This window comes from Aythya ferina, assembly GCF_964211825.1.
Source record: "Aythya ferina genome assembly, chromosome: 8".
Taxonomy (NCBI): Eukaryota; Metazoa; Chordata; class Aves; order Anseriformes; family Anatidae; genus Aythya; species Aythya ferina.
Window position 1 is genome coordinate 28,303,802 of NC_140304.1, and position 246,154 is coordinate 28,549,955.

General features: G+C 49.5%; 13 protein-coding genes and 2 long non-coding RNA genes across 36 annotated transcripts; 8 read left to right on the forward strand and 7 right to left on the reverse strand.

The window, feature by feature from the left end:
• Positions 1-252: 252 nt before the first annotated feature.
• Positions 253-12,219, reverse strand: CYB5RL (cytochrome b5 reductase like). Of its 5 annotated transcripts, none has more exons than XM_084528467.1 (7): positions 12,091-12,219; positions 10,718-10,897; positions 9,635-9,783; positions 8,336-8,423; positions 5,102-5,206; positions 2,943-3,146; positions 253-1,304 (listed from the first exon to the last, which is right to left on the reverse strand). In XM_084528467.1, exons 2-7 carry the CDS (start codon positions 10,892-10,894, stop codon positions 1,101-1,103), a joined length of 927 nt encoding a protein of 308 aa, XP_084384593.1. In that variant the 5' UTR covers positions 10,895-10,897; positions 12,091-12,219; the 3' UTR covers positions 253-1,100. The 5 variants fall into 5 exon arrangements, with proteins under 5 accessions (XP_084384593.1, XP_084384595.1, XP_084384592.1 ...); XM_084528469.1 differs by having other exon boundaries at positions 12,061-12,100; XM_084528466.1 differs by lacking the exon at positions 12,091-12,219 and adding an exon at positions 11,996-12,009.
• On the forward strand, positions 12,129-16,118 carry MRPL37 (mitochondrial ribosomal protein L37). The gene is made up of 7 exons (XM_084528465.1): positions 12,129-12,540; positions 12,924-13,107; positions 13,635-13,750; positions 14,262-14,447; positions 14,691-14,848; positions 15,365-15,568; positions 15,904-16,118. The coding sequence occupies exons 1-7, from the start codon at positions 12,144-12,146 to the stop codon at positions 15,979-15,981; spliced, it is 1,323 nt and encodes a 440-aa protein (XP_084384591.1). The 5' UTR covers positions 12,129-12,143; the 3' UTR covers positions 15,982-16,118.
• A 4,249-nt stretch (positions 16,119-20,367) lies between these two features.
• SSBP3 (single stranded DNA binding protein 3) lies at positions 20,368-66,383 on the reverse strand. 9 transcript variants are annotated; one of them, XM_084528483.1, is made up of 18 exons: positions 65,913-66,382; positions 65,629-65,701; positions 65,357-65,418; positions 64,939-65,023; positions 37,487-37,576; positions 29,819-29,899; positions 29,052-29,111; positions 27,713-27,779; positions 27,529-27,605; positions 23,996-24,060; positions 23,808-23,856; positions 23,565-23,600; positions 23,254-23,308; positions 22,570-22,640; positions 22,002-22,080; positions 21,830-21,858; positions 21,576-21,677; positions 20,368-20,786 (listed from the first exon to the last, which is right to left on the reverse strand). In XM_084528483.1, the coding sequence occupies exons 1-18, from the start codon at positions 65,966-65,968 to the stop codon at positions 20,667-20,669; spliced, it is 1,257 nt and encodes a 418-aa protein (XP_084384609.1). In that variant the 5' UTR covers positions 65,969-66,382; the 3' UTR covers positions 20,368-20,666. The 9 variants fall into 9 exon arrangements, with proteins under 9 accessions (XP_084384609.1, XP_084384601.1, XP_084384602.1 ...); XM_084528475.1 differs by having other exon boundaries at positions 20,368-20,841; positions 23,996-24,084; XM_084528476.1 differs by having other exon boundaries at positions 20,368-20,841; positions 65,913-66,380.
• An 8,412-nt stretch (positions 66,384-74,795) lies between these two features.
• On the forward strand, positions 74,796-85,202 carry ACOT11 (acyl-CoA thioesterase 11). Of its 8 annotated transcripts, none has more exons than XM_084528490.1 (18): positions 74,950-74,970; positions 78,144-78,216; positions 79,595-79,775; positions 80,541-80,610; positions 81,105-81,155; positions 81,838-81,898; positions 82,111-82,212; positions 82,325-82,460; positions 82,563-82,719; positions 82,889-83,008; positions 83,110-83,254; positions 83,618-83,673; positions 83,802-83,868; positions 83,941-84,024; positions 84,113-84,246; positions 84,331-84,462; positions 84,536-84,662; positions 84,737-85,202. In XM_084528490.1, the coding sequence occupies exons 2-18, from the start codon at positions 78,157-78,159 to the stop codon at positions 84,890-84,892; spliced, it is 1,839 nt and encodes a 612-aa protein (XP_084384616.1). In that variant the 5' UTR covers positions 74,950-74,970; positions 78,144-78,156; the 3' UTR covers positions 84,893-85,202. The 8 variants fall into 8 exon arrangements, with proteins under 8 accessions (XP_084384613.1, XP_084384614.1, XP_084384616.1 ...); XM_084528494.1 differs by lacking the exon at positions 74,950-74,970 and adding an exon at positions 75,076-75,272; XM_084528489.1 differs by lacking the exon at positions 74,950-74,970 and adding an exon at positions 76,406-77,575.
• Positions 85,203-85,774: 572 nt separating this feature from the next.
• TMEM205 (transmembrane protein 205) lies at positions 85,775-88,141 on the forward strand. Its single transcript, XM_084528497.1, has 3 exons — positions 85,775-86,459; positions 86,535-86,698; positions 86,886-88,141. Exons 1-3 carry the CDS (start codon positions 86,330-86,332, stop codon positions 87,183-87,185), a joined length of 594 nt encoding a protein of 197 aa, XP_084384623.1. The 5' UTR covers positions 85,775-86,329; the 3' UTR covers positions 87,186-88,141.
• TTC4 (tetratricopeptide repeat domain 4) lies at positions 87,621-94,336 on the reverse strand. The gene is made up of 10 exons (XM_084528496.1): positions 94,145-94,336; positions 93,950-94,067; positions 93,674-93,835; positions 93,084-93,161; positions 92,153-92,277; positions 91,772-91,858; positions 91,144-91,358; positions 89,890-89,971; positions 88,950-89,032; positions 87,621-88,299 (listed from the first exon to the last, which is right to left on the reverse strand). Exons 1-10 carry the CDS (start codon positions 94,319-94,321, stop codon positions 88,194-88,196), a joined length of 1,233 nt encoding a protein of 410 aa, XP_084384622.1. The 5' UTR covers positions 94,322-94,336; the 3' UTR covers positions 87,621-88,193.
• A 2,072-nt stretch (positions 94,337-96,408) lies between these two features.
• Positions 96,409-97,858, reverse strand: PARS2 (prolyl-tRNA synthetase 2, mitochondrial). The gene has a single exon (XM_084528495.1). It carries the CDS (start codon positions 97,793-97,795, stop codon positions 96,410-96,412), a length of 1,386 nt encoding a protein of 461 aa, XP_084384621.1. The 5' UTR covers positions 97,796-97,858; the 3' UTR covers position 96,409.
• Positions 97,859-100,180: 2,322 nt separating this feature from the next.
• Positions 100,181-104,034, forward strand: CIMAP2 (ciliary microtubule associated protein 2). The gene is made up of 8 exons (XM_084528555.1): positions 100,181-100,262; positions 100,374-100,490; positions 100,594-100,731; positions 100,826-100,963; positions 101,230-101,394; positions 101,546-101,694; positions 102,558-102,710; positions 103,793-104,034. Exons 1-8 carry the CDS (start codon positions 100,239-100,241, stop codon positions 103,863-103,865), a joined length of 957 nt encoding a protein of 318 aa, XP_084384681.1. The 5' UTR covers positions 100,181-100,238; the 3' UTR covers positions 103,866-104,034.
• Positions 104,035-105,435: 1,401 nt separating this feature from the next.
• On the reverse strand, positions 105,436-115,155 carry DHCR24 (24-dehydrocholesterol reductase). The gene is made up of 9 exons (XM_084528554.1): positions 114,854-115,155; positions 114,335-114,490; positions 113,794-113,899; positions 113,411-113,529; positions 113,057-113,320; positions 112,113-112,256; positions 110,945-111,142; positions 110,010-110,188; positions 105,436-107,730 (listed from the first exon to the last, which is right to left on the reverse strand). The coding sequence occupies exons 1-9, from the start codon at positions 115,082-115,084 to the stop codon at positions 107,577-107,579; spliced, it is 1,551 nt and encodes a 516-aa protein (XP_084384680.1). The 5' UTR covers positions 115,085-115,155; the 3' UTR covers positions 105,436-107,576.
• Positions 115,156-126,322: 11,167 nt separating this feature from the next.
• On the forward strand, positions 126,323-130,706 carry TMEM61 (transmembrane protein 61). Of its 2 annotated transcripts, none has more exons than XM_084528099.1 (3): positions 126,323-126,342; positions 128,908-129,316; positions 130,288-130,706. In XM_084528099.1, exons 2-3 carry the CDS (start codon positions 128,970-128,972, stop codon positions 130,574-130,576), a joined length of 636 nt encoding a protein of 211 aa, XP_084384225.1. In that variant the 5' UTR covers positions 126,323-126,342; positions 128,908-128,969; the 3' UTR covers positions 130,577-130,706. The 2 variants fall into 2 exon arrangements, with proteins under 2 accessions (XP_084384225.1, XP_084384226.1); XM_084528100.1 differs by lacking the exon at positions 126,323-126,342 and adding an exon at positions 127,222-127,259.
• Positions 130,707-131,824: 1,118 nt separating this feature from the next.
• Positions 131,825-133,542, forward strand: BSND (barttin CLCNK type accessory subunit beta; the record flags this gene model as incomplete). Its single annotated transcript, XM_084528293.1, has 4 exons — positions 131,825-132,001; positions 132,436-132,527; positions 132,874-133,071; positions 133,317-133,542. 4 exons carry the CDS (start codon positions 131,825-131,827, stop codon positions 133,540-133,542), a joined length of 693 nt encoding a protein of 230 aa, XP_084384419.1.
• A 1,819-nt stretch (positions 133,543-135,361) lies between these two features.
• Positions 135,362-139,593, forward strand: PCSK9 (proprotein convertase subtilisin/kexin type 9). Its single transcript, XM_084528486.1, has 12 exons — positions 135,362-135,640; positions 135,731-135,919; positions 136,087-136,210; positions 136,357-136,490; positions 136,609-136,750; positions 136,831-137,027; positions 137,117-137,300; positions 137,576-137,746; positions 137,829-137,977; positions 138,059-138,224; positions 138,320-138,501; positions 138,598-139,593. Exons 1-12 carry the CDS (start codon positions 135,473-135,475, stop codon positions 138,763-138,765), a joined length of 1,974 nt encoding a protein of 657 aa, XP_084384612.1. The 5' UTR covers positions 135,362-135,472; the 3' UTR covers positions 138,766-139,593.
• A 2,051-nt stretch (positions 139,594-141,644) lies between these two features.
• USP24 (ubiquitin specific peptidase 24) lies at positions 141,645-201,982 on the reverse strand. 2 transcript variants are annotated; one of them, XM_084528484.1, is made up of 68 exons: positions 201,494-201,982; positions 190,011-190,176; positions 188,968-189,035; positions 187,836-187,979; positions 187,172-187,294; positions 186,278-186,313; positions 185,635-185,700; positions 184,223-184,288; positions 183,200-183,274; positions 182,207-182,365; positions 180,890-181,004; positions 180,258-180,361; positions 179,619-179,726; positions 179,030-179,125; positions 178,769-178,930; positions 177,502-177,546; positions 176,847-176,954; positions 176,074-176,223; positions 175,377-175,508; positions 174,722-174,833; positions 174,412-174,488; positions 173,291-173,431; positions 173,085-173,138; positions 172,780-172,895; positions 172,101-172,167; positions 171,828-171,938; positions 171,360-171,458; positions 171,106-171,276; positions 170,462-170,547; positions 170,220-170,313; positions 169,796-169,951; positions 167,382-167,479; positions 166,540-166,635; positions 166,158-166,386; positions 165,660-165,819; positions 165,247-165,402; positions 164,605-164,675; positions 163,680-163,840; positions 162,937-162,998; positions 162,021-162,212; positions 161,704-161,821; positions 160,704-160,848; positions 160,146-160,265; positions 159,733-159,858; positions 159,438-159,536; positions 159,133-159,215; positions 158,758-158,899; positions 158,235-158,354; positions 157,625-157,845; positions 157,096-157,220; positions 156,331-156,472; positions 155,833-155,983; positions 154,418-154,513; positions 153,722-153,825; positions 153,481-153,594; positions 152,634-152,730; positions 151,097-151,213; positions 150,409-150,501; positions 149,966-150,068; positions 148,967-149,088; positions 148,335-148,448; positions 148,042-148,107; positions 147,688-147,754; positions 145,991-146,069; positions 145,304-145,379; positions 144,708-144,794; positions 144,270-144,380; positions 141,645-144,107 (listed from the first exon to the last, which is right to left on the reverse strand). In XM_084528484.1, the coding sequence occupies exons 1-68, from the start codon at positions 201,839-201,841 to the stop codon at positions 144,045-144,047; spliced, it is 7,881 nt and encodes a 2,626-aa protein (XP_084384610.1). In that variant the 5' UTR covers positions 201,842-201,982; the 3' UTR covers positions 141,645-144,044. The 2 variants fall into 2 exon arrangements, with proteins under 2 accessions (XP_084384610.1, XP_084384611.1); XM_084528485.1 differs by lacking the exon at positions 177,502-177,546.
• Positions 201,983-202,397: 415 nt separating this feature from the next.
• On the forward strand, positions 202,398-237,612 carry LOC311440942. Its single transcript, XR_014695656.1, has 3 exons — positions 202,398-202,678; positions 202,808-203,902; positions 236,194-237,612. It is a non-coding gene; the product is annotated as an uncharacterized lncRNA (long non-coding RNA).
• LOC311440940 lies at positions 236,149-239,575 on the reverse strand. Its single transcript, XR_014695654.1, has 2 exons — positions 239,292-239,575; positions 236,149-237,903 (listed from the first exon to the last, which is right to left on the reverse strand). It is a non-coding gene; the product is annotated as an uncharacterized lncRNA (long non-coding RNA).
• Between the last annotated feature and the right edge of the window lie 6,579 nt (positions 239,576-246,154).

Below are 246,154 nucleotides of genomic sequence, written 5' to 3' on the forward strand. Positions count from 1 at the left end.
GAAGGAGTAGAGAGAGGATATCTCAAAGCAAGGGCAACAGCATCTTGGACAGAAAATGAAGGGGCTGGAGCGCACGGACTGCAATTTCATGGCAGCCCCAGGGCTGCACAGAGCATGGCTCTGCTGTGCCCCACAGGGGAGCATCCCCGCAAAGCTGGGTTCCTGTGAAGCTTTTGTTCCTTGGGTGTTGCTCTCATATGCTTAGAGCACTTCCACTCTGCTAAAGTCCTGTGACAAAAAGAAACAGCTATGAACTTGGAAAAAAACTTTGATTTAATGAACCAGGGCTGTTACACAACACTTAGGGGTCATGAAAAGCACAGAGCCATCTTCCCTGACAGACAGCAGCTACAGCCCCGATGGTTTCTCACAATGACATTTAGGACACTCCCTTTCTCCCCCCAGGTAGCACTGCAAGGGTTAAGGTTCAGAGCAGGCAGTGCAAGTCCTCACTGGGCAGCACATGTAATTCCATCCTCATATATAGATTTTTCTTTAAAAAAAAGTCGCTTTACAGAAAGCAGGATTTTCATCCCATATTAGTGTTCTACAAGGCAACTGAGGCACACAGAGGCTGAAGTGGCTTGCCTGGTATCACCCAGCAAGATAACAACACAACTCTGTGAACCCCACAGACTGCAGAGTGCTGTGCCAGTGCTCTGCTGTTCCTTTGGCCACGCAATCTTCTCCCCGAGGATTAAATCTCCCCAGGGTACATTTAACAGGGCACAATGCCACTGCAGACTAACATGGATTTCAAAGCACATCATTAGTCTTCATATTACAGCAGAGCTCTATACTTGGATGTTTCTTAGTACCCTTAAGAGATCTCTCTCAAAATTGCATGTGAAGACTTCTATTGAAATTAGTATGCTGTTCCCTGACATCTGGGTGGTTGCAGCAGTCATTCTGGAAGGCCACCCGATCCTTAAAACACTCTCAAGATTGAGAATCATAATGGAGGCAAATATTTGAGCCAAAGGCCTATGAAAGTATATGCACAAGGATCTCTGCTCAAAATCAGTCATCTAGATAATCTACGTCTTGAAACAAGGATGTCCAAGGCTTGGCCTGAGGTTTCTTAAGTCAGGAATATCCTGTTAAAAGACAAAACAGGAATTTTCTTCAATCCCTGCAGCTTTCAGATATCTCTTCATATCCTCACTGAACGCAGGAGAGCCACAAATTAATACGAATGGCTTTCTTCGACAGGAATTTATTATCGTCTTCATCAAGTCTTCATTTAGGCGACCAGTGTACGTGTTTTCCTGATAGCTCCAAGGAAGTTTTTCCAGTGACGTTTCCTGAAAAGGCAAAAAGCTTTGCAGTGTGCCACAGTGAAAAGGACAGTCAATTGCTTACAGCCAAGTCTCCCTCTTCCCCACAGGATATTTTTCACCCTTGTGACTCCATTTGGGTAGAAATGACCCATTCCAAGAGCTGTTTTACTCTTGCAAAGCCCAGATTAAATCCTTCCCTGCCACTGGATCTGGCCACCAATTCAGAGGGGACTGAACAAAACCAGAGTGTAACTACTGCCAAGAAGCACTGCGGAACCTTCTCCTTTGGGAACCACTTCCCACCATGCCTTCTCTATTCCCCAGTCCTAAGTCCCAAGACTACTCCTCCCCATTGCCTCTTCCATTCCCAAGCCTCTTTCAGTCCCATCTCCCTTGACCAAAGCAACTGAAAGGAAGCCAGCCCTGCTGCAGACACGGCGCTGATCCCGTGAGAAATGTCAGATCCAGCAGGACCCCCCCTGCTATTAATTAGATATGGAAGTGTTGAGATGTGATGGGAGCAGTACTCACTCTGGCAGCAGAGTGAAACACTGGGACAGGCACATATAATCCTAAAAAGGAAGATGCACCACTCAGAGCTTTCTCTTAACAAACCCGTTAAGAGAAGAGACAAAAGGGAGAGATGTACATGTGCAGGCTGTGTTGACAGGGGTCAGAAGGGTTTCTTGCCCTTCCCTGGGTTGAATTTCAAGACCTCCTCAGGCTCTTGAGAAAGCACCGTCCTGAAAAGGGTACCTAACCTGTGTCACCAGAGACAATTGCTGATTACACTCCTACAGAACGGCTGAGGGGATGCCTAAGTCACAAGTACTTTTCTCTATACCTAATTTCAACTTGCCAAGGCCATATGTGGAACATAATGTATGAGGCAGATCCACCATGAGATACAAAAAATGATTCATCTGAGGAGCTAAAAATGCAATGGGATTCATTCCCTTAGCATAAATAATTCTTTCTATATCCTCCCTGCAATGAATCCTCATTTCTGAGGGAAATAATTTTCAACTACCAAATCTGTGCAGAACACAGGCAACTTTGGGACCAAATGAAAATGAAAACGACTGCTCAAATCATAAGACCACTGAGAGAGGTATGCCCTCATCCCATGGATTTGGAGTAGAAAATAATTTTAGAGAGTGGGACGCAACTTTAAAAAGTTTGAAAATGGGTCAGCTGGGAAAAATAATTGCTGGGAAGTTGGTGCTAACATCCTAGAAGAAGAGAGATGTAGCCATGAGCAATGAATGGAAGATAAGGACAGACTAAGGCACTGGTATTAGGAAAAAAGAAATAGTTTATTTGCTGCGAGTCTCCCAGAGTCAAGTTTTCTTTGCATAAATGCTTAGGTGCAGCAACAACTGTCTGAAGTGGGGGGAAATGGTCAATGGTGACTATGAATCAGTGGGTCCTTGCCAACAGAAGGGCTACTGAGGGGGTCAAAGAGGGACAAGCAGCAATGGTTGCTTCCCTGAAATTCTTCAGACTGCTAGCAGCATGAGAATATTTAGTACATTTAAGAACAGCAGCTGCTAGATCACAAAGTAGCCTTGATGACTGGGAAAGAATTAAGATCACTGACAGAAAAGGTTTGTCCAGCTGACAGAACCCTCACATAAATCCACTTCATATCCATTTACTTACCTGGCTTAGGACATAAAATATTCTGATGTTCCAGTACCGAGCCAGATCCTGGAGAAGAGGTTTCAAATAAATTGTTTCAAATGTACGGAAGCAGCCAACAAGAGTCACAAAAGTTTCATCCTCTTCATCATCTGTTATGGACTGGAGAATGGGAAGCATTGGTGCGAGGCCAGTGCCAGAAGCCAGCATGAGGAGTTCTCCGTGCTAACAACAAAACAGAATTTTGAGTTAACCATTGTGGCTGGAAACAAACGTGCTCGTTGCCAGTTCCTCCTTCTGCCACACTGGTAAAGGGTCCCAACAGAGAGACCACATCAGGTACCAGGGCATGAACTGGTAAATGCAAATCTCAGAATGCATTTTTCTACAAAATCCATCAAGTATTACAGACAGCATTTGCATGATTTTTATATACCAAACTTAATGAAACTGGATTATATCCAAATATAAACATTTATAACTTTAGCCTTCATTCCAGGTCATTTATATTTCAGTTTCAGTTCAGCTGTACACTGTGCTGACCCACTGTGGGTTGACATGCAGGCAGTAGGGTGCTGGTTCCCAGCACTTCACCTACCAGTGCACCAATCCCAGAAGTGGGTCTTAACCCTGTGTTTTGGGGTCCTCCCTCCTAAACCATCTTACGCCTGCCCTGTTCATCACAGCCAGGGATTTGGTAACCCCAACCCTCTACAGCCAAAGTCTGACGGGGTGCTGGAAGCCAGAGGGCTTCAAGATGTGGAGTGCGACTACATATAGCAGAGAAGCTATCAGCACGAACAGCGTCCAGATGGATTTGCTACAGACAGGAACTGGTCCAACTCCTACCAACTTCACTGAGAGCTTGAACACATCTCTCATGCACACATCCATCTGAATTTGAAATGACTTCCTTTGTGCTATACAAACCATTAATTAGTCAGAGCCAGTGGGAACGCACGGTCTGTAAGATCTCGGAAGGTCAGGCCTGAAGTTTGACCACCTTGCCATGAAACAGGCTCTGCAGTTTGGACGCTCACCTATCCTGACAGTCAGCAGCCTCTTGGAGGAGGCTGCTGGTGGGAAGGGGCTGCTGCTCAGGGGCTGCTTTGGGGGCAGTTTATTTCGAATGGCTTTGATCTGCCTGAATCTAAATCCTATGCTATGGGCAGCAAATAGAGGGAAGGGAAAAAAAAAAAAAAGGAATTTTACTCAGAAATTTATATTCAGGACCTTTGTTATAATTCATAAATATTAACAGTTCTTCCACAGCAAGCTGTTTCAAGGATTGCTCAGGTGCTTTGTACACTGCACATACAAGGATCACCCAGCCAGCCCCTGAATGCACCCACTTCTAGGCATGGCTGCTGTGCTCTGTCCCAGATGATCTGGAAGCTTTTAGGAACAGAAGTGAACAGTAGCCTAACACAGCAGGGACACTATTTCAGGAAGCAGAACACAATTGCTCGGCATGGAGTTTGGCCACTGGGATTTTACAGCCCTATTTCTGCTGGTTAAAAAAAAAAAGAAATAGAAGAAGAAGAAAAGAAAGAACAAGAAGAAATGGGGCTTTGGGATCCTAATGACCAATGTTTCGATTCTGCTTCTCATTTGAAAGGTCAGAATTTAGTAACGAAATTAGTCTGTGTGAGAAGCCTTCCCCTGAAACTGGATCTGCCCTTCTTTGCAGAGAGCCTAGTATCAGTAGATAGGATCAGCATTTGCAGAGTGGTTGGATGATGTGACACCTCACTGGAGCTGCTGTAGTTCAGGGAACACCCAGGAGAGAAGAAGATCAACATCTCTTCTTCACTCGTGCTCAGTCACAAAACAGCAACGTGGTTCAAACACGGCAAAACCAATCTGCACTCATCGCTGGTGCAGAATAAGTTCCCTTTCTTAAACAAATCCAGAACGTTTAATGCAAGTGATGAACAGACAGCCTTGCTAATTTTCCAGTCTCCCACCCACCTCCCTCTCCTCTTCCTCCTTAAATATGCTGCAGTTCAATAAGGTCTGCTTTCTCCAGCTGACTGCTAATGCTGTAGCACCGTACAATAACCCAGGAAGTCCCTAAAATAATCATGAAAACAGTAATCAAATTGATGTCTTCCCTTTGGAGTATTAAACAAAGCGAGCTGCCACAAGCTGAAACATCCAATGCCTCTTAGGAAACTAACCTTATTAGGTCGATATGGGAACCCTCCGAACGGCCCACGCCAAAAGACCGTGTCTCCTTTTTTCCAAGTTTTTATGTATTGTGACATTAGCCCAGCTTCATAGCACTAATAAAAAACATTGCACAAAAGAAAAGAATAATTATACTCTGCTGGAAAGTTTCCCAGCTTAAAGTCAATTATAAAGTTATCTACATTTAAACGAGAAGGGGGCAAAAAACATTTCTTGCATTTAAAAAGAAAGAAAGATCGCTCTATTTGAAAAAATAATTCAAAGTTATACCCCAAACAAAGACATTTAAATTAAATCATATTGGATCCATTCCAGCTTGACTATAATGTAAACACAACCCACTCTCATGCAGTCTGAATTTCCAAAACTGGAAAAAGCTTATCAGAGTTCTTGCTTACAAAGCACACAGAGAAGAGTGTCTTGAATGCAAAGCACAGTCCAAGTCTTCAAGTGTTCTCCAGATCTCAGGGTATGGGATCTGGAAATGCCCTCTGGGTACTGATAGTTATATAAACACTGCATAGCTCTTCCTTTATTTCGGTCTCCCGAATGCTGTGTTGATACAATTAGTGACCCAAAGTCAGGTTTCTCATTTGTAAAGCTCTGTTTTCAGAACAGATCATCTGGATGCTAAGGGATGCCTCCACATGTCAAAAAAAAATGTAAATGTGGGCCTTGCAGAAGAAAAACATTGGTGAAAAAAAGCTTCACTTTCTACCAAGCACAAAAAAAAAAAAAAAAAAAAAAAAAAAAAAAACACATTATCGAGGCTTTTTCCCCACAGGAATGCGAGCTTCACTTGTGACTGATGAGAAAGGGTCAGTGCCTGCAAGAAAAAGAGAAGCAAGGAGATGCTGAAAAATGAAGGGCTTATCCAAGCAGCCTTGTTGCTGGATGTAATGTGCTCTCTTGCTCGCTCTCTGTGTGTGTCCTATTTGTACAATGACTTTATGGTTGATGAGAATGAATATGCACAAAGGAATGGCCACACTTTATGTGGTCTGGCCGGAGAACAACGTCTGGCCCACCCCACAAGAGCAGATAAGGCTAACAGTGGTGGCAGACAACTGGTCTCGCATAGAGGTGATGCCACTGATAAGCCTGAGGAAGAGCCGCACAACCGGAGGGCAGAAGATGGGATTTGATACAAGCCTTCGAAGTCCCCAGCCCACATCACCTGATGTAAAGGTACTTTGGGGTGTTTTCTGCATGCACGATGGACAGAAGCCCAGCTCCACACCTCAGTGCCTTGGCTGGCCACCAAGCAGCACTGCAGGCAAACAAAACTGGTGAACCACAAAGCAGCTAAGAAAAAGTGAGACAGCAAGCGTGTGTCTGTGCTTGCAAGCAATGCTGGCTAATAAAGAGCACGGATACTCTTCCCCTTGTAACAACCTCAAATAAGATACTTTAGCCATTAAGATCTATTTGCACTGGTTGTTAGATTCAAAATGTAAATGCATCATATACATACATCCAGAATCTGAGTTACTGTCAGAAATGTTTTATGTTCAGAGGGCCCTGGGCTGGCACTTAGTCTCGTGCAAAGAGTGTGCAGTGGCATCAAAGGAATGGTGTTTGATGCTCGCCTTCTTCAACCATACACGGAAACCCAAGGCAAGTGGAGAAAAGTCAGCCCCACCTTATGGCCCGTTCCCAACAGACCATGGCAATGGCACCTAAAACAACCCTTCTTTCACCAAAATTATTTCCAAAAATTGAAGTGAGAAGTGATTGAGTGGGTTTAAAATGAATTTTTCTAAACAAAGAGAAAAAAAAAATAATTATCTCCTGGGGGAAAACTTCTACACCCAGTTTTACATGGAGAGAAACCCTAGCATTATAAAATCACTCAAAAAGAGGGTTATGCTCTGTAAATGGCAACTCCCTCACACTTAACTGTAGTATCACAAATGCAATGCTATAATAACAGGAGACAGAGGGTTTGAACAGTGCTTGGATTGCATAGTAATAATAATAATATAGTACTTTCCAAAATTGCCTGAATAGTGTGAAATACACCACAACCTACAGAGAGAGTTATAAAAATGGCTGCTTTACACTGGGTGTTACCAACCTCTTTTGTCACTGCCAGAGAGTAACTATAGCTCCCTTTGGGATGAAAGGTTCTATATAAAGGAAAGGTATCATTACAATCATTACTATTATTATTGAAATGCAAAACCTGTGAGTAATAAGCAAGTATACATGAAATTTCACAGTCATCTTGTGAATGTATCCTATTAATACAACTCAAATGCAACGTTTCTCTCCCCTACCACACACCAATTGCCACAAGAATGGTGAAAGGACCCTCCCACAGGTGTCTTATACAAGCTGTACACATTTCTAAAGAACAGGGCTTGCGCTTGAACATACAATGCATAATAGACCTCCAAAATGTGAAATCCTGGAGGACAGGCAGAGGACAAATGGTCATTTTGTGCAAGCCACCCGGGACGCTCAGCTCTCAGACTTTCACACCTATACTAAAGTCTGCGTCTGCCCTGAGGAATCACTAGTGACATACAAATACAATATCAGAAAAATCCTCTTCACTTCGATATTCGCCACACAAAATGACTATTTATAAGGGCCCTGCAGACTTTATTCAGACAATTTTCCAGCTAAGTTCTCCTATAAAATCCTTTCGAACTCAAGGGGACACTTCTCAGACTGTAGGCAGCTCCAGAGCCTGCACACCAGGCACAGCTGCCCGTTTTCTTCCCATATTTTTCACCAAAATGAAAGCTTTTTATGAGGAGTGTCCTTAATGCAAAATAAAGCAGGGAGAGACAGGGCTGGGCAAAGACTCTCCAAAATCAGTGGCTCAACTGGGCGGACTACTGGGTGTGATTTCAAAGACAGATTGAAAAGGCAGAATGAAGTCATGGAGGTGGAATGGGCACCTCTTTCCTCTTTCCACACTGGCAACCGCAAGGCTCCCGAGAGGCTCTCTCAAATGCTTTGCAGGGCTTATGCTGCAAAGCAGTTGTTTGTGTGTCACCTTCTTCTGCTTTCAGTTTTGTGGGAGAAAAAGAAAAAAAAAAAAAAAGAAAAAGCAATTTTTATCAGCAAAGCACAACTGCTTCAAAACAACACAGAAGCAGCCCATGAGGGATTTGACAGTCTCACTTGAAGTACTGACAGTGTGCTTGGTTCCTAAAAGAAAACACCATCCCTGGCACCTTCCACTCTAATCTATATTGTATAGACTTACTTACTTTCACTAAAACTTCAAAGTAACCTTCTGCATTCCTTGGGCTAATCGGGGTGTAGGCTCGCTGGACCTCCAAACCGTTCACCTCTCCTCTGAGAAGAGAAATATAGGAAGCCACTGTAACTCGTGTCACTGACAGGTATTACCAACACTTGTGCTTTTCCCTGGGGAGATGAGGCAAGGCTGAGGGAGGCAGCAGATCCTCTTCCCAATGGCCCAGCCTGTGCACAGATGCGAAACATTTCCCTGTGAGAGGTACAAATCGATGGGGGACATAACTTCTAAATGCATCTATTGTTTTCCTGGTGCTGGCCCCATCTGTACCCCACGCTCAGCTCTCGGACACATCCGTGGAAGGAGGCTTGAGATGTTTTATGAGAAACAGTTCAGTGAGCAAGAGCGGGAAAGGGGAGAGAAAATGCTTTCTTGGTAAGTGTGCTATCCCTTTTGGGCTGGGGTGTATCTTTCTTTCTGTGTTTGGACAGCATCTGGCAATTAACTAATGAAATTTAGGGCACAGTCTTAAACTGAGCTCCTGTCAATATAGACTGTATTACCATGTAAGTCTTCCCTTTCCACAGAATGTATCCACATTGCTCTTCACTACCGACTGTGTTAATTGACTGACGTGAGCAAACCCTTTCCCCGGCTGCATTAGGAGAGAGGGCGGAATGGGAAGCATGTACTTTCAGCAGCCAGCCAGCTGTATACATCAGCTGTTAACGTACAAATAACGTCAACAGATACAGATCAATGGCATCATAACACGACTTTTTCTAACTGGCAATGATCACCACAGATGGCTGAGAGAGACATAAACTTTTCCCAAGTGACCCCTTTCTGGCAAGCAGTAAGCTACACAGGAGGGTTGTTTTTCCAGAAATCGGGAGATGCCTGGACATCAGAAATAACACCGTGGGTGCTGAGTTACCCCAAGATACAGACCCTAAAATACTGAGCCCTGGGGTTAGAGCAGCTCATTGTCTGCTTTCCAACACGCTGGAGTAAATCATCTGTTGTAACATCTATTCTTTGACTCTTTTTTTCTGCAAATGGATTTTCTTAATCATACCTAGTTCTTTCTGACCCACCGATGCAAGGATAATGCTGAAGAAAAATACAGCTTTGGAATGGCTTTTACCATAAAATTAGTAGAACTAATGAGCTCACGAGGCCTTTCATCTGTATCATCATGGAGCTATAGAAATTATGATTTGCCTGGTATGCAGGCTTTGTCTATTGACAAAACCCTATATATTAGGTTACATAATGCAGACTGTTTAACTAGCACAGAGAACAATACCTTAACACGATATGTTGTCCTAAACTCAATCGCAGACTGCTATTTCCCGGTAATTCAAATTTGTACTGGTAGGTGTCCTCTGTTAGCTGCTCCACTGAGCTTATGTTGAATGCAGTAAATGTATCTGGATTTAGTTCTGAATTATTGCTCTGCAAGAACAACAATAAATAATTACTTGGTTAGATGGTGTCTTTTATTATTTCATTTTTCTTTGGAAGCAAACGTGTATGCTAATTTAGTGCCTGAGATACTCAGGACTCCAGAAGAGCTCATATTAAATGCTAGGGCCCAGTGCAAATTTCAGCTCTCTGCTGATTCATTACGGTGTTCTGCAGTATGCACTTTGGGATCTTGGATCCCCCCCCTTTAAAATTACATTTTTACACCTTACAGCAAGGTCATCTTATTATGACTCACTGCACTCATTTTCTCCTGTCTGGAAACAAATAGAAATAATACTGCTAAAAGAGCTGAGCACTGCTTTGGGGGCAACTTGGAAACCTACTGATGACCATTCGGAATAGGAAATACCGTTAGCTGTTTCAACACTGAACATTTTTGCTTGACCCAGCACAGTAAATCTTACGTAACAGGGCTCTGACAAGCTTGAAATTACACTCTGAAGACAACTATTTGAATACCAGGCCACGCACAATGCAAGCTTTTTCATTCTCAAATAAGGGATAATAACAGGAAAAGACAAAAAAAAGGTCAGGAAAGTGGAACTTCTGCGAGGAAACCATCAGCAGTGAAAATGGTGATTCTTTGCATCTTCCCCCCGTTTCCCACTTTTCACAGAGGTTTGCTCCGGCTGCCTGGGGGCAGCACATGGCCTGGCAGAAGCTGCAGACCCAGGGCTGTAACGAGACACCAGGGCGAACCCGACACTGGGAAAATCACATTACAGGAGGGAGAGCAGGCAGGGGGAGCGGGTCTGGAAAGGCTGATTTGGGGAATTTCATTTTCAGTCTTAAGACACCGCTTTAATCTGTCGCTGCGTCCCTCACCCACCACCACAGCCTCACTCGCTAGCAAGTGTATGATCAAAGCGCTGGCCCCAGGACACGACGAAGACAAATTGACCTGCTCCTTCTCTTCCGTGAGGAGGCTTTTGTCTTGCTTTTCTTTGGCCCTATCCCATCGTGCAAGCTCCTTCTCATATACATCGTAAATGCAGGGTTTGCAGCCGCTGCCACAGCACTGGGATGGAGAAGGTTCTTGGGGCTTGAGAGCCAGCCACTCATCCTCATTTCCACTCATTGTCTGCAAAACACAAGCCTTGCATCACAAACAGCGGGATGAAGAGAAGCACGTGCCCATCAGCTGAGTGTTACTTGGAGAAGGACAGCGAAATCTCTCTCGAGCATCTTGCGTGCGTGTCTCAGGGGAAGCAGAAAACTGAAAACCCGTGAGCTGAACTGCTGCCTGCAATGCTCCGTTTCTGCTCACGCGCCCGCTGCCTCTGCTGTCCTGCCACCAAGGTGGTGATTTCTAGAAAAAAAGTGGCCCAAAAATCTGCAGCTCAGTCCACCACAAGGGCTGGCCAACCCCAAGCACTGCCAGAGCACGGCTTTAAAATGGAGCGGGGGGGGGCCATGGAGCTGAAGGTGGGTCGTAGAGCCAAGCAGCTACAAGAAAACAGTAAATTCACAGGCAAATGAACAAACAATTTGGTTATAAGCAGATTTGGCTTTAAATGTAGACACGTAGGAAAAGGCAAGGAGCACGCACAGCGTGATTTTCATCTCCTACCCCTGGCCCACACAGAGCTACACCCGGCAAGCGCTCCTCCAACAACAATCGGGATGCCGACCTCTCAGGGACTCTGTTATTTTTATACAACGGCTTCACAGCATCCCCAGCACGTTTACACCGGTACCACTTAAACAAAAGGTCTGGAGGAAATTATAAAGCCGCGGGTGACGAGGCTGGAGAAAAGCGCGCTTATAGCGCTCGGAGCAGCTTCATTTGCAAGCTCCTGTGCAAGCATCAATTAATCCTCACCCCTGCGCGAGAAGGACGATAATTTGGATTTTTTGGGGGGGAGAAGAGGAAGGCAGGGGATCGCCGGCCGTGCGCCCAGCTTTGTGTACCCGGGCTTGGTGCGAGCGGCCATTGCTCAGGCTGGGGACGCGGCGGGGGCGTTTTGCTCAGACAAACTGCCCGAGGGGCCTTTTTGAGGGGAAATTCGGGCAGAAACAAAGATGGAAGGCGCTGTTAGTCAGGGGCTCGGCTTGTTTGTTGTGCTTTGTGCGTTCTCTGGGGCTTTACAGGCGCCCGGGGGCTCGGGCCGCCCTGAGGGGCCGCAACTCCCCCCGCCCCGAGCCCCTCTCCCCCCTCCCTCCCCCTCCCCTCACTTACCCCCGCACCTGCCCTTCCTCCCGCCCCCTCCGCCGCGCCATTGGCTGACCTCCCGCAGGGCTCACCTCCCATTGGCTCCCTCCCCCGTCACTCACCACGGGCAGCAGGCACCGCCCCGCCTCCCTCCCGCCCTCCTGAGGGCGACAAGATGGCGGCGGCGGCGACCCTTGAGGCGATGGCGGCGGCGGCGGCGCTGAGGCGGGCGGCGGGGGCCGGGCCGCGGCCCCGCGGCATCGTCACCCACACGGGGCCGCCCCGACCCCGCGGGCCGCTGCCCCGCACCCCCTGGACCACCCGCGGGCCGCCCCCGGAGGTGCTGTCCCGCAGGGCGGAGCGGCGGCCGGTCCGCGAGCAGGTGGAGCTGGACACGGTCACCTACGAGGCCCGGCAGCACCGGGTGCCCGGCCTGGCCCGGCCCCGCTTCCCGGCCTGGCAGCGGGGCTGGCACGATCCCTGGCACTCGCCCGGGCCGCGTTATGAGGACATGGCGCTGCGCAAGGAGCGCGGCTGCTTCGTGTGCCACCAGCGGGTCCGCATGCTGGAAGGTACCCGCAGGGCCTGGCAGCCCCCCTCGGTGCAAAAATCAAAGAAATATGTTGTGTTTATCGCTTAAAAATCAATGCTGAGAACCCCTGCCAAGCCATCGAGTGGTCTCGGTAACAGGCCCGTGTTTCTAATGGGGATGGCATCAAGTTGCGCCAGGGGAGGCTCAAGGTGGAAATTCAGAGATGTTTCTCCTCATAAAATGCAGTCAGGCACTGGGATGGGTTGCCCAGGGAGGTGGTGGTGCCACCGTCCCTGTGGGTGTTCAAGGAGAGTTGGACGTGGTGCTTGGGGACGTGGCTTGGTGGTGACATTGGTGGCAGGGGGTGGTTGGACCAGCTGCTCTTGGAATTCCCTTCCAACCTTAACAGTTCTCTGATTCCAGGGGTTCGGCAAGCGCAGTGGCTCACCAAGACAAAGCTGGTGCAAGGTTTGCCTCCGTCGGTGCTCAGCATCGTCAATGACCCCGCTCACCAGCTCCAGGACCAGGATGAGGCGGTGCACCGTGCGATCGCGCACGCGCGGCTCTGGGAGACGACAGAAGTTGCTCCCAGGAGAGAAAAGTATTGGTAAGTTCTCAGTCCTGCGCATGGCTTTAGTGTAAACCACCAAGAAGATGGTTTAAGAACCAGAGTTTTTAACACTACAAAGAAAGCTCATGCATGGATCTGCTGCTGAGAGATTCACTTACCATGCAAAACTGTCAGAGCCTTTGTATAAGGCTGTCACCTTATAAAAAAAAAACAAAACAACACAGTTCTGAATGTCAACGGTAGTACCAATGTAAACACATACACTCTATTAAAGCTCCTTTTAGGCCAAGGTCTCTGTTTCTGCTTGAGATACAGTTCTAGCTGATTGAGAATGTCATTTTTAAAAATAACTAATGGTAAGCATTACCTCTGCCAACTTGGAACCAGGCTGGTTTGTTGGGTATTAGTCTGAAATCTGTGTTAACCATTTGGAAATGTTATGCTATTATATATTTTACAGACAGTAATGTTCTATAGCATTCGTGTCCCAGCAGCATCTGCCTGCCATGATAATATTTTTACTTTATGTAACTGTTTTTTTTTTTTCTCTCCTTATTCTAAAGCCCTGTGCTGTTCGAAGACTTGATACATTTGTGCCGGTTAATGACAATGAAGTATCCTTCCCTGGCTAAAAGAATGTTGGCTAGAAACTACAGGATTGCAGCTGTGTGGGAAAGAGGTTGGTTGCTGCTGGGGTGGAAGCCTTTGTCTCTTTTGGTTAAGGTGAGAGGGGTAACAAAGCCACTAGCTTGAAAGCTGAAGACCTGGAAAAAAATGAAACAAGTTCTGGAACTGAGCAATTCTTCCAGGTTTAAATAGTGCTGTAAGGATAGGCATGGTGACAGGATACGTGCCCCAAGGAGGTTATTAAGGTGTTAGACAACATCAACATGACAGTGGGAGAAAAGAAGCAGTGTCTTAGAACTGGTTATTTATTTTTGGCATCCAAATCTGTTCTGTTGTCTTCGTAAATATGCTTAGTTAAGAAACTAACGCTAGTAATTAACGCTGCTATTTTGGAAAAAGAGCCTGCAGCAGAGCTACTATGTAAGATTAGTCTGGAGGTGACGGGGAGAGAGTGGGCCTTGCAGAACAAAGACTTACTGGGATGCTGTTACCAAAAGGAAACGTACGCCTTGCCCTGATGTTGTTTTAGTGACGTTTGAATGCAGCCTAATTTCCCTCCCCAGAATCCTTTCTCCTTCAGGTCCGTGGCCTGAATGGAATACTCATGAACTCCGTGGCCCCGATACCACCAGTAGCCTCCAAGGAGGAGATACTGGCCACTGAAGAGCACGTGCTGGAGACCTTCTATCCCATCTCGCCTACAATTGATCTTCAGGAAGTGAACGTGTACAGAGAGCTCAACGACACAGGTACGTCTGGCAGTTGAAAACAATTTTCTGTCTGCCCTTGCCTTTGTGCCAGACGTCTGTGGGAGTGGATGGGAAAGGGAGCAGTGGAGCTGGGTGCAGGGTGTGCAAGTTTACCCTGGCCTAGGCAGTTCTGTGGAAAAAAACCCAGGCAGATTACTCAAACGGTTCCTGAAGATATGGGAGAAAACGTTGGCTGTGGTGTCTCGTACCGAGGGATTTCTGACGTGCTTATCTGCCGTTCAGGTTTCAAAGATGGTTATCCGTACCCTCATCCTCACACTCTGTATTTCCTGGAATCGGCCAACGTTCACCCTGACAGGTTCAGACCAGAACAGCTCCGTGCTAAAATGCTGATGTTTGCTTTCGGCAACGCGCTGGCGAAGGCAAGGGTGCTCTACGGGGTACGTACCGGAGACGGCCGCTCTCCTGCTTTCTTCTTTCTCTAGCACTGCAGCCAGGGGAAGGAGCTGTGAAATTCCCTTGCCGTGGCTCGTACAGGAGTTGTCAGATCTGCTCTGATGACACTGTAGCGTAGCTTCCCACGCCGGGGGTCAAACCAACCTTCAGGTATGGTTACTGCTGATCCAAAAATCCACCTCGGCAAGGAGCGTGTTCATGATGTAACATGCACCGGAGCGGTAATAGGTAGGCAGCAGGGTGTAGGTTTAACTGTAGAACTCGAACCCACCCCACAGCTCGGTATGCAAATTGATGCTTCATTGCAGGCTGAAGGAAGAATTTTAATTAAAATCCAAAATCTACATTCAAAACTTGTTTGACTAGAGTAATTTTCTGGGCAAGGTAACAATACATTTATTAAAAACTTGGCTTTAAACCAAGCCGAAGATGCAGAATCAGCAACTAGTCATACAGTTTTTGTGGCAACTGGCTTTTTAAACGTTTTCCCTCTTTCCTAGAACGATCCCAAGGTTTTGGAGCAGCCGATAGTGGTGCAGAGCGTTGGCACGGATGGCCAGCTCTTCCAGTTCATGGTGTTCCAGTTAAATACAACAGACCTGGTGTCTAGTGATGGCGTAAAGAACCTCGTCTGGATTGACTCTGATCAGAACCTGTATGAGAAAGCCCAGTGTGTTCCAGAAGTCAAGAAGAGAGTTGTTACGGTAAGCAAATGGGGGCGAAACAGCCCTGAGGTGGGAAGCAGCCCTGGAATTACAGCCCTCTCACCTCTGCCAGAGGTTTGGGAGCTGGCAGGAGGCCGTGGCCCGGGTTTTAAACCAGCTGAAGGGAGCTGACACGGGCACTGGCCCCGTTCTGACTGGAGAGCCTTAAGCAGGTGTTACGCCAGTGGAAGTACCCGCACACAAACCGTCTGGGGAGGGAGAGCACGATTCGGAAGCTACCCCCTTTGAAGTCTTATTTGAGTGCGTTTAAAGCCATTGTTTGTCTCCATTAATTACTTCGCTGCAAACTGAGCATCCGTGTCTTCCCTCTGCAGAAGCCCGCTGGAATCTATGGCGTTCAGCCAGAAACATTCAAGAAGTTTCTGGCACTGTATCTGCACGGCGCTGTGTGAAATTCAGCTCAAAAGAAGACTCTTCACCAACTGTACCTGCTGCTTCTCTTTGCCAGAGCCATCACTTATTTAAGGAAAGGTGGACTGGTTCAAAAATAAATTATATTGCTACTGAAATAAATTTTTTTTTAAACAAAGTTGTGCATGAAGAGGTTTTCATTTGAGGGGCTTACCTCTGGTGTCTGGTTAGAGTCACCCAGTGCGTCCTCCTGCTGCCTACAACCTGTCTGCGTCCTTTGCACAGCTTCTGCTTCCGTGTGCTTGCACGGACCGCCCCATGCTTAGTTCCCAAATTATTTAATCATCAAGCTTGTTTTGTCAAATTTAGAACCACAATTCTTTTACCTCTTCCCGGTACTGATGAAGAAACATCCATTTTGGGAAAGCGATGTAGAACGTAGCATGAAACTTTGGTGCCTGGTAACGGGTATTTGCTGCTAAAAACAGGAATTTCTCCCTGCCACCCAGAGTGAAGTGAGCAGGAAGCACGTTCTTTTTAAGATGGGAGGATTAAGTGTGTTTTTTCTTTTTTTTTTTTTGTAAAATGAAGGCTAAATTAGCTCCAACCAAATGTAAAATGTTTTGCAGCTCTGCACCTTCAGCACATGGGAAGGCACAGGACAGCCTGCGCTATTTTAAGGCGGGGAAGAGCACATTTCCAAGAAATTCATAGTCGCTGCAGAATCCTGTGTCAGAGACTGGTCTGTGCTTTGTGATCCTGCCTGCCCATCTGGATCAACATCCCAGTTGTGGGTTCCCGTCTCAGGCTATCAAACAGCCCCACGCTGCAGGTTTCAGAAAACAGATTTTCACTAGTCACACTCGAGATCAACAGTTGCACGCAATGACTTGGGATACATCCCTTAAGTTAAATTAAAAAAATCCCTCAGTCGTTGGGGGCAAAATGCTTCAAAGAGAAACAATTCTGCCTTTGCGAGGGCTGCCCGTTTCAGCTCATCTGCCTAAATCTGTAATTTCTGCCCGGTTATTTAGGAGCGCGTTTTAATAGTTGTGCTGTGTGGGGATGGTGGTTTCTGAAGGCGTTTCCCTTCAGTTTCACGTAGGTTGGCTCTGCTGTGTGGCAGGGACCCTGCTGCACAGTTCCAGGGAGCAGCCCGTGGGCTGGAGCCCTCCCCTCACCTTCCTTCCGTGGGTCAGGGCCCGTCTGAGGGCGGCGACCCCGCTGCGCAGCCGGCGGTGCGGTCACAGCCACGTCAGGATTCCCGAGCAGCCCCCGGTCACCGACAAAACACGCTGAGAGACCGGTGGTGATACAGGGGCTGAAGAAACCGAGCACCTTGCGTGCCTGTAGATGTGGGAGTCTGGAGATGAACTTCATGGGACAGAGCCAAAGCCCCTTTAGATGCTTTTACCGCTCCACAAAGCAAGGGTGGCAGAAGGGGAGCTAAAGCTGGAATCCTGCCTTCTCCAGGACTCCGCAGAGGCAAAGCCAGAGCACAGCGAGGGATGGATGAGGGCAGAGTGCGGCCGGCTTGAAAAATGGCAGAGGCCATGAGATATTGGGCAGTCAGAAGGGGAATGAGCTCACTTCAGGTGCTGGCTTTGGTCACAAGAGGCCTCAGAAATCCACCTGAGATGACTTGAGGCGGACTCAAGGTGGGCAGCGCAGGGCTCCCGGCACGGGTACGAGGGAGGTGGGAGCAGGAGGAAGACGACGGACGGGTCAGGGAGGCACATCTGGGTGGGCATCAATAAGTTATAAGGCTCGTCAGCAGCTGAGCGGCATTCCCTCAGCGAGAAGCGGCCATTAACGTTTAATGAGCGGCAGGCGGGGAGCAGAGCGTGCGGGGAGGGGGCGGCTCGCGCCTGCTGGGGGGACCCGGAGGTGCCCGGAGGGGCACAGGGATGTGCACAACCACACGGCCGTTCCCCACCACAGCCCCCGGTAGCCATGTTTGTGGCCTGTGCCACCTCCGTGAGTGCTTTTGGACACGCTGATGGAGCCAGCCAAGGGATAAAGTGGTGACAGCACCGGTGGCCGAGCGGCTGATGGCACAGCCCTCCTGCTAACGCCTGCTGTGACACTGCCCAGGCTGTCCCCAGGGACCCTTTTCGGGCTGCTCCCACTCGCCCAGCTCTTGTGCCAGCAGTCCAACAGGTATCCAGCACGCAGAGCAAGTATTTTGTGGGCTGAATCCCTCGTGCCGTGCGAGGCGAGCATTTCTGCCCCACCACCTTCCCCTGGCTCTCGCCTGGTACAAACCCAGGCTCACCTGGACCCGACCTGCAGCCCTGCTTGCTCACAGCCTCCTCCTGCTTTTAATTTAGTGAAAACCGAGGTGGGAGGCAATTATCCCTCAGCTCGGGCTCAGGAGGCCTGTCAAGGAGGGTACGTGGCGAGTTCTCCGTGTGGTGTTTACCAAAATGAGCCTGAAACCCGGCAGGAGGGGCCCTGCCGCTGGCACCACGGTCCCCGGTGACAGTCCCCGGTCCCTGCGTGCACCAGCCCTAAACACCCACGGGGCCACGTTGCCAAACTTTGCTTCCTCCAAGAGGGACAGGAACGCACGGCCCCAGCCCTGACACCTCCAGGTATGAACCCGACACGGGCGGCTGAGCTTCTCCGGGCTGTCTCCAGTCTAAATCCAGGGGCTGTGCTGCCAGCGCAGCACCTACACAGCACGATCCTGCCCCAAAATCTCACCCTGGATCGCCCCCACCCCAAAACGTGCCCCCAGCACCCCGCTGGGCTCCGAGCCTCGCGCGGCGCCTGCTCCTCGAGGAGCCGCCAGCACCAGGAACAAACTGCAGCGCACCGGGGTCAAATGTTTATGTCGATATTTATTACAGCATGGGGGGGGGAAGGGGGAGAACCGTTTCATTCAAAAAAAAAAACCAAAAAAAAAAACCATCCCATACCAATGAAGACAATAATTTAGCTATTCATTTTAAAATACATTAAAACCGGTCCTTTCATTTCCTCGCGTCAGAACAAAAAAAAAAAAAAAAGGAAAAACAAAACAAAACAAAACCTGAACAAGATGGAAAGTGTAAAAAGAAAAAAAATTGACCCCTTCTGGAGCCCACGGGCGCATTTTGCGATGCAACAAATCTTCATTCGGTCATTTCTTAGCATTACTTTTAAAATATTAACCTGACTGTAACTATGAGACTGACACCCTCAGCCCCCCCCCGTCCCACCCGCCCTCCCTACCCAGCGACTTTCTACAGGTAAAGCACAATTAAAATGCCTAGGAAAAAGAAGGCAAACATTTAAAAAAATTCGTATTACACACTAAAAAAAGTTTTGTCATCTCATGTCTTGCAGTCAGAATAATAAAAACAAGCCAAATGTTCCCAAAAACATTTCAATGAAGGGGTGCGGAAAAAAGACATCCCTTTAATAAAACATTATCAACAAATATCGTACACAAACTACAATGTATAATAATTACTTTTTTTTTTTTTTCTTTTTTTTTTTTTCCCCTCTCGGTATTTCAGAACCAGACTACAAGGTAAGAAAAAACACTGAAACAAGATACAATGCTTTCAATAATCCGCACAAGGGTCAATCCAGGGAGATAATATTTTACATAATATGATATACATGGAGCAGAAATGGAGCTTGAGAAAAAACAAAGAGCAACTACAGGGGTAGTGTAATGTACAGAGAGCCCAGACCTCCGCCAGCCTCCCTCCACACGGCTCGGCAGCCGCCTCCCCCGGAGCAGGGAGGGCTTTTCTGAGCTTCCCGTTAAGTTTTTTTTTTTTATTTTCTTATGACAGAGCGAGCCTACAGAATAGCAAGGATACATTTTTTTTTTCTTTTTTTTTTTAACAACAATAATTCCTTAAAAAATATCTCCATCCAGTTCCAAATCATAAGAGAAGTGAAACCCTGACAAAAGCACGTCTTCAAGAGGAAAGAAACCAAAACGGAACAAAAAGACGAAAGCAAACAAAGCCCCCAAAAGAACCAAAGTTAGCTGGAGATCACAGTTTCAAAGTCCCAGGTCAGATTAACCCTTTCTTTCTCCTTTCTTTCGGTGGATTCAAAAAAAAAAAAAAAAAAAAAGTCAAATTTGATTTTGCAGTGAACCAGCTCAAGGACTCTCGGGAAGGGAGGGGCAGAGATTTCTTCTTGTACTCTGAGAGGGGGGGAAAGACTAACACAGTGCATGCCACAGTCACAGAGAGTAAGATCACAATTAATTCGAGGATGTGATCCTGTAAGGGGTCACCTGCATTAACAAGTTTATAATGAGGTGGTGGAGTCTCTTCCACAAGCAGATCTTGTTACTGGAGGAGGAAGCGTTGTGATGCAAACGAACAACCAAAAAAAAAAAAAAAACAACCAAAAACCAAAAAATAAAAAAAGGAAAAAACCAAAATCCAAAAAAAACAGGCCTTCTGAACGAAAACCACCATTGTAAACTGTCCAGTTTATTTAAAAAATGACTACAACAGAGACAACATGAGATTTCATATCTAGACTAGCTTCCTGGTGTCGCACGGCACAAACATACAACAGGGTTCTGTTTCTGTCTTTATTTAAAAGAACAAAGCAAAGAGATCGGAGTTGGGTGCTAGAGGCTTCCATTTGTTTCCAAAAAGAAGTGTCATGTACATATATAAACCCTTCTGCACAAAGAAGGATCTTGTCATGTCTTGAAATATTTTAAGTTTTGTCCTTCATGTTTTATGGAATAAAAAGTTCAGCCTTTTTATTGCATGAAACTAAACCTGGGGTTCTGGCCCCCGCCACGCGTCTCCCTGCCAATACACCTAGCTTCTTCTTGCATAATTCTTTGAGATCCTCCGAACGGCAGCTGACTCTCTTTATCCTGGAGAGGAGGAGGGGGAGGGAAATCACACACTCATCGTCATGCTGGGGGAATACTGCAAGAGAGACAAAGCCAGGGTGAGACGCCAGGCGGGCCGGACCCGAGCACCGCGCTGCTCCGGCTGGGGACGGGGACGCGGCAGCAGGACTCGGGCTTGTGAGCACCACAAAGCCAGGTAATTGGAGCTAATAAATCACACGGAGAGTGTGCTCGAGACTCTCATTTTTCAGGACGTAATGTGCTCTGTAACTTGCCTTTCCAGGGAGAAAATAACCAAAGCAGTATGGCGTAAGAAGCAATTAAAAAAAATAATTAAAATGCACGCATGTACACGATGCTAATACGGTGGAAGCAGGAGAGAGGCCCGGGCACAGCGCCTGAGCCAGCGCCACGACCGGGCTGCCCGCCATGAGGTGCTCGGGGTGAGCCTGGTGCCCTCACCTGCGCTGGTAAAGAGGGAATTGGTTTGGAGGAACCCAAGCAGCTCCAGGGAGGAGGCAGGGAGCTGAGCTGCTTTTCCCAGCTGGCCTCCATCCCATGGGAGCCTCTTGGTGTCCTCCTCACCTCCGTTCCCCCTGCGTCTCGCCACCCTGGGCGCACCCAAGCCTGCACCCACCCACACCCACCCAATGTCTCCCTTCCTCCCCTGCCTTTCGTCCCGGAGCAGCTTGCAAAGAGCAAAGCCTGGGTGAGAAAGGGAGAAAGGAGGAGGGAGGGATTCGGCCTCCCCGGCGCACAGCCTGCGGCCGGGCACCCAGCGGCAGTCGCGCCCATCCCCGGGGGACTCACATTGTCGTTTTGGAAGGAATGGAGAAAGTTGCCTCCCAGCTCCCCGTCGTCTCTTGGAGTGCCCGGGGGATTGCTAATGCCACTTATGTTGTTTGGAGAATTCTGCAGAAGACGAAGCGGGGAGGCGGTGAGCAGGTCCCCGCGCCCCCAGAGCACCACGGGGCAGGGACACGGCCCCACCAGCCCCGCTCCCGTCCCCACCCGAGGCCCGGTGAGAGAAGAGGGCTCACGCAGCCGCCCAGCAGCTCACTTACTTTTGGAAGTCCATCTATGTCTCCTGACCCTGTGGCGTGGGGACAAAAGGAGAAAAGCCTTGTTGAAGGTGCACCCGCAGCCCTGGCTCCCTCCTGCCCCGCTCCTCCCTTCCACTTTTCCCCTGGGGTCTGGAAGCTGTGGGGGCTCGCGGGGCGCGGAGGCGGCGCTCACCTAAGGATCCGTTCATGTGATGGGGCTCCATGCCGCCCATGCCGCCCATGGGGCCGTCAGAGCCGGGGCCCATCGGGAACTGCGGATGAGAAAACAACACCCACGTCAGCCCAAAAGCAACATTGGGGTGGCCACGGTGGCTCTGGGTGACCCGTCCCCGCAGCACAGTCCAATTTGGGCTTGGAGGAGGGATGTGGCCACCTCCCAGGGCTGCGGGACACCTCTCGGGGCTCGGGACCATAATATTTGGCCAAATCATGGTGTGCAAACCCAAACACCGTGCCAGCACTGAGGGCTGTCTCCAAATGCCCAAAGAACAAGGCCTGCAGTCACCCACATGCCCTAAAACCCGCAGGCTCGTGGGGTGTGCAGCTGCCACGGCCGCCCTCGCGGTAAGCACAAAAACCGAACAAAGTCGCCAAAGAGTTAATCGCTTTTTGATGGTTTGTTTTATTTCTGTTTTGTAACAAATGGCTGAAATCAATTAAACTGCTTTGCTCTCAACTGATGAAGTTAATTATGATTTGTTATGGTATCTGATATGTAAATTATTAGAAAGCAGACTTACATTCGATCGGCTGCCTGCGGGCGGTACTGGATTAATCATTGTGTAGATGTTGTCACTTGAATTTGTTGAATCTGTGGAACAGTGAAGCCCAGTAAGTCGGGTGATTAATTCATTTCTTAATTAAAACAAACTCATGCCACTTGAACTCATTCTTTTGTATTTTATCACCTAAAATTCCCTCTAAGTACCACCATTTTCTGGCTAATTTGTATTTAATGAAGATCCACAAAGTTTTTAATCACGGAAATTCAACTGTGAAAAATAATTCAACTTCTAACCGGGAACCGTGGGGCTGGCTTGTCAGGGGGTGCGCGGGGCAGAAATTCGTGGCCGTGTGTCGCTCCACACCCCGAAACCTCCCCGAGCCCCAGTCCCACTGAACCTGTGTAAGCAGAGAGGAATATCCCGAAATATCGGGCGGGTGGGGTGGGAGGGAGCCTGGTGGCAGCGAGGTGCCCCGGCTGCGAGGGGACAGGGCACAGCGGGGCAGGGAAGCGCCGGGGGTGTTTTGTTAGGACCCAGCCTGAAATGTAGGTCAGGGCTTCTCATCAAAATGCAGAAGGAGAAGGAGCAGCCGCAGCCTGCGCCGCAGCTCCTCCCCTGCAGCTGTGGCACCGAGCCCCCCCCCAAAAACCCGGCCGGGGGAGGCAGGGCTGGCTTTGGGGATGGGGTTTGGGCTCCTACCTGCGGGGCTGGGCATGATGGGTGTCCCCGGAGGACCGCCGCCGCCGGGAGGACCCTGAGGAGAGATGGAGCTGGGGTGAGCTGTGCCGGCACCGCTCCGCAGCCCTGTCCCACCCGCGCCCCCGACACGGCACCCCCAGAGCTGAGCACGGCTCTGAAGCCTTCTGGTTTCCCCCCAGCACCAACAACGGGGGGATCTGAGCAAGCAGAGGGAATATCCCCCGCTGCCCCCTGCTTCCTAAAGCCCTCCCGGCCCCAAATCCGCCCGCTGCCCCACGTGCACCACCTCCACCCAGCGGCGGCGGACTCACCACGTATGTACCAGGCGATGAAGAAGAGTATGGGATCTACACGGAGAGAAGAGCGGGGTTTAGGCACCGGGAAACCAGCCGTGGAGCAACACAGCTGCAGGCTCCGGGACACCCGAGCCCCGCCAGGGCCAGGAGGAGGCTCCTCCAAGCACCCAGCGAGCCCTAGGCTGGACGCCCCGTTTTTTTGGGGCGCTTCCCGAGCAGCCCCGCTGTTGTTTAGGTAGGAGGACGGGGCATACTCACTGAGTTAGCACTGCTGGGGTTGGGCCATGGTCTGCCAGCTCCCGGCCCCCTGCAGACAAAAGGAAACAGAAAAAAACAAAAGTTCTGCTTTCATCCATCGCCCTGCGTGCCACGGGGGGGGGCCGGGTAGAGCCCCGGGTACCAAAAGGGCACGGCCACGTGTGCCCAGCGTGGGGCCGGGGGCTTACATGTTAATTCCGGGCATGCCAGGGCCTAACGAGTTGGGCGGAGGTCTCATGCCGCTGCCATAGTTCTGCAACGATAACCAAGGATCAGTCTACCATAACGAGAAGGGAAAGCGGAGAGGAAAAGAGAAGGGAAAGAAAAAAAAAAAAAGAAGACACAAACAAACAACAGAACGAGAGGGTTAGTTCGCGGAAACGAGCACCGAGGAAAATTACGGGCTGAGAAATGTGGACGCAGGGGCGACTAGCCAAAACGTGAAAATAAAAGAAATTTAAAAATAAACCCGAAGCGAGGCAAGGCTCCTCTGCTCCCAGGCAGTGCACGCAGCAGGGTTTGTTTTCCCCCGGCTGCACGGCTCTGCTGAAACCCCCCGCAGCCAGTCTGCAGCCACGGGGAGCCCCCCGAGCCCCCAGCCCCTCGGGGCTCCCCTCCCGGCTTATCTCTCGCCCCGCTCGGCCTCCAGCGGGGCCGGGGAGCCTCAGATCAGCGCCCTTAATCTGGTAAGCACAGATCCAGCACAAAGCCCAGCCCAAGGCACTGGAGGAACAGGAATCCCCCAATGCCGCGCTCCATTTGGTTCGCGCTCTGCTCCCTGCCCTCTGGGCGCCGCGCTGCTGCCTGATTTAGGTCGTGGTGCTGCTGCTGGGAGAGCTGCGCCGCCGCCTTCCCCCACTAAGCAAGCCTGTTCCCAAACGTAGTTTTTCATTTTCTGTAACTCTTTTTTTTTTTTTTTTTAAAGCAGGATCAGCCTGGACACGGGCTGGGGAGAAAAGCTGAGTGCTGCAGTCCCCGTGCCCTGCAGCGCCGGGAGGCTGCAGGAGGAGGAGGAGGAGGAGGAGGAAGATGAGGAAGGTGTCGGGGTGGGAAGAAGCTGCGGTGCTCGCTGGCTGCCTGGGCTGAGGTTTCCCCCAGGAGCAGGGTGCCCCCAACACCCCAAAGCTCCGCTCACATCCATCGACCTCAACGCACCTCCGTCGGGGTCAATCACCCCGCGACACATCGTTTTTGGCAGCATTTCTGCCCTTCAGAGAACAAAAACACCCAGGTAGCAGAGGGGGACTGCTGGATGCTCCTTAGTCCGCAGCCCCCCAAGCCCTCCAAGCCAAATTTCAAGCTCCTGCTTCAGCACCGTTGACTTTTCCCCGGATTTACGCGCTGCTCTGCTGCGGGCATCTACAAAGTTTGTTTTGAGGAGGCAGGCAAGGGTTTCCCCAAACAAATTACCAGCAAGGCCTTAATTGATCAAAATTCCAGCCATTTACGCTGAATAGCAGCATCAAACCCCTTGTTAAAAAAAAAAAGCTCAGCATGTTTAATTGGAGCTGAAAGGGAGGCAAACGAAGCCATCTGAAAGATGCTCAAGGAGGGTGGGGAGGGAGCGCAGCTGCGCCGAGCGACCTGGATGCCGGGCCAGCCAGAGAGCTACAAAACCTTTTAATAGAGGCTCTGGCAAATCTGATCCTGGCATCAACGAGCGGGGCCTCGCAGAGCTCAAAGTGTGGCTGTTAAAGGGGAAAAGCAGCGGAGATGGGTTGTAAGAGGCGATTCACGGATGGTTCGTAAGTTGGCAGGACCCCGGCACGGCCTGGCTGGGTGCTGGATGCGCAGTAACTTGTAGCTGAGGTTGGGGAAGGTCCCGCTGCAACACTTCACAAAAATAAAAAGGGCAAGGAGCTGCGGGCTGCTGGTTTGGGTTCAATGTTTTCCAGCAGCCCTCGCACGAGCGCGCCGTTTCGGGAAGGCAGCGCCAGATTGGGGAGGCAGGCAGCCGGCGCCGCAGTCGCGCTTCTCGGAGGGAAGGGCACGCTTCTAAAAAGCTCCCTGTAATGTACGTACACAGGGAGCGGCGGAGTCAAAAATAAAGCTCCGAGGATTTCACAGCTCCTCCCGGCTCCCAGCCCTGCCGCCATCCCACGCAGCGCTCAGCCGCGGCTTCCAAGCTTCGCAGCAAGCTCTGCGAGTGGGAAGCCAGCAGCCTCCCGGCCGCACGCTGCCAGCGCCTGCAGCTCTCCCGGCACGCTCCCCTTGGCGCCGGCCGCGCTACCAAATGCCATTTTTTTGTGTGTTTTTTTTTTTTTTTTCTTTTTGCCATCTTCCACACAGGGAGCGTTGCGAGGGAGCGGCAGGTCCCGCATGGCTGGCACCGCGGTGCTGTCAGGGCACGGGTTTGTCCGGGAGGTGATGTGTGAGGGGTTTTATCGCTGTCCTAGGCTGGGTGGACGTGAAGCTGGGCTCTCCTCCCTTCCCAGGCTTGTGTTAGGGAACCACACGACTCTCTTTACGACTCTCTTTACGCTACGCTCGCTTTCTCTCAACAGTCTCGAGGGGAAAAACAAAACAAAACCCGAGCACACGCGCCCGTCTCCTGACAGACTCTGATCCTCGCGCTAAAAACTCGACGTAGGCGACAATGCAGAGAGGATAAACCTACAACCGAAATGTGGTAATCTGTTTTTGAAGGCTCTCCGAAGGAACAAACAGAAGTGAGTCAACAGAGCAGCATGCAAATCCACTTCGGAAAATGAATCAACAGAAAGGCAGAATATATTAACCCAGATCTGCTTAATTTGAGAGTTCGCTCCTCCTTGGGCTGGTTCTCCCCACCCTGCCTCCCCTTCCTCGAGCAGCTGAGCAGGATTTGGGATTATTGCAGTGTAAGAGGAAACTCTGATTTTGTCTGAGCAGCTCTTTGAGCCGGGGCTGGGTGCAGTGAGAGCGCAGGGAGCTGTAAGATTTGTGGAATCCACAGAAAACCACCCGGGTAGCTACCACCAGTGCAGGCACCCTGACCCCCACGGCACACGAGTGTTAGAGTTTGAGTGAGCTTAAGTGCCTGGGACAGGAGCAGAGCTTCTGAAACATCTCTGGAAAGGCCAGAAGGTGACCCAACTTCTCTGAAGTGCAGGGAAAGAGAAGAGGCACTGCTGGGGTGCGAGTGCCAAGGGGCTGCCCAAGTCGCAGGTGAAATCTGCCCCCCTTAACCCACCTTTCCTCCTAGGCTGAGGAGTTCCTCTGCACCAACCTCTCCCCCCTTTTGCCCCTCCAAAAAAAACTTCTGAATAAGAAATGACTGGAAAAGAGGAGAGCTCAAGCAGTCTGCAGATCAGGGCAGGAGGAGGAGAAGCCAGCAAAGGGAAGGGCTATTTCCTTGCTGAAGGTACCTTTCCATTTGTGTTTATTTATTTATTTTTAATGTAAGCATCCTTCCCCTTTCCTGCTGTTAGGGTCAGAACTATTTCCCAGGCACGCTGCATAATGCACTCAGAGGCTGCTGGGGCTCGGTGCTAAGTGGCATCCCCTTCGGCTGAAGGGCAAGAGGGGGGCTGCAATCCCCTTAATGAGGACGTGCAGCCCTGAAGACCTCGCTAACGTTAAAAGGAGGGATTTCCAGCTGCAGGACTAATGTAAAATGCATTAACACTAATGGGGGGATGGAAGGGGGAAATCTCCCAGCCCTCCCAGCCCCCGGGGGCCGTGGAGATGGTGGTTGGTGTTGGCAGAGCTGCGCGAGGCTCTTTGGTGCTGCCGAGGTTACCTGCGGACCGGGACCCATGGGGCCCATCCCTCGCGGAGGATTCATCCTTTGCATGGGGCCGCCCATGTTCGGGTGCCCTGCGGGAGGAAAGAAAACACGTTAGGGGGGAGAAGGGCGACTCCGGGCCCCGAATGAACAGGTAACAAAACGGGGGAGACGCTCAAATCCCCCTCTGAGGGTTTACCTTGCTGTCGCGTGGGATCCATCGAATTGGGCAGCAACGGCTGTGTACCAGGAACGGCCCCCGGAGGCTGGGAAAACAAGGTGGGGACGGATGAAACAACAAATAAACTGCGAAAACACTGCCCAGGCAGAGATTTGGGTCAAGGTTCTCCAGTTCCCGAGGCCACAGGGGGTTATTTGGGGCCCATCACCCCTCCCGTCCCAAAGAGCCGCAACCCGCTGCATCCCCCCAGCTCCTGGCACCGCTCCCGGTTCCCTTTGCAAACACCTCCTAAAAACCTGAACCAGATGCCAGAATTTCCTCCTCTCCCCCCTGCCTGCCCGCAGCCCCCTCTGTGATTTAGGAGGGGGCTGTGCAGGGCAGGGGCTGGCACCACGGCCAAATCCCACCAGGAGCAGGGATGGATTTGCCAGCGATGTGCCAACGCCACATCTGCAAGAGGGTGACGGTTCAGGTTTGTCCCCAAACGCTCAGGGGACATCTGCTCCTGTGTTTTCGGCCCTGGCTGTCCCCCCTCCCCAAAGCCACACACTTTTTAAAGTCCAAAGGCTGCCTTCCACGTGCTGCTCCGAGCAGATAAAGGGGAGAAAGATAACCCAGGGCTGTTGCAGTGGCGGGTATTGAGATGTCTGCTCCCTGACTTTTCTGCTTTCCTCTTTATTCCCGTTTATTTATTGCCCCTCTGGCTGTGACCGTAACCTCACCGAGCTCTGGCTATGCGCAAACCTGGGTTTTATATGTGGTGTTTGGGGAAAAAACGGGATCTTTGTAATTAACTTTACAGGGAAAAGCAAAGGCTGGGAGCCCTGGAGCCCCTGCACCACGCTGCTACACGAACCGTGCCCGGTCCCTGCTTGCAAGCACGCTGGATGTGTCCGTGCAGTGCGAGGTGGGATGAAGACACAACTTTAGGGAGAAGTTTGGGTAGGACCTAAGAAAACAAGCACTGGGAACAGCAGCAGCTCTGCCTCCACCAGCAGAGCTGGGGGGGCCGGGAGGCAGCGCCTGTCCCTGTCCAGGTCCGTGACTTCTCCTTGTGCCTGGGAGAAGTGTTAGCACAAAACAAGCTCCCGAGACAGTTTTTCCTAAATTACCTCTGCTACCCAAAGGATCTGCGTGTTTCCTTTAATTTCACTGTAATGCCAAGTGCCCCGTGGTTGGGTTACTGCCGCCTCGATGGGATAAGAGGATAAACCCAGCCCCAAAATCCAGGAGCGACCTGCCCCGCTTGACCCCGCAGCCGAGGCGGTGAGCCCGGCAGCAGGATTATCTCCACGGCTTCGATTTGCTGGGATGGCAGGGAAAATCCAGCCGGGGAGCGGGGTCGGGAGCACAGTACCTGGTTTCCCATCCTGATGGGGGGCCGGGGACCTCCTGCGTAGCGCGGTGACATGAAAGGCTGCAATGACACAAAACCCAGGTCAGCGACACACCGCCGGGGGACAGCACGTGCCCCACACACGCCGGTTAGACTTCACACGCTTTATTTTTTTTTTTTATTATTATTATTATTCTGGAGAAATCCTTCTTTAAAAAAGTTGAGTTGAAAAAGGAAAAAAAAAAAAAAAAAAAGTGTTCGGAGTCCGTTTATTTAAGGTTTTCTGTCGGTTTATTGTTCGAGAGCATTTGACATACTTCGGCAATACTCTGTGAGGCTGTTATAATTAGTGCACGGGAAACCCTGAGTGTTAGATACCGTGTTTAAATACATATATAAAAATATTAAATAAAAAAAAAAAAAGGTGGGAAATAAGCACATACAGACACGCACACACACACAAAAAAAAAAAAATCCCCAATGCTACTCATCGAAAAAAAGAAGACTTAAGCTACTGTTTTACAACTGCTGCTACCAACAGAAGCTTAAAATCCCACATCCAGCTACATTTCTCAGGCTACCTGGGGAAGGCAAAACAATCTGATACCCACGAGTGACTTCTCAGTCCACTGTCACCTGCACACCCAGCAAAAACAATCAGAAACTGGGAGGAAAGCAACATCCCACGGCGGAGCTGGGGGCAGCGGGTGCCCGCTCCCAGCGCCCTTGCAGAGCAAAATGGAGAGCGCGTCCCGATTCACAGCCCTACCCATCGCTAGTGTCGTTACCTGACTGTGGGGTCCCATCATGCTGTTAGGGTTGTGGGGTGGAGGCTGTGCGTGTGGCGAGGGCTGTGAACCAGGCGGTCCCTGTGAGGTCAGACAGTAGAAGGAGGTTATAGATTAGCACATGAAAGCGCAGAAAGAGCTAAAAAGGATTCACGGGTGGAGCTGTTTTGTCGGGAAGGCAGTTTGCCAATTTTTTTAATGTTTTTTTTTTTTTTTTCTCTCCTTTTAGTTGAGTTTCTACTCATTTGTAACTGAACAATGAATAATGATATATGCAAAAAAAAAAAATTCAGAACATCTGTCAAAGCACAGCAGCCACGTTACAGTCAACGGTCCAGTAGTTCAACCAGGTCTGCAATGATAAACACACAGGGAAACACTTCGCAAGGGCGTGCAACGAGCAAGAAAAATACGCAGGAGAGGGTCAGAGAGGCTGGGGGGAAATCCAAAAACAAAAACCAAAACCAAAAAAACACCCCCAAACCAAAAAGAAAAAAACAGTTTCTCCTCTCTCCTCCCACATCCTGACAGCTGGAAGCACCTCCCAGGGTTTGCCACCCGAGGGTCCGCGGCGTGCTGGAGGGCCCTTTACGTTCCCCTTTGCGGATGCACCATCCCTCCTCGAGGTGGGTTGCCTAATGGTGCAAGGAAAATGTCTTTCGGGTAAAACGCTACTAAGGCCGTCTAGGGGAAAAAAAGGAAAGATTAGTTGGTGTAGGTTTCGAGCACTGCAATGCAGCAGTTGCTGACATTTTGGGGTTGAACGCCCACTTTTTTTTTTTTTTTTTTTTTTAATTTCTCTTGAAAGCACAAAATGAAAAGTTTGCTCGGAGGAACTGCGAGCTCGGTGCGAGGACATACCAGTGCATGTTAACGTAAGGAAAAAAATAATTAAAAAAAAAAGTATTTTTGAGTCAAAGAACGTGTAATTGGTACAGAAAGCAAATAAGCTCGGTAAGTACGTTATGCGAAGCGACTACACACTCCAGGAAAGGCGCAGGAGCAGATGTTCTCTACCTGCCTCGTTACTAATTTCAACAAGTGTTCGCCTTCTAGCTGCTGCCAGCAATGGCATGGTTTGTTACCATGAGCAATTTTCTTAATTAACAGACATTAATTAGCCATTTAGCAATTTTGCAAGCATTTGTTTAGCAGCTTTCCTAAACATGAATACCACTGTGATAATGGTACTGATTAGAGGGTCCCCTAATTAACAGTACAGGGAAGGAAAATTGAAATCACATAAATTAAAAAGGGAGGGGAAGTTAATGAAGGCAGGACATATTTGCACCTGCAAATCTTTTGTACCGCGGAAACTTGAGTGCAATGTAAATAAAGTAAGAGGGTTGTATGTGTGTGTGTGTGTGTGTGTGTGTGTGTGGTGGGTTTTTCTTTTTTTTTTTTTGCAAACTGTGAACGCGGGGAGATGGAGCCAAACAGACTCCAACCAGCCACCCGGCTCTGGCGGCCGTGGAAATGGAGCCGTGCTGCTCACAAGACTTTCTCTGCCGCTTGCTTTCCCTGCTCCCAGCCCCGGTATTTGGAGCTGGAGAGGGTCCGATGTTGTTGGGGCTGCTGTGAGGCGATGTCGGGGCTGCTGTGAGGCGTTACACCCAGGGCACCATCCTGCCCCGTGCATGGGGCCTGTGCCCTGAGGCAGGAGGCCCGCGGCCATTTTAGGCCTACCAGGCTGGGCCTGGGGCTGCCCTGCTTTCAGAAATTTAGGGCAATTTGGAAGGAATTCCTCTGAGGCAATGAGGAGGAGGAGGTGTGCTTTCATCCTCCCAGGGGCACAGAGCAGCACACCCAAAATGCCGCCTCCTTCCTGTCGCGGGGCCGGGCCCCCTGTTCATGGCAGGGCTGCCCAGCGCCGTGTGCTCCTGGTGAGGAACGCCGAGCCTCTGGAGGCGGCCATCGGCGGTTCTCTATCGCCGAAACCATGTGCAGATGGCGTTTCGGCCGGGAACGCCTGCTTGCTTTTCCTCCAGCGGGCTCCCCTCATTACAAGCAGGAGACGATCTTGACGGACCGCAGCGCTGGAGACAAATGTTTTGCAGAGACGACATGTGGGCTCCAACCAACGGGACGACTCTTTTTTTTTTTTTTTTTTTTGGTTAAAAATGTGTGTTTAGCAGTCATTAAGCGGCGCTGCCGCAGGAGGAGGCCGGGCCCACGCACCCTCCTCCTCCTCCACGCCTCTCCCAGGCCCCAAGGAGGAGGCCCTGGACGTGGCTCCTCACCTCCAAAAATCCCCACAACCAACCGACCACTTAAACCAGCATTAGAAGAACCCCAGCCTTCCTGTCTACCTCCTCTCTGCTTCATTTTTTTTTTTTTTGCCCTCTTTACTACAGAGGCTTTAAAAGACAAATCTGGCCGCCCGGCTGGCAGAGGTTTGCTGCCGCCGCTGCCTTGCAGCAGGAGTTTCCATGCGATCACGTTATTTCCACTCCGTCTTTCATGAGCTCAACTCCTCAAACTTCTTGTAAAATATTAAACATGGAAAATTGCACCAGCGATCGGAGTTCTGTATGTGTCAATTTATGTTCCGAGAGTAATTCACCACAAATGGATCATGTTTTACGGGCTACATACTTTCAGCTAATGGGGGAGTTTTTATATTTAAAAACATTCTCAAGTACCTCTGGGGGTGGCAGAACAATGAAGAATGGTAGAAGAAGGCAAAGCAGCAACGCAACGAGATGCCAACAGTTTAGAGGCAGCAACAGGAAGGCGTCTTGCATTTTAGCATACCTGCCTCTGCCCTACCGGTTTCACCATTAGAAACTACCAAACTAAACGAAACGGGCATTAATTAGAGAAGTGCCTGAGTTTACGGGGGAAGAAGCTGGAGCTTTGTTCTCGTGAAGGGAGAGGGAGGTGTTGTGACATGTAAACAAGCGAATCTCCCTAAGCAATAGTGCAGGGGAGATGCTCTGGGCTCCCTGTGCACGGGAGCTGCAGCCCTTGGAGGACCACGGCCACCGTGCAGTGCCCTGGGGCTCCTGCTGGCTCCTCCAGCTCCACAGGCTCCTCCGGTGCTTTCAGCCACGCCAGCCCAGCCTTCGGGGAAGGTTTCAGAGCCCTAGCGTGCACCTCCAGGAGCCTGAAGAGAAATAACCAGCTAGCCAGTGTCCTCCTGCCCTGCCAGCCCCGTAACACCTCCTCACACCGCAGCCCGAGGGTGCAGAAGGACTCAGCAGGCACCGGGTGCTGGAGGAGCTCGCCAACCCTCTGACAACGGGCCAAACCCAGGCAGCTGCGAGCTCGCAGGAGGACACAGCTCACAGCCGAATAAGTTTCCCGTTCCTGGAAGTTCTGTGCCCCACAGAGCTCTCCTCCCCGTCTTTCCTGACATCTGAATTTCAGAGCCTCTCTGAGCCTGCTGCAACACCCCCGAGCCCAGCACAAAGCCAAAACGCTCCGCTACGCCAGATGTCTTTTACTGTGCAGCAAGGCAGTGCCTGGAGCCCACCAGGACGGGGCTGGACAACACCAGGTCACCTCCAGGTTATAAAGGAGAGGGCAGCAACGCCAGGAAGGCAGGAGGTGCTGCCTGAAGACCCAATTGCACCTTCCTGTGAGCACTGAGACCGCGGCACGGCCAAGCTCGCCAGCAGCCGGGAACGGAGCCGTGGGCAGGAGATCTGCCTCGCCTGCAGCTGGGGCTCCCGAGTGCAGAGCTCTGGTTTGAAGGAATATGTTAAACACAAGCTCTTCAGGAAACAAACCCGTGTCAGCCGAAGCCAAGAACAGTCACCTCCATCTGGATGGAGCACCCGAGAGAAAGTTGACTGCAAATCCCACCATATGCTCCAGACATTCGGTACAAAAGCCTCGGGCATCCTGCTAAACTTCCAGAAAAAAAGCAAAAAAAAAACTTTCTCCGACACTTGCTTTTTCTTCCCTCCAGCCCTGCTCTCTCTCGTAAGCCATGTTCCTTCCAATCTTGCCTAGGAGAAACCTTCCCCTACAAAAGAAGCCCTGGCGGGACCAGGAAAGCCGACGGTGTGGGGTTCCTGGCTGCTTGTGGGGTTACGCAGCGCGGGCAGTGGGATGCTCAGAGACTGGTCCCATCCCGTGGGGAGCTCATGAAGCCAGCCGAAGGAAGGGATCGTGGAGAGGGCTGCAAATTGAGGCATGCCCAGGAGGAGCCACTTGAGCCGCACACCCCAATCCTGCGGCCACGCGGGTCCCTGCTCCGGGCTGTGATTGTGAGCGGGGTGCCCTTGGTTCTGCTCCTTTGCCTCCCGTCTCCCAAAATCAGGCAGGGGCAGGGCTCCCAGGAGGCTCACCCCCCCAGCAATGCCCCCCTGGCTGGGAGAGGGGCTGCCCCCGGGCTGGAAGCCCCTGTCCTCCCCGGCTCCGGAGGCTTTCTCTGCATTAGGGGGCAGTGTAGGAACAGCGAGCGGCCGGCGCTTTGTTTTGGTGCATCTCGCAGGCTAGCTGCTGATGCATAGCTAACACGGCCACAGACATTGATTTATGTGCAACTTTCCATTTCATCAGAGCCAGCGGTACAGAGCCAGGCGGGGAGCGTGCGTTTGGGAGAGGAGGCGCAGCAGCCACGGGGGGGGGGCTGGGACAAGCAGCCCCCAACCTCCCACACCCCCGTTATTTACTACGGGGGAAGGATTTTGTACCACCAGCCTCTAATTTGTAATTTTCCCTTCCGCCTCTCCCTGGCACTCCCCTTCCCCAGTGCTGGAGCAGAGGAGGCAAACACCAGGGCTCTGCGAGCGGGCATCAATTCAGCTTTCAAAACAAAAGCAGAAATGACTTCGATGACCTTTAGGAGGATGAGAGAAGGGTTTGTTTGCTCGTCTTAAAGGGACAAAGAGACGGATTTAAATACAAGCACCTACCCACGCTAGCCGTGAACCGGGCCACCGCTTGTGGGGAGCGCAGCCCGACGCCGGGCGCTGCAGCCTGCTGGCACCACGCAAAGCCCAGGCAGCCAAAAGGTGCCCAGGGCCTCTCCTTTCCTGTTGGGCACGGGGTTTGGGGAGACGCCGAGGGCTGCATTTCCCTTGGCCCCCAGCCTAAAGGTCGCTGCTGAGCTCCAGCACGGGGAAGGCTCTCTGCCTGCAAGCCAGCAGCTGCAGGCGGGTGCTGCAGCCCGGCCTCCTCCTCTCGCCTCGCCAGCGCGTCCCTGCTCCTCCAAGCTCGTGCTCGAGCTCCTCCTCGCTCCTTCCCTTTGCCATCTGAGCCCACGGGGCTGCTCCCCGTGCCCCCCAGGGAGGCAGCGCAGGGTTTCCGCAGCCAGCGCCGAACAACCTTGGTTTGCTGCCGCTGCCACCCCAGCTCCTGGCCTGGTGCCACCGCGGTGCCAGGCCAGGAGCTGTCCCCGTCCCAGGACGCCCACGCCTGCTGTCCTCAGGCAACCTGAGCCCTCCGGGTGGCTGCGGCACGGAGCAGAAGGGTGCAGGCAGCTCTGCGCAGCCAGCCCGGTGCTGCTGGAGAGGAGCTGGTGTCCCCCGATGCTCCCTCCGTCCTCCAGTCCCCCCAGTATGGAGGTGGGCTCACGGGGTGGTCCTGCTGGAAACCTCGCCCACCCCCGGGGCTGGCACATAAAGGGTCGGGGAAAAAAACCCCAACTGCCTCAGTCCTCTGCACCTCCTGTGACCTTTTTGGTTTTGCCCTCTGAAGTTCAGCACTTTTTTTATTTCCTTCAGAGATAAGAAATTAACCCTGAGCTGCAGGCAGCTCGATGCAGAGGCTCCAGCACACCTCTGCAAGAGCTGGGCTCCAGCACGTCCTGACGCTGGAAGGAGCTGAAGGCTCGCAATAAATCAGCCGGGCTTTCGGGGGGGTGATGTTCTGACTGTGTTAAAAGGTGGGATTTTTCTTCTCCCCTCCTCCCCTCTTTCCCCGGGGCTGGGAGGAGAAACCAGATGTTGGAGGGCTTTCAGGAAAGGCAGTCTCTCGAGACGTCACATGCGATCCATATGCATCGGCGCCCGGCCCTCCTCCTCCTCCTCCTCCTCACCTAAGCCAAGAGCAGCGACCACACTCCCTCCCTCCCTCCCTCCCTCTCCTCCTGCAGCTCCAGGGGTGGGCGGCAGCTCCGCACATGGCCCCTTATTTCTGCTGTTTTTTAGGGAAGCTCCCCAGCAAAGATCCTGAGAGAGAGGGGCTGCGTCGGGGCACCCCGGCCCCAAAGGGGCAGGGCAGCTCCTGGTCCGGCTGCAGCCGGAGATCTGGGATGGGTTCTCTGCTCCTGAATCAGACCCCTCAGTGCCAAAAAGCTACAAAAAGCCAAAAAGGAAAGCGGGGGGAGGGAGAAGAGGCCTTGGAGGGTGTCAAGGAGAAGTGTCAAGACCCGAGCATGAGCAGCGTGTCTGGGGCATCGCAGCTTCTCTCCCTCACCTTCCCCTCTCGGCGAAATCCAAGCCCGGCTTTTGAAGCCGTGCCCTAACTCCTTGCCAATTTTGCAACCCTCGCAGAGCTGTGCGAAGTGGGAGCCTGAGAGGACAGTCATCTTTGCAACGGGATGAGATCAGGACTTTTGGAAACACATTTGTTGGAAGTAGCAACTTGGCACTGGAATTGCTGGCAGCAGCTATGACCTGCGAGATAGCATCTCTTCTGCTGGCTTCACCCCGCGTCGCAGGGCGCTGCTCCAAGATCGGGCTGGGGTTTTAGGGTTACCCACCACCATCGGCTACCCGCGTTCTGTCACACGCCTGTTCAGGAAACGGGCTCTCTCTAAAACCAGAAGCAATCCCCTTCTCCTTCCCTGGCCCCGCGCACGCAGCGGGTGCGATACCGCGCTCCGGTACCGCCACCAGAAATCACGAGCCCGCTGCCCAAGAGTTTCTCCCATACACAAATCGCAAACCCAGATAAAAAAAAAAACAAAAAGCAGCTTGCCAAAACAAATATCCCTTCCAACCGCTATCCCATTTGTTACACGAACAAGTGCTTCTTCCTCAAGAAGGAAGACTTGAACGCACTGCCAGCCTGCGTCGCTACGACCCAGTGCGCATCAGCCATGAAGAGAGATCCCAAAGAAATTAAAATAAAAAGGATTAAGGCTTTGAAAACTTCTTTTCCAAGCGCTTGCTGAAGCCCTCTCCGCTAGCAGCACTCAGTCATACGTCCCCCTGTCTTCACTCAGAGCTCAGCGTGGGAGAGGGAACGCGCAAGGCAACTTTGGGGACTCGGCTAGGGATTGTCTTACAAGGTGCCTCCATGGCATTCGGGGCCGTGCGCTTGGATCGAATCCGCTTCTGCCTGCAGCCACAGCCCACGCCAGCATTTGTTAATGCTTTCAGTGATTGCATTTGGAAAAAATCAAGTGGTTAACCAGAGGGGGAAAAAGTTTCAGGAATCAAAATCCAGAATGTTTTCAATTACGCGCGTCTGTTAGGACCAAAGAACAAATACAATCTCAACCCAAACACAAAACAAGCAGCTTTGGAAAAACATCGATTGCAAATACACAGAAACCTCTGCAAGCGAGAAACAAAACCGCTTTGGGGCCACGGAAACCAGAAAGCGAAGGTGGGAGGAGGGCAGACCACGGGTTATTCCCCAACGGGTCAGCTGGGTGGGCATGCTGCTTGGCCGGGGTCCCCTCGGGGACAAAACCCGAGCGCTGGCAGCGAGGCGCGAGCAGACCCGAGCGCCCCGTCGACGCGGGCGCCGGGAGGAGCGGCAGCCTACCTGGAAGAAACCTGGCGGGATGGGGCCCCCGGGCATCCCGTCGTTCGGGGGAATGTTTCCAAGCACGGGACTCGGGGCGGCAGCTGCGCTCTGCGGGGAACAAAACCAGGACAGACACGTTGGTTTCGAGTCGGAGTTCAGGAGGAGATGATAATACAAAAAGCCGTCCCCCCTCCCCGGCCGCGCCGCGCTGGGTCGATCGGCACGGTCCCCGCAGCATCGCTCGAGGCCGGAGCCAGGAGCAGAGGATGCTCGGGGCCGTTTTGGTGGCCGGGTTTGGGAGCGGAGCTCACCCACTCTCGCCACGCTCACCCGATCCTACACCAGCTCAGCCCCGGAGAAGATGGCCGTGCGAAAAGCAGGGATGGCCCCGGGGCTCATTTGTTTGTCTGAGCAGCCACCCAGGAGCCTCACCTAGCGCGTCACGCCAGCCAGGAGCTATTTTAAGGCTTTTTAAACGCTTCTCGGAGCCCACCTCCCCCCACGCACCCTTCTCGCTTCGCTTCTGGCCTCCAAAGACGCTTCCCCTGCTTCCCCACCACCGCCGCCAGGGGTTTTTGTCACAGAAATCCCACCAAACCCTGGCTCACGCCTCCCTGCCACCAGCCCCGGCGCGGGCACGAGCGGCTTCGCCACGAGAAGGGGAAGGGGACGGCGTTGGGTTGCCCAGCCAGCCCTGCTTAGCGACTGGATTGATATTTACTGCCTCTCCGCCACGAACAGCGATGCACAAAGGAGGATTTCTGGCCGGGGGACCAGCCCCGGAACAAAGGGCACCCTCCCGGCCCCGCGGGCACGGCGCTGAGGAAGCGCCCAGGAGGATGGGGGTAAAAAACATCACCCCGAGGAAATCCCGAGCTCGGTTTGAACCCAAACTCAGCCACCATGGCCGTGCCAAACCCCGAGTCCCACCGGCAGCGGGGCCAGCTCCAGGCACACACCATGACCAAGGTGGGATGGAGATGACTGCGCTGTGCCAGCTGCTGCTGTGCCCACCCCTGGAAGCGTCCTAGAGGACAGCAGGGGCCGAATCTCCCCCAAAAAAAGCCTTCTGTGAAACAACCACCCCACAAGGGGCTGGGAGAGCGGGGCATCCCGAGCAGCCTTCCCCGCAAAAGCAGCGGAGAGGGCCAGATCTGAGCGCTTCTGCAGTTAATAAAAAAAAGGCCTGGCAGGGAAAATCAGCCTACCCATTCCAGGCTCTTTTTATACTTCAGACGGCAGCAAAAATAGAAAGGAGAGGGAGTGAACCCAGTTCTCCCCCCCCTCCCGTCCCCCCCAAGTGGGTCAGCTATAAAAGTAAAACCCAATCTTAATCCGAGGCCATGAGCATATTGCAGTTTCTCTGCAAAGCAGATGAATGCTCTTAGCGCAGAAATAGAGGAGAGCGAGCCCCCGACTGCAGCGAGCCCATTTGGAATTTCCTTTATTAAACCCTCGATCACGCAAAACGCCGCTCTCCAAAGGCGGCGCGCGGCGCCGTAAAGCTGCCAAGGTGATATTTTATGGTTTCACGAGATTTCCAGCACACCATAATCCCTTGCCGGGGAATCTCCCGCGGCAAGACGGGTCCCCCCTGCGCCGCGAGCCCACCCGGGGGCTGCCGCCGGCACGGTGCGGGGCCCGGCTTTGGGATCGCAGCCACGGGAGCGGGGCGACAGCGGGGTCAGGGTTGGCACGCGGAGGGAGCAGAGCGGCCAGAAAGCCCCTTTCTGGTGCTTTTTTGCACCCTTTTTGGTGCAAAAAAGCGCCTCGGTCCGCTAAACCACCAAATCTGAGCTTTTTTTTCTGCCTTTGTGTTGAACCAAAGTCTGCTGCGCTCCTCCTCCCTCTGCAACAGGGAGTAGGGGGAGGAGGGCGCCGCAGCCAAAGAAAATCTTTAAGCAAATGCACATTTTTCCACAAAACCACAGAACCTTTTTTTTTTTTTTTTTTTCCGCCATCAACACCCCCAAACCTCACCTCCGCGCCCGCCGCCTCAACGCGGGCTGAGCGCGCCGCGCACATGTGGCGCTTGGCAGGGCTCAATAATTAAAAACCCGCAAGTGCCCTGAGCATATTGTAGGATGGGAGCCAAATTGGTCAGCCCTTGATGAATGATTTACAAGGCTGCGAAGTGACGTTTTTTACTTCTTTTTTTTTTTTTTCTTTTCTTTTTCCCCTCCCCATCGCCGCCGCCAAGGTGAGCGCCGAGGCACCTTTCGGAGCCCTGCGCAGCGCGGGATGCGCCGGGGCAGTGCGAGCACCAGGAACAAACCCTCTTAACCCCAAAAACGCGTGCCCCAAACCCGAGGGCGCACACCCCAGCCCAGGTTCTTCTCCCCCTTGAGGTTCTTCTCCCTGTTTTTTGGAGGTGAGCAGCACGCTGGCGCTGTGGATCGCGGCGCTGCGCCTCCGAAGCCAGGCGCTCGGTTAACACAGCGCCTCGGTGCGCCGGCAGATGCCGTCTAAGCCCTTAAATCGCGCACTAATTGCACTAATTGAGCTAACAGTCTCTGTTTCGTCTCCCTACCCTGAGTCAACCAGCGTCTTCTGGTACTGCCGGAGAGATCCAAGCTGTTGACTGCAGTGTTATTTTGTCAGCCATTAAGCGATTCATCAGAGTCATTAATTGATTTATTACTGCTGCCTGCGAGTATAGCTCTGCAAATAAAGAATGATGTAGGTCAGGAGGCGATCGGAATTGGACAAAACAACACAGCCAGGAGCTGGAGGCTTAAATTATCCGGAGGAGGCCGCTCACGCAGGCCCACCGACACGGGGTTACGGGGGAAAAAAAGATGGAAAAAAAGGACGAGACGCGTGGCTTGGCCCCGCTGCCAGGAACCCCGCTGGCCGGGGCACTCAGCACCACCTTGCAGGATGTGCTGCCAAGAGGCAGCGATGCCCCGCGCCGCAGCGGGGCCGTGCCAGCCCCGACGGGGATGTGGTGGTGGCAGGGAGGTGACGGTCACCACGCCGGGAGCCTTTCTGTGGGGTTTGCCACCTGCGGGAGGTTTAGGGGAGGCCAGAAGGACGTGCTGTGGCCGGGGAGTGTGAGCACATCTTGTCTGGAGAGGCAGGGAGCGGAGGCAGGACATGGCTCTCCCAAAATTAGGGTGCCATCGGAGGCGCCGGGTGAGATCGGTGCGCGCTTAGCGCCAGAGCGCGGAGCCTGGGGGCAGAAAGCTTTAAATCTCGGTGAGTTTTTCCAGCTCCAATCTATCCGGGACGTAAAAGGGCTATTAAAACAGCCTTATTTTCTTAACCTAATCCGTCAGAAGAAGCCGGGTTATTCAACCCTACTAATTGCCTGTAGGGGCGGAAGGGCAGAGGCCGGCGCGGCCGCGCCGCGTGCCCTGGCTCCCCTGCCCCGGGCTGCCCCGCGGCACCTCGGTGTCACCGGGCTGATGGCAACTCGCCTCCGCTCCTCCGTGCCACGGCAGGGACGGAAGGGACATGTCCCAGCGGGACGAGGATCGAGGCTTTGTGCATTTTCTCCAGCTGAGAGCTGAGCTCTTTGCTGGGCCCCGGGGCTGGGCAGCAGCGGGCGTTGCGCGAGCCCCTCCCGGCGCCGGCAGCGGTGGTTTCCTGCCCCCCCCCCGGGCTGATTCAACCTGCGATCAGCATCTTCCCATGCGTCACCACCGCGGCTGGAGGGGTTCAGGGCCGCTCTCCGAGACCTGACGCAGGTTGGCTCCGCTCTGCTCCGTGCCTCAGCTCGCCACAAGCCCGTGTCCTCTCTGTCCCTGCAGCCGGGCTCCCTGCTCCCCGCGGTGCCGAGGTCCCAGCTCTGCCCGGCAGCACTCGCCCTGCTGCTCAGCGGGAGCTGGTTCCTCCCGTGCACGCTTGGGGTGGTGCCGTGCATGCAGCTTTCAGGGGCTGGCTCTCACCAACCCCTCTTTGTTGTGTTTTTTTTTTGCAAACAACCTCAAAACCCCGGTGCAAGACGCCAAGAGGCTTCAGAGAGGACATTTCCTTCCTGGGAAGCGCCGCGAGCACCGGCTGCTCTGCAGCAAGCCAGCAGAGGGGCTGAGGCACGAGGTGGGCAGTGCAGGGAGCTGACAGCACGGAGCTGGAGAGGTGCTGCGGCCAGCTGAGAGCTCACACTGCTGGCACGGGAGCTTTCTGCCCCCCTTTTCCTCTCCACGAGGGCTGGAAGAGCAGCACGGAGGTCTCCAGCTGCACCTTGCACCTTGCAGAGGGAGCAGCACAAGCTCCAGGACGGGCCCTGCAGCAGGATTGGCACCCTCAAGGTGTGCGGCATGCGAGAAGTTGCACGAGAAGCCCAAGTTTGGAGCAGCTTTGCTCCGTGTGTCCTTTATCAGCCCTGGCAGGAGCCCACCTCTCTGCCACGAGCTCGCAGAGATGGTGAGGACGGAGCTGGTCCCTACCTGTCCGCTGTTATTTGTTGTTTGCCAGCAGCACGGGCACTGCAGCCTGAGAAAGAACCGGGCGTGCAGGCCAGGACTTAAGCAGGCTGCATAAACAGGTACTACCGAATTAAATCGGACTCCGGTTAAGCCTTTTCATCTCATTAAAGCTGCCTTCATCTTCTGCGGTGAGGCTTTAAATTTAATAACAGGGCACTCCCACACCTCCCCGTAACCTGATTAGCGCTGGGGGGCGGCCGCACGCCGAGCGTGGCACGGGGCTGGCGCCCGGCACGTCCCCACCTCGCCTCGCTGCCTCAAGGCCAAGCTCAAAGCTGGAGGTGGGCATCCTCCCGTGCCCCCAGAGCTGCTTTCAAAGCTCCTGAAAGCTCCCTGCATCACCCCAGCACATCCCCAGGGGAAAAGAAAAAGAGAGAAAAGGAAAGGAAGAGCTCCGGGAGCGAGGTGCCAGCCTCCCCGTGCGCAGGCTCTCTGGATGAAGGGGTTTTCTTGGTCCTGCCTTTACCCAGAGCTCCACAACAGGTTGCTGCCTCCTCGGAGGAACGCCTAAAAACCCCTAAAAGCAAAACCAGGAGCTGCACGATTTACTCTTGGCTTTCCCTTCCCGCATCGCTCAAACCCTCGGCTGCGCAGGGGCCGGGCTGTGGCGCTCCCCCGGCACGTGCTGCCCTGGCGAGGGCAGGTTGGGCTGAATTACGCCTCGGGACCTTCCTGCACGACTTTAAAAGCATCACCTGAGAGCAGGGGAAGAGCTGGAGAGGGAGCACAGAAGGAAAGTGGCAGCCTGCACCTTCACATCTGAAGGCTGAGCTTTAGAAAGGAGGGGAAAAAAACAAAAAAAAGGCAAAACATTCAACGGTGTTTCAAGCAAATACGGAGCTTTTTTCTTTTATTTTTTTCCCCCTTGTAAAGGATAATCTGAGACAGCAGCTCCACCAGAGCGGCTTCAGCCACAAAACAATAGGATTTTAATCTCTTAAGTAGGCGGCCCCCTTATCCCCGGGAAGGAAACCCCCTTCAGTCATTTACAAGTTTGTAAATAAGGCTCCTGGTAGCATCGCGCGGACATCTGCTCCGCGATCCTGACAGTGTTGCTGCTAACATTTACAAACATCCTTACGCAAACACACATCGCTCTCTGCTGATCTGGCTTTAGCTAAATATATCCCGAGGAAAGAACTTGGCAGGGCCGCAGAATTTCGCGGCAGCCGAATTAAAGGGGAGAAGAAGGGGAAAAAAAAAAAAAAAATTAAAAAAATAAATAAAGGAGGGGAGGGGATGATGAAAGCAGGAGGGGTAAGGCGGGATGAACGCAGCCGGGCTCGGTGCAGAGGGAAACTTTGGGGAAGTTCAGTGCGGGTCCCTAAGTCCTGGCAAAGCTTTGCTGCCCCCAAATCTCTCGGGTTGAAGCTGCTCCAGCCCCAGCACCGTCCCCAGCACCCCATCTCCACGCGGAGAGGTTTGGGGAGCCTCCCCGCTGCCCCGCAAGGAGCCTGGAAGGCGCTCTCACTACGCAGGTATTAATTAGGGTGAGTTCCCCTCCAATCATTCCAGCGGCAGGCACGCCAGGCGCTTTTCCAGCGATCGATACGACCCATCTCAGGGCCCACCTGCCAAAAAAGTTAGAGCAAAGAATTCTCTCTCCAATTTTCATTAGATAACGCAATCGCTCCGGACTATTCATCTGCCGCCCGTCCAGGGTGCCGCCCGTGCCGGGGGTGCTCAGCTCCGCGTCTCCTCCTGCTTCCCCGTGGATTTGGGCCCGAGGCACCTCCGCAAGCTTTGCCCAAAGCTCACGGATCCATTTTTTTATTTGGTTTCCCCCCCCAGCTTCTTATTTTTTACAATGAAAGGGGAGCAGCGCTGCTGGCAGCGACTCGACGGAGTTTGGGGCCGCAGCCACATGCTCACCCGTGCCCCAAAAACCGGCCTCCACGCTCCCCAGAGCGACTTCTCCCACCTCTGCCAAGCACAAATCAAGGATAAATTTTAAGGAAAGCCCCCCCAGCTGCTCCCAGCCTGGGCACGAGCCACGCCAGCATTTGGGGAGAAAGAGCGAAGCTTTGGGGCCGGCTGCTTTGAGGACAGGCTACGGCTCTGAGCCCATCAAGACGTGGAGCAGACCTTGTTTGGGAAGCGCCACGCAGCTCTGATGCTATGTAAACATTAATAAACTGAAAGCACGCGATGCAGCTTTAATTTTTGTTGTTTTTTTCTTTTTTCTTTTTTTTTTTTTTCCCCAATCAGGAGCCTGCTGGCTTCGGCAGCCGGGCTTCTGTTTGACAGCGCCTGTCTCCGTCGCCGCTTCTGGTTTTCCTGCCTTGCTGGAGTTCGAAATTGCCAAGTGAATTCTGGAAGGGGTTTCGAGGCGAGCTAGATTTACATTGGTAATCTGATTTAAAAAGACAAAATAATAAAAAAAAAAAAAAAAGGATCCACGGCGTTAGGAGAAGGCCGCCCCACTGCTCTGGGGTTTAATGGGGCTCACCGATGGCTAAGGGGGATGTCGCCGGGCATGTAGGGCAGGCAGTGCACTGTAACGTGCCTCGAGGGTGCATTTGGGAAATAAATAAATATATATATATATTTTTTGCTGCTTTCCATTCCAACTAGTGGGTTTTATCCCGTAATCCCAGCTGCTGCTTGCGGTGCTCTTAGCCAGGCACCAAGCGATGCGCGGGGCCGGCCCCGTGTTTGGGGCAGGAAGGGCACCCAACCCTCACCCAAAACTCTCTGCCCTCCTCACCAGACCCCATTTTTGGTGTGGTTTAGCTGAAAACTGCCCCACCTCGGCCCGGCCCAGCCCCTGCCACAGCCGGGAGCTTCGGTGCCCTGGGTCAGCCCCGTCTCGAACCAGGACGGCCCCACAAAACACCCCTAAAGACTTGGTGCTTTATCTCCCGCCACGGGGAAAGGGGCGAAATGAATGCAAATACTCCGGCCGTCCTCCCGTTCTTGTCAGGCGCTTTGAATGCCCAAATATCCCATTTGCTTAAGCCTATTTTCCTGCCGGCAGCTGTCTGTTATTATTCCCCGACACCAAAGGCGAGGGGGAGAGGGCCGGTCCCGAGCAGGTGAACGCCATCTGCCCGGCCCCCGCAAGATGCCCGAGACAAAAAGCCGGCGGCTCGGCGGCCGCCACCTCGGCACGGGGCCGTGGGGACCCTTCCAGGGGCTGCCCTACCCCATAGGGGCCGCTCGGGGGGTTTTGGGGACCTGTAGGGGGAGGCACGCTCCGCTCGGCCCCAAAAGGATGCTCCCGGTGATGCCGGGGAAGCATCGCGCAAAGGGGGGCTCAAAGGGATGAAATGGGATCCCTGGTGGTCTTACAACACCTCCAACCCCAAGATGCTGCCCTACAACAGGCTGCCCGTGTGCGTTTCCCCGTGGAAAGTCACACAACAACTCTCCCAACCAAGGCGAGCGTGGCTGCCCCTTTCTGGTTTTTTACCAGCAGGGTTTGTTTATGGCCGTTCTTTGCGGGTGCTGCCCCGAAAAATACAGTTTCCCGGCTCCGGTAATTGCTGGAGGCATTTGAAAATTAATAGGGCAGCCAGAGCAGGGGACAGGAGGAGTAAATCCGACGTAACCGCCGCGTAACTCAGCCGCCAGCGCCAGCGGGTGGCTTCCTTCGCGCCCAGCAGAGCCAGGGGCTAAGCGGGTTTGGGGCTGGTCGGGCTCCCAGCCCTGCCCCAAAGGGATTTGGCAGGAGGAGGAGGAACCCAAAGGAAACCCCATCTCCTGGGCTGCAGGGCTTCACCCGCGCCAGCCGAGCTCCCGACCGCGCACGGAGCCCCGTCCCAGGGAGCCATCCCCTTGCCAGGCCAGGACTCGGATCCCAGTGCCGTTTCCAAGCCCTCCCTTCATCCCTGCGTGCTCCCGGGGCGCTTTGGGGAGCTGAAACTCCCAGCTCTGGTTTCCTCCCAGCTCACAAAATGAAATTATTTCACATCTACGAGAAGCTCTCCCCGTCCAAGGGCGGCGGTGAAGGCAACCCCCGCATCGATGCGCTGGGAGCTCTCTGAAGCAGGCTCTGGGGTACCCCATAACACCAGCGAGCAGCCCCCTGCCCCCAATAAACCACAAAGACTCAAAGCTTTGGGATCACAGGAGGAAAATTCGCTGCGGGTGAGCCCGGCCAGGCAGAGATTCGAGCAGGACAAGGCTCTGGTGGCCAGGAGCTGCTGGAGGAGGCTTTGGGTTTCCCCTCTTGCCCTCACCCCCTGCCTGACAGCCCTAAAGGAGAGCAGCTCCAGGGATGGGGACGCGTGGGCAGCACGGCCCCAGCGGTGCCGGATCCCCTCGGGTTTGGGGCTGCCCCCAGCGCCCCGCGGCGCCGTCCTGGGAAAACTTGGGCCGGCCGCGGCGAGGAAATGACATCAGGGAGCGGGGGCTTTTGTGCCAGCAGCCCCCCGCCACGCCGCACAAAGCAGGAGGAGGTTTCTAAAGGCTCCCGTGGCAGGGAAGGGCCTCTCCATCTTCCCCCAGGCTCTGGCTTTTGTATCGCCCTCGCCACCGCCGCCGCCGCCGTGGCCGGATTCAGCGGCTCTGCTGTCTCCTTCGCCTGCCATTGCTGCAGATTTCACCTCCGGGCGAAAGCAGAGAGAGAAAAAAAATAAAAAGAGGAGGAGGGGGAGGGATGTAAGAGGGAAGGAGGGAGGGCTGGGGGGCGCAGCCCGCCTCGCGTGGTCGGGAAAAACAACAGAATGTGGTTGGGGGAGAGAATCGCATCGCCGAGGAGCTTTGGATGGCTCTGGCGGAGAGGGGAAAAAAAAAAAAAAAAAAAAAAAAAAAGTGTCTTCCCACTTGCAAACAAGAGTTAATTATAGACAGAAAGAAAAAAGGAGGAAGAGGAAAGCGTTAAAACCATCTGTGCCACAAGGAAGAGGCCGAGGCCGCGTGGCGCAGGCGGCAGCAGCGCCGACAGCTGTGCCGGCGCCGCCGGGAGCGCCTCGGGTCCCTTCCCCGGGCCACGTCCCCGTTTCTGGGGGTGTCCCGGCACGGCGTGGGGTGGCACGGGTCCCCAGGGGTGCCCCCCGGCGTAGCTGCTTCCCAAATATTTACCTAGCTGGTTTTGAAACAGAGCCGAAAAGCCGCAGGGTTTAAAGTCCGCGTCCCGAAGCGCTCCGGCCTCGCTCTCGCCTGGCGGCCCCGGCTCGTAGAGAAATTCCTAGCAACTGGCTGAGATGCTGCTCGTGGTCTCCAAAGAAACGGGACGAGCAGTCGAGACCCTGTACAATGCCCGGGGTCCTGCTGGCCCTACTGGGGAGCAGTCCCTGAGCTGCCGGGGCCGGGTGAGGGCTGGGCACGCGAGCGGCTCATGGCAGAGGAGCCCCGGTGCTGCCCAGCCCCTGCACGGATCCACCGCAGAAAATAATTAGCCATAATTAAGGGCTTCTGGTTTATGGCTCAAATGATTGTTTAACCAGCAGAGCCCTGTTGAAATGAAGTTCAGGGCTATGCCAATAAATGTCGCTTTGCTGGGATTTGGTTCGGCTGCAGCCTGCCAGGGCACACGAGCTGGGCCACCCCATAACTTTTGGGGTTTGGCCAGAGGGAGGAGAGGAGGAAAACGGGTGGGGAAAACCCGCCGGGGGCTGGAGAAGGCGGCAGGTGAAGCACCACAGAGCACGAAGCCGCTGCGGGAAGGTCTGGAGCGAGGTGGGGATGATGGAGCCACGCTCAGCGTCCTTTAATTAGCCAGGTGAGGTGGGTGGCGGCACCAAAACCCACAGCACGCTCAGACCGAGCGGAGTTTTGGCTCAGGAAGAGGAGGGAGAGGTTTCAGGAGCACCCAGCCCCACCTGCGGCGCTCTCCCCGCGGAGAACATATGGCCCGTCGCACGCAATTAGGGACATAACGAGCGGAGATAATCAGCGAGTTCGGGTGCTCCCCCGCCACGTGCCGCTCCTCAAAGGTGAGCCTCGATCGGCAGCGCCAGGTCCGGATCGCTGCATTGGGACGAGCTCTTTGGCCCTAATCTATGGGACCCCAAAGTGCCAAATGTTCACCCATCCTCCCCCAAAATTCATCCCCAAATCCGCATTTTTCCCATCATCAGGCCAGGGAGGTGAAACCTGGCTTCCCCCAAAGCCCATCCCGAGCTGGTTTGTAGGTTCGGCAGCTCGGGAAGGGCGGGTAGAGCAGGGTTAAACCCCGGGATCAATATTCACGCCGAGACAGCTCCTCAGAGGCTGCAGCTGGTTAAGCAGCCCCGAGATTTTCGCCTTGAAGCGCCCCGCTGCAGCCACGGCCCTACACTGCCCGGATGCACTCAGAGGGTAATTTACAGAACCGCGCTCTCCGGAGTAAAGAGCCATCGAGGGGAACAGCAGGTTAGTAGGGTAGCACGGAGAAACGCGGCTTGGGTGAAAACCTGGCAGCAGCTCCACACCAACCACAAGTTTTTTATTTTTTTTCCCTTTTTTCATTCCAAGCAGCCCTCCGTTAACCCGCAGCCCCGCAGGAGATGGTTTCGGTGCTGCCTCTCCTTTGGGAGAAACCCTAAAGTTTTTAGGGATGGATGGGCCACGAGAAGCAACTCCGGGGCTGGAGATGCCCGCAGGAGGAGAAGCCCCGGTGGCTGGGGCTTGCTCTGAGCGTGACCCAGGAGCACCGTGGGGAGCACCCACGGCACACGGGCGCACCATGAAGCAGCTCCACTTTACGACCCCGGCGTTTTAGGACGTCGCAGGAGCCTTCGTGCCGCGGCCACAGCCGCCCGGGATCAGTCAGCGATCCCTTACGCCCAGATCTAGCGCTCGAGACGGCGCAGCAAGCGCTGACTTAAAGCCCCATATCCAATACATGCTGATACCGCCGCTTCCCGTTACCCACGCTGATGATTCAATTAATTGAAAACCAGCAGTGAAATTTAATTTCCCCGTTAACCCTGCCATGCCACGGCGAGCGGCGAAGACGGCAGCAGCCTGCCCGGCTTTCGGCTGGACCCCAGGGCTGGCGGGGAGAAGAGCAAGAGGGGAGGGGAGGGAAAGGGGAGCACGGGGGCTCTCCAAACCCTTTGTAGGAGCAGGAGGTGGAAATACGGGATGGAAACCAGCTCGGCGCTCGGCTCACCCGCGGTTTGCCGGGTCCGAGAGCGATGTGAGCCCTCCTCGCCGCCAGGCAGCCGGAGGAGAGGAGTCAGCCCGTGCAGAGCCCTCCCATCTGCTTTTGTTTTCCAGCGTGCGCCTCGGTCCCGGGCTCCGCTAAGCCCCTGAAGTCAGCGGGCATCTGTTCTCCTCCACCCATCGCAATCTGCCAGCGCCCGCCGCTCTGACAGCCATCAATCACGCCGTAATGTGCTGACCACAAGACCCAGTGGGACGTCATTTTCAAGTCAAATGCAGCAGTTAGCATAAAATAAAGCGTCGCCCTGTTTTTATGATGCTGCAGCTGCAGCTAGGGGACTCAGCGCGCAACAAAAGTGAGGGGGGAAAAAAAAAAAAAAAAAAAAAAAGGCACAGGAAAATGGCAATTCTACTCTTCTGAGTCATAACAATTATGACGTTGTGATAAGAAACGTTTTCTATGAATTTTTAAGTACCAGTAATCCTGTTTTGCAATTGTCCCCCGGGAACGAGGCGACAGATTGAATGGGGCTGACAGTTATTTCCATCCTGACACACACGGCTCCGACTCGCCGTCTCCTCCCTCGCCCTCCTCCCCGCCAACTTCCCGGCCCCGCCGCGCGCTCCCAGCCCCTTCCCAGCACGCAGGGCCCTGCTCCTGCTCCTGCTCCTCCCAAAACCTCCTCCGTGTGCTGCTCTCACACCCCTTGGGGCGGCCCCAAAAGGGCAGAGCCACCAAGCCGCAGGATCCAGCCCCCTGTGGCTCAGAAAAACGCCCGCAGCCCTTCCCGGGCTGTTTTTTTTTTGAGTATTTTGGGTCGGGCACGAACCCAGCACCTCGTTGTAACGCTGCGATCAGTGCCCGCCAATGAGTTTGTTTTGCAGAGAAGGGAATAAATAATGGATGGGGAAGGAGAGCTGCCACGGAGAGGCTGCTGGGGCACCGGGCGGCCTTCCCCACGCGTTTGGTTTGCGGCCCCTGGAGCAGGCACCCAAGGACCCTGCTCAACGCCGAGCTGCACGAGGCCATGAGAGCATCCTGGGGGCTACAGGAGTGCCCTCTACCAGGAGCTGTGCCGGGTATCCCAAATTAATCCAACATAAAGGGAAGTTCTCCCTGGTGAAGCACCTTTTGAGACCCATGTGGTGCTCCCCACCTTCGTCCCTGCACAGGTCGGGGGCTGAGGGGCCGGGCAGGGAGCGATCTGGCACCGAGTGTCCCCAACACCTTAAAATAAAAAAAGGGAAGGCCAAGTTTCTGCTCAGACCCACGGCACCCTCAGCCCCTGCTCCAAAGGGACCCGGGCAGGGCCCGTGCTCCCCGCTCACCTCGCCGGGAAGCTGGGCCTTTAAGCGCCATACAGGCATTAAAAGCAGCCTGTCAATTTAGATGCAAATTTATTTGAGATGCGACAGAGGGCTTACAAAAGAAGGTGCACTAGATGCTGTTTTCTTCGGCTTGCGCCATTGTGAGGTGGCTCCCAAGTGTATTAGAGCGTATTAGGATGGGTGACTGGGTAGCTGGCGGGATTGGTAATGGGATCCCGAGACTTTCACCTCCAGGTCAGCCTCTGGGGCAAATCCAGCCCGGCTCAGCAGCTCCGGGAAGCCCTCACAGCCTCGAGGCTGCTCAAGTGGGTCAGTCAGAGCAGGGCAGGTACAGAAGTGTGTCCAAAACCACCGCCACCACCACCAAATTCTGCTTTTCCTCCGAGCAGCCCCGCGCCCATCTCCCCACCACCTTTTGCCGAGCTCTTCCAGGGCGGTCATCCCCATCTCAGCATCCTTTGTTTGCTGCTTCGCTCCCCGACGATGAGGAGGCAACGAAGAGGGGCGCAGAAACTGCCTGACAAGAGTTTGCCTCAGACCCTATGAATCTCACCGAAATATTCGGCGTGCTCTCCGCCTCGGCTGGTTTTCGGGGGGGGGGGCCTGAGCCACGCGTGCCCGCTCCCAGGGCAGCTTCTGAGAAAACGTAACCGTTTCTGCAGAAAGTTTGGCTCCGGCTGCTCCGGCCAATGGCAGGCACTGCTTTAATCAATTCAAATTGCATTTTCTGGAGATAAAGTGTCGCACTCCCGGCTGCCAATAAAAAGCGAGCTGGACGGCAGCAAGAAAAAAAAAAAAAAAAAGAAAAAAGAAAAAAAAAAAAAAAAAAGAAACCAACCCCGTGCGCGCTGCAAAGTCACCGTGCGAGCTTGCAGGGTGATTATTTATAGCGTTTCCCTCTGCAAAAGCCAAAAATAATTGTTCCAGCCCAATTACCGAATTTCTGAGCGCCCCGCTCAGGGGTCGCCGCCGCGCCACGGGCTGCCCCCCCCCCCATGGGGGTGCCCTTTGGGATGGTGCCCCCCATTGGGACGGTGCCCAAAGGTGTAGGGCAGGGTGCTGAGCCAGCACCAGCATGGGAGTGGGGGCTCAGCGAGGGGGATTCATGGACCTGGACGGGTCCACGGGGTTGAGCAGGGGCTCGGAGCCTTCTCCAGCCCAGGGCACCACCAAATCCTGTGTCAGAGGCGCCGAGAGCTCGCCTTCGGCTCGCAGCACGTGTTCCCCGGCGGCTTCAGGCGTCCTCAGGTTTCCCAGCTCTCCTCAAGGGCCCTCTGGTTGTGTTTGGAAGGCGCCTCCTTCTCCCCACGCTCAACCCACCCACTCCTCTGCTGCCTTTTATATCGCCGGCGCAGGGAAGCGCCGGGGCTGTGCTGCAGCCAGCTCAGGCAGCCGGCGCAGAGGGGAGGCTGAAGCACCTGGAGAGGCTGCGAGTGCCTGCTCCGAGCACCTTCCCCAGCAGAAAACGAAATAAATTGAGCTTCAGGGCCAGCAGGTTCACAGGGGAGCCCAGACTGAGGACTGTGTGCTGCAAAACCGCCGCGCGCGCAGCCAGAAGCGACCTCCCAGCTTCTGGAGCTGGGAGCACACACATTTTGGGGATGTTTGCAGCCTTTTTGGCCAAACTGATGGCAAATCAGCCAGAAGCCAGCCCCAGGAGGCTCCTCCCCAGGAGGCTGCAGCCCCCCAGCAGCCGAGGACACCGCCAGCCCCGCTGTGCCCGGAGGGTGAGGGGGAACCCAGCCACAACCCCAACCACGCTCCCCTTTGGAGACCGCCCCACGTCTCCCCTTGCTGGGGAAGGCATTTCCCCACGGGGTGCAGAGGCTGCGCCCCAAACGGGTGCACCCCAGGGCCGGGGAGCCTCGGGGGCTGCAGGAGCGGGTGCTGGGGGCAGCGCTGAGCCCCCCGGCGAGGCGGCTGCCGGCTCCCAGCGCAGCAGATGGCACGCACAGCACTCGCCGCTTCGCTTCCCAGCCGCCATCACGGAGCCGCTCCTCGCAAGGGCGGAGGCGGGGGGGAGACGGCGGGGTGGTTTTTTTTCCCTTTCCCTGGGAATTTGGAGGTTTTTTCCCTTTCAAACCAGGCATGAGCCCGTGGTTGGGGTGCTCTCAGCACCCAGGGCGCAGCGCTCCGCGCGGCCCCCGGTTGCCACCCGCGAGCGCCAGGCTGACCACTGGAAACCCCCCCGTCGGGAGGGACAAATCCCAGCAAGCCTCAGGAAGCGGGGAGAGAGGGAAAAAAAAAGGGATGAAGCGATCAAAACGAGGGCTTTCGAGGGATTCTGCTCGCTCGCCTGGATTTTCTCCTGTTTGATCGCTCATCCCCGGCTCGCCGAGGGGCACCCTCTGCCTCCGCCACCCTCGAAGGAGGGCAGGGGGTTGGGAGAGGCGCGCCCCAAGGGGAAGGGACGTGGGGATGAGATGAAAGCAGGGGGCGAGACGGGGACCAGAGCTTTGTGGGTGCCACTCTGCCTGCCGTGGTGGCCTCGGCACGGCCCCGTCCTGCTGGAGGCAGCGGGGCCCCGCTGAGCCGCGCGATAGCGCCGGCAGGAAGCGCCTGGCCGGGTCAGCGCGACGAGCTTTTGCTTTCTGCTCTGGAGGTGGAGCCGCGGGGCCTCTCCGAGCTGCAGGAGCTGGGCCTGAGCACACAGCACCCTACAGGGGTGCCGCTTCCCGGCACGGTGGCTGCAGCCAGGTTCCTGCCTCCCCGTGGAAGCCGCCACCCCGAGCCGCGCTGCGAAGCCCTAAATCTGGGCATCGCAGCCTGCTTCCAGCAGAGCTCGGTTGTAAGGGACAAAAAGCCTCGTCTGGGGGTGAAGCAAAGCCCCGAGCTGATGGATCAGCACCTCCAGCCCAGCCCAGCCTCGCTGTGCTGTGGCTGCAGACGCACAAAGGCTGCTCCCCCCCCCTCCCCGTGTCCGCACGCAGCTGCCGGGGCACAAAAGGGGTCGGGGGGAGCCAGGCGCCTGCTCCACGCACGGCCAGGAGGAGCTGGCGGGGCTCAAACTGCCCTGGGGTGCACGCACACAGCTCCACGTGCCCGGCCTCGAGGGCTTGGCGAGGCCAAAAATCGGTGAGGGAGTTTGCTGGCGTCCCTTCTTCAGCTGCAGCCTCGCACGGGTGCTCGCGATGGCGAGGGAAACGGCACGGGGAGAAGCCAACTTTGGGGAGGTTGCCATCAGAAAAAATCCAGAAGCCTGCAGTGGCCATAGAAACACTGCCCTGCTCTGTGCTGCCCCAAAACCAGCTCTTCTTCCCCAAAATGCTTCCAAAACGCTGCTGGATGGGGACATCTCACTGCATCACTTCTCCTACTGCCTCCTCCTGCCCGCTCCTTGCGCCCCACTGTGTTGTTTTTTTTGCTCCAGCCCCAGCTCCGGGTGGATAAGGAGGGATGGATTGGGGCAGGACGAGGGAATTGGGGTTTCTGGGGTTTCAGCAGGGGCTGTGGGCACATTTACAGCTGCAGACAGGGGGCCACGCATCACACACCCCGCTGAGCGCGGCAGGAAGCCCGAATCACCACCCCAAAACATCACAGCCACCACCTGGGCTATCGGGCCCCGCTCCAACCCAGGGGAAAACCTTCCCCAAAAAAAACAAACCAGAGCCCGAAGAGGAGCAACGGGGGCAGCCCGGGCCTGGGGGGGGCCGTGCCGAGGAATGCCCGCGGCGCCGGGCGCCGGGAGCCAAGCAGCTGGAGAGCCGCAGCCTCATGAAATAATGAAATGCCAAAGCGAGCCCTGCATCTTCCACAGTCTCTCAGGTCACCTACCAGATTAGGAGGCCTGTTGCTAAGGCAACCATATCTTGCAAGTGCGAGCTGAACTTCCCCATAATTTTTAACCCTTTCAGGAGCCAAAGGGAAAAAAAATAAATAAATAAAAAAGGTGGTGGTGGTGATGGGGGGAAAAATGAAAGGAAAATATAATGGGGTAACGGCGATGGCACGACCCGGTGGGGCCCGAGGGGGGCGGCTGAGGAAAATGAAGGGAAAGGAGAGGCGGCCGGGAAGGCTCCCCGCTCGCTGCACGCCGCCCTGGCTCCCTTCCAGGCGGCTCAGAAAATTATTCAGCGTATGCACGCGCAGGCGAAACCCGGCAAACTTTCTATGTGCCTGGCAAGGCAATGCAAAAAAAAAAAAAAAAAAAAAAAAAGAGAAAAAAAAGAAAAAAAAAAGGGTTGCGCATATGAAATGGGGACAAACAAAGCAAAAAAATAAAAATAAAAGGGAAAAAAATAAAAGAAGTTTTTACTACCCCCGGCGGCCCCGCGGGGACAGATGGCCGGCGCTGCGCCCCGGCTCCCCGTCCCCTCCCCGGTGAGGTTTGGAGCTCCACGGTGTGGCCCCATAAAAAGTGGCCCCCTCGTTGCCACTGCCCTGAACGAGGGTAAAACCCGGTGGTTTTGTCATCTGGGGGGTTTAGGGGGTTTTGTCATCTGGGGGAGGTTTTCCAGGAATTCATCCTGCCGCGGGGAAAGCGAGCTGGGGTGCATGAGGGGTGCGAGGGGAGGGGGAAGCGATGAGCTGTGCTCCACCCCGGGGGTTTCTTGCTCGGGGAAAGGAGCAAAGTTGAAGCATCCCAGAGAATTTTGGGGGTTTCCAGCTTGCCTCCATCCCAGGAGGGTGGATAAAAACCCCACGGTGAATGCACAAAAGCAGGGAGCCCCGAACGCTGCACCCATCTGGGAAAACGGGGACTGGGAACAACGAAAAAAAGGAGCCAGGCAATGCCCAGGCAGCACGAGGAGGGGGGAAACAACACCAGGGAGGGGAGAAAAAGGCACGGAGACGAGGAGAAAATGTGGAGCAGCATAAATCAGGAGCGCAGGGGGGGAGAAATGCCTGGAGGAGAGGAGGGAAGCGGGGCTGGGGAGGCAGAGGAGCACGTGCTGCTGGGGGGGCTCGGGATAAGGAGGGGAGCGGTGCCGGGGGCTTATCAGAAGGCTGCACGCCCGGCCTGACGTGGAGGCTCCCCCAGCATCTGCTCCATGCCCCTGTTCCTGCAGCCGGGGTCTCGTTTGGGAAGGCGAAGCCTCCGCTGGCAGCGGGAGCAGGAGATGCTCGAGGGAAGGGATTCGCCGAGGAGCGCCGGGAGCTGCTTGGCTGCTGGTGTCGAGGCTTGGACGCTCAGCAGGCTTCGTGCTGAGCGCCTCAGCCACGTGCTGCAGCTGCACGGGGCCCTCGTTTCCTTGTCCCCCTTCCCAGCCTCGGGGTGGGCGCAGGGATCCCCGCAGAACCCCTCAAATCCCCGCGGCACGAGGTCGGCGTTGGGAAGCCGGGACCCCGTGCTCACAGCTCGAGGACAACGCAAACTTCCAGTAAAAAAATAAAATAAAAATATAATCATCATCATAATAATAGGAGCTGCAAGGGGCCATGCAAACCTGCTTGCCTGGTGGCCAGGCAAGCCTTGCAAAGGGCTCCCACGCACCGGGGGTGCTCTCCTCCTGCCCTGCACCTCGCGGGGGAACTTGATTAGCTCCGCATATCAACGCCAAACATCTGTAACCGACCAAATTTACAACCCGAAATAAAGAGGAGTGACCTTCCCCGCGTTGAAAGACATCTAGGTTCTTGTATTACAACGACGGGGACAGGCAAAATTCATTATCTCTAATAGCTGTCCTTATAACCAGATTAAACACAAAGGCATCAATTTCATATTCCTTGACCCGCCGCCGTTCCCACCCGGAGCCGAGGGGAGCTCCCCTCCGCCGCCGTGCAGACAAAACCCATCCGCTCAAATTAAGCTCCTGGCTCTGCACGCACAGCCCCCGGCCCTCCTCCTGCTGGCACGAGGTTCTCCCATCGGCCAGGATGTGGACGCCGCGGCCATCAGCTCGGTGTCAGCACGTGGGGAGCAGAGGTCGGCACACGGATCCCGGGGGAAAACTCCTGATTTTCACACAAAAACATCCCAACCCTCCAGAAATACTGGTTAAATCTGACTGCGCCCACGTTGCCCGGAGCGAGCTCCCTGGTGGGGTGATGCACCCGGGGCTTTTGTCCCGAGGATGCCCGCGGTGCGCTCACCTCCCCGGGTCCTCGCGCTGGCAGCCAGCAGGCGGGGAGCAAAAACCCTGTAATTTCCATCAGAGGATGCTCTCCGTGGGGACCTCCAGCTGCCAGCCAGGAGAAATAAGCCACCGGAGACAACTTTCCTGCAGCACGGCCTCCTAATGGCTTTCCTCAGCCCTCCCCACGGCCCCCAGTGGATGCAGGCGCGAGGGCAGCTCCTGCTGGAGGAGGGCACCAGTGGGGCCGGCCGGCCTCGCTCCTTCCCAGCAACAAGTCCGAGGGGTAGGAGAACCCTGCACATGATGGGGAAGCTTCAAATGGAGCGGGCGGGCAGCCTACCCTGCTGAAGCACCAGTGAAAGTTAAAATTAATTAGCTGGCGTGATGACAAAGAAGCCATTGTGCGGCACGGCGGAGCAATCCAAGTACAAAGGCCGCGTGGAAGTCGCGTTGAAAACTCCTCGATGGCTGCAGGTGAGGACGGACGAGCTGTCAGGACACGCCGTGACACCCAGAAGGGCTCCGGGACAAGCAAGCAAATGGGTTTTTAATGAGGCAAAGAGCCCCAGCTCGCATCTCCTCTCCGAGAGGAGAACAGCGAAGGCCTGAAGCACCTGGGCATCGTCAGCACAGGACAAAACTGCAATTGTTTGGTTTTTTTTTTTAAATGGAGAATTGTCCTCAAGCCTGCTGTGCACAGAGGTGGAAGAAGTCCCTGCTGCCAGAGCCCTAGGCTGCTCCTTTGGGAAGGAGCTCACACCCCCAGAGCTGCTGCTCTGCTCCCCCGGGGAACGCAGGAGCCGCCAGCAACACAGGCAAAACACCAGGGAGATACAAAACCAGAGCAACGCCGGTGCTGAGCAGCTCAGCAGCACCTTGAGGACTTGCCTCCATCCTCCAGGGCAGGGCTGAGACATCCACAGACACCACTGGGCAAAAGGAAAGCTTGGTGGAGAAGGATTGGAGTCATTCACACCCTGCCAGGGAGCCAGGAGCCTACAAGGAAGCGCCCTGCCCCTTCCCTCCTGCACACAGCAGCATTTTATAGGCTAAAAACCACCCAAAAAATCACCACCACCAGCAGCAGCAGCCTCCTGATTCTCCCCTAGCTCTTCTGGGGAGCAAACGTCAGCACCGCGCCGCGGCCGGAGGGCTCGAGGCTCTCCGCGGGGCCGGTCTCCTGCGCAGGGGCTGCCGCAGAGCATCCTTCATCCTTGGCTTTGGAAGCTCTCTCTGAATCCACAACAAACAGCAATGAGGCGCGAGCCCAGCCCGGAGAGGTTGGTTGAAAACCGGGGAAGAAACAGACAAGGGAAAAAAAATAAAAATAAAAATCCTACTAATAAACCAAACCACCCAGCAGCTGCGAGAGGCGGCCGGGCCGGGCAGCAAGAGCTCATTTTCACTACAGAAAGCTGCTGCACCCTGGGAGGAGAGACGCTCGAGATCAAATGTTTAAGGGTTTATGCAGAAACATTAAAAAAAAAAAAAATTAGAAAGAAAATGTTAGCTTAAGACACAGCCAGAGGTCTTCCTTTGGACTTTATCTTGACACCGCAGGCTGTGGTGACAGGGCCTCACGCAGCGCCGGGGGGCTCCGGGAAGCCCCCCAGCCCCAAAAAATGGGGTGGATGTGGGGAAAATGTGCACCCGCTGTGCCTGGGGGGCTCCTGCCCCTTCCTCCCCCTGTCCCGAGGAGGCTGCGGGTCGCTCCCACAGCCTGGGGACAGGGACATTGCCTGAGCCGGGGTCCCATAGGGGCCGGGCGCCCACCCCGAGATTTGGAAACCCCCCCCAAAAAGCCACCCATCTGTAAGCTTTTAACTCAGCTCCTGGCACCAGCCCCTCCAGCAAACAGCCCCGGCACCGCCGCTTGCGGCCACGAGCAGGGGTTTCGAAAGGGAAAATAAAAAAAGCAAAAAAAAAAAAAAAAAAAAAAAAACACCAAAAAAAAAAAAAAGCCCCAACCGAGCCCGCGGGGAGGTATTTGTTTACTCGCACAGGAGCCGTTTTCTCTCTCCCCCCAGCAGCCCGGGGCTGCTCTGCAGAGGAAGGAGCCGTTTCCTCCTGGCACAGCCCCCCAGCGCCCTTTTGGGGCCCCCACAAACCCCAAAAGGGGGCGAGGGAGCTGCCTGTGCCCCCGAGGTGGTGCCTGCAGCACCCAGCAGCCCCGTCCCACGAGGGGAAGCCGCCAGCACCACCCCAGGAGATGCTCCGGGTGGCCGTGCCAGCCCTTCCCATGGCCTGGAAACACGAAACCCAATTAGCAACGTCTCCTCGGGGCGTGCAGGACGGGCTATTTGGGTATATTTTATTTTTTTTCCAGCAGCCAGACTCCCCACGGGCACCCCCCGTCTCCTGCCGCTGCACTGCCTCCTCCCTGACAGGGCTGCACCACGTGCATCAGCCCAGCCTCGGGCACGGCTTTCGCCATCCTGATGGCACGAGGAGGGCTCACGGCACCCCAAAAACACCCCAAAAACGCCCCCATCCCAGGGGTTTGGCCCCACGGAGGTGCCCACGCGATGCTCGGCAGCAGCGGAGCAGGGAGAAGGCTGGGCTGGAGCAGGGTGGGATGTGCTGAGGGTTGCAGCTCCTGTTCCTGCACAAAAAAAAAGGGTTTGTGCAGCCGGTTGCAGTTTAATTCGTGAGGGCAGAGAGCAGGGAGCAGGATTGAAGGAGCAGAAAGAGCCCAAGCCCGGGCCCCAGCTCCCAGGAGCGGCGCGGCAGCTGTTTCCAATAGAGCCAGGGGCTGCTTTAAAAGAGAAAAAAAAAAAATAAAAAAATATATATATATGGAACAAAAGGTAGGAGAAAATCCAAGTTTCCAAGGTGAGGAAGGAAATGATCAGGGGAACAGGAAAGCCTCACTCGTACCCAACGCCACCTCCCCGAGGCAGCCCTGGGGGGCTCGGCCCCCTCCCCGGGCACCACGAGGAGCCCCCGCCGCCTTTGTTCCTGCGCGAGGACCCCCGGCAGGAAGCCAGGGGCAGGTTTACGAGCCCAGAGCCACAAATCTGCCGGGGGCTGAGCCCCCCCCTGCCGCGGGGAGGGCGGCGAGGAGCCGGGGGCCGCGGCACGCGGGTCCCCTCGCACGTGGCTGCGGCTGCGGGGCAGACAATGGGAGCGCGCGCGGCCTTCCTCCTCCTCCTCCTCCTCCTCCTCACCATGCTGGGCTTCGTTTCCAGCAGAGCCGGCCCCTCTCGCGGTGCCGGGTGGGTTGAAAACAAAACAAAAAGAAAGCAGAGGCACAAAAAAAGGCTCCGGTGCGTCCCCTCGCTAGCCAGCCGCTTGCTGGTGCCAACCGAGCGCCGCTGCCCAGCCCCGGGGGCACCCACGCCCCTGCCACCCCAAAACGCACCCCCAGCATCTCCAAACCCAGCCGGCCTCCCCCTTGCCAAGCAGAACCCAAAACCCTGCGCCATCTCGGGCAGCTTCCTCTCTCCCCCATCCCGCCCCCACTTTTCGGTGGAAATCCCTGGTGGGTTCGAGCCGGAGAAAACTTTGCATCTTCACACCATTTGTTGACACAAAACGCATTCCAGCGCCTTACTTTTACAGAGGCACTCCGAGTGGAGGGGGGGAAAAACGTCTGTTTCCATTTGAAACTGTCAAAATTAGCATTCAGTAATTAAAAATCACACCCTTTCTCTTAATAACCTAACCAGCATGATACAATCAGGTTGTGCCAACTCTTTAATCTAATTGACTAATTACAGATTTTAATTTAGTCAGTTACTGAACAACTGTTGACAATTTGTTTTCATTAGGGACAGAACAGGATAAATATTTAGGCTCCCCAGTCAAAGACTAAGACATAAGCTCTCTGCTCTGACCTCAAGTTGAGCACACTTGGCTTTTCCAGCGATAGCAGCTCCGGGAAGGCGGCGCTCTGAAACCGCGTGTTCCTGGCGCCCCGCGCCACGCAAAGTGCAAAAAGTGGAGGTTGCCCCGCACCGACTGCTGAGATGGGTCGAAAGAATGAAAATAAAATAAAAATAAAGAAGAATCCAGAGCTCCGGGAGAGGCAGGGCGGGCAGGGGTGCTCGCACGCAGCGGGGCAAAGCCGTACCTGTCCCCGGAGAAGGAGGGGAGGCTGAACCCAGCCCGCTGCTGGGAGAGGGAATTTCTCTCTTTTTCCCCTTTTTTTTTTTTTTTTTTTTTTTATTTAAAGAAGCGATTTGGAGTTTTGCAGCTGCTCCTGGCAGCCTGCCACTCCGGGAGGAAACTCCTCTCTCCGGTTACCTGTGGGGATCCCTGTCCCTGCAGAGCGGGGCTGGAGAGGGCCCAGCTGTGCCAAGAGGGGCCGGAGCATCGCTGGAGCCCCGTGGGGGCAGGCAGGACCCCAAAAAGAGCCATGCCCACCCCACAGCCCTGCACCGCGCCAGGTCTGGCCCCAAAGCACCAGCTCTCCCCTGAAATACCTTTAAAATCAGCCTCCACTGCACTGCTCCTGCACGTAAAAAGCCTCAGGTGCTCGGGGCACCAGTTTGGTGCTCCTGGAGCAGGCGGACTCGGGGAGGGGACCCCACACCAACCCCCCTACCTGGATATAGGGCAAAATATGCTGTGACTAAAGGAGGAAGCTTCCCCACAGCCTGGGGACAGCGCCAGAGGCAGAGAGGAGCTGGCAAACAGCTCCAACGGGACCAGCCTTTTGTGTGCATCGCCTCCCGAGCGCAGCTGGAAGGCCCCTCCAGCCCCACGAGGCTGGGTTCGGAGCCCTGTCCCCAGAGGACACCCCCAGCAGCATCCTCCCTGGTGGCCATCCCGGCCCTGGGAGGTTTCCCGACTTGGGAAACCTGCTCGCCGAGATCCGAATCCTACAGGAAAAGTTCCAGATGTTGGGGAAAAAAATAAAAAAAAATAATAAAAAAAGAGGAGGAGGAGCCCTGGCTGTCCCCCAGCCAGGCGCTGCCACCGAGCTCCCCATCACTTCGGGGCCTCCTCACGGCCACCCTGCTGCCGTGCCAGAGCATCCTTCCAGACAGGAAAAGTTCTATAGGAAGAGCTGCATCGCTTTCCTGAGGTTAAAAAAGAAAATAAATCAATGCCCTGCTCTAACAAGCACACGGCGTGCCCGAAAGCAACCCGAAGCCGCCGCTGCGTAAATCTTTCGGGTGCGGGTTCTCCTGGGGGGAGCACGGGGGGAGCAGAAGGCCCTGGCACCACTCTGCTCCTCCTCTCCCCCTCCCAGCCCCGCTCCGAGCTAGCCGCGCCGGCAGAGCAATCCCACAAAAAGTATGTAGCAACAGTCAACTAGATTTAAGTTCATTTTCTGTAGCCGGAGGCCAAAATCGACTGAAGTGGTTCTGGTGATCAAGTTTGCTGCAATTCCCCCTTTCTGCGTATTAGCTCTTTGACAGAAATTCACTGCGGTATTTAAACTGGCAGTCATCACCGCTAACTCAAATTGTATTGGCTTTCCCCGTGTTGAAAGGCTGAGCTGCAACCAGCCAGCGGCCAATTCCCCGAGAACACGGGGGCTGAAATCCCCTATAAGGTTGGCACCGCGCTGCCGGAGGGTGGGGAGGCAGAGCCGGGCTGGGCGCCCCCCGAACACCTCCCAGGGCTTGAGGATGGGAGCAGAAAGCTGCCCACTTGGGGAAGGATGTGATAAATGTGATAAAGGTAACCCTAAATCAAACTGCTGTGGGTCAAGGACAGCCCGTAAAGCCCTTAAAGTTGGGTGGGGAGCAGTAGGGACCTGGAGCGTTTTAATTTCTCTGGTACAAGTGGAAGATGCTGACTGGTGGGACCCTACCAACGCACCTCAATAACTGGGGACAAAACCACGGTGTCCCTTCTGCCTGCACAGACCCAATCCCAACACAACTCTCCCAGTGGCCACCGTCCCTACGCAGCGTCCCAGCAGCCTGACAGCCCGCCTGGGGAGGAAAAAGGGAAAGGGAAACTCCTCGGCCACAGCAAGAGCCCGCGGCAGCCAACGAGCGGCCCCAAAGGAGAGGGTGAGCCTTGGTTTGCCTGTTGGGTTTTCTCCCCAAAAGAATTAAATATTAAAAACCGGAGGGGGAGATTGGAAATCTGTCCTGCTGCTCCCAACAGTTCTCCTACAGCGAGGCTGGGAAACAAACTGGGAATTACACAGCGGGCAGATCCCACGGTTACACTCCGCTAACGAAGCGCCGCTCCCACAGCCCGTAGCTCTCCAAACCGGGGCTCCCCGTGCCCCCCGGCTCCCCCAAGGCTCTTTTTTTGGGGAGCCGGAGCCTCGGGGCACCCCCTCTGCCTCATGCCCACGGGGACAGAGCCACCCCATCGCCTTTTGGGAAGCGAAAGCCACGCTCCAGGCGCGCAGGGGCGACCGCGGCGCAGCCAGCGCTGGGCTTGGCCACGTTTCAACAGCACCTCCTCCGAATCTGGGGCAAGGCCTAGATCGGGATATTTTTAAACCGCAACCAAGAGATGAAATTACTCACCGGTCCACCCAGCCCGGGGCTCGCAGCAGGCGTGGTGAGGCTGCTGGGGCGCTCCCCGACCCCGCACGGGATGCGCCCGGGTGCGGGGCTCGGCGCCGCGGTCCCAGGAGCCGGCACCCAAAAAACAAGGAGCTATTCACCCGCCACGTTTATCAGCTGGTTCCTCTCCTCGGTCAATATTTAAGTTTTAGCCCGGCAGGTCCCTGCCCTGCAAAGTACACTCGGAAAGCGCCGCGAGCATCCCCAGCCAAACGCAAGCACCCGTTTTGGGGCCAAAACGGGCCCACCAGGACAAAAACCGGTGCAGGGAAGCCAAGGGAGGGCTGAAAATCTCCCTCCCAGTCTTCGCAGCGAAACCCAAGAGGTAGAGCACTTGGGGCTGCTGCAAACCTGCCTTACAGCGAGAATTAAAACCAACCAGGATTGTGTCCCTGCCCTGTAAGCTCACAGCACCGTGTATTAAGGAAGTTTACGTGCATCACCTAATGCGCTCGTGCCCATTGTTGGGATTATTACCAAGCTGAAAAAGATTAATTTCTCTAAACACACTAAATCCTCAGATATTATTAGAAGGCGGCTGCAAACGTAGCATTACGGTGCCTTAGCTGCTGATGGCATCTTCACCTGGGGATCTCCTTACCTGAAGGTCTGTGTTTGCCTCCCCGCCCAACCAGGCCCCAAAGCAGCAGGATTTGGCCCCAAAAACGCGAGGGGCAAGCGGCAGGCAGCGCTCAGCAGAGGACTGAGCAGCCCTGATGGATTTGCTGACAAACCCCGGGCTGTCAGCTCGCTCTCACCCTCGGTTCAGGAGTTCAGAGCTTTAACCTGACCCAGTAAATACAAACCAGCTACGCAGGAAGCGGCGCGGCGCAGCCAGGGGCTGGGAGGTGGGGGATGGCCATGGGACGGACAGACGGACGGACGGACGGACGCCCAGCACAGACCAGGAGCAGCTCCCCCAGGGGACAACCAAGCCACCACATCCTGGGCACCTCGAGGGGAAGGGCCAGGCTGCAGGGCTCAGCTCCCAGCCAACCTCGCGCATCTCCCAGCAGCTCAACCCAGGCATGTCGAGGCAACGAGAGAGCGGGGAAGGGAGGAAAAATGGTTTCCATACTGTAGGCTCCCAGGAGCAGACAAAAACAGCTCCTGCTACACCATTTCAACTCGCTTGACTCCAGTCCAAGCCCACAGCCAGGTGACTAATCCTTTGATTCAAATTCCTCCCCGCTGCAGATCGGCGCTGCAGATCTGGGTGACTTCAGCAGGAGGGGAGCGGGCAGCCCACCCCGCTCCCACCGCAGCTGGCGCCAACAAGCTCCATGCCCACGGGACGAGGACGCTTTTTGGGAGCACAACACCTTGGCCCCGAGCATCCCAAGCGAGGAGGAGCATCTGCTGGCTTCCAGCAAGCCCTCCGCAGAGGGCAAGCCACATCTGCTGCCACCAGGCACCCGAGGAGCTGCACACCTATGGCAGTGGTGGAACAGGGGCTCCAGAGCCACCAGGCTGGAGAGCAGCGAGCTGGGGGCACCTCTAGGTTTGCTCCACCAAGCGGACTCGTGGCAAAGCGGGTCCAGCAGCAGCAGCACAGCTGGGGCTCCTCCAAGCATCCTGCTCCACGTTTTGCACAAGGACCAGAAGCCCGCAGCACCAACAGGCAAAAAAACCCAAAACAACAACCCAGCACCGACCGCAGAGGGAAGAGGGCAGGTCTGCACCACCGCCAGCAGCTCGCGCCTACGTCCACGCTGCCTCCTCCCGAGGGAGGATCCCCAGCCAACCAAGGCAGCCCCGAGCCTTGCCAAAGCCAAAGCGAGGTTTTGGGAGGCTGAAAACAGGGGGGGGATGGCATTTGGGGGAATCCCCCCCCCTCCCTCCCCGCCTCCCAGCTGCGACCCGGCGCCTGCCCACACGCCACGACACCCATCGCCACCGATCCGCCACGGCCAACGCTTTGTTGTCCACTGCCGTGCAAAAAAAAAAAAAAACCTGCTCCCTTCTGCCAGGAGCCCGAATGCCTCTAAGTGCTTAAGATAAGTATCGGGGCTCATTTACATAATTGCAACATTATGAAATACTGCTCAGTCAAACCAGGAGGCTGTTGGTTAAAAACACGCTTTTGCCAGTTGGTTACGTTCGCTCGCGGCGCGCCGAAAGGAGCCCGAGCTCCCCAACTCTGTAATTACCGCGAGGATTAGAAACTTGTTACTCACATAGTCATGAAAGGCTTTGGCTTCACTTGAATGTTCGCAAGTGTCTCGCCTTTCGGGAGCTGCACAGTAAAGGTCCCAAAACACGCTGCACGGCACAAAAAGCTCCGGTTACCACCGATGCCGACGCCAAGTGCCCGGCGCGCTCGCTGAGCATCCCCCAGCCCGGTGGGGGGACCCAGCACCCCGAAAACAACCCCTGGTGGTTTTGGGGGGGCACCAAACCTTGTGGGACCCCGCGTGGGTAACGCAGCGGGTGGGAACCAGCCATATGGGCGCTCCCCCAGCCCCACCACCCACCCCCAGCCCCCTTAACCATGCTCCCCACCCCCCAGGGGCTGCCACCCCCTTGCTCCCCAGGAGCCAACCCCTCCCCTATAAACCACAGGGACCCCATGGGGGCCGGGGGGGGCTCACTTACCACCACCAGGAGTGCAGGAAGCCGGGGGGCTCGCCCAGCGTGATGTTCTTCTCCCACCGGATCTGCAGGAGGAAGGGGGGGGGGGGGGGAGCGAGAGGCCGAGGGTTGAGAAAAGGGGAGAAAAAAGGGACCCGGGGGGAGGGGGTCGTAGCGAGGGATACCCACACAGGAATCCCCCCACACACACCCCCCCGGGGCCGCCGCCCGCACAAGATGGAGGCCGGGCGGCGGAGCACAAAGGGCGGCGGGGAGGGGAGGGGGGGGGGGCTCACCTCGGACAGGAAGGTCTGCGCCGACTTCTGGGCGCCGACGTGCAGCAGGTACTCGTAGACGTACAGGGCCAGCCTGCAAGAGCCCAGCAGCGGCGGCGTGGGCAGGGGGCGGGCAGCACCGGCACCACCTCCAGCACCTCCAGCACCGCCGCCACCTCCAGCAGCAGCAGCAGCAGCCGCCGCCCCGCACAAAGCCGCGGCCGGAGCCGGGCAGCGCCCCCTGCACCCCCCCCACCCCTTAATTCCTCCCCATCTTTCCCATCCTCCTCCCGCACCCCGCTTACTTCTCCCGCGCCTGCCCGTCCGAGGGCACGGCCGAGCCCTTCCCCTTGGCGAACATGTTGGGCGCGGAGCTGCGGGGGCCGCCGCCGCCCTCCTCGCCTTCCTCCTCCTCCTCCTCCTCCTTCTCTCCTCCTGCTGCCGGTCTCCTCGCTGTGCCCGCTGCCCAGCTCCTCCGCTGGCCGCCCCCGGGGCTGTCAGAGCGCCGGCCCCCGCCGCGCCCCCATGGCCCCGCCGCTGCCTCCCCGCTCCGCTCCGCTCCGCCGCCGCGCAGCCGAACGTGGCCGCACCGTGCGCCGCCCACCCGCCGACTGACAGGCGGCGCGGCCAATCGCCGGGAGGAAGGGGCGGGGAGAGCGGTGGACACGCCCCCTCGGATAGTGGCCACGCCCCCAAGCTCGCGCCCACCCACCCCCCCTCCCCGCCCGCGCGCGGCCTCCCGCGGAGGGAGGGGGGGGGAGCGCGGCGCCGCGCGGGTCCTAGCGCCGCCCCGCTGCCCCCTTCGCCGCGGCCGGCTGGGCTCGGCGGGGAGCTGGCCCTTTAAGGCGCGGCACCGCCGCGCATCGCGCGCGCTGATTGGTCGGCGCCGAGGGGGGGGGGGGACAGAGGGAGGGGGGCCTTGAAACCGCCCGCCGGGCGCTGAGGGGAGGGAGAAGGAGGAGGGGGGGAGGCGGGCGCTGCCTCAGGGCCGCGGCGCTCGGCTGGGAGCCCCCCGGGGGTGGGGGGGAGGCTGCGGGGGGAGCCCCGGTGCCGGTAACGGCGCCGCCCGCCCGCTGGGGCCGGCCCGCGGCTGAGGGAGAGCCGTGTGGGGAGCCGCGAGGGGCGGCGAGGGGCCGGGCGGGCCGTCGCCCCGCTGCGAAACTTTGCCGGGTTTCGGCCGTTTGGTGACGGGGCGAGGCTGGCGCGGGCGGGCCCCGCCGCTTGTGTGTGGTTAAAAATAGAAAAAAAAACACAATAAAGATGGAGTGAAAATGGAGTAAAATGGAATAAAACGGAATAAAATTGAATAAAATGGAGTAAAATGGAGTGTGTGTGGTGTTGTGGGGGTGTTAAATGCCGCCTGAGGGGCTGTGGGGGGGGGTCTGGGCGCTGTGGGGCTGCGACCCCATAACCACGGCTCCTGTCACAGCCGTGTCCCCGTCACAATTGTTAAAACCGAGTTTAACAAACACCAGTTATTCAAACCGAATTTAACAAACGCCGGTTGTGCAAATCCAGCCTGGTCCTGCGAGGGCTGAGGCGCTGGGGTGGCGCGAGCAGGGCTCAGGGCAGCCCCGGGAGCCTCCTGTGGGGCTGGCCGGGTTTTGGGATCGGGGAGCCGCCGGGCGTAGGAGGAACTCCTCCAGCGCCACGGCGCCCGTGGGAATCCCCACGGCCATGGGGACCTGCCCGAGCAGGGCCCAACTCGCTCGGATGCCGAGAGAAAAAGCTCGGTGTGCGCTGCGGTAGGTCCCCAGCTATCGGGGTTTGGGGTTGTCTGAGAGCCGGGCTGCAAGGAGCGAGCACAACCTGGCTGGGAGCACGCGGTGTGCTCTGTGGAGAGGCTTGGCTGGGTGGCAGCGGGGTCCAGAAGGTGTCAGGGGCTGCAGGGCACAGACATGAGGGCTGGGATACAAAACCCACGGGTTTTGTGTCCTCCCGCTGCTCCTGTGGCGTTCTGGCAGGGTTGGAAATAACGAGGGGCCTCCTGAGGGGCTGTGAGCCAAGTGTGACCCCCCAGGGTAATGATGGTAAACAGGAGATGTTTACTGAATATCCCCGTTAAATGCAACGCCCTCCGTCAGCCGTGGCTGCTCGTGTTTGAGGCGCATCGAGCTCCACATCCAGTCCCGTTCACCCGGATTTATTCCCCTTGAACCCATCTCGGCTGTTGCTAGGGGAGATGGAGAAGCGCGGCCGGTCGGAAGCCTCCCCACGAGTGGTACCAAGAGAAAATCCTAAATATCGCCTCCCCGGCACGGGGAAACGCAGAGCACGATGCCAGGACGAGGGTGGGGACCCCGGTCCTGTGTGAATTCGGCCTCGCCCCACATCTGCCATGACCCCGTGGTGAGGGGATCGGGGCAAATGACAAGCCGGCGCTTTGGACCGGCCTCGCCGAGGATCAGAAGGGAGACTAATTTCATATCTTCGCCACCGCAGAGCACAATTAAGCGGCTCTGCGAAGTTTTAACGCAAGTTATGACAGGAAAATTCAAAAATAAAGAAATCCCAACACCCGCAGCCGGCTGCTCTGTCTAGCCGGGTCACGGGAGGTGGCACCGAGCACTCCCAAGGCTTTGAGGGCAGCCTGTGGACCGAATCCCTCACCCCGTGCCTCTCTCCGTTGGGATTTTTCCTTGGATGGCTGTCATGAAGGCATCAGAAATGGCTAAAACCCCAAACCAAGAGCCCGACGATGCCTTTAACCACCCGTCTGCCGGCTCACAGCCCGGGGTGCCTCCCTCCCCACATCACCCAGCGAAACGGCCCCGAAGGCAGGAGAAAACGCTGCCGGCTCCCCCGGGGGGGACAAAGGCACCCCAAGGGGAAGGCAGCGACCATGCCGGGAGCTGATGGAGGCCAGGCCAGGGCTGCTGTGGGATCCCCGTGGGCAGGGATGAGCAGCAGGAAGGGCAGGTTCGGGAGGGAGCCGCTGTGGGAAGCGCGGCCTCGCCGCCGCCGTGCAATTTAATCGTCTTTTGGGGATCCCTGCCCGCCTGGCGGCCGTGCAGTCGTGGCCGGGAGCGGGGTGTGGAGGCCGGGGGATGCAGGGAGAGGTGTCTCGTCCTCCTCGTCCCCTCCCCAGGGACGCCGCTGGAGTCGCAGCTCCTTCCTCGAGGCCCTGAATCATCCCCGCTGCCATCTGCTGCGCCCTCGCTCTTCCCCGCAGATGTCCTTCTTCCTTCCCCAGAAGATGAGAAGCGGGGACGAGGTGCCAAAACGCGACTCCGAGCAGCATCTTAATACAACGCGGGATTAATTTCTTCTGACTGCTGTTCGATGGCTCTGATTAAGCCGAGCAGCATTTAATTAGCTTGTTTGGACTGCCTCGAAACCCATGCCAAAGGTGGGGGAGCATCAGCGTGCAGGTCCCCTGGTGTCCATGATCTGCTGGGGCTGCCTTCACCTTCACGTTCACCTTCCCCTGGTGCAGACCCCACTGCCTGGGGGCTCTTTTGGGGGCTCTTTTGGGGTCCCCCTGCCACCCACTTCGCCTCTGTGAGCCCCGCAGGTGAGCCAGGTGCCTTTTGCTGGTCTTAGTGCTGGTGGCACGCGTGGAGCAGGCACTTGGGGAAGGAGATTAGCAGGATGGGTGCGATGGACACGCAGCCAGGTCGGCAGCCCTGCCGTAGGGACGCTTCTGGCTGCCAGGGCTGCTCCTCGTCCTGGCAACCCGGAGCCTCTCGGCATAAACCAAACTCGTCCTGCCACTGAGTCCTTGAATGTAAAGCAACCCTGCTCTCTCCCTGATTTACTACGAGCTGCTGGCTCTTCTCCTCTCCCTCCTCCCGTCTCCTTTAACCCATTTCATTATCTATGCTAGCTTAGGCTTGTCTACGTGGGAACGTCACGGTGAAGTTATTGCAAAATAGATGGGCTGTGAATGGAAAGCGCAGCAGCGCTCCCCCAGCAGCTCCTGCCCGGCGCCTTTGGTCCTGGACCCGCGATACCTGTGCTCTGCTCACCCCACACAGCGGCCCTACAGAGGGCAGAGCAGTGGGGTGGGACACGGCACACGGGAGCCACTGTCCCCGGGGCCGTGCTGGGCTTCCCCTGGTGCTCCTGGAGCTGGCACTGCTGGGGCTTAGCAGACGAGACGAACACACGTGGAAGGCCTGCATCTCCCCCCGAGGGACGTTTTGCAATTAAACATCCCCTCCCTGCTCAAACCAGCGCTCGGGCGAGTAACTCCAGCCCAGAGCCGGAGCCCCAGAAGTGTGGATTTTTAGCTATTCCTGGCACCTTTCATTTCCCCAGCCCTGCTCCTCGCTCCCCGCGGCCGCCGCTCTGGGCTGTATCGCTCCCACCTCTCCCACCAGCTGAGTCCCTTATCGGCCGCCCCTTCCATGTGTCCCCGCCTGATAGGAGCTGCCCGCGGCGCTCATTTTGGGGCCAGGAGCGTCCCTTCAGCGTTGCTGGGTGTATTTTTATGTCAGCACCTTTGTTTTTCGGCAAACAGCCGCTGGTTTTTGGGTGCAGCGAGCCAGGGGCTGTGTCCCGAGGTGACAACTCCGCCGCGTAGGGAGCGGGGTTTTTGGCACCGAAACTCGCCCCTGCAGCTCCTCAGAGGGCTGTTGGGGTTGTGAGCGGGGTGCTGCGTGTGTCGGGCACCTCTCCCGCCTCCTGCTGCTTCCTCCCACTCGTTTTTGGCTGCGCCGTGGTGCTCGCAGCCTCTGCCTTCGCCGAAACGAGGAGCCGTGGCACGGGAGCTGCTCGGAGCACCTCAACCCTCCAGCAGCATCGGCACGGCCAAACCTCAAAGCTGGGCTCCTGGAGGGGCTTTGAGCACTCATTAAACTCCTTGAGAGCGCAAAGGGTGCCCCCAAGAAGCCCAACCCTCTGGTTTCTGAGCGAAATAATAGCCGAAACAGGAGAGTCCGTAAAGGAAATCAGAAAAGACAACTACTTTTATATGTGCGCTTAAGTATTTAGGTCAGTATTTTTAGAATAAATAGCCGTGGGTTGGTTCCTATCTTTTCACTTTCATTTTTCACACTTCAGCTTCATTCTCCCCAAGCTGGTTAACTGAAGAAGCAATTGGGTTTCTGCAAGCCCTCCTTGCACCTACTAGCACGCCGACCTCGCCTGGTTTCTCCACCGGCCCCTTCTCCCCTTCTCATGGGCTCGGCTCAGCCCCATTTGCACCATTTGGGGTTGTGCCATCCCAAAACCAGGGGCACGGGGAGCACAGCCCCCCGGGGCTGGCGCTGGGCTCCCCGTGCGCGTTATCCTCTCTCCTCCCCGGCTCAACGGCCGCTTCACCTCCCGGGGTTATTCCCCGATAAACCCCATCCATTTGGGGGGCAGCCATTTTATCACTCCTGGCAGCTCCGCGCCGTGCCGCGCGCCAAGGGGACAGCGAGGGGGACGGCAGGAGATGGGGAACGAGCTCCTGCCTTGGCCAGGGCCTCGGAGCCCCCCGGCACAGCACCGGTGCAGAAATCCTCCTCCTCCTCCTCCTCCGCGGTGCCTCCATGGATGATTTATCTCGCCACGCGGCCCCGGCCTGTTTTGCTGCATCATTCCCAGCGTTTTATTGCCTCCGGCCCCGCCGGGGCCCAGCCCTCTGTCCCCGTTGTTTGTGGGGTCGCCGAGCTGCTCGGGGCACCGGCGAGGCCTCCCGGGACAGGAGGGCACCCGCGTCCTACAACACCTCCTCACCACATGGGTGACGGTCACACGAGCGCCAGCACCCAAAAATTGGGGCGCCAGCACCCACCTCCCCTCCCAACCGGCCCCTCGATGGCCGGCATTCACCTCTGATTCTGGGGGGTTTGGGGTTTTGGGGGGATTCATGGGTTATTTTGGGGGGCTCATGGGTCATTTTCTTCATTCCATGGGGTATTTTAGGAGTCCATGGGTTATTTTTATAGGGTTCATGGGTTATTTTGAGGGGGTTCATTGTTTTTTGGGGGGCTCATGGGTCATTTTTTTTCATTCCATGGGGTATTTTGGGGGTCCCTGGATTATTTTTCGGGGGTTCATTGTTTTTTGCGGGCTTCATGGGTTATTTTTTTCATTCCATTGGTTATTTTTTGGGGGGTTCATTGTTTTTGGGGGGCTTCATGGGTTATTTTTTTCATTCCATGGGGTATTTTTGGGGAGTCCATGGGTTATTCTGAAGGGGGTCATGTTTCTTGGAGGGGGTTCATGGGTTATTTTTTTAGGGTCATTTCTTGGGAGAGGGTTATGGGTTATTTTTTGGGGTTCAGATGTTATTTTTTTGAATTAATGGGTTATTTTTTGGGGTCCACGGGTTCTTTTTTGGGACCAGAGGTTATTTTTTAGGATTCGTGGGTTATTTTTTGGGGTCCATGGGTTCTTTTTTGGGTTCAGAGGTTATTTTTTTTTGATTCAAGGGTTATTTTGTGAGGTCCATGTGTTGTTTTTTTGGGTTCACATTTTTTTTCTGGATGGGGTCATGTTATATTTTTTTGGGGTAGGTTCAGGGGTTATTTTGGGGGTGGGGGTTCAGGGTTTGTTTTTTGTGCTCAGGGGTTACATTTTGGGGCTCATGGGTTATTTTTTTGGTGCTCAGGGGTTATTTTTTGGGTTCAGAGGTTATTTTTGTGGGGGTTCAGGGATTATTTTTGAGGTTCAAAGGTTATTTTTTTGGGCTCAGGGCTTATTTTTTTCGCCTCACGGGCTCTTATTTTCCGTTCCCAAGGGAGCCGCGGTGCAGCCTTTGCGGTGCGGGCTTCCTGTTTACCCCAGCGGCCGCACGGTTGGGGCCGTTGGCGGGGAAACATCCCTGCTACGGGTAGCCGGGCCGTGCCGAGCCGTGCCAAGCCGGTTTTGAGCCGAATCGGGCCGGTTTGGGGCCAAATCGGGCCGGTTTGGGGCCGGGCCGGGCCCATTCCAGGCCTGTCCATTCCATTCCAGGCTAGTCCGTTCCGTGCTAATCCGTTCCGGGCTTTCCCATCCCGCCCCATCCCGTCCCGTCCCGTCCCGATCCGTTCCGTGCCACCCTCGCTCCCCCGGGGGCGGATCGTGACGGGGAGGGGGGCGGAGGGGGCGTGGCTAAGCACAGAGGGGGCGTGGCCTACCGGGACGCGGAAGGGGCCTCTTGAAACCGCCGCGCGCTGATTGGCCGCGCGCCCGCCCCGCCCCGCCCCCGCCGGGGCCCGCGGGTGCCTCACAACCCCCCCCCCCCCCGGAACAAGATGGCGGGGGGGGGGGGGAGCGGGAGCTCGGGGCAATGGCGGCCCCTGGCGGCCCCGGGCGGGGCGGGCGCTGCGTGAGGGAGCCCTGAGGGCCCCGTGAGGGCTGTGAGGGCTGTGAGGGCTCTGTCAGTGTGTCCACACCACAACACATCACGTCACTGTATCCCACAGCACGTCCCATCCCCACATCAACCATCTCCACAACCATCCCCACATCCCACCACCACATCCCACCGCCACCACAACCCGTCCCCACGCCCCATCCTGCAGGCAACGGCCTCACGTTGCGCCAGGGGAGGCTCAGGGTGGAAATTCGGAGACGTTTCTCCTCACAAAGACATCAGGACGGGTTGCCCAGGGAGGTGGTGGTGCCACCGTCCCCGGGGGTGTTTGAGGAGAGTTGGACGTGGTGCTTGGGGACGTGGCTTGGTGGTGACATTGGTGGTAGGGGATGATTGGACCAGGTGATCTAGGATTTCCAACCCTAATGGTTCTGGGATTCTAGGGTTCCATCCCACCACCCCACCCGTCCCACCCCAGCCCTGCTGCAGCCACCATATCCCACCAGACCATCACCCCCACCACAGCGGGGTGACCCGGGGCTCAGACCCCTTCACACACTGCCCTATCCCCCCTTCCTATAACGAGACCGTTCCACGGGGGCACCCCTCATGCCACCCTCCCTCCTCCCCACTGGCACCCAGGAGCCCCGGGGCTGGGGGCAGAGCAAACGGAGCCTCCCCCCGCTGCCCCCCGGGGCCGTGCGAGGCGTGGGAACAGCCCCACCGCCTTAATTAACCATTAAGGCAAAGCCACTGCGTTAATTAACCATTAAGGCAAAGCGCGCCACGAGGCGCCGGGCTGCCCAAGATCTCGCCGCTGATAGCGTGGGTGCATGCCGCAGCCTGTCGGTGTGCCCAGCCGTGCTCCCCCTGGCCCCAAAATTGCTCTGGGAGCCCCAAAATTGCTCCGGGGGCCCCAAAATTGCTCCAGGGGCAGGGTTGGTCCCAATGGGCCCAAATAGGACTGTACCGGCCTCCCTCAGGGCAGGCCTCGTGGCCGGCCTCGTGGGGAGGACGTGAGCGGCCGCAGCCCTCGCTCAAAGTGCTCCGAGCAGCACCGAAGCGAATAGGTCAGCTTTTTTTTTATTGCTCTGGAGTAATTAAGGGTGTAATTAATAATCGCTGCCCAACACGGGGCTGGGCTGAGGATCCCTGGTTTCATCCACAGCCTCCCCAGCCCCTCCTGCCCCTCTGCTGGCTTCATGGGGACTGTCCCTCGTTGCTCTGCAGGGCTGCACAGTCTTTTAACCCTAGTCCCTGAGAAATTTCAGCCGTCCCAAGGAGAATAGCTCCTCGCAACCGTGTGCTAATTACACGTATGGATGTCAATTAATTCATTTAGCTAATTACCCGCTCCGTGAGCTGTGGCAGACGGGCAGGGGGTGGTGGACAGGGAGCGAGAAGCTCGTACCCGTGCGGGCTCCGAGGTGGGAGCCACGGCGAGGACGCACCCGGTCGGTGCGACGGCCACAGGCCCTAATTATGGCACTGCTCTAATTGCACTGGAAAAACCCCAAGCCTGGCCTCGAAACTTTTGTCAGGAGCACAGGTCGAGCACCTGAAGTGTCTGCAGCACCCTCCAGCATTTCCCACCTCCAGCCTCAATTTGGCCCCACCGCATCCCGCAGCATCAGGTCCGGATGCTCGGTACCCGCTGGGCCCACCCGTGCTGTCCCCGGGGCGGCCCCTCCAAAACCTGATGATTTTATTGACCAAACAAAGCGAGGCCTTGCTTCCCGTTGAGTTTGTTTAATTATTTCACCGCTGGCTTTCCAGTGCTGGGTGTGCCCGTGAGGGGCTTTGATTGCACCCTTGTGCGCTGATGGCCAAAGGTTCGCTTATCGAGGCATGTAAATAAAATGCAAACACAACAACACCTCCCGAAAAGCTAACAGGCTGCGCAGCTCCCGCAGCGACACGGCAATTTGCATTTTCTTTCCTTCTTTCTGGAAACTTTTTTTTTTTTTTTTTTATGATCCCGGCCAGATCTGCCTCAAATGCAGTGGGGCCAGGGAGCGGCTGAGGAAATCGGAGAAGCTCCGGGGGAAAGGCAGCTGGCAGGAGCCCGTCCAGGTGCTGCCGGGACGGAGGGCACGGGGAGACGGGTGCCACGGCAATCCCTGAGACCTCCCCGGGTAGGGAATCTTTGCAAAGCGCTACCTTAAGAAAAGTTGAGCCCTTATTTAAAAGGAAGCAGGGGGTGTGCGCTGGCTGCGTCCCAAGGGCAGCAGAGAATTGGCCTCGACACCCGCGCCCCGGGTGCTGGCCGAGCCCGGCACCGCACGCAGGTGTCCGGACGCCTCTCCTCCATCTCCTCCTCCTCCTCCTCCTCCTCCTCCTCGCTCTCCTCCTCCTCTTCTTTCTCCTCCTCCTCGTCTTCCTCTTCCTCCTTGTGCTGCTCCACCGCGCTGCAAATGCTCAGCTTCTTCTGGCTGAGGTGAGGGCAGAGGGGACCCGCGGGGGGTGACAGGGACACGAGGGACGGTGGCACACGAGTGGGACGAGGCGCCCTGTGCCGCCCCAAGGAGTTTCCACGGCGGGTGTTGGAGCAGTGCCTGCGGTGCCAGCGCTGCGGGGAGAGGGCCTGGGGGGGAAATCCCTCCTTGCCCTGCTTGCCCAGGGGATGCACGGGGCTTGGGGCTGCTATGGGGATGGTTTGGGTAGCGTGGGGGGACGGATGGGGTGGCTGCATGACACTGTGGGCTCTTGAGCGTGGTGGTCCCAACCGTGGTGGTCCCAAAACCATGGTGGTCCCAAAACCATGGTGGTCCTGGCCGTGGGGAGCAGGGAGCCCCGTGCCGGGTGGTGCTGTCGGGTGTCCCCACACCCGTGCCGTTTGTCCCCAGCCGTGTTGGCGGCACCCACAAGGGTTCAGGTGCAGCTCTGCTCCCTCCTGGGGCTGGCGGCAGTGGCGCTGGGGAACCTTTGTCCCCCCGCAAAGCACCCGGGGGACTTTGGCTCCCTGCCGGGGCAGCTGCGGCCCCATTGCCCCCACGGCTGGGGACGGGCAGGGACGGGGCTGGGGGCTGCGGACACCACCAGGAGCGGAGCAGAAGGAGGAGGAGGAGGAGGATGGAGGGGCCCCAGCTGCTCTGGCAGCAGCGAAGGCTTCCCACGGGCTGCTGATGTACAACCCGCAGCAAACAGACCCGTCCTCGCGGCCCCCACCACGCGTGGCCCTCAGGTTGCATTTTCCTGGCCCGCCGCCTCGCTTTGCTCCACGAAACCCCTGGGGAAGGCGTGACGTGAGGTCCCAAAAAAGCTCCCGCAGGGTGCTGGGATCTCACCTCTCCGGCACGGGGCCCTCGCTGCCCGGTCGAGGCGGCAGGATTTCCCTAAGTAGGTCAGGTTAATATTTTTTTTTACTGCGTGCAGATTTGCTCGTTACCATGGATATTGTTCAATTACACACCGATAATCCACCCCCTGCCCCGAGAACTCGTGTCGCCACCTTCCTTCCCCAATCTTTTTTCTCTAAGCATTCCCAAAAAGGGGTAAGGGGGCACCGCGGGGATGGAGGGTAGGTGGGAGAGCAAAGGTGGATAAGGAACATCTTGGCCAGGAGCTGGGGGAGATGTTTCTGAGCCAGGTGGAGGACAGACGGGTCCGTCGTGTGCACCCTGCCCTGCCCAGACCCCAAAGGGCCAGCACCGGGGACCCCACAACTGTTTGGGGGTGGCTCACCCGTGCTGCTGGGGGCTCAGGGACTTGGGGACCTCTGTGCAAAGGGAAAATGACCAAACATCCCCATTTTCCCTACTATCGAATGCTCTCTGCTATTTTTTCCTGCTATTCAAGTCCAACTGGCTTCGCGGACACACAGCGCTTGGCACCCCCCTCTCCCCAGCCCCAAACCCCAAATTAGTGGGGCCGTTCGCATCTCTCTGTGCCTCTCCCCCCTCTTCGGCGACGCAGGAATTGAGCGTGGCAGGGGGCAGGGGAAATGTTTTGCTCGGAGGCTTTTTCTTTCCAAGGCAAACTTTATTTTGGGGTAGAAGCGGGTCGCTCGAGGGGTGACAGAGGCCAGGGCGATGCCGTGGTGAGCTCCACATCACCCCACAGCCTTCCCCATCCGAGGACAGCCGGGGGATGCAAAGCAGGCGGCTCTTTTATTTTTCTCTCCCCTTCCTGCTAACGCTGGAGCGAGCAAGGTGACACGAAGGGTGCCACCAGGGCCAGGAGCAGCTTTGGGTTTCCAAGGCACGGCGAGCCGCGTGTTCCTGGCGTTGGCCACCGTGGCTGTGGGGTGGCTCGGGGCCACCCCCGGAGCCCTCGGCGGGCAGCAGGGCTCGGCGTGGCCCCGGGCTCTGTGCCGGGAGCAGCGGTGTGGCCGGGGACGGGAGGATCCCATTTGCTGCCCTGCTGTCAGCGTGAGCCCGTCCCGCTGCCAAGGACACCTCGGCCGTCTTGTGACCACGGCAGCGAGATGCGGAAAGTATTAGCGGGGTGTCACCAGCTGTGGGATCGGCCCGGCACCACCCCTGGGCTCTGTCCAGTGCCCCAAAAATAGCCGGGAGTCTTTCCAGCAATGCTGCGAGCGCCGGGCCTGACCCTTGGGGAATGGCAGGTGCGAGCCCAGGCTCTGCCCTTGTGGGATTTAAGTCTGGCGGCCTGGGGAAAGAGGGACGTCAGTGTGGGGTGCAGGGGACACAGGGGACACCCCGCTGTGAGCACCCAACACGCACCCGGGTCTTGTTGCTGCGGTGCTGGCCGGGGACGGACCCTACACGGCTGAACCAGGTGGGTGAGGGTGGCCGAGCCCTCTCTGCTCCTGCTGGATTTCGTATTTTGTGCTCGGGGCTGGGCTCCGGCTTCCCACATCCTGCCTGGGTGGCCGTGGGTTCGGCCAGGACCACCCTGAGAGCATCCCTGGTGCCTGGGCGAGCCGGTGTGGCCAAACCCCGTGCCGAGCCCTGTGCCGAGCCTCTCTGTCACCTTTTGTCTGTTTACCAGCTGCTGGCAGCAGCCTCTGTCCTGCCCACGCCGCTCTGCTCCTCTGCTCGCACTCGTGGATTTAGCCAGCTCCTTCCAAACCAAGCGCCCAGCCCCGAGACCAAACGGCCCCGCAGCCGGCCGGGCCCTGCTGCATCCCCACGGGGAGCCACCAGCAGGGCTGAGCCCCCGTGCGTGGGCTAAAAGGGAATTTAGGCGATGTGAAGAGGCTGAGCCGTGCCTAGGGTGCCGTGTGTGTCCCATATCCCCACCGCTGGTGGTGCCGGGGGTGCCCCCGGGGCCCCTTTATGGCAGCGCCCCCAGCCCCCGTCTCGCCGATCCTCTCTTAACCCGAGCCCGCTCTTCTCCTTTCCAGGTGTCTTTTAAAAATGGTCAAGGGGAGCATAGTCCCTGAAGACATCCTGAGCTTCTGTTGCGATGGCCTCCAGGTACCCCGCGTGCCGTGCCTGTCACCCCGAGCACCCCGCACGCTCCCCGTGCCCCGTGGCCACCGCTCCCCACCCCATAACACCCGACCCCGTGAGCATCAGTGCGGGGCCGGGGGGGATAACACGGCGTGCTGGCTTCTGCCTAAAACTCTGGCCAGGCTTGCTGCTAACTCCGCTGCAGAAATCTTTGGAGCTCTTTGCTGGCTGGCGCCCCAGCGCCTGCCGGCTCCAGAAATAGCCCTGTCCTTGCGTGCTGCCCGGGTGGGCGCCCCGGCACGCCGCAAACCAGCCCCGGGGGGGCTCGTTTTTGGGGAGTTTTGGGGCTGCCGACGTCCCCGTGGGACGGGGCGCCCTTCCCCGTAGGGTTCAGCTCGCCGCCTTCGCTGCCGTCCCCGCCGAGCCGAGGTTTTTTGTGCCGTTCCTGGGATGTCTTGGAGCAGTAGCTATGGAAACAGAGGGCTCCTGCTAGAGCGGCTGCGGAAAAAAAAAAAAAATAAAAAAAAAAATGCTATTCTGAGAGACGGGATGGGAGGGAAGGCTTCGCTCCGAGCCGCTTGCAAAGGCGGCGGGGGAGAGCCGAGGGGAGAAAAGGAGCCGCCGCCGCTGGGATCTGGCAGCGGGGGCTGTAAATGGGGCACGCGGCTGGAGCATGAGGAGGAAGGAAGCGCTGTGATGACGCCCAGACGGCCCTCTCGTGTCTCCTCGGTTGCTCACGGGGCTAACTGAGTTCATCCCTTGTGTAACGCAGCCCACTCGGTGTAATGCAACCCCCCCGACGGCCCCGCGGCCACCCCAGGCTCTCCAAAACCGCCCTGCGCCGAGCCCTGTGTGGGGCCAGCCCAGGGAGCAGACGTGGCCCTACAGCACCCCGAACAAAGGCGCCTTCCCCCGATAACCCAGCTCCGGCACGGGGCTGATCCGGGGGGTGAGATCCCAGCCGGTGGGCTTGGGGGGGGGATTTTTTGGGGGAGGGGAAGCGACCGGGTCAGCTCCTGCGCTGCACCAGTGCTGATGGATGGCCTGGAGCAGCCAAAGAGCTCTTTTATTTTTTTTCCTTTTTGCTGAGGTCTGTAAAATTCCTCCTGGTTGCCCTGCTCCCTGTTGCATTCAGAACATTTTTATCCATTTCTCCCTGGCGATCAGCAGCTGGGTGCCCCGGTGCCCGAAGCATCCCACTCCTCTGCACAGGGGGGTCCCGGGGAGGGGGGGGGGGGTTTATTGCAGCAGATTTTGCAGCCAAAATTTGGGACGTGAAAAGCAAACAGCAGGGTTTGAGGGCCGCACTCCCAGCGTTCATCACCCACCCCATAACGCCCGGATCCTAACGAGGCCGGGCTAACGCCCCACAGCCCCGTACCAGCATCTCGCCCCTCCGCAGGGCTCCACCTCGTGCAGCCGGGAGCCGGGGGAGCGCGAGGAGGCGCCAGGGGCCATGGGGGGCCGCAGCCCCACGGAGGTGCAGATGAGCCAGCTGGTGCTGCCCTGCCACACCAACCACCGCGGCGAGCTCAGCGCCGGGCAGCTGCTCAAATGGATCGACACGGCCGCCTGCCTCTCGGGTAAGGCACCCTGGGCACCTTAAAACCCACGGGTGGGGGTTTGGAGAGCTCAGTTTGAGCTTGGGACCCCAAGTGGGGAGGCAAACGGGCTGCTGCGGGGTGCTTGGGGCGGCACGGGGTGATGGGGAGCAGAAGGGACGAGAGGCTGCGTCCTCCTGCGGGGTGAGCGGGGTTGGAGGGCAGGGTCCTGGTGCTGGGTGTTGTGGGGCTGCGTGCGGGCGGCAGCGTGCCCGTCCCTGCCCCGCTGCCCACGGCGGTGCTGACGCCAGCCGGGCCGGGCTCGGTGCCAGCAAGCTGAGTAATGAGAGCGGCCGGGAGCAGGACGCAGGGGGAGGAGGCTCAGCTCTGCAGCGCACGCGGCTCGGTGGGGACACATCAAATGCAGCGGCTGCTTCCCCCCCAAAACACTTCCCTCTCTGTATACGGGGTGCAGCCAGAGCCAGGGCAGCAGGAAAACGGGGCAGCTCTGCAGTTTGGGGGTGGTTCTGTGGTCCTGAGGGCAAGCTGAGCCGCCAGGGTGGCTTTAAAATATTTGTGCTGCTGCCATCGGCTGCTGCGCATCCCCGCTGCCAAACCACCAGCCAGGCAGAGCGACCTGGCTGGGAGCTGCAGCGCGCCCACCCCGCGGGGCAAACCTGGGGCAAAACGTTCAGAAAACGTTCACAAATCCCCAAAAGCTGCCCTCAGCTGGGTTCTCCCCCCCCCCCCCCCCCACCCCAGGCGCGCCGCTGCGGGCTGCTGACGCCGTTTGTTTTTCCTTTCCAGCCGAGAGGCACGCCGGCTGCCCGTGCGTCACCGCCTCGATGGACGATATCTATTTTGAGCACACGATTAGGTAAATGCGCTGCTTTCTGCCCGCTCCCGTGGCCGGGGCGTGCTCCTGAAGCCGGGCTGGGCAGGGCAGAGCCTGGCCGTGCCCAGAGCTTCCCACCCGGCTGTGCTCAGCCCCCCGCGGCCGCGCTGAGACGCACGGTGCCGGGTTCTTGGCACCTCTGGACGCGAGCAAGCGGTGTGGCGGAGCATCCACGAACCCGGCCAAACCTGGAAAACTCGCCCCGGGTTTCGCCATCACCCCCAGGAAGCTCTAACCCCCCGTTTTTGTCACCTCACGGGTGAGGACGAGCCGCCCCGTGCCGTGTGGGGCTCCGTGAAGCCCGAGGGTGCTCTGGGCAGCTGCAGGTCGCCTCTGTTTTTTCTCCTCCTCCGCTCCTGGGCCTGTTGCTCAAACACTAACCAGCCGCACGCCGGGTGCTGCGCACCCCCAGCCCTGCCCCGTGTCCCTGCCCCGTCCCTAACCGCCCCGTATCTCGCTCTTTCTCTCCGCACCAGCCAGAGGTACACAAACCCCCCCGGGCAGCAGCGCGCGAGGAGCGGTGTCGGGTACGGACATTCGCAGCCCTAGAGCGGCCGGCGTAACGCGGCGCTGCCGTGAGTTGGGAGCATTAACCCCACTGACACGGCCCCGCGGCTGCTGGCATAACCCCGCTAACGCCCGGGCACGCGGCCCTTGGTGGTGCAGACCCCTGGAGGCAGTAAGGGCTCATTTTTCCTCTTCGCTTCCCAGCGCCGCTCTCTTTCAGAGGACGAGGAGCACTCCCCATCTGGCCACACACTAACCAAAGGCTTTTTCCTCTCGCTGTTGCCAGCGAGCCACGTTTGCCCTTTGCTTGGTCCCAACCTGGCGTGCATGAGGCTGCAGCTGCTTCTGTGTTTACCCTGAAGCCTACCGAGGGCCGGGAGGGCTCCAGCAGCTTGCTGCCAGCAGGCGTGACCCCAAAATTGTGGACACCAGGGGCAGGAGGAGGACAGAGGAGCCGTTTGCTCTGGCAGGAGCGTGCGTGCCCGCGAGGCAGGGGGTGCACGGTCCCCCCGGGCACCTCTGCAGCCCCTCGGGACCCGTTTGCACGGGGCTGTTTGGGGGTGAGGTCCCTGGGCTCAGCGGGGTGTCCCCGTGCCCGCGGGCACTCACACACCTCGGCGGGGAGACGCTCGGCGCTGTGCAGCCGTGGGCTGTGAGCCTCCACTCACCTCCTGTTCCTTCCCTTCTCTCTGTGTTTTCCAGCGTGGGGCAGGTCGTTAACATCAAGGCCAAAGTGAACCGAGCCTTCAACTCCAGCATGGAGGTTCGTATGGCACAAACCCCTCTACTCCCCCCGTGCCTGCCCTGCGCACCCTCGCACGTGCACCTTCCATGGGGGGATATTTGGGGTCAGGAACCCCCCGTGGGTGCTTTTGCAACCCCCCTGCCCCGTGTCGGCGGTGCCGTGTCCGTGTGCTCGCCCCCTGGGTGCTCACCCCACGGCTCAGGGCCCCTTGTGCCGTGCCCCCCTGCCAGGTGGGCATCCAGGTGAGCTACGAGGACCTGTGCAGCGGGAAGCACTGCAGCATCTGCAAGGCTTACGCCACCTTCGTGGCCCAGGGGCCCCCCGGCACCAAGGTAAGCGCTGCTCAGCGAGCCCCCGCGCCCGGCCAGCGGGGAACCCACCCCTGCAGCAGGGGCGCTGCCCCGCACAGGGCACCCACCCACCCCATCCAATACCCGTGCCCAGGTGAAGCTGAAGCCGCTGGCCCCGCAGACGGAGGAGGAGAAGATCGAGCACAGCATCGCCGCCGAGCGCCGCCGCATGCGGCTGGTCCACAAGGACACCCTCAAGGACCTCCTCACCCGCAGCCCCCGCGACACCGGTACCGTGCGTCCCCCCCCCTGTGGCGGAGCAGAGGGAATTGGGGCGCCGGGAGCGGGGGCAGAAGTGGCGCTGAGCCCCCCCCGGTGTCCCCCATGAGCAGAGCTGGAGACGCGGGACGGCAGCGTGGTGGTGCCGGCCGAGAAGACGCGGGTGGAGAGCGTGGAGCTGGTGCTGCCCCCGCACGCCAACCACCAGGGCAACACCTTCGGCGGGCAGATCATGGCCTGGATGGAGAACGTGGCCACCATCGCCGCCAGGTGCCTTGGGGGGGGGGCTGCAGATGGGTGCTGGGGACCCGGGTGGGCACACGGGGTGTGGGGAAGGGCAAGCTCACGGCACGCACGGGTCCCCTGGCTCTGGCCGTGCTGGGAAGGGGCGTATGGGGTCTGGGGGTGTGGGTCCCATGGGATAACCCCCACCCCGCAGCCGGCTGTGCCATGCCCACCCCACGCTGCGTGCCATCGAGATGTTCCACTTCCGCGGGCCGTCGCAGGTCGGGGACCGCCTGGTGCTCAAAGCCATCGTCAACAACGCCTTCAAAAACAGGTGGGTGCCCTCAAAAACAGCGGGGTGCCCTCAAAAGGACCCCCCCAGACCCCCTCTCCCACGGCCCCCTGTGCCTCACCCCTTCTCTGCCCCCTGCCCAGCATGGAGGTGGGGGTCTGCGCCGAGGCGTACGACCAGGAGATGTCCGTCAGCAGGAGGCACATCAACAGCGCCTTCATGACCTTCGTGGTGCTGGACGAGGAGGGCCGGCCCCGCACCCTGCCCATGGTCGTGCCCCAGCCGGGGGTAAGGAGCAAAACCCATATTTTGTCCCCAAATTTGTCCCCACCGCAGCGTGTGAGGGAGTGACGCGGCTGCAGCCTCCTGCGTGGTTCTGCACCTGGGTTCGGGGCCCTAAAGCCAGGATTTCTCGCTGCCCTGCTTCCACCGACCCAGCACATCCCAGCTCGGGGTAGGGAGTGCCGGGATTTCCCAAATTCCTGCTGCTGGTGGGCTCCGTGTCCATCTCCGACACCCCAAAATGGTTCTCGGTTAGCCTCCAGCAGGATGGGGCTTCAACATTCACCCCCTTGCTGCTGAACGTTTTCCCCCAAAGCTGTTTTTCCGCCCCCTTTCCTCTTACCCCGCTGTGCTTTTCCCGTGGGTCAGGACGGAGAGAGGAGGTACAGAGAAGCCAGCGCCAGGAAAAAGATTCGGCTGGACCGGTGAGTGGAAAAAACACCTGGGGACGGAGGGAGGAGAGCGGGGAGCCGGGAGCTGCCACCCCCAGCGCTGGGGAGCAGGGGCATGGTTTGTGCCCTGCCGTAAGGGGACCGGTTCCCCCCTCCTGCAGGAAATACGTCGTGTCCTGCAAGCAGAACGAGGTGCCTCTCTCCGTGCCCTGGGACCAAAGCAACAAGGTAGGGAGCCCGCGGGCAGCGCCGCCTCCTGCCTGCGGCACCTCCAGCCCCTGACTCGCTGCCCTGCCGCAGGTTTACCTGAGCTACAACAACGTCTCCGCGCTGAAGACGCTGGTAGCCAAAGCAAACTGGGCGCTTGCCAGGGAAAAGGAGAAGGTAGCGGCCCCCGTCCCGGCTCCCCGAGCCGCCCCCCAAAACGGGGACGTGCCGTGGGTGCGCCCCAGCCCTGCCCTGCGCCCCCCAGGTGCGGATATACACGCTGGAGGAGGACAAGTTCCTGTCCTTCCGCATCGAGATGTCCGTCCGCATCGCCGCCGGCCAGGCCTTCTCCCTGCTCTCCGACCTGCGGCGCCGCCACGAGTGGGACCGGCACTACGCGTGAGTGCTGCGAGGGGACCCCCTTCCCAAAAAACACGTCCTTGAGGCTGAACGTCCTGTGACCAGTGCTCTCCCACCCCGCAGGAGCGCCGAGCTGGTGCAGCAGGTGGACGAGGACGACGCCATCTACCACGTGCTGAGCCAGACGCTCAGCCACGAGAACAAGCCCCAGGACTTCGTCATCCTGGCGTCCCGGCGGAAACCCTGCGACAAAGGGTGAGTGGCAGCATTGCCGTGTCCCCGTGTCCCCATCCCCGTGGCCTTTCTCACCTCCTGCCCTCCTCCCCAGGGACCCCTACGTGGTGGCGTTTCGCTCGGTGACGCTGCCCACCCACCCGGCCTGCCCCAGCTTCACGCGGGGCGAGACGCTCTGCTCTGGCTTCTGCGTGTGGCCCGAGGGGGAGGAGACGAGCAAGGTGAGCTGCCGCAGCCCTGCCCCGTTCACACACCGCGTGCCCGGCCCTAAATCCCCGTCTCCCGCACCCTGCAGGTGGCCTACTACAACCAGGCGACGCCGGGGTACCTGGCCTACGTCACCACCAACGTGGCCGGGCTCTCCTCCGGCTTCTGCGCCACCTTCGAGGCCTGCGAGAGGTTCCTGCTGAAGAACAAGGACGACCTGATCGCGCGCCTCAGGGACCTCTAGGCCGCCCGAGGGGCTTGGCGGATGGACGGACGGACGGACAGATGGATGGACAAGGGGTTGGCAAGGAGGAAGGGGCACCTGGGTGGTGGGACGGGGCGCTCGGGCCCTGCCTCCCCCTGGAATTTGGCCCAAGAGAGGTCGGAGGGACGAGGACGGACACGGGAACGCGTCGCCCTCGCGCCGACACGTCACACACCTGGCCTTTTATTTTCTTTATTTTTCTTTCTAATTTTGTAAGCTGCTGTACAGGACTTGATTTTCTAGTTCGATTAATGCTACTTGAATCTTTGTAGGATACGAACTCTTCCCCAAACTGATTTGTTATTATTATTATTTTTTAATTCTTTCTTTATGGGGAAATGTTCTCATGGCAGCGGGGCGGGCACAGACACGGAGGTGCCGCTGCCCCCCTGCACATGCCGGGCTGGGACACGGCTCTGGGGCCCTGCTGCCCTCTCAGATCAGAAGGCAATGGACACATTGGGCAGAAAATGGGATGTTCTTGCAGGGTTTGGGGTTTTTCTCAGCTCTGGGCAAGCTGGAAGCAGAGGCTGGGCTGCCACCGCGCCTCCATGCTGGAGCTGTGCCTCTCCCACACCCAAAAACTTGGGTTTTCCACCCAAGATGCTGACGGGACGCCTGCGCTGAGCTGAAATCCCGATCCCATCAGGCTGCCCTGCTGTTCTGCTGCCAACTGGGGCCGCAGGGGCACGTGGAAGGGCAGCAATAAAAGTGCATTAAAAGGGAAAAAAATATATAATGACCTGTGCGTCTGCTTGGGGGTGGTGGGGCCACGGACACGGGGCTGCTCCAGGCTGCTGCTCACAGGGGATGGGGCTGGGGGGGCTCCTGCCTGGTTTTTTCCCCCTGTCACCTTCGTACCCGGTCCCCAGGAGGGTGCTTTGCCCCCAGATAAACCCAGGGGCTCCGGCCAGGTGCTCGCAGCCCCATCACTGCCGTATCTCAGCCCACGGCCATCCCCTGCGGGGCCCCCACCGGGCTGCCACCTCCCCGGCCCTGTTATCACAGGAGATAGAGGTGTTATCACGGGAGATAAAGGCGTTCCCAGCTCGTCCCCAAATGCTCCCCTTCACTGCCACCTTCCCCGCCTGGTGCCAGCGTGGGGATTCAGGGTGCCTGAGCAGGATTCCCCCAGCAGGGCACCACAGACTTCTCCCCAAAAAAGGTGTCTCTTCAATACCCGCAGCGTGGGCAGGTATTTGGTATCTTCCCAGATATTTGATACCTGCCCAGGCTTTTTCTTTTCCCCCTCCTGTTGACCCTGCGTGCTGCCAGGGGTCAGAGTGGGCTTTGGCCGGACTTTGCTGTAAGTCCACCCAAAGCAGGCAGCGCCCGGGTGCTGACGCAGCGCCCGCACCGGGGATATAAGGGGCTCAGAAACCCGGTCCGCAGCCCCAGCGGGGTGACCCGGCTGACATGGAGACACCCGGCCCCAAGCAGGGCCCGACGCTGACCACGACGGAGCCCTCCAACGCGGTGAAACTGCTGCACCTGCTCCTGCTCTCCGCCTCCTGGGGGATGCAGATCTGGGTGACGCTGGTGGCAGGTAGGCTGCGGTCCCCGCACGCCCCTGGCCGTGGCTGCGTGCCCGGGACCCATTTGCTGTCCCCCCCCTCGGCAGGGCTGGTGCTGCGCAGCCGCCTCCCCCGCCACACCTCCGGCTTGGTGCAGAGAGAGCTCAGCCCTTACTACTTCCACATCGGCTCCACCTGCGCCTTCCTCAACCTGACCCTGTTTGCCATGCACCACCCCAGCGAGCTGCTCAGCGAGGAGGAAACCACGCAGGTAGCAGCCCCCTGCTCTAACAGGCCAGCTGGCTGCAGCCCGCGGCCCTAACCCCAGCTTCATTCCGCTCTGCAAACAGCAACGAGCTCCACACGTGGCTTATTAAAAAAAAAAAAATTAGCATCCAGCTTTCAGCGAGCCTCCAGGGTGGGTTTAATTCACCGCGGGCCTTGCTCCCCTCTTGCAGATCATCATCTTCTTCGTCTGCGTGGCCGTCTCCGCGCTGAACACGCAGTGGTTGGGGCAGGCCAGCTGCGACATCGCGGCGGAGATGCACCGCATCGAGCGCGCCCGCGGGCTGGGGCAGGAGGTGGGGCTGCTCGGCGGCGAGGCCCGCAGGGAGCTGCGCGCCTCCAACCCCGACTACGGGCAGCTGGCCCGGCAGCTCGGCCTCTACCGCGCCGCCTCCGCCCTCTGCGACCTCTGCTGCATCGCCTGCAACGGCGCCAGCCTCTACCGCCTGGCCAGCCACCTCTCCACCCTGTGAGCACCGCTGCAAAGTGACCCTGGGGTTCGGGGTTTCACCATCCCCAGAGGTGCTGGAGCTCTGTTTGCGCACAGCGCAGCGATTTGGAAATAACCAAACAGAACGCCCACCTGCTTGATTGATTTCCAGCTGTCCGAAGGCAGAACTGGAAAGGGAAACGTCCTCCATGATCGAAGCAGAAGCTGCTATGGCTGGAGAGCTTGTTGGTGCCCTCTGAACGTGATAATTCCAAACCTGCGGCTTTGGGACAATTTGGGATTCAGAATTAATTTTGATTAAAGTGGAAGCTCCTACAGCAGCACAGAGGGCTACGTTGCCACTACCAGTGATGGATAAGGCTGTTGGGTTTGGGTCTAGAATGACCGTTTGTCGTTCACTTTTAGTATTTCACCTGGGTAGGAAAAAACGATCACATTGATTAGGCAGGAGTCAGGCTGCTTAAAATAGACACCTTTATTTCCCTTTCATATAGGTAGCAAAAGTCAGTACGAGGCACCACTGCAGACAAAGAGCTCTGATTTCCTGGGGCTGGCAGCAGGGCTGAGCAGCTGCTGCTGAATCCTCAGAGAGGCCCGTGCAGGAGCCTGCCCGCGCTCGGCTCGTGGCAGCAGGCAGGTTCTCGCCCCAGACCACTGCTGTAAAACCCTGGCACCTGCAGCCCGCCTCGCCAGGCAATCCGTGATTTTTCACAGGTAAGTTCGTTCCCAGCTGCTGTGGCTTCAGCTGCAGCCAACGTCTGGCAGCGCTTCAGGTTTGTTTCAGAACCCCACACAGCCTGTCAGAGAGGAGACCTTCTGCAAGCCAGCTGGATTTCTATTTCAACAAATAATCCCCTCTTGTAAGCCCTTCGTTCTCCTCCTATGCTTCTTTGCTGGAAGTTTCCCCACGTGCCAAGATTATTTCTCCCCTGAAGCGTGCGAGGTGTTTGTGTGCAAGCAGAAGTTTGCGTTCTGTGGCTGAGACAGAACGGAACCAACTGTTTCTTGCACCAGGTTCCTTGTTTCCCTCTCAGCGCCGCAGCCGATGCACCTTCTTGCCAGTGAAGTACTTCTTGGAGAAAGGAGAACGCTTCACAAACGCCAGAACTGTCGGCGTCCCGGCCTTCACAAAATACCTGCAAAGATTAAAAGGAGTGCTTGCGTTTCCCTGCATCTGGCAAAGGGTCCTGCAAAGCAAAGCAGGCGACTGCTGCCCAGCTCAGTAAAGGCTGATGAGCTTTTTGGCTGGTTGGCAGAGCCAACCACACATCCGAGGAGTGTTTGATAACACAACGCTCCTCCCAGCAACCACTGCCGTGCTGCGGGCCTTCCCCAGCTAGCTACAAGACGGTGCAAGCTAACAGCACAAGCTTTACAGCATTTTTTTTTTCCACAAACAGCCAATTCTTTTCTCTGAACACCACTTGAAAGGCAATTCCAGGGAGTGAAACTGTGCTGCATGCTGGGTGGGGACCTGCCCGCACAGCGTTACGAACAGTGAGAGCATTGTTCACCGTCACCACGCTCTCTTTACACGCTGCTGCTGTGTGTAGCCCAACTCCCCCTTCCCATCTCTATCCAGCCCTGGAGAGAGCTGTGCATTTTTTGGGGGAGGGGGAAGAAAACAAAAAACAAGTCACTGAAACCAGCCACAAAGCCACGTGGTCCTGGTGCCTTACATCTTCCCCGCTTTGAGATGAGTTAGGGCTGTTAAACCAGAGGAAAAAACTGCCCTTCAAGCTGAAAGCTGGTACTCGGTGCCTTTGTGCTCCAGGCACAGCCTCACCTTTGGTGCTGCAGCGCTTGTAGCAACGTCTGGTCTGGGTTCAGCTCGTACATTTCTGCTCTTTCTTCATCTTCAAAGTAGAGCTGAAGAAATTTGGGAGGGTTATTGCAGGCTTCGGATACAAGAAGGCAAACTACTACGCTGCTGCAAGCCCAGTAGCAGCACAGCAGAAACCTACGAGAGGTTTATCAAACCTCTGCACCTTGACCTGACCGTGTCACACGCTGTTTTCAGCCATGCACAACACTTTGTGTCAATTCAAAGTCTTCCAGGTACCAACCAGCTTAGCCTCTCGTGGCAGAGGGAACACAAAACACAGGGGCTGCTCCTGTGCCTTACAGCACAGCAACCCCAATCTCCTGGGATTTCACCTTTTAACAGGTGCAACGTAGCAACGGCATGAATTAAACGGAGTGGGTTTTAAAGAAATCCATTCTGTTTGTTTAAATAGAAGAGATTCAGATCTGGCTGTGCCTTATGTTGTCCGTACACGCATGCAGCCACAATCCCAGTTTCTGATCTGGCAAAGTACACAGACGTTGGCCTTTTGGACCTGCCTGCCCACCACACTACCCGCTGCCCTGCCGCCTGGCACGTGTCAAGGGGAAAATGAGACAAAGAGCAACAGCTCTCTAGGTACAGCTCCTGAAAAGCGCTCCAAACCTGCTGTAGCCACAACAAAACCACACTGACTTGATGGGTTTAACTGGGTGGGTGTTTAACTGCCATCAATTAGATCTGAAATTATTATTATTATAATTATTTTATTATTTGTATTGAACAATTTCACCACAACGAAGTTAAAAACAAACAAACAAACAAACAAGTAGCCTAACAGCCCGATGGTAAACAGATAATGGTGCCATTGCCTTCATACATACAGAGATGCTCAACCTCCCAAAGAAACAAACTCAAATAGAAGGAAAGTCAAGTTTCTTACCTCAAGATTGCCGGGAAGGTATTTTCTTTCTACATCCCAAGGAGGCAACTCAGCAAACATCACTGTTAAATGATCAATAAATCTAAAAAAAAACAAATCGTACTTGTTAGCTTAGTGTTCAGTTTAATTTGTACAGTTGGCATGTGAATAATGGGAAAAATATGTTAACAAATCAGTCTATGGACCGAAAATAAGTTTAGATGTCTGTAAGTTTAATAGCTTCTTCCTTTGAAGCTCATTGCTTTTGCCATGAGACCAAGGCCCTGGTTTAACTCATACTACTGGTTACAAACTTGAGCAGTGCAGGAGCAAGTTATTTTTAGTTTTTCTTTTCACACTGAAAAAAGGTGTGAAAATAAACTCTGTGATTTTTTAATCTACAACTCATTTCCCTTGGTCCCATCAGCACCGTGCTCCACCAGATCAGCGCTCAGAATATGCTCATGTGTCAGTCACTTGTTTATTTTGGCACGTCGGGAGAACTGGAAGCACCAGCTCCTGGAACTTGTTCCAAGAACCCATTTTCACTGTTTTTGGTCATGAAAAGAATACTGTGTAAGAACTACAGCTTTACTAATCTGTTTGCACTGTATTTTTAAGTTGTAATGCTGTTAGTGGATCTGAAGAATGCATATGTCCCTACAACAAAATGTTACAAATTTCGAGTTTGTTTAAATTTGCCAGACCAGAAACTGAAGTTTATGTCAGGAAAGTGGAGGTCCCAGCCAGTCACTCGCTTATAGTCTGTAAGGTTTACAGCACTTCAGAAAAGCTTAATGGCTCATTAGTGATCCCAAGAAGCTCCTTTATGGAAGCATTTTACATTTTTTTTTTAGTTTAATCCTCTTGTCAAGACCCATGCATTTGGAGGGCTTCAAAGCAGTGCCTTGGTGAACCTCTGAAATCCGTGCATGCAGATGGGTCACAAATATCGCTGCCCACTGGCCTAGGCTTGCAGGGTAGGCCCCTTTAATCATACCGGCTAGACACGTATGATGTGTTTCTCTGAACTATAAACATAAGCAATACCTAGATTTTGGCCCTCAAATACTTTAAAGCAGCATCTGTAAGTCACAGATCCCTTCCAACCTGAATTGGAGGTCATCCAGTGCAACCTCCTGCTCAAAAGCAGGGTCAGCTACAAGATCCAAGCTCTGGAGCTACTTCACTGGCATGACACCGTTTCACTTACTGGCTGTAGACATTCACTCAAGCTTCTCCTTCATGCCAGAACGCTGCTGACAGTGCGTTTACCTGGAGTTCTCGTGGAAAGCCTCGATGAAGTCTGTCTGCTCGTGCTCGGGGTACAGAAAGAGGACAGGCCAGTTCAGGTTGCCATCAGCATCCAAGTGCACCTTGGCCCCCGTGGCATTGTCGGAGTGGAACCCATCTAAAGATATCTCAGCCAGACCATCAGATATTTCCTCTTCTTCATTTGAGGGTTCAAAAACCAGCTTGATATTTCTTTCCTAGCAGGGAGGAAGGACTTTTTTTTTTTTTTTAAATGTGTGTGTGGAGTTAAGATCATAAAAATTAGCAGTAAGTAAAAGGACAAACTGTGTCACTCTTGTTAATGAATCTGCTCTTAAATGTACCACCAAAAACCTTCCTACAGTATCAGACTTGGGCTCCTGAGTGCTCCTCTTGGATGCTTGGTCCATCTCCTAACACTAGGTTTGTATTGTGCATTAGTTGTTACCTAAAATAGGGAAACAGCCCTGGGAGCTGGGGCTAGAACCAAGCACATAAGGAGAATCAGGGCTGTCTCTCAGTATTTTTGGTGCTAGCCCTCAAATCTGCACAGGAAAACAATTCCTTAGAGACAAACAAGAGGAAAAAAAAAAAAAGAAAAAACAATACACAAATCCCCTCACTGACCCACCTTTATTGCTGCGAGCAAAGTTTCCTTTTGACCTTGTTCTTTCTTCTCTATCACCTTTGCTTTCCTCGCGTCCCGCTCCGCAGCTCGCTGCGTGTAAGAGAAGATTGCACCACGTTCAAACACAGCAAGCCACTGCCCATCATCACTCTGCTGCTGAGCAGAGAAATCAGCCTGGATCTCCAGAAGGGCTCCAGCTCTTTTCCCTCCACATCTCAACAACACATGCTGTGCAGAACCACCTCTCAGTTCTGCTTTGGGGAGAAATTACACTGCAGAGACACTTGCACAGAGTACTCTCTAGCCAAAGAGCTTCTAGATGCAAAGCAGGCAGAACCAATCCTGAAATAAGCACAGTAGATGCTAGACTCCCGTAATACGTACCTTTAATTTGTCAGCTTTAGCTCTCATTTCCACAAGCTTTTTCTCTTTTGAGTCTATTCGCAAGCCCTCCTCACACCATGCTATTGCTTCAGAGAAATTCTTTAGCTCCATGTGACAGAGCGCTCCTGGAAGGATTAAGACTTTAAGTGTCTGGCATTGGAGTCGGTATATGACTAGTATACAACATGGTGGTTATAAACACAGCTTTAGGCCTAGCGCCTTCCAAAGGCATGTACGGCAACACATGCTATTGTTTTGCGGGGTCATGTTCAATCACAGACTTCCAGCAGGTGTGGTAAGCCGAGAAGAAAATCTAAAACATTTTAGCAGCTCTAGCACCACTCGCTAGTCTAGTCACAAGTCTGTGAAGGATGCGAGTAGTGTCTGTTACCAGCAAAATTTCGTCATTACAATTAACATTTCAGTATGTTTCAAAAGGAAAAATAAAGCAGTAATTTATACAGAATGAGAAATAATGAAAAAAAAACCAACCCTGCACTAAAAGCAAGTATTGTGGAAAGCAGCAAAAGTTATGCTATCTTCTACGCAAAAAGGTTCAGTGAATGCCTCTTTTACAAATAGGGAAACTGAAGAGCAAAAAGATAGCACTTTGATTGAAAAGCCAATACAAAACACAAAGCTATGTACTGGAGAGAAACAGCAACAGCAGAACAAGAGAAGAGATCTAGTACTGTAACTGCTTCACTGTTCTGAAATGAATGCAGTCCTGAAGGAAAGATGCACACTCGCAGCAATTTAAGGTTTATAAACAGTTACTTAAACCACAGAAACATGCCGTGAAAAAAGGCAACAAAATTCCACTCTGAGGTTTGTAACTACAAGAGGGTAACAAGTAAACACAACCTACTCAAAGCTGTTTTGAGGGGATGTTCCTTGTACTCCGTGCAGTAACACAGGCTTTAACACTTACCTCTTACGATTGCTTTGAGGTGGGTGGGCTTCAGCTTTTTTGCTTGGATCGCATCATTGAGAGCAGAACGGTAGTTACCTATAAACGAAGCAAAACTGCTTAGAAACTTTGATTTACACTTCAAATCCAAGCAGCAAAATCCCTAAGCAACAAAATAGCTTGTGTGGGGACTGTAGTTCACCATTTCTACGTTCACCAGGAGACAAGAGGGGGAAGAAGGAGCAAACCTAGAGCAAGAACTGCAAGGACAGGAATCAGACAGGTGAAAGATAAGCCATGCGACTGAAGAGATAATCTACCAACTGCAACATGCAAAAGCATGAAAAGGCCAAGAACAGCCTCTTTGCCGTAGCAGTAGTGTTGGTAGGACAGGGGGTAGCTTTAGGACACAGTGAGTGGCAGAATTTGTTGCTTCAGGAGATGTTTGCGGGCAGTGCAGGCCCTGCACACAGCTGGGCTCCAGCATGAGCCAGGTTTTCAGGGTTCCAGACATCTTTTTACCACAAATAAGCTATTTATCATGCTGTATCACAAGAAAAGGAGATTCAAAAAAGGAAAGCACAGAGGGAAAGCAGCTCCGGACCCCTCACCCAGGTGGAAGTGCGCGGCCCCCCTGTTGGTGTGCAGCACGGCGTTGAGCTCCGCGTCCTCACACTTCTTCTTCAGCCCCTCGCTGTAGGACACGACGGCCCTGCTGTAGTCCTTCTCCCTGAAGTACTCGTTGCCCTCGTTTTTGTACATCTTGGCCAGCTCTGCAGGGCGGCACCGGGGGCAGCTGCCTCAGGGGGGGACCGCGCGGCCCCGCCGCCCCCGGGGGCACCCCCAGCGCTGAGGGGCGACCCCCGCCGGACCCCCCAGCCCCAAACCTGCGGGCTCCTGCTCCTCGTCGAACAGCAGGGACTGCAGGCAGGCCAGGTCGGGCTGCCGCGCCGCGTCGATCTCGGCCGGGCACCGCTTCATGAACATGGGGATGGCCTCCAGCTCCTGCGGGCACACGCCTCGCCTCAGCCCGCGCCGCCATCTCGCTGCTGCGCTCCCCCAGCTCCCCCACAGCGCCTCACCTGCTCCCAGGTGTCCGGGTTGAAGCCGCCCCGGTACCTCCGAGCCTCGCCGCTCTCCTCAGGCTCCGCCATGGTGCTGCCGAGCCCACCCCGCTCCTCACGGCCCGGCCCCAGCGCCTCAGCGCGGCGCCGCCTCAGCCCGCCCTCTCCTACACCCCCCCCACCCCCCGCCGCCATTTTGCCCGCCCGGCGCCTGAGGGGGAGCCGGGGGAGCCCCTCAAACCCTGCTCTGTTTCTTTGTACAGCCCCAAAAAGCCCGTCCCGGTGGTGTGGAAGGGTCTCGGTTATGCCTTGCCCTGTTTTTAGCTCTATGATGGTAGCGCAGGGTCTGCTTTGGGTCTGTCCAGGTGGTGGGAGCAGCTCGGGGAAACCAGAGCATCGCAGGACCCTTGGGAGGGACCAAAGCAGCTTTTCTGAGGCAGGGGAATGAGCTGGTTTCACCTTTTACAGCTGTTCTGCAGTGGTTATCAGTCCTGAGATAAATATATACAGAGAAAATGCACCCAAGAGTTTCTGGAGTCACAAGCAGGAGCAAGCAGGGCCGCTGCGTGCAGCCCCTCTGGAACTTGGCTCCTTGAGCCAGGTGCAGAAATTGGGCAAACCTGTTTGGAAATTTGGACCTGGTCACACAACGTGCATACACCGCTACAGCTGCACCTGAGGAAGGAAAGCACAAGAGTAACGCACAGGGCTCCAAGATCCTCGTCCAGGCTGTGCTGTAAACTATCCTGGGGGAAGAGGGAGCTCCGTTTCCACATTGGCAACGTGCTTGTCTGTGGAAACACTACCCCACCTTCAAATACCACTCGACCTGCAGAAGGAAAATACTCGCATGTTTGAAATTTCCTCTGCACACATTTGCTGGAATTTCTCTGGTGTCAGTGAGAGCCCCCCAGCTGCCCCCCACTCCCCTGTCCAGCAGAGCAGATGGTGATTTACCAGGAAAAGAGCCAAAGCTCGCACCCTTCTGAACCACAACAGGTTTTGCTGAGTTGATAACTTTACCTCAACAAATAAGGCCGTTGCTGTGACCTTACACTGCTTTTGCACCTGAGTGTAACTGCAGTGTAAGGCAGGTCTTGAGGGCAATGACAGACCACGCTGATGGGACAGACCCCTCACTGCACCCAGGGTCACTATGCTCACTGCACTCGTGCAGAGGCTTTCAGCAGCTGGTTTGTCTCCTGTGAAGATGGCAGATAGAGCTGATCCTGCCTCAGACATGGGAAGGATTAGAGGATCTCCTAAATTCTGTGAGCACAAGGAGAGCAGTAGCTCTGCCATGAAGTCCTACACGGCAGTGGCCCTGTTGTTGCTGGTATCTCTAGATGCAGCAGATCCAGCAGCTGCAGCATGGGGCGAGGCAGTTCTCCCCAAAGATCTCCCTGTCCAGGGCTGGACAGCGGTCACATAAGGGTTCATGGGGAGATGTCAGCAGTGTGTCAGGGATGGGTGCATGCTCAGTGTTCAGCACTGTCAAATGCTTGCAGGAACAAGGCTGGGAAGGATCTCGCTGTCCCTGCCTTTGGGGCTACTGCCACATCCTTTGCTTGTTGGAGCTGGTGGAGCCCAGCCATGAACGTGTGGGACAGCACACCCTGTGGGGACAGCAGGGCACTTTGTGGGACTGGTGATGAGCAGAAGATGCTGCCATGATGTGTAACAGGGCCAGAAAGGAATGCTTGGCTGGGCACAAACGCAAAATGACCCAGCCCATGAAGCCAGCAACCACCACAACCACTCCATCACTGCCACAACCTAGTGGATCCACGTCTCACCAGCTGAACTGACTTGCAGGCTGGGTGTGGGTGCCTGACAGCATTCATCACCTTTTTTCCTGCAGATTCATAGTGCTAAGGCATTTTCAAACTGAAAAAGGCTCTCCAGCTCACCCTTTTGCTGTAAATTTATGTGCAAATTAAACTCCACATTTGCAGAACTTGGGTGTCTCCAAAGACAACATGCAAGCCAGGGAAAGGCACTTTCCTTTCTCTCCCTCTGAAAACCCTTCGTCTAACAAATTCAGTACCTGTAGAAGGTGAAGGAAAGGCCTCCCATTTCCCCTTGTTGCAGCCTCTGCTGGGGCTTGCGTGGGCTGACCCAGCTCACCCCATCTCCTAGTGCTGCTGCAAGATGCTGTGAGTGGCTCAGATGTGAACTGGGTATGGCTCTGCTCACCCAGAGCCACGGCTGACAGCCTGCAGCTCCTTAAACTGCTCAGGCCTACTGAGTGCAGCAAAAATGAGAGATTAGGAGACGGGGAATTTAAGGGACTTGCACTTTACTCAGTAACTCAATGACACCTTCCTTGGTGAGGTACAAAACCTCGCCAGAGTTTTGATCCCAAACCTCAAAGACCGGAGGGTCCTCGCAAGCCCTCTTCCCAGCTATGACCACGTAGGGGTACCCCAGCTTTTTGGCATCTTTCAGCCTTTTGCCGATTGTCATCTGCGTCCTGTCATCCAGCACCGCGTCACCCGCGAGGTGCGGATGGGCCTCAACGAAGTCGTCGTAGATGGCCTCCAGCAGCGCGGCTCCCTGCTCCTCCTTGCTGCCTTTCTTGGGGGGGATGAAGCACACCTGGTAGGGCGCGATGAGGCTCGGCCAACGGATGCTGTCCTCCGTCGACAGCACCTCGATGGAGGCCGCCAGGATGCGCGTGACGCCCAGCCCGTAGCACCCCATTTCTGCCAGGTGGGGCTTGTTGTCGGGGGAGTAGTAGACGGCGTTGTAGACAGCCGAGTACTTGGTACCCAGATAAAACGTGTGCCCCACTTCGATCCCTCTCGTCTGGGCGAGTTTTTCCCCACACGTGGGGCACGCAGCCTGCTCCCCGCTGACCATCTCCACGTTGGCCGCGAAGTGTCCGTGGGGGCACAGCACCAGCCGGTCCTCGCCGATGTCCGCCGGCAGCTGGAACTCGTGGGACGTGGTGCCCCCAATGCTGCCCGTGGCCGCCCGCACCTGCACGCAGGGCAAGCCCAGGCGCTCGAAGAGGCGGCGGTAGGCGCCGCACAGCAGCTCGTAGGTGCGCCGAGCCGCCTCCTCGGAGGTGTCGAAGGTGTACATGTCCTTCATGTAGAACTCCCGGCTGCGCAGCAAGCCGAAGCGGGGCTTGGGCTCGTCCCGAAACTTCCTCGTCACCTGGTAGAGGCGCAGCGGCAGCTGCTTGTAGGACAGCCCGCTCTGCGCTGCCACCAGCTCCGTGACCGCCTCTTCGTGCGTGGGACCCAGGCAATACTCCTTGCCGTGCCGGTCTGCCAGGCGGAACAGCTCCGGCCCCATGTTCTCCCAGCGCCCGCTGGCTCGCCACAGCTCTGCCGAGCTCAGGCAGGGCATGTTCACCTTCTGCCCTCCCACCGCCTCCATCGCCTCATCGATGAGGCGGACGAGCTTGTCCATGGCGCGGACGGCAGGCGGCAGGTAGCAGTAGCAGCCGGTGCTGCCGGGGTGGATGAGCCCCCCTTGCACCATCAGCCTGTGGCTGCGGCTGCCCGCCTCCCACCCCGCCTCGCTGCCCTCGCCCTGCAGGTTCAAGGGCTGGAAGAGCTCGGACAGCAGCAGGCGCCGCCGCCTCGCTCCGTGAGGGGCCCCGGAGGCTTGCAGCAAGGGGCCGGCCGCCGCTCGCCAGCCGCGGAGCCCGCCCGACATGGCGGCGGCCGGCCCTGAGGGGAGCGGAGCGGAGCGGGCAGGGGGGCGGCGGGCGCAGCCCACAAAATGGCGGCCGGAGGCGGGAAGGGCCGTGGGGGAGGCTCCGTCATGGCGGGGACGGGGAGGGAAAGGCAATGAGGGCGCCGTCTGCCGTGCGGAGGCCGCGGGGCGCTGAGGGGAGCTGGGTGGACATCCCCCCGTGCCCGGTGACCGCCGCCTTGCTGCGCTTCTCAGCCTCCCGCCTGGAGCTGGAGCTCAGTGGAAATGAAAAAAATCTCCAAAGAGCAGTTGTAAGCACATATGAAAGTACGCCGCCAGGGGAGGAGATTTCACTTCACTGACCCGCATTTTACCAAGAATTAAATTATCATTTTAAAATATAAGGAAGTGAGAGTGAACCCTTGTTTTATTTAGAAATGGGATTTGAGGAAATCTTCGTTATTTTTCTATAACACAGAATACACACTGAGGTGCACTGCCATTTATAGCCATGTGGAAATGGGAAAAATAAGGGATTAAAGGGGCTGTTTTTAATGCTCCTGAGTGATTTAGGTGCACTGAAGCCACTAAACGCTTGAGACAGCCCTGCAAGAGGCCTCAGCATCCTGTAAAGCACTGCCCAGAGGGACAGGTCTCTCAGCAGCTCAGTGCCTGAGCCAGGATCTGGCTGTGGTTTCCTGGCTCCCAAATAACAACTTCACTCCCAAACCGCCTCCACTGGTTTTGCCAGGTAATTACTTCTTCCTACGTGTTTCTCACCGCAATCAAGTGAGCAATGGAAACGCTGTCGGGGAGACATGCAGCGGCTGAGCTGCAGGTCCTGCAGGATGCCTGGTGCCACGGTGGATATCCCCATGGCCACCTCCTGCTTGCTCAGCAAGTGGAAGGTTTTCACCAGACGGTTCAGGGCCGGAGAGTTGTTCTTCACTGTTTCTATCGCTTGTTCCAGCCGCGGAAGCGAAATGTTTTTCCTTCAGTGACTTACTGCCTGCTGCGCTGATCAAAGAGACAAAACCATCTTGGATTGATTTGCCGGGGCGGTGTTTTAACTGCGAGGGTTTGAGGCTATACAGGAGGCATGGTCTGCAGGGAAAGCTGATATCTCTTATTAAACCAGCAGGCAGCACTGGATGAGGAGCTAAGCTTGGGGCTTTGTGCCTGAAAGCCTGTCTGTGGTCTATTTTTTCCTGCTTTGCTGGGTGGGGAGTGAATAATGGTGTCAGCCCTGGCCCAGCCACTCTAGCTACAGGACCGTGCCAAAGCGGAGCGGGAGGTTGGTCTTGGAGAAACCACAGTCCTGGATCCTCACTGGGTGGTGGAAAATGTTTCTTTCCTTGCCAGCAGGGCAGGTGAGAGGTGAAGTCGTTCAGCAGCCAAACCTCGCTCCATTCTGTGGAGGATTTGCAGTTTGGGCCTGGGGTTCAGCATCCTGGCTGCCCCTGGGCATGGTCTTACACAGCTTGGAGGGTCTGCGTGCCCACAGTGCTGCCTTGCACATCTCATGAGGTAAATCTCCCAAGAGCTTCCATTCCCTCCAGTGATGTTACTGTAATCGCACAGCTCCAGGATGATGTTTTTATGCCCGGTAAGGCAGTAATCGCAGGGCTTGTCCTTTCGGGAAGTTCCTGGGGGATATAACAGCACCACAAGTCCTCTGCCCCCTGGCAGCTACCCAAGGTGCAGGCTCTGCTGAGCAACCCCTGGGAGCTCTCAGACAGCTCCTCCTGAGCAGACGACACGTTGAAAATAAACCACACTGGTACAGACACGGTAATTAAATCACCCCAGAGGGCTCGAGGGACCTGCTACAGGCAGGGTGGGGGGCTCTGGGCTGCCAGGCTGCAGCCCCCATTCCAGACAGGGAGCTCAGCTTGGCCCCACAGAACGTGGGTACCATGGTGAGGGCTGCCACGGCGTGGGCTGCCACCGCAGAGCCACCTGCGTGAGACATGGGCAGCCAGGTGAGGCCGTGGGTACATGGGGGGAGAGCCAGAATTAGCGGTGCAGCTCCCAAATCGGCTGTGACCGTTCTGCACACAGCAGCTGGGGACACCCAGCTCGGGCTCGGGAGCACCCTAGGGTGTCAACGTGGACGTAAGCTGCTCATATCCTGAGCTTGGGAGTGTGCAGCTCGGCAGAGCAGCTGCTCCTGTGGTCCATGGGTACTGAGGATCCACAGCAAAGCCCAGCTTTCCCTGGAAGCCACCTTCCAGGCCACATGCAGGCTTTATGTGAAGTCCAGCCACCCAAAAGCAACCCCCTTTCTTGGTGCCTTACATCGGGATGAGCGACAGAGCCGGGATGAGCAGCGGGACGTGGGGCAGCAATATACACACCACGATGCTCCGGCTCTGCCTTGCAGGGCAGAGTGCCAACCTGCTGCTGGGCCGGAGCAGAGCCGGGCTCACGGACAATCCAGCTGCCCCATTTCCACTTCAAGGTGATGAAGAAGAAACGCAAGCTCCAGGTAAGAGCTGGGGTCGATCCACCCTCCGTGCACATTTCCTGGGGGCCGAGTGATGCCGGCAGCGCTGCCGGGAGCACCCAGCTCATCCTCACGCTCTGCTTTCTCTTGCAGGAGGCAAGGCTGGGCCCGGGGACGTACAACATCAGGGGATCCCTGCAGGAGACGCAGCCCTCCAGCCTCCGGGGCATCTGCGACACACGGGAGCCGAGGTTCAGGGCTGGCCGGCGGGTCCGTCTCAACCCACCTCAGGAGCTGCTGGCATCACTGCGGGCACCCTTCCCCCTTTTAGGGCTGCTCGGGGGCTGCCCACACCGTCCCGTCTCTCCCACAGGACTGCTTCCCCGGCCCCGGCACCTACGGCCCCCGGGGGAACCCCTACACCCCGCTGGACGAGAGGGACAAGCGCTCCGCCAGCACACGCGGGCTGATGGACAGCAGGACGGAGAAGTGTGTCCTCCCAGCAGCCATGGCACGTGCTGCCCCTCGCCCTGGGGACACATCCAAGGGGTGACCCCATCCTTCTGCTGACCACAGCCCCGTTGCCTTCCCCGCTGTGCCTGCAGGGCAGCGGCCTGGGGCCCGGCACCTACTCCCTGCCCAGCAGCATCGAGGAGGGGCTGAGGCGGGCGGCCGGCCGCATCCCCCACCAGGTTTCGGGGGACAAGACGAAGCCCAGCGGTGGCCGGCGGCACGACTGGGAGGTGCGTAGCCCTGGGACAAAACGCCTGGATGGGGTTTATCAGCAAGCTGTGGCACTGCCCCCATAAATGGGTCGGGGCATGGTGGAGAGCTGCTTTATACCAGACCCTATTTGAGTGTTGCTCTTGTTTGGGGAACAAGCGGGCTGCAGGCAGAGCAAAGGGGAGCAGGATCGTGCCCATGAGCAGGGGCAAGGCTCAGCCCTCGAGGGATGGCTGCAGAGACCACCAGCAGCCGAGCCCCTCACGCCGCTCCCTTGCCCCGGCAGAGGAAAGGCACCGAGCTGGGCGCTGGCACTGCCAAGAGTTTCCTGGACGAGCTGGTGTCAAAGGAAAACAAGAAGAAAGGCTGCTTCAGCACCCTGCCGAGGAACCCGGGCTGCCCCTCGGAGAGGATCTTCTGGGCCACGCTCAGCCAGTGCCCGAGGGATGCGGTCAGTGGCAGCGGGGTGTCCCCACCCCGTCCCCGTGGGGTCTGCCTGTCCCGACGGAGCCACCGAGCCCACCTGGGGGTGCCGGGGCCCTGGGGCAACCATGCAGCTTTCTGCACACAGGATGAAGCATCAAAGGTCTCCTTTTGCACAGTATGCAGTGGGACCTGGCTCGTACGATCCCAAACCCTTTGAGGGATCCGCAGACTTCAACCAGCCCCCGTTCTGGTCGTCTGCCAAGAGGTTTGACAGAAAGTCCGACCGCCTCTTCAATGGGAACGAGGTGAGTGAGCAGGGAACGAGGTGAGTGAGCAGGGAAGGCAGCAGGACAGGGATGTGTGAGCCAGATGCCACCACACGATGTCACCACACGGGAGATGAGTCCTTCTCTGGGTGCCCTTCATGCCCAGCACGTGTTGCTGAAGGATAAACGGTGAATTAAAGCACATGGCCCAAACTCCTGCCAGCTCAACAGAAACTTGTGCTCCTGCTCCTGCAGCAGAGCTTGTGCTGCCCTCGGGCTGCTCTGAGTCCTTTTAGGTGCCAGGAGCTCCTTGTATCCTCCCAGAAAGTTGTGCTCTGCTACTTAAAAGCCAGCTTTCCCTCTAGCACATCGAAGAGCCCTTAGTACCTGTTCCCAGAGCTGTATTCAGCCGCGCAGCTTCCCCACGGAGAGCCAGAACAAAGCCTGAAGGGCTCAAAGCCGGCAAGGGAAGCTTTGCTCTCAAACAGCCCACCTTGGCTAGGGACGAGGAGCGGACTTCCACGCGGCTCTCTCTCTCCTTTGTGCAGCTGCGTGGGGAGCAGGCAACTTGCAAGAGGTCAAGACACCTTTATAATTGTGGGGGAACCTCACACATTACTCTGCAGTGGCCAGGCTGTGATAAAGCAGCCTGTGGCTATTGCTAGCAGTAGGCAACTGGGGAGCATGCTTGAGCCAGTGGAGCTAATCAGGGCCAGCTCATTTGAGGGTCGGTGAGAGGAGAGGAACTCCTTGTGCAGGGGCCTGGCAGGGCTGACACCAATCAGCACGCCTCCTCCTCCCTCCCCCGCGATACAGACCTCTTTTAGTTAAGATTTTCCACATCCTGTTGGATTTGTGCAATTGGAGGCCTCGCCACAGAAAGCCACTGCCTGGTTGTGCCCCTGCAAGGATGGGAAACCAGGCGTGTGACCTTCTGCTTCCAGAACCCTGTAGGAGTCGGGCGCTACGATGTCACCAAGGGCGAGCGCTGCCCTCAGCAGCTCAGGTACCAGTCCCTGTACCTGCACGACGCTCAGCGGTACCTCAGCAACCCGAAGCAGGACGCCTACCTGCTGTAAGTCTGACACAACGGGGGCTGTAGGTGCTTTCACACCGGCCCACAGGAAAAGCATTCGGCTAGAGCAACTCCTGAGGCCAAGGACAGGTTGCTGATCCTTTACAACTGATGTGAGAGGCTAAATAGCAGGAGGGATGGCTGTGGAGATGAAGGAACACTTGCTGGCCCCACTGCAGGTTTGCTCTGTGAACGAGCACGTTAATGTCTATGAAAAAATGAGGAGAGCTCAGTGCTTCCTGGCCGTGCAAGGGCAGAGGGAGGTTAAAAAAGTACTGGTTATCCAGGCACTTCCAGGATGCTACGGTGGTTGAATTTCATGAAATGCAAGTTATATGCCGTGGAGGTACAGATAAAATTTCCATCCCCATTAGAGGAGGCGGCCTGGGAAGGAACTGGACAGGGGATGGGTGGCCAAGCTTCCTCGGTTCATCCCCAGCACTGGTTGATCAATGGCCTTGAACAAAAACCGCGCTCTCAGCCTGTGCCTTGGTTTACCCATTTGAAGAAGGAAGATAACAAGGCTCAGCTCCGTCACAAAGGGCTTTGAAATCGCCAGGGTGAGAAGCCCCGCGAGGCAGTTAGGGACTGTGCTAATGAGGGACCTCGGGACAGCCCTCCGCTTTCACCTTTGCTTGTGGCCAAGATCAGCAAACTGCTGCGGTGGCACTGGGGGCTGCAGCTCCGCAAAGGCTGTCTTGATCTCCAGAGAGTAGTTAGGAACGTGCCTCAGCTGAATATGACTTGGCTTTCAGTGGGGCAGCTCCGCTAGCTGGCCTGTGATGAAGGAGGCACAATGAAATCGAGCTGTCAGTATCGCCCGGCTTTGTTAAGTTTGCAGTTCTGTTAGGAATAATAATAATAATAAAAAAGAATCTGAACAGCGAGCAGGATGTTCAAATGCACCAAATTGCTCTATGATCAAACAGCGCTAGCTCCAAAATCACTTTTCAAGCTACAGCTGTACCTTCAAGGGAATAGGCAGGCTTTCACGAGCTCTGTTCACCTCCACGCTCATTAAGACTAATGAGATTAATCCAGCCAATAATTGGAGTCCACTGAATCACATCCTCTTTTCGCAGTGAGCGGCTCAGGCCTGTTGTGAAAAACAACTGGAGATTTGATTTCTGCTCCACGCTGTCCGGACATTTGTGAAGAAACCACTGCTGTTTTCCACATGTAAGGTGGCGCTGGGAAGCCCGGATCAGTAAATAAATCAGACACGCCAGTAGATGGGACGGTGTAGATGAGAATACTTGCAACAGGAGGTAGGAAACAGCTCGAGTCTTGTGCTGCGGTAATAAAACACTCTAGACCATCATCACTCTAACTTGCCTGTTGAGTAATTCTTTTTATTTTTTATTTTTATTTCTTATTTTCAACTTGACACAGTTGAGAAGAGGATGTCAGTGTAAGTCAATGAAAGGAAAGTTTACTAGCACCCACAGCTCATTCAGTATGGAGCATTTCCTTCTCCCTCAGCGGAGCTGTAACACACAGCTCCACTTGAATTAAAAACTCAACTGCTTATCAGCAGCTGGAGGGCGTTAGGGGGAAGTCAGTGCAATCATTCCAACTTTTGCAGGGTATTAAGACCTGGAGGCGATGAACAAAGTGAGATGAACAGAAAATTGTGTCGGCTGTCACAAATAGTGGCCATAAAAGTATACCAGGAGCACGCTGGTTCACTTGGTTAACCTTTACGAAGTCTCACACCAGTGTTTAGACCAGGCTGGAATAATTAAATTTAGGTGTAATTACATGGTAGTTGTGGCTGGTTAAATATGCTAATTAATCTGCAATTACCCTTTGGTGGGAGAGATAATTGAACACAGGTAAAACTATAGTAATTTAAAGAAATAGTGATTATTGTAATAGAAAGGCAAGCAAAGGAAAAAGGAGGCCTCTGAAGGGAAATGCCTGGGCAGTGATGTGGGTGAGTACAGGCTATAGAAATCCTGCTGGGGTAGAAAAACACAGGATAGCGAAACGCAGCATAAGCCAGGGCTAAAAATTCATTTGGTCAAAGGAACATAGGACTTCAGCACCTAGATTGACGTTTCAGGGGTTTAGGGCATTTGGCAGCCTGGATTTTCAGGAGAAAGCACAAGAACTTCTGCCTGGAAAGAGCACTGGAAGATGTGAGAGCTGTGAGCAAGGCGTAGCAGGGCAGGAATACCTCCGTCCTTACAGAGCTGCTGTAAAGGCGTTTCTCAAGGAAACAGAGAAGATGTGGACATAAACTCAGGCTGAAGAGGGCACTGTGTCTTCATCCTCACCTCTGCGGCCGGTCATTCAAACCAGGGACCAGTTTAAATAGAGGAATGAGTTAGGTGCTACAGCGCCTGACGTGGACAGCTGAATCCAAAATGTAGTTTTGTTCTCTTGTGCCATGAAGGCAGAGGGAAAGGGTGAGGCAAGGGGGGAAAAAAACAGCGTCACGAGGCTCTTAAGAAGCATTTAAAGCTAATGGGACAAAAGTGAAGGGTTAAGGCTCAGCTATAAGGTGTGTTTTGGGGCAGATATAAGGGCTCTTCCACATTCCTCCAAAGCTGTTTGCAGCGTTAGGCTGCTCATCCAACAGCCTCGCAACACCTCTGCTCTCTGACCAAGACAGCAGCTTTTCTCTGTAATTGCTGAGCACTTGTAGCAATACAACAAGCCCAAGAAAGAATAAACAAAGAGCTCTTAAAAAGAAAGTTATAATTCATTAAGAGACACCACCTTGGACAGTACACGGGCTATATTTTTATTTTAAACAGCTTTTACAGCCAAAAATCAAGACCAGCAGCAATTATGCATGTGCATGTGTGGGACTGGTACAGCTGCAGTACCAAGTCACACCATACCAAGTTTGCCAATAAATAGAGGAATGAAAAAACAAGTACAGTGCATACCTAAAGGTCATCAGTACATAAGTGAGAGAAACACAGCTTAAGTAGAAGTATTTGCATATTCTCTAGCTGCTTTAACGTTGCCCTTTAAAAACTGACCAAACCAATTCTCGCTCTGCACAGATCATCTTACAAGCACTGGGCTAAATCCTAGCTTCGCACAGGAACAAGGAAGCTGCTCCTGTGCCATTCCCTCACCGGGATGGGAAGAGAAGATCACAAGTGTGAGGATCAGCGTTTGCCTTCCCAGGTACCCCGAAGCCTGGAGCGGTGCAGTGGATGCTCCAGGATCACTGACACAGCTCTGCCTCCTGCCTGGCCAGCACCGCGGGCACTGCGCTGGCTGTGTCTCCCCTCGGCAGGCTGCTCCCTGCCCCGGCAGGGCTTTCAGGGGTACCTTACTCGCAGGGAATTTGCCCAGCATGCATCACTGAGTAACAGGCCAAGCTTAATCTTGTCACTGCTTTATCATTGGTTTCATCTGGACCATAGACATCCATCTATCAATAAATAAAATCATTGGTTTAGCACTCAAATAAAAATAACACAGTTTCCCGCTGCAAACCATTTTACGAGGTCTCCATGTTGCCCTCTGTGCCACCCTCGAGAAAATTACTCCCTGGAGCTCAGCAGGGTTTAGGATAACAAATTTATGTACTGCTTGGACAAGACACGGGCTGAGTTTGGCACCATGCTTCCAGCTGTGGAGTCAGAGCACTCCCACGCCTCTGCACCTGGCTGCGTGAAGTGCACGTCTACGCTGTTTTCACCAGCATGCATCAAAAGGGGAAATCCAGCAGTACTTGCTATTGATTTCCTCCCCAGGTGACCGAAACAGTCCTTTTACAAAGCCTATCAATCTAATCTAGCTAAAATTCAAAGCAAAAACGTTCTCCGAGTCAGAACCAATGCCTGTGTATACCGAGCTTCCGCAGCAAGATTTCTTCTTACCCACAGCCACTTGCTCTAACAAACCTTGTGAAAATAAAGCCTTAAATTGTGAGGACACACTCCCTTGTCCCACCGGACAGGACAGAATGGTCTCCGGTGACCCACGTCCTTCTCCAACTGAGTATTTATAAGGCACTAAAATTAAGCAAAAGCAAAAAAAAACAACAAAAAACAACCCCCCAAAAAAAACAACCAACAAAAGGCAAAACCAAAAAAATCCAAATAAACTGACCCACAACAAGTAAAAAACTGAAATTAATACCTGCCTATCTGAAATAGCAGCATTTTTTCAGCTGTACAAAGCCAGAACAACGACAGTTTGAGGCAAAAAAACAATATGCTATCAATCATTAAAGAAGTAACCCTACATCCACTTACGTTTTATAATCAAAATCAGCACAAACCTGACAGGCACAAGTAAAAAGCATTTGCTTCACACCTCAATGCTCAGTTTTGGAACCGAACCAGCTGCTGGGGAGTTTAACTGGGACTGCAGCACGGGATAGCCCAAGCAACCCCGCACCACGCAGCATCACGCGGCGCGGCACAGCCAGGTCGCGGTACTGTCACCAAGCCGTCCTACAGGTCACTGGCTGGAGGCAAATGTTTTCAACATCATGATTAATTCGACAATTCATTCAGCTTTGGCACCTATTTCTGTCACCTCCTTACCACTTTCAAAAGTAATTTTAAATACAGCTATAGCGTATAGCCGGTGTTGCTTCGGTGTCATCTTTTCCAGTTATTTTTCTCGTGTTTGGTGAATTCACCCATGTTACTACATTAGATCCAAGATACAGAGGCTAGCACTTTGAAAAACAATCACTTCGAGTTCGGAAAAATGGTTTTAAAGCATCCTAAGAAATACTAAACAGAAGTTTATAAAGCATGAATTCATATCTTTAAACGTCAACAAGAATGAGCTTATTTGGAGGCAATAAAGCTTTTCTTTAAAAAGGATAGACTGACTAGCTATAGGTAAATTCATCTTTCCCTGATTGCTTAATTAGGTCGTTCAGGCTCAGTGCCTGGCAGCTTTGCAGATTTTGTCATACACTTCTGGAAAGGCATCCTTGCAATTCATTTGCTCCCTCAGCTTGTGGTATAACGAGCCATCAAACATATCCCAGAACTCCTCACGGGTCATATAGCAATCTGCATACAGCATCTGGAAGCTGAAATAAAAAAAAAAAAACAAAAAACAGGAAGAAAGAGACAGATTCACTATTAATTGTGCCGCAGGGTTTGAAACAGAATCAAAAAGAAAACAGGGCAGGCTATGAGAGCAAACATTTGAAAAAAAAAAAAAGGCTTTTTAAAACCACGCAAATCTAATGGCTCATATGGATTGTGCTGGGACACTCAGCCAATTATATTTTGTGGATTTAATGTTATCAGGATTTCTCTTCCAAGAGTAAATAACATTTGATGGTGTAAACAGCAGAATACTGATACAGTCATTTTGGTAAAGATGGGAAAAGGAAGCAATTGAAATAACTGCTGCTTTTAAGGTTTGGTTCAGCAAATGTCTTCAGCCATCAGTGTACCGCCACTTTTATTAGTTTTGCTACTACAAAGAGAAAAGGAGAGGAACTAAAAAATGTATATAAAACTGTGGTTCATGTTTAGATCTCATAACCATCTGCAGCCAAATCTCCCAAAGCCATGTATTCTCACAGCTCGTGCTCACGGAAACACAAGTCTGGAGAGAACTTCAGAAGTTGCCCCAAACCAGGAGTCTGGCCCCCAGCACTGAAAACCACACATGACCTAAATGATCCCTGACAAATACTTTTCTGTCTGCTTTGGAAAGCCTGCATTCCTTTTTCCTCTGTTGAAAGCTTTTTAATTTCAGCTTCAAAAAAATGAAGTTGTTTTTTTTCCTGCATGCTTTCTTATGATCCACGGAGATACAGTCACTGCATCTCATGCCAGCCGCACTGCAAAATGCATTCAGGACAGATGCAGTGTGTCCTTTTCGGTTTTAAGATTTCTTTGACCTCAACACTGAGACTATAGCTGTGAAGGCAGAAGTCTGCCAGATCAGACTAGGGCAAGACTGTAAGTTCATAGCGTAAAGAGGCCCAGTGTAACAGGGATCAATTTACAAAAACCAAACTGAATCATTATTTAGCTGTGGACTCTTTCTTACTCACTCACTCTTCTCTCCAAAATGCAGCTAGCATCAGAGGAAGCAGTAAAATACAGGTGCATAAAAGCTCTGTTGCTGTGACTATGAACGGCGACATCAAGCTTTTATACATTGTTTATTTTCCAGTGACGGGTACGGAAGAGACTAAACTCGGCTAGTAAAGAGAATTAAATTAAAAGCTTAATTTCAAGTTAATTAAAGAAGCTTAAAAATAACTTTTGGTTGCTTTGTTCTTTGGCGGATCACTTATTGTAGGTAAAAGTCATTTACATTCTCCAAATCACCTTGAAGCAGACTCACCACTGTTACTCAGCCACACGGGACAGAATCACTGTTAGACTGAGAAATAGGTCAAAATAGAAATGGAGTTAACTTGTACTGACGGTGTAAAAATACCACGGAGTTGGTTTTTTGTTCCTGAGAAACAAGTAACTGCTTCTCTACTGACACTCCTACAGCAAATTAGGCTGGCACGAGTCGCTGACAGATGGTGGGTGCACATCTCACTGTGGTCCTGTGTAACGAGGAGCAGGGCAGGGAGAAGGAGGCTCTGGAAGTGCCACCTGTGAGAGGAAAGGCTCCCACCGCCTAGGGATCAGGGTGAACAGTCAAGGCTCAGCTCCCCGCACGAGGACGCAGCAGCCAAGGACGGGGCAGAGCTGCCACAGGCGCTGCCAGGAGGGCAGGGAGCAGGACAGCCCCAAGGGCAGCCCGGGAAGCTGTCCAAGCTTTAACAGCCTGCGGGATTCCTGAAGGGGCTGTGGCCAGCTGCGGCCAGAACAGCTCTTGTGCTGCCCCTGCTCTGAACCAGCCTCCAAACAAGTCAGCTTCAGTGGGCAAGCTCAGTGCCTGCCCTCCTAAGGACGGGAGGCGAGTGGTCACCAACCCACGCTAACACCAGTTCAGCACAGAAACTGGTTTCCACACCATCAGTGCAGACCTGCCGAGGTCTTTCTGCCTGTGTGGACATGTTTTGTTGCAGCAGATTCTACTCCCAGAGCAGGCTGGAGCTTAAAAGGATGCATGGGTGACCCGTTTGGAAGCTACCTAGCTCCCAAACACACTGCCAAGAACTTCAGCCAGCGAGCCCGTTTATTAGCTTGGGTTTGCAATCAAATCACTGAAGTCGCAATTGTATTTAAAAATTGTACCATCAAGCCTGGTAATTAAAGTTAGCTTTTCATTACGGTGGCTGTTAAATTATTGCGATACCGAAGTGCTGTACTGCGAAATAAATGTGATTAAACTCCACAGCTGTCAGTTATACGGCACTGATACCACGCTAACGAGTGGGAACCTTACCCATGCACGCTTCTTACAAACTTTTCCATCTGCCTCATTGAAGCCCTGGCTTCAAATTGTTTCCTTTTGGGCTCTCCGTAAGCTCCGATGTCCACGTAGAGCTCTGTCTCATTCCCTTTTGGGTGGACCATACCAGGGTTATTGGGCAATATGAAAGGGCATAACCACAGAGGGTATACCTGCAGAGGTAAGGAAACATCCCGTCACTTAGCTTAAATGACCATTTTGTTGAGAATATCTCTTAATAAAGGCGACAAAATGAAGAATTAAGAGGACATTGCCCCAGTTTGGGATCAGATCTTACACAGCTCTTCCTCTCCCGTTCTCTAGCTGTGGTTTTTAGATCCACTTTCTGACGACTGTAGCACAAACTAATTAAGATGCTCAGAGTATGTGCAGTGTGATCCAGGAATTACATTCGCCCCTCCAAATCCTTAAAGACCAGAATGTACCTTTAAAATAGAAATGACCCCCCCACCCCAATCCCAAAGCAAAGACTGAATACATTCTAAATAAAAAGAGAACTAAGTGTTTTCTTTACCAGGTCAGTCCAAAACTGAAATAACCAGATTTGTACTTATACAAACTAAAATAAATCCAGAAATAAAAGCAAGAAAGGGAAAACAATTTCCACAATATGGTTTTAGCATGACTGCCAGTGATTTAGGTGAAAAAAATCAATTCAAGCCTTACTAAGTGATGAAATCTTTTAGAAGTGCTGGCCTTCTAACTAGAATTTGAATGTCATGTTTATATTCTTCAGAAAGCTATGTTCTCTCCTGCAGCCTTGTGTCATGGAGTTGCAAAGAACAGTCCCCCCCCGATAAGATAATGACCTTTCCCACAAGCAGACTATCATGCTTTAAAACCAATGGTCACCGTCCTTGTAACATGCACTCTGGAATTTGCTGTGGTTTAAAAATGGGTGTTCTTACGTTAAGGTCGACGTGGAAGGTTTGGATAGATTTTTCAAGGCTCTTCATGGGGACCAGCATGTCTTGTACGACGTGGTGCTGCTCGTACAGCTTTCGAATCGCTTCTCCTTGGGTGAGTTTTAACAAAGAGATTTTTGGAGGAACCATCCAGCCAAACAGGTAACGGAAAACAGGGTTGTTGCCAAAAGGAATGATATCCTTTAAAGAGGAAAGAAGAGAAGTTTGACTTAGGAACGTGTAAGTGAAGCAAAAGACAATGCCTGAGAATCCTCAGAGCAATAGTAAATGAGATTTTCAATAAATTTAACTGCTGATACTTTTGCTGAGCTATTATAACACGAACAGGAACTAAGAGAGGTCTGGACTGAATTTAGCTGCACAGCCCATTCCTAAGCCTCCTCTGCTTATGACAAATGATTTTCAGAGCCATACGAATCCCAGTACACAGTCAGCCCCAAATACTTTCAGATAATGAAGTTCCAAGAGAAGTAGGCTATTATCTTAAAAAACGGGTGCAAGGAGCTCATAAGAAGCTAAACTTGCAAAACTCTTGCAAGAGCTGACACATGCAAGATCGGGCCTTAAAAGAACGTTACAGCTGTAAAATGTGAAGTACTTTCTGCATAGCAAACTCCTGCTTAACTTCTCCAGCAGCTGAAAGGATTTGGTATCTCACTCCGAAGATTCAAAATGTGGCAATAGTAATCTTTCAGCATGCCAAATAAAAGTTTTGCATAAATGCACATCACTACAAATGCGTCCATGTAATTAAAATTAATGATGCAACTAAATAATGAGCATCATGAGTTTAGGCAGGGCACATTTTCAGCCACGATTGACACATTCATGGTTTTTCCACCGTTTGTCTTTGGAAATCACTTAGTAGGCGTAAAATCTTAACGCTTAAGTATGCATTTACATTTTAAATTCAGAAAAGCAATGAAACCAAAATTAGGAACTTACAATCTGATGCCTTAAATATAAAGTAGCGGCTTTGGCTTTGTGTTGCCCAAATACAGGGCTTTACATTTGCCACTAACTTCATTGTTTTTTCTCTGTCATTCAAGGCAGAAGTGTTGCCAAGGGGAAGAAGGCACGTTGTTCCTACACGGGGAAAGAGCTGAGCAGCTTTCTGTAGATGTTATTTTAATTTTGGATCTGGTCTTACCTGGAGTTCCCAGAAGATGCTACGTGTATGTCGATGGTAATAATGTCTCGAGGGAATGTATTCAATCCCAGTCCTGTCAGCTTTCAAATACTTCTCCACGTGCTTGAAGAACCATGGCTTGTAGTAGTTGCCAATTCTGTTTATCTACAAGGAAACATACACTCATTAGCAAATCCCAACGTGGACAACAATGACACCTTACCAGACAACATTAAGTACATCCCCAAAATTCCTTTACCATGAAGGATCAACATTATATCCTCTGTGACAGTTCAAAAGAGACTGTCTCCAGAAATCTAGAAAGCCTTCATGTCTCCTTCTTCCAGCCAGACGCACGGCTCCCTCTTAACATTCTTCTCACGATGGAGAATTTAAACAAGGCCTGCATGTTATGGGCAGGGTAATAGGAGACCACGAATGTGGCAGAACCAGATTCCTAAGACACTGACCTCTCAACCCATCATTAATCCGAAGCCCCACTGTGGCAGAGGAGAAACATCCAGGTTGAGCAACTCAGTGAACAGACAGCACGTCCATTCTACAAACATGCCTGATTTGTCTTACTAGTAGCATTAACTGCATTAAGAGGTGCTGGGGAAAGAGTTGCTCTGAATAACTGCAGGTTGAAACAGAGTATATGAAAAAAGATACTTCTCTTCCTCCCTGGGTACTGCAAAGCAAAGGCAGATTAAATTATTTGCAGTAATAACGGAAATCAATGGGTCGCTTCCCATCAATTGAAGAGATTTAGAGTACAGACTCTGCTGTAGTAACAAAGAGCTGCAATTTAAAACATCCTGGAGGACAGTTCTAAGTTTTCATCCCGTATTAAGAGATTGTTCTAATCTTATAATGATTCTAGTTGTAAAATGTCATATGGTAGCGTAGCTCCGATTAAACCTTGGGGGCATTGTTTTCTTTGTGAATAACTTCCCTTTAGTTACCTTGCTTTGTTCAGCTTCATCGGTCAGGACTCCTGTCATGATGACTGCTTCGTCCAAAGAATACACGAGTCCTTCCACAAAATTATTCTCCTTTTTCTTAGACTCTTCGGTAAACTTTTCACAAATATTCTGCAGTCCTCTTACGGGCTTGTAATGGATTTTGACGTATTTCTTGGCAGGAATCATTTTTATTTCTGCTGCAACCAGGAAACCCAGAGTACCACAAGACCAAGGCACTGCATAAAATAGGTCTGAATTTTCAGTCTGCAAAAAGTATGTCATACTCAATCATATATCCATACTGACAAGGGTCAATGACATTGTAAATGATAGCAAAAGAACATTTTGTCTTACTGGTGTACATCTCACAAGGCTTCCATCAGCAAGAACAAGTTCATAGGCCACACAGGTATGTTGAAAAAGTCCATAGATATGGGATGAAGACTCAATGCCGGTTCCCATGATCAAACCACCTTGTTGAAAGAGCACATAACAAATCACATGAAACACGCTTCAAAATGAACGTGATTTATGAGAACAAAGCTTTGCTTTTGAGCTCTGGGTGTGGCTTTTAAGATTATTTGGGAAAAGGAAAAAATAAGTGCTTGTAACACAAATACCTTAACAGAACACAGAGTATTTCAGGACACTTTTAAATCAGACAAGGCGCTACTGCATAAAAGCAAATGAAAATGCAGCAAAATCCATCAGTCTCTTGTCATCACAACAACCCTTACCTACTGTAAGGTCATCGAGCTCTGGCACCACAGGAATAGTCCAGCCCATAGGATTCAGGTACGCAGTCAGCTGGCCCATGGTGACCAAAGGTTCCACACGAACCACCTAAAAAGCCAAAAAAAAAAAACCAATCAGGCATACGCTAAGTGTTTGGCGTTAGTGATGACAAACCATGGCTAACTGGATTGTAGTCCCATCTGTTATCAGAACTCAGAGCCTTACTTCCCCAAGAGCGCTACTAAAAATAGTTGGAACTGTTTAGTGATTCCTCCCCTGCCTCAGCATCTTGTTGCTCAGTCCCCAAGCCCATAAATCAATCTGGGCTTTCAGGCTTCGGCACGTAAAACTAAGCAACCCCATATGCTGTTTTTTTGGACAGAGTGATCCAAGTGCATGTTGTAAAACCCGAATATTGGTGGGTCTGCAAAGCCGACTGCCAGGAACATCCTTTGTTCTGGATGGGGTCCTGCTCCCGAGCTATAACCACGGCACAAAATGCTGCAGGTTTCAGCGTTACGGAAGCGTTGTGGGGAACGTTACCTGCCGCTCGCTGTCCACTTCCAGCACATCCATCAGGTTGATCATGATGTTCTTGTGCACCTTCTTGTACTTTCCCACGCGCAGCGACACGGTCAGCCAGCCGGGCCGCCCGGTGCACATGTACCTCCTGCTGCCTTCATTCTTCCACTCCCGAACCTGCAGGGAACGGCAAGAGGGAGACGCTTTGAGCCAGAAACACCCCTCCTGTGGCGAATTTTCCCCTCAGCGTGACAAATATCTACAAATATTGCCATTTCCCAGCGGGTGGGTGACCGCTCTGTCTGCCTCACAGCGGTGCAACCCCACAAACTTACGAACCAAACCCCACCACAGGGGAGGCGGTGATGAAGGGGGGCAGCTCCAAACCCCCGATACCTTTAGGATTTAGCCTCAGGACCCCAATACCTTTAGGATTTAACCTCGAGACCCCAAATCCGAGCCACAACCCCCCCCCCGGAGCCCCTCGGGGGCCCCTCGCACCCCTTTTCTCGCCTCCCCCCGGTGCCGTGAGGGGCCCACCTGGTCCTGGATGTGCCGGACCCGCTGTGCGTGCAGCCTCGGGGCGCTGTGCAGGCGCCTGACGGCCCAGGCGCGCAGCTGGTAGTAGACGTCGAAGAGGATGGAGAGCGGCAGCAGGAAGAGGCAGACGAAGACCCAGCGGTGGTGCACCAGCACGGCCTCCAGCCCGCGGTGCCGCACCCACAGCAGCAGCAGCAGCAGCCCGGCGCACAGCGACCACAGCGCCGACATGGCGCCGGCCGCCCCCCTCTCCTCAGCCTTTGCCTCAGCACCGGTCGCGATCGTGATCGAGATCGCGATCGCGCCCCCCCTCCTACCCCGCTCCCTCCGGTTCCCGGTTCCCGCCGCACCCCGGCGCTAGGACCCGGCGCCGCTGCCGCCCACCCCCTCCCTCCGCGCGCGCCCGCCCCGCGCCGCCATTGGCCGCCGCCCTGAGGAGAGGGGAGGGGAGCGGCCAATGAGGGCGCTGCGGGGAGATCGGACCAGGCGCGGGGGGCGGTGATTGGTTGGGAGGGGGCGGGAGGTGGTCGGCGCGCGGAGAGGCGGGACCGGGAACACCCCGGGGGAGGGGCGGGGGGGGGGAGTGGGGAGGGGCGGGGTTGGGGGCGGGGCTAAGGGGAGGGGGCGGGGCTTGGGGAGGGGGCACCCCAGGGGAGGGGGAGGGGAGGGGGCACCCTTGGGTGGGGGCACCCTGGGGGGACAGGGACAGAGACAGGGACGGGCACGGGCACAGGGACGGGGACAGGGATGGGGATGGGGATGAGGATGAGGATGGGGTTGGGGTTGGGGATGGGGGTCCTGGGGTGGGGGCACCCTGGGGGCACAGGGATGGGCTGGGGGATGCAGTGGGGGCACCCAAGTGGGGGCACCCTTGGGAGATCAGGAGTGGGGAGGGGGCAGGCTGGGGGCACCCTCACGGGGACAGGACCTGGGGCAGGGGCACCCCCAGCGGGGCGAGGCTGGGGTGGGGGCTCCAGGTGGGGGCACCCATGGGGTCTGAGGGTCTGGGACCCCCGTGGGTCAGGGGCTGGTGTCATTAGGGGACAGGGCACAGGTCCGTCGGGTGACAAGAGCAGCAGGGTTCAAAGCTCAGCAGCCACACCTTGTGTCTCCTTCAGAAAACAGGGAGCCGCCGTTCTGGGCCTTGCTCGTTCTTTTTTCCCCCTGCTTTTATCAAAAAAACTCATCTGCGGCTTCACTGCTCCGACGTTTTGAGGTGGTCTCCCGATTTTCCAGCCTGACTTTATTCGCAAATTGCATTGATTGCATTCGTGGCCAGGCTGTACTACGCTGGTGCTTTTCCTTCTTGTACCTGAACTGATGTTATCTCCTTTTGTTTACCCATTTCCCTGCTGGCTGGAATTATGCATGACAAAGAAGTTTCCCGTGCTGTAGGAGAGGTTATTTTAACCTCCGTGAAGGAGCTAAATAATTGTGCTTGATCTGAGAGTGGTCAAGTGCAGGGCTTATTGGGTAACAGCATCATTTATTCATAAGGAGATATTTATACCTTTGGTGTAAATACTACTTTGAAATTATTTATTAATTTATTTGTTTGTTTGTTTGTTTATGGAGATCCATTAAAAGCGTTTATAACGTTTTCCGTGCTCTGCTCTTGTTTTTGTAAGGCCCTAGGCAGCGGGAAGGGAGCAGGTGAGCTTGAAGACTGCAGTGCGAAAACGTGCTTTGGAATAGAGAAATGAATCATTGTTAAGATCACAGCGAAATTGCCTATGTACATACCGATGCCAAGCACAGAAGATGCAGGAATCAGGAGGGAAGGGGAGGGAGATTTTTTTAAGGCTGATATTTTTCAGTTTTAGCTATTTTAGGCGCGAGCAAAACATCATCCAACAACCGATGTCGGCTTAGCAAAACACCATCTACAAATATGGTCTGAAAAGCTGAGATTCCCCCGGTATCTTCTGTAAGATTAAAACCCCAATTCTCTTCAATTACCATTTCATGTGTGCTTAAGCTGTTGCTGCTTCTTAAAAAAGCAGTCCTCTTCCCTTCCTCCTCGCCCTCCCTCGCCTGCCATCCCTGCCGCCCACTCACGCTGTTCTGGGCATGCTGTGCAGTACAAATGCTTCTGCTGTCACTCTGTACAACAGGTTGGAGAACCCATCTGACTGAAGAGTTAAACTGTTTTTTAAATTCATCTTTTCCTGCCCGGATCAGCTCTCTGATGGAGTTCAGCCACTTGTGAGGGCGGGGTGCAGGGAGCAGAGCAGGGGCTTCTCACCGGCTGCGCGGGGTCACCCCTCTCCTCGGTGAGAGCTCATCACAGATTGCTCCGGCAGGACTTTGTTCACTACAAAAGCAGGGCTTAGCAATGACTATGCAAAGGCTTTTGGACAAAGAATTAAAAGATGCAGCTATTTTTCTAAGGAGACAGCTAAAGGGACATGATAATAGTGTGCAGAGCATTGGAGCTGCAGAAGAAAGTAGGCTGATAACTTCTGTCTCCATAAGAAAAGTATCAAGAGGCATTCAGTGGAAGCAGAGAAAGGCATTGAAAACAGTGAGAAAGCCCTTTTTTCATGCGATCTCACTTAGCCCTGGTACTGGCTGCCACGGAGCTGCTGCTGGGTGGTACATCGAAAGGATGGGCATTTTAACAGCAATGCCTATGAAAACTGCATGGGAATTTTGGAAAGGCTGCAAGCCTTAATTCAATAAATAAACTAGCCCGTGGTTATTAGGGGCTAGGAGTACATTTCCCTAATCACCTACCACCACGTTTCCTGCATGCTTGTTTGGCACAGGGTTGTACAGTCAGAAATGGGACGTGGTTTCAAAGGGCTCGACCGCTGTGGTGCTCAAACTGGTATGTGAGAAGCTCCCTCTACTGAGAAAACCAAAGTATTTGCAGTCGCCTTGAATAAAAAGTCTGTCGGAGGACGTAGCTGCAGTGGGGCTTGCTGTGTGACACCAGCAGGCTGACACGTGCTCTTTGGGTTATGGGCTGAACAAGTCCTGAGCAGCTTTCTTTCATCCCGTAAATGAAGAAAAATGTCAAATTTCAGCCTCAGGGCATTCAGGAAAAAAAAATACAGGAGAAAATTATCAGCTGTTTTATAGACTGATGGTATCAGAACAAATGCCAGAATATTCCAGAGGGATGACTCGCAGTGCTGCATGACTTCTGAAAGAACAAAGTCACTTTATGGCACTTTTTTAAAGCAAAATTGAAAGCCAGCCTGGTCTGGGCAGTGCTCTGTGTGAGGGAAACGTGCCTTTCTCAGGGCTGTCTGGGATGGGAGGCATGAACCCCACCTTATACCTGACAGCCACACACAGGGCTGGGGGCAGTTTCCAGGGCAAAGAGCACTAAACCCTTTAGACAGAGTAGGTGGAAATGGGAAACAGCTGGTCCATCCTTTCTAAAGAGCAGGGATTTAGGAACTGGAGTGGCTCCACGTGAACTTACTCCACCTGGATGTGCATTTGGGAGGCCCAGTAGGGCACAGGAGATTTCAAGACAAAAGGAGACATAAGGGCCCATTTTCTACTGATGTTTGATTCATCAAACCTACGTGCTGCACCTTAGAAAACCTTCTCTTTAGAGGGTCGATGGGAAGAACGTGGTTTATCTTACATTTCACTCATATTTCAGGTGAGGGAGAAGAGATGCTTGATGACTCGAGGAGGAAGAGGGCAGCAACTGTGGTGGCTGTTGGAAAGCCCATCAAAAAGGGACAACGGGATTGTAGTTGCTTTATAAACTGCTGAGTACATCTCAGGGAAAGTGAAATCCCGTGTGAAGGCTTAGACCTTCAGGGTGATTAGGCTGTTTGAGGTGTAGGTGGGTTGAATGTAATGTGGAAGATCTTGTCTGACACCTGTGATGGCGATGGAAGAATTGGGGTAGGGTCTTCAGGTGGCTGTAGCCTGGCCTGCTCTGCACACCTAGACTTCAGGTTGACATTGCTCCTTCTTCCTGGCATTCCCCTTGTCCTCTGAGGGCCCAGTCGTCCTGGGAGGAATCAGATGTAGGGGGAGAAATCTGGGACATGAGCAAATGGTGGGATAGGGCCTTCGGCGGCCATGTGCTGTGGTAGGAAGCAAGGTCAGCTACTGGTCAACGCGTTCACAGAGCAGCCGAAAAAATGTGCCACAGAACTTGTGAGAGCTCTCGCGTATTGTCTCTAACACGCATTAAATCCAGCTTTACAACTGCCTGTGAAAAGATACTCTGCCTGGGATTTATAAAAAGAATCACTTAGCAAAACAGAGAGCTGGGCTGGGAAAGGAATTCAGCCCTGCCTTTGTTGTCACCAGGGCCGGTGTCCTCAGCCTCAAAACCGAAAGGGCTGTGACAAGGTGGCTGTGTGGTGGTGGGGGTTGCTGAAGGAGCTGGGGGTCCAGCTCTGGAACTGCAAGACACACCTGAGGGGCCACGACGCTCCTTGGGTGTGAGCGGTGGAGGAGAGGTGGCCATCGGGCAGTGCTGGTGAACCTCCAGCTGGCTTTGTGGCCCACTGGGCACGCGGGTGCCTGAGGGTGAGCCGGAGAAGCAGCTGGAGAAGCTCATGATACATCAGACACGAGTGCCCGTGGCCTCCAAGATGCCCAAGGTGAATTTTTTGTGAAGGCAGCTGAGGACCACAGCTGGTAGGGGGCAGGTTTGGGGGAGCCTCTTCCACCACTGGCCTCCAGCCTCCTCCTGCCCGCAGGGGCAAGCGCTGTGGGAACGTGCAGAAAGCAGTCAGGGCTAATGTGACGATGAAGGCTTTCAGAGGAAAACACTGCAAGATATTTTACTGTTAAGGCCAAATTTTTCTCCTGTTCTCAGCTCCCAGCACGTGTGTTTAGCCTCCTAGTGTTGGATGTACTTGTGGGCCCTTTTCCTCCAAATAAAGCGAAGACTTTTGCTGCCTTGGCTGTTGCTGTTCTCCCCGTCTGGTGCTGTCACTCAGTCACCTGTCTGCTTTCATTTATTTCAACATTTTATGGGCCCACTCCCAGATGATGTAAAGTGCTAAAACTCCAGGCCGCGCTCCAAAAACATCAAACTGCAGCTCAGTGTAGGATCTAGACCTTCGGGTTTACTTACCTAGGCGAAAGAAAAATGGAAATGTTTTATGGAAAGCAAAAGATGGAAAAGGAAGCTGAAACCAACAGTTGAAAATGTTGGCTATATAAGGATTGTATAGCTATTATAGTTACCTCGCATATCCTTTTTATAAGCGAAGCCATCATAGACAGATAAGTTAGTAATTAAGGGTGACAAGAATATACCATTGTTCCAATAATAAGGAACTGTATTAGTCTTATCAAGGATAAATGGAGGCAGATTTAGTATAGTTCAGCATTGTGCTGATGGGCCACAAAAGCCCTTTTTTCATTAGAGAACTCAGGATAGAGCCAGGTCAGAAGCTGATTACTGGTATCTGTTAAGCCATTTCACTTCCCTCTCAGTTGCTCATCTTCTTTTGATTGCAGATGTGCTTTTGTCACAGCCCACGTTGTGAAGCAGCTCCCAGGGCTGTGAAGCTGAGCAGGAGGAAGCAGGAGATTTTGGGAAGAGGGCTGTCTCCAGCCTGTGTTAAAGCCTGGACTCACTTCTCAAGTCTAGCATACTGAGCTGTGGACTCATGCAGCCGTTCTCTGTCTCTTTCTGCCCTCTCCATCCACAGCGAGGCCCATTTATTTTTACAAAACCCTTAAGAAAAAATGATCAGCCAGCAATAAACCATTGTCCTCCCTGAGCGATTAATTACCATTATCTCTAATACCAACTGAGAACCTGCGGTAAGCTCTGAACTTCATTGCATTGAGGTGTTTGTCCACATCCAGACTAATGCCAATGACAGGGCTGGCTTGAGGCGTATTGTGCTGGGGGTGGCACAGTGAATCACCGGAGGAGGAGAGCCTTCTGTCCAGAGAGAGCTGACAGTTTCCTGGCACAGCGGTATTTACACCTCCAGGGAAGTGAAACTACACTCTTTCAAAAAGATGAGCAGCCAGACTAGCTAAGGAAAGGACAGGGTATGTTTCGGGGAGGGAGGTTAACTCTCAAAGTCCTGGAAGGCTTCATACGGAGATGGAGCAGGGAAGCCCCTGAGCTCCATCAGGGATGGCACATCTCCAGCTCAGGGATGCCACTTTCTGGGGGGACCTTCCCTTGCTCAGTCTGGCTCTGACACATTTAATGCCATTATGGAGAAGTTGCAGCCCTTTACTTCCTAAGCTATCATTTTTGTGGGCTTTAAATTTTTTCTGCAGTTACCTAGAAACACAGGTAGGTAAGAAGATGTAAATGCTCCAGGTAAAAAGCGAGGCAAGGTGTTCAGGGAGAAAGCTTAGGTTTTACTAGGTCAACAGACAAGGCTGCGGGCAGGCTCTGAAGGCAGCAGACAAGCTCATGGGCACAGCAGTACAGCTGGAGCAGCACCAGTGCTGCTGGATGGAAGAGGGTGATCTTTGCTGTTTGCAACGGAGACCATGCAACATGAAGAAAAGAGAGCCAAACAAAGCATCTACTGCCTACACTTGTGGAAGAAACATAGCACCTTTCCCAAAGGTCTTGCTCCTTGTAGTCCTCAGACTACCAGGCACTGACACAAATAGTCAGACCTGCAGACCTGTTTTTATCTAAGCATATATCCCTCACACTGATAAAAGGTGTTCCCTCTCCTTTCAGCCATACCTTGCTTATCTCCTCAGGCCACCATGGCTACAACACGAGTTTTTCAGCATTCACTGGTGGCGTGATATTCCCTCTGCAACCACACAGCTCATCACACCAGCGCCAGCAGTGCTTGTAGGCAGCTCGACACCAGGCCAGAAGGTGAGGTAGTGCAGGAGGCACTGGGCAAGGAGAGCAGCTGTGGAGCATCTGGGACTGGTTTTAGTGGGTGTTGAGGTCTTCACACACTGTGGCAGCCAGAAGAGCTAGATGGCTGTTCTATAGATTTCCTAAAAAATTGTAATTAATGCTGCTTTTAAGCTTCTCTTTTGCATTTCTGTGCTGAAAAAGAAAAAAAAAAAAAAAGAAAAAAGAAAGAAAAATAAAAGAAAAAATAAAAGAAAAAGCCTATTACTGGCTCCCTGGAGTCTGCTGTAATGGCTGAGTGCTGGGAGACATTCAGACTTCACAGGGCTCTTGGGAATGTCCGTGTAGCTGGAGCTCATCCCTCGTGTAGTGCTGCATTTGCTGGAGCTCCGCTGAAAGCAAAGTTAGCCAGTTTTGTCTTTGGTTGTACGTGTTTGCTGCTATGTTGAACATTAGCATTTTAATCAAGGAAGCAGAGAAGCTTCAGCCTCATATATTCACTACGTGACACAAAGCTAATACTTGCCGTGATTTAGCAGCCACTGCAGACCTTTGATGCCTTCTCTGCTCAGGTGAAATAGCTGTGCTCATGGCCAGCCTCAGGCATGGTTGTGGGGTTTCCAGGACTGCAAATTGGTGTTTTTTTTTTTTTTTTTTTTTTTTTCACCATGAGCCCAATATCAGCTGATACTCCATCAGAGCTGCAACTTCTGCAGCATGTAAAGCACGCTGGGTGATGGGTCGCATGTGTGTTAGCCTAACTGCTGTGCCTCTTCCCAGAAAAAGGAGCTCAGACCTGAAATGTGCAGAGTGTGTGGGGCCTCCCTATGGGAAAAATTCCAGCAGTTCAAGAAAAGCTTTGCCTGACCAAGAATTTATCAGGAACATCAGGATTCAACGATTTCCTTCGCCTACCCCTTTTCAGGCAAATCTAAAATCCTTTGTAGGTTTCTAGATTTTTCCACCATTTCTTTGTGGAAAGATATATTCCTAGGAAGCTCTTACCATCTTACCATGTTTGCAAGATGGAAATTTCCCTTACAGGGATCCCACAGCTTCGACATGCCCACTTACCTACAACAGCACCAGCAGAGGGCCGCACACTTTCCTGGTGCTGCTGTGATAATTCAAGTTCTGAATGAAGAACAGAAGGAATTTCAGACCATTGCTCATCCATAAATCCTTCTGTGGATGAGATTATCGGGACTCTTCCTTTTCCAGGACTTCCCACCACAACCATGTTCCTCAGTGTGGTGCAGCTTTGCAAACTTCTGGTTAGGACCATTGCAGTCCTGTTAGTGCATTACAGGCTCCAAACACACAGGTTTGGGGGCCAGAGCCTTGCTAGATGATGGACTTTGCCAGTGCAGAAACCACTTCAGAAACCACCAAAGAGAGAGCTATGGACAGTTGCAGGTTGAACCCCAAATAAACCTAAGGTCACAGGTGAAAATTGCGTGATTTCAGGAAGTAGGACAAATATTTTCCGTGCTAAGATTTACTTACTGGATTAAGCGGGAGCGCCTAAGCCAGTATATCAACAAACACATATAATTAGGCATTTTAAGAAGATGCAAATTAAGGCAGAGATAAACAGCAGGAGGTCTCTCCCTTGCTGTACGCGTGCTGGGTGTAGGAACGCCTTCCCATCTGCAAGCTGTAGGGCACAGCAGCTCGGCAGGCTGCACCCCGCTCTGCCGGGCCGCCTATGGGCACCTCATGCATCCCCTGAGGCCTTGGCAGCAGCTTTTAGTGTCCCCTCTATGAGAAGGCAGTGTTATGTTGAGGAATTATTGCATGTAGAGAGCCCAGACCTTCCTCCCTGTATGGGCAGAAGGTGTTTGGGTGCATGGCACGGGTGGAGGCCTGCGGCCTGGCCCACGGTGTGGACACTCCTGGCCTGATATGAGGGCCTGGCAGCCTCACCCCAGCTCGTGGGGCTGATAATTGAAATGTATTGAAAATTCTGGCTTATTTAGCCTGACTGTACAGCGAAATACACCATTTTACATGTGAGCTAGATGTGGTGGATCAAGCAGCAGCACTCTCCCCGAGCAGCGGGAGGGAGAGCCGTGCTGCTGCAGCAGCACGAGGATTGGGCACGGCAGCCTTACCTGGGGGAGGCAATTACAGGAACAATCTCGCTTTCTCTGTTCCTCTTTGTTCCTGTTCTTGCAGGGGCTGAAGCTGTCTTTTATATCTTCTTGTTTTCTCCACCGTGTTCTCACCGTGCACGGGATGTTTTGCATATATTGCCCAGAGATTCTGCCTTTATTATGGAGAATCCCTTTGTGCCCTTACCCAGCTGTGCTGCAGCACCTCGAGCACCAGCAGGAAGGAGAGGGAAGATGTCGAGGGGCCAAGGCCATCCAAGAGGTGCCAGCTCTCTGCCACTTGTGTCACGGGCACCCTCAGCATGTCTGGCCTCTAGCCTGTCTGATTTGGGTTTGTGTCTGCCCTACTCAGGGAACGATGGAAGATCCCAGCTGGTTGTGGGGCTGGAGGAGCAGTGCTTCGGCACGGAGTGGCCTCTCTTACCTTGCCTCCCTGCAGTCCCATGCATGCAGAGCCCTGTACAACCGCTGCCTGGGAGTGCTTCAGAAACCTGTTAACCAAATCTCAGTTAAAAATAATACCGAGCAGGTGACAAGCAGAAGAACATGTGTCATTGTGCTTTGATATGGGAGCTGGTGATTCACGGCGCCCGCGTTGCTCACGGACGGCAGGCGCTGATACAGGTGCCTGTGGCAGAGGAATCCAGGTGTCCTCTGGGGCTGAGCTCTGTCCTGCCCTCCTCATACCTCTGTTTCTCTGCCACCTTTTAGAAAACTATTCTGTGTCTACAAGCAGAAAGAGCCACGTACCCACACATGTTCAGCCAGCCAGAGTGGCTACCAGCAGATGTGAATTACGTGACGGGGCTTTGCATCAGCCCCTACAGCCCATGCAGATAAACCTGGAGCTCTTTTGAACCAGCAAGATGAGGGGCTGCAGGCAGCGCAGGAACAGCAGCCTGGTGCAGATGTATCCATAGAAATGTCTTCATCTGCCAGTGAGGTGCAGCTGTAGCTCGGGAGCAGCGCAATGAATCTGTGAGGGTGCACAGCAATAGCAGGGAGCAGCGTGACAGCCCTTAATGAAATTTGCCTCCACCTGGGTGATTAGGAAGCATGCACAAAGCCAGCTGCCAGTCATACAGCTCATCCTGCACCTTAGATCAGAGCACACTCAGCTTGTTTAAAATCCAGATATACCCACGATTGCTGCAGGGCAAAAAGATCCCGCTGGAACAGGGGAGAGGGGAAGTATTGGCGTCTGACAGGGAGATGAGAACTGAAGGGGTCACCAAGCGGTGGGGATCCCCCTGTGCCACAGTGTGGGTGTCCCACCGTACTGGTTTTGGCTGGGATAGAGTTGATTTTCTTCATAGGTACTGGTATGTGCTGTGTTTTGTGTATAGGGGAAAAGCAATACTGATAAGTATTATTATATGAGTGATATATAATACTCCTCTCCGCAGCTTGGAGCTCTCTCTCCAGGTTCCCCAACTCCTGCACCCCAGGGACCACCGGTGTCTGTGCTCACCGCACTCAGACGCACACGCAGCACTGTGCAAACCCACCCAACACACACCGAGGCCAGCACACTGACAGCCCCAGCCTTACCGGCCCTCAAACCCTGACACCCCCCAGCAGACCTTGACATTGGCCCCTCAGGAGTCTGCCATAAAAACCACAATACTCTGTGTTTGGGCAGATGTTTCCTTTTTTCCTTTTCCTTTTTTCCTTTACCTTTTTTTTTTTTTTTTTTTTCTTTTTCTTCTCCCCCCCCCCTCTTTTTCCTTCTTATTTTTTGATTTTCCTTTTCTTTTTTTTTTGTTTTCCTTTTTTCCTTTCCCTTTTTCTCCTCTTTTATTTCTCTTCCTTTTCCATTTTTTTTCCTTTTTTTTTTCCTTTTAATTTGTTCCTCTTTCTTTCTTTCTTTCTTTTTTTTTTCTTTTGCTTTACATTTTTCTGTTTTCTTTTCCCTTGCTCCTCTTTCTTTTGTGCATTTGATTTTCCTTTTTTTCCTTCTTTTCCTTTCCCCTTTTCACCTTTCTCTTTTTTTTTGCTTTTGCTTCCTTTTTTTTTCTTTTCCTTTTTTCTTTTCTTTTCTTTTCTTTTCTTTTCTTTTCTTTTCTTTTCTTTTCTTTTCTTTTCTTTTCTTTTCTTTTCTTTTCTTTTCTTTTCTTTTCTTTTCTTTTCTTTTCTTTTCTTTTCTTTTCTTTTCTTTTCTTTTCTTCATTTTTCCCTCTTTTCCTCTTGCTTTCCTTTTTTCTTTTCTTTTTTTTTTTCTTTCTTTTTTTTTTTCTTTAAATTTTATCTTTTTCGGGAGGAGGGCAGTGCCTTTCCTTTTTTCCTTTTTTCCTTTTTTCCTTTTTTCCTTTTTCCTTTTTTCCTTTTTTTTTTTTTTTTTCCCCTTTCTCCTTTTTTCCTTCATTTTTTCCTTTTTTTCTTTCTCTTTCTTTTTCCCCTTCCCCCTTCCTTCCCCCCTTTCCCCTTTCCCCCTTCCCATTCCCACCCCTCCCTCCTTTCACCCCTCCCTCCCCCGGGCCGGGAGCATCCCGGGGGGGGGGGTCCCGCCCGCGCCCCGCCCGCCCCCCGCCCCGCCCCGGGGCCGAGCTCCGCGGGAGCCGCCGGGCGGCCGGAGCGGGGCTGGCGGCAGCGGGGTGAGTCCGGGGGGACCGGGGGGGACAGCGGGGGGCAGCAGCGGGGGACCCGCAGTTCCCATGCTGCGGGGCGGGGAGGGCTCGGGACACCGGGAGATGGAGGCGTGCGGTGCTCCGGGGGGCTGCGGGTAGGGTCAGGGCATCCCGTCCCGTCCCGTCCCATCCCATCCCATCCCATCCCATCCCATCCCATCCCATCCCATCCCATCCCATCCCGTCCCATCCTAACCCATCCCATCCCCATGTCCCATCCCATTCTGTCTTGTCCCATCCCATCCCATCCCATTCCATCCCATCCCATCCCATCCCATCCCATCCCATCCCATCCCATCCCATCCCATCCCATCCCATCCCATCCCATCCCACCCCACCCCACCCTACCCCATCCCACCTGCACTGCCTGTGGGATATCACCAGGACCACGCAGATGCTCTCAAAAACTTATTCAGCTCAACGCTTTGGGGCAGTCCAGCCCCTACCTAATGCCAGCGGCAGCACAGCAAAGTCCGAGAGAGGCAGAAAGGAGCCCTAATTACACACCCGTGCCTCGGCGTGTCCCGGTGGTGCTCCTCCTGTCCCATCCATGTGCAGCTGCAGGTGGAAGGGCACCCAGGAGCTGGATTTCTGCTTGCGGGCGCTGGGAGGGATTCAAAAACTCTTCTCATTTCTTGCGTCTCCGGAGAAGAGTGTTTTTCTGAGTAATGCTCAGTAGCCCCTATGAATCACCATCTGCATAACTTTATATGGGGGCTGCTATTCTCAGCATCTCCCTGGAACTATGCAAACTATTAACCTTCCTATCTGCCTGGGAGCTCAACGTGCAGACCTTTTTTTTTTTTATTTTTTTATTTTTTCCCAGGAAAGCCTGTTGAGGAGCGGGTCAAGGAGATGGGGCAGAGCAAAACGCAGCTTGGGAGGTGGGGACGTGGGCTTGGAAGGAGGCACTTGGCTGTTTTCGGAGGGGCAGCCCCTCCTGGGAGCCTGGGCAGGAGATGTGCAGCAGGAGACCCGATGTGCCGGGTGCTGCCTCCTGCCCCGGCGCACACCTCGCACCCACCCGCGCTCCTCTGGCCTCTTCCTTTAGAATAAAAAACCTCACGTGTTATTCAAAGGGCTTTGGATGATGCCCGGGAGAGCCGTGCCAACCCCATGGGGTCCAGGAAAGGTTTTGGCAAGGGGACGTTGGCGATGGCAGCACGGGGGAGCTGCCCCCGCATGGGAGCACGTGCCGGGTGGGCTGGGGGAGCTTTCGGCGCTGCTCCCCGCGCTGCTTGTGTCAGGAGAGAAGGCTTTGTTCTCCAGCTGTCACTCTGCCACCTTCCAGAGGCTCTCCCTCCGCCTTCTGCCTCCCCCTCACTCCCAGATGTGCGCAGTGTGGGGGCCAGAAAATTCCCCATAGCATCCCCCAAAGCTCCCCGCACCGACCCCAAGAGGGTGCTGACCGGGGCACTTCAGCACTTGGTGATGCTCCAGTCCAGGCTTCTGGCTTGCAGGGACCTGTAATTTCCACGCAGTTGGATCAGGAGCTTCACTTGGGGGGGGTTCTGGGGCTTTTTATTCTTATTTTTTCCAAATGACATTGGGTGGAAAATCTCCAGGAAAACGCAGAGCTCTCAAAGGCACCCACAGGTCAGGAGCGTCCTTGTGCCCCCTGTCCCGTGAGGTCCTCCTGTGACTTTCCGAGCTCCCCCTTTCTCCTCGGAGTCCTTCATTAGCGGTAGATCGGATCAGACGGGGTTTCTTTCACTACCAAGTAATTCGGCTTTCCGTGGAGCGAGCCCATCTGATAACGGGGGTCAGCCAGAGCTTCTTTTTCTCAGTGCTTTGTGGCCTCGGCCCCGCTGCCTGGCATAGCAGGAGCACCCACGTCAGCGGCAGGTCGTGCCCTCTGCGAGGGCTGAGCTCGTGCCCAGCAGATTCCTGGCTTTTAACGCAGACGGGGACTGGTTCCTGCTCCCAGCCGTGCCCCGTGCCGGGTGGCAGAGGGGAGCAGCTGCTGGGGGCTCCATGGGGTCGCTCCTCGGGGTCCCTCGCTCCTTGGTCCCAGGGGTGGCCCTTGGCCACCTTCCCTGAGGTCTCTGGGGCTGGGGGCTTCAAGCAGCGATGCTGGGCACCTCCTGGCACCGCAGGGCTGGTTTGTGTCCAGCCTGAGACGAGAAAACACGCGCTGATAATTCTGGAGCGGTGACATCTGAAATTGATGTCCCTCCCCTAACCCTTCTCCTAAGCCTTGCTTTGATCCGAGACCCAGCTGGCGTTTTTCCGAGGCTGCGAGGAAGTCTGGAAAAAAAATACCCCAAAGACAAGAACTATGCACGGCCCCAGGGCTGCCCCCTGAGCTCCCCCGGCTGCGATTTTCATCTGCCGGGATGGGAGCGCCGGGTCATTCCTGCAAAACATTTTTATGGGCAAGGTTTTTAGGTCCAAGGGGGCGGCTGTCTTCCCTCTGCACGAGGGATCCCAACGGGAGATGGTGGAAAAACCCCTCCTGCTGGCGGGTGGCGAGCAGCTGAGGAGGACACCCCACCCTGCCTTGCCCCTCTCCAGCCCTTCCTTGTGTTTCAGGACGCGGCGTCTCATGCGCTGCCTCGCTCTTCTCCCCTCCCTGCCGCGCTGAAACCCGAAGGATGGCAGCCGCCTCGCTGCGCTACGGCGTCACCATCACCGGGGCCGTGCTGCTGGTGACGGGGACGCTGTGCTTCGCCTGGTGGAGCGACGGCGAGGTGGGCTCCTCAGCCGGCACCGGGGCTCGCCTCCTGCCTCCCCGCGAGGCTCAGGCGGTGCCCAGCTCCTCCAACGCGCTGCTGCGCTCCGTCAGCTTCTTCTGCTGCGGCATCGGCGGCATCCTCCTGCTCTTCGGGCTGCTCTGGTCCGTCAAGGCCAACGCCAGGGTGGTGTCCCGGCGCTACCAGTACCACTTCCCCCGGGACCTGCAGTACTTCACCGCCGAGCCCCTGGAGAAGTGGCACTGCAGGTGGGTGCCGCGGGTCCCCCCCCCCGTGCATCTGGGATGAATCGGGAAACAAAAAAGGCTGAAAGAAAGTGTAAAAACGTAAAGCCACAATTGTCCTGTCGGGGCAGGAGGCAGCAATCCTGCTTCTCGGGGGCTTTCGGTGCCCACCAGACCCCAGGGGTGAGGTGGGAGGTGCTCCGGGTGCCTTGTCGGGCTTTGCACCACTTTGTTCCCAGTTTGATTCCTGTGCCGGTGGGGTGGCATCGCCCCGGCACCGCTGGCGCTGTGACAGCCAGAGCCAGCAGAAAATGCCACGGTGCATGCCCTGGCATCCCGCACGGGGAGAATCAGCCCCCTCCAAACTGCCAGTGCTGCGCAGGGCAAAGGTTTTGGGGAGGTTTTCCCTGTACACACGCCGTGTTTGTTCAGCTGGAAGCGGCAGCAGCGGGGCTGGTGCACGGAGGGCTTGGGAGGGCACGGGGTGGGGTGGGACCGCACCAAACTGGCAACGTGCTGCCCGGCTCCAGGCAGCCTCTGGGCTTTTTGGGGGTGCTTTTGGGGCTGCAGGAGGGGTTAGGAAGGTGGTGGGGATGCTCTTCTGCCTGTGGGTGTGGAATGGGGGCTGAAAGCCAGCGCCTCGCTGCCTCACAGCCAGCCTGACGTGTAGCTGTAGCCCTGGTGCCGGAGGTGGCAGCTTGCCTGGCTGCATCTCCTCTTCTTGGGTGAGAGCTCAGTGGGAACGGGGTGATGCTGCCTCGTTGCAAGGTCTCACCGATGGTTCCTCCCACGTGGCTCCTTGTCCTCCTGCTGCCAGGCAGCACCTGGCACGGTCTCCGCTTGTCTCCAAGCACACACAGCCCCGGGCTCAGGGCTCGTCTGATGGGGCTGGAGGATGCTCCAGGTGACAGGGAGCCGGGACGCTCCAACCGGTGGGCGCAGGGACGCTCCAGCTAACGTGGTGCACTGCCGGGTGTCTTCTCCTCCCCTCCCAGCTCCTGGGACTCCAGCGCCATCCCCACCTACGAAGAAGCCCTGAGCTGCAGACCTGCCCACGGCGCCCCGGCCCTGCTGCAGCCGGCGGCGAGGAAGGAGGAGCGGGCGGCGCCGCTGTACCACTACCTGCAGGAGGACGAGCGCTGGCAGGGCGGTGGCCGCCGCCGCAGCTCCTCCGACGGCGCCCTGTTCCGCCCCAGCCCCTCCTGGCTGGAGGCCCAGCACCCCGGGGAGCCGCGGGCGACGCCACCGCCCAGCTACGAGAACATCAGCGGCCGCGGCGCCTGATGGAGCGCGGGGACGGACTCTGGGTGGAGGCGCGGGGGCTGTCCTGATCTCCGGGGGCTGCGGGTCCTGTTCGGGTAGCAGCATGCTGGGAAGGCTTTGTATTTTTAATAAACCCCCTGGGGAGCTCTTAGTTTGGCGTCGTGTGACACCAAAGGGTGGTGGTGGCTCCGAGGTGGTGCATGGCGCGGTGCCGTGCGTCGCTCAGGTGCCCACCAGCACCGATCCAGGCCTTTCGAAGCAAGAGCTGTGCAATAAAAAGTGCAGCGAAGAATAAAGGGGCTGGCTGGGGAAAATGCAGCCAGCAGCCCTGCTGGGACCGAAGGAGGGCCAGGAGCCGAAATCTGGGCTGCTTCAGGGAGACCAGGGGCAGCGGGAGGTGGAGAGTGCGGCGCCTGCTGCCTCCCCTCTGCTTCTTTCCCCTCCTCATTTTCCTGTGCACGTCCCCATCAGCCGGCCACGTCCCCGTGGAGCGATGCTGCTGGGGGAGAAGCACACATCCCGTGCCCACGCTGCCCCTCAGCCTTCTCGGTGCCCTTCCACCCGTATCTCTGTCTCTTCCACCTCGCTTCATCCTGCTTAGAGATGCTCAGTGGCTCGTGCGTGCGCTCGGGGCATCCGTGTGCATTTGCTCTTTCAGCCAGCACCCTATAAAAAATTAAAATAAAATAAAATAAAATAAAATAAAATAAAATAAAATAAAATAAAATAAAATAAAATAAAATAAAATAAAATAAAATAAAATAAAACAGACATACAGCGCTGCCCTGCCCTCAACAAGCAGCTTTCCATCTGTGCCCAGCACCAATACGTGCACACACACACACATATAACGTAACACAGCCCTTTGGGGCTGAGGACACCCCACAGCTGAGCCCATAGGGGCTGAGCCCGTTGAGCAGCCCCGTTATTTACCCTGGGCTGTGCAAGTGCCCGCGGTGGTTGAGCCAGGTCCCCGTCCCTGCCACGCTGTCCCCTCCCCGCGGCCGAGTGCCCCCAGGGAAGGTTATCCGGGCACGTGCCGGGCAGCTTCGCTGGAGTGTGACCGGCGGGCCGGTGTTTGCATTCATTACAAACCCATTAAAAACTGGCTGGCTCAGCCCTGGGCAGGACCAGCCCCATGTGCGGCGGCTCCTCAGCCCCTGGCAGCCTCTGGAGGAGGAAGAAATTGCTCCTCGCCCTGCCCCACAGCCCTGCTCAACGTGGCCGGGGCGAGCCAGGGCTCCCCGGCCCCCCACCCCGCTGCCACCCATGGCTGAGGAGAAGACGTTTCGCTACGGGTTCATCATGCTGGGCTTCTTCCTGGTGATGACGGGCATGTTCATCATGAGCGTGGAGAAGCCCCAGATCTACATCACCTTCTGCGCCGTGGGCGTGCTGCTCGTCGCCGTGGGCATCACCTGGAGCATGTGCCAGTGCTACCCGCGGGTAGGGCGCGAGGGCCGGGGATGCTGTGGGGTGCTGCGATTTGTCACGGGGTGGGGGGAGAAAAGCTCAGGGGGCTCCGGGTGCTTTAGGGGAGCTTTTCGGCAGCCCCAGCATTTGCAGTGAGGGGAATCGGGGTTTGGTAGCCTGGGAAAAGCCGGGTGTCCCCCCCCAGACCTGCGGAGTGTCCTTGGCAGAGGGCACAGCCAGCACGGCGGGGCAGCCACGCGTCCCTCCCCGGGGACACAGAGCTGGCACAAAAGGTTTTTTTCCAAGCGTTTTTGCTGCTCTGGGAGGTGCACAGCTGTTCTACATCAGGGGCTGGGGGGCTCCCAGGACCCCCGTGGGGATCCCTGGCACCGGGGTGCCGCTGGCCCCATCCCCGCAGAGCCCCTGCGCCCCGTGCAGCCCCTGGGCTCTGCCTTTTTCCCCTCCAGGTAACGTTCGTCCCCGTGCACCCCGAGGCCGAGTGGTTCCTGGCTGACAAACCCACGGTGCCGACAGAGAAGGACAGCCCAGGGAAGCTCTGGTACGTCCCGGCGTTGCTTTTGGTGAGGGTTTCCAGCTGGGCGCAGGGCTGCCCGTGTGCTGCCGGCAGCAAAGGCAGGGTCAGCACAGGGGAAAACCACAGGTTTTGGGGCAAAAACCCAAAAATCCAGCAGGGGAAGGGGTGAAAGGGGGGCAGGACCCACATGGGATGCCAGGCTGGCCCTTCCCGCAGCTGCTGGTGCAACGCTTCCAGCCGGATCCCCACGGGCATCCTGCCCCGAGGATGCTCTCGGCCGGTGTCAGCCACAGCACCGGGAGCAGCCCCATCGTGCCCTGGCTTTGTGGGGCTGGATCCTGCCCTAAAACCTCTCCTCCTTTACCCCCAGCCCGCAGGCTTCCTACAGCAGTGCCTACGAGAAGAGCCTGCCCTCCTACGAGCAGGTCCAGAGGCAGGCGTCGGCACAGCCCCGGCCCCGCAGCTGCTCCCAGCCGGCCCTGCAAGCGAAAGCAGAGGTGCACCGGGAGCTGGGGGGCGGCCAGGACCCCCCCCAGGAGCCACAACCCCATCCGGAGACCAGCAGCTGGTACGTGGCGGCGGTGGGGGGCTTGGGGTGGGGTGCAGGGTGCCCACACGCACCAGTAAAACCAGTGCATGGGGGTGCAGACGTGCTGGGAGGGGGAGCTCAGTGCCAAATTATTCACCACGGTGAAATCAGGAGAAAACGGGGCTGGCTGAGTGATGCTGAGACCAACCCCGCGGGGCCAGCTTGGGGTGGGGGAACCCAAAAATTGGTGTAACCACTGCTGGCAGCCTGTTTTGTCCCCGCAGCTCCCCCCGGACACCCCCGGGGACCGCGCCGCTGGCGTCCCTCCTGGAGGACCTGGACACGGCGTCGCTGGAGAGCTCCGTGCCCGGCAGCCCTGTGCCACGGGGCCGGACCCCTGGTTCCCCAAAAAAAGCCACGGGGCAGGAGGACGACCTCTACTATGGGCTGAGGGAAGGGCTGGACGCTCTGCCTGAGGACAGCGATCGCCTTTTTGAGCCCGAGAACTGATGTCCTGGGGGGGGGGAAGGCTGCTTGGCACGGAGGTGTCGCGTGGAGGGGGCGCAGCGCCGAGGAGAGGGGCTGGGGCTGACCCCAAAAATGCAGTGCTGGTGGTGTGGAGGAGCCCCAGCACCCACCCAGCTGTTTGGGGGGGCTGCGGGGTGGGCATGGGGAGGTGTGAATGCCAGCCTGGGCAGGATCCGGGCTGAGGAGTGTGTTTGGGAAGGGGAGAGGAACCTGGCTTTGCCGCTTGAAGCAGGCACAGCGGGTAGGTGGGCAGCGGCAGAGCCTTTTCCCCATTTATCAAACCCTCCCCCCTAAATTAAAGCCAGATTCTGAGACTCTGACAGCTGGCAGCACTCCCGTTTGTACCCTAAAAATTCCCTCCTGGCTGTGTGGGAGCCGGAGGGGGGCAATGGGGTGTCCCTGTCCCCCCTGCACGGGGCCAGCAGGACCCCAGACCCCACCCCGGCGTGCTGCTGCCCTTTGCCACTCTGACGCCAGGCAGCAGCAAGGTGAAAAAGGGCAGGATCGTGTCTGGGGTGGGAGCGGAGAGGCTGCTGTTTGCTAAATATTGCCAGCAGGAGCACGAGCGGCCAGCCACGAGGACGTGTTCATTGCCCGGGTGTTTATACATGCCCCGCTCCTGCCCATCCCTCCCGGCTCTGTGGGGTGGCTCGGGTTCAGTTTAGGGCTTTTCCCCACCTCGCGTCTCAGGGCTCGCCCCTGGAAAACTTCACCTTTAAAGCCCCTGCCCCAAAATTGTGGGGGGATCTGGGTCCCTGCACCCACCAACAAACCCCGTGGGCGCTGTGGTTAAACATTGCGAGGCACAGGGACATTCCTGCATGGCATTATGCTCCTGCACGGAGCGTGGTGGGGACGTGGGGAGGGGACAGAGGGGACAGGGACACCCCGGCTGGGTGGCAGCACTGCTCATTGGGGTCTGCTCCCATGGCCGCATGGCACATGCCTCAGTTTCCCCGTACGCATCCCCTGCCTGCACCACACGCAGTTAACCCTGTCCGTCACAGCACAGAGACCTTTTCTCCATTACACAAACCTTTTTTTTACCCCCTGGTGCTGCAGCTGTGCACCTCGTGGCAGGCTCAGCCCCGCAGCACCAGTGGTGTAGTGGTATCATGCAAGATTCCCATTCTTGCGACCCGGGTTCGATTCCCGGCTGGTGCACGGTGTTCCTACAGCTCCTCACAGCCTGTCCCAGGAGAGGGGTGCTCTGGGGTTCATTTTACACCCTTCTGAGAACCAAAATCGGACCCTGCAACTTTCTTTTTTGGCTGTTTCTAAGTGACGTTTTTTTAAACAAAACCCCATCTCTCAGAAACCGATGATGCAGGGGGCGGGGAAGGGCTGTGCCCAAGGACACACGCACATTAATACTGCCCACACACGCACATACATTACACATCTTACGCACACATATCCATATTACACTCTAAAATAAATAAATATATATATATTTATGTGCATGCTGCTGTGACGGCTCTGTAAAAAAACGCCTAAACAGGATTAGCAGCTTTCTCAGAAATCCACCTCCGACCTCCGCCGGCGAGAGAGAGGCACAGAAAAGCTCCCGGCCCCTTCCCCGCGCAGCCCTCCGGCCTCAGCGCTCGGCTCGCTGCAGCGGGGGGATGTGGAGGGGGGGATTTCTCTGCTAAAAAGGGCTGAGCCTGACGGATTCACCGGCTCAGCGCCTCCGTGTCGCTGCCCTCCGCGGGCTGTGGCCCCGTTACTGGTTAACTCGCCCCGGTGGCCCGATGGGGCTGGCGGTGGCGTGATCCTCCCCGCGCCCGCCCCGTCGCACCGACAGCGACCCCGCACCCAACGGTGCTGAGGGGGCTCCGGGCTGCCCAGTGCTGAGGTTCCTGGCTGGGTCGGAGCCCTCGGGGACATCAGGGACATCGGGGACATCGGGGCCATGGTGCTGGTGCCACCGCTGGTGCTGCTGCTGCTGGCGGCGGCGGTGAAGGTGGCGGCGGTGGAGGAGCTGGCGGAGGAGCTGGTGCTGGCCCTCGGGGCTGACGATGAGGTGGTGGCGGCCGTCGGGGCTGCCCCAGGGCACGCTGCCTTCCATCGTGCCACCAAGGTGAGGAGCGGGGTGGTCGGGGTGGTGGTTGTGTGTGTGTGTCCCCTGTCTCCTTCACCCTCCTGATGCTGAGCGCTCGCGTCCCCGCAGGCGTCGTGGCGGCTGCCCGGGCGCTACGTGGTGGTGCTGCGGGAGGGCAGCGGCGAGGCCGAGGTGCGGGGCACAGCGCGGAGGCTGCAGGTGTGGGCGGCCCGGCACGGCTACCTGACCGAGCTGCTGCACGTCTTCCACCTCCTGCCCGCCTTCCTGGTGAAGATGAGCAGCGACGTCCTGGACATGGTACGCTGGGACACCCATCTGCTGGGTGCTGGGTGCTGGGGTGAGGGGCACCCAGCTCCGTCCCCAGCCCTGGAGGGTTTCTGAAAGGACCTGCGGGCTGTTGCCACCTTTGTGAAGCCTTCGAGGCATGAGCCGGGTGGTGAGGGAGGTGCTGTGCCACCCCACAGGCCCTGAAGCTGCCGCACGTGGAGTACGTGGAGGAGGACGCCTACGTCTTTGCGCAGAGCATCCCCTGGAACCTGGGCAGGATCGTGCCGCCGCAGCCCAGCTCGGGTGCCTACAGCCCTCCCAGTAAGTGTTGGGGTGCTGGGCAGGACCTCGGGGCTCTGGGGAAGGATGCTGAGCTGTCTGCTCCCGTCCCAACTTTGGGAGCATCCCAGAAGGCCCAGGCTGACCGTGGTGGTTGTTGCCTTTTCCCTTGACCCCGTTCCTGGCAGATAAAGGTGACCAGGTGGAGATTTACCTGCTGGACACCAGCGTGCAGAGCACCCACCGGGAGATCGAGGGCAGGGTGCTTGTGACTGACTTCGAGAACGTCCCCGAGGAGGATGGCACCCGCTTCCACAGGCAGGTGAGCCTGCGGGGGCTGCTGCTGCAGCCTTTCATTGCCATGGGGAAAAAGCAAAGCACAAGGGGAGGGCGCTGGGGTGTTATAAACCCGCTGTGATGCTATGGATTGCCTGCACCAGGCCAGCAAATGTGACAGCCACGGGACCCACATGGCCGGGGTGCTGAGCGGGCGTGATGCCGGCGTGGCCACGGGCGCCAACATCCACAGCCTGCGCGTGCTGAACTGCCAGGGGAAGGGCACCGTCAGCGGCACCCTCATTGGTGAGTGCCCCGGCCGGGACAGGGGATCACTCCCCGAGGGCCTGTCCTGCCATCGTCCTGTCCCTCATCCCGTCCCCCAGGCCTGGAGTTCATCAAGACGACGCTGGAGGCTCAGCCCTACACGCCGCCGGTGGTGCTGCTGCCCTTCGCCGGTGCCTACAGCCGTGTGCTGAACGCTGGCTGCCGCCGGCTGGTGCAGATGGGGGTGGTGATGGTCGCAGCCGCCGGTAACTACAAGGACGATGCCTGCCTGTACTCGCCAGCATCCGAGCCAGAGGTAGGGGCTGGGTGGGTTCCCCGAGGCGTGGGGACACGTGGGGATGTGCTGCCAGCCTTCATCCCCCTCTGCCACCCCCCAATCCACAGGTCATCGCGGTCGGGGCGACCAACAGTGAGGACCAGCCCGCCTCCATCGGCACCCTGGGCACCAATTTCGGGCGCTGCGTGGACCTGTTTGCCCCGGGGGACGACATCATCGGTGCCTCCAGCGACTGCAGCACGTGCTTCACGGCGCAGAGCGGCACTTCGCAGGCGGCCGCGCACGTGGCAGGCGAGTGGGGTGCTGAGGGCCTGGGGTGCTTGGGGTGAGGGCATTTTTTTGCTATTTTGGGCATGTTTGGCTCATCTGGGGCCTGCAAGGACTTCCAATGCCCTGTGTGTGCAGATGATGGGCTGCAGCGAGTTCTTCTCGCATGGCACCTCCCGTGGTCTTGTCCCCTCTCTGGGTCCCAGCTGGGCGCCCATCAGGGGTGGGCATCCATGGGGGCCCCAGCCCTGGCCCCTGTTGTTCAGCAGCGCTGTGCTGATGCCCACGCAACCCGCCAGGCATCGCAGCCATGCTGCTCAGCGCTGAGCCCGGCCTGAGCCTCGCCGAGCTCCGGCAGCGCCTCCTGCACTTCGCCACCAAGAACGCCATCAACCCGGCCTGGTTCCCCGAGGAGCAGCGGCTCCAGACGCCCAACAGCGTGGCGGGGCTGCCCAACCGGCTGGGTGCAGGTAAAGACCCCGAGGTGTCCCTAAAGCTCTGCTACGGGGCTCCAGGTGCCACTAAGGGCTGACAGTGCCTGCCCCGTTGCAGATGAGCAGCTGTACTGCCGCTCGGTGTGGTCGGCACGCTCAGGGCTCACCCGGCACGCCACAGCCGTGGCTCGCTGCGCCGGGGACGAGGAGATGCTCAGCTGCTCCAGCTTCTCCCGCAGCGGCCGGCGGCTCGGCGAGCACATGGAGGTGAGGCGAGGTGCCTGGCACCCCAAAAAAGTTGCCCGCGGGGTGCCCCCCTGCTGATGCCATGCGCTCTTGTGGCTGCAGGACAAGGAGGGGAGGAAGCAGTGCGTGGCCCACAACGCTTTTTGGGGCCAAGGTGTCTACGCCATCGCCAGGTGCTGCACGTGGCCCAAGGCCGAGTGCCAGATCAACGCCAGCTCGCAGGCGGCCGAGGGGGCTGGCTGCTCCCCGCAGGACCACGTGCTGACCGGTAAGGCCCAAAAACACAGCTCACAGACCCTTGGGGCTGTGGGCATTGGGCTCAGCGGGGACATCCCCTCTGATGTCCCCTCTGCCATTTAACAGGCTGCAGCTTCCACTCCCCCTCTGCCACCCTGGGTGATGGCGGCAGACCCATGCCGGGGCCAGGGACTGGGCCTGGCCACTGTGCTGGGGGAACCGGAGTGATGGCACACGCGTCCTGCTGCCCTGCTGCCACGCTGGAGTGCCGGGTGAAGGAGCACGCACCCCAGGGCTCTGCCGAGAAGGTAGGGAGGGCGTCACACCGGCCCCGGGGACCATCGGGGACAGGCAGATGGCCCCCCTTTGGTGACCCGTGGAGGGTGACATCCTTCCCTGCCTAGGTGACGGTGTCCTGTGACGACGGCTGGACGCTGACGGGCTGCAGTGCCTACTCCCAGGGCCCCGGCACCTTGGGGTCCTACGCCGTGGACGACGCCTGCGTGGCAGTGAGCGCCGCTGGCAGCCGGGCGGCCGCGGCCGTCGCCATTTGCTGCCGGAGCCGGCAGTAGGGACAGGCCGAGCCCACACCGGGGTGGCCGTGCCATGCTGCGACGTGTAGCCACGTGCAGGTGCCAGCCTGCCACTGGTTTGGTGACAGGATGAGCTCCTGCTTGTGCAGGGCATGTGAGAAAGCATCACCACAGGAGCACAACCGTGTGGTGGTTGGGGCCTGGCCGAGCCCCCCGGTACGAGCCACAGGGCAGCTCTCCAAGCAGCCACCACACATCCAAAGCCCTGCTGCCCTTTCCCTACCACATTTCTACCACATTCCTATACCTATCCCGACTGTATAAGCTGTCCTGAGGCTGTTTGTGTTGTCACAAAGCATATGAGAAAATCCCCACCTTTATATATATATATATAAAAGTGAGGAGTGCTCCTTTCTCTCCTGGCTGGTTGCTCCTTAGGTTTCATCTAACGCACCTTCACACCCGGTGAATCATCATCCAGCCATTCAGGGTGGTTTTAAAACTGTGTACTCAGGTATTTGGGAGACCTCTTTACTTTTTAGCCAAGTGTAAGAGTTCTAGTTTTAAAAGTCTATATAATTAGATTTTAATCTGCATTGCTACAGAATCAGCTACTGCTTTGTTAGTGTGGCTTTTTGTTGATGTTGGAATCAGACTTGATGACTTGCTGGTGCTACGTGTTGCTTTAATGGTTTCCCTTCCAGGGCTTCCCAAGTCATACAGAACTGGCTGTATTTTTTATTTTTTTAAAAAAAGAAAAATGAAAGAAGAAAATCCTTCACAGTACTTCAGTTTTTACCTTTGTACCTTATATATTTATTCAGAGTGTTATAAATAAACATTTATAAAATATCTTTTAACAATAAAGCTCAGAGACCGGTGCTTGGTAGATACAGTCTGTGCTTTGCCTTCACGTACATCCCCCTGGGGCAGTGGGACGCGGGCTGCCCCAGCTGCCCACCAGGACAGGGGAGCTGGCACCCGTCCTGAGGGACATGGGTGCCTGGAGACCTGCACTGCTCCCCCAAACGAGCTCTGCTTCGTTAGTGAGACAGCACCTGGGGCTTGATCATCCTCTAAAGGATGGCCAGCAACCTCCGAGGCCAGCACAGATGGCATGGGCACCCTCGCCTTGTCCCCGGCTAGCCCGAGCTGCAGCGCCCAGGGGCTGGTTGGTGCTGTCCTGTGCAGATGCAGGAACTGCACAAGTTTGTTTTCAAAACAGTGGCGGGACAAGAGGCTCCAGTTATGGAAACAACTTCGGGGAACGTGCCCTTGAGTTTTCTGCTGCTGGTATAAACACCGGGCTTCCCTGGGTGAGGCTTAGAGTCCCGGTGGGAAGGTGAAGGGTAGGTGCTTGGAAAGGGGCAGCAGTGGCAGAGGTGCCAGGAGCCACCAAAGCAGCATTGTGCTTGGGGTGATTAGCAGCCTCCTGTTACCCCAATACCTAATTTGTGTGGTGTTACCTGAGGAAAAATGAAAAACCAGAGCTGGTGAGCACAAGCAGCAGGTTAACCTGTCAAGTTTTGGGTGTGTTTTCCCCCCGTTAAGAGGCCTCTCACAGAGAGGAGCCATTACTCCAGCTTCAGTGGGCCATGGAAGGCAGAGGCCGGGCGGGAAGCAGCACTCTGAAAGGCTTAAACACTTTCTAACTCCTCACCTAAAGATGGGGAAAGCCCAGCCCTTGTGTAAACATGCAATTACGTAACACACATCCAGAATTACAACCCGTAATTTTATCAGCTTTAACCTCACTTTCACACACAGGGTGACAAAAAGAGAGGGCTGTTAGCCTCGGAGGAGCTCTGTCAGAGCCAACACTACTCAGATCAGAGGTACAAGGTGCTTCAAAACACGCACCAGCTCCTTCGCTGCCGCTGGTTTCCCCAGGAGGGCAGGTCCTGCTCCCCGCAGGGGGTGAGGATGCTCACACAGCCATATGCCAGATGCAGCTTTCACGGCTCAGGTCAAGTCTGCTCACATAAAGCCAGCGAAGGGAAGCAGTATCGAACAAGATTAGCTCTCGCTTAGGAGCCCGTGTGTGGGTAAGCAGAAAGATTGTTCTTATTTGTTCTGGAGATCAAGCTCTAAAAAAGCAAAGTGAAGCTGAAGGATGCTGAGCTCCTGCGGAGGGATAACCAGGCAGCCTTTCCACTTCACTGCTCACACAAGGCCAGAAAACACTTTTATGGAGGGGGAAGCAATGAACCACAAAGGAAGGTGCTAGGAAAGGGCGCTTCAGAGCACGGATGCACCTCACTGCAGTTACCAGCAGCCACAACTTACCCCCAGAATTTGTGCTGCTTGCTGCCCTGATGCTCTCCTAGGGACAGCTGTGGGCAGTCCCATCAGCAGCAGCACATGTTGTTTCCAAGCCCCAGCCCCTGCTCCCAGGACAGGCACTGCCAGGGGAGGTTTTGCTTCCACTACAAGCCCTTGTGCTCAGACTGGAGGACAAAGGCAGCTGGCAGGAGGGCAGGGCTGGGGCTGCAGGCTCTAGTTCTGCACACAAAGGGAAGGAGAAAGGTGACCAGGGGATAGCAGCTCTGCCAACAGACAAGGCTACTGCGAGCCCAGATCTCCCGCTAATCTTGCTATCTGACACACAAAAGACACAAAAGCCGGTCTAATCCCTGACTGCAAGCACAGCCAGGGTAAGTCTTTCTGCTAAGAAGGTCAGGAGAAGAAATCACACACGGTACAAATCTGACAGCGCATCAGAACATGCCATAAAGCCATGCATCAGTACAGCTCTGGAGACCATGCAGCTGCTTTGCTTTCCTCTGGGCAGGTGCCAAACCGGTAAGCAGGGTAACCCCTCAGAGCTCCTTATCTGGAGGAGCAGCTTAAGAAGTTGGGAGATAAGAGGATCAACAAGACAATGCTGTAGTGTACGTGCGGTCTAAAGATTACACTAGTTTTCTGTGAAAGGAATAACTTTATTCCATTGACCAGGAATCCCAAGACTGTTCATCAAGACTGCCTAATTTTTCCAGTGCCAAATGTCTATGTATTAATCAGACAGTATCTCCCCCGACTGCTCACAGGCAGGCTGCGGCTGCTCCTCACTGAACATTGTGTAAGCTGTATAAAAACATTTTCATCCAAAAAGATTGGCAGTAAAAATTACAACATAGAAATGCATCACAATTTACACAAAAACTAGTTTTGTTGAACTCTATTTTCCAAAAAATAATCTTCAGCAGGTTCAAATGACAGCAGCTGGAAACCAAAATAATTGACCAAGTATCATCTTATTGCAAATTATAACCATCGACTTTGTACAAGCATGAGCAGAACCATGAAAAAGTTTGTATTGGTTTCAAGTATACAGTGGTGATGAGCCATCCTGATGGTGTTGTTCTCCTAGCAATGCTTCTCTGGGCCTGCAGTAATCGAGGATGTTGTTTCCATAGGAAATAACAGGAACCTGAAGTGACAAGTGGTGCCAACCCATAGGAACGGTACCAGCTTCTTCCATCACCATCACCGCTGTGTACTGACTACTCGTGATGTTTCATGACCCATTACAAAGTGTTAGGGGGTGGGGGAAGGAAGAAGGGGTATCTGTAAGAAATGACTCATTCAAAATTAATTTAAAACATCACATTTAAAATGTCCCAGCACATTATCAGAAACATTTATAAAATGCTAACTCTGCCATGTGTCTATGAAGACATTGTTTGGAAAAGAAAGTGAGAGGTTCACTACAATGCCACCCTTGCTTCTTCGCAATTTATGACAACAGTTCTCTTAACCCGCAATAAGTTATAAAGCTATACAGCTGAAATCATATCGGATGTTTACTTCCAACAGTGAAATGACTGGTTAATTTCAATATTAGTGCACAACAGTGAAAAGCTGGCTGCTGCCTCTTGGTTCAGCAGCAGCATGTAGAAAGAAAAAAAAGGCACTTTTTGGCTGGTTGTGCCTTTAACTTGGCAAATTTGTCTATTCTGGAGGTACCCAGGCACTCCTTAAGATGCCCCCCATTTCTGTGCATGTTTGTTTAGATAATTTTTTAAAGTAAGGCAGAATCTATAAATAAAGGCAAAAAGCAGTGCAGAAAATGTGACAAACGTAAAATGTACAAAATATGAAGTTAGTTGGCACAAAAGAAGCTAGCATCCAGAACCAGAAGTCACTGAACTAAATTTGACGTGGAAAACAAAGCTGTGCTCAAGTTATCCCAACTGGTTTCCAGTTGTTTAAGAGCAAATCAAAAGAGCTGTGATATTTTAAATGTTGCCTGGTCAAGTGAAGATACAAACAAAGCCAAATCATTCTTTCCCCATGTTAAAATTGCTATAAAATCTGCACAACAGTGTCCCCACCTCACGCAAGGAATTATTCATCATATACAACCAATACCAACTTTCTCAGTAATTTCAAAGCATAAGCAAGTGATTGCAGATCACATGATTGAGACTACATTTGATTCAATATGTCTCCAAAAGGTAAAAAATTTAATGAGTAAAACTGCAACAGAATTCCATTTTAAAGTGCTTTTCTTTTAAACTACTCATTAACTTTTTTTTTTTTTGTTAAATCCACCAACATCCTTTAACTTGCATACCTAGAGAACAAAGCTTTTCTTTTATTGCCCTTCCCAGTTGTCTGTGGTTTTAGGAAGGATACCAAAGAGACAACCCATTCCAGAGCTCATTGACCAAACCTTTCTGTAAGGAGTCACTCTCCTCACAGAGCGATCTTACTGATCCTTCTAATAAAGAGCTTTATAAATGAGCAAGGAGACATATTAAATACAGAAGTCCATATGTAAACCGATTCTTTAACTAATATTTTACAATGAAATGTAAGTCATCACACATCTTTACAGAAATTTGAATATTCCTATTCAATATTATCAGAAAGATTAAAAATTTGCCCTCCATACATAAGGGCAGTCTGGTTTTTCTCTGTATAAAAACCAAAAGAATTTTTTTTTTTTTGCAGCATCACAGAAAAGCAACAGTTTTACATTCACTCATTTAATGTTCACATAAAAATTCAACCACTAGCGTTTGTGTATTTGATAAAATCTTCTTGACAAACTGTTTTCGGTGTCTGGACTGTCATAAGCTACTGCAGGTGAAGATGCAGTTTTCTAGAGCGTTTATCAATCTGAAGCCTTCGTGGCTAAAAATGCTTTTAGCTTTCAGGGAAACAGCCTCCTCCTCCTCCAGCGTTGCCACCGATCCTGTAAAGCCATGTCTCTTCCAGACTTTTCTAATGGCTTAAGCAATGGGACTCCAGTTTCAATAGGTACCAGGCATTAAATGTTTGAGTTGATCTGCTCTCGCATTCATTGGTATCCTTTACGGGTCAACATCATCAAGGTCACTTTTAGACTCACCAATCATCATAGGAGACTCCGAGCCCTTCCAATACACACAAGGGGTGGGGGAGAAAGATATGGTACGTTATTTTTTGTAAGGCACACAATTATTGCGTCTACATTCAGTGATGGTCCTGACCCAAACCCCAGGAACAAGTTGTCTAACAGAAGGCACCAGTTAAACATGCCCTTATTTTATAGTTACCTGCTGTAGATGTCTGTCTCCATTCTCATTAGCTGGACTACTTTCTGACCCGTTACTGCTTCCAGACTGATCTTTCTCATTCAGCAAGGCTGTGGCATAGGCCAGCGTGTCCTGATTTGGAAACAGTTCAGGATTCAGTGTCAGAAACCCTGCTGATACCTTCATTTCACAATCACTTCTTTGTTTTAGAAGTTGATTCTAAAACAATATAGCTGCTGTAGCAAGATAGCTGATTCACCACAGGTAATTGTATGGTATTGACTAATAGCCTTTAAAGGTTAGTTTTTACAGATAAAAACACAGGATCCAGGCTTGTCAGGGAAGAATGGCCTTAAGTGCACTGGAATATAGTAAAGTTCCCACAAAGCCACTAACTGAAAAATGAGACAAGAAAAAAAAGACAAGTTTAACACCATCTCCCAGGACTGACACACGTACCTGTGCTGAAATAGTGCGCTGGAAGGTTTTTGCAGTTGACGTTTCATTGGATACGTTACTCTGTGGAGCCCAGTAATGTTCAGACATCTATATAAAAAGCCAAGAAAGCCACAAAAACACAGTATGAGTTCCTTGGACATTTATTAAGGGATGTATTGGACAGCCTACGTTAAGTTTAGAGGGAAGAACCAAAAAATAAGTATGTGGGAAGAAAAAGCTATGTGTCAACAGCTGTGTTTTGTGTAAAGCTGTGGTAATTCCTAAGAAATTCACCTTGCAAGGTGTGTTTCCTTGCATCAACACATAAGCAAAAAGAAGTGAAACCTAACATCAATACACTGACACAAAGTTTTCCCACGTGCAAAAGAAAGGTAATCATCATGACCATTCACATTTGGTTATATTTACTGAAACACTTGATGGCTTAAAGTTCTTGAATGCACCAGATTTAACCTCATTCAAACCATCCTTGGTAAAAATAAAGTAGCTTGTATTTTTGTCTTAAGCCTCATCTCAAGGAGCAGTAGAAAAATGGAGGTTTCATAACTCATTGTGAGTAAGGTGTCAGTTTTTCTGTGAAGTTACAGACAAACTACCTTTTTCTGTAGCCACTGCACAGCCCAGCTCCAGTGGTGGGAATTCTCCTTGAAATAATCTTTTGCAGTAGGGCACCTAGGACATGGAAATTATATTTGTTATTACTGGACAAGGTATTCTGGCAAAGTTAAAAGGAAGAATAATCTGAAAGCTTCTTTCTTTATGCTGCTGTCTTCTGCATGCACTGTTATCATTGCAAAGGCTGACAAGCTAAATAGCTCTGCTATTAACCAGACTAGCAAGAACAATAATGTTTAGTAAAGTTTACTCGAAGTAGTCTACTATACAGATACACTTATTGCAGAACTATGCTTTAGCAGGACATGTGCCAAGTTCCAACCAAACAGAATTCAACAGTCACAGTATTTCAAGAAAGCTGGGACAGGGTTTTTTTTTTTTTTTTTTATTAGTCTTGGTCTTAGTACTAGGCATCTACTCCATGGAATGCAGCTGACCACTGCCTTTAAAAACAGATTTCTTATATAAAACCAATAATTGCTATTTCAGATACTACTTGGTACAGATTTCACTTCAGACTGAGGCACGCAATATCAAGACCTTTGAGCACCACTTTCATCACAGTAACAAAAACTAAAGCTGATCAAAAGTAGAAAAAGCAGCCTAAATAGTCACAGAGTAGTCTAAGGTAGGGATAGAAGGTAAACTATGAGACCCTTATTACTCACTTCTGAGCCAAAGTAACGAGGAACTTGACACACTGATAACACCGACTGCTGTCCACATGGTTGCTGTGGTGCATCAAGGCTGCAAAGAGAAACAAGTGGGTTAAAAAAAAAAAAAAAGAGAAAAGAAAAATCAGATTTCTGTGCCAACCAGGCTGAAAACAATGAAGATGAAGCTAATGTTTTAGATGTAGCTTAGGTGGGGAAAGTTATTTCTACAGATGTTAGCATGAGTATGTGTTAAACACACTACTGTATTGCTGGCAGTTTTGACTATTTCTGGAACTCTATTGGATTAAAAATAGATCAAAGTGAAAACGCAGTAATTCTTTCAAACATGGTACCTGAATTTTAAATAGCCCTGTCCTAATGCAGTTTTCCTCCCCTATAATCCAGTCTATGTTAGATAATTGCTATGGTTACATGTATCTGAAGTTGAAAAAACAAAAACCAAACCATTCAAAACCACTATAAACAGACCAGACCACCAGCTTTCTCCTGGATCAGAACTTGCTACGCTAGAAGAATGTGTGTGTGAATGCTTCTTCACACAAACAAGCGTAGCAAGATTCAGTCATGAGACTTTTCTATGGGAGATCCAGGCAAAACAACAGAGTTCCTAGTCAGGAATTTTTCTATACAATGAATTCTGATGTAACAAAATTCTTTGGCTGAGCAGCAGATTTCCATGGAGCTGCCACAAGCAGATTTCCCACTCAGAAGTTGTTCTGTCCATATCACTCCACATCAAAGCATACTGCAGTGAAACCTCTAAAGGCAGCAAACAATTGCTAGGGAACTGCAAATTGCTGTGTTTTACTCTCAAACACAGCAGATAATTAACATCTCCGTACTGGCATACTGCAAATTAAGCACTAACACCCTTGAGGGCCACAGAAAACTATTTGCTGGTTTCTTTCCTTGGAGTAAGACGAGTTAATGTGACTGATAGGTCACGGGCTGCGTGCAGTGAAACTGGAAGCTGTTCAGTGCTGTTGCTAGGAGACTCCAAGGTAAAACTACAACATTCACTCCCAAAACTCACAGCAGTTCTTGTAAAATATGTATGATTTAATACCAAAACACAATAAGCCTTCAACATAAAAATCTAATTGAATAATTGCATCCCTTCTCTGTAGGAAAAGAACAAAAGGTCACATATTGCCCAAGTTACAGAATAGGACTGGTTCAAGTGGGACCACTTAGAAAAAAAGATAACCAATTAATCCCTGACACTACTGCATGTTACCTTCTCTTCTATCAGTCATACATGGAAATTAGTAAACAGAAGAACACTGAAGCGTAAGAGAAAAAAAAAAAAGCTAGGTATTGTCTCTCACTAAACCAGAATCCAAAATAAATTCAGGTAAAAGCCACAGTCTGAAGCAGCTCCTCATCCAGACAGCTATGGAAGAGATACCCAAGCTGCACTTGTTGATTACATGTGCTCTTTAAGCATCATGTGGCTAATCTACATTTGTTAGCACAAAGCCTCTTCTGATTCACATGAAATAAGCTCTCATCATTCTGGGCCCTTTTTTTTTTTTTTTTTTAAATCAATTTTAAATGCTTTGGTACCTTCGCTTCAGTAAGGTTAAATGGAGATGCAGCACTTTTAGTGACCAGTAACAAACCAGTATGAATTATCAACATAAGGGTCAGTAGGAGAGACGGTAACATTCACACACTGGCTTACTTGCCTATTAATCCATTTTCCGTTTCAAAAGCAAATTTGATGCGTTCTACTTGTAAGGGGTCTTCAATAACCTGCCATGAAAGAAAAAGGTCAGTAGAAGTAACTTATGCTTGATACCTGAGAATCTATACTAGGAAATGCTTTTAATCACCTCAACATGAAAAACGGGAGACTTACAAAGTTTCATATAACACCAGATTATCAAGAGAGCAATTTAAAGAGTTATAAAAACTCAAACTGAAGGATCAAAGATACCCGGATGTTAAAATTATCAATGCAGTCCTGTTGTTTTTTCCATCATACATCAATAAAAATTTAGTCCTGTACTTAAATGTACAAGCCTTCACCATTCACCTACCAGTATCTCATGGAGTAACTGGAATATGTTTTTCAATTCATGAGGTGGAGCAGTTTCCAGCTGAGTCTGCAAATAAGAAATATAAAGCTACTTAGATAGTAAAATGTGTGGATGATACAATTACCAGACTCTGAAAAAAATAGTCATTTTAAACAGAAGTTAAACAACCACAACTAAAAAACATCTCTCAAATCCAGTGATCTGTACTGTTCTTCTGCAGATCCTAGCACCATTTTAACACCTAAGACACAGTATGACCAAAGCCTAGAAGAAACTATCTTGATCATCTCTACCTTGATGAAGTGTAGCACAGTGAAGGAGAAGCGCTCATTACAAAAGCAGCAGTACACCACCATCTCAATGACAACTGACAGGGATCCGGTTAGCTCTCGTAACGCATACATCACCTAACAAAAAGATAAACAATTTCAGACACAGCCATGCAATTATTTTCAACAGATGGATTACGTTTATAATAGAATGTTAGGTTTTTCCAGAAATGGTTGCTTTTTCTTTTCTTCCCAGCACCTGCATGGCCCAGTGGGCTGAACCTCTTCACTCACAGCACTCCACTCAGCTCCTGCTGCCCGCCTCTGAGGGTCTGAGTCAAGCATGACCCATTAAGTCACAGTGATTCAAGTCAGCACCTCCAACTGACGTATGGTAACTGACTGCATGGATACTGGTAAAATATATTCTTTGCCAACTCTGTAAACACTCATAACTAGACCTTAAAGCTTAGGGATTTACTAGAATAAGTTGTCAAGAAGAAACCAAAGGTGCCTTCTTGTTTAGGCTCAGAATAAAGCCCTCATACTCCGAGCTGGCTGCTTTTTAACATTGTGTTTTTCATGTCAAGATACTTCAAAGAACTAATGTCAGACAAGCCTTTAGGTTCAAGCAGGGTAGAACTCAGAACAGGTACCTCCATTAAGTAAGGTTTTCCTTCAGATAGGAATAACAAGGCTTCCACTTCCCCATGGAGCGTCAGAAGTGGACCTGAAGTAGTTATGCTTAGAGGTGGCCGCTGCTTAAAGAGACCAGGAGCTGTAAGAGCAAATAGAAAAACAATCCAGTAATAAATCAGATTGTTCTACACACCTTGAAGACACTGCTGCTCATCTGGCATCCTATCACCTCTAATGATGGTCACTTCAACTAGCCTGTATGGTACCACTCCAAATAGACTTTTGTACTGACGTGCCATTTACATTAGTGACATGACAGGGAGATGAACCACAAAAAAGCAGGATGTTCATATTTACTATCAGGACTTTAAGTTTTAATTTCACTCCCACTGTTGCACATTCAGAATGTTTATCATTCTTTTCTTTACATTTTTTGACTGCCCCCAACTCCAGAAACTTTTAATCTTTGACAGACATCAAATTATTCTTTCCAAAAAGAGAACTGCAGATGTTTCCTTCAGTGCACCGAAGATCTGAACTCATTTCTTTATTATGCTTATTTAGATATCTCTGTCTCTTGTAAGAAATATCTAGGAGAGCATTCTACTGCTTATTATTCAGTAGCTTGGTCCAAATATTCCCCTTAAGACTAGGGAAAGACATAAATGCAGGCAAAGTACAGCCTGGTAGGCTGCAGGTCTTTCCCAGACAACAAATTGATCCATCCACATGAAGAAAGACCTTTTAGGCAAATGGGGCTGTGTGTGTTTGAGTGAAGAGCATAATAATGTTTCTCTCAAGGTTTTTTTTCTCACCCAATGCCTGTAAATGCTGTTTGCTACAGCCTCTCAGTACTTGTTCAGAAAAATAAAGAGAAATCAAATGTACCTGCTAACCAGTGCCTTAAATTTGAAGCGATCACATTTCTCCTCACAGATGCCTACGTGATGCCTAAGTTACTCCCAATTAAAGTAACCAAAACGAAATGTCACAGAAGGCAAAAATGCAATTCTTACCAACATTTCTTTGTGAGGAGACGTCAGAGTGTAAAACAAGCAATGCCACAGTATTGTGAAGATATCCAAACTCACGTGCTTGTGCTGAACTCCATCTGCGGTTCTGGTTTAGCCAAAGGAGAGATTTAATTAAGTTTCATTTAATTAAGTTTCAATTGATTGATTTAGTCAACTCCTGTTAAGTCAAAACAAAGCAATTTCCTTAACAGCCCACCTCTATGTTTCAAGACTTCGAATGCATTGGAAATTTTATTATCCCAAGAATGACACTCACTTCTGTCCATACAGGCATTTCTCCACATTAACTACTATGCACACACAAACTTTAAGACTTCATTAAGTTCGCAGAATAATCCAGGGAATAGTCTATTTTATCACATGAAGACTATTTGCCCATAATGTAAGCATCTTAAACCCTGAATGACTGACTACATTAGCTTTACCTGATTGCTCTGACGATTAGGACCAAGTAGAAAGTTGATCATGTGCCTCAAAGCAGAGTGTCCGAGAAGAAGACTGCTAGCCCTTATGCCCTGCTGTTTAGACAATAATAAAAAGTTATATTCCTATCTAGGTAAAGAATTAGTGCTGTAAGGCACAAAAGAAAAGCAGTGCTAAACACTGCACCTTCCTTTAAAAAGCTGTTTCATTATATACAGCATGTTATATAAACTAGACCAGAATTGCTACATGTAAAATAACTGTAATATGAAAGAAAAAAGAATAGGGGGATAGAGAGAACTCATACTGGGGTGAACAGCACAGTTCAGTCATTCATTCTACTTGCTACGTGACAAAAAATATCCCAAACCATTAATATGTTTTAGAGGAAACAAAGACCACCCAACCAAAAAAAAAAATAATCAAGAAACAAATCCCGAACATTCAGACTCTGGAAACGACATCTTCAAGAAGTATACACTTGTATATTTTTGGATTATTTTATCCTAAATCAGTGTTCAAAGCCACTTATTAAGAAAAGAAAAAAGCAACCCTGAAACAAAAATCAAATACTCTTCTGGAGGAATTCCACTGTGCTGTTGAAACCTTCTATGAAGACGGATGACTAGCTGTTTTACTACAGTTCTTTAAAATTAAAGTAACATGAGAAACATATAAGCAGTTGCTTACCTTCTGTACAAAATTGTTGAATAGCAAAAAGTACTGAGCACAGTTTTTGCAGTTTTCCGGAACATCTTTATCCAGTAGAGCAAGTAGCACCTCCAGTAACTGATGTAGACTTTTTAACTGTGAAAGCAATTAACTTGAATTTAAATGCTTGTCTCCTGCTTAAAATACAAGAATTCCTACATTTTAAATTTTGGGTTTGACTAAGAAAATTGTCAAATATGCTCTCTGTGATTAATATGAATAGTTAACACAGGACTGCAACCTTACAATTTTTAACTGAGTTAATGTGCATATTTAAACAGGAAAGTAAGGAAAGCATTAGCATGTAGGTAACTTGCTTCGAGAAGTGGAACACAGTGGTTATATAAGTTTGCAATATTCTTAAAGCAATTCAAATTACTCATCAGTCAAGTGGTAACTGATGTTCAAATGTTCCTGTCATTATAGTAAAATAAAATGAACCAGATTAGAAGTAAATCATAACTCAATATCTCAGGCTAACATATCACCATATTCACTTATGCAGAAAGCAATTTTAGTGTTTACTTTACATCAAAGCACACTAAAGGCATTAGGATATTATTACATCTTAGTTGACAGATAGAAACTAACAGCCAAGAGGAAGTACCCAAAAGCTCTCAAGCTATATTGCAAGGGTTTATCCCCCTACTATTCTGCTCAGCTTGGAGGACTTTGAGCTTTAAGGAAAGATAGCTATAAAGCTCTAAATAAGAAAAACATTACAGCAACCTATACAACAGCAGTGCCTAAAATCTGTTGCAAGAAAATTACTTCAAACTGAACAAGACTTGGACACTTGTAAGTCCCCACTGAGAGCTCAGTCAGTGATGCTTTCTGTCTTCTAGCATGTTTCTTGAGTTCTCTATATACAAATGATTTGGTCAGGTCACCCAAGGGAAACAGATGGATCTTAAGAATTTATTTTATTTTATTTTTTTTAACACAAACGAGCCCTTTTCACATATTTCCTGCTGGGTTTTCCTACAACACTAAAATGAGCTAAATAGAACAAGGCTGCACTTCCCAAACTTAGTTTCCAAGATTTTCTAATAGAAAATTAAACCTCTGAACAATAACCAAAGTTCAAATGTCTCCTTAGAACAAGTTAGCCCAATTACTACTGCTATGGGCTTCTGACTGAGCGAGGAAGGAGAATTAAAAAATAAGTTCAAAATTAAAGCTGATTTCTAGGATCTCTCAGTTACAGAAAAAGAATAAATTTCACAAAAACAGTTTCCAAACTTTCAAAAAGACTGTGATGTCAGTTTATGAAACAAGCTGAAGTGAGGCAGAATTGTTTAGACCTTCAAACTTAAATTCTTAAGAATTACAGCAGCATATTACCTCACAGGGTAGGGACAAAGAATTAACTTATTCAAGAAAGAGCTACAAGCCTGTAAAGGATGTGAGTTTCCCACTTTGTCATTTGCAAAATCACATAGCATTGCCTTCAAGCAGAAGCAAGAGTTGAGGTAGAGACAATCAACAGCATCCCTGGTGAGGAGATGTCACTAACCTTCTCTTGATAAAGCAAGGCACTGTCAAGGGTTTTTTCAAGAACAGTGGCTACAGCAACTCGCACCTCTCTTACACTGCATTCCAGGAGGAAAGTTCTGGAAGATAAAAGGTGAAGCTGCAAAAAGAACTGGAATCAACTGGTACACACAACAGCTACGGTTAAGTGTGGTATTTATCATTTTGAAAAGGATAGCAGTTCAAATACTCTTGGATCATACTTCTGTGGATAAGCTTTAACTTACATTCCTACATTCCTGTTTGTCACAACTAAAACCTACAATACTATATTTACTTTCAAAGAACAAAAAAGCTAAAACTATGAGCTACCATATGATACTCTCTTTCAGTGAAACTTCAGAGATAAACTTTTATTTAGATTGATGCATCCCTCTTTTTTTTTTTTTATTCAGTTTTCCAGGAGTTTGTCATAGAAGTTTTGAACACACTTAGCTGATCTTGATGGTGAGAAAAATATGTTGTAGTTTACCTGTCATACATCAGATACGTATTTAACTTATCTTACCCCAATTCACTACATTCTTCTTTCCCTCTATTTGCAGGAGTGACTAGACAAACACACTTCAAGGCACTCCTCTGAATTAAACACCTGCAGCCTTCACATACACTGCACCATTTTATTAGATTTTCAGAACTACTGAAAAAGCTGGACAGAGGAAAATACTAGAAGTAAAAACCTCAGTGATAATTTAGAGTGCCTGTTTACAGAACGTGCACACTCAACTCCTTGGCAATACACCAGTGTAGGCCAGATCACATTATTATGAAGCTTCATCCATACACAAGACACAAAACACCACACAAAAGCCACAATTACCAGTACTTACTTTACAAGCTCCCGTCCCTCTGGCCCAACGAAATATTCCACTAACCACTGACATGCATCAATGCTTTTGGAGAGCAGTGCATCTATGGTTGCAATCCACTCTTCTGTATCAGCCCTTTAAAAACAGGAAAAAACAGGGATAGTAATGAAAGAGAAAACCACCTCCAGTACCTAAGCTATGTTTCATATCACGTCTTTCTTTCTGATAAGCCAGAAGTGGCTTTTCCCCAGTCAGGTCTTACCTGAGTTTCTTCTTGGTTCTGAGATAAGTTTGGAAGAGGAATTGGACTGCCAGCTGTAAGCTCACCTTTGCCATGCATGGATAATAAGGATGTTTTACCTTAGTCTGAAAGAAACATGAAATTTACTCCAGAGCAGAACTATGCCTGCAGCACTTATGCTGTCTCCTAAATATATGAACATATTCTATTCAAGTACACTATGCTAGTCTAACAAATACGCTAGAACGCGAACAAACTTACTGTAAGGCCCACTAAGTCTGTAGATTCCATAAATTTAATAAATGCTGGTTGGTTTATTAATCACTAACTACATTCAGAAAAGCTCTAGTAGACAAAACTGAAACGAATGAAGGGCTACCACCTTTAAGGTGACTAACGCTGGTTTTTGGATATTCGATACAGAGGGGAATTTCTGTGCCTCTAGAGCTTAGTTTGCATCAATTTAAAAAGTATTATTTCATAAATTTTATTATGCATTTACACGATGGCATTTTCACACTTCTGTAAAAAGAGGCTGGAGTCAGCTTTGAGACAGATGCTATCAATGTGAAGAATTACAGGTGTCAAAGAACTGCTCAGATGGAAAAGCAGAGTCACATCAAGTATTTCTCTTGTAGTTTTCTTGTCATGGCTCTTCTGTGGCCCTGTCTACCCAATATTTCCTAAGTATTCCAAGATTAAAATTTAGTTACTTACAGCATTCAGTGAAGCTAATGATAGAACAAAACTGAAGTAGTCACTACTGTATACATCTCTATTCTTCATAAATTTCAGGTTTTCATCTCTCACCATCTGTAAAAATATTTTTTTGAAGTAAAAGAATGCAAAAAAGAAATTAAAACACTGTCAGAGAACACTTCCCTAACGCTTTGTCTTACCCATAAATGTGTACGTTGTTTAAAAACCAGTATCAGACCTGTTCTGTTAATATTCTGAATCACTACTTCAGTGGAGGACAAAACCATAAGGGAAACTTAGAGATTCGTGTAAAACCAGTGATTTTCTTCAAAGGACATTGCAAAACACAGTTTAATTGACAGACTTAATCACTGGACCATTATGGAAAAGGAAAAGGAAGAAGCTGCTGCTGAATTCCATTTTTTGCTTATTTTTAACAAAATACCAAAAAAAAAATCCTTCAAATCTGAAATCCCTGCTTAGAAAATTTACATGTACCATGGTATGCCAGTAATATACCAACATGCCAAGACCCCCTTTATCATGGTATGTCAGTGACGTACTAACATGCTAAGACCCCCTTTATCAAATAAGATTTTGCTGACAGACTCTCAATAAATTTGAGCCAAGTTATGTTTATTGTAGTAACACAACCCCAGATACCGGAATGCCAAAGTGAGTACCAGTGCCCTGGTACAGGTGGAGGGCCATATACAGCTGGCACAGTTTACTCTGCGTAACGTTGGCACTCCTGCACATACACAGATCAGCAGGGTGGTGTGTGCACAGAAGGCCAAATATATGCAAGATTGCACCCCCACCACACCTGCAGGCCTGCAGACACAGACCTTCCTCTTATGAGGGAGAATGAATACTGAGTCTGCCATCCTCTCACTGCCCTGCTAGTGCCATCACAACTCCGTTATCAGCTCTGACTTGCAGTGCTGCCTTCAATATCTTTGTTCTGCCATTTGAGAACACACGCAGGATTACATAAGCTAACAGACAATTAGCTGGCTGTGGTTTCTCTTAGTCTTCCTCCTCTTTACATTGTTGTGAAACTTGAGAACTAGAGGATAACTAATTTGCGAATTCTCCATTCTTCTTCAAACGTACTTCAAATGAAGCATCTTCTCTCTCTCATCTCTCCCTGTCTGCATGCTGACTGCTGCTGCATCTCATGTTTGACTATTTTGCCTGCAGTTTGTTCAAAGCAAGGAATGATGGGTCAGTTTTGTGAGAAGGGACAGCAAAATGTACAATAATATATCACTGAACAGCTTGTTAAGAACTTTATATTAGAATCTAGAGTTACTTTCTATCTTGGTTTTCAATAACTGAATTACTTCAAGGCTACCTTCAAAATTGTCTTCTTCCTATGAGCTTAAGTTTTGTATGAATAGCATTTATTTGCAACTTGCAGAGTTCTCTACCTGATATATCCGTACAGGCATTTTCTCTACAAAAAGTCCCTTTTTTTCTCCTTTCCGAACCAGCTTGGTTAAGATGGATAGGCGATCACTGTTGGGCCTATGAGGTCGAGGTGATGACTGGGGTGAAATTTCTGGTGAAGATGGAGCAGATCTAAAACATATAGAAGCTCAAGGTCAACAATGAAATTCTACGACAAATCTGCAGTTGAAGTTTTAAAATACCAATAGAGCCAGTATCATCTTAAAGCAAATTCATATGACAGTCTAAGTAATTTATGAGGCTGTCAGTCAGCTTGAATTTCTTATTCCGACAGTGGCAGGAGTAAGGAAGAGGAACTTATAAAACCAATAAAGGACTATTCAATTAAGCAGCTTAAAGAAAAAACAGAGGGATCAGTACACTCCCGTGCTGAACAAGAATTACTCATTCCTTAGTTCTGGAAATAGGGTCTAGACATCAATATAGGAGAAGCCTTCACAGGCACAAGAGAAACTTACAAGGAGAGGTCCTCAGCTTCCTGACGCACAACACTCACTCGACTTTTCTTTGGTAAGACCGGAGAGTTCTGATCAGACACTCTCTGGTAAAACAGCATATAGGCATTCCAGTACCGCCGACGTACATCAGGGTAAGGGTTAGCTGATGAGAGAAAAGGCATTCAATGAAGGCCTTTGAAGGCTTAGCACTCTTTTCATTCTGACAGGGGAGGGAAATTGAGTGTGCAAGCAACACAGACTGTGCAGTACGAAGTCATTTCTCTAAACATCAGTCTATGTTAGTGAATAAAGAAGTGCACACACAAAGAGAACATGTATTTTAAAAAAAAGATAGCTATCAGAATTACAAAGTAAATGAATGATGTTGGAAATATGTTTGGGATTAATTCCTTAAAGCACTGTGAAGTTTAACTATATGATCCCACACCATGTTCTACGGACATTTTGCCTAGCCTAAAATAAGGCCTATTTTGTGTTTTCTTTAAACCATTTTTAATAACGTGCCATTTTACTTCTGAATCTCCTCTGCTATTCAGTTCACAAATAGCTGAACAACAATGAATATGGTTCAATATTTTAGGCCATAGCAGAACTTATAAGGACATAACTTGTTATGTCCTACAGTAAATCAGAATACTTCAGAAAAAAAATGCTTGGGAAGGATTATTAGATCATGTTACTCTAAAGAGATATAATGTACTTAGCTCTATTGAGAACTAATAAGAAAAATAAAGCTACTGTAAATTCATCTTCACTTCTGCTTACATTGATCATAGACTTTAGGTCTGTACTCTCCACCAAAACATTCATATTCCAAGGTTTCATCAGTTAACTCAAATTCTTCAACAACAGTGTCATTGAATTTATACCACTTTCCTTTTCCACATCCTCTGTAATCAAAAAAACAAACAGAAATAGAACAGAAGCAATATTATTTGATTGTCTAGCAAAAAAAAACAAACCACCCCAAATATCCTAGCAATAAGAACCTTGAACTCACATTTGTTTTGACAAGAAATAGAAAGCTCAACTCAATGACAAAATTTGATTCCAAAAAAATTGATTAAAAACAACAGAAGCACATCACCCACAAGTAAGTGTCACAGGAAGTCCTCATTGCAGCAATACAAGGCAAATAAGAATTCCTGATATTTTGATAATGTGGACAATTCTGCTAGGTGTTAAGACAGACCAGTGCTTCCAAAAGAGCTCCAAATGGCTCACTATACCTTCCCAAAACAAGTAGTCTTTAGACTGCTCTCAAAGCCATTATGCGAGTCTTCTTGGACATTACCTCCTGTCCTTTATAAAAGAGTAGTAATGCCCTGCATGTGCCTGGCCACTGTGAACAATCACACCAACAAGCTCATAGTTCTCTGTAGGTGCAACTTTCTTCCTTGGGGAGCCTCCGCTTCCTTGATCTGCATTTCTACCATTGTCCCCCACTTCTGAGGACGAATCCTGACGAGCCATCCCTGACACAGTGTAAGGCTCCATGTTCAGCATCCAGGGAAACTGTGAAGAGATATTTTAGATTAAACAGAGATCTTGTCATGCACTTGCTTAACGTAATTTTTTAAGAGTTGTATTAATACTCCCATATTGGAAGTGCTAAAAGGAAGCATGGTAGTAAACTTTTCATCCTTATGACACAGAAGTTAAAATGTCTTTGCAGAGGCTTTTGCTTTCTGAAGCACTCTGAGAATGCTGCAGGCAAGCAAAGTTTGTAGGAGAAGTGCTTATTTTTTGTACTTTGATCATATTGTAAGCATTCCACATATTCAAGAGTCCAGCACTGAGATGTGGAGGAAAGAAGGGAGTATCAATAGGAAGGGTGAGTGCACTACACTCCACTGAGTGGAAGAGGTGGTGGGAATGGGGAGCATAACCAACAGTTTCCTTACCCTTATTTGTTCATCATATTTAATGGAACGACCACTCTCCCAGTCAAAGCCAAATCTCATCAGGTGAATCACCAAAAGGCTTGGTAAGACCTTAATGCATGTACGCTTCACTGTAGTTCTCTTAAAAAGACAAAAGAGCATCACCTCTATCTATATAACTCAAGCAAGCTCTAAAATTTTTCTATAGATGCCTGATTCCAACCATCCCAAACTGATAAACAATACAGCTACTGGAGGTAGGATGACCACAGGATGACTGTAGTAACTGCAGTAGTACCCTGTCTGTAGGCATGTTTGTGCAGTGGGCTGGTATGTTACAAAACATTGTACCATCCCTGCCATCCCTCTAAACATTTAGTCCCCAATATGAGTTACAAGGAATGAAGAAAGCTATCTACACGGGCTTTGGATTTAACTTTACAATTAGAGTAAGTTGTATTTAAATATGACTTCGTATAACCATGCAATGCTTAAGAAAACATTAAGCTACAGCTGAATGCTCTTACATACATTAAAACAATACCTTTTCTTTGCATTTTTCACAGTAGTACGCATTACTTCCTTCCAGAACTTCTCCTCTAACAAACTGATCCAATGATATTTCCAAACTTTGACATGAAGTCACACCTAAGTTGAGAGCCATGAATGCTTCCTCACGCTCATACCTAAAATAAAGAAGAAAAATGGTAAAGACACTAACAGAGGAGAAGTACATTATCATGTATCCAAAGTACATTAACAAGACATGCATATAAAATACCACGTTTGCCCCGTAGCTATCAACAGCTACAATGCTTACAGTCAAAGGTATATTACTTTTTGTGCTATTTTGACCTACATATTGGAATAGTTATGGCAGCACATAACAAGTTATCTAATGCACTGAAATTAACATTACCTGTGAGGACAGTCCTTGCAGATCTTCTGATCAGAAAAGATGCCTTGAAAAGTATTCTTAAATATTTGGTCTCTTCCTATTTTCTGTTGGAAATATAAAACTAGACATCAGTTATATGTATATTTGCAGAGTGAAAGACCAAGCATACAGTATGAAGTTTAAGCCTCTGAACGTTACTTAAATCACAAAATAGTCAAGTGGTTCTCTGCCTTCTTTTCCAAAGAAAAAAAGAATGATTGACAGAAAATTGTAGACTGACTACCAAGAGAAGCATGTAAACAAGGAAAGAAACCTGAGGTTTTTACCTTGAGATACTCATCCATCTGATCTATAAGACTGGTAAAGAACTCATAAGCATCCTGTTGCTCTCGAACATAAAGTTCCTTATTCCACATCTTGAAGATCTGTATCAAGTATAAAGAGGTAGTAGTTCCACGTAAATATCAAAAAAACTTCACCAATAAGCATTATTTCTACACATTTTGACTTTGAGGTAAAACTTTATCCATAGAAATTCTGCAGTGAGAAAAAGGTAAAACAAAAAAAAAAAAGGCTCATTGTTAAGTAGGAAAGTATATATTCTAAACAAAAAAGTAATACCTTCCAAAAGTTCTCAGGTACGTAATACTGTAGCTTGCTTTCCATCAGGTGACCAAAAAGAGACTGAACTTGATAAAACACATTGTCATCTGGATTGTCTGTATCATCATCAATGGAAAGCAGGGCCTGGGAGGAAACAAATAGCTTTACTAACTTTGCCAAGAACTAATACTTTAGGTTTTCATGACACGGCATGATAAGTTAAAAGTAATCATTTGTGTATCTATATTTTTAGTGTATATGTGCTATGTATATGCACTCTGTATATTTATACATAGAAATTATGTATATAAATACTTTTTTTTTTTTTTTTTTTAAGAAAAAACAATGTTACAAATGGCGTGAAATGAACTCGCAGCTCAGGTGACAGTTAATTCTGAAAAGAGGACTTTACAGGACACTGAACCAATTACCTCTGGGAGCCCAGGTTGCATATATAACTGCTGGAAGACGGCATTCATGTAACAAGTAGCACCACCATTCTTTAGTCCCACAAATCCTGAAATGGAGCGACTATCCACTGGGGGAAGATACTAGAATGAGAAACATTTGTCTCAATAAATCATGGAACATGTGAGACTCCAACATTATCTCTTTTATAATCACCTTTATAATGAACTGTTATGTACTATTTTATGGAAAACCAGGAAAATCAGTTCTGAAATATCACAAGAGCTGTATTTGCTCATCTATACAGTTAATATTCAGCATAAAACTGAAAAAGCAGCCTAAAATATATCTAAATGAAATTAGTGATAATTAAGCAACACTTCTCTCTTATGCAAATAATTGACAAAGACTCATAAGAGTGTTTGCTTCTCAGAAAGGTCAACTGGATCTTCATTTACTTGTCTGCTTTTTGTAATTTTAAACTGAAGACCATGGAAGTTTCTTGAATGAAGCAGCTCAATAGATCAGACAGTACTAATGCTATCACGCTAATGCAAATTAAAAAAAGGCTTCTTGCTTACGTCAAACTCCTTTGTAAGTGCAGGGTCACACTGGTGATGCATAGAAAGCAGCTCTTTTGTAATAAGCTGAAGATTGGAAGGTGAGCTATCAGCCAGCATTACCAACACTTCATAGGCAGCTAATCGGCTATCTGCTGTACTGCACCTATAAGAAGCAAGCCACAGTTAAGATCTATTTTTAAAGATTACTCAATTATTTCTAATTTTAGAGAGCCATATTACTCAGAACAAGCGACAATTGTTCAAAAGGACTAGTTTAAATGCTAAAAATCTCCTGAGAGACTGCAGTGTTCTTTGTTTTTTTTTCTTTCTTGGGGAGGCAGATGGGAAGGAAAGCAGAGGATGAGCAGCCCCAGAAATATTCTTTTAAATAAGCCTTTCCTCCTGACATGGAGATGCCTGTGCTTAACATTCAGTAGCAAGGAAACACGGTACCCAGAAAAGAAGACAGTTTGTTCCACCTCTGAGGACTAACAATCAGATTCTCTCTATTTCTGTAACACTGGTGGAGACAAAATGACTGATGTACACTGAAATGAGCTTTGGAAGAGCTAGACCAGACAACTTCCTTGCTAGGAAGACCTTAGACCTACAGCGTGCTAAACCAGTAGAAAACAACTCTTCAATGGATCTAGCACACTACCCTTTTCTTCTGAAGGCCAAAGAAAAGTCTTTATTTAAAGAAACAAGAGAGAATGCTTGAGATGAACAGCAACAGAACAATACATCATGGTGTAGCACGTCATATGCAATCAATGCATCAAGTTAATAAAAATGCCAGCTACTCATATGAAACTTAAAAAGCCTATTCAAGATGCCAAGAACATATAAACTCCTAAAAACACTATTTGGACGCTTATGTAGGAAACAAATTGGGAAGATATGCTCTGAAGAAAGCTCCAACATTGGTATGAACTCCATGTATCTATAGCCTCAATGTGGCATTTGCATTCATGAGTACTTGGACAAACCCAAGACAAACAAAAAAACAATTTTTTACTTTGGATGAAAGTCTTGTTGACTGATTGCAGCGCTGCCTGCTGGAGAATGGCTGTTCAGAATAATCCTGGACGCTCTGAAGAGGAAGTCATCCAACAATGGCTTAATCAAAGATGAACCTGTAACACAGTAATCCACATCTACTGTTAAATACATTACATGCTGAACTGCCAATGCTATTCCTTTCAGCTCTGTCACTTCTAATGACATATTATTATATCTTCTACTTATGTCTTCAAAACATTTTCTAGGTAATTTTTAAACACTGTGCAGAATTCATGCTGGTCCAGCCACTTTAGAATGAAAAGGAATACTTACCAACCATTTCCTTCTCTGCTCCACAAAGTGAAAGGAGAGTCTTGATGAGCCTTAAGTGTCCTGCTAACAAGATGTTATCAGCTTCACTGGTCTCACACTCAGCTGTGCGGTTGGGTTCAAAATTGTCTAGCCAGGTGATCTCATCTTCTAACATGGCAGCTGGACTTATCTTTAGCTGTTCCATTTCTGATGCTACAAGATCAAAAGGGAACCCCCACAAAAAAAAGAAATTATCAGTTCCGTACGTACATATAAGTGTAGAATTTAAATACAAAGAATCTCAAACAAGGTCTCAAACAAGAGTAGACAGCTTTTGAACTGGACTTCCACTCGTGCTGTTATGTTACCAAACAGAAAACAATCAATTAGAGAATTTTCCAGGAAAGGGAATGATACTTGGAAAGATTTCTAGAAGTAGGTCAAACTGAATTCTGAGAGGGTACAGGCAGTGTGGAGTGGTAGTATGTTTATATATATGTATTCTTATGGGGAAGGTGCTGCAGTGATTTACTCTGCAAGCTGAGTATACAGGTAGGTATTTCACATCTCCTCATGGAGGAAACTGACATACATATACTACTTAAGGCTCTTGATTATCTTACTGTAATTTTTCATCTCTGTACTTCCAACTGAAGGCCTAACAGATTGTCTAGTTTATCCCACAATATGTAAAAAGAGCATCTTCTGCAAAGGAACTCATTTCAGTTACCAAAAGGATTAGTTGCCTTGCAGTTACCAAACACCAAGAATTGCCCACATCAGGCATTAACAGCACAGAATGGCCAGCACACTGTCAAGTCACATTGAGTTAATCCTCATAAAGTCTACATTCTGCATCTGGTCTACAGAAGGAAGACATTTAGAAGTTGCAATCAGAGTAGCATGTATGTCTGGGCCATAATCTAAACGTACTTACATGTCAGATCATCCAATAATTGACATCTCAGGTCAAAGTATTCTGTACACTGGGATAAAAGTCTAAAAGATACAAATAGAAGAGTTTATTTTGGGAAAAAGTTTCTAATTTTAATTTAAGCTATTACCTTTAAGGCCCATGTTCTCCGTCCATCTAATTCAAGTATTGTAGCTGTCTTGGTATGCTTTTTATGCATGTGCTTCAGTTTTAAAATGATTGCTTCTGATTATTTTTTTGAGTAACATTTAACATTGCTTTCTTCCCTCACCTCATAAGTTAAATACCAAATGGTAATGTCAACAACATATTTTAGGTTGTCAGTTACTCCTTTACTCAGATTCTTCTAGACTAGTATATTGAATAGTCTTTGGCCAGTCAGGGACATGTCAACAAAACTGACACAGTCTTAGCAGGTGCAATGGTTAACAAACAAGTCATTTCGACTACTACAAGAACATCCTAGAAAGAGAATGCCTATTTAGCAACTACAGCCTCTGGGAAGTTAAATAAAACAAACTGTATGAATTCACAGAGGAAGAGCTGTACATTAGAAATTCAGATTTCTCTCCAACTTACATACTTCCTGAACTTTCTGGGGCATGACAGACATGTCTACTTTCCACAGAATTGCAGAAACAAAGTCCTAATCACCTATACCTCAGAACTTCCAAAGCACTACTAATTTAAAAAACAAACAAACAAACAATAGGTTCCCTTCCCCAGTAAACACACATCTGCCTTACCTCTGGTTAATTCCTCTCATGATGCTGGTTGGTGACCAAAGAGGCAGCTGGGCACTGAGAATAACACTCAGGAGAAACTGGTTTGGCTTTTGTACATCTGGGTGAGTTGACGTGTCAGTCTGACTAAGGGTGTACAACTGGTCACAGGCAACACGACGAATCTGAAAAAGTATCATTGTCAAGCACTAGACCTTACTCAATGGCTGCCAAAAATAAACTTCTGTTTGGTTAGAAACCTGACAAAACCCAGACACTGAAAACCTCGTGGAAACTAGAGCATGAGCTCCATACCCACCAGCCAGGCCTTCTCTATTTATAGGGATTTAGCAAACCACTTTCATCCCTCTGCTAACAGCTCTGATGCTTTATTAAACACAGACTATCAGTTCAGGTAAGGGGTGAAAAGATAAAACAACTTCATACAAAATAGGAGGAATGCCATGAAATGAAGTAAGTGCGGCTTGAAAAAAATCTCTAGATTTTTTAATATCTAGAATAATCTAAAATCAGAAAAAAAAAATTTAGGAGGGTTCTGACATTTGGAAGATTCTTTCAAGAAGTCCAGAAGAGTCCATTAGATCTTACCCAAAACTTTTCAGACAATAGTTCCTTGTAACTTCCCCTTGTTGAGAAGGTGAAAGTACTAGTATTATATAATCTGTCTCACCAAAATGAGAGTATTTTCTGACTATTCAAAGCACAGCTCTGCCTCATGGATTATACAAGCCTAAAGAATGCAATACTTCAGCATTTGTTATCAACACAGCACTAAGTACTGGAATTACTAGCCATTACCCAAAGGTTATTTATACAAACAGTGTTAGAATACTTGTAAAGAACAATTTTATCATGAGATGACATGAAATGAATAAAGTATACACATTTCACTGAAACATTAAAGAAGTTTTCAGAGAAAAACTCTTACCTCAGCACTTGGTGATCCAAGCAGTATGTCAATGATAAAATCAGCAACACAAGGCAAATTGTAAAAAGATCCTAGAACAGAAGAATATGAGGTTATCTTTTCTAGAATAATCATTTAAAATCACTGTTACAGTCTTATATTAAAATACCATATAGGACTTATAGGACATACCCTGTTGTCAATACCAAAAAGCAGGAATGGGTATTTGCATGTTTCTCCATCTCCTTCCATCAGAGACGAGCACTACCTCATAACAGCATTTTCCTTCTCCTTCCACCACCACCATTTACATTTCTTGTACACAAAAGGTTCAAGTACTAAACATTAGCTGTGCAAACAGCAGCACGTGCAGAACTATGTCCTTCAGAGCCAGTACAAATATTTATATACTGGCAGTAAGTTAGCTTTCCCAGTGCATTTCACTAAGGCACAGCACCACATGCCTTGTTTCATGCCACCTACTGTTCAGTCCTGGGTATAAAAAATGCATTTTTAAAATCAAATTGTGAGTTTGTCACTTGAGCTGAGAAGGTAACTTAGAAATTTCAGAGTTTCTCATGATTATTTTTTAAACCATCTTCATAAGACTTCACCCTCCTTACTTATACTCCAAACACTGAGTAATCCAATTCTATTTCATACCTAGTTGCTGACTGCGTAGCTGAAGGCAGGTTACTAACAGAGACAGGGCTTCTCCAGCAATCAGAGCATCTTTGGTAGATACGGACTGCTGTCTCACACAGATACCAGCATGCAGTGCTGTTGGCTCTCCTTCACTTCCTGAACTGCAATTACTTCCTGTATTAAGAAATGAACAAATGCTATAACCCATTACATTTTTCATGCATCTTCAGCCTCTGGTCGGTTATCTACAACTTAAGTCTTCTCTAAAAGCCACACGAACATGCAACATTTTTCTTAGATTTATGTAATTCAGCTTCACACTTCACATGTGTTAAATTAAGAATAAACCAAATACTTCCATCCCTAAAGATGGCTTCCAAATGCTTCCTTCAATAAAGATGTTTTAAAATATGTTAGGCACAGTAACCTACCTGAGCTGCTAAGTCTGTTTCGAATCCCTGCAGGAAATAAAGTGTTGCTTTCTTTTATTGGCTGACTACTTCCTACGAGGTCCAGTCGTCCTGCAGCAGCTGCCCAAGAAAGTCGCATGAAGCAAGCCACTGTAGAAGTGAAATCGTTCACCTCCATAGTCTGAAGAAATAAGAAACAGCATTAATTCTGTGATGGTTGACAGCCTTTATTAATGATAGGGATAAGAGGAATGTATCTTCTGGATCACATCAAATTCACATTTGGATTTGTTCTTCTCCCTTCTCTAACCAGGCTTAAGGATACCTTAAGTTAGATGTTAAAAACCAGATAAAGGTAGGGAAGAGAGACTGATAACATGGATTTCCAGAGGCTTTTAAATGAAGCCTGGGCAAAAACTCATATAGAAAGTAGACTTTTGACTGAAAATACAGGAGTTATACAGCTGCCACCAGAGATCACACTGCTACATCACCATAAATTATCAAACACTTCCTTACTTGTATGGCAACTCTTGCTGCTGGTATGATTTCTTCTACCCTAATGGAGGATCTATCAGACACAGAGAGCTGTCGGTAGGATGACTTCTCAGGTGTTCCACAAATGGACATCTGCCTACTTCCTTGCCGGCTGACGTTACGGAAGGGGCGCGAGGACAATGCTTCTACCCCATCCTTAATGAAATCCTCATCCAGTAAGGTAGGCATTGTCTGGCCAACAAGCAAGAACCTACATTCACAGAGCAGAAATGTCAAGCTTATTTTTGAATGTTCACAGCAAGTGAACAACTGATACTTTGAGTTCTATTTCAAACAAATATTACAAGGGACACTCCAAAAGCCAAGAGAGCAGCACTCAATCTAATGAGAAGCAATTACTTACCTTGCAAGTTGCAGGCAGATGGAATAGACTCCCTGTCTGGTTTCATAGTCTACTTCTGAAGGGATGGAATCTCTCTGCATCACATTCACCACCAAACTTAAAAACAAATCAATAATACAGGCTCTGTTTGAAAGCATTTTACTTAGGAAAGAGGTGCAATTAATTTATCTCCATCCTTCCCTCCTCTTATTCGCTCAACTGAATGCCAGTTAAAACTGCCAAACTGGCAGCTTTGGAGACTAACATCCCTATTTTCCCCTCCTGCATTTATAGATTGGAGATTTCCGTTCCTGCTGGTAAATGCTTCAGGATCTACGGGGTACAGAAATTTAAGAGCAACACATACTTGACAATTTTGACACAATTATAAGCAGTGTTGCCAAGTCCTCCAAATGACTGTACCTTATCTGAAGGGTCTGGATTTCAGAGACGGTCAAATTTCATTTGGTTCCCAATACACAATCCACACTTTGACTGCTAGAAACTGTCTGCTGGTGTGTATGCAGAACATAGCACGTGTAATGTAGCCACTTACAAATTTGAACTGGAATGCTAGCTATTGAAATCTCCATTATTTAACTACCTCTGTGTAAGCTACACTTCATAGGCTTATCTGTGGCTATCTTTATTTTGGTGTTAATATGATATACACCATTACATTACCATGGTAGCTATGGTATCTTTCCAGACACTTGCAAATAAAAGGATAGCTTTGAATGGACTTTTCCTCTAAAAAAAAGCAGCTCAAAACTGTACAAGTGTGCTACAGCATGGAAAGCAGAACCACAGAACAGCTAGCTAAATTAAGTGTTACAAATAGAGTCAAGATTTTGAAATCTAACCTCAAACCTCCTGCTCTGAGGAAATTTTCACAGAAAGACTTGGCACAGTTTCTTGCCATTTCGTCATCTGCAGTTGGCATCAGCTTGGAGCTCAGTACCTAAAATAAAGTATTCACACATAAATCTTAGTATTTCCTTACTGCTGAAGTTCAAAACTATAGTAGGAAAAAATCCACTACTAATGGAATTAACAATACAGCTCTATTAAGCTCTAGTCTGTAAAGAGAAATCATACTAAAAATATCCAGGACAGCAAAGACTACTACAGATATTTATCCTGTATCAAAGGGCATTTTTATCTTCACTGCTGTTTATTTATTAAGAGAATAAAGTACATACTCTAGTCTGTGAAATGTGTCTTCAGGCTCAGAAGGAACTCCTTAATAGCACAAATCCTTCTCCTTTCGAGATTTTCAGTTGACAGCAGCCAATAAAACACCCTAGAGATGGCTTACGTATTAACTCATGTCTTCTGAAATAATTGTATTAAATATAATTTTCTTTTTTTTTTTCTTTTTTTTTTTTTTTTTAAGGATAGTCCAGATAATTCTACAGCCCTTGTGAACTTCACCTCTGCATCATCCCTCTTGTTTTAAGTCAGCACTGAACTTCACAGAATCCAATTACACACGGAAATACGGACGTAGAATTCTGCAGTCCCTGTTGATACATTTATAATCCATTTCACTTTTTTAAAAAAACAAAATAAATAGAAAAAAATATAGAAGTTGCTTGCTTTCTTGTAAAGTCCCTTCAGTAGATACAGCCAACAATGCTGCACATGGAAAAACAAAATATGTGGTTTCCATGCTCACATAGCATAAGCATGGTTTACAGAGTTCCAGGTATGAAACCTTACTACAACACTGCATGAGATAACCCTGAACCTCTAAGACAGATAATTTTAATTTCTTTCACACCTCTAAAATTTGCTGCACACATTCTTCAGGAAGCAGTTATCCCAGTGCTCTGGACTGGTTTCCTAGTGTTTGAACATGTTATCAGCTGGGGGAATAAAACACCGTGCCATCTTTTTCTGACAATACTCATCTTCCAACTGGCTTGACTGGATTTGAGGAGCAAGTCCACTCAAAATCTACATATCTAATCCAATTTACTACTATTTATTCCTTGCCAGAAAAGCAAGCAAAGTATTGCTTGCTTTCATTATTTTCTCTGGCACAGAAGTAGATAGCCATCTTGTCACACTGTAAGATAACCTGCCAGTTCAACAAAATATCCTTGCTGTGATATGTTAAGCCATTTGCTTCCAGTTGTAGAACTTGTCAACACATTTTAGAGACAAATATATTTCATTCCAGCTTGACAGAAAAAGGAGGAACCCTACCAGTGCAATGGGATGTCAGAGTGTAGGATGATCAAGACTGAATGTTAAGACTGCAGAAGTCCAAAGGAAGGCAACTATAACAAAACTCCTACAGCAATCTTGGCACACACTGAAGACAGAACAGTAACTTGGTCCACTGTTTTTGAAGCTGCTAGCAATGATCCTACAACTTCATATTATTCAGACTATATTTGTAACATGTCCTTATTAACGGTGGGATCTGTGAGCAGAACTAGACACTGCCCAGTTTCCTAGAGCGTGCAGATTAATGTGACGTAAGAACACCACCAACTGAACCCTTTCATTCTCTTTAAAATCCATGCACTGAGCACTTGGAAAGAATCTTTTTATAGTGTCCAACCCAGTGTATTAGACTTCTGGATAAAGAACTTACGCAGGAGAATACTGAGGGTTAAAAAAATTGTATGCATTCCACTCACTTTGCATGCACAGTTAAAACAGGCCAGAAGCTCCTGGGTATAAGCCCTGCGCATTTGGATAGTGAAAATTCTTCACAGCTGAATGCTTCAAGAAATATTCCTCCTTAGCCTCTACAGACAGAATATGGTAGACTTATGTAGAAGGAAAATTAGCATTCTTTTTGCCAGCTCCCTCTGAATCTCTAGTATTATTCTCCCTTAAAGTAATCAACCTTTCAAAAGGATTTGAGTAGAAACAAGCTAAACAACTACTCCCCTTCATTTTTAAAAGGGCCAACATTTTCATGTGATAAAAAATTCATTAAGTATTGGGAGATTCAGGCAGGAATTGTACCTGAACAGTAAGGATTTCAACATTTCTCTGCTTCTCTCCACATAAATCAAAATACTCCTTCCACCTTGCAATCACAAGAGAGGCGTGACTTCACAATAAAGTCTCTAACGTGGAACTTTTTTTACCCCTTCTGTTACGGGGAATTTATTGTATACAGGAAAACAGGCTATGACTCGACATGTGCAATTTCCATAACATCATGGTGAATTTGAGGCCTCCTGCCCAAGAAAATTTGATCTACTTAAACCTAGCACTCAGAAACACAAGTATGAAAGAAGAAAATTTTTCTTACCTCTAAATTATAGAGAACTCTAAAGGTGGACATGCCTGGAGCAAAAGATCTGAAAAGACTTTCTAGTATTGAACTAGCACTGGGCTGATGTTGGTGTTTTGAAGACAAGGAGGGGGATTTTGAAGACTGAGAGCTTGATTCTGAGAGCAGTGTTTTCTAGGAGAAATAAGTCACAGAAAAAAAAAAACACATTTTTAGACAACTGCAGTTTGTTATAATTGGCAACATCATATTATCTCATATAATCCCTATAATAACCCTTTCATCTCCAAATGCTCAGAAATACGTCATTAACCCCTAAGATGAGCATTGTTTTGCACTAGCTTCAAACCCAAAGATTATCATTTTACAGATAACTTAAGAAATCTGCTAGTAAAACCCTTTTTGTTCAGCTCACCAGTATTTGGTATTGTTTAATCCATACCTTCCTTCCCAGGGAATCAAGCTGATCAAGTGCCTCTTGAATAGCTGGGTCAGTAGGAATTAAAAGCAGAAGTTTTCTCACCCGCAGCGTTATTCTGAAAAGTTATCAGAAATTACTTAGGCAAAAGAGGGCTCAGCCACACTGTGACCAGGTGAATACTTATACCCTATAAAATAAGCAGCTATTTGAGCTTTGCAACATGAGCATTTCTTCCATATTTGATAACCACTTAGCTTGCTTACCTTGGCTCCTCTAGATTGGCAAGCTGGTAAAGCATATCAAACACATTACACACGAGAGCCATGACTACTCCAGGGAGGGATTTCTCCTGAGAATTAAGCAAAAATATGAAGGTGTTATTTTTGTCCTCCCTTCTCTGTTCTAAGTAATTTAGTAGAGCTCTTCATTGAAGCAACTGACCCAGACGTCAATGTGGCTCGGTGAAATCCCATCTACCTTCCAGATTGAGACCATCTGAATTTCACTATTACCCCATTTCCCTTTTAATAAGCAAATTTTGACACCAACGATTATTTAATGTTCACATACAATGCAGACTAGGAGTAGTCTGAATATGCTAGTTGATACTTTCTAGTTTATTTTCATACTGCAGCTTTATTAATGGTGAAAATCTGGAAATCTCTGCTCCAGCCAGGTATGTAACCTCAAAATTAAGTCAAGAGTCGCTTGTTCCAGGATTTAAGAAAAGACTCTGTAAAGATTAATGTAGCCTGCTTGGTACATAAGTGTAAAAAGCTGATGTAAAAAGCTTCTGTCCCAACTTCCTGTATCTTTTCCACCACCCAAGCCGTGTACTGCCCTACTACCCCCTTTTTATCTCATCCCCTTCAAAAGCAAGGGCAGTTTTCAGGCTACTACGTTGTACCTGTTCCATTGCATAGGATGAACTAAATACACCACTGCTGTTACTGGAAGTGGTTGAGGAATCTGCTGAGCTCCCTGACGGCGTCCCGCTTCCTGATGTTTTTACTGTAAGGACTTGTTCATCAGAGAAGCCCAATTGGTGGAGTAGTTTCTGATCTTTATTTACTGTTAGCTGCAAGAAAATATCTATCATTTAATTGATATCTGAAAGACAGATTTGATTTTTATACGTAATGAGAATTCTAGTTAACATACCAGGCTGTCATTGGCAAATATCTGTATATTATCCACAGGAGAATTCAACATCTTTGCTATCTTCCACCTGACGCTCCCTACAGTTTCATTGCTATGAGCCTGTAAAATTAAATGAGATTTGTTTAGTATGCCTGCTCAAGAACTCAATCCTGAGAGCTTTCAAGGAAGTTCTCCTGCATAGGATAGTAAAGGTATTAAGGTATAAAAGAGACTACTGGGGTAGGACAGCACTAGAAATGCTCTATCACTAACAGCAAGGAAACAACTTTTCCACCTTACAGTGATGTAAGCCATTTATGCTACAGACACATCCATTACTGTAGGCTTATACACACATTTAGCATTTTTAGATAGATTTCGCAGGCTGAGTCCTTAAAAACAGCTGCCTCTTTTAAGACCAAGTATCAAAAAGAACCAAGTAGCTAAAAGATCAACATGGCATGAAACACACAACCTGTACACACATACCTCTATGGTGAAGGTATCTTTGGTAGATTCATATGTAACATTAAGAGTTAAAATATGTCCATGAAAAGAGGCACCATGAGGTAGAATAGTTCGGGGGACAGAGTAAAGGTCCTGCCGGAAGAGAAAGACAATGGTAAAATACCATCCTTGAGAACAAATACATTTTTGTGATGACATGTAACAAATGTACTACAGTTACATAGGTTTAAATTACTTTCACTGTTTTTAATAATATTGGAAGTTGCATTCTTGCCTAGGAAGAAATTATCTTACCTCTATTGTTATCACATAACGCTCTGCCAATAGCAGCAGTCTCTCAATTATTACAAGTTTAGTTGACCTAGGGATAAACATGCAAAATAAGTTACTTGTCTCGGAGATTAGTTTTCAATGCCCACGTATAGCAATCATGAACTGTTTTCAAATGCAGCTCCTTAACACTGGGAATAATTCTTGACCTATTTTCGTAGTTTGTTATAATTGAATCTCGCATTACGCTGCTTGAGACATACTGAACTTCAGAAGCTTCATGTTTCCAGAGGTCACCTCTGTGCTCACATATTCAAGCTATACACATTTAAGCATGCATAAATTAAGGGGAAGGATAAAAACATCATTTTGTCTCCCAAATACAAAACACGTTGCCCCAGAAACAACACGAGCAGGACGGCAATTTTGAGAACTTCAGCACTCAGGCTTTCAGTCTATTTATGTTAATTTTTAAATACTATTTTTTTTTTAAAAAAAAACACAGGTTTTGTTAAAATATTTTTGGAATTCAAATTACATTGTGACAGAATACACAACTACCAATAATGAGAAACGAACACTGAACAGAATATTGCTGGCCAACACAGTAACTCAGCAATTTTGATCATCACTCAAAATCAGTCAGGAAGTTGCTGGGAGCAAATATATACGGCCATATTTGCCTTTTTGAAGACAAGCTTACCTGTAGGGAGATTGAACTGATGTTGCTACTGTAGGCATAGCAGTTGCTGTAAGCATTTTTGTAGCTCTTGTAACAGCGTGTGTTAATGTTGGACCGCCGAGTGCTGAACTGGCCGCCTAGAATATAAAGCGGAGCGTAAGTGGTTGTTTAAATAGACCATTAGTATGTGCCAGAGAGCTACAAGGACAAGAAATACCTGTGGAATTATTGTTTTCTTTAAATAGAATTACCATAGTCAATTATTGTAACCCTAAGATAAAAAAAATGAAAGAGGACATAGGTACAAGTAAAATTTGTTTTATTACCTCCAATCGTGTGTAGCAATCAGCAATGAATTTCTTGTGCAGTGATACCGAATCCTGCAGATACAACAGGCAAATGATTTAGAACTTAATACAAAAACATAGGAATTACTTATAAACTGAAAGAACCCAACAAACTATAGATTTTAACATGCAGAGTGTCAAATTGCTCTGAATGTCAAAGCATTTTCATATACAAATATGTTTACCTTTTTCAATCTAGGAGTTAGGTTAATATAGCTGTAATTTATTATCAATTGAATAGCTTCGTTTGCTATTTCTTCATCAGGTGATTCCATTGCAATCTTCCAAATGAAATCCATTCCTATTAATTCCAGTTTTTCTACACTCTATGCAAAAAAGAACAGCAGTAAAACGTGACTGGATTTCTTAAGAAAGAAAGAGTTCAAATGAGAACAAAACAGTTTTTCATCTGCTGGGAAAGTACTTTCTAATTAAATTTTAACAATTTTCTTTTCCAACACATTGCCAAGTTTTGCCACATTGCAAAGTGACACCAGTAGCTACAAACTTACATATTCATACTAGAAACAAAACACTTGTTTACAGGTGAAGTTCCAAAGAGCACTTCCAGTCAAGCCATGTGAAGAATTTTACAGTTCAAAACCACTGAGAAATGTAATCGGGAATGGAATTTGTTTCACAGAGGTCAATGTGGTAACAAACCACATTAGGTAAATAAATAATAAAACATCATAAAACCTACTAGAATACTTAGCAAAAAAAATATGCATTTGAAGTAAATTAACTCTGTGATAGAAATCTAGAATGCCTACGGAAAATACTTAACATAAAACCATTAACTTAAAGCCAGACAAGGATCACAAAGTTAAAAAAGAACTTGATTATGATAAGCCTAAGTCCCCTGTAAAGGAATAGAAAAACACACATTTTCCTGCCAAGGAAAAGCAAGAGAAATTCACACTAGAATTCATGATTGTTACTAGACCTGTGCAGAATTTTAGAAGCTACATACCAGCTTCTTGTTATCAATGGCTGAGTTTTATATTCAAGGCCTGTCTGGACGCCTACCTGGGCAGCCTGCTCTAAGGAACCTGCTTTGGCAGGGGGGGAGTTAGACCCGATGATCTTTCGAGGTCCCTTCCAAACCCTTCAATTCTGTGATGCTCCTATAGTTATTTCAGTGTTTTAGCTTCAGAATTTAACAACATTAACACTAGAAGGACAATCTGCATACTACCACAAACATGACCATATCAAACAGCTGATACAGAATCCTCGTCTAACCTCCTCCCTTCCTCAAGATACCACAAGTAGTACACAAGAATGAACTTGACAGGACACTCACCAACTGAGTCCCTTGCCTCTTTAGTCGATGGTCACACAGGTTCACATTTTCAAAGAAAGCCTTAAATAAACTAAAACCTGAAAGTGAAAAGTGATGCAAGCATTTTATTTAGGTCAGGACAAGTTTTTATCCTTTTTTAAAGGAGATACCAAATGCAAGAGTGACCTTTTTCTTCTATAACTATTAAAACTCAGAATGACAGCAGAAGACCCCTTTATTTACAGAGCTGTTTGACGTTTAATTTGAAGACTTAGAAAGCAAAATGATTATATTTATTTAAAAACCATGTTGACCAACATAATTTTCATACCATTCATAGTAATTTCATACGACTCCAGTTTAAGAATTTTCTCTTTGAAGAGCTGTTGCTGTACATCACTCTCTAGATCATGTTGTCCTTTGGTAAACCACTCAAAGCACATCTGTGAGTGAAAAGCAGGTATGTTTTTATCCCATTGTCATTACAATTATTTAAATTGTCGTTGCTGTATAAAACTACGTCAGATACTACCTATACTACCTTACATAACTGTGTAACTTATCACACAAAAGCTTGATCTGCAGCAAGAAATTCAAAATCTCACAGTAACTTTACTTATTATACCAGCTGTACTGCAGCATTGAGGTACTTTATCTTGATAGTCATCTCGCACCCAAATATCACTGAACATCTCTTTTATGACTCTGCAAGCTTTCAGGCAGCTATTTTCTAGCTAGCATCCATAAACCTGCAACTAATCTCCTCACCAACATTTCTCTTCCAGTCAAGTTTAATATTAAAAGAGCATCCTAGTCATAAGCAAACATAACAGAAGTGGCTTCATTAGCTTACACAGTAAGCATCTGATACCTTATTACTTAATGTTTACTACTTGAGTTCCATGTACCTCAACAAATAAAGGTTCATGAATAGCACATGTAAGATTCACTCTGCAACCACAGACAACAACTTGAGTATTTCTTACCTCTCGATCTAACTCACAAACATCCTGGCCAGTTACAAGGCATTCCCAGATCTCCCTGGCACGATTCCAGCCCAAATAAAGAGTGGCTTCTTGCAGAAAAAATGCCAAAAATTTTAGATGTGCTTCCAAATACTGAAAAAGGAAACAAACACAGTTTTAAGATTTTTCTTTCCATAACAAGAACTCTGAACATTTTTTTTTATTTTTTTTTTTTTTAGTTTTGACAAACTTAGTGATTGAATATGAGTACAGTTTGCAAAGCCTGAGGACTAGAAACTCTATGAAATGCACTTAGTTTCTATTTCACACAGTTCTTAAAATTACCGCTTTTTGATTATCTTTCTATGATGGCTTCAAACCGAAGCTTGCATATAAGCCAAAGGCTGCACAAGCTTGGAGACAGGAGCTCCTGGAATAACGAGATCATGTTCTCAACAAATCAGAGAAGACTCTGAGAAGAAATTTGTTGAGTGTGATGTTCCATCACCCTTGTTACATAATATAACGAAGCTGTAATAATTCCCAACAGATAAGTGTCAGAATTATGAATAAGAACTAGTGCAATTATTCACCAGACAGAACATATTCCAGTGAATTCCCAAAATAAAAAAACAACTAAATTTTATAAGACATGATGTAGTATATCACTGACCAAGTTTTCAACCCCCTAAGGCAGTAAGAAATGCAGGTTCAATACCTCCCGGTAAGTGTATCGGCCATCCACTAACGTTCCTCCAACAAGCCCTCCAGGACCTGCCACAGACGCAGCCAAACGGTGGCATGATATTAAGCTTCCTGTCACCAACTTCACTATTTCAAAATTTTTCTTTAGATCTTGAATAATGCTCTTGATAAAACAAACAAACATCAATAAAAGAGGTTTTTAAAAAATATATATAAACAGACATGCATTCAACAGTCTGCTCTTTTACAGAAAAGTGTTTTTTACGGGAAGGATAATGATCCCCTCTCACCAGAGTCAGCTGTACCCCTTCCAAATATCCCAAGCCCTCTGGCAATACCATTTTCAGCATGTGCTGAAATATGTGTGCTGCAGATTGCAAACAAAGTCCCACACCTCCGCTTAGCCATAGAATAGCACACATGATTTCCTGGTATTTCAATCTGTTTTCCAACTGTCAATGTTAATACAACTACAAATTAACTGCTCTAAACATTAGCAATGGTAGTTTCTTAATAGAGACATACTTGTTAATTATTTTACAAAAAGCTGAGAACAAAATAAAACAGTCCTGACACAGCAAACAGATCTTATTTATAAACATATGCACACACACAACAATGGGCAGCACACAACACAGCCTCTCTACTTGTAGATTTACTTTATGCTACATAATGAAGCTGTACTTATTGTTTTTTTTTCTTTTCCCCCCTCTCTTTTCTAAACTCTAGAGAAGCAGAGCCATACAGATATAACAAGGGAGTCAAAATCTCAGCACATATTCTTACCTTGTCTTGTTTTTGGTAAGTTTGCTTAATAAATGAACGCGTGATTTCATGAAGCTGACGTAATGCTGGCACCACCCACACAAACTGAGGATTGTTGTGCTGGGATGACTAGTAGTGAGAAAGGTAAAAAAGAATTACACATGTGTACGTGCTCAGCAATGTACTAATTCTCCTCATAGACTCTTAAAGGGTAATGATTTCCATTAATACCCCTGTTTCAAAACAACAGTTACTAGCTCAGAAGGGTTCAGTGACTTGTGCCTGGTTCCCTTCCAAACATCAAAGGTGCCCCTTTACCTTCTTCAAGATGTCCTTTGAAACATTTTGCTGTGATTATTAAGCCCAAAGTACCACCTCCTTGCTAGAGAACATGCAAATTTAGTACACAAAAACTCAGTTGCAGCAGAGGGATAACAACCACCACCTTCCTCAATTACAGGAGATAAAGCAGGCCAGTTAGGGCTTTAAAGGGCAAATACAGTCAAATGAGGTTACTTATTGTTAAGGTGAGAATAACAGAAGAAAAAAATCTGAAGTACTACTGAGGGTTAAGAGATGAGAAGAAATTTCTGATTTGGTGCTGCAAGGAGCCCTCTGATAGGAAGCAAAGGCTATTTAAGCTGCATTTTGAAAGAGATCCTACAAAGGATCCTACCTCATTATTAGAACTGCTCATCACTTTTCTGGGAGGCTTCATGTTCTGTAAAGTTTGATCACACAAACCAGTACTGAAGTTTTTTTGTTCAGATAAGTGATGTCTGGTTTAAATACCGACAATAACCAATACCACCTGCTCACTTAGAGACACTAAAGTAACCTGCCCATAATAGCGTTCTACTGAAGACTCCCTCATGTAGCTGAGAATCTTGTCTTAATATTACATTCCCTCCTAATTTACTTCTTCGTTCCCCCTAACACAGGGAAATAAGCAAATGATGTATTTTTAAAAGAATATTGTACGCTTTCCCCATTTTTTCCAGCCTATAGTTACAGCTTTCCGTTAGTGCTCCCCACTGCAGCACCTTTGTTAAGGCCCTTGGCAGAATGCAATTAAAAAGAATGCAAGAACAGGAAAGCATAAGATCAGAAAAGACTGCAAAATTTTGCAGACATTGAGAACCCAAACTTGTAAATCTGTATTCACAAACGAAAGCAAAAAAGAAAAGTGATCAATATCAAGAAACATACTATGCTTCCTAAAGAACTAACATCCTCTATAGATGCTGCATGACAGACAAAACCTAATTTAATATGAAAGATATGTATGAAAAAAGTACAAGCCTTTTGTTTAATGGGCATATTTCCAGTTCAAAAAAAAAAACAAAAACCAACAACAGAAGATAGAATTCTTGCAAATCTCAGAAAACTGCCTGCTATATGAACAGTGCAGCATAGAGTAGGTACAGTCTACTAAGCCATGCATGTGTCTGCTGCTGCCAAACACATCTTAGCACAGGCAGGCCCAAGAATGACTACTTCCATGTTAGACAAGAAGATATTTTTTTTTAAATTGAAATAAATTCCTATGATTTAAATATTGATTTGCATTGAGACTTAGCGGACATGCCAGAAACACATGCTTAACTCAAAGAAAACTAATTTAAGCTTTCACGTGAACGGGACAGTTAAAATACTGACACACCTTTATAGTGGTTCCATTTGCAAATTCTAACCTTGGGCCCATCCTGGTAGTTTCCCATAAACTGATCATTCCTTGTGCTGAAAATTTGTTTAAAAACAAAGGCAAGAGACTTACTACAAGTCTCGGGGTCAAACTGGCTCACACAAAGCCTACCCCTCTCATGGACTCCCCAAGGTAAGAACTTACAGATGGGACACATAATTTGCACGTCTTGAAAGAAGAGGCCAACATGAGGGCTAAGTAATGTTTCATTTTGGAAAAGACAAAATAATAAACCAACCCTTTTAATATCCTCTATGCATTTAATGATGTAACTTCTTTTGATTGCTTCTTTCACTGCGTAGGCATCACTGAGGATTGTCAGGTGTTCCTCCAAGGCTTGCTGAATGAGACTACATGGTAACGTTGGAAGATGAGCCAGCTCCCAAAGGACCTCCAGAACCTACAGGAACAAATCCAAAACCGATCAGGACCTGGAAAGTGCAAAGACTACAAACCGCATGTTTAATAAAGAAAAAAAAAATAAATCACATTCACATGCCTTTCCAGTGGTTGTTTCCACCCGTGCTTCTCGACCAATGCGCCCTATCAGGCTCAAGAGCTTCTGTCGCACTCTATCACTCTCTGTTTCCCAGCTCTGTACAGAAAAGAAACGTTCAGTATAACAGCAGCACACACTGTCAGTCTGTTAAGTCTCAAGTGGACACAAAAATATAATTTACAATTGTGTTTTACTGCAGGAAAATCAAAACACAGAACAAGTACGTTTCCACCACGTGTATTTCTTCATTTTTGTTACTAGCAACCACAGTAACAATTTGCCCAATCTTTTTTCAAATACAAGCTATAAGAGATCAGATAAGTTAAAATCTCACTTAAGTGCTTTTGCACTGAATACATGACATTAAAATCTAAGTCAATTAGTAGTATAGTGGCAATTATGTTTTTGGGTTAACAAAAAAACCCCACAGTATTACAAGTGTTGTTCTACAGCCATTTTTTTTTTTTAATATACACACACACATTTTACTTTATATCTTAGATATAAATGGATGCAAGGCACTTGCTTTTTTCAGTACATTTTTAAGTACTTCTCCTACTAAGGAACATAAATTTATGTTAAAGCTTACCTTTTGAATTAGAACAAATAAGTGATTAAGCTGGTCAGAACTAAACTTCACAGCAGCTGCAGCAATAATGGTATGTATGTTTTCAATCACAGTGGAGGATTGTCCTGACTGGAAAGAAGAAGGAAAACACAAGAAGGTAGGTTTTAATCCCAAGCGAGGTAGTGAAAAGTCTTCAGTGTAAGCATTATTCTACTATTTCTATTAATGAGAAATGTAACAGCTTTGGACATGTTAGAAACACAAGCTAGGAATAACCGACTCTGCTCCTTGTTCTGTTGGCACAGAGGTCATTAGAAGCAACTCAAAAGCAGGAAAGAACAGTGGTCCAACCTGGTCTGCCATGGCCCTGCAAAAAATAGCTTCCTTGCAAAAAGGGAGGAAGGTCAAGCCTGTAAGACTTACAGTAGACAGCCCGAGGCTTGAAAATGTTAAGTCTTGTTTCACTGATTCTTTAATATACCGATTTATACCAGTGTTCAAGCACATTGACAACCTCTTATGTCTCTCATGGAAGGAACCAAGCAAATATAAAACAGACAAATGAACAGCTAACATTCCACCACCTAAAGAACTTGGTAATAAAAAGTACTTATTTTTTCAAGGCAGCCTAAAAGCATCTGTCTAATCTTGATTGCTTACCTGTATTCTCCAAATCTTGGTAAGCTCATCTAAAGATAATTTACTGCCTAGCAGTTCAATAATTCCCTTTATACGGTCACAGTACTGCGCTTGGTCTATATTACCTATGAAATAAAGAACAACAATTGAATTAATTTATTTAAACCATTAGACACGTTAAATGCATAAGAATAAATAAACAAATTACATTAAAGGGGACAAGAATAAAGTTATCTTTATCCTAAAATTCTCAATCTACTGCTACAAAAAATCCAGTCTAAAGAAGGAAAAAGAACAAGCTTCCTTCTATTCTTGTTTTACTTCATACATCTGATAGCAATCTACTCCTACATGACCTTACTGCTTGGAAAAAAGAACTCTTTTCCTGCTCTTCTACAGGTTTAAAAAAAAAAACCATGTAGGTACGTGAGTACAAACCTCAGGTACAGCAGAAGACATCTGCACAAATGTCAGAGAACTAGATGACAGTAGCAGAAATCTGCTGGGTATCCTCACTCTGTTTTGACAATGACAAAATCCTTGAACTCCTTTGTTAGTAATGCTTCACTCAAACGTATTAAAAAAGGACGGACCAAATTTTTAAGTTTAAGACATTCAAAGCACATGCTGAAGATCTTTGTGAAAGCACTTACCTTCTAGAGCAATTGACAAGACAGAATTTTCTACGAGCCAGTTTAGTAAGCGGTCTGTATCTATTGCATTCTTCACTGACTTGGACACAGTGCTGTCTTCTATTAATTTGGTTACCTAAAAATTTCAAAATGGGAGATTCTAATGATGCACATGCATTATAAGTGCTTATAATGAAATCTATTCAAAATGCTTTCTACAAAGCTTAAGTGTGAATCCTGAAATATTTTGAGCACAGGAGAATTTTTCTTTCAATTATTTTTGTTTTTTAAATAAACTGTTTAATGGTAAATTCCTAACCCACCTCCTAGGAATCGGTCTGATGCAGCAGATTCTTGTTCCCGATCTGACACAGAAAAGCTTGCCTGGGCTGCATGTTGCTACAGATATACCAGAAGTGGGTTATCTCAGGCTTCTGCCTGTGATACTCAAATTAGTGTCCTATTTTTATCAAACACAGAACCGATACAGGCTCATCACTCCAGGGAAAAGGTGGAGAAAGTACATTTATGCTACAGCCTTCAAAAGCTGTGCTTTTGTAACTTCACCAAGGATACAGTGTTTAAGATTAAGAACCACAGTGCAATGAGGCTTAGTATTTCCATTTTCCCTTAAGTAGAGAAGCAAAAATCCCAGAAGAAGGACTCTAAAACACCCTAAGAGTGTCTGCATACTAAAAAATGGTCTTCTTTGAGACATTGAAGTTGAACAATTTCTGGAAGGAAGAAGTGAATGAACAACTCTATACTTAACCACAAGTTCCAGGAAAAAGAAAATGTTTTCTCCTACTTTTATCTAAGAGCCTAGCAGAAAGAGCCCTGTTCCATAAACTTCAGCTCCTAGACACTACTACAATGCCCACACACCAACCATAATAAAAAATACAACTACATAGCATAATGATCTGATACATCTGGCCTGAGAACACCAATCGAGGATTAAGTTGCCTCTCCCTGCCCTTTTTTCTCCTTTTTCCTCACAACGGGAAAAAGAGAAAAGCAGTATCTCAGAATTATGAGCTTAATCTCCGAATGAGTACTGAAGGAATGATATACACTGTTGCTTATAAATGAAGTTTAAATTACATGTAGTTTTCTAACTGGGAGACCGCAGTCCTTTCAGTAGCTACTAATATTACAAGCAATTCCTGTCACATGAATTTGTTTTGGTATTTATGAGCTTTTGCTAAGGCAACAGAATTTGTAAGATGTTGCACCCTCCTTTTTAAGGTTGTGGCTTTAGCAACTTACCAACAACCCATCCCACCCACGCACATGCATGTGCGCGCACACAAACACACCCACATGTAGCAAACCTACTTCTTTGAGGGAATTCATTTTTGCACTGAAGTGAGGAGATTTTAACATGCGCAACAGAATGTCCAGCCGTAAATCATCCACTGCAGTTACTAAATCAGGTTGGAAGCGCATACACAGCAGTTTGATGCCAGACAAGAGCTCAGGGATACTGACTAGTCTCTGTTGAAAACGAAACAAAAACAAAACAAAACAAAAAAAGACAAATAAGAGGCAGTACTGGTTTTAGTATTCAGTTTCAGACTTCAATAATACACAAACAGTAGGTTTAGCGACTCACTATTTAAGCTACAGATATCTGAAAGTGTTACTTATACATTGGAAATTTTAAGACAGCAAAAGCTTTTGTTAAGTGACCTCTCCTGCTACAGTTTGGTGCACTGAATTGCTCCTCTGTTATGCATAATTTCCAGTATGTAATTAACAAAAGTAAGTAAGTAAAAAGTCAGTACTCAAGTTTATTACAGCTGGATGCCAAATTCAGTGCAATATGAGGCAATCACAAGTTACAAGGAAATTTCAGATAGTTGTATGGTTTTGGTTGGAAGGGACCTTAAAGATCATCTAGTTCCACCCCCCCCCCTTGTGGGCAGGGACACCACTTTAAACAACAGTTGCAAGATTTTTAGAAGCAAACAGATAACGCAACAGTTGTATGCACAGAAGTTATAAGAATTTAACAGAATGCATCTTCAAAATTAGAAAAGTGAGCAATCAGTACACTGCAGAAGGGGACCAACAAAAATGTATTTGACAGTAACACTGGGAAGATATTTTTAGAAGAGTGAAAACATTAAGTATCTAATTAGTAAAAGGGATTTATGAAAAATTGGGTAAATGCAGGCTAGCTACGTTTCGGTATTTTGAGCTAAGTCACTCAGAATTCAGAACAGGCTGTATTTTTGTAAGTGAGAATAAGATTTTGTTCTAGTCTACACAGACATCATTTCCACAACATACGGAAAGTTCTTAATTATTTCATTTATAAAACATTACCTTGTCTTTCAAGTCCTTCTCTTCTACATTCTGTACATATTTAATCATTTTATGAATGACTGGGTCAAGCATGGGCTAAAAAGAATGAGAGAAAAAGGCATGAAGATCATTTTATGTTTCCTGAAATGAATTACATTACTCAGCATATCTGGCTGCAGCAAAATGAAATACTTAACTGAAAGTCAGTTATCTTAAACATAGAGCAACACATGCAACATATATAAAACTATCCTGCAAGTTAAGTCCAGAAAAAAGAAGCACCTAGACTAAGAAACTACTTGAGACCACAACAGGTTTACAGATGACCCCAACCTGCCCCAAACCCATTTCAAAGTGCATCAATTATTAGATGCATATGCCCCTTTGACCCCCATTAGCTCCTAAAATATATCCTTTTCAAATAAAGGCTTTGTTATTTATTAAACCGGTGCTTTTTGTTAGTGAATGTAGATGTAAAACCTAGAGCACATTTGCAAGTTTACAGAGATCATGGTGTGTTTTTTTTCTCTTGTATCACACTTTTTACAGTCTAAACTCTCATAACCATGAGCTCTATCTCTGTCAGAAAAAGAAATAAAAACCAAAAATCTATCCATCACGCTGTATTCTTTCCCTGCATGCTTTACGCTGATGAAGCTTACTAAGAGCAGTCCCCAAATTTCTCACCATTGCAAATGTTGATAGACAATTAAAGATCACTGTGCTTGGAAAAAGAATTTGAATGTTGTCTGAGCCCTCTATTGATTGCCTTCAGGATTCTTAAAATGGTTCCTGTACTTTATCCAAGGTGAATTTGGGAGGCTTTTTAGAATCAGTCACCAGTTTCACATCAACAGTCAAATTCATTTTTAGTCCTCTTATTTTTCAGGTTGCTATGATGAAAAAAGATTCTCACATACTTGTTTCTGACACTATGCTGCCTAGGATTTCTGTGTTAAAATAGATCTAAATCTGAGCAAATGACCAGTCACATTTTTCAAGGCTTTTGTATTTGCTGAAAAGAATTCATAATAGACATTTTACCTGTACTACAGAAGAGTTCAGATATTCTGCACAAACTCCAAATGGTTGAACTAATGCAGAGATTGCCTGAAGAAAGAAAAAAACAACAGTACATATAAATTGATTTTAGAATGTAACTCCTTTGCAACAATGCATGGTTCAGGAAAGAGACATTACTGTATGCTGTAGAATACAATATATATTTTCGCCTGAAATTAAAAATGCCTTCCCATTTTTCATTAGTATCAGTCCTCTCATCATTCTGTCCAGTCTTCTGTCTAATCCTGTTTCAGCCAGAGAAATAATCAGACACAAAAAGGGCGCATCACATTTTGGTTGCTTAACAGCAATGAGAAGTGGGAAGACAAGACTTAAGTTTAAAGCCATATGGTGAATTTCTTTTCCAAAGACATGGCAGAAAGCTTTTGCAAATGTGTCATATACATACATGTCCAGCTCATTTCAACCCAAGGTTTTCAACCGATATCCGTCATCAGGAAATTAAGTGTGTAAAGACATTTGCCAATGAAGAATATTAAACCTAGCTTCTACTAAGAGTGGGTCAAAAATTATGAATGAAATTGAATATGCCCCGCTGCAATCAAAGTCTTAAGTTTAGTGATGCTGAACGAGACTCCCTAAACAAGTAGTTATTACTCATTAAACAGTCAAAATTTCTACTGGAGTATCAGGATTTAAATTGAATTGTCTTACTCTTCTGCCATGCTTATATAAGAACTTATCCTTTCATAAAGCAGCAAGTATTAATACTCTAAGAAAAGAAATTCAATTCTCCCAATATGACAGTTCATTGAAAACAGACTAATTTTATACTTGGAGACAAGATTCTAAATTACATTGTTTTCCCTTGGCCTCGTTCTTCACAGCTTGAAAAAAAAGATATGAAGTCAAGTTAGGAAGCTGAAAACAATGAAGTTAGGCTTTGCCACCAAAAAAATAGTTTAGAACTGTTAAGACTGATTTTAAACACAGCTTTTGAAAAGTTGCTTAAGATTAGACAGTATCTGTCTTCCTAAGGATTTTTTCTTAAAAAATGATTTCTATAATGCACAAAAGTTAATTCACTTCCAGCTAAATGCAGATAAAGCTGAAGTAATCAGAAAACCAGCAACCTACTGGTGAATATGCAGTGAAACTAGACTGATCAATGTCTAACTGGAAGGCTGAACGTTAGACAGAAAAGCATGCTAACCCTTCCCTCTTTCCTCTGAAGCCTCAAGAGGTCTCTTTAGTCAGGACTCTTACACACAGCCTCATCTGACCTCCGGTGTGACAGCATTCCTCCAGGGCTATGTGGGAGGATTGCTCTTGTACCAAAGTAAAGGTAAGAGCACTGCCAAAAATGATGTTACTGGTTCTATATGAAGTGACTAATGGAAAGAGAGGAGTCTAGGGACGAACAATGAACTTACCCCAAGCTCAATATCTTCTGAATTGAGTTTGGACTGAATTGCTGAAAATCCACCCAACTCGGCAAACTGAAATAAAATAATCGATATTATAGTAGCGACCTACAGTATTTTATCTTTCAAATATGCTGTTATAGAAAATGCTCCACTAAAAGTTACAGGGATGACAACAAGTATCCTCCACCATAACATCACATGCAACTTAAGCTTTACATTTTCATGAGAATTCAGGGACACAGTGGGAATGCAATGCAGTTACATGTGGTCCCAGCTTAAACATCAAGCTACAAAGCGTTCCGGGTAAAAATGGATGTAGTGACAAAAGCTAGACCTTATAAAGCAATAGTAGGTTGGCGTAGCACTTTTGACTGAGTAACATCACTGAAGCCTAAGCTGAACTCTATTCTCTTCTAGTGATAGCTATCATGCTATGGTAAAGGTGCTCAAGGGAAAAGGCAGCAACACGAGATGTGTTTAGCAAGGCTCTTTCCCTAGATGCAGACAGCATTAAGATTTTAAACTATTTATTGTGGTTGTCACTCTGAGGAAAGAAGGGAAAAACAAGGGTGGGGAGAGGAGGAAATTACTTGGAGAGCACTGGATTCAAGTGACAAGTACCATTTCTGCTTGGTTTGCATTTACGTACCCTGTTTACCAGATCCACCAGCCACCCATGAGGTTCCTTGAAAAATTAAAACATTAAAAAATTAGTAGCTGCAACAAACACTTGTCTCTGGAACAGATGTGGACAGACACATTCAGTGCATTAACCCACACCCTAAAGGCACGCACTGTTATTTCACAGATCACAGCAGTGTGTTTACAACAGCTCCTTTGCTAAGTGTGTAGCTGGAGCTCTGGGAGGTTCTCATTAGCAGTATCCGTTTTTGGATTCTACCTGACATCACTGACCATGTGCTGTGGTAACAATACACACTGTGGCTGCTGACTCACAAGCAAATATATTTATAGCACATTAGCTGTTGTGGAACATCACTAAAGGACCTTTCCCAAAGCAGCAGATGGAGAATTTTCTTTCTACAGCCACAAATATGTTTCCTGAAGGGAAAAAAAATCAACAACATCGAGGTTCTTTTTTAGACCCACCTGTCTGGAGCAACCACAAGACAACGTAAACCTCAAAAACTGGCTTCTCACCAGTGTTTGATGAAGATATCCCAAACCTGGGTGACAGAAAAGCATGAGTTCTCTGCTGGAACTATACACCTTGAGTTATCCTGGTCATTTCATGCTCAACAGATGTCAGTCCTTAGATGCAACAGATCTACCCATCTGATTGTTGTGTTACTTCAGACAGGAAAGTACAGCAATTTCTAAATCCAGTTTCCAACAGAGAACTGGGACATTCTGAGAGGATAAAGGGAATTCATTTCCACAGACCAACATATACTGAACATCTGGTTATTGTAATTCTTGATCACACTTTTAAGCTTTCTTGTGTTACAAGTACCTATTAATCTATCTTTTCTGAAACCAAAACATCTACCCTACAAAGCAGCTTAGGGCATGCCATGCTCACCTTCTGAAATGTGGATATGGGTGAGACAGCATGCATGTTGCCCTCCCCAAAGACTTCTGCCCAGTTTCTCTGGCACACCTTCATTCGATTTTTGAAATGATATTCATTGTCGGGATTAAAGGCCTGGAAAGAAAAACACCATGGAAATTAACAGCATGGCTTACACCAGTCCCAAAACTTACCCTGATAATATTTGACTTTTTCAGTTGAACATTCTTTTAGTTGACAATTAAAGATCTAGCAAAAACTAAAGTTCAACAAATGACCCCTGCCTCCTGCCCCTCAGTTCTTACTGTACAAAGGATTTTAAAGTTTCAGTTCTATGTAGACAATATCGAATATCCATGTGAGTCAGCTATCCGTATAAAGGGATAGATTAACTCAATGTACCAGTTTTCAAAAAATAAACACTGATGTGACAGCAGTTGAAGTATTTTTGACAATATACAGCTTAAATAGGATAAAAAGAAGCCGCAGCTTAAAAATTAAATACCCTAATATTGCACATAAAACACAGGACAATTCATGACAGTTATTAGTGGAGACTTCTACATTTTGAAGATATTCACCAATGAACTAGTATACCCTCATTCGCTACATTACTTAAACAGATCCCAAAGTTCAAAACACCATAGTTATTAAAAACTGCATCAGGGACAAATACCATTGTAAGCACACTGAGCAGGCCCACGGGGATAGGATCTTGTTTTACTCTTTCTGCAACCAGGTCTACTAGCAGCATAAGCATGTTGTATATTCCTTCATGGATTTCAGTTCCCCATTTGTGAACAGCACTGGATGTCAACAGCTACCAAAAAAAAAGAAATTTTGAAGTTTGAGCAAAATCATGTAAAACAGGAGAAATTTATCCACCCCCCAGATTGTTCTCAGAGCAAATGTTTCCTTAGAGTGTAATAATCAATGGCTGGTGTGCTATTTTGTATCCTCTTTCTGCATTAATGGCTTAAATTACAAATTTAATTAACTCTTAACTGAAGAACGCCTTAAATCAGTTTGTGACAGAGACTAGCACGTATCAAAGCAAACTGATTTCCATTTCCACTCACTGGTAAGATTATAACCTTTGTAAAGAACAGCCAATATGCAACTGTTTGCAGAATGAACATATGACTATTAAATCTTCAAGTACACGTTCCGCAGAGCTGCACTGATTCATCTGTAATAACCATTTACCGACTCACACTTTTTGAGCAGTTGCTGTTGGAAAACAAAGAACATGTACCATGAAGAGAGAGCTATTATTGCTGCTTTTCCACCTACTGAAACACGCTCTTTAAATCTGGTCTAACCTAGCTGGTTAAAGAGGACCTGAAGCTTCCATCTGCAAGTATTATTTAATTTCTGCTAGGTCTGCGCATTAGCTGTCTTTACAGTTAAAGAGCTTGATATTTTAAATACCATTACTTTTTGTACCATTTTAAGAAACAATAGAATCAGGCTCAATTACTGACTTGCAAAAAATTCAGCATATTATAACTTAACACATTCTGAACTTAGATTGGGGAGCTCCATAGAGAAGATGCACGATAACCCAGAGAAGAACAGTCAGAGAGGCAGGTTAGGCATTAAGCACTGAGGTGAAGAGTAGTGAAAAAAGGTGAAAAAATACACATACAAGAGTTGCAGAACTGCAACTTCAGAATGATTTTAATCTAGCAACACATTCACCGGTTACCACAATTTCTAAAGTATGTATCAGCCTGGATTAAAAGACACTATTTCCACCATGATTAACTCAAAGACAAGCAGTAAATTAGCGTAATGTACCTACTTACCTTTTTGAATGCTTCAGGCATGCATCTGTCCATAAACCTCTTGCAATTCTCATCAGAATCAGAAAGACCTTCACAGAAAGGAAGAAGTACGTGTTTTAAGATTACCTCAGAAAATTCAGTGCAAGTTTTTGGATACACCAACCAAAACCAGAAGCAACAGAAGAGCTACTATTAATTGATTATTAAGCATTATGTTATTTTCAGTCACAAAAGAATGTGAGCCAAAAGAACTTGCTTTTTAGAAATAAGAAGTTTCCAAATGTTTAATCTTTTGCAACTTCTTCAAGCGTGAGTAGTACCACACACATTCCTCTCTTCAAAATTTAATACTAAGTGGAGACCATTCCTGGTGCTTCATATCCCCTTCCCCTCCTACCCCCCCACCCAAAAAAAAAAAGCAGATCTACACATAGCCTTTTAACACACGTTGAAAATCAACAACGCAAACCAGAATCACTAACCACTCTTATTCTTCCTACAGATTATAACCTCACTTTTGGCTGCTGTCAGGCATGTTGGAAAAACTGCCCCGTACTCTCATTACACCATGAGCTGGGCATGTCATCTCCATAACACACTTAACCCCAGCCAAAGTACTGAATACAGAACAGACAAATTCAGGTCTAATGCACTATAAGCACTTCACTAGGGAAAAACAACCAGTTACACAAGCTTGGTGCAGCATGAATTTAGATGACAGCTTGTTTTTTACAAATGGAAAATTACCAGCACAATGAAAAACGAGTTAGTAATTCAGCTCTGAAAAAACAGTAATTCCTATAATCATTAGAACATAAAGAAACACGTGCTCCATTTTTTCCTCCAAAAAAGCTTAAGTAAACAAATTACTTTAGAAAAAAAAAGAGATCAACACTCCTTTTACAGCGTTAGATAGAATAATTCATTGGTATCCACTTTCACAGAGATGTGATCACTCTGCTGGGTGCTAACGACTGCAAAATTAATACAAAAGGCATAACTGCGCGCCATATGTCTATGAAATCTGAACAGATTATCTTTAGGTGTGTAAAAATAGCACTTACCTAGTCTTGCTAGATAGGTGGATGCAATTAGGCACTTGCCTAGAGATTCTTCCCGCTTGTAGGGTATGGACCAGTGATCTGTTAGAACTCTGCTCTCCAGCTCATACAAGTTGGTGGTTGGAAACTCAATGCCTTCTGCAGAGCAATTCCCGTTTTCATCATTTTTCTGTGAATAAAAAATTCAAGTGAAGCAATTTTTAAATCTATCCTTGACACTTTAAAGGATTTACTAGCTTCAGAAGAGATGGCTGTGCTTATAAGCAGCATGTCAAATTCTCAGCAACCCTTAGACTGCTTCTGTTTTCCAAAGCAAAATTTAGTATTTCAATTTGAATTGATTACGTATCTTTATTATCTCGTGTAGGTGATAACTGCTATGTTTACATGACTAATTGCTAATCGTCTCTAAGTGGCAAATTTTGTTCCTTAGCATATCAGATCCTAGAGCCAAGTGCTAAGTGCTTCTAGTCCCTGAGAGACTTTAGAGTATAAGCCCTGATCTTCACAGAAGCGTGCATATTAATCTTCTGTTCAACAACTGCTGGAGATGATGAAATAGCTTATTTTAAGGGAGGCCAATTTTACCCCTTCACCCAATCACATCGAAAATAAACTAGACTAATCCAGTTGATCAGGATTTTTTAGTAGCTAATCACGTAAAGAAAATATCAAGTCTCAGGTATAGTTGCTCAGCAAGGAAGCTACAACTCCTGAAGTCAAAATAAGTTACTGGAAAGCATTCTGGAAGGCAAACGGGGAAGAAGCAGGCACAAGGCTGTAGCTCAGCTCTTCAGGTTTGTTGCCTGTGTCACTAAGGGCAGCTATTTCTGTGCACAGGCAGCACTCGGAATTAGCCCCCGTTCTTCGTTAAGCGCCAGATGAGGTAACTGCCTCAGGAGCGCCAAACAGGATACTACACAAGTTATCTATGTCTCTTTTTTTTTATTATATTAAAACTTCATGTTGATACTGGCTACCCCATGTGTCACAGAGATCCCATGGGCTCTCTGTGGCTTCCAGAAGGCCGAGTCCAGGTGGGAGGGAGGATGACACCCAGAGGAGGCCTGGCAGCGGCTGCCAGAGGCCGAGGTAAACACAAGCGTGTGGTGGTAACAGGAGAGTGCTCAGAGTGCCAGGGACACGCAGGAAACACATCTGAGAGTAAAATACAGCACCAGAAAAGCGAACGGAGAGAATAGAAAGGAAAAAGCCCAAAGAAACAACTGAGCTCAGGAGGATGCAGCGCACAAGGAATGAGATTTATGTAGAGAAGTGTGTGTCCAGCTCTCCCTGCACTTGCTATTGCAGGATTGGACCTGTTAATTAAGACATTAATGCATCATATTCACTTTCATAATGACTCAAAAAGGTGACACCAACGGAACAGCAGCTGTATAGAGAGCACCCTATAAAGTTAATTGGCACAGGTGACAACAGCACACGTGCTGTACCTAATAACAGGTTCTGGAGAGCAGCAGTAACATTTATAGGAGTGACACCAAATCGTACTCAGGCAAGAAAACATGTTTGGGAAGCAAGGTGGCACCTTCCCCAACCCCCTACTAAACATTCAGCCCCAAGTTTACCACTGCAGGAATCTGTACTTCCTTTAGGCTGGATACTCAGTTCATTGTTTGATCTAGCAGATCACCCCTCGTTTAAGTACATGAGCTTTTGGAGAAGAGACGTCCGAAGGACCAAATGAAGAGTCTGAAGGTATTTAAAAGCAAAAGTTCTCCAAGAAATATCCCGTTGTAGTGATCAAACACATCTACAGCTTTCATAGAGGATACCCACCACTGAACATGGATCAATTACTGCAGAAAACAAACGTGCATTTATAAATAAAGCCCTTATGGCTCAGTACAGATAACAACAATTAGCTTCATAAAGGAAGACTGACTGTAGTGTGCACATCCAGTCACTAGGTAACAGACTGCATGTCAGCCTAGACTTGTGGCACAGCAAAAAAGCATCTCAACAAATGGTGACATTAACTTAGCTATGGTTTCTCCAATCCTTAGAGGAAGGTATTCATGTTAAATAAAAATATCCGTGAGGTGTTACGAGACCGCGAGGTGCAGCCTAACAGCAGCACAGACCTTTCACTGCTGCTGAAAAACTCCACGTGTTGTTGTTCTGTTTCCCCATCTGCATCTCAGGGGAGCTGCTCGTTATTTCTCTCCCCACAGGCCACGGCCAGTGCCTGCAGTATTACGGAAATTCGCGAGGAGTGAAGTAATACCTCTTCTTCGCTGTGCACTCACATACAAGGACATGACCATAACAGCTGGGCTAAAAACACGGCTGGCCTATTGCTGTACTGAGTCTACCAGCAACATAGCAAAAAGATCTTTTACACAAGCAGTAACAGCGGGTGCAGTACTGGAAATATTGCCCTAATAACAAAGGGAGCCGTCTGCACTGAAGGAGCACGTCTTTGGCACGTTCTGTTAATTACAGATGACAAGGCATTCTTACACGTCAGTTTTCTGCTACTAAAATCCTTCCCAGAAAGTGTCAAGATTAATTATGGATTAATTTTAGAATGTATCACATTAAAGCAGCTTCACAGCTAGCACGAAACCTGCAGCGTGCTCAAATCTATGCCCAGGTAGTTTAAAAGTCAAACTCGCACTCCGCTTCAGACCATTAACAAAGCTAATGCCCTTGGAGAGTATCTCCATGCTCAGTGCATATTTCTGCAGACTGAATCTCACTTCATACAACATACCTTGTCTGAGTAAGTCTCTCTAAAAACATATTGCTGCTCTTTCATAATTAGTGTCTTTCTGCACAAAAATCAAGCAGCTCCCCATCCAACTTCTAAATCAATTTGCTCTTTAAAGTGAGGGATTTATTAAAGTTGCAAGGTGCAGCATAAGCTCTTCTATGATTTTATGTTGTCTCACTAACCAACACCCAGCAAAGACCCTATTTGCATTTGTCAATGTCAAAAGAGCAAGAGATCACGGCTCTGAACAGGTAACCACAGCTAGCATGTTGTAACAGGGGCAGAAACTGTCATGAGAGAACCTACTAATGTCCTTCCGAAGATGAAATATATGCTTTTAAATAAAATATGCTATGCAAGAAAAGAAACAGCACACAAGCCCATGTCAGCTTCCTGTAAGGAGGCTTTTTGGGTCTCATTTCTGGAACCATGTATTTTTTTGATGCAGAAACTGTCACCTGACAAGTTAAGGATTCACAGGGATCCTTTCCAACAGCAGAACAGTACAAAAGCAGTGAGACTAGTCCTGGCAGTTAACTGGTCATCCAAAGACTGATTGTTCAAAAATTTTCAGGAGCCATCTGTTTTCAGAGATAAAAAAGAAATCACATTGCACATCACACGCTCTGCAACAATGCTGCCTTCTGCAGCTCCAGTCTCGAGACCAAGAAGCATTTACCGACAGACCTTTAACATCATCTTCCATGCCTGTATCTCTTCCTACCCTGCAGGCTCCTCCATTTTAGCAGGGTCACGGGGCTATTTTTGGTTTATTTTCAAGGTGCACAAGTGCAGTTATACCCATACATGCACACAAATTCCCAAGACAAATATTCTCACTTAAACAGTTTCAAGTGCCAATTCAACATTGTCACTCTGGGAGCCTGGCACCTCCCTGAGTTGTTTGCAAGTCTGAATAAAGAAATTGTTAATACCTGATGAACAGGGTGTTACCCAAGTTTGAGCATAAACCCTTCCAAGGCAGACTAACACAGAACAAAAGACACACACAAATGAAATATAAATTAACTTCAATTGCCGAAAGGTCACAGTTCAAAGCTTCAAAATGTATTCCCATAGCATTCAGCTAATTAACTCATCACACAGCGTTTAACTAAAGCCACCGACGCTTACCACACCAGTCACTTTACATAAAATAACACGGAGTTTAAGAGGGTATTTTGATGTTAATTGGCACTCTTAGCAATGAAATTACAGTCAAGTTACAAATTAAATTTGTTAATTTGATTTTGATAGAAGGCTACCAGCGCAATCCAGTGTCACTAGAGCCAAGTTCCATTAGGTGCTCTTGAATCTAGTATAATCCCTGAAACTGAACCAGAAAGTTGTGTTTCTTTCAATGAGCAATAGGATCAGAGTTTGTAAGGTACCAGCAGATCCGTTTTCTTCCCTTGTGCCTCTTTAGTAAGTGATTTTCATGTGATTTCAGCATTTTGCAGCCAACAGGATTTTGATGTTTCATTGTATTGCTAAAAAAGCGATTTGTATATTGTCACCACATGTCAACAAACAGAATCAAGTTATTTGCCCTGAAAAGCAGCAATGAAAAACAAAATCCTTAAAGTCAGAATTAAAAGACAAAAAATTCTAGGCCCTCCTTTCACTTTTATCACAGATATACTAACCAATAACGAGGACATCAATTTGTGAGTGCTTCAGCTTTCCCCAGCTGCAGAGTGTCAGTAATGACACTTCCCTCTGCCCCTGCAGGTTGATGTACGATTCACTGGTGTTTTGCAAAGCACCACAAAACGCTCAGGTGGAGGCAACACAGAAGCAATACGTCAAATATCCATAAAAACAGAAAGAACAGCTCGCTACTCCCTGATCTATTATGTCCATCAACTTCTGGGAGAAGCTATGAATCCTGAAGTCACGACTTGACAGTCCTATCTGCCAGACTGCTGATTAAAGCAGCTTTTACTTTTGCACCTGGATGGCATTTTTTTCCCTTCATTTTAATTAACTGTTAGGAGGAGGATATTCTGTTGCCTGGAATTGATTCACTGGAGTACGATCGTAAAGGTTTCCAAATAAATCAAAGCCACTGCTTTGCACTTAGGCTGGAAAGCACCAGCATGAGGTAGACAGTGATTTTTAAACTTATATTTTCTTATTTGAACAGAAGTGTTTTTTTTTTTTTATAAACCGGTACTCCCAGAGCTTCAGGGACTTCTTTAAACTCCATTTAAGTGGCAGATCTGGAAAATATCTCTACATATTTTATTGAGGAACAGCTATTTATTTTCAAAGCACGGTAATTGTCTTAAACTGTTTTACACCTTAGGCAGTTATAGTATCTTGCCCTTAATTTTTTTCTATGGATAAAAATGTGTCTGTATGCAAAGTTTCTGAGTAAAGTGACAGAAAGGAATGGTTTTTGTTATTTATGTTCTGCTAAGAGAAAGTAACCTTGTTGGTTAGATATATCACACTTTTATTCTTTTCACAGCGGAATTAAGCCCTTAAGCTCACATTTGTGCTATGCATTACATTACACAAAGCGTCAATATTAGTAACTAATATTAGTACTTAATCATGTTAATAGGAAGTAATGATCCTAGTCTACCACTAAAGGAAAACAAATCCTGTGTTATGTAGCCCATCTAATCAGAGCTGATTCAGATTCTCACCTCACTGTAAATCCCTTCCAAAAGAGATCTGATTTATTTAGTGACTGTTTTCACACAATGTTTTGGAACCTGACCTCAGCTGAGAGTAATACGAGTGCATTGTCAGGAGTGCCTGGTGGGACTAAGCCCCCCTTAGTACACATGAAGGATTATAAGAAGTCATCTACAATAAACACAGCTTCCTCCCCGCCTCTCAAACCCCAAGAACTATAGAAAATTTAGAAGAACACAATGTGAAATGGATGTTGGGAGGGGGAAATCAGTAAAGCTAGAAACCAACTAGGATTTTCTAAAAGCAGTGCTTGAACTGTACCCCTGTTTTCCAGAGTGATGCAACGTTACCACGCAATATTCCCCAATGTACTTCCCTCGTTGTTCCGAGATGAACTCAGCGCTAAGTGTTACAGCAATGAGAATCAAGGCTCTGTAAAAATGCTGTTTAAATTAGAAGATCCATTTAACTCAAAACAACCTAGAAACCTTTCGCATTACAACTACCCCAGCATTCAGTGGAATCAGGCTTGTTACGAGCACTTTCAGCAACGTCTTTCCAAGCTCGATAACAAGCTGTAGGCCAGGGAAAGGTCACGGAAAGCTCTGTTAAGAAAGGCACTCGTAAGAAATCAGGGCAAACACACGCTTATCTTACACGTGGTTTCAGTATTGTCTGAAATATTTAAGTAATTTATTCCCTTGGAGTAAGTACAAACATCCAGGCACTGAGTTGGTATCATTATTCCTCCCAGCCCTCGAGTTTTCCAAGACACAAAAACACTGCTGATCTCCAAATATCTCAAAATAACTTTGTGTGGTATCAGATAAACATTGTGCTTTAATACAATAAAACAGTGAATCACAAGTGTTTGGCATTTCAGTGCCTAAAATTAAGTCATTACTTCTACTCCCCTTTGCCAGAACACCAGGCAGTAACAGAGCAGTGCTGCAGAAGCACGAGATAAAGGATTTAGCACAACACTTCTGTGACCAGCGCTCAAGATCTGGAAGGGAGAGCTCAAACTAGTACCAAAAAAGCAGCTGGCAACAAGGCTGAGTGCAAGTCCCGCAGCGTACCACTGACTGCAAAGCTGTGGTTAACAACTAGGACCAAAACCTTTAAGCATCTCCCAAGACCGCTCTGCCGGGCATCGGAAGAACAGAAGTGAGAAGTGCTGCACAGCAGCGAGCAGGAAGGGCAAGCAGCAAGAAGCACTGAGTACACCGGGGCTTTAATTTGGCCCACGAAGCATAACTGAAACATACATACCAAAGGCTTCTCCTATGGCAGCAGAAACACGTGGTTTTTTCGAGTTGAGAGTTTACAAAAGGAACAGGCACTTCCTTTCCATCTTTGCCCTCTTCATACAAAGAGCTACTGTGCCTTAACCCAAAAGCAATCCAAATGATTTGCTGGAATTAAATTCTAACACTGGCTAATTTGTTTTTATACTCCTTCTTCCTCCGCGTTTCACTTCCTTATTAAACAGCTGCCACAGAATAGCACTTTAAACTGGGAAGATGACCAGCAAATGCCTCCAGATAACATTTTATCAGATGCTTCCTGCCCAGCTGAGGAGCCGGCTGCAGAGCTGCCTGATGCCTCCGTGGGCATCACCATCACTGATGTCCCAGTAACTGTGATGTGCCGGTCTTAACCCAAAGATTCCTTCACATTATATGATAACAGGCTTATAAAGTATTTCAAACAAAGCTTACTCTTAATGAGCCTCCCTTCTCGGTATTACCCCCATTCTCAGCACCTTCCTGTAGCATCTCTGTTACTATCATGCTGGATAAACACTGCCTAAGCAGGGATTTTTCTTTCTAAACCCAAGAAAGCACCAATGCAGCAGCAGCTCCTCCCTCCTCCTTTCAGGTTCTGGCCACCCCAGGACCACGGGTGTCATTTTTGAGAGCAGAGATGCTGAAACCCAGGAGTGCTGAAGTACTAATTCCACTTGACGTTGTGGTGGCAGCCCGCCAGGACCCAGCGCCAGAACGCAGCACAGAGCTTTATTTGATTGCTTAATTGCTTTACAAGGCCAATTCCTAGACAAGCCACACTGTAAAACTTCCACATGAGAACGCCAGCAGCAGTCACTTTTGCGAAGCTCAACTCTACTTACAGGAGACTGACTTTACATTTATAAAGCTGCAGTGTAAAGCCCATCGTGTATCCTAAATAGCTTTTTTTTTTTTTGCCTTAAAATAAACAGAGCTCCTTCCATCCAAGGACCAGAGACCGTCACAAGCCCAGTGTCTGCAGTATTCCCACACAGCACAGACCATTATCCTCATTTTACACCCTAGAAGCTCAGGAGGAGGCAGAGGGTTTGCACACCAAAGTCCTGCAGTGTGACCAGTGAGTGAGAAACTGCTGCTGGCATGCTCCTTCCGCACAGCCCCTCCTCCTGAAATCAAACAGAACTTCTAAGAGCAATTTCGGACAAGTTTTTATGTTAAACCTTATCTAGTAAAATCTGGTGTATGTGAGCTTTTGATCCCATTCAACTAAAATAAAATAATAATAATAAAAAAAAACAACAACATCAAAGGAGCACATGCTGAAGGAGACAGGAATAGCTGGAAGGTAACACAACCCGCAGATCACAATTTACCCAAAAGGTCAGAGCAACGACTCGCAGGAGCTGTTTAAAAACAAGTCAAGATTTCTTTTCAGGAAGGGTTATACAAACAGGGTAAGTGGCTTCCTACCCTTAACACAATTTTAGGCTCCCTGCTCATATTTGCCTGGCCTGCCCCTCTCCATCCTACTCCTGCCCAGCTTGTGAACGTCAGCACTGAGGGCTCTCGGGACAGTTTGTGGACACTGACAAACTTTGTCATCACGTTCATTTATAGCTTCATCATAAATTTTATGGACTTAGCAGCAGTTCACAGAAGAGCTTATCTGTCAGTCACATGAAAGATGAGTATAACCTTCCATCCCACTCCAGAGATCACAGTGTAAAAATCTGTACGTTGCCTAAGGAATAAACAGAAGAGAATCCCAGATTCTTGCCAAAATGTACTTATCAGATTCACTTCAGCCAACAGACAGAAACATAAAAGTTGTGTCAAACAGGCAAAGTAACCTCTTGGAAAAGCAGGTGATCTCAGCCTGTCAAAGTGGTTTAGCACTGCAGAGGGCAAAAGGCCAAGCTAATGGGAAACCTAAAGCTGAACTTCCTGAGATTTCAGGAAGAAATGTGAAGCCCCCTTCCTACTTTCAAATTAATTAAGCACAGTCACACCAGCAGCACCAACTCCACAGGCATTAACTCAGAATTGAATCAGTTGTGTGCTCTGTGGAAGACATGAGCCTGCTGAAACTGAAGTTTCAGCCTTTGTTAAAGAGAGTTTATGAGTGTCCTTATCTCAGGTCTCATAAAATAGAGTGCACATTGGCCAGTTCACAGCTGCTGTCTTCCAAATTCAGCCTCCTGTAGCACCTCCAGAAGCCCCTGAAGCAGCCTAGACCACTGAAACAGGATTTGCCATGGCTTTACTATCCTACCCAAAGGGAAGACGGTTTTATTAGTAAGATTTTTATTAGTAAGACACGTATCGGGTTGCTGTGATACGCCCAGAGAGCACCAACACACAAACCCTTCTCTGATCACCGTGCTTGCTGAACAGAACAGACTAACATTATATAACAGAACCAAGGAAGCATATGCAAACATAACGGGCTCTTTACTGATTAGAGAACATGCAAAGTGTCTGATCATTCATAAAGCTACCCTTCTCCGCATAGTAAATTGCACTCGGCCAAAAAAAACACACACACACAAAGTATAGAGCTGGTACACACACATCTTGGAGCACAGCTGAAGTCTTCCTGTTATGCTTAAAATAACAAATCTACCCCTAACTTTTATTCACTTAGTGGTGGAAAAAAAAGATTACAAGAGCAGAAAAAAATTTATTTAAGGGAAAAGTAGGGCTGTACTCTATTTGATGTGTATGTTCATGCACATTACTGATACATACCGTCTGAAAATCAAACCAAGAAACATCCCTCCCCATTAAGTAAGCATTAAAATTGCTACTACGACGAGAGGGAGGAATGCACTCTCTCAGAGCTGTTAGAAGGGGAGAGGATATTGACAGGAAGATAAACAGAAATAACATCTGAATTGTGTTGCCACAAGATAGTACGGGTGTGCTACTCACAAGGTTTCAACACGATGTGTGTGCCTACAACGAGTAATAGGGGCGTCTGTGAACGGGTTTCACGGGCCACGAGTTCTGAATGTAGAACTTCCTACTGATTAACTACCTAAATAATAATGCAGTTTATTAAATGCAGTTCCACATTACATCTGAAGAATAAAAAGAATGAGAACTGATCACGTACAGTTTCTCTTTTCCCATTTTTATGAAATATGTCAAAAGCTGCTAGGCTGCACTGCGATATTAGGCAAATAAACAGAGGAAATAATCCCAGATCTTAAGACTTTTACAGGGATAACTCTTGCATGACAAAAATGTAATGCATACACGTGCAGAAACTGACAGATGTTCATACATAAATGGATCCAATTACTAAACTGAGGCCTGAATTCATATAAAGGTTCATGCAGTAAGATACTTCAATCCTTCCGTGCTGATTTTGCGGACTTGCAGTCATTTGCATATATTCAAATGTTTTGGTTTCCCTCCTGGGGGTTAACAAGAGCACAAATCAAAGCAAACAAGAACACGGGTGGCAAAGGAAACTGAAGTATAAGTTTGATCAGACAAACAAACCGAAATAACAGAAAAAGCCTCTTATAGTTGTCAGTGTCATCTGTAATAGGAACAGAAGGGGAAAAAACACGCTTGTCTGAAGCTTACGCTGACAGCTTCTCTGTACATGTCACACTGACAGCCCAGTTAGTCCCATCCGTAACCACGAGATACCTGACACGGAAATCCACCCTCTTCACAGCTAACAAGCTCTGAACACCACCAGCAGAACTCTCTCGCAGCCCTCCAAAGCAAAGGCACGAAACTCGTTCCCTGTTGCTTCAGTCAGGGAATTTCAAGCAACTCCTCTTCTGCACAGCACACGTGCAGCCCCACAAATCAGCTTACTCCACACACGTACATCACCATCATACACCAGTGAGGGATCTAAACCAGTTAATTCAGCAAACAGGGTCGCTGTTCTGCAAGAGGGGACTTCGGGTAACACACCAAGACTGGATATGGATGATCCGTGCAAGTGTAGCTACCTACACGTAGATATGCGCATGTATTCTTCATATATGTTTTTATAGGTAAATACACACACTGAAAGATATCCCTTCTGGCTCAGGATATCCCCAGGACACTGTTTGAGGTGCATGAGCCTGTTGTTATTCATGTGCTTAGGCACCTGCTGTTGGCCATTGAGACAGACCATGCAAGGTGGCCCCTGGGTACCGGGACCACACAGCGGGGCTGCTCCGTTCTGCTCTCACCCCTTGGGCTCCTGAGTCAGCCTTAGCTCTTTCCATAGGCACCTGGGCAATTTTGGAGAAGAGGAACAGACCTGGAGGAGGAGAAGGCTTTACAGGTGAGTGCTGCAAGCGCATTCCAGGCAGCACAGCAAGAGCCAGCAGCGCGTTTGCTGGCCGAGGAGCTGAGTTCTGGAAAAGCGTGGAAGAGGAGGGAGAAAAAGCAGAACAGGGAGGAAGGGGAAGGAGTGTGCAAGGCTGACATTCGCCAGCCCTCCTGCTTCAGGCGTCTTTTTAAAACACAGCTATAATTAATGAGGTGCAGCCTTTGTTTTAAAAACACTTGCACTCGCCGTATTTCCACGGGCAAACTCATGGCCTATCCAAAAAAAAAAAAAAACCACCAAAACACTCAGGATTTGCACTTGGCAAAGAGGAAATGGTGTTTAAATATATATATATGTATGGAGTGCAGTCGATTATTGGGTTATGCAAGAAGGCACGGGGCTGGGAGGGGGGGGGGTTGTGGGGCAGCGACGCATTCCTTGAATGCCAAGGAAAATAATGCAATAGCAGGTAAGGGAAACACAAACAGGGGGGCACGGCCAGAGGCCGGGGCACCCCGAGGGGGGCTCCCCACCGCCCCCCAGCCCCTCGCCCTCCCTCGGGGCTCACCTCGGCGTCCACCACTTCGTGGTAGGCGGGCGGCGGGTCGAAGCCCCCTCCTCCGCCGCCCCCTCCGCCACCACCGCCGCCTCCTCCTCCTCCTCCTCCACCGCCGCCCCCGTCCCCGTCTCGGTGCCCTTGCCCCCCGGCGGGGGAGCCGTGTCCGCCGGCCGGGCCGTGCCCGCTGTCCATGGGCTCGTAGCCGCCGTAGTGGAGGCCGGGCCGCTCGTTGGTGAGCAGCGCCACCGCCTCGTTGATGTCGTTCTTGGCCAGGCGCAGCGCCTTGCGGATGGCGGAGGCGTCCGAGAAGCCCATGCAGAGCAGCGTGGTCATGTGCTGCTCCTCCTCGCTCTCCATGGCCCGCGGTAAAGCGTGTGTGTGTGTGTGTATGTGGGGGGGGGGAGCCCCGGGCGGCGGGTTCGCCGGGCTCCGGGCGCTGCCGGGCTCTCGGGCTCCGGCCTCAGGCGCTGCCCGCCGCGCGCGCCGCCATCTTGCCGGCAGCGCCTCTCCCCCCGCCCTGCCCGCCCCGCCCACTGCGCGGCCCGGAAAGAGGGGAAGGGGGGGGGGGGGGCGCGTCACGTGACGGGGGAAGCGAGGCTGGCGGGGATGAATGGAGCGTGCGGGGCGTTGTCACGGCGACCGGTCACGTGACGGGGGCGGCGTTGCCATGGGGACGGCAGCGGCGGGGAGGGGGTCGGGGCCTGCTCGCGGCCCTCATGGCGTGTGATGGGGGGGGTTCCTCCGGCGGGGAGTAAACCCCGTAAATAAGTGCAAAAATAATAATAAAATTGCTACAGCCCAATGAATTGAATTTGTGTGTGGTTCTTAAAAAGTACTTGCCCAAACTCTGGCACCGTACGGAAGTGAGATCTGCACCCCTTAGGCTATCCACTCAATATCTACCCCTCCGTTTTATCAAACACTTTAACGGCCGCAGAAAAGGAGGAAGCTGATAAAAGATTTGTGAAGATCGGTGCTGGTAGCGTGTGTTAGCAGTGGCTGGCATCACTAAGAGCACCGGGGTGAGGAAACTACAAATAGTTGCCTGAAATCTGAGGCACAGATTAAATCCAGCGTAAGGCAATCTTTCTAGGGAACACCAACAATTTCTGAATTTTCAGAGCTCTGTGTCCATCCCTGCTCCTGATGGTGTCTGTCGAAAGAAACTGACTGACAGATCTGCCTGTTTGACTGGTAAGGTTTTTGAATAATTTTTAGATTGCAGTGTGCCACCAGTGCTCACATTATCTTTGTGTGCTGACCCAAAAGGTAATCACAACTCTTTCATATCCCTATTTTCATGTATTTATTTATTTTCTGTAGGTGACATTCAGTGGAACATAGGTATCGTGCCCGACTCAACTTCAGCGTCTGGATCGAAGGAGGATTCTTCAGTCACGCAGATCTCCAGCTATAAAAGGAACTCGTATGGCTCAGTTTTGCCAGGATCAAGAAAAAAAATCTATCACTTTGAGCGCAATCAGTTAATATGCTGAATATTGACTCACTGCTTACTCATGTACTCAACGTTTAAATTACACTTTCTCATTTTTGAAACATAAGTAATGATTTAATCCTCACAGGCTGATGAAGTCAGTTGGCATCGTTTTCCTTTACTAGTGGAAGACAAGTCTGTAGGAAAAAGTGGTATCTTATATTAGATGTCATTATTGATTTCAGATTTATTTCAAGGAAGGAGTCCTGTAAATTTGCCCTGAGCTATTCAATGAAAACATACCAAAAGTAATGGAGGAACTGATTGTAATCCCAGATGACTGAGCACAGAAGAGACTTCCTTACAGTTAAGTTACCGATGCACCACTGTCCTGAAAGAAGTTTGAAGGGAATTTCAATTTACCAATATGTGATGGTAGCACTTGGACACAGCAGCTGAACATAACATTGGCAGTGAGGTATACTGATCCTAAGCTTCTCACAGAGTTCTCTGACAGCATTTCTCTTGAGACTGTGTAAAGGACAAGACTGTATATTCCAGCTTATTGAAAGAATGGGTGCATCTTTTTCTAAAAGTTATTCAGCCTGAAAATCCCAGCTGAAAATGTTGTTCGCGCATTGTTATTTGAAGAAAAGTTTCAGGGAGAAGCACAGCAAACTTTTCTAACTGAGAACGAGAAATGTAGAGTGAGTCTTTCCTATGGGACATTACAAGGTGCAAGGAGACAAGGAAAGGAAAGAAGCTGAAGGAGGAGGCAATACCCTCAAGATCTGCTTTTGGATAACTTGGAGTTTACAACTGCGTAGTTGCCAGTTTGGTAAGACACATTTACTGTGACTGTTACTTTACAGAAGGTAGTGACTTTCTACAAAATTCGTCATTTATGTATCCTGAAGTACCTCTGGACATGAATAACCCCTGTCTTACAACAGAGATGTTCTGGAACAGAAACTACTTCTTTGGTAAGTGACTTTCAGTAAATTCAATGCTGTGACATCGGGCACAATTTTTGGGTTGATTCTGGGGTTTCCAGGCAGCCTGAAACTAGGGATTGATGGAACATTGCAATGATTTCTGTGGAGATGTTACAGTAGGAGTGCTTGGTTAATTTGTGTTTAACTGAATATACTTTATGATTTTCTTCATAAAACTGTTTTAAAGCCAGTCCTATGTTCTACAGGTCACTATTTAAACAGTGAACGCAGTGTTTTCACTCAAAGAGAAACATCTGTATTGTTCTGGTGGAACATACATGTGCAGCCAAACCAAGAGTTAACTCTCTGGCTTGTTGGAAGTTTCTCATGTTTGCAGCTGTTGGGGAATTCTGACCCAAATCTCTGAACTATTTGGAAAACATCCCTTGCCACCCTGATTCTGTTTCCCGCTTTGCTGCATCTTCTCAGCCACAATTATTACATACATGCTTAGGGACTCTGCTAGAAGGGAATGGGAAGTTTGTTATATTAGCACCAGGTCTTAAATTTGACGCATGTTTTACTCGAGATGAAAGAGCATCTTTCTCGTCACTTGTTAAGACATTTCAAAGCAGTATGTTACTAAGGGAAGCTTTGTATGAGCTAAAACTTACTGTTCATAAATCTTTTATGACTCAACGTGTGAAATCAGGACAAAATTTAATCACGGTGCCGCACCATTACATGGCGCATAAGCACAGAAGGAGCAGTATGAAAATTGAGTTGCAGTAGCTAGAAGAAACACGTTTGCAGTTGTTGCCTGAATTGGTGTGTGTCTGTATGAAACACAGCTCATTTATTTGGAAGGGAAGAACCCTGCTTCTCTCACTGATGTTAATGGCTTAGGATTAGGCAAGTAATACAGTTGGATCTCATGATGATAAGAAGAGGCTTCTGTGCTGTCTGCCAAGCGAACAGAAACACTCTCCACAGGCTGCAGGGTAAATATTTTTTGTGGACTTGAATTACAGTACCAGAAAAGGCAGCAAATCAAATGGCATCGCCTTGCAGGAGATCTCACCACCCAGTGAGTGATGAGAAAGTAACTTTCTGGTGAGAAATATCCTGTCTCTGTACCTCTAAACATACCAAGCACCAACAAGAGGAACATATTTACAAAGCTTTCCCCCATCTTATGTTTCTGGTAGACAAGATGCTTCTTGCTTTTAGTATAACTGGCAGTTATACTAAACTGTTATGGCACAGGAAGTCTTTATTGCTTAAAGAAAGAGTGAGTATGTGAGATGTTGCAAAATCCACCTTTATATGTAGTGTTGTGCAGACCTAATTTAGCTTTTCTGGATTTTTTTTTTCCTTCCTTCCGTCTTTCCTTCCTTATCCCACCCAGTCTCTTCCAGTTTCCTGCTTCTACTTTATTTATAGCTAAATGTAATAGGTGGGCTTAAAGGAAGGGCCTCAGCGATCAGTTAGTGCAAATTTACCTGAATTACCGAAAGTCATAATTCTGTTATCATACAGATAACAGAGTAGATGCGTAAATGTATTTGACTCCTCGGAGAGCTGTGCAGCATCCCAGAAAACAATTTTAGCAAACACGTGCGAGTCCATTCACAACCACCAGCTGACAGATTCATGTAATATACTTTTAGACGTTGCCTGCACTGGGGATTTTTGCTGCCTTCACGGCTTTTGGCCAGCTAGGAAGGAGATCTGTACTGGGATAACCTCCAAGGCAAAGCCTGCTGTCAGCAGCAGTTTGCAAAGAGGCAGCTTACCTTGGTTTCACGCTGGCATTACTTAGATACGCTCCTAATCATAATGACAATATTTAACTCTATTACTGTGCTTTTAAGATGGGTATCTAACACCTCACAGGGAGATGGGGTGGTATCCCTGGCTCCTCAGCACATAGTAGTTCTTACACTGCTGCTAAGTGTAGTGGGACTAGCAGGGCAAACAGGAAGGTGAGCAGATCTCGTGGTGTTGATGTGTCTCCTCCAGAAAGCCCAGTTGTTATTCCGGTGTCCAAAGGGAACAGGAGCTGAACCATGACTGGTTTTCCTTCAGCAGCTGAGTACCTGCTGCTCTCCCAAATACAAAAGTGAGGTTTCACACTGTTTCTCTTGAATGGAAGCAGCAGGACGTGAGTGTGGAAAGAGTGGAGCAGCATGGTAAGGGCAACACAACCAAAAGGAGAGAACAGCTGACTCCAGGGGCGGATCAGATTTGTCCCCTCTGCTTCACTGCCTGGGTTTGTTTTCAGCTCTTCAACTCAGACCGTCCCGTGGGTCTTACAATACATCTCTGCAGCTCTGGGCTGAGAAAAGGAACCTATTGCAAGGGGCTTGTTCATTCTTCCTGAAACAGCCTTCACAAGCTATGGAAAATTGAGGCTGAGGCTGAACTGTAAAAGAAGCTGAAAGCACTAAGATGCAGAAATGCAGAGTGAAACCATTCTGTAGAGTAAAATTTGGAACAGCGCCCTGGAAAAATCTATAATTATGACTAATCCATTTTTTATGTGTGTGGTTCCAGGTAAATTACTTTTAAAGATAATTTCCCTACCTATATTGGTTACAATTCTTTACTGTCATTTTAGATAAATGGCACGCTGACGTGCGAGCCCGGTATCAGACGAGCTGCAGTGACAGAACTATTTCTGATGCCAAGTGGCCCAAGCTGAGCTGCTGGGGGAGCAGAGCAACAATACAAACAGGATATTCAGTGTCAAGCCACAGTGGCACCCTGAGGGACCCACCCAGAGGCAGGCACTTGAATGCAGACTCTATCCTCCAGCCAAGTTAGCTGAGGAAACTTGGCATAATGGCAGGCTGTAAGCTCAGCTTGTGCAGGGGCAAACACGCGCAGGCACATTTTGGAAGTGGAAACAATCCGGAATGGAAACTTCAGATATTCCTGAAGCACTGAACAAGTCTGGGAGGTACCACAGAGCTGTAAACGATAGCCTTTGGGTGCTTTTATTTTGTCAAATTGTCCCCACCGTGTTTGCCAGTCCCTTCTCATGATCCCTCCCATCCTGCGATAGACACTGAAGTTAACACACTGCTGGAGGGAGGGGAGTGGTGGTAAATCACACTCCTTGTGTGCCAGCTCCATGGCTGGTGCCATACAAATCCAGTCACTTAGAGGCTTTGCAGTCCTTATCAGTAGAGCTGGGCATAGGAAGGAGCAGGAATTCAGCTCAAACAAGGAACAGACCGTGGAGAGGAAGAGGGTGGAGGTTGCTTAGGCAGGTAGGAAACAAGGCAGTGGATCCAACACCATAGGGTACATTCAGTTTACAGGGTATAGGTAAGGGCAGGGCGGTGTGGCAGCAGTGCTTGTAGGAACACGCGGTGCTGTGAGGGTGACGGCTGTTTTCGGTGGTGTGTGTGTGTCTGCGAGCCAGTTGGCAGCTCCCTGATGCAGGCTGTGATGTGGTGCAGTGCGATAGAGCAACCGGGAACTCCTTGCTGGCCCTCTGCCCGGTGCAGATTCCTTTTGAATTATGCTTTGACCTTTAAAACAGGACCTGCTTCTGTAGTTTCTCATTGTCTAAGCTCTGCGCTGAAGCTTGAGAAATCGGCTGTAGACACAGCAGGTAGGAAGGAGGATGCTGAGGGAGAGCCACCAAATGGGCCCGAGGGGTGAGGGAGAGCTTCACAGCAGCACAGGCCTGGTGGCACCGGGCTTAAATCAGCACAGAAGACTGACGGGCAACTGGAGGACAGCCTGGGCTCTGGCCTGGGAGGCAGCAGCCCCTCTGTGCCGGACGAAGGCCTTGCTGCTGCTTTTAGGGATCCGCAGGGGGCTGCAGGAGAGGTGCAAGTGCGTGGTGAAGGTTCAAACGCATGGCTTAGGTTCAGAAAAATCAAGAGGTTCTTCAAGGCTGTGAGAGCCTAAAGTCTTGGATTCCTCCTGCCTCATCTGCCTGCTGGCACTCGCAGCCCTGTTGTCCCTTTAATGATGCACTTGATCTGTCGGTGACTCATTTGAAGCCTCTCTTATCTCCACCAGAGAGGTGCTTCAGGGCTGAGTCGCACCCACGGACCAGCTCGGTTACTGCACGGTGTTATTAGCTGCTCTTTTCGCTCCTAGGGTGCTCCCAGCCTTTGATCTGTTCCCATATCGCAGCAGAAACTCCCTCCCCGCCACAAGGTTTTGTTTTAATGCTGCGTTGCGTTGTGCAAGGCCATCGGCACTGCAGGAATGCTGCAGCCTCTGCTGCCTGCTCGCTGTGCTCACAAACAGATCCGTGTGTTCATGTGTGAGATCAGCTCTGGTTGATTTCCCCAATATCCTCAAATCTATTAATCATATTCCTCAGTATCCAACAAGCCTCAAATAATCAGTGAAAGTCGCTCTCCATTCTCCTGCAGCGTTTTACTACAAGGTGGCAATTTCCACCAGGCACCCAAGCAGCCTACAAGTAATGTGGATTTACAATGACGTGGTTAGCTCTTCCCTTCCTTCTCCCTGATGCATTTCCCTGCCTGTTTGTTGCTGTTACAAAACCGTGGGGCAGGAGCTGTTTGCTCCATCCATGCAGCAGCTGCTGTCGTGCACCCCGACCAGTCTGTAAATCCGGATGTTACTGGGCAGTGATGAATCCTGCCCGGCAGCAGAAAGTCTCCTTTTGCTGGTCAGGCTGGATCTTATTTAATTTGAGGTTGGTTCCATCAAAGCTAGAGACCTCGATGGGAAGAATGGTGCTGTCTGTGCAGCGGGACTGATGAGACTTTGTTTTGCCTCTTTCACAGTGGGTTTCTTGTTAAGCTGACCATCCTGCCTGATGCTGGAGACGTCAGAGAGGCCAGACAGGAGAGACTCCCTTCCTGAGAACATGGGGCTCTGCTGCCCAGCACAGCACAAGCGTCCAGCAGAGTTTTTCTGGTAGCTGACTCATTCAGACACGTGGCTGCCTTCCACACAGGTTTTCTGGTGCCCAGTAGCTGAGCTCACACCGCAGCCTCAGTTGTAGCCTCGCTGCATCGTTGAGGTTGACTGAACAAAATATATTGGGTAGCTTATTTTCATTATATCTGTCAGTGCTCAGGAGCTCTAAGACCTCTATTCGTGTGTCAAATTTGGCTGCAGATGAAGAAGTTATCGGGGCATGGGGCAGTAGGTGACAAAAACAAGCAGCACATTAGTTGAAACCATATTTGCCTAAAATCAGCTCAAACCCTAATAGTGTTGTAAGCAAGGCCAGTGGCAGCATCTGAGCCATTTCTGCTGGATCAGATGCCCTAGCAAAGCCTTCCTGACCTGTAGGATTTTGGGGCAGAAGGTGGCATGAGAAACACGTGCCATCCCACAGCCCGTGGAGCAGTCAGTCCCTGCTGTCGTGCTGTGGCTCAGTGATCCAGCTCGTTTCATCTGTATGGTCAAGGAAGGATCTTGCTAGGCTATGGGGTGGAGGATGTGCTCCCTACACCTTGGGCATGCACTACAGGGAGGGCTGTGGCTGTGGTATTTGTCTCCTCTGGGGTCTGCCAAGTGGCACAGCCCTAACACTGCGGGGTCTGACCACAGGTGGCTGATCTTAATATGGTTTAATAATGACAAATCGCTCTCCTTCCACTGGCCAGGTTGGCTGCATTTTATTTCTGTCTCAGCACCTCTCCTCTCTCCCACGTTGTGATCTGTGCAGAGCTGTGTGGTGAGTTAAAAGCTCTGTCTGGTGTGTGGGCAGGAGAAAGGCTACAGCCTGGTGCTGAAAACGCATGAGATGTGGTCCAGGCTCCCGGGGGAGAATGAGGCAGGGATTAGAGATGCAAGTCTTGTGCTGTGTTCATGAGACTTGCCAGCCTGTTTCCCAGATTCATGACTCCTGATCCTTCACTGTGTCTCAGGCCCGGCCTGCAGGCACTGGCTGTCCGTGTCCTGGGGCTTGCGCCAGACTTTAATTGTCTCTGTTGGTGTGATGGATGCTGGAAGGGAGGGCAGCCTGCAGAAGGGTGGTGTTTCACTGCTGCTGCTCTTGCTGGGAATTCCTTTATTGGAAGTTACTGGCATTTGCCCTCTTGTGAAACATGTAGGTGAGCTATTTATAAATGCACAGATCCCACATCTCTAGCTCGTACTCAAATTTAAGGATAAGCCCCACAGCGAGGGGAGAATTTGTCCAGGACTGCAAAGCAGCTCAGTGGCAGAGTTGAAAATAATTCGCAGAGATACAGCTACTTGCATTCATCATTTTTCTCCTGCAAAGTGCGATTTTCTTTGCTCTTTATAGCACGGGGTTTCTTGTACAGCAAGATTAACCTAGCTGGATTTCCAGCATCTCTGATTGTCTTTTACCTTTTCACGCATGGATTTGCTGATGACCAGTAACAGGAAAGCTTCTAAGCCCGTCCTCAGTGGGAACACGATTCTTCTGCCTGACTTGCACTTTTCGTGAAGCCGAGGGCATTTAGCTACCTTTGAGGCCTGCACCCCAGTGTTGGGTTGGCCAAAGGACCCAAGCAGGATGAGGCAGACATGGATGCTCCCCAAATGAAGAGCATGAGCCTAACTGCTGTAGAAACAAGAGTTTTTTTGCCTCTTTCACGGAGAATCTGACAGCTCCTGGCGTGCTGGCTGTATCTGCAGGACACACTGCCCTCTTTTGGCCCTATGTGGGCTCTGGAAATGAGCTGAGAAACTCGCTTTTCGCATGTCCTTTCAGGGGCCTTGTGGGGGAATCTGATTTGTGATGGGATTTACAAAGTCAGGCAGCGTTACAGACTCTGTAGGCAATTCCAGGGACCTCATGAGAGGGTTTATGTGGAATTTCAGCATGAAATCAATTGTGAGAAAAATAACCTGCTACTGGTTTTATTATCTGCAACACAAGCAATGTAAGCATCTGCAGAAACCTGCTGTCTGGGTTCTTGAACACATGCTGGAAGACTTTCCTCTAGTTTCCCTTGTAGATGAGAGCTTGATGTACATGTTGGAAAATCGTCATTATGATATAAAAGTTTCAGGGAATTTCCGTTTCCAGATGTCATGGAGTTGTAGGAGAAATCCAGGAACAGAGAACTGGTTTGAAAGAGACATCTCTGCCTTGATCTCAGCGGTGCCCTTTGGGGTTATGTGGGCTCAGAACCTGTCCCTGGCTGTTGAATGAGTGATTTAGTGTGAAGCTGAGCTTTGAGCTGTGCAGTACTGGTATTTTAATACATGGGATGTGGGATTTTAATACATGGGATGTAATGGTTTCACATCTGTACTTTCTTGCTACTTGTTGTGCTTGTGTGGATTATTTCATTCTGGCAGCATCTGACATTGCTCACTCTTTTTAACGTCCTGGAGAACCTCATTAATCTGATCTGTTCCTTTTCTGGATTAGTGAAAATCCATCATACAGCAAGACGGGGGGACAAGGAACATTTAGTTGTTTTTCAGAGCGATTGTGTCTTTTTGTTTTGTCTTTTGTCAAACGATGGTTGTCAGCAAGAAAACCCAGCGTGACTTGTTCCCACATGCTCTTGAAGGAGCAACAGATGGAAATCGTGCTTGGGTCAGAGCGTCCCAGAACAGAGAGAGTCCTGGGGCTTCACGTGTCAATGGATATCTCGTCGTTTGTGGGAATGCACGTGGAGCCACAAAGCTAGGTCAAAAAATCAAAACAAAACAAAAAGATGCTGTGATCCCAAACATCTCACCTAGTTCGTGCCTTGCACGAGGGCTCTGCTCTCAGCCAGGCTTTTGCTAAGATTCTGGGGAATCTTTAGGAATCCATTGTCCTGGGGTGCAGGACACCTGCTGAGTGCTCTGCCAGGTGTTCCTTCTTATGCTCTTAAAAGAAAATAAATCAGCCCTGCTCCGCAGTGCCCCAGCCTGACAACTCACATCTGGCACGTGGGATCAGTGAGCAGGAGAGAAGCCCCGTGCCCGTCTCAAGAGCTTGCTTTTTTATCTCAGGCCATAGTCCACCCCTGGCATTTTCAGCCTGTGGACCACCAGAAGACAGATTATGGTGGGAGGGTGGGTGGCAGGGGGGGGAACCTTCCCACGAAAATAAATCAGCACAGGTTTGCCTCCATGGGAAGAAATCTCCCTGCCTCTGGTCCTCCATCCCTCCTTTTGGGGGATGTAGATGCCACCACCGTGGTTTGTGGCATCTTTTTGGGGAGCACAGCGAACGCTCACATGTATCAGCGGCCTGCTTACTGTGTTGTTTTCCTTAGAACCAAAATAAAAAGGAAAAGCTGGCAAAACAGCCAAAGGGTTTTATATTTTTGTGTTTTTCCAATGCAAGAAGCTGGTTTTTGAAGCCATCCTTGGCTCGCCATTGGCCAGCTGCACGAAATGCTTTGACCCGTAGCAGCTGGCCCTGGGCTGGCGGGGAGCAGCCTGGGCAAGCCCGCGGGTACCCCAGGAAGTCGGGAGCAGGAGCGTGAGCGGGCACGGCAAACATTTGCTCACGCTTCGGCTTGACCGAAAACATACCCTGACCCTAGAGCTGCAGGCAAGGTGAAAATGACTTCGCAACTGTTGTTTATCCACTTGGATTACTCACTCCTAATTAGAAGATGGGGAGATGAGCACCTTGTGTTGGTCTGGGCTGACTGCGAAGGAAGGCAGGCTGTCTGCCACCAGGGGACACTGTAGGATCGCCTATAATCCACCTGCCCTGGGCTGGCCTTCGTGTTTTGGCTCAGCCTCCCTCCACCAGCCTGTGTTGAGCTCCTTGTCCTTGGCGCTCCTTGTCCTTGGCACTCCTTGCTCTGGCACTTGGTTTCTTGGTTTCTTCTTGTTCCCTGCATCGCCGGCGAGGCGTTTGCCTGGGGTGATTTGATCGTGCAAGGTCACCGCAGTATTTTGGGTTTCTTTCTGTCTCCCCTTCCCTGAGGCAGGTAGCAGGCATGGCAGCTTGCTGGGAGCATGCAAGGACCCGTGTGGGCCTGCAACGCTTGGCACGCTTGGGACAAGAGGCATAAGCCAGGCACAGCCCGTCCTGAAGTTTGGGAGTGCTCAGAATGGAGATTTGGGTTTGGAAGATTAAGTTCAGTCTGGATGCAGAGCACCCCAGTTCCCCTGGGTAAAAAATGTCCTCTCTCTGTTCTCCATACTAAGAATGATGTGTAAGGTTCATGGATTTTGAAGTTAGTGCCCTGATACTTTGTGCAATAAGAAAGATGCATTGTTAATTCCTTGAAATTAAAAATAAATAAATTGTTACCAGGTTGCTTTTTCAGTTGGAAAGAAAAATTCTTAAAGGAGCCTGAATAGGTGAGCGTATGAGTGAGGCTGCTTCGACTCAGAGAGGTTATGGGATGAGTTTCCTTCTAGAGGGGAAGCTTCCCTGCATTTGAGGATCCTCCATGGTACCGGGAATGTTCTGATCTGCAGCACTGCCTGAGGATCGAGGCAGGGGTGTTATCATCTACCAACGTGTCCTTCAGTGCTAACTCACCTATTTAGAGGAAACACAGAGCTGGATCTCTCCTTGTCATTTTGCATAGCTGCCTTGCATTCAAAAAGTGCAGCTGAGAGTCTGGCCTGTCGTGCACACACAGGGCTTTCTTTTGTGCAGCGCTGTTTCAGGAAACAACTTGACCAAGTGCTCATACCGCTCCGGACAGAAAGCTCACACTTGTGTTTAAAGCATTTAAAAAAGGGGACAGCAATTTTTGAAGTGAATAGTAAAAACGGGCTGGCAGTCAAGCGATGTTTAAGGATGGCTGCAGTGTAGGCAGTGATCCCTTGCAGTACGTCAGGAGGCAGCAGTCTGTGTTCTCTACGTTACAGTGAGCAGCAAATGCCTGCGTTTCAGCCAGGCCATCCTGTGCTGATTATGATTGATTGGAATTCCAGGGAAGACTCAAATTCAGTGTGACTCCTCAAAGGGGGGTCACGAAGGGGGATAAGTATGCAGGGATGATAATAATAATTCATTCATGCTTTCTGTTCTTTATGGTGCCTCGTCCCCTGTGATAGCAGAAGCATTTCTGTAATCTAGAGTGTGTCGGAGTGTTCTTGGAACCCTTCTTTCCTGAGGAGTATTCTCTTTGGGAGACTGCTTCAGCTCACTGCGAATGACAGAGCCCCAGATTTCATGTGTGTATGTAGCCTGGGAACTGATAGAGAGAGAAAGAAGGTGCAGAAACTCCTAAGAGAAATCTCCGTGCTCTCCAACATCCCACATTGCTTCCTGAAGTGGCCAAGGAGCAAGGCAGGGCTTCCTGGTTCCCATGGAGGCATGGAAGGGTCTTCATGTCACCCGGGTTTAGGCCAAGTTTTGGAAAAAAACAGGTTCTTCCTTCAGCTGAAGGAGGAAAGTATTCTGACACAAGAATGGGGGCCAGCATTTCACTGCCATCTCATACCCAGAGAGCAAACATGTGGCAAGAGCGGACATGCTTGCATTTTTGGTGAATTACCCAGAGCCTCATCATCTTGCTGTTGATGCAGGGAGACAGCAAGGTCCTGATCTAACACAGCCTGCCAAACCAAAAGGTAAACCTGTGAGCTTTTTTTACTGCAGAGTGAATTTCTGGTGGATCTTCACTTTTACATCATTGGGCTCTGGCTTTTTTGACCCAATAGTAGGTGTCCTAAAGCTGGGTTTACTGTTTCAAAGAACCATGGCTTGCACTGCTCCCGTTTGGATTATTTTCTACGGAGTGTTTTTACTCCATTAGCTCCTTGGTTGATTGGATTCCTAAGCTGAGCATGAAAATTAGGAGTCAGAATGCACTCTTCTGCCCCTGCATCCTCTCTGGTATAGCGGGGTTAGCCAGGAGGAACGGTGGGGTTTTGCCAGTGGAAGGCTGAGGTCTGAATCTAGTTTGGGGTCCACTGATTTCAGAGGATTTCCTCTGGCATTGAATCAGTCCTTGATCCTGACAGGATCATACACCTGCTAATAGGGCTGGCCTGGAGATAAACCTCTGGAGCATCAGCTTGGGGTTAGCAACATGTTGTGGAGCAAGCCCCTTACCCCCCTTTTTTAAGTCATGCTTTTTGTCTGAGTTTACCTCTTGTAAGCATGCTCAATATAGACAAAAGGGGAGACCAGGGCCTTGTGGCTGGGATCTGGTGCTGAGAAGCAGGAGGACACCAGTGGTCTGCTTTCATGGAGAGAGCATGTAGGAGCTCTTGTGCCTCAGTTTCCCCCTTTGCAAAGCAGGTTACAATTTTCAAGATGCCTCCTGCAGGGTGGCAGTGGAGTCTCCCCGTCCCGCTGGGCCCCAGCAGCTCAGCTTCTGCAGTAAGATGTGATTTAAATTATTTAGGGTGTTGTCATGTGATCAGAACTGATGGAGTTCCTGTGGCTTAACAAGTTGCCATCTGTTATCAGCCCCATTATGAATTATGCATTAGCTTAAATCAAAGCTGAAGCCAAAACAGTTCAAGCAAAGTCCTCATCCCAGTGATATCGTAAATCTGTCCGTAGAGCTGTTCGTGCTGGAGCCAAAGCTCTGCAGCCGTATGACAGAGCACGCTGGGCCAGCACAAGCTCTCTGCTGGTTCAAACCATGCTGGTGGAGCTGTGTGGCAGGGTTTATGCTGGGCCAGGTGTGCTCTGCCATCCTGGTGTATGGTCGTCGTGATGGTGAGAACACCACGGCTTGTGTCCTGGCTCAGTCAGCAGAAATGAGACCATGGGCCCGCGCCACAGAGGCCCAAAGGCCTTGAGGTCGTTTGGCCGTGGAAGTGCTGCTGAAGAAGGCATGGTGACCACATAGTGAGTTACCAGCTAACTCTGTGTGGGGCTGTGTGAAGCTGCTGGCCCTGAAAGTGCCGTGAGCCCTACACATGCAGGCAGAGATGTCAGAGTGGCTGCTTGCAGTGGGACGCTCCCAGCCCACCTCAGACGTTCACCCCAGTCCTCAGGCCTGGGAGCAGTGCGGCATCAGGGCACAATCCCCTCATGTCCCATCATCTCCCGAGCCAATCTCACAGGCCAGGCTCTCTTGGCTTGTGATCTATGAAGGCGAGGTGCCCAGGGGCAGGCCTGGCTGTGCCTGCTCTTCTGGAGCTGCCTCAATTCCCGTGTGCATGCCGGGCAGCGCACTGGGTCAGCACCATGGTTCTGACGCCGAGGCAGGCTGCTCGGTAGCAGAGATCACAGCCTGTCAAATGAACATTTCTCTCTGGGAACAGGCAGCAGAGATTACCGTGCCTAAATCAGGACTTCATTGGTGAATGTGCTTAGCAGGGAAGGCAGAAAATTCATGGCGTTTGCTGAAGCCAAGTGCTCTCACATGGGTTGCATGGCAGTCCTGAGGAGGATCCGTGAGCCAAACAGGATGAGTTGGCAGGAACGAACACCTCCTGGCATCGGCCGTGGTTGCAGTGATAATTCCTGTTTGGATTTGGGGCCATAAATCGTGCTGTGGCTGCAAGAACGCTTCCAGTGGCTCCAGCTTTATCCCCGTGTTCAGAGGTGTTTATTTACGGCTGGAGGGCGGTTGTTCCATCAGCTTTGGCTGGCACAAAGGCTGACTCTATGACTCCTGCTTTCTGCTCTTGGCTATCTGAGGGCAAAATCCTTTGGATTCAGTGGGAATTACTCACACAATGTCCCTGCTAGAAATAGAACCATGTCCTTCCTCTTTAAAATAAGGCCAAATTCTCTGTCTTCAGCGCGATGTGCTAAGCTCTTCCTGTGGGAGACAGCCAGCCTGTTTTCTCACCCAAATTCACAAGAGTCTTTATCCCTCGCTGTTTTACAGAGGGCTGAATAGTCTCTTCAACTGAGACAGGAACTGAGAGTCTTTCTTAACCTCCTTTGCAAAGAGGAAGGTGGGTAGCAAAGCTCCCAGCAGGAAAATAGTGCTACCATTATGGCTTCTGCAAAGCGAGGTGCTCAGATCGCAGGTCTTTGCTCACATTTTGTCCCAGTGGCTTTGCAGTCTGAAGATAAAGAAAAAGAATGGTAAAGATGCTGGGCAACAGCGAATTAGGAAGGAAGGACTAACAAAACAAAAGAGAATTTAGTGTGGACCACCAGGATGGGAGAAAAGTGAGACAATTTCTTGGCCAAAGTCTCAAATTGCCCCAATCCACAGGGCGTTGTGCCTGTGAGGCTGGGAGGGGGTAGTTAGGCAACTTCATCCTTGATCTTGCAAAGGCAAAATTGTTGGACAAAGGGATTTTATTAGATATATTGTAGTTGGAGCCTCGTAAAGCGTTTGATACAGGGTATTACAAGCTCTTGCCCGCAGTCTGAAATTGTTTGTCTTGTCTTGGATAGCAGCTCCGTCATGTGGATCTGTAGAGGTCTGACAGCTTATTCCTGCTGAGGGTATAGCTGGGGTAGAATTCACTGCTGAGAATTTACTAATCAACTGGGTTGAAATCAGAGCTGAAAGTGAGATGAGTTAAATAATTTTGCTTCTGCCTGCATATTAAAGAAGAAAGTCTGCTCACCGCAGGCCAGAGGAGAAGGAGGGAGGTTGTGGAGGAGCCTGCCAAAACTGCAGAGGTATGGGAGGATTAGTGAGCTGTACGGGAGGACTTGGCATACTTGGTAGGAAATGGGGTATGGCACTGAAGCCCATTGCTCGGGAGCAAGACTGCTGCTGGGGAAGCAGCCTTGGTGGCCAAATCAGTCCTTAAGCCTCTGTATAATTGGACTCGGTGGATTCTGGCTAAAATTTCACTACAGGCAGGCCGTGAGATTTTGCCCAATAGTTCCGCAGAAGAAGGAATTACTCCACCTTGTAATAGATGTGAACCAATTGTGGCTCAATACAAGATTTTCTTTCAGAGCTGACCACTCGTGATCCGAGCAGTCCAGTTCTGATGACTTTACCATTGATGCATAGTCCATGCTGAGCTCTTATTCCTGGAGACACACGTCCATGCAGGTCATTCACATACTGCGGACAGTTCAGGAAGGAACATGCACGCCTCACCAGTGTTTTTCTCTGTCCGAACAGCATCCAGTAAAGCTCAGACCATCTGGCTGGAGAATAGAAGTGCTTTGTTCATCCTTTTCCCTGACTCTGGGTGAGTTTCCACCTGCAGCACTGGCAGTGCTGGAGAACAGTCAGCATTGTGAGAATGGAAGGGCTAAACCTGAACCAATCCTGCAGCCGTCAGTTTGGCTTGCTGCTTGTGTGACTGGAGAAGGATGAAAGGTTTCCTCGTCTGATTTCCACACAGTTTGCATCAAGTGCTGCCTGTGCCCTTCTCAGCAGCCACCAGTGAGGAAATTGCAGCTTACTGCTGCTCTTCGGTGCGTTTTGCTCAAGGTATGGCTTTTTATATTGTTTTACGTGGCATCTGGCAGTCTGATCATCTGCAGCATCTGCTGATAGTGATGTGAATCCATGACTTAGGGATTAGAGTATTTTAAATGAAGGCTAGTCAAAGAATGTACAAAGCTGGTCAGAGTATAACCTTTGCTTCACTGGCAGTAATGCTAACCGGGGACTTTTTCAGTGTGAAAACCTTTCAGTTGAAATCTCTTGATCCAGGCAGTTGGTTCGGAGCATGATCTTATCCTGCAGCATCAAACTTGTGTACTCTTGGCACTGCCTACCAGGTTCTGAGCATTACCTACAACTCGTTGTCCTCTGTCTTGTCTTGTGTGTGCTGCAGAGGCTGAGTTCACGTGGTGGAAAGCAGAGCTCTGTTCTTCCTCTCTTCAGTCCCTGTGCAGCTCCACTAATTGTAGTGACATTATTCCTAGGTTACACCAGACTTGGGCTTGCTGTTTTTTGATTTGATAGCAAACCAGGGTGAAGAGGAGTGACTGATCACTCTCCAGTCCATTTCAGGAGAGAACTGGATGGTCAAAAGGTTGCTTTAAAAAAAAGCTTGGTTTTCTATCTGCATGTGATTCCATCTGTAAAAAGCTCTCTGTAATCATTAAAGGCTATCCTTCTAGATAGTAGCATACAGTAGAAAAGGCACCGTGCCTTAAGCAAGGAGTAAGCAGCTAGGTTTCAATCACTTACTAAACTTGATCCTTCAGGCAACTCTTTAAGAGTTTTGCATGAACAGAAAAGGAGAAAGTAGAAGGGAGAGTTTGTATTGAAGTCTTCATTTAGTTCCCAAGGCCTAGAGCAAAGCATCAAAACGTGAGTGCCTCATACAAGCTAAGACAGAGAGTAGAATTTCCATTTTATTCCAGATGAGAAGTAGGTCTTGTTATAAAGGGCTTGGGTGACAAAGCTAAATGTACTTTGAGTTTCTACTCCCATCTATTTTTAATTATTCATGTGTAGATTCTTTTGTAGGGTTAACAAGGAATTTGCCAGAAGCTGGCCCGCAGAGGCTTGAGTTGCAGTTTTCCAGCAGACATCCTGAAAAAAAACACTGTCAAAGGCAATCAGCATCCTTGGGGAGGTGGCCTGTTAGCAGGGTGTTTACTAATTGGGATCATTCTGCAGCAGATAATTGTTTGTGACACCCACACTGATTGGACCCACAATATCTTCCCATCCTGCAAATGGTCCGTGACAGTTTTGATGAATATGAAGCTTGGAGTCTGAATAAATCCACGTAAGGAGAAAAATGCTTCCACTGGAAAATACACGTAGAAGGGCAGAGCCCTGCCCTGGGTCAGCCTCCAAGAATAGAGCCACAGGAGCACGCAGAAAAGGAGGCCACTCAGTGGGTCTTGTCAGACTTTCTATTTTTTCCTCTTGCATTTAATTACAAGACTGGGGGAAGGCCAGCCATGCCAAAATAAAAATGGGAGAGGCAGTTTAGTCCTCACAGGACAGGGATGTCCTAACAAAGGACGTTTGGGCTTACTGGGAAACTGCAGATTTATTGAAATATCTCTGGAATGAGTTCAGGCGCAGGTCAGGCCTTCTCACTGGCAGACAATAGCAAAAGTGGTGCAGATGTCCCCAGCAAACAGGCATTGCTCTGGACTTGGGAGCAGAATGTCATGGTTGCAAGCATCATTTTGCAGAAGATCTTTGGCGGTTTTTTTTGTTTTTGTTTCTAGAGCAGTGGACCAAAATGTGCTTTACATTTTTGCTGCGTTTGACAGCCACGTCGATACGGGGTAGAATGAAGAATTCCTCAGCAAGATGCTTTGTTCGGCTGTGATTTGAAGCACCTTGTACCAGATCAGTGCTGTCATAGCCAAACAGAGCAAAGCACTGAACAGGTCCCAGATTACACTCTTTTCTCAACTGGGGCAACATTTCAGCATTTTTTTTTTCTATCTGGATGAATAACTTCATTCTGGCAGATTGCATGTCTAAAAAGCCAATTATGTGTCTGCAGCACTTTAAGTTACAACCAGATCTAGGATCACAGAATTGTAGGATCGTTCTAGCCCAGTCCTCTGCTTAAAGCTCATTTTTCCTCCTGGCCCGAGCATAAATTTTATAGCCAGGCTAAGCTCCATATTGTGTGTTTTCACTTATTTTATAGAAATGTATTTGTCATGCTTTGTCTGGATTGCATCTGTACTGCACCAAGGTGAGCTGGAGATGCAGTGGGTTTTATCTTTGCAGTTGAGAGATCAGAGCTCAAGCTGGATTCCTTCAGGGCCCTATGAATGCACAGCACTTGCCAGATTTCAGGGTGAGGTTGAAGTTGCAGAGCTGATATCAGGCTGTGCATGAATCAATGATATGATCTGGGTTTCCCTGTCTAACTGGTCAATAATATTTTTTCGGTATGTATTTCAAGACTCTAGCAAAAATGGTACTGGACATATATCAGGTCTAAGAATTGCTGATACAGTTCCCCTATCCACTATCTAGATGTTTTGGCTTGAGAAGCAAAAACTTAAGGAAACATTACTCTCTAATAAGCTTTGTCAAACCAAAATAGTCATTAATGCTGATAGGATCAAACCATATGTCTGTCCTGAAATCACAGGGCTAGTAATGGCTAAAACATAGGAGATACCGATGCAAAAGTGTCCCAGTGTGACAGAGTTCATATTCCTGTTCAGAACAAAGGTCAAGTCTTCCTCCTGAGCCAGAAACTATTTCTGGAGACAGAGCTCTCCTTCTGCAATGGCCCTGCTCAGTTCCACAAGCAAATGAAGTTCCAGATGGAAATTGTTGTGGAAAACTACGAGAAGCCATCAAGGTCTGAGCTTTGGAAAAAGAGAAGTCTTTGTATCATCTCTCATCTCTTCCAGATCCTCACTGTTCAGCCTAGTGAGAAGCATCCCATGGAAGGCCAGCTCAGTCTGGACATTTTGATGGTGGAAATTAATTGATTGTAGAATTGATTAATTGATTAATTAATTAATCGATTAATCTTCAAAAACCATAAGAAGTCAGGTGGTGGTACATGATACAACTGCAAATCTGTCTTCCCAGTGGTCGAGTCAAAATGCAAACAGTTCTCTGAAGATCTTCACTGAAGACTGATCTCAACACCTTTGTTGATCTTGTGGTATGCTGTGGTAAAGTCAGAAGACAAGCCAAAACCACAGAGAGGATGAGAAAGTCCTGACTGGAAGTGTCTTGGTGCATTTTAAATTTGTCCCTTGTACATAATGAATGGGGTTAATTAACCATCTCTAAAAATATGTTGAATGTTTCCCCAGTAGTAAAATCGAGGATGGTCTTCTGGGCACGCAGTATCCTGCTGAAACCAGGAGGATCACACAGGAGTGATGTGGTCCAGCTTTCTGGCTCCTATCAGGGATTATGACTGAAAAGGGGTCAAGGAGTCGGTCTCTGAGGCAGAGCACCGGTTACAAGAGATGATCATTTTTATGACTCTTACCAGGGGCAACCCATCTCCTCAAACCCAGCATCCTGCACATTAGCTTAACTCTGATAATCTTCTGGAGCTTTAGCAGATTCACAGGAAAGGGTGAACCTGGAAGGGTTCCTAGAGGCTGTCAAATAAGTATCCAGCATTTCAATTGCAATGAGCTCCAGTGAATCTTCTCTAAATCTGTTTCAAGTTGTTTTTTCGGGGTCAGTGGAACACAGTATAAATCCCAGCTCGCTCAAGTCCTTCAGGCAGAGAATGTGGGAAATACATATGGAAATACTTTTGCCTGGTGTTCTCTGTTCTGTACCCCTCCCAAACGGAACATACATTTGTGTTGCAGTATAAAAGGGGAAAATCTCCAAGCCTGGAGTAATGTATACAATTCAATAATACACGAAATTCAAAGCTGCACATTAATCACATTCATGTTTAACTTTCAGGATTAAAACCCTGCAGGTTGGCTGGCCTTTGTTCTGCTAAGTGGAAGGGGGCATTCCAGCCTCTCCGTGCAGAGTTCAAAAGCTGCCTCGGGGAACAAGTGCAATTGGCTTTATGGGCCTCATTGTATTCTCCCTGCAGGGCATGGTGAGAAGCTACTGCACAGGTTGGCCCCTTATCAGGCTGTTCAAAGGAAGAAAAGTTTGGATAGCAAAGGTTTGGCAGGTCACTGCGAGGGGCTGCTTGCAGGTTCAGGAGGCCAAGACCGGAAAAGCGATGATGCTGCAAGTCTGAATCCAGCTGCATCGGCAGGTCTGGGCAGGGGGAGCAAGTTATACAACTGCCTCTCCTTTCCTTCCGCCACCACCCAGGTTCCAAGGCCCTTGTTTTCATTAGTGTCAGCTCATCTGCAGCTTTTTGCGAGCCACGTTTCGTGTTGGAGTGCTTGTCTCTGATGTGTCCTCGCGTGATGGATTATTTACTGTTCTCAGTGTTACCTTTGTCCAGGATTCACTCACTCATCCAAGTGCTGCAGCTTCCTTGCCTGTGGCTGTTCAGACCCCATTCTCTTTCAGCCTGCTCAAAATGCTGTGATGATACACTTTTATCCTGCCCTTTTCCCAGCCAGCCTGGCTTTCCAGGGCCCCACACAGGAAAATTGAGCCGCAGGGGGCACAGACTTTTTTGCTGCCCTTTGGCAGCCTGCTGCCATAGGAACCTGCCGACTTGTTAATATCTACTCTGGCCTCAGGGGGCTGTGGCTAACTAGAGAATAAATTCCCTTGCAGTATCTGATTTGCATCAGGGTGTTAGTCTTGGGTGATCCAAGCACAGCAAGTTGTGGCAGTAGTGATGGCTGGGAGATGGAAGCAGCTGCAGGTGGACCGGCCTGGGGGCTGGTAGCAGTCCTGCTGTGGCATTGTGAAGGTTAAGAAGATAGCAAAATCCACACTAGAAACCTGGCAAATAGCATTAATCTACAGCATTTTGGCCATTGGGTAATATAAAGTGCATCTACAGAGCTGTAATGACACGTTCTTCAGTTTCTAAATTCCAGTGTATCCTCTTGGGTAAGACCTGCACTTAAGATGTTGTCAGAATGGGGAAATGCTGTGAGCATCCCAAGAGTGCTTACAAACATCCCAGAAGACAGGATATGGGACAGACTTGTTAGAAGTAAACAAATTGGTTGACTCAGTGAGGCTACCCATTGCCAGCAAATGAGCCTGAACTTTGAAGTTAAATGGTCTAAATTCCAGGGAGCCCAAACACTTTACACAGTGGACTGAAATGCCAAATTCTGCAGGCATATCAGAAGTGTAGTCTTGGATTAAGGGCTGTATATACAGCGATGACTTGTTACTGAAGGGTCATCCAAGAACATTTTCTATGCTAAACAGCTTCTGGTGGTGCAAATTATTAATAGTCATGAAAGCAATGGAAGAGTTTGATCCTGTGGGGTCCTTTCTAAAATTTAAGCGAAGAATAAAGATACTTTTTAACAGGGAATGGAATTCACATGCCTGTTAAATCAAATACATCATTCAACCTTGCAGAATTGTAGGCTGACAAGCTGAGCCCACCAGTGAGCCCGATGGTGGAGCATGGCCTGAAAGACTTTCATACAGAACACAAATACAGTGGTGCAGTGGAGGGCACAGTTTTCCAGAAAATACTTTATGCAACAACACAGAATTTAAGTTGCAGTTGTAAAATATATGTTGTTCTTGTAGGGCCACATGGGGGTTTAAATGAAGGAAAGGCAAAGCTCCCACTGACAGGGTTTGGCTCTCGGCAGCCTCAGTTGCGGAAGTCGTTCTGATACGTATTTTGTGCAGAAAGAGGAAAGTTTCCAACCTGTCCAGCTTCGATGCGAACAACTTTTCCTAGTTAGTAAGCAGTGTGCAAACATTTCTGGAAGGATGGGTAATTGAGTAATACCTTGGAGTTTCAGTGAGAAATCACACAAGTGACTTCCCGAACTTATTTCCTGTGCCTCTGCGCTATCCAAGTATATGGCAGAGTACGGAGCTGGCTTTTGGAATTAAGCCCCCAGCCCCCATTTACGGGTTGCATTAACTTGAATTCATTATAAAGCCAGGTGTCTAACTTAGACAATCCACAATGCTTCATAGTTAAGGGATGCCATAAAGAGCAGTGTTTCTTAGGTCACAGTGAAAGCTCAGAGAGGCTCTGTTGACTTAAAAAGGCACGGGATCAGCTTAGCTTGTGATCTGAGGGGTCTGACACACAAGGCAGCATCTGTCAGCTGCCCCGTAATAACTCGCTGTTGGTAGATCCTGACCTTGTGACAATCCGCAATAAATGGAAAATAATTAGAGCTAGTGTTTTTCTCTTTAACTCCTGGGAAAGCTACCCTCGATTTAAAAAATGGTCCCCCAGGGACGTGAGCGTGCATGTGGGCTGAGAGGAGCTGGTGTGTGGTAGTTGCAGTCACTCAGTGTGTCACAGCTCTGTGATCCAGCAGCTCTGCGCTTTCTCTGACTTCTCTCATCTGTTCTCCTACTTCCTTTAAACTGCTGAAGTGTAAGTTTGATGCCTGTATGCCATTTCTTCTCCCTGTTTTCCTGGCTGATGGAGATAAGCTGCGTCCCGTTACCCTAGGGGAACGACACACACACGCTTGGCCTCTTGGTTACGAGTGGTCACGTTTAGCGGTCTGCGAAGTGGAACACAGTTCCCATCCCACAAGGGGCAAACTCAGAAAATAACACTTTTTCAGCCCAGAGGCTGAGAAAACAGAACTCCTATGATTTTTTGTAGAGGAGAGACCAGTGGCTTTTTGCTTTATAGCAGGGCAGGATTTATGGCACCTTCTGGAAAGCTGCGCGGGGCCTACCTTGGATGAGGCTCGGGCCTGAGGCGCCATGGCAGTGCTCTGCCAGAGCAGAAGTGTTCCTGCATCCTAAACGATTAAAACCAGAGCTAGGAATACTCTCTGAGAGAGCCTGAGGTCAATGCGAGGCAATAGGTTATATCTAAAAGGCCTTTTTTCTTAGAAAGCAATGTCTGTTGAAAGGCTCACAGTCTCTCCTCAGTTCATATGGTGGCTACAATCTTTTAGCCACACTGGAAGCAGCCAGATAGTTCGTAAAAAGACTCAGTAACTTAACATGATCTTACTTGTATAGAACTCACTGTTCTTTGATCCAGCTAACTCAGTCCAGGAGGGCTGTAAAAGGAGAGAAATAAAGTGTTTCTAATTAAAAAATTGGAAAAAAAAAAAGGTTTTCAAGAAAAGGAAAAAAAAAACAAAACACAACACAACCGAAGAGTATCGACGTAGAATTATTTAATTTAAAAAGTTTCCTAATTCTCTCCATGTTTCGACATGAAAGGTAGATCTGTGGCCAGCCTGTTAAGCGGAGCCGCTTGGCTACTGGCCCACACACATGGCCAGCAAGCCAACTTCTGCCCTACCTCCTGGCTGCGCCGCATGGCAGGAGCAGGAGCCCTGCAGCACTGGCAGTCGGCGGTCGATATGAAGCCATTATCCCAGCAGCTGGATGTTTGAGTTTGGGAAAGCACAGACAAGTTGTGACTGCATGTAGGACAAGGCTAATTCCAGACCTTTAGGGCCTCGGGAGGGGAGCGACAAGCTCCGAGGTTTTGCAGGTTGTGCGCGTGCTTCTTCTTGTCAGCTTCTTAAGATGACAAATTAGGAGAAAGGTTTTTTTTTTGTTGTTGTTAAATCTTTGGCGGGTGGGGAGGGGGAGAATATATGATATTTTGTAAGTAGGTTTAGGTAAAGGCAAAACTTACTTGATCTCAAGTTTCACTGCAATTTCGATCATTTTCTCTGGCATCTGGTGCCCATTTATAAGGTACAAAATAAGGAATCACTTAAAAGCATGCGCAAGCAAATGTGAAATTTGTGCTAAAACAATGCACTTGGGGATTTTAATACAATAATTGACCCCTTCCTTGTTTGTCTGTCTAATGCTTACTTTGTTCTCTCTAGATCTCACAAGATATTGAATTTACTGGCTAGAGAAGGGCTGCAGAGAAAACAGAAAAATTTGCTGAGAAAGCAGAAGACGTTAGTGGAAAAAATCTTGTTTTCTCTGGGCAAGTAGTACTTATTCTCCTTGTGATCAACACCAGATACTCTCCAGCAATCTTTTTTTGTTTTTCACTCCACCCTGAAAGAGTTCTAACGAGAAATGTTGTGTTTTACTGGTTTTGCAGATTTGATAAAAAAAAATTTGGAGAGGCATACAATCCATTTCAGATAACAGCAGATCAGTACTGAAAACCTTTCACCTCACAAATTCCCAGTTACCAAAGAGATTTACAGACAGTGGTGACAGCCCTAAGCTCTCCTGCTCTTGTACCGCATGCTTGTCATGCTGGAGGCTTTTTATTTCTTGCAGGTAGATCTTAAATTTGTAATGTAAACAAAAGCTGGTGAGTGTTTTGTGGCTGGCAGGCTGGGAGGGAGAAACAACATGCATCTGACTTCTGGACAAGTCATTCAGTACAAAACAAACGGTCAGAACTGCAAAATCCCTGTGCTTTTCTGTGACATGGATGAGGTGAAACCTGCATACCACTAGCGGAGTTTGAAGTGCTTGTTCTTTGGCCCAGAATACACAACTTTTCCTGGAAGCTACGAATTCAGAGTGCTCTCTACGTGTTTGGTCCCACGCCTCAGCGCCAGGAGAGAGCTGCTGGTGTGCTTCCCTGAATTGATCTGAAAGTGGAAACAGGGGCAAGAGCCACGGTTTCAGTGGTGTCTTTTCGGTGGTGCCTCCTCGTCTGCATATGTTGCTCATGTTCAGTCATCCCAGACCCATCTCTTCCAGCCAGATCTCCCTGTTCTGGATGGGACTACTTGAATTAATGAATGCAATGATTTCAGTATTTCCTATTTTAGTTCTTGGACTAATGCTTAGGTCTGCCTCTGCAAAACAGGGCAGAGACTTTTACAGAGCCCTCCAAAAGAACTTGTACCTAGTAGATCCTAAGGCCGTAGCATGAATCAAACCATTAATTTTGATAGACAGACATTCCCAAGATTTTGCCTGCATGACCTTTCCACTCAGCTTTTTTGGCTTCCAGATACACCAAAGCTAGAAACCAAAACGTTTTTGTAGATTTGGTTCCTTGCTTCTCAGTTGCTGAGCAGCTATTTGGATGCTGCTGTATCTGGGCTTTCCCTATGCTAGCAGAACATGCTAGCAGTGTGGCCTCATTCCTATCAGAAAGCGTGCTTTCTGCAGCCTCTTTGTGTCTCAGCCTGCTGGTTTTATCTGTCCCCAGGAGCAAGTGTTCAGCAGAGGAAGGATTGCACAGCCAGGCCCTGATGCAGGACATCCATTTGTCTTGCTTGGAAATCCTGAGTTTTGAGGTCTGGTAATTAAGTGTTTCATTAAGCCTGACGCTGTGGTGGAGCCTGGAAAAGTATGTGCTGTGCGTTAGAGCACTCTCACATGCTGGAGCACAGGCCTCGCCGTTAGAAACAGCCACTGAGGGAGAGCTGTGGCTGCTGCATAGGGGAAGATCTTTGTCTGAAAGGATCCAGCGGGTGTCCGAGCAAGGAAGAGGTGGCAGCGTGAGTCCCGGTGACAGGTCGAGCCGTGCACACACACTGCACCACCTGTGGCCTCTTCCCTAGGAACCTCCTGGCGGGAGCAGAATGCGCAAGGAGAGAAAAACTGTTCAGGGGGAGGAGGAGGAGGCAGAGAGGGATGTTCAGGAGGGCCAGAAAGTCCTGGGGAGCTGGAAGAGTGTCAGAAGGGAAAGGCATGGTTGGAAGAATCCCAAAGACATTAAACGTGGGAGGAGATTTTCTCTGCGTCTTTAGATGAACTGGAAGGCATCTGAGTGTGGCTGGTTCCCTGTCAGCTCCTTATCACCATGTTCAGGCACCTCTCCAAAGCCGTATCAGGAAAAAGAGGTTTCTCAATGAATCACTTGCACTGAGCAGTTCTGCTGCACAGATTGTAAGTGCAAGGCACTCTGTGGTCCTGCGGTTCGGTGCAGTTACACTGACCTACTTGAGGCCTGCACTCAAAACCACTTTGTCCCGAGAGACACTGCCCATCATGATCAAACCAGTCTTATTTTTGAGAGAAAAGAATGAAAATTGAATGGCAAATGCTTCCAATAAAGGGAGTTAAATCTTAGAAAAAGACTTCTCGTGCCCGCAGAGTGCCTCGCTGCTGCCAGGCTGGGCTGTAGTCAGTCAGGTCTGCTTTGCTTTGCCAGCCTGATTTTCACAATTGCCAGCTGGGCCTAAGGGTACCAGCGAAAGCAAGAAAAGCTTTGTATGACACCGAGAAGTCCCTGTTTAGGTGCCTGTGGATGGACAGAGATGGATACAGCCATACTTGGGTAAAGGATAATTCTGTGGCTGGAAACAGCGCAGCATTTCTTTTACACCAGTGGGAATGACCTGTGGTCTCTGCTTTTCTATTCAGCCTGTTGTTTATTGCTCACAAACTATGGAAATAGCTCACATTTAAAGCGTTTGCTCATCTTAAAAACAAGACCCAATCAAAAAGAAACTCTTTGAAAGAAGTTTTCAGCAATAATTTACTTCACTATAATATGAACAAGCTTGAACTGAAACTTTTATGACCTATGACTTGTCAGATTTTTCTTCACAGACCTTACCCTTTAGCACATTTTTTCATGATAATACAAGCCAATCTGTTTATTATTTTCAATTTTTAAAAGTTAAAAAAAAAAATATTGCATCCTCATGAAAATTGCTTCACTGTTGGGCTGTTTGAGTGGTCAGTGTAATATATCATTGTTTGATCTGGCAGAACCATCTATTTATAAGCTAGTATGTGTCAAACTATTTTTTTGGCAAAACTGGGAAGACACCTGGTTTAGTTTAGATTCCTCGCTATGTAATTCCAAACATCGCTCAGTCCTCTTGGATTGAAAACTCAGGCTAGGATCCAGACTCAAGAGTGCTGCTGTCATTCACAAGATGCTCAAGGGCCTCTGCTCTCAAGGTTCATGAGATCATAAATTCTTTTTTAATTTTTCTTTTTTCATAGTTCAAGTCTAGGCAGAAACACAAGATAGGGTACATATTAAATGTAAGTGAGTTGCAGTGAGTTCTGTTCACTGTTTCAGAGAGAGCTGCCTGTATTGACCAACAGAGGTAGCAGCAATGCAGTTAATTAAAGTTTGCTGATGAGATTAAGAGGAGTGGGCCACCTTTGCAGAGTTGTGATAAAACTTGGGAAGATAGCAAAACATTTGGGAACAGGGATTATAAGCAGCATATCTCTGAAGTTAAGTAAGTTTATGGGAGCTGGCTGACTTGTTGAAAGGTGCTGCTCAATAACAGTGCAGTGATGCCATTACAGGGGTATCTTTTTATTTCCCAGCTCCCTTTTGTTAGAGCTGATGTACAACGTATTATATCAGCACTATATTTTAATGCAGTTCCCGTTTTCAATCAGCCAGATCATGCTGTTTGACAAGACTCAGGATGTGTGACTTGGTTGTAAAGTTCAAGAGCCTGTATTGATGGATTCATGTTCATTTCAACTGTAGTCATTTCCAGGTCTCATCAAGGGCATGGGGATCATGACTGTCAAGTAACTGGAATGATGAAAGCTGTAGTATGCAGTACGGTGTGCATGCTCAGCACTTCCATTAACTTAATAGTAAAGATGAGAAAGAAGACAAGGTGAGAGCAAGCTAGAAAAAGGATGAGATAGGAAAAAGAAAGGTGTAGCTCCTGATCCTACACCGTGTTCCTTGTTAAACCAGTGATGCTGGCCCTTTCCATCCAATAACATCATGCCATTGCATCACTACCATGTTGAGCCTTTTGCAGGTTTTGTTTTTCCTCTGTGGTGGATCTTCTCTCTTCTAACCGGGGAGGAGCCCTTTGCAGGGAGCTGGCCAGTTGTCTAAATAGGCTCCAGCCCTTCTTGATTATTTTCTCTTCATCCTCCTGGTGAGGGAGATAGGTGGTCTGAACAACAGAGTCCAAGTGAAATGGTTCATGCCCAGAGCAGCTAAGCAAAACTATGCTTTGAGGCCAACTTATTTTTCATAATTTATCTTGTAATGTAAGCCAATGCAGTAGTTTAAGACAAATTTATTTTAAGCTTTAAAGGGCAAAGGACCTGTATATTTAACCACAGGCTAAGTCTGACTTAAGTACACTGAAGTCAGCAATGAGTGTTACCTCCGTGACCTCCTATCTCCTACTAGGCAACGTCCTTCTGTTTCTGCAGCCTGCGTCTTGATGCTCCTCAGTAAAACAGCCTTGACAGTGCTCTGGGAAAAAGAAATGGAGCTTGATTATTAGTGAATGAGTGGTTAGTAGTGGCAGCTGAAAACTTATCGATGTGGTGAGGAACCCTGCATCATCATCTCTAATGTGTTAGGAACTCACCTTTTCCATTTTCTGTGAGAAGATAAAATGGGATGAGAAAAGGTGACTCTCCAGCTTTCCTGCTGAAGGTGCCAGGGCCAGAGGGAGCATTACTGTAGCCACAGAAGAAGATATTCCTTTGCTTTTCAGTGGTCCCTGTTCTTCATTCCTTTATTAACTTGTTTAATACCAACTCCAAGCTATTTAAATGAATGAGAGTTGCACGGATATGTGACAACTACCTTCATTTCAAATCGGGTAGGAATCGTGCCAGCCCAGTCCCTGATGGTTTCTGAAAAGTTATACAGCCTGAGAATCTGGGGAAGGTGGATGAAAACATCAAGAGTCAGTAAAGGGGCTATTTTTTCTGCTTTTGTATTAGAAATTCTTCCCTGTAACTCTTGCAGCAGCAGTGGGACAGACTATCCCCCACTGCATCATTTCTTTGAGCATACATGAGTTTTGAGTTGTTACCAGTGAGAGAAAGCACAATGTAGAGAATTGGGAGCATTTCACATTGACTGCACGGACTGGAGAATTTGGTCCATGAGACAATGACACATTTTTTTTTTTTTCTTATGTTAGCAGGTGACTGGCATAAGTATTATTATTTTGTGATAAAAATAATTATGAAGATCTTTCACAGTTTTTACATAAAATATTTAGATTTTAAAAGGTTCTATTTATGTGTCCAGAGCTTAGTACAATTATAGAGTTCAGTAGATTAACATTCCTCAATAAATGTGAACACCTCGAGCTTTTTCTTGGACCGTTACCTTCAAGTGTCCCAAAGGACTTGAATATCCTTCCGTTTCTCAAGAGGGATGGCATTTTAATTTGGGTTTTGCCAGTTTTCAGGACTACTGGCAAATTATTTTTATCAGAAATAAGATTCAAAATTCTTGCATCAGGCTTAAGATTGTCTTTTTAACCCGTAGTAAGTGCTTCTCGCCTTCCTGTTGAACCTACTTGCTACAACTAATGAAATCAGTCTTTTGTGTTTGTTCTTAATATCCTAGGGTAAAGAGGATGCAGGGCACTGGAATGTCTGTTTTGTCTTCCCCATGTAATAAGGAGTCTGAACACGGGATCCTTGCTGCTCTTGAGGTTCGGACGATGAATGCTATCTCCAGTTCCGTACGTGTCATGGCTAAAAGGATGGCCTATTCCAGTGGTGGAGGCATACATTTGTTTTATGGGTGTGTTGCACACAACAACACAAGCCAGTAGATTCTGCTTTTTATTTGGTGGTAATCTTCATCAATAGCAGCTAAATCATTTACAGAAGAAAAATAAATAGGAAGAAAAATTCACATTTATATTCCAGCTGTGTAAAGGGATCTTGGGTTCTCCCCCCATCCTCTCCTCCCAGAGCTTGTCAGCAGTAGGAATTCATACTAATAAAAGCCAGACTTATTTCCAATGCAGGTGTTTCTAGAGTGATTGTAATCTTTCTGATTAACTGCATCTGCAAGAGATCTCATCACGAGAAACAGGGTAGAAGTTAAGAAAGAAGGTGCTCCTAAAGCAGTGAACTGGCAATTAAAATAATATTATAGGCTCTGAGCCTTCTGGGATTGCAGGGGGAGTTTGGAAATGCAGCAAAGACAGGTCTGAAGATGTCATTACACCACCAAGATCTTAGAACCCCGCAGCAGGGTAATGGACTGGCAAGGGCAAAAGAGCCTGATGAGATTAGGCAGTGCTGAAATGCAGCTTTTGGAGATTAAGCTGCATGCCTGAGATTAGGGGTCCTTATCAAACTCCGAGCCCCAGCAGACTGCCCAAAGTCATCTGCCCTAAGTCATTAAGGAAATGGCTGCAGAAAAGCGAAGTGCTGATCTTGTAAAAATACCATTTTACTGCTTGTGAAAGTTGCTAGGACTTGGAGACCGGGGTCTTGTTTCCTCACGCAGAGCAGCAACATAAGGTTTGGTACATCGCAAGCTGCGTGGCCTCACCCTGTATTTGGCACAACAGCATTTAATTGAGATGGAAATTGATTAACAGATACTAATCAAGGCCACATTTCCTTCTAGCTTCTACACTGGGGCATGCGAAACATTTGCAGATGGTTGTAATTCCAAGCTGAAGAGAGCAGGATAAATTTACACATGTAAAATGGCTTTCTGGCTGCAGTCTGAGTAGCGTTGTCACAAAAAGGTAACACGGAGAGGTGGAGAGGACCTCAGCTTCTTGATGGTCAGACTACTTCTGACCCTTCTGCTCGCCCTCGCTGCTGCTGGGAGATCTTGGATCTTGTTTCAGATCTTGCATCTTATTTCAGATCTTGGATCTTATTTCCTATCTTGCTTGGTTGCCTGGGACAGAGATCCCTTGCCCTTAATGCTCCTCGCTAACCAGAGCCCTCCAGCCATACCAAGATAGGGCCCTTACAGCAGCCTTTTGGGGTGAGGAGTTACCTCCATGCAATCAGAAGCAAAACTAGGAGTTTATCCAGGACGTTTAAGAGGATTTGAACCCTTGAGTGCCAGTCTAACAGCCGATCTTTGGGATGATCTGTCCTGCATCCTGCTTTGTCATGTGGGTCCAGCTGATATGCGGGTGGGTGGCACAAACAATTCAACCCCTTCTCAGCCAGTACCGTGACAGTCCTCTGGTTTTTGCATCATTACTTCTAGAGAGACAAATGGAAGGACTCCTCCCGTGCCATACATCCATGACCTAGAGTCAAAGGGCTGTCTAAGTTGTTATTGGAGGAGATCCAGTTGTAGAAAGAAAAATTCTTGCCAAATCAGCCAGGGAAAGTTGACTGAAATATGTTTGAACAGACAAATTGTTCGGTCATCTATGCAGCTGCCTCAATAGAGGAAGCTGTTATTCCTGGGTAATTTGAAGCAAATACGTGTGTGTATGTATAAACATATGCATTGAGCAGTCTTCCTAGTGGTCACCGTTTCTCACAGAAAGAAGTCTGAAATCCAAAGGTAGTAGAGAGAGAACTGACAACTACAGATTCAGTGCCTTCCTTGCCCCCAGGATAATCTCCTGTTTCTGCACAGGAGTCCCTGACTCTGGATATTGCTGATCCCTTGTTCTGTGCAGTGGGAGATGGCACTTCTCGTGCTCTAACCATCTGCCCCCGTTCTGTCCTGCCTTAGCAAGCCACACCAGATTTCCTTTGCCTTATCACGTTCCCCGAAGAGTGGGGAGCCATTTGGTTTAGCCTACCTGGTTGCGAAATCCACAGATGGGATTTCATCAACAGCTGAACATCGCCGCAGAACCATGGTATGTACTTGTTAGCAAAAACATTTCAAGTGCCCCGTTCTGCATTCATTTGCATCCTGGGACTTGGCAGCGGCACTGCGTTTTGTATTTGTTTTGGGACACCACGAGAAGAAAATCTGTTCCTGTCAGAGCACTCGCCCGTCCCTGCCACCTGCCTCTGGTGGGGTAACAGGACGAGGCTGCTCAGGATCCCAGTGGTACCCCAAGGGTTAAACCGAGTCCCAAGCACTTGTTCTTCCAATATACCCTGCACTCCTCACCCTCTGGGATTTATGGTCATCTAGTCGCATGTTAAAAAGATTATTGGAAAAATATGTAAATGGAAGTTAATAAGTGTAGCAGAGTGGTGTAAAAGCAGACTTATTAGCAACAGGATCCAAGGCTCTGCATATGCTACGTTTCTGTTGCTGGAATTATCATCAAAGAGCTTTCCAAGGCTGCAAGGCCCAGCTGGATTTTACATCTTTGTGCACCAGCCCTGAGCCAAAGCTGGATTTGCAGGTGAAGCAGGCACCGTGGCATGGATGGAGGTGCCTGGGCTGTGTGTCTGTCCCTCACCCGTGCTGCGGTGCTGCCTCCGGGGACAAGCAGAGAAAGGTGGTTTTGGGGAGAGCTTTGCTTCAGTCTTCCACCTTCGGTTTAGCAAAGAAATAAAAATAATGGAGAATTTAACGAGGCTTTGTCCTTTAGGTTAAGAACACACATCACAGCCCTTCCCTTTCCAGGTCTGTTGGAGGCTGTACGTCCTTTTGCCAGCAGCCCACAGGGCAGCGTTGTAACCTTGTTCTTTTCTCCCGTCGCTGGCAAAGAGGTTTGAGATGTAAATCGCCAAACAGCAGCGCTGCAAAACTTGTCTGCTTTCAGCACCTGCATGGATCATGGCTAGGGTTCCCGTGGCAGCTGGTCTGGGCAGCAGGACTCAGAGAGGAAAGAGCAGAACAAGGTTTTCCCCAGGCTGTCTGCTGTCCTGAGAGCAAAGGGGAGATGGCACACACCTGGAGCCCAGGAGGAGAACCAGAGCCACATCTGGGGGTGTCCACGAGCTCGTGGGGAAAGGGACTGCAACAAATTTGGACTGCAAAATTTGGGAGTAACCAGGCTCTCCATTAAACTCCCCATCTGTAGTGACCTCTCCACTCTGATTGCACAGCCAACACCGACCCCTTTTGCACCACGAACAGAGCTTTTGGGGCTGCTGCAGGGGTCAGCCTAGCACACGGAGAGCTGTGCAGAGAAAACCCCGGCGCTGCCAGCGGGCCCCGAGCCCAGCTCCACGCTGTGTATGCGTGGGCCAGGGGTTCTGCCAGGCGCTTTCATCCGCTGGATCGGGAACCAGATGGACCTATTCAAGTCACCTTAAATCTGGTCTTTGGAAACCTGAGACTGAGAAAGCCCTTAAAAAAAAAAAAAAAAAGCCCTCAAACAATAACAACAAAACCAGCATGTGACTGAAAGCTGGAATGAGGCACTGCCAGGATTTCTCTTGGCAACCTGTCATTCTAAGAATCTGCTTCTTGCCGCACTTGTGCGAGGCACATTATTGAACATTTCCTGACTATTTGCCCGGGATGCTATAAATGCTGTCCAAATAGCAGGGTCTCGCCTGCCGCTTTGATACATCTGGCTAAATTGCATTAAGCAGCACGCCAGAGGCTGACGGAGTCCCCACAGGACGTGCTCCGTCTGTCAGACTCTCCGAAGAGCCCGGGTGATGAATGATAGCGCTAACATTAAACAGCTTGCCTGTGATGTTTTTCAAGTGTCCCTCCCCAACAGCTTGCCTGCTGCCCTGTCTTCCAGGAGATAACCCAGCACAACAGAATATTACCTCATTAAGAAAGCTAGCTCTAATTAAAACCAGGCAGGGCATCACCTCCCTTATATTAGCTCGAGGGGTCCACCCTGCCATTTAAATTCCTCTTTGGAAGATTAATGTTCACACACGTTGAGAAGGGTGACGTTCTTGGAAGCAGTCAGTTCAGAGCACATGCTAGACGTGGTGAAAATGGGCATCAACAACAAAAATTGCAGTCACAGGTTCTTCAGCTGTTCATGCCATATCCTGGAGGCCACGTGTGTGTGCTCGTGTGTCTGTGTGGTTGGGGGGTGCTGTACAGATACTGGCTTCAAAGAAACAGAGAAACATGATTTAGCCCAAGCCTCACATTAATACTACACAGGCATATTGTTGAGGCACAAGATCTGTATGGCCACAACACGCCTGTCTGTACTCAGAGAAACAGGATACCAGCTGAGGAATATCAAGAACAATTCACAGGACACCCATGGCAGAGCCTTCTACAAACATGCTGTCACATTAACTCCTCTGTTCCTCCCATTACTCCAAGTTTCAGAGTAAAGAACGGCTGGGTAAGAGATGGATTTTGCTGGCCCCCGAATGGATGGAGAGGAAAGGGGAAAATGAATCATATCCTTGAACTCACAGCTCGGTTTTTGTGGCACTCAGGTTTTTCTTCCCTGATGGCTTTCTGGTTTATTTTAAACCAAAGGTTTTAAGTTCAAAAATGACTTAATTTGGAATAATTTGAAGCAAGCCAGTAGCCTCACTTAAGTCACTTACTATTTATTTTGCCTTTTATTCCTACAGAACATTTGGTGGAGAGCACTGCCATGATTTGTACAGAATTCCCGTCACAGGGGTGGCTTGACACAGCAGAAGCACTTCTAACTTTGGGATATTACTGCCACCACCTGACTGCCAAATCTAAGGCCCCCAGGTGATGACCACTGCTGGTGACACATGCTTCAGGGGTCTCATTCCACGCTGCTCCTCAGGTATGCCAACACAAATAGTTACATTTTCTATTTTCTGCTTCACGTGGCTCAGTTCCTTCATATGGTTTGTCACCCTAACACCTCCTGCAGTGGTACTGGCCTAAGTCTGGTGGGTGAAATAATGAAAATGAAAAGAAAAAATGAAGCCGCAATAAGCATAGCCTGCACATGATCTGCAGGACACTGTTTTCAGCAGGACAGTAGAAGAATAACTTCCCAATGTTCTTGGCTGTTCACCTCTAACCTCAGAGCACAAAAACTCACTGCTCTCCCTTTCAGAGGCCCCAGAACCAACCTCTGTTTCTGATGGTCCACCTAGGAGCCCTGTGTGTGGATGGTGTGTTCAGTTCATATTAAAATGGTCAGCAGCCAAGCTGTAAGAGTACCTATGGAGTCACATTTCTTTTCAGGGAGCCCAGAGGTCCAGCAGCATTACAGTTACATTCAATATGTGTACAGCTGACACTTTCAAGAATATGTACTAACTTTATCAGGTGCTGCTTGCTACACTGAATAAAAGTTTCCCAGTTATTCAAATTAAAACTATTATAAATTATGATGATTTGTATACTAAACAGCTTTAATTGATAATTGAAATTGATAATTTCATTGATGAGATGATCCCTGAAGCCATGAAAAGCAGGTTTATCAGCCCACTGTACTGGAGAACCTTTATAACAAAAGATGCATTTTCAGTTCTCAAGCATTAGATGAGTCAAATGCAGCTGTCTCTGGATCAGTAGAATGAAGAGTTTTGTTTGGGGAAGGGAGGCATGACGGGAGAAAAAATGTGTTTAAGTCATCTATGGGTACAGCCCAGGTTTAGATTTAGAGTTGCCAGTGCTCCATTTCAGTGCAGACTCTTACCGAACCACCCTTCACATCCTTTTCCCATCTTAGACATCCTGTGAACAACGCTTCCAGGAACCTAAGCTGGGCTTAGACTTTGACCTGAAGAAATGGCTGTCTAAAATCCAAACAGCATGAGCAATAACTTCAGGTCACAGTGGCAATGTTTTGTGAAGAGTGCTAAACAAAAAGAAATATGCTTCATTGGGGTGGGGCTACATTGCTGCTTAATTAGTGGGTCTCTTGGCCAAAACATCTAGTATAATCTTTGGCTTCTTCACACATTTAGTGGAAACAGGTATCCTGAAAGAAGGCTGCTGATCTGCTGTGCATGTCTATTCCCTCGCAAGAGTTTGGCCCCAAAGCTAAGCAAGGGAATTGAGATTTAAAACTGAAACACTAGACCTAGGCTTAGTGCTCACCTTAATGTGCACATAGGGACATAAGAATGGATTTCAAGTGGAAGAGCCAGTTTGGAACCTTGCCCAAGTCTTCGTCCCCAGTGTCAAGATTCAAGAATGATCAAGTGCAACCAAAAAAAAAAAAAAAAAAAAAAGTTTCTTATTTCTGTGCTCTCCATTTCCTGGTCCCTCATTCAAAGTGAGATTGTCGAGGATTGTCAAGTACTCCAAGCACATCTGTTTTCTTGCAAGATCCAAGGTATCAGGAACATCTGGAAGTGTATCAAGAAGAACTGTTATCAGGACATCATCAGTCTAGTTATAGAAGGTCACCTGAAGAGGGCAGGGAGCCTTAACCAAGCTGGCAGACTTTTGAGGTACTTCTGTTAGTAGTTACAGGACATTTTCACTAGGCTCTCAGCACCGTAACTGACCTTACAGCCCCAAGTGGACTCCTACACCTCCGTTTACGGTGGTGTTTAGACTTGCAAACTGCTTTTTTCCCCATTCTCCCTGTTGTGATTATGAACCAGAACTCTTCATGATGCTTTAAAATGTTACAGGTTTAAAAAACAAAACTAACTCGGGCAATAAATTACATTTTCAGTTTTTCTTTGAATAATCTGCAATAGTCATAAAAATCAAGAGGAAATCATAAAATCCAATATTTACACATGCTAATAACAAAGTGGAAATGACTTTTAAAAACTCTCGACCTCAGTCTGTGTTGCATCCTGCTTGCTAATTCCTTGAAGGATCCCTTAAGGGATATAAGTGGCAAAAGCTCTGGTAGAGCAAAGTGCAGCATAAACTTCTCTACTTCAGTGGTAAAATCCACACTTCATCCAACACCAACTAATGCCATAGTCTCATCCTCACCTGCATACAAGGAGAGGACTACAAATTCAACTGTTTCCAGCAATGGAAATAGCTGAAGGAAATGATGGAACTTGCTGATTTTAGCACTGTGTTCATGTAGATCAGTTGATCTTGCACTCCAAGTATCATAACTTACACGTCTGTCCCTCATAAATAGGTGCCTCTAGTTTCCAAATTAATCTTAGATTACTAATAAGCTGTAGCTCTTCTCTTCCATTCTGTCCATCATAACCTTTTTAGCCACGACATGGCAATTCTTAAAACATCATACCTTCTTCCTTCCTAGAACTAGATCATCTTCCACCATTCAAGTATCTTTCATTCCAAAATTTGATAAAATCTTTTGATCAAGATATTGTTTCTTCATTGCTTCATCAATTCCAGTAGTAGATAAAGTCTTTTTTTCCCCCCTCAGAACCTCAGTATAGCACCAAAGGACATTCCTTCAAGGTACTGTTTTCCAAGCTGATTGCTTGCAGCTCTGCTTAGTTACAGAGCACTTAAAGCATATGAAGGCTATAACTCCTTAATTTCTTACTCTCTTTAGATGTAGTCTAACAGATTGAATCATTCAACTCTTCTCCCCTCAAGGAAAGCTGCTACATGGCTCTGCACACACTGCATAAATGAAGGTTGTAGACTCTCTTACAGCTAACCCAGACCTTACTTTCATTCTGAGATGACTGTGCAGCAGAATTGACCCCATAAACTGCCTCAGTACCATAAAATTGATTTGCAGCTTCAGAAGGGCTGTGACAGACACATCTCAGGAATATCTTACCTACAGACTACCTTCCTGTTGAAGTTCACATTACAGGAGCATCTATTGCAGCAGTCTTCAAGAAGCTAGCATAGTATGTCAGGACGTCCTTCTTGTGCACAAGGTGGTGTGATGAGAACTAAAAGTAAGGATGAAACAAAGCAAATGTTGGCTGACAAATGTTTTCTGACAGCAGGACATGGATGATGCACCATTCTACAAAGAGAAGTCTAGCAAGTCATGGCAGGTGGTAGGTCATCTTATATAGATCTGTCCTGACAAATGCAAATGTTGGGCACATCTGACTTTCTAATGTACTAGGAGACAGTGTTTTTCTAGCTCTAGTTACTTCACTCTTCAAGGTAATTAGTTTCAGCTGAAAACAGCTACAATCCCTCATGCTGACCTCTTGGCAGACCAAGCAAACACCTGCACTAATCAAACAGGGTCTTTTTTTTTTTTTAAAAAGTTCCTGTTAATACATTAGGCTATTATCAAGATCCAAACTTGTAGGAAAGCTGTGTTAGCAAGACCTCCAGAAGTCCTGTTTCTTTGTGCGCAAGTAACATCTCACCTGAGCCTCTGACACCAGAGCAGTGCCTGTCACACATATGCACAAGGAGGCACATGAACACCCACGCCTTGACCTGCATGAGGATAAGGATACCTCCATTACATCGTGACACACAAACTCTGGTCATTCTCCATTGCACTAATGCAGAAACTGCTCCACCCCACTTAAAAAAGCTCGTTTGAATGTAGCCAGATATTTGTGTTAACTTCTCATGCTGCAAGCTGAGGCCTTTAAATAACATGAGACTTGCAAACAGAGCTGAATGGAGAATGGTTCTCTCATTCCCTGAAAACTGGGAATCTCAAGCATTTTCCCTGCTGAGAGTCATTACAAAACCAGAAACAGCTCACAATAGACTAAACTTATTCCCCTGGGCTGTGGTAAAGCCCATCTTCCACCCCGGCCAGGCCTCCTTTAAGATAGTCTGAGTTGTCTTGGCATTAAGCAATAGACACATTTCTGTGGAGTTTTAACTAAGACATTTTCCAGCAGAAGACATGTCAAAATGTTCCTAATGAGACCTTACAATAGAGTCAATCAGTCATATCGTTTGGGAGGTTCAATGGTTAATTCCAGCTTCCAGTTCTGTTGCAGGCCAGATTTGACACAGCTGGGACTGGTTAAATAAGAAACTTGAGACTTAGGATGACACTATTGCAGGCCCAAACATTAGCCTGGGCTAATGACAACAGATCTCTCTCCTCTCAGTACCAAAAGTGACAGGGAAAATAGTCAGGGATGTGTCTTGCTCATTTGCAAATCCAGGACGTTGCAGGCTGGACTGCACAAATCCCCTTGCATGGACAGCCACAATCTCTACCTATGGTGAATAAACAGGGCAGGCTCTTGACCTCAGTTTCTCCCTGATGCTCAGGCAGCCTGTTTTAACAGTAACCTTCCGATTCCCACAATCCCCCTCCAAAAGGAAAAGGACTCTTAATTCCCCACAAGTTTCCAGAACATAAACACAACACTAACCTTCAGATAGAAGAATTTATTTGCTTAAGAAAGGTTTTCCAGAGAACGAACTAGTTCCTGACTATAGAATCAGAGTTTAGCCATATAAACTCACTTTGGGGTCTGTAGTACAGGATATGAACATGAATGAAACATTAAAAATATGAGTTGAGAATAAAAGCTCTCCCTAAATCTCCCTTATTGTATAAGCTGCTATGAATTAAAGCCCTTTCAGGCTGATTTTTAGTCATCAACATAATTATTTAGGAACATTTTCCAGACCAATGTTTTTTACAAGTATTTTAACAACCTGCAAATCAGGAAACTGTAAATCAGAGAAATGAACTGAAATCAGCAATCACGAGGCAGGAGGCCCCTGGCTTGGGCTGTGACAGCATGCCGTGAGGAGCGGCAGCTCTAGCTTGTGAGCACTGGGAACTGTTGCTGGAGATAGGCCTGAGCTAAAAGCTGCTGGAGCTGGGGATTCAGCAAGGCTAAAAGCGTTCAGCTCCAGTGCTGTGAGCTGGAAAACTCTTAAATCCCGTTCTCATTGTGAAAGATAGGACAGAGCAATACCCTACCTTTGGATTCTCTCTTCTCTCCAAACAGGACAAAGCTAGAACCAAAAGGCCCTTTGCAAGGATCTTCTTCCTTTCCCCAGAATTGATCAGTTCTGCTTTGCTTTCATATGCCCAACTTGAGGTGGTAGGTTTTTGAGCCTTAGGGAGAGCAAAGCTTAAGTCTAGTGCCATAAAAAGGTAGCTGGATGCTTTCTAGAGGTGTACTCCATCACCTGCCTGGGTCAGCCACATGTTAAAGCTGAACACAGAACCCTCTTTCATGGTGTAAGTATGGCCTCAGTTTCTCTTGAAAGTTTATTTTTATTTTTTTTTATATTTTATTTTATTTTTCTAGCCCACTAAGGCAGTTTATTCACAAGTATTCAACGCCTTTAATTCAGTCCTTGTAAATACAGTTCAGACGCAGCCCTTGGATTCAGCGGCCAGCAATCTGTTTGAAAGACAGATGTCTAATCTTTGGTAAAGGATTCGTGTGCCAGAATCCAAAATCCATCCTGTCCAACTCTTATGACATGGCAGAAAAGTGAAGCCAGTGAAGTCCTTGCTCTGTTCTGCCTGGGAATGAAGTGCCACGATGAATGGCTTTCCTAGGAGCAAGGGCCAGCATGTACAAGTTTAAAGGTGAGATCTTCCAGCTGGCTCCAAGAGGCTGAGAGACTGCATTGCAGGCCTCAGTGATGTCCTACCATTGAGAACATGGTCATTTTTGCTGACTAAAAGATGCCACAGCTCTCGGATCTCTACCCCAAAATATTCAATACTTCTGACAGCTGCAGCATGGATTTTCAAAGCCATTTGTACAGATACCTGAGTTCCTGAAAGTTTGGGCCGTGTACCTCAAAGCATACTACTATCATCTCTTCAGATCCTGTCTGTAGCTTTCTGGGCTTTAGTTTCATCATCTGCAGAGAAACTAGGGTCTGCTTTGCCAAGCCTGAGAGGTGGTTTTGTGCAAGGAGTTGCACTACCGAGGTGACTTAGAGCTTCGGAAAGTTAGTGGGACGTGCTGTGCCTGGAGAAATCCCTGCACTAGGATTTGCCACAGGTATTTTAGCTAACAAGGAAAGAAGCCGTGTGCCTACATGAACGCAAAGAGTTTGCTAGAGCAGGACAAGCGAGGAAACCACAGACCTCTTCAATAGTGCAAGATACAGAGAACTATCAGTCTTTTTGCGAGAAAGAAAAGGTGTCTGCAGTTACAGGACCTCCCCTGGGCTGGACTTCCAACCTTCCCAAAGAGACAGAAACTGGCCACAAGTCCAAAAGCATTAAGGAAACATAAAGTTTTATGGTGAGATGTGTAGGTCTAGCAAGATTTGAGATTGTTTTTTCACAAGCTCACAGCCCTCAAGTGTCACAAACACAACACAGAGCTCGTCCTGTGAGAAGAAAGGGAAACCGTATTAAGTCTCAGGCATAGTCTTCGATCCTGCAAGCCCAGGGATTCATTCCCGTGGTGGCCTATCTGAACATAGTTATCTAGTAGTTCAGCAGCTGTTGTTCACTACGCTTTTACCAGGACAACCTACAGCAAAGCTTAATTTATTTGAAAAGTTTTCGTAAATATATGGTACAACTTTAAAAAAGCTTAAGCAAAAGTAAACAATAGCAACATAAAACTCCTATATTTAATTTCCTTCCTAGCTAGTACTTATGTGTAAGACATCAAAAGAGCTTTCCCCACAAAAAAGAAATAAGAAGTAAAACCCTGCAGAGCTTCTTAAATGGCCAGACCTCTGAGGAAGTCCCAGTGATCACTCACATTTGGTGGTAACCACACACAGGGGCTGTATGAAAGGTGAGGTCCAGGAGCTTCTCTCTTATGAAAGGACTGAGGTAGGAAAAAGGATGAGAGGAAAATAAATGAGCTTTATGAGTTTTAATCTTTTCTCAGTAATAATGTTTTCACAGGACTTTGAGCAGAGTCCTTCTGTCGTTTCTGAGAGGCTGTGTGTTTTTTTTTCCTCATTCTATCTCCAGAGTTTCCCCCAGGCCTTGAAAGTTTCTGTTGCAGCACAGAATAGGTTAGTGTTCTCTGAAGCTGAGAGTGGTGGCTCTCCCTACTGAACTTCCTTCCATAAGGAAAATGCAGTAGGGTTACCAGGAGTGCTGGCAGCAATTTCTTAAACAGTCTTTTGAAAGTTTTTTTTTTTTTCTTCTTTTTTTTCCAAATCATAGCAAATAGCACACACAAAGCTATTCAGTCCTCCCATCTCCTTGCACAGGCTGTCAGAAAAGCTGGCAGCTGCCACAAGGAGCTGAAAAAAAAAATCATCATTATACTCTAGGCAGCTTGAAATCAAATAATATGCGCACACAAAAGGTTTTCATTTTGGAGCTATTGTGCCTGGCTTATTTTGGAGGAGGGGAGAAAGAGACCTATTGTCTCTTAAAAAGCAAAATAGTGGCCTGGTTTGAGTTCTGCAGGAATGGGGTGATCTGTGTGCTATTAGCCGACAGTAAAGACATCCTCTTTGCAGAGCTTGCTCACTGCTCCACTTAGTTTGCGACTGGTAACTGCCAAATCCCCACAGGGTAAGAGGCCTTGCACTCCAGCTGTTGGAGAAGTAATATCCCCCACTGCTCAGCATGATAGGAGAGTAATAAAAACATCATTTCTAATAGGAAAATGATGCTTGCAGAAGCAAATGGAGACTGGCTTGCTTAACAAGGAGGGGGCTTTGGGAAGAACAAAGCCATCCTTAGCAAGCTTGTGGATGAAACCTTGAACAGAGCAAAAAGTGTCACAGAATCCCCCAAATCTAGGCAGATAGTGAAACTTTATAGATTTTTGTAATAGCTGTATAAAGTCCTGTTAAATTTTTAATTGACCCTCCAATTCTATATGAAAAAGAGGTTTAGGAGCTTTCTAGAAGAAAAATACTCCCATTTTCAAGGAATTACTGCAACTTTGCTCAGAGCCTTCGCTTTTGTCCCTGCCTCTACTTTTATAAACAAAAGAGGTATTAAAGAAAACTACTGGCTGTGGGCACAAAGTGTCTACGGTGTCTGAGTTCTGTCTTTGTCAAGGGCTTAACGCTGATCAGAACTGTGAGCACAGAGCGGTTGAATGACACTTTTATAAGTCAATTTTTCATTATACAATCTTGCTTGGGTGCTCTTAAAAATATATAGGAAAGATTGTACCAAACTGTAAACTTCATAATTATTTCATCATGGCCTATCTTGCTCCAGCCTGTTTGTAGCAGCACTCTTCCAGTTACAAAGAAATGAATTTGTTTGGGGAAAAAATCCACAACAAGGGAGAAAATTTGAGTTTGTTGCATCTGCTTGGTACACAAGCTAAAGGCATTAATTCTGAAGTGCTCTCTCTCTGGCTGCCTCGTGCATTGAGCTGGTCTGCAGGAGTTGCTCAATATCTGTGTGTTTCTTCAGTTAGGCTTTGAAAAAACAACTACACGGTAGGCTTCTTTACCCTTATCTGTCCTGGAAGCCCCTTTGCAAAGAATTGCTCTTGGCAGGAAAAGTGTCAGCATAGTTCAGGCCGATGAGATCATTGCGAATTAACCATTGGCTTTGGTGATATCCCATGCTGCCTCTTTGCAAGAGAGGAAAAAATTGCATCCACTTCCATTTCTTCTTTCTTTCTTTTTTTTCTTTTTTTTTTTTTTCTTTCTTTTTTTTTTTTTTTAAATTTAATTTAATGGAGATAGGTTAGATAATAATTCTGTAACAATTTCTTGATTAAAAGAATGGAATTATTCAAGGGACCTAGCCAAGTCTCTTTTGGGTAAAAGACATAATAGAAAATCCTTATTCTTGAGCTTTTCCACACCCTAACAGGATCAGAGAACTTTAAGTTTTAAGCGGTTTGGAGTTTTGGTTGCAATTTCCTCCTGCAGTAAGTACTGCTTTCTTAAAATGCAACTCCCATGGACTAGGAGGTGCAAATGAGTATAAAGTGAAATGATTCAAACTAGTCAGAGTCTCTCTGCTCAGGTGCACATAACGCCAAAAGCATTTTTAATATATTAAAAAGATGTTTCTCTTTTCCCACTTAAATAATCTCAGGCATTAGGGAAAAAAAAAATCACTTTGTGCTCAGTTGGTTTTAATGAGGAATCTTAAGCATGGTATCTGGAGCAGCTTGGACTCCCTGTGTGTGTAAGCACATGGTGCCTCTTTCCACGTGAGGCTCACAGAAGCTGTCTTAGTCGAAGCACCAGGACAGCAAATAAATCCTGTAGAGAAAATGAAAACAACTGTAAGATTTTATGTTTTTCTTCAGTCAAAACATGATCAAACTAAGAAAACGGAGAGATTGAATATTAACATTTCAAACTTCTCAGCAACAGGATAGAACGACTTTCTCTGTAGGAATTTGTCATTTGAAAAAGAAGTGACTGCTTCAGCAATGAGCATTAAAGGATCTATTATGATACTGAAATGAACTGGTCTGCTTCCATTCAGCTGAGCACAATGGTATAGGCATGCACTAGTTGTTCATTGTAATGTTTCTAAACCCAGATTTATGTGTAAAGTGGCCTGAAACATCCCCCTCTCTTACTTCTGGGAGACTGGAGCAAAGCTGGGATTTTTTTTATTTGTGGAGAAAAAAAAATAATCTTGTTGGATTTCTGACATCTAAGGAGAATGATGTGAAAATATCTTTGGATCAAGCTTGTCACTTACTTGCTTCAGACTGTTTCATATTCAAAAGTTTTGTGAATCTTGGATCAGGCATGTTCCATTTCAGACTATTTCTAAGTTGGCTTTAATAAACACTCAGCATCAAAATCCTTAAAGATTAA

Excerpts from the sequence above, each read along its gene's own strand:
- TMEM205 (XM_084528497.1), top strand. The coding sequence starts at position 86,330 with ATGGAGACACCCGGCCCCAAGCAGGGCCCGACGCTGACCACGACGGAG. Across the intron at positions 86,460-86,534 it reads CTGGGTGACGCTGGTGGCAG|GGCTGGTGCTGCGCAGCCGC; the intron begins GTAGGCTGCGGT and ends CCCCCTCGGCAG. Across the intron at positions 86,699-86,885 it reads GCGAGGAGGAAACCACGCAG|ATCATCATCTTCTTCGTCTG; the intron begins GTAGCAGCCCCC and ends CCCCTCTTGCAG.
- PCSK9 (XM_084528486.1), top strand. The coding sequence starts at position 135,473 with ATGGTGCTGGTGCCACCGCTGGTGCTGCTGCTGCTGGCGGCGGCGGTG. Across the intron at positions 136,211-136,356 it reads GGGTGCCTACAGCCCTCCCA|ATAAAGGTGACCAGGTGGAG; the intron begins GTAAGTGTTGGG and ends CGTTCCTGGCAG. Across the intron at positions 137,747-137,828 it reads GCCCAACCGGCTGGGTGCAG|ATGAGCAGCTGTACTGCCGC; the intron begins GTAAAGACCCCG and ends GCCCCGTTGCAG.
- TTC4 (XM_084528496.1), bottom strand. The coding sequence starts at position 94,321 with ATGGCGGCGGGGGGTGGGGGGGGTGTAGGAGAGGGCGGGCTGAGGCGG. Across the intron at positions 93,162-93,673 it reads GGCCGCGCACTTCCACCTGG|GTAACTACCGTTCTGCTCTC; the intron begins GTGAGGGGTCCG and ends CTTCGTTTATAG. Across the intron at positions 91,359-91,771 it reads CTTTGCTCGCAGCAATAAAG|GAAAGAAATATCAAGCTGGT; the intron begins GTGGGTCAGTGA and ends CCTCCCTGCTAG.
- CIMAP2 (XM_084528555.1), top strand. The coding sequence starts at position 100,239 with ATGAAGAAGAAACGCAAGCTCCAG. Across the intron at positions 100,491-100,593 it reads GGTTCAGGGCTGGCCGGCGG|GACTGCTTCCCCGGCCCCGG; the intron begins GTCCGTCTCAAC and ends TCTCTCCCACAG. Across the intron at positions 100,732-100,825 it reads GTGTCCTCCCAGCAGCCATG|GGCAGCGGCCTGGGGCCCGG; the intron begins GCACGTGCTGCC and ends CTGTGCCTGCAG.
- PARS2 (XM_084528495.1), bottom strand. The coding sequence starts at position 97,795 with ATGTCGGGCGGGCTCCGCGGCTGGCGAGCGGCGGCCGGCCCCTTGCTG.
- MRPL37 (XM_084528465.1), top strand. The coding sequence starts at position 12,144 with ATGGCGGCGGCGGCGACCCTTGAGGCGATGGCGGCGGCGGCGGCGCTG. Across the intron at positions 12,541-12,923 it reads GCGGGTCCGCATGCTGGAAG|GGGTTCGGCAAGCGCAGTGG; the intron begins GTACCCGCAGGG and ends CTCTGATTCCAG. Across the intron at positions 13,108-13,634 it reads CCCAGGAGAGAAAAGTATTG|CCCTGTGCTGTTCGAAGACT; the intron begins GTAAGTTCTCAG and ends CTTATTCTAAAG.
- TMEM61 (XM_084528099.1), top strand. The coding sequence starts at position 128,970 with ATGGCAGCCGCCTCGCTGCGCTACGGCGTCACCATCACCGGGGCCGTG. Across the intron at positions 129,317-130,287 it reads CTGGAGAAGTGGCACTGCAG|CTCCTGGGACTCCAGCGCCA; the intron begins GTGGGTGCCGCG and ends CTCCCCTCCCAG.
- CYB5RL (XM_084528467.1), bottom strand. The coding sequence starts at position 10,894 with ATGAGTGGAAATGAGGATGAGTGGCTGGCTCTCAAGCCCCAAGAACCT. Across the intron at positions 8,424-9,634 it reads GGACAACATATCGTGTTAAG|AGGAGAGGTGAACGGTTTGG; the intron begins GTATTGTTCTCT and ends TTCTCTTCTCAG. Across the intron at positions 1,305-2,942 it reads TATTTTATGTCCTAAGCCAG|GAAACGTCACTGGAAAAACT; the intron begins GTAAGTAAATGG and ends TTGCCTTTTCAG.
- USP24 (XM_084528484.1), bottom strand. The coding sequence starts at position 201,841 with ATGGAGAGCGAGGAGGAGCAGCACATGACCACGCTGCTCTGCATGGGC. Across the intron at positions 180,362-180,889 it reads CTTGTCAATTGCTCTAGAAG|GTAATATAGACCAAGCGCAG; the intron begins GTAAGTGCTTTC and ends TTTATTTCATAG. Across the intron at positions 166,387-166,539 it reads ATCTGCCTGCAACTTGCAAG|GTTCTTGCTTGTTGGCCAGA; the intron begins GTAAGTAATTGC and ends CTGTGAATGTAG.
- ACOT11 (XM_084528487.1), top strand. The coding sequence starts at position 74,833 with ATGCAGTGGGGCCAGGGAGCGGCTGAGGAAATCGGAGAAGCTCCGGGG. Across the intron at positions 83,255-83,617 it reads TGGTCGTGCCCCAGCCGGGG|GACGGAGAGAGGAGGTACAG; the intron begins GTAAGGAGCAAA and ends CCCGTGGGTCAG. Across the intron at positions 84,247-84,330 it reads GAGTGGGACCGGCACTACGC|GAGCGCCGAGCTGGTGCAGC; the intron begins GTGAGTGCTGCG and ends CCCACCCCGCAG.
- DHCR24 (XM_084528554.1), bottom strand. The coding sequence starts at position 115,084 with ATGTCGGCGCTGTGGTCGCTGTGCGCCGGGCTGCTGCTGCTGCTGCTG. Across the intron at positions 112,257-113,056 it reads ATGAAGCTGAACAAAGCAAG|ATAAACAGAATTGGCAACTA; the intron begins GTAACTAAAGGG and ends GTTTCCTTGTAG. Across the intron at positions 111,143-112,112 it reads GCATCTTCTGGGAACTCCAG|GATATCATTCCTTTTGGCAA; the intron begins GTAAGACCAGAT and ends TCCTCTTTAAAG.
- SSBP3 (XM_084528483.1), bottom strand. The coding sequence starts at position 65,968 with ATGTTCGCCAAGGGGAAGGGCTCGGCCGTGCCCTCGGACGGGCAGGCG. Across the intron at positions 27,780-29,051 it reads CCATCAGGATGGGAAACCAG|CCTCCGGGGGCCGTTCCTGG; the intron begins GTACTGTGCTCC and ends TTGTTTTCCCAG. Across the intron at positions 23,309-23,564 it reads CATCGCCTGGTACATACGTG|GGTCCTCCCGGCGGCGGCGG; the intron begins GTGAGTCCGCCG and ends ATCTCTCCTCAG.